Source organism: Phyllostomus hastatus, unplaced genomic scaffold, assembly GCF_019186645.2.
Source record: "Phyllostomus hastatus isolate PE091 unplaced genomic scaffold, TTU_PhHast_1.1 phas_scaffold_501, whole genome shotgun sequence".
Classification (NCBI taxonomy): Eukaryota; Metazoa; Chordata; class Mammalia; order Chiroptera; family Phyllostomidae; genus Phyllostomus; species Phyllostomus hastatus.
Genome location: NW_025334033.1, coordinates 33,836,017 through 34,041,057, shown reverse-complemented (window position 1 = coordinate 34,041,057; position 205,041 = coordinate 33,836,017). Strand labels below are relative to the sequence as shown.

The following is a 205,041-nucleotide window of genomic DNA, read 5'->3' as shown; positions in this document are numbered from 1 at the left end:
TGCAGAGAGAAGCACAGGAACTTGTAAGGCATCTCACTTTGCTCAGCCATTGATACTGCAGCGTAAGTATCGCTGTTTCCTTCAGGGTGTTTCTACGTCTTTGTTCTTTCCTCTCTCATTTGCTGACTTCAGCTATAGACACAACTCGCTTTATTGTACTTTGCATTATTACTCTTCACAGATGTTGAGTTTTCTACAAATTGAAGGCAAAACCCTCCACCAGCAAAAGGATTACTATTTGCCTTGCTGGGGTGGGGTCTGGAACTGAACACACAATATCTCAGAAGCATGCCTGCATTTCATGGCTTCAGCTGTCTACCTACCAGTGAAGCCTAAAACCAACTGTTCAGTCCCCACCTCTTTGAGAAACTCTAATTCTGCAGTTCCTGGGCTATACTCACCCTCTATAATTCACAGCCAATGTGTCCAGATTAAACATATCACCTTTGAGGAGAGGAACAAAACACTTTTCCTCTACCCTTCTAAATTCTCAGCTGGAGCCCCTGTTACAAAAGATAGATTAACATGAGAAAAGCAAATAGAATTTTAGTAACATATATTACTCATGCATACATGGAAGACACCCAGGGAAAAATCAGTAACTCTCCAAGAGGAAGCTTAGAATTCAGGCTGAAATACCAGACAAAAAAAGCATGCCCTGGCCAGTGTGGCTCAGTTGGCTGGAGCTTTGCTCATATACCAAAAGATCACAGGTTCGATTCCCCTGTCCGGGCACAAACCTAGGTTACAGGCTTGATCCCCTGTCTGGGCTGATCCCTTTGTCAGGCTTGATCCCACGTTGGAGGCAACCAGCTGATGTTTCCCTCTCTTTCTTCCCCCTTTCCCTTCCTTTCTCTCTCTCTCAAAACCAATGGACAGATCCTTGGGTGAGGATTTTTTAAAAAGGGTTTGGGAAATACTAGTCTTGGGGAGATGACCAGGAAAAGTAAGGTCAATGAGAGTCAGGTTTGTTGTGGAGATTTAATCCAGTGCCTTAAATTAAGAGTCTAGTGGTTTAGTTGTTCTTCTCTCCCTGGTACAGAGTGGAGGCACCTTTACAGTGGAGATTTCCTTTATAAATGTACATTTTTTCCCTTATGAAAGGGGTAACTTCTATTCTGTTTTCACAGCTTCTTCTGTGTCTGTTGTTTCTCAAAATAAAGCTTCTGCAAAAGGAGCATATTTGGGGGTGGCATATTCCATAATAAATTGGCTTGTTCTCTTGCATTTCCAGTCTCAGCTAATTAAACCAATGTCTACGGGATCATCCAAGCTGGTAAACCTTCTCATGTCCCTACCCCCAGCTTTAGTGAGTCACCAAGGCACAGTGATTCTACCTCTTCACTGTGAGTCTTTCCCCCCTCCATCCTCCAAGCCACTGTCTCAGGGAAAGCCCTCGATCTATTACTGCAACAATAGCTTCCCGGCTGGTTAGTCTTTCTTTCTTTCTTTTTTTTTTTTTTTTTTGCACCCACCCACCCACCACTCTGCAGTGGGAGAGGAATTCTAGATAACAAATCAAATCATTAGCACATTTAGCACTTTGCTGCTAAAACTTTTTCAGGGACTCCTCATAACCTCCTGGATAAAGTTCAGCACCTTCGCAAACAAGGCCCTTGAGCACCTGACCCCAAACGCCATTTCCTATGTTGCTCCCAAAACACACTGGACCCCTGCCACAAAAGCACTTGCCATCCCCAGAACATGCTGGGAGGTTTTGGGCCTCCTTTCACAGTTTGGTGAGTTCCTGTCATGCCTTGAATCCCAGCTCTAATGTTAACGCTGTGCAAGTTTTCCTGACTTCTCTGCTGGGCACTGTTCTCTGTGTACCTTCAATAACTCTAAAATGAAGACCTAGCTCTGGCTGGTGTGGCTCAGTGGATTGAGCACAGGCCTGTGAACCAAAGGGTCACTGGTTTGATTCCCAGTCAGGGCACATGCCTGGGTTAAGGGCCAGGTTCCCAGTCAGGGGCATGTGAAAGGCAACCACACATTGATATTTCTCTCCTTTGCTTTCTCCCTCCATGCTCCTCTCTAAAAATAAATAAAATCTTGAAAAATAAAATAAAATGAAGGCCTCTGCAAGGGAGCAGATGGGGATAGTCTCTCATTCCCTTTGGTCCCCTCAGGGCCCAATGCAGATACTCATGTGAAATCAGCACTGTAGCAGCCTACAAAGATCAACCCCTTTCCTGTTAGGTGTAGGGGAGGAAAAAGCTTTCCTTGAGCCTCTTGGGGTCCCTACCTAGGTCTGAAAATTAAGCTGACAAAGACAGATTAAGAGGAGAAAGGCATACACATTTTACAGAATTTTTACATGTACACGGGCCTCTTTACAAGAAGAGGCAGACTCAAAGAAGTGACCAGAGCAGGAAGCCTCTGCAGGCATACTTCAGAGAAACTGCGGGTTTGGTTCCAGACCACTGTCATCAAGCAAATATTGGAACAAAGCGAGTCATAATCTTCTTGCCTTCAATTTGTAAAAAAATGCAACACTTTGTGAAGTGCAATAAAGCAAGGTGCAATAAAACGAGTTCTGCCTATTCACCTTTAGACAAAGAAACAAATCTGTGAAGAATTGACAGGACAACAAGGTCTGGGCTAGGGTGCTCCACCCAGGGTAGGCGGTCCTCCTCTTCCTCAACTAGGAAGGCAGGAGGGTCAGTTTAACAAGGTTTGTTTGCAGAATCCTCTGGTGCCCTCTCTAGGCTGGTGAGTCTGTCTCCAGTAAAAGGAGAATTTATTTCCTGCCTTTAAGCAGAAAATGGGGAGCTTTTCCTGCATTTATTGCTTCTTCTTTTTCTTTTTAAAAATTTTTTTTAAAAAGATTTTGTTTATTTATTTTTAGAAAGAGGGGAAGGGAAGGAGAAAGAGAGGAAGAGAAATATCAATGTGTGGTTGCCTCTCATGCACTCTCTACTGGGGACCTGGCCTGCAACCCAGGCATATGGCCTGACTGGGAATCGAACTGGCAACCCTTTGTTTCACAGGCCTGTGCTCAATCCACTGAGCTACACCACTCAGGGCCATTTATTGCTTCTTAATTGCCTTCAGCTCAAAAGAATTTTCATATCAAAGAGACATAAAGATTTTGGGTGACATATTCTGGTTTCCTTCACAGGCTACCTATAGCCACAGAATCCCTACATCCAAACATTCACCCCTAACAAATCTGGAAGCCCAGAAAAGGCCCCACGTTGTCTGCAATCACTAGGACGCTGACTCTGCCTATGTCCCCTCCACACTGAGCCTCTTGGACTGCAAAAACTGTTCTTAAGAAGCAGAGAACCAAAACCACCTATCTCCTGACCTCCACAGTTTACCGTCTGCATTAACATAGCCACACTATTCCATCACCCTCATTAGCATAGCTTTACTAGTTCAGAGACTCTTACCCCAGAAAAGCAAGTTTGCAAATCTTTGTTCCATTGTAGAAATTTCTGGGGAGTCTCATCAGATTATCAACTGACAGTTTACATTCCTAAACTCACTTTACTTGTGTCCACCAATCCTAAATGGCTATACCATAATCTTTACCCAATCCTAATCCCTCTCCAAACATTAGAAGATCTGGTTTAAACCAGACTTCAAAGTCTTGGTAAATCAGACCTTGCCCTTCCCCTATCAGGACTCTCAGACTTCCTTATGGCGGGAGGCAATAAACTTAGCTTTGCCTTCTTAACAGGTTGTTTGAAAAGCCCGCCTTCAACAAGGTTCTGTGTTCCCCCACCTCTCCTGCCCAGCCAGGGGGATTGTCAATTTGCATTCAAAGGGCGTTCTGTTCTCTTACCAAGTTAAGACAATGAAGAAGTTCTGTATTCAGATGCCAGTACTCGTGTACTGTGAAAAACTTGACCAGGCACGGAGATAATACTTGTCCCTACATCAAAACCGTCCTTCCTGGCAGCCGAGCCCTCCTGCAGCCAGAAACGTGCTGATGTAGTGCCTTCTGAGAACTGACCCGCAGAGGGTGCTCTTGAGAAAGAAGAATTATTTGGAAGCTTCTTTTCAGGGACTGGAAAATTCCCACACAGGAGGCACCACTTAATTTTAATCATTGTAATTAAAGGTAAAGGCAAGCGGAGCTTCCACAGGACATAAACCAGAGCAGCCCCGAGTGAAAGAGGTGCCAACAGTGGGAAACCCAGCGAAGAACTTCCCCAAAGCGGTGCTTGGACAAGGATTTAAAGCCTCTTGTGAGGTTTTGCATTCTTACCGAGACTCCTGCAGTAACAGAATTTCCCCCGAGTAATTCTGAAACCTGACACATTAAGGTCATACCATGCTGAAATCCTTCAGAGCTACTTATTCTGGGGTTCCTGAGAAATTATTTTTAACATTCATGCAGAAAGTCCCTCTAAGCCAGTGGCTGGCAATTATTTTTAGGTAATAATATATGTTTTCCCTTTCACAAGCCATACAGTTTGTGTTGCAACTTCTCACATCTGCCTTTGTATCTTGAAATCAGGCTCAGGAAATACAAAATGAACAGGCATGGTTGTATTCTAGTGAAACTTCATTTATGGCCCCTGAAATTTGAATTTCATGTAATTTTCACTGGTCACAAAATACCATTTGTCTTTCGATTATTTCAACCATTTAAGAATGTAAAAATCATTTTTAGCTCATAGGCTATACAAAACCATTTGGATTCAGCCAATGGCCTGGGTGTGCCAACTCCGGCTCAAGAAAGATGAAGGAGCCGAAACACTGAGGTTCTGCTATGTCTGTTGTTGAGCGAAGAGCTGTTAAAAATTTTGGACTGAGTTCAGGGGTTAATAAAAATCTCAAGATTCTCAAGGGTAAATATAATTAATGCCTTTTCTGGTGTGACTACTGACTGCAAAATGCATGTTTTGTGAGAGAATCCCTGCTGGGTCAGCACTGAACAAGGGGAGAGAGTGAAAGTGGAACCAGTTACATCAGGGTTTGAACCCAAACAGAGCCTTACTGACTGAGAGAGATCTCAGGCATGTACGTGACTTAGCTTCTTCAGCTTCTCTTTCCTCGCCTGTAACATGAGAATGGGACTTCAGGGAGGATGCCAACAATCTGATACACAGTAGGCACTAAATAGATGGTAGTTTTTATTACCTAGAAGATGGAGACGAACCCTAAGAAATGCCTCATCTATGTATGAGAAACGGGGTACACTCCAACCCTGTTATATGGTATCTTAGTGATGAATTATATGGTATCTTAGTCCATTTGGGCTTCTACAACACAGTAGCATAAACTGGGTGAATTATAAACAGCAGAAACTCATTTCTCACAGTTCTGGAGGCTGGGAGGTCCAAGATCAAAATGCCAGCAGAACTGGTGCCTGGTGTGGGCCTGTTTCCCGGTCCATAAATGGCTGTCTTTTTGCTATGTCCTTATGATAGGGGACTCAAGACTTGGAAAATTTTAGCTTAAGGCAAAAAGTTACAAGTCTAGCAAGTAATGTGTATGTTAAAGCTTTTGTTTCAGAAGCTACAGATAAGGCCCATCCTGGCTCCTGGGAAAACAGCTGACCTCCTGGGACCCTGCTAAAGATTACCACCTGGGGACAACTGGAGACATCCAGGCCTTTGTGTTCCAGGGAGAAACAGATGACCACCCTCCCCTGGGAGCAGCTAACTGCCCAGGATGGGAATGCTGCAGCCTCTGAATCTCAAAGCCCTTACTGCACCTTGTTTATTTCCCACACCCCACTTTATAAAAAGTCTGGCCTGGAACGAGAAGACAAGATGGTCTAGTAGGGTATGAACCCACCATCTTCTCAGATTGACACCCACCTGAATAAAGTGCCCATAAAGATTCAATCACTGTCATTGCTTATTGGGTTTGGTAGTAACAGGCAGCCTGAATGCCAGGTCTTTTCCGGTTTCACTTACATGGTGGAAGAGATGAAGGATCTCCATGGGATTTCTTTTATAAGGACTTTAATCCCATTCATGAGGGCCCCACCCTCACGACTTAATTCCCTCCCAAAGGCTCACCCCTAAATGATACCACATTGGGGTTAGGATTTTGACCCATGACTGTTGGGGGGACACAAATATTCTGTCTATAGCACATAGCAGGGGTGGATTGTAGGATCCTTGAGAGCCAGGTACCCACCAAGTTCCTGTTTTCTGACTCACTTAGTTTAGCTTGGTACCTGTCACCTAATGGGGTCTCAATAGCAGAGAAAAGCCTGTGCTTTGAGGGGAAGCTATGCATTGCTCAGAGCACATTCTTCCAAGTTACCTGAGTCTGACTCCACGGAGCTCTGCACCTTCCTTGCCTTTGAGCGATTTTGTAACTCTATGAGTTGCAGATAACTGGTCATAGGGTGAGATACTTCTTGCTTTAGTCACGCAACTCATTCTGTCTCATGGAGATTCCCTGACTTCTCTCCCCCTTTGTGAAAAAAAAAAAAGCCAGTTTTGCATCCAGTTGCAAATTCATTCCTCTATTCCTGATTTTAAAATGTCTCTGCTTTTTGACTTTTGCTTTGAACCAGTTGTAGCATCGCCTGGTTTCTTTATTAACAGTGAGTTAAAGAGAATCTCTGCATGCATTCGTTTTACACCTGCGTGAGAGTCAAGATTTTACTTCTGTGGAAAATTCTCTTTTAACATGCTATTTAATTGTGAAATTGAGTTCAGGAATGTTTTCCGAGAACACATTTGAACAACACCATAGGGCACAACCTAAAACATTTCTGTCTTACTGCTTGATTCTCCTTCTCTCACCATGTATGTCCCCTGCATGACTCTGTCACTAAACAGCTGTGAGATTTCAATGACACATGTTCCCATCTGTAAGACGGGGGGTGGAACTAGAAAACGATCTATAAGGCAGCAGTTCTCAAACCTTATGGTTTAAGAGCCCCTTTCCCCTTTTAAAATGATTGAAAATCCGTTGGTTTATGTGGGACATATCAATTGCCACTTATCATATTAGAAAATAAAACCAAGATTTTTAAAAAATGTGCATTTTTAAATTCACTGAAAATAACTACGACAAAGCCATTACATGTTAAATCACTAACATTGTCATAAGATATAACTATATTTTCTCAAACAACAGATATGGTGAGAAGAGTGGCACTCTTTTAGATGTTTGCAAATCTTTTTCATGGTTGAGTTAGCAGAAGACTGATGGATTCTCACATGCGCGTTTGCATTCAATCTGTTGTGACATCAGTGTCATGTAACCTCTGAAAGCTCTACTGTATACTCATAAGAGAATATGAGTAGAAAAGGCAAATTCCACACATAGGATCATTACAAAAATAAGGATCTCAGGGACCCTCAGGAGTTCCTGAAACGCTCTTTGAGAACTGCTGTTACAAAGTAAACCCAGATAACCTGCGGGTGGGAGCAGTGATTTCTGACTAAGGATGGGGAGCGATAGTTGCTTTGGAGGAACGTTAAGCGTTTCCTTCTCAGTGTGGTGTGCGAGTGTAGCAGAGTCTGTTGATCTGAGCTGAGATTCCGTGTGACAGGCTGGGGTGGGATATCGCACAGTGCGGGAGCCAGGGCAGGAAATGGGGTGAGGGCAAAGGGAGGAAATGAACACCCTTCTTATCTGTTTCCAGAGACCTTGACGCTGCACTGGCAGAGGCCCTTGTCCTGATATTCTCCCTGATCCTTTTCTCAAATGAAGCTTCTGGAATCCTCCATTGCCACTCAGACCCTGTTGCTAACCCTTGGAGGGTCGCTGGGCTCTGAGATGACAGGGGAGCAATTATTAGAACAGTAGTTCGAAGGGGAAGAAACTTTCCCCTCCTGAAGTCCTGAAGGGAAGTAAACATTCTAGACCATCCCTGTTAAAATCAGCTTTTTTGATTGTTCTTGTATAGGCTCCTTGATGCGAGGAGATATTTTCTGTGCAAGGTGAACCCTTTCTCGGTACCAGATACCCACAGTGAACAGAAGGTAAGTATTGACAAGAAAGAGTTCACTGATTTATTCACTCCAGAGAAGTGATTCAGAGGTTTGAAGTTTTTACAAGCAATCTGTTTATTCTCTAAATAAGAACAGCTTCAGAACTTTGCTCAAAATCTCTCTCTTCCATACTTTCACTCCTGTAAACTATAAGATATAATTAAGAGTTAAATCTTTGGAATCAAGACAGAGCTAAGTACATATTCTTGACCTCCCACTTAGTAGAAGTGGGAATTTGGGGAAAGACCAATTTAGATCTCAAATTCTTTGTCTGTAAAATGGGTTGAATTAGTTTGAGTGCCCTCCACTGCAGAGCCAGACTCGAGGACTTGGGGCTGGTGGTGAGAGTGATCTCAGACAGCAGAGATGTAGGAGGAAAGAAAATGAGACAGATGAAGAGGAGAGACTAATATGGTAAGTTGTTGGGCAAGTCGCTACTCTGAATAATTGAGGCTCAATCCTGCCAGAAACCCTCTGAAAAACCGTATAAAGTATACTCCAGAATTATCCTCCAAAGGGTGGGTGCCTGAGACATTTGTCCCTCATTGGCTGAGGATTGCCCCATGAGCACTAACTTCCCCAGAGCAAGAATGAGCTTGTACAGAAATCCCCAGTGCAGCTGTGGCTGAAATCAGAAGTAGGTCACTGGATGTGACATGAGGCACAGAAAGTACCTGCTCTGGGAAATAAATAATATCCATATTACAGAGTTTTGTGAGCACTAACTGAAATATCGATAAAAGGTTTAATATCGTGCCAAGCACATAGTTAAGTGCTTAATGTGTTCACTTTACTGTTGCTACTGCTGCTATCATCATTATTATCACCATTATTATCACCATTGACCTTTCTTGAGTAAGACACAGTTAAATTTGTAGAATGAAACATAACCCACAGCCTGTCTCTTCTACACCACAGTCTGTATGATTGTGTGATTGACCGGGACCTCTGGTCACTTGTTGTAATCATTATAGATTATTATGGTACTTTTACTTTCTCCCTGTGTATATGTATATGTGTGTGTGGACATTTGGTCACAAGGAAATGTCATATTTGGTCAGTTGTATGGGGTAGAAAAAGGGTTGCTAACCATTGATCTGGAATAGCACTCTCCAATAGAACTTCCTGCATGGGTGAACATAGTCTCTATTGCTGCCCAGTAATACAGTAGCCACTAGCTGCATGTGGTTATTGGGTACTTGAAATATGGCTAGTACGGCTGAGGAACTCAGTTTTTAATTTTATTCAACTCTACTTAATCTGTATGTAAATTCAAATAGCCACATAAAGACACAGTGGAGGACAATTAGAAATAGTGTTCTTGGTGGATGGTGGAAGGACCCTTCTCCTGGAGCTACGAGGACGGCAACGTGGCCACTGGTGCATTTCATCTGAACCCTGAGCCCACCACATCTCACTTCTAGGTTGGAGAGTGAAGTGGCGGGGACCCAAAGCTGGTGCTGGCTCAGGGAGGAGAGGCCACAAGCTCCCTGTGGCTTGGTCCACTGTTCTGTGCACACAGCCGACTGCTGACTATTGTGAAGGGGAGGGCTTCCTGCTTAGCTGCCTTTGCAAACTCACAAGACCAGCTCTTACTACTTATGCCTCTACCTTGTCCCATTTCTGCAGGCATTTGTTCTGTGCTCACAACCCATGAACAGCCATTGCTGAGTACTTACTGAGACCCCAGGCGCTGTGTGAGGCACTGAGGAAGATTAAAGAGGGGCCTGCCCAACTGCTGTTCTCTGTTCCCTAGATTATGGTGAGAGACAAGATTCTCATATAACCAGCCACTAACTTCAACAGCACCTTCCCTGGTTGGTAAGCCACCTCTGCCCGCCTCCCCTCGGGTCCTGTGTCCAAGAGCTTCTCACTGTGACTGGTAATTGATAATTTACTTGTCTACTTCCTCCACTGAAGCACAGCTCCATGGAGGCCAGGATCTCAAACAGTCAAATACCAAACTGTCTGAGGCTGATAACAAGGGCAACAAAAGTCGGGAGAGGATAGTCTTCCCTGAAGCCATTCATAAACAACACAGAACTCAAGACTGGGCTTGAGCAAGGTTTATTTACTTGTGGAGTTGAGAAATGGCATTGCAGAAGGATAACCTCATACATGAAGAGATAGGAGATAGGATTGCATATGTCATATTCACAAGAGGTAAGATGAATGAGGAGAGAGAGAACCAGGCAGGATTAGCAGGATAGGCCTGGACAGCCAGGCATTTGATGTGGACCTGTCTTGTGGATGGGTAAGAGCACCCTGAATTGGAGCACCCTGTGCTTCTGAGCGTGGTGAAACCTGCGGTTACATCGGTGAGCCTGTGAAGGTGTGGTTGGCACCACTTGGTTTTGCATTTAACTTTTGATCTCTCCTCCTCTAGTAGGAGTACTTCAGTTTCCTGAGAACCGCCATTCTCCTTGTGTGGCAGTGATGTTACCTCTTGGCTTAGGTTTAGGGATGGATGGACATGTGAACCAGATCCAGCCAATAAGAGTACTGGGAAACTTTTCACAGATACAGCCAGGGACTGTTGTCAGAACTGTTATCTTTCTTCTCCGATTGCAAAATTAGTGAGATGTAAGCCTGGAGCTTTCTGACACTATCCTGGTGCTGCAGGGTTAAGAGTCTATCTGAGAATTAAACCAGAGCAGAGGAAAGCAAAGACTGAGGGATCAAAGAGACATCTTATGACATCATCTGTGCACCTGGATCTAGCTGAGCCTGAAGTAGCAACTATTTCTGAGCTCGTCAGTTATTAGCTAGTTTTAGTTAGTTTCCTGACACTTGCAACCAAAGGAGTCCTGATTAATGGAGGAGTCCTGATTAATGAATACATAGTAGTAAGTGGGATGGCTTAGAGTGGAGGAGATGAGAGTCAGAGTGCTCACACAAGCAGGTTGTGGCTGGAACTCAGATGTGAAGCATTGAGGGGTCTCAACCAGGGGCTATGGAGGTGAAAAATTTTAAAAAGAGGTGAGTCAAGAAGTAAGAAGGAACTATTTAATCTTGTTCTTTGAAAGTTGTACAAGCACTGTCTAATGATTCTTTATCACCTCTTCCCTCATGGTATCCTCTATGTGCTCTCTTTCATTTGGTTTTGACAACTTAGTGAGGCACGTGAATCAGGTATTCTTGTTCCCATTTTAAAGTATGACGAGGTTAAAGGACTTGCTGAAGGTCACACGGGAACTCAGGCCTGATCCTGATTCTCTAGCTCATGCTAGATGGACTCTTGTTTGCTTGCATATAGTATAGACAAAAGTCACCAGCCACTGTCTGTCTGTCATCTTCGAGAGGAGGTACACTGATCCCTCCCCCCACTGCACAGGCTTCTCCTATCATGGACATGGAGAAAGAGTAGGAGTTCTTACTGAGGAAGGGCCTGGGAGCCCATGACCCCCTTCACTAAAAATAAAGTCTGAGTCTCCTGGTTCTAAATAGAAGAAAATGTAGATTTGGGGCAGAACCAAAGGGAAAGGGATTTCCCTTGGCAAATTATTTGCAATTTGTGGATTGGAGCTGACCCAGCTCTAATTCCCACGTCATTGAGAGTGCTAAAATGTGACGGACTAGCTTATTAAAGAACCAGAGCTGGAGGCAATCCTCCCACGGGGCTCAACAGAACAGGAGCAGAGTTAAAACCCACAAGCTTTCTCCTCAGTGACTCATGTCCAGGAGCTGCCTGGCTACGCACCCTTCGGTTATATGTTCCCTCTCAGGCAGCACTTCCTGCGCTGTCGGGATTAGAGCAAGCACATTTACGACCGGCTCGTGTCTTTCCTTAGGCATTTTGAAAAGCTATCTGTTGTATAGTTGACCCTTGAACAACACAGATCTGAACTAGGCAGTTCCACTTGTATGTGGGTTCCCCCACCCAACAATTATGTACAGTACTGGAAATGTGTTTTCTCTCCCTTGTGGTTTTCTTTTCTTTTTTTCTTCCTTGTGGTTTTCTTAACATTTTTCTCCAGTTTACTTATTGTAAGAATGTAGTATATGATAGATATAACATACAAAATGTATGTTGACTATTATGCTATTAGTAAGACGTCGGGTCAACAGCAGGATATTAGTTGGTAAGCTTTGGGGAATTTGAAGTTATACAGATTTCTGACTGCATGGGGAGGGTCTGCACCCCTAGCCCCTGCATTGTTCACAGGTCATCTCAACTTAAATGAGTAGCCTCCAGACTACAGCATGCAGCAAGTACATGTTCTTAAGTGCTACTGCCAGAGATTGAGTTACATGGAGCCTGATGTCTACTTTTTTCATACGTACCCCAGGTGATTCTGAAGCAGGCGTTCCAGGGGCCATAGTCTAACAGACAGTGATGTAAATGACAAATACATGAACTGCAGTGGCCCCTTCATCAGAGGTTTAATGGTGCCGCTGTCATTGGTGCATGTCCCAGGAGACCCAACATTTCCTTTTGTACCTTCACCGTCTATTCCTGGCATAATGTGAAGGACATAATGAAGCCTTTCCTGAGTAGGAGTATCTCTGAGGAGCTGCTGAGTCTAGAATTCTAAGCATTTATCTTTTCCAGCACTCCTTTAAAATCATGAACTACTCATGGAGAATAGGGCTTTGTGTTCTTTTTTTTTTCTCTTTTTTTTTTGAAAAGGAAAACTCCCTGGTGGCATACCTACAGCATGCTACAGTACAATGCAGCTCTGTCTCCACGGTCTAGCCTACCAGAGCCCTGGGGGCGCCCCCATCATTTCCTCTGGGCCCAACCCTGTACCTGAGATGTGGGGACCAGGGAGAAAGGCTTGTAAAGAGCTTCATGGGAGTGTTTTCCTTCCTTGAGGCACCTCTATTAGCAAAACCCTAAAGAAAATCAATGTATTCATATTTCCACATCCACCTGATGTGTCATCGACCTTCCCAAATTAACCACTGGGGGAGGTGGTCCATAGCCCTCCACAATAAGATTGACTGCATAAGAAGTGAGTCTGAAAATTCCATTTATTACAACAAATGAATGGTCCACATGGGGTGAAAATGTGCACATCACATTCAGGTCTTCCTGCTTTAACATTTCTGTATTTCCTCTCTCTGAAAGACACTTTCCATAGATCTTATATAGGAAAAACATGAACAGTTTTTGGGCTGGGAAAACATTAATGTATATATGTAACAATTCACCATTGCTAGGAGCAACTAGGAACAAATATTTAAAAAAAAGAGAGAGAGTACAAAAATTCCTTAACACAGCATGCTTGATTCTCAAGATTCTATTAGCAAGTGAGCGTATGAAGAAAGTTTTTGTTTTTTCCTTGGTAAGCAACCTCTTTCAAATATTGTTAGCAAATTAGCCTCAGATCAAAGTACTTATTTACAACCTCTGATTTAAATAAAACAGTATTTGTTCTAAAAATTGAAAAAAATGAAATTGGAGTTAATATTGAGAATGCAATTTTAAAAAATATGAAGGTTATTGTTACTATTTAACTAATTCTATGTCAGATTTCATTACCACTCAATACATTATACACAGAAATTAGGGACTTTAATAATTAAAATAAGTTTCCCCTTAAGATAAAATTACACTGGTAAAAATGATTGTTGAATCTTTAAAAGAATTAAAACTTTTTTAGAGGCATAAGTAATCATAAAATATTAGATTTTTTCTCCCTAATAAGTAAAACTATCAACAAGCTGAACTCATATAAAGACTCTTGTATTATAATTCCATACTGTAGGACATGAAATTATGAAAAAGCCAAAACATTCTCCTGAAACTTAATTCAGATGGACTGTATATTTACTACCTTCTCTACCCTTTTACAAACAAGGTCACATGAAGTCTGGAACTTCCTTAACTTTTAGTCACCAGAGCCGTATTATGCTTCCTGAAGTTTTAATTCCATTTTCATTGTCCCAAAGATCTAGATTAACATGAAAATATAGAATCCTTCTGAGAAAATAAGTGGTGTGAATTATGAAAGTCATCAGAGTCGTATAATGATGCCTTTAATCACCACCAAAGAGTGCTTATTCACAGCTGTTTTTACATGACCACATGTTCGATTCATATTTTGGCTCATATAAAAATGGACATGGTTTTAGCTGAGTCCACAGCATCGCTAAGCTGATGGCACAACACTGTAGTTCAATACATGCTCTGCCAGGGTTTTTCCCTCTAAATCTTCATCTGTATCCTACTGACTATAGCAAAATCCCAAAGTTTGAACAGAAGTATCCAGTTATAGAAGTGCATTTATTCCTTTCACAAATATTTCAGTATTCTCCTTGCTTTACCCCAGGTGTGAGCTTTTAATTGGATGCATTTATTCTTTTACCAGCATGCCCATAAACAGGAACTAAGGAAAATATTTACCAAGTCTGTTTCATAATCTGTGTTGGCATGTTAAGTCTTTTTGTCTTTTCCTTTAAAAGAAAATGGGGGTAAGGAAAGAGAGGAAAATAAAATTAATTTGGAAATAGCCTTTTGGGATTTTGAAGCAAACAAGATATGATAAAGGCTTCCAGTGCCTCCCATTGCTGATGGAGACTAGAGCTGCCATGAAAAGTCACTGTCCATGAATGTCACCTCTTGGGAAGAGTGGGCTCTCGCTGCAAGGAAGTTAGCTGTCAAGAAAGTCTGAGAGATTCTAACAAACAAGATGGAGGACAAAAACAGAGGAAAGATTCTAGTGGTAAAATAGGTGAGTGACACACAAAGACCATCTCAGCGGAAAAAAGAGCCTGCCCCCTCTGGTGGAGGGGCACTTGGGGGCCATGCCTGCCCCTTCTCCCAGGCAGGTGAACAGCTGGGATTCTGAGAATGAATTTTCTCTGGTGCCATGGGTTCGTTTCTCCTGATACCTGGAAAAACAACAACAAAAAAATAAAAGCCAAAAACAAACAAACAAAAAAAAGGGGCCACAGTTTTCTTAAGAGCACAGAAAGGGTTCTTTCGACCTAGAATTCATGTGATTTGGGGAAAGGAGGAATTTGCTCTTCATGACAAAAGCACCTCCCTGCTCATGGCGGAGCCTTACCTCTCCTGCTCGGGGTACCTGTGAGGCCTGGATCCCAGATAAAACCCAAATGCTTCAGATTCTGGAAATCAGGTTGAAGAGGCATTTATACCACTGATAACTAGGAGGTATTTTAGGCATGGCTAAGGCGCTGAAGTAATCTCAATTTTCAAGATACTGCGTTTTTTCCTTCCCAGCTTCTTTTCTCTCTTATTCCTTTTTCAATCTCTAGAGTAAAACAACAAAACTTCTGAATGGATGTAACATAGGGACATGTTCATGCAAGAGTACTCAAAAACTGTCACAGATATATGAAAGCACCAGTCACGACACATGATTTACTGTTACTTGCAGAATCAAAGCTATCATGTACAAATGTTAGGAATAGCGGTAAGAGGACACAGACAACCGGCATTGTTTTTGTTACTACCATGAGGATAAACCACAGGGAATATCTCCCTAAACATTTTGGGCGCTCATCCTTGGAGTTCAGTCTCAGAGATAAGTCCAGGCTTATCTCTGTACTACTCTAATGGGCAGGGGGACGGAGGGAGGGTCGGGGAGAAAGGGAAAACAAAGGCACAAAGACTAGACATCAATGCCATTAAATCGAACCGTGGTTACACTGGACAACTCAGCTGATCAAAGGGTATTCTAAAGGCAATATTCATTCCGAAAAGGTCATACATATCTTAGCTCAGTACAGCGGTCTGTTTGAATTTTTATTTTTTAAATATGAAGCAGAAACAGAAGGTTTGGGGAGGGATAGCAGAAAAGGGATGACACGAATTTTATCTTTACATAGTCCCCTCCTCCAGGCAGTTCTGCAGGTATCAGAGCTCTTAACTCAGGGTGTGGATTGACTTTCATTGTCATAAAGGGGACCAGTTCTTTAAACATGCATAGCCTGGAGTTCCCAGGATGGTTCTCCTCCCTCTATTTAAATGCTGTGGACTAGAAAGGTGCCCACTTTGCTAAAAACTCTACATCAGTGTCCCAGGAGCCCTGAGGCTCTTCAGGCTCCTCTTGAAGACTTAAAGGATGGCACAGAAAAACTTCTTCTCCCTAAACGGGTTCTCTGAAGCTGGAACAGGGGTCAGGAGGGGATCTTCCTTGGCATGAGCTTCACAGTAGGCCATCAAGTCTGCAGCTGCCTTGGACACCTGGAAAGGAAGACAACAACCGAAACTTTAGATGAAGCCTCAATGAAGGTGCAGCCAGTCAAGGCCCAGGCTCTGCTGTCCAACTTCCCTCGATAATTCAGGTTCAAATCCTAAGCCCACCACTTACTAGCTCAAGTGAGAGTGAAGCAAGATACTTAACCTCTACCTGCAAAGAATGGAGTTGATGCTCTTGATCTCAGGATAGCTAGCTGCAAGCAGGTCCAGGACCAGGATGAGGGGAATAGGCACTGAGGGCATAAAACTGAAGGAGATGCATGTAGTCGGGGTTTCACAAGTATCAGCTCTGCATTTGTACAGCCCTGAGAGTGGGTTATCCAATTTATTGGCATTTAATTGTTCATAGTATTCTCTTATGATCCTTTTTACATGGTATTTGTGTGGTGTCAGTTGTAATGTCTCTTCTTTCATTTCTGATTTTATTTATTTGAGTCTTTCTTTTATTAGTCTAGCTAAAGGTTTGTCCATTTTGTTTATGTTTTCAAAAATCAGCTCTTTGTTTCATTGATCTTTTGCATTGTTTTTCTGGGTTCTACTTCCTTGGTTTCTGCTCTGATCTTTGTTATTTCTGTTCTTTTTGCTAGTTTTGTGTGTAGTCTGTTTTTTTCAAAAGTTTCTGGAGGTATAAAATTAGATTATTTTAGATCTTTTTTTTCATGTTGGCATTTATCGCTGTAAACTTTCCTCTTAGAACTGTTTTTGCTGTATACCATAAGTTTTAATATGTTCTTTACCTTCTTTTTGTTTGTTTCAAGGTATTTTTTATTTCCCTTTTTATTGCTTCTTGATCCACTGGCTGGTTGTTCAGGAGTGTATTGTTTAATTTCCACATACTTGTGGATTTTTCCATTTTTCTCCAGTTATTGATTGCTAGTTTCATACCACTGTGGTTAGAAAAGATTCTTGGTATAATTTCAACCTTCTTTAATTTGCTAAGACTTTTTTGTGATCTATTATTTAATCTATCCTGAAGGATGTTTCATGTGCACTTGAGAAGAATGTGCATTCTGCTGCTGTTGGATTAGATGTTCTATATACGTTGGTGAGGCTCATTTGCGCTAATGAATAGTGAAGGTGAAGTCCAACATTTCCTCTAATTTTCTGTTTGGGTACCTGTCCATAGTTAAAAGTGGGATACTGAAGTCCCACACTATTGTTGTATTGTCATCTACTTTTTCCTTTAGGTTGGTAAATATTTGCTTGATATATTTAGGTGCTCCAATATTAGGTGCATACATATTTATGATTGTTACATCCTCTTGATGATGAACTGACCCCTTTATTATTATACAATCACCTTCTTTGTCTCTTGTTGCAGTTTTTGGCTTAAAGTCTCACTCTTTAATAGGCATTATATTGCTTATAAAATATTTTATTGTGTTTCTATTTTGTTCCAGACATTGACTTAAGTTTTCTCTCTTGATCTACATAATAGTCCTGAGATAGAAACTGTTATCCTCATTTTAAAAATGAAAAATTAAGGCTCCACACTTTGCATATGTCATATAGCAAAGTACACAGCAGAAAAAGAATTTGAACCCTTATGTTTTGCCATTAAGGCACAACCAGCCACATACAAACTACTGAAATGCAGGGCTAGTTCTAAAGGTTGATTAAAATTCCTTGTGCATCTTTATGAAATGCTACTATGACAGAATGAAAGGAAACATCCTGTTCTTGTTTTAGCTCCTGTAAATAAAAGCAAAGGACAGACTTTCAGAATCTCGATTACTTTTTTTGTGCCTTTCATGGTTTGATCCATAGTGATTATTGCACCAAACAGGAGTTTAGCTGTAAGCAGCAGAGACTGGACAACAGTAATATCTGAAACCCACTTGTTAAGAGGGGATCTGGCACCATGATTACTCATTTGCAATGCTCACACACAAATATGTGGCAGGAGTTCTCAAAATCTCATTATGGAAAAGAAAAGTGTCATTCTGGGAAAATTAATAGCTTAGAATTTCTCATTTCTTATATTTGAACACTTGATTCTAGATGATTTCCTTCTCAAAATATATTACGTGTTTTACCTTGTTTCCTTAACTAGATCACAATCTCCTGTGGGTGACAGTCAAAAACAATGCCAGGATCCTAGCAGTAATTACAATAATTGCTTATGTTTACCTGTCCTTGCTATGTGTCAGAACTGTACTAACAACCACTTTACAGTATCTCATTTAATTCCTACAACAATATTATAGGTCATGCTATTATTATCCTCATATTTAGTATGTGAAGTTGAGGCTTCATTAGGTATTTGCCCTCCACCTCACAGCTCACGAGTGGCCAAGTCATGGGTTTCTGTGTGCCTGACTTAATCTTTATGAATGTGCTTCCTTCCTAACCTGTAGCTGTCTTCATTGTTGCTTACCTTACAATGATTCACAGCAATAGTCTGCCTGGAAAATCTTGCTTTCGGACGATTTCTTTTGACATTTTGCACACAGTTTCTTTTACATTTTACATTCCTAGATCTACTTTTTCCATAAAGATTTCCCCAATAACTCTGGGTAGTCTCTCCCTTTACTATCCCATTGTTTCTTCCCAAATATCTCAAATTTGTCCTCTATTGTCATCTCTATTACTATTCCCCTAGTTCCACCTTTTTCTGCATGATTACTGAAATAACCTTGTAAGTTAAAATTCCTAAGGGATCTGCTGTAGACTGAAGTGTTTCCCCAAAATCATACATTGAAATGTTAATCACTGATGTGATGGTATTTGGAGGTGGAGGTCTTTGGCAGGTGATTAGATGATGAAAGCAGAGCCCCCGTAAATAAGATTAGTGCCCTCATAAAAGAGGCCCCAGAGAGCTCTGTTGCCTCTTCCACCATGTAAAGTTATAGTGAGAACACAGCCTTCTACACCAGGCAGCAGGCCCTCATCAGACACCAAGTCTGCCAACACCTTGACCGAGGACTTCTGGCTTCCAGAACTGTGAGAAATAAATTTCTACTGTTTATACGCCATGTAGTCTATGGTATTGTGTAATAGCAGCTCAAATGGACTAACACAAGATCCATGGGTAGAATTCAGAGATAGTCTATGAACTTCAATAATTAAAAATAATTACATCTTGGGACTTCTGGCCAAGATGGAGGCATAGGTAGACAGACTGTGCTTCCTCGCACAACCAAGATAGGGACAACAACAATTTAGAAACAGAATAACAACCAGAACTGATAGAAAATTGAACTGTATGGAAGTCAGACAACCAAGGAGTTAAAATAGACACACTCATCCAGACCAGTAGGAGGGGAGGAGTCGGGAAGCCAGGCAGAGAGGGGTCTCATGGCACAAAGAGTGTTGGGACCGGGTGCGTAAGACCTTGGCGGGCAGACCCTGGGCGCTCAAGTGGTGGCTGGCAAACCTCAGCCGAGGGGTGGCAACTGGCAGACCTGGCGAGGTGGCGATTGTGAAGCAAGGCACTGTGTGCAACCCAGTATCCCAGTGCTGGAAAATAGAGCCTTGGGGCACTGATTGAAAACACCTATGAGGGTTGAGGTGCAGGGAGAGACTCCCAGCTTCAAAGGAGAGGTCATTGGAAAGACCCACAAGGTGCACAAGCCCACCCACATGGGAATCAGCACCAGAAAGGTCCAGTTTGCTTGGGGGAAGTGGCAGAAGGGACTGAAATTAGCAGAGAGCGGAGCAAGAGCCATTGTTCCCTCTTGGACCCCATCCCCACATACAGCATCACAACCCAGTGACTGGGGTGCCCCACCCTGGTAAACACCTAAGGCTCCGCTCCTCATACAGAACAGGCGTGACCAGACCAAGAAAAAGAGAGAGAGAGAGAGAGAGAGAGAGAGAGAGAGAGAGATATGACTCAAACAGAAGAACAAATGAAAGCCCCAGAATCCATCCTTTTAAGCAACCGAGAGATAGTCAACCTATCAGATGCACAGTTCAAAACACTGGTGATCAGGATGCTCACAGAATTGGTTGATTTTGGTCACAAATTAGATGACAAAATGAAGGCTACAATAAGTGAAATGAAGAAAAATACACAGGAAACCAATAGTGATAGAAAGAAAGCTGTGTCTCACATCAATGCAGTGGACCAGAAGGAAGAAACAACCACACAGAAAAGAATGAAGAAATAAGAATTAAAAAAAATGAGGAGAGGCTTAGGAACTTCCAGGACATCTTTAAATGTTCCAACATTCGAATTATAGGGGTACCAGAAGGAGAAGAGGAAGAGCAACAAGTGGAAAAGTTATCTGAACAAATAATAAAGGAGAACTTCCCCAATATGGCAAGGGAAATAGACTTCCAGGAAGTCCAGGAAGCTCAGAGTCCCAAAGAAGGTGGACACAAGGAAGAACACACCAAGGCACATCATAATTACATTAGCCAAGGTGAAAATGAAGAAGAGAATCTTAGAAGCAGCAAGAGATAAGGAGATAGTAACCTATAAAGGAGTTCCCATCAGACTGTCAGCTGATTTCTCAAAAGAGACCTTGCAGGCAAGAAGGGGCTGGAAGGAAGTATTCCAAGTCATGAAAGGCAAGGACCTACATCCCAGATTGCTCTATCCAGCAAAGCTTTCATTTAGAATGGAAGGGTAGATAAAGTGCTTCTCAGATAAGGTCAAATTAAAGGAGTTCATCATCACCAAGCCCTTATTTTATGAAATGTTAAGGGGACTTAGATCTAAGAAAAAGAAGATAAAAAACATGTATAGTAAAATGACAGCTAACTCGCAATTATTAACAACCACACCTAAAACAAAAACAAACTACGCAAACAACTAAAACAGGAACAGAACCACAGAAACGGAGATCACATGGAGGGTTAGCAACAGGAGAGTGGGAAGAGGAGAGAGGGGTAAAAGGTATGGATAATAAGTAGCATAGATGATAGGTAGAAAATAGGGGGAGGGCAAGAATAGTATGGGAAATGTAGAAGCTAAAGAACTTATGACACATGGACATGAACTAGAGGGGGGGAATGTAGGTGGGGGAGGGTGTGCAGGGTGGAGGGGGGTAATGGGACAACTGTAATAGCATAATCAAGAAAATGTTTAAAAAATTATTATAATTACATCTTTATTTTCACTAACCTCAATGGAAATTTAGCATTTCTTTCCATTATCGATGTAAAAAACACACTACCGTAGCAGTTTCTGTGACTTAGTTGCCAATAGAAATCAGATATTTTCTCTCATGTTAGTTATTGCAAACATCTCAATATTTTATTCATGTTTACCCACTTTATAATTATAGACCCACTACTAGATCTTATAGAATCAGTTAATAAAGGAGTACACACATATATAACTAGATCACAAATATTTTCCTAAAAATATATTTTTAAAGATTTTATTTATTCCTAGAGAGAGGGGAAGGGAGGGAGAAAGAAAGGGAGAGAAACATCCATGTGTGGCCGCCTCCCACATGGCCCCAACTGGGGACCTGGCCTGCAACCGAGGCATGTGCTCCAACCAAAAATTGAACCAGCGACCCCCTGGTTTGCAGGCCACACCCAATCCACTGAGCTACAGCAGCCAGGGCTTCCTAAAAATATTTTGATGAACCATATTTCAATATAATTAGTTTCCCTTGTAAATTAAAAACATTATTCTGAGAAGGGAACCATATTCTTCAACAGACAGCCAAACAGGTTTAGGGTGCAAAGAAATGTTTAAGAATCTTGGTTTTAAATAAGTTTTCTTCTTTCATAACTGTGCCAGGAGTAGTATTCCCCATATGCAGCAGAAAGATATTTTAAAAATGTATATTGGCTCATATCACTCCCCTATTTAAAACTCTCAATAGCTTCCCGTTGCACTTGGTAGAAAACCAAAACACCATAAAATGACCCGTAGGTCTTGCCTGCGCTGGGCCTGCCCACTGCTCCAATTCCATGGTGTGGTATTCTCTCCTCCCCACACAGGTCTCCTCTAATTCTGCCACATTTTCGAGTTCTTTTCTGCCTCAGAACTTCACATATACAACTTCCTGAAACATTCTTCCCCCCATCGCCCCAGCAGGCTGGCTCTTTCTTTTCTTCCAGGAGTCAGCTGAAATGTTGCCTCTTCATAGAGTCCTCACAGAACACTCCATCCCATAATGACTTTCCTCATTATTCTTGCTCAGGGCAACCCGCTCTGTTCCTTCACAGAAAAACACTTATCACAGTACATAATTAGGATCATTCCTTTTTTTTTTTTTTTTGGATATATGTCTTTCATGTTAAGTGCTTGGCTCTATGTCAGCAGGGACCAAGTTTGCCTTATTCACCACTGTGGAATTGGTGCCTGGTATGTAGTAGACATGCAAAGAATTGCTGAAAGAGTTCTCAAACATTATCTTTTTCAACAAGTATTTCTTTAAGGTAATATTTACTGAAAATCTAATATGCCTGACACAGTCTACAGGCTTGGAATTAGGGAATAAAACTCACAAAGATTCCTGTCCTTGTGGGACTGATGTAGTATTGTAGACTTCCAATTCTGATTCTGATGGAGTCACAGAGACCAATGAAACCTTCCTGCTTGAACTTAAAATTTGACAAAATATATGCAAAAAATGTTTGTAAATGTTATATAGCAGGCAGCAAAAGACAGTAATCCCTGTGAGAATGGAGACGAGATAAGCCTTACTGCCTGAAAGGGTTTCCGGGCCACAGCACAGGTAGGGGGAACCCAGTGAGTTCAGAAGTGTCCCTGAGGTGAGGTGAGGGCAACAGGGGAGAAAGATCTGGGGTGTGTGCTGAGGGCAGGGGAGAGCACTCACGCTCTGGAAGCCTTCAGAGGATTCCTTTGAGTCTTCAGCTGAATACTGATAAGCACATTTGTGGAAGACAGCTACTTGAAGCTGTGCAAAGAATTTTACAAAGGATCAAATGAAACAATCCCTGATGAGCACACAAGGCCCAAATAATTTGTGTCTCCATTGGTCAGAGTAGAAAAACCTCACAATAAAATGGGGATTGAGTAGAGTCCTAAGAAGGGTAATATTTCAGTCATGGCACCACACAGGCCTAGGTTAAAGGCTGTTATAGACTCCCTGGTCAAAGTTTAAAAGTAAGCCTTGAATAAATCAAAATGTTTCTAAGTAACTTAACTCCACCACAGTGCAAAATTAAAACATTTAAAGGACTAAAAAAACCTTCAGCATGCCACAAGATAAAATCCAAAGTGTATAAAATAAAAACAACAAGAAAAAAGAGGCATGAAATAGGTAGGAAAAAAATTTCTCCTATCATGAGAAAGAATTAATCCAAAAAAGACCCAGAATGGACACAGTGAAAAAATTAGTAGATAAAGATAATATTAAAATAGCTGTTGTATATATTGTCCATATAATAAAAAATATAGAGGGAAGCAAAAATGATAAAAATAGACATGGAAGATCTTAAAAAGGCAGATCAGATCTCTGGAGGTAAAAAAAAAATACACTAGCTGAAATCAGTGTCAGATTAGATTCTACAGGAGAAAAAAATGAATAAACTTGAAGGCAACAAAGGGCACTCTCCAAAGTGAAGCAGAGGGAAAACAGGCTAAGAATAAACAGCATGCACTGAGCAAGGAGACAACCTGAAGTGATCCAATGTGTGTATAGCTGAAGTCTGTGAAGGAGAGGAGAAAGACAGTGGGTATAGGGAAGGGAAAAATATTTGAAGACATAATGGAGGAAAAATTTTGAAATTTGACAAAAACTACAAACCTCACAGTCTCAAGTAACTCAACAAACCCCAGATGAAGAAACATGAATCTAGCCCTGGCTGGCGTAGCTCAGTGGATTGAGCATGGGCTGCGAACCAAAGTGTCGCAGGTTCGATTCCCAGCCAGGGTACATGCCTGGGTTGCAGGCCATAACCCCTAGCAAGTGCACATTGATGTTTATCTCTCTCTCTCTATTTCCCTCCCTTCCCTCTCTAAGAATAAATAAATAAAATCTTTAAAAAAAGAAACATGAATCTAACTACTCCAAAGCACAGCATAATCAATTTGCTTACACAGTACCTGAGTGAGAGAATGAAGAAAACAGAAAATAAAACATAAAAAGTTGCTAGAGGTAATATTAGAAGGTATAAAGTTTTATAAGAAAATAAAAGTAAAGTAGGGTAAAAGGGATAGAGAGTGTGTGTGTTTGGGGAGGATGGTGAGGGTCCGGTGGTAGGGCATGAACCGCTGGAACACGTCCTTGATCAGGGAGATGAAACTTAAGGGCAAGTGAAGGGATTTACTTCTGATAACAGCAAGGATCTCCCTAATCAACAATGGCTAAAACCACTATCCAGCAGCCTCACTGAACCAGACTAGGGCTAAGAACCAGGCAGTGAGGGGAAGGGGACACTAGACAGTCCCAAAAAAGGTCACTAGAATGTGATGTTAGGCTCAAAACAAACCAAAATAAAAAAGAAACCTTCTCTAGGTAGACACCCTGACAGCTCTGAGAAGAAGCAATTTTCTCTAAGGATAAAAACCCGACCTAAGAATTTAAACAGTATGCTGGGATATAGCTCTGTCTTCATTACATCCTGAAATTGAGACACCTCAAATTATGTAATTCCACCCAAGTTTATCTTTCGAAACACATCTTAAAAATGATGTTGCAAAATGCTTGCAAGCCATCAGGCAAAGAATTAAGCAGTGACAGGTTGTCATTGACTGTGCACGTGGGAAGTCGCTTGTGCATTAAGAGGAGCGGCGTTCAATCACTCCTTCAGTTGAATTGCTGGCACTAATGGAGCCATCCAGGTTGACAACTCTAATTTGTTGCTTACAAGAATTTCAAAGATCACACTTGGATGGAGGCTGGAAAATGGGATGTTATACTGAACATTGAACACTGTCTGTCACAAGCCTGGCAATGTAGTTAAGGGAAAAAGAAACCACTGAACCTCTGGGAAGAGATCACAGAATTTTCACACTAGGAGAGAATGGTCTGACATTTGTTTAGAAAGACCTTTTACTAAGGTCAAAAGCACCGGCCACTTAAAAGCTTCAGTTCTCTTTGAATCATCAACATGTAATTCAAGTAAAGGATAATTTACACACCTAGCTTAAGCACTGGTAAATGCAGAAGCCACCTCAGGTCCCTTGGTTATGCCTTGGAATTCTACTGAAAACATGAGAGGTACCACAGAGAGCAAGCTCACTAATGTAGGGAATGGAGAGCAGCGAGTCACCACAGTGCCGGCGTCACCATGTAGCCACGCATCACTGCTGGTGCCCAGAGATGAGTCTAATGGTCTTTCCACTGTGACTATGAGGAGCACTGGGCTCAGACTTTGATTTTGATACTAGAGAAATTATAGTTGCATAGAGAAATATCTACTATTTTTATTTATAAAATGATGTGAGTATTGTCATTAAACATTTATTTATTTTTTGGGAAGGGAAGGGAGGGAGAAACAGAGGGGAGAGAAATATCAGTTGGTTGCCTCTTGCACACCCCCTCAACCAGGGACGTGGCCCACAACCCAGGCATGTGCCCTGACTAGGAATCGAACTGGTGACCCTTTGGTTCACAGGCCGGCACTCAATCTACTGAGTCACACCAGCCAGTGCTGAATATTCTAAGTAAGCTTTCCCTTTCCACTCCTCCAAGGTGATATTAAATTGATGGTACATATCAATAGGATATTTTTAAAAAGGATATAGAATTAATTTTAGAAACAATAGTCATCAAGAAAAAGCACCTTGTATTTAATTTACTCTATTTAATCAAAGAAGAAAGGCATTCAAAATTGCCATCCAAAATAGTTACATTTTCTAAGAAGGGAGACGTCATCTGGCCTGAAAACAAGACTGCGAAGAAAACTTCATTTCCCAGACATTTCAAACTACCAAGGCTTCACAGCAGCACTGCTTTTCTAGCTGCAAGTGCAGTGCATAAGGCTAAGCATATACTTGGTACTTATAACAAATATCTATTGATTTTATTTTATTTTATTTTATTTTATTTTATTTTATTTTATTTTAATTGCTGTTCAAGTACAGTTCTCTGTCTTTTACTCCCATACCAGCCCACCCCCCCGCAGTGCTCCTCACCTCCCTCCCATTTCTACCCCACCCTAGTTTTTGTCCACGTGTCCTTTATACTTGTTCCTGTAAACCCTTCCCCTTTTCCTCTATTAACATTTTAAAAGTTATATCAACCCTCATAAAAATAAAGCTTTATGTTCAGTTATTAATGTACACTTGAATTAAATTTTTAAATTTTGCTTCCTTTTCAGTAAACCAAATGAATTAGAACTGGCCATCCTTGAACAGCCCTTTTCTCTGTAGTCCTTTGATATACTACGCCAATTTTATTATCCCTGAAAATACTCTCAATTGGCCTAGAAAGGGGCTTGAATCGAATTCTGTCTAGTAAATGGAATACAAACCTGTTTAGGAAAGAAATGTTAAAACTTTCAACTCAATGCTGAAAAAACACTTGAAAAGTCCCAAACCTAGGATGTATGTCCCCTCTCTAGTAACAAGTATGATGACTAACTGGCCCATTTCTCATACAACTTTCTGTGAAGTTCAATTCCAATCTATCATGAGCCAATCATCAGGAAGATGATTTAATCATTAGAAACGTTCGTGTTTGGTTAAATAATTCATACATATTTTCCAGTTATGAAAATCAACCTGTTCTTTTTATGTTGAACTATTTAAAAAAAAGATATACCATAAATTCTGCCTAATTATAAACACACAAATAACATGGTATGTTTTACTTGCCCGTAAAGTGATCAAGTCTTTCTTTTTTATATTTCATTAAATTTTCCCCTATTACCACACTTTTATTTGGCCAGTTACCTTATTTCTGGAATTTCCCAAACCATAAATATAATTAGCAATGTCATGTAGAATATAGTTCCTAATATTTTTGCATATGACACTCTTAGTACATGAACTTAAAGCTATTCACTAAAAAAGTGTTTCCTGACTGCCTGTATACCTCAGCACCATGAAGGATGAAAAGAAGTAAATAACATGGTCCTTGGCTTTGAGGTCTATCTGGAAAAAGTTCAGCCTTTGTTAATATAGCAAGAATGGTTTGAGCAACATTGATGAAAACTGGCAGCCAAGGGTGTGGACTGAAATGTGCACGGTGAACAGTAACAAGGTCACTGTATTAGTCAGTGGGGGTGGGAGATGCCGTTGAGTGAACATGTGTATTGTGTGGCTGTTGCATTCAAAATGACTAAGTGAGTAAAGCAATGAATCTGTATCAAATTTTGCATTAAGCTTGAACATTCCTCTGTGAAAACTATTTGGATGATTCAGAAGGCTGCAGCTACGGGCAACTGGTGACTGGCAGCTTCATCAAGACAGTGTGCCTGCCCAGGGATCAAGTCTTGTGCAGAGTCTTTTGGTGAAACATCAAATTACCTATGTGACTCAGCCCCACTACAACCCAGATTTGGCACCCTGAAACTTCTGGCTTTTCCCCAAACTAATCGCTTTCCCTTTGAAAGGGAAGGGATTTCAGACCATTGAAGAGATTCAGGAAAATACAACGGGACAGCTGATGGTGATTGGGAGAACTGTGTGAGGTCCCAAGGTGCCTCACTTGAAGGGGAAGGAGGCATCATTGTCCTGTGTATTTCTTGTATCTTCTTCAATAAATGTCTGTTTTTCATATTACATAGCTGGATACCTTCTGGACAGACCTCAAATAGTCTTGTTGGAAAAATTTATCTGATGAGGGTAAAATTAGCAAATTAATTAGTAAATATGGTCAAAATAAAAAAAAAGATTCACAGATAAGTGAGGATTTCAGCTGACCCCTAATAGAGGCATAAGGTTTGGATAGCATTTCAGATTATTCAGGCTGCTATCACAAAACACCGGAGACTGGGTGACTTACAGACAACAGAATTTATTTCTCATAGCTCTGGAGGTGGGGAAGTCCAAGATTGAGGTGCTGGCAGATTTGGTGTCTGGTGAGGGGCTGTTTTGTGGTTCACAGATGGCGCTCTTACTGCTGTGTCCTCTTATGGTAGAAGAGGCAAGGCCTCTCCCTGGGGTCTCTTTTATAAAAGTACACTAATTGCTCTTATGACCTGGTAACTTCCCAAAGGCCCCACCTCCAACTACGAGCATGTTGGGGGTTAGGATTTCAACATACAAATTTTTGTGGGGGACACAACCCAGTCTATAATAGATAGAAAAAGAATGAGGGAAAGGGTGTTCTCAGTGAGGGACGTGGATAACTAAAGAGGTGGGAATTTGCATAGCATATTCTTGGGATGGTGTACAGACCCGGTTAGAAAGGTCTATTGGGAACATTTGGGAGAAATGAGAAACAAGTTTGACATTTTTATGTGGGGTCAATTTATGGAGCATCCAATTATTAAAGAAGCAATCATTTCACCCACACTCCTGGCCTTGGCTTTCTTTTGCTCTTACATCTATATTATCTTTCATGATATAACGATGGCCTCTGTCCAAGAACATTTTTTCAGCTCACAGTGATTCTCTCCCCTCCTTAAATATGTATCTACTTTCCATCCATATGGATGGATTAATTCCTAAGAGCCATGTTTGTGCAACGTGGTTCAGTTCTAATGTCAGTGGATTGTAGCTGCAGATGGCTCATTCTTGCTAGGACAGAGGTGCTACTCTAGTAATATGGAATCGGGACTAAAAGAGATTGAATCGATCTATCTCCTCATGGAGCTGGAACAACTGTGCCATGTGATTCTGGGAGCCATGGGAAGCTATCTTGTGTCTTTCATGTGAAATCGGTAGCTGAGAAATCTATTCTTCCCCAGAAAAGAAAGAGGCAGACACACAGAGAGAAACAGAGACACGTCACAGAACACCCACAGTTCCCGATGGCCTTCCAATTCTCATGTCCACTGCTCACCCAGCTACATTTCTGCTCTTGGATTCTGAGACACTCTCTATCTTTTACAATCAATCCCCTCTTTCTGCTTAAGCGAGTGTGGGGTTAGGTTCCTATTATTAGAAACCCAAAGACTCCTAATATAGTGATGAATAAATAGATTTACTGAAGTCCTGCTGCCCTTCACTCTTCTGCATGCTCTCTCAACTTGTACTCTCGGGACAAGGTTTCTTTCATTCGCCTTAGTGTGAGTGTACTGCTGTTCCACATATCTGAGTGTCACAGTCTCCACTGCACCCTCTCTGTCCCTCCCCCCAGACCCCTGTCCAACTTCTTTGATTTTACTTTCTGTCCCTGGATGAAATGCTAACAAACACAGAAAAGCTGGGAGTATAATTTATATATGCCAAGGCTTATGAGTAGATGATGGGTTCCACAGCCCAAATATCCCAGGATCTGTGATATGCAGGGATAGGAAACAAGATGGTTTAAAAACAAAAATGCTATTCAGATTCTTTTATGGCAGGGCTACTCTATGCTGCCTAAATTATTCGGGAGGCCACATGAGAGAGAAGGACATCCCCTGCTTAAAAGACCCTCAGCAGCTCCAGGGCCAGCAGTGCCCTTTACCCCCTCCCTGTTTCTTGTGGCCTCAGCTGCAGTAGGCTGCACCAGATGTGTACAAAGCCACTGCTTCCAGAAATGATGACTTGAAGAGGTCACTATTCTGACTAGCAAATCACGACCTGGGATATTCAGAGAGAAGCCCCTTCCTGCTGACAGTATTATACATGAAAAGCAGGTACAGAAGCCAGAATGCTCAGAAGCCTTGAAGGGACCTCTAAAGGCAGATAACCAAGCCCTAAACCAGCTAGCTGATAACTGTGTCAATACAGCCACAGTTTTATCCAACAGCTAAACTAAAAATAATCTGGCACTTCACCACAGCATGCCTGCCTGGCTCCAATGTGCAGAACAAATGCTGAAATACAGGCTACTGCTGTATTTGCAACAATTAAGGTCTAATAACATCAAGAAGGATTCAGAGATTTGAATAAAAGATCACCTAGGAGGGCAACTCCTTGGTGCTCAGTTGATTAGACTGATGTTCTTTTAATAGTGATTTATTTGGTGTCTTTAGTAGTAGTATACAAAGGGAATCAGGATATGCTGTTGGCTTCTTTCTGATGGCATGTGGTAATGTGCTCCTTGGATATCTTATTGACGTCATTGATAAATCTTGTTCATACTTTGTGTAATCCTTCACTAGACAAGGAGATCCTTGAGGGCAAGAATTACGTCTTCATCTTTATTCACCTCTGTATCTCTAGTACCTAAAGAGGCTTGGCAGTTTAGAAATCTTTCAGTAAAATATTTACTAGGTAAATGAATTAGTGAGCAACTGAAAAACAGCAAAAATCCAACTTTAAAAGGAGTTTCTGGGAAAGCTTCTCAAAAGATATGATGATTGGTCTGAATGTTCAAGGAACTGTAAATTCATTGGAGCAGGTAAAACAGAAAGACAGAGAGGACGACAGTGAATGTTCCAAACATTTTAAATTCCCCTCAAGGGAATTAAATGGTTCAGTATAATATGTGGGCAAAAGGAAGGGGATAAGGCTAAAAGATGGGCAGGGTCCTTGCATACTCTGCTAAAGAATTTGAACTTTGTAATGTGATACACCACACACAAAAATGAAGGATAAAAATGAAGGATATGATCATATTGATAAATGCAGAAAAACATTTGACACAACCCAGCACCTATCTATCTATAACAACTGGGAGGTGAGTAGAGGGGAGATGAGGGAACATACCTCAACATAATAAAGGCCATCTATGACAATCCCATAGCTAATATCACACCCAACAGTGAAAAGTTAAAAGCTTTTTCTTTAAGATCAGGAACAAGACAAGGATGTCCACTTTCATCACGTTTATTCAACATAGTAATGGAAGTCCTGGCCACAGCAATCAGAGAAGAAAAAGAAATGAGATATCTGAATTGGAAAGGAAGAAGTAAAACAGCCATTGTTTGTAGCTGGCATGATACTATATATAGAAAATCCTACAGATTCTATCCCAAACTATTAGAACTAATAAATGAATTTAGTAAGGTAGCAAGATGTAAAATTAATATTCAGAAATTTATTGAATTTTATACATTAATAGAAAGTAATCAGAAAGAGAAATTAAGAGAACAATCCCATTTACAATAAAAAATAATAAAATACCTAGGAATAAATTTAACTAATGAGGTAAAAGACATGTACTTAGAAAACTATAAGATATTGAGAAAGGTGAAAGGGATTAAGAAGTATAAATTGAAAGTTACAAACATAGTCACTAAGAGATAAAGTACAAATAGGGAATATAGTCAATAATATTGTAGTAACTATGTACAGTGCCAGATGGATACTAGAATTAGAGCGGTGATCACTTTGTAAGGTATATGAATGTCTAATCACTGTTGAATACCTGAAACTAATATAATATTGTATATCAACTATAACTGAAAAATACTTTTTTATCCTCACCCAAGGACATTTATTTTTCATTGCTTTTAGAGGGAGAAAGAGAGAGAAACTTTGGAGCGAGAGAGAAGCATCGATTGGTTGCCTCCTGTATGCACCCAGATGGGACTGTATGTACCTGGACTGGGCAGGGGATTAAGAATTGAACCTGCAATTTAGGTATGTGCCCTGCCTGGGAATCAAACCCTCAACCTTTTGGTCAGGGGATAATGCTCCAAGCAAGTCTACACAGGCCAGGGCAAAAAATAATTTTTAAAAAAGAGTTTGAATTTTATTTTACAGGTGATGGCTATCATAAAAAGATTCTCCATAGGAGAGGAACATAATGAGATTTCTTATAGATATTTTTTCTTTGGCAATAACATGGCGGGTAATTGAGATGGAATTTCAGAGATCAGCTAAGAGCCTTTTGCAGCTAATAGTTCAGGCGAGGAATAATAAAGGTCTGATCTAGGGCTGAAAAGGCTATATCTGTCTTCTTCCACCATTACCTTTTCATCACCACCAACACTCTCACAGCTGCCTTCAGGAGGCAGGCCTGAGGGTGGTGAGCAGTAACAGAAAATGCCAATCATTATAGTACTTCACACTTTTATCTTAATTGGGTCACCCCAAAAGCCAAAGTGGATTTTTCTAGAGGGCCTATGACCAGAAACATCCCCCCAAAACTCCAAAAGCTCTTTCTGAAGCCACAGTCATTGGGCCACCTCACTTCTCCCAGCAATTATTATGCCCACCTGCCACAGGGCACTTCTTCAGCAAGGGAGAATACAAGAAGAGGCAAAGAGAAGAGAGGAGAAGAGGCAGGTGGTAAAGGAGCAAGGCAGATGGTGAAGACCCTTTATCTCATTTGTGAATAAAGAGGATGAAATCTGTTAGAAGAAGAGTAGAAGCTGTTTGCCTCTTGTGGCCTCAGATTTGACAAAGGACACTTGGGTAGATGGAAAAGTGTCCATGGATATTTGCTCAGCTTATTTATGGGGGAAGACCAGCTCTCCCTTCACTCTCCTGCACATATCTGGCGGGAATTAAAAGGAGCTAACCCCTTTCTCTAGGACTGAGGTTCTCAACCTCAGCTATACATTGACATTAACTAATAAAAATATACTCATGCCTGAATCATATCCCAAGAGACTCTAATTTAACTGGTATAGGATATACCAGTATATGGTATATAGGATATACCATAGTATAGGATAGTATAGGATATATCAGTCTGTTTGTAGAATTCCCTGGGTGATCTGAATGTAAAGATGGCTGAGAACCATTGCTCTAGACTAGGGGTCAGTAAAGTTTTCTGTAAAAGGCCAGAGAGTAAATATATTATGACCTGGGGGCCACAGGGTCTCTGCTGCAATTACTCTACTCTGCTGTTGCAGTGTGAAAGTTAGCCATAGACTACGTGTGAATGAAATTATGAAAACAGGCAGTGGGCTGAATGTGGCTCACAAGCCATGATTTATTGACACTTATTCTAGAAGCACGTTCCAAAGGAGGCTGGATTGTCCAAGTCACGAGGTCAGGTATGGAGAAAATAGGAAAACTATTCTGGTGTATACAAAAGACATTTGGAAGAATGTTCTAGTTTTTAGTAAAATGAGATATGTTTCTGAGTTTGATTTTACAATACGCTTGGATCTTCTGGGAAAGTGAAGTTTTGGTAGTCGACAAAATGTCATGTGACCACACCTGCCGCAGCTATCTGTTCATAACACCGTGTAGGTCAACTTCACATTTAAAATCTGACAACAAAGTGTTTGGAGTTAGAGTCTTGGTTCAGTATGAGTTGGGCCCAACTTAAGGCAAAGCTGTCAGGAGAGATCTGGGCAGTGGAAGAAAGAAGGAAAAGAGCAGACGATTAAATTTCCATTAAACCTCTGTGCTGTTTGACTTCTTAGGGAGACCATGTGTGATTTTTGCATTTCGGATTAAAAAAATCCAATAAAGTATAATGAAACAGAAAAAAAGTAACCTACAATGGGGAATTGGGAGGAATAGACATTAAAGCTGGACACTTAAACTTTGAAGTTAAATCAGGACAGAAAAAAACTAAAACCCAAATAAGAAGAGGGCCCTACAAGGTAAGGGTGGTCGACTGGTGAACTGCTCCATTTTATGTGTTCTCTGACTTCCTTGTCTAGCATTCAGTCATAAGCCTATGCTTTATTTCTATTTTGTTTTGTTGTTATTGTTTTGTTTTTAATTCTACATGGATAACCAGTTTTAATTTATACTATCATATTACGCTGGAGAAATCTAGAAAAGGCAAAGACATTAGACAAATGAACTTTTGCCCAATCATTAAGTTTCTCTCTCATCATTGCTGGCTTCATTACTCTGTATGGAAAGAGAAGTAAATGGTAGGTTGCTGCAAATCGTGCTCCTTACAATCAAGGCTAGATGAGCTGTGTGGGTAACGGTATCCTTACCTTTATCCTATCGATGTTGGCTTCCATCTTCAGTTGTTCCACCAGCTTCCTGGCTTGTGCTATGCTGGCAGTGTTGTTGCTGGCCATTGGGGTGCTGGGTGGGTTTTTCAGACACACTAAGTAAGAAAAGAAGGAAGAAGAATGCATCAGAGAATCCAGGAGCTGCCGAATGTGCAGGTTTATTGTGACTGAGGGATCCAGCCCTCTCCCTCTTCAATGCAGCACTGCCTCAGAATGTCAGGTGGACCGGAACATGGGTTTGCTTCCCCAACTCCCCTCACCTTTCACCCTTACATCCTTATTTGGGGGGCGGGGAACAATGCTACCAAGTCAGTTGTAATAAGATATCCTGCCACATTAATAAAGCAAGCTATTAAAATTATCATAGTTTATAAAATAAACAAAATGATAAGGGTGGTGGTATATGTTATTACTGCTGTTATTTAGTGGGTACTACTACTGTCTGATACTGTGGAGTGCCCTAAAGGATGAGTGAGAGGCAAGCAGACAGAGGAACAGTAAATTACATAATCCTTTAGGACTAAGGACACTGAGTTTACTCTGCTCTCTTGATGGACAGGCTCACACACCAACTTTCCATAATGCTCGCAGCCTAGGCCTATTAAACTGGAGACACTGCAGTTGGAGGTGTGGCTTTGCCATGTCACTCAGCCAGCGTTGTTTCAAATAGTCATTTCTCTTCACTCTGTCTGAAATATGGCTTTATTCACAACTATTCACTTCATTCACAATTCTTCAGAAACACACCTATAATGTCCAGGGGGAGGGGCTGCCCTGTCTAAATTGTTAATTATATCAATGAGTTCACAAGTGGCATTCTAAGTTAGGTGCAACAGATTTACTACTTTTTAAAATATGCAAATGGAACATAACTATTTAGAGTGGAGCTCTGAACCCATGTAGATTGAGACGTGGTTTCTTTGCCGCTGGCTCTGCCAGGCACCCTCCTCATCCTTGTCCCCACCCCCTCCCACTACCTACCCCAATTTTATTTCTCTTCTAATTTTTTATTGACCCACGGTCTCACTTTATTCTTGTTGTTCATCTCAGAATGCATCCTATTTTATTTTTGCTCATTTTCCCTGCATTCTGATCTCGCTTCATGCCAAGGCACCACATGCTATTTCAGGACCATCTGTGTACGTGTGTCCCTCGGGGTCACTGACACCCAATAATGAAGCAATGACTGAGAGCTGCAATTTAACTAGTGTGCATGACTCAGAAATGAAAAGCATTAATACACTGCTTCAGTCAACACTGGTTGACTCTTCTTCAGAAGACTATATTAAAAGCCGTGACTTCTGCTAGCTTTGGGGAATATTTTTATCTAGGGATAAAGTAGGATCATGTTACCATCTAAGAAAGGAAAGAGGACAAATAGAAAACCTGGAGAAGAAAGAATAACCCATAATAAACTCAATACATAAATTTTTTACTAAAATAAAGAAATAATTTTTAATTACCAAAAAAGCAAAAGACTATAAATTATTTCCTTTGGTTCTTATTTCTTGATACCTAGTTCTTCACAACAAAAAAGAAATTATGTATAACTCTCTGCAAACAAAGAAGTCCCTTTGTAGAGAGTGCTATTTTACAAAGAATGCTGCAAAATAAGTCGCCTTGGCAATGTGTACATTATAAACTGGAAGATAAATTAACTGTTGCTTCAATTTATTTTCAAAGGGCTTAGTGACAACAAAATGGGAGGGAAGATGCAAGGGATTTTAAAGCCACGAAGATTTCTGACTCTGCTTTCACATGTCAAAGATCAAGAAACATGGAAAAACAAACAAAACAAATAAAAGGAGGCTTTAACAACTATGATTTCATCCACACGGTTAGGGACCCAATCATCGCAGCCCTATGGGAAATTAATTATATGCCCCTGAATCAAACACATATCTAACCACCTTGCAAAACCTCTCAGGGACAAGATGGAATATTGACTTATCCATTATAGTAGCCTACCTCTTCCATTCATTTAAATTGGAAGCTGGCCATGATCTTCAAGCCCCTGGACACTGTTCTGTGAAGCTAATGTTTCTTACAAATTAAAATTTATGAATTTTAGCTGGGCATAGTTTAGTGGAGAGATACATTCCCAAGTCTCTCTTGAAGCTCAGTCTAGTTAAATGACTAAGTTTTGGCCAATGGGATATAATTAGAAGGGAGGGGGTGTGCCCTTTGCCTCCCCTTCCTCCTGCTGCTGGCCTGGGTGGTAGTCATGTTGACTATAGAGCCCCATCTTAAATCTCTAGGCTACACTCCGGGGTGAGCAGGAAGGATTAGAGCCACTCGGCCAGCTATAAACTGGTTACCATCTATGTGAAGAGAAAGAAGCACTTATCTTGTTTCCATCACCATTAAGGGTTTCTCTGCTATTGGCTGACAGATCTGCCATTAAGTGAGTAAATAACCCATTATTTTCATTTGAGTATCTAGAAAAGTTTATGTCTTGTAATACCTGTTCCTGTTCCCCGGGAAAGCTGCGGATGTCCTGAGGAGACTGAGCTAGGAAGTATATGAATAGTCAGTCTATTGCTGCTGTAATATATTACTATAAATTTAGTAGCTTAAACAGTAGAAATTTATTACCCTACAGTGTGGGAGGCTAGGAGTCTGAAATAGGTCTCACTGGGCTAAATTCTAGGTGTTGCGGGGCTGCGTGCCTTCTGGAGGCTCGAACAAAAAATCTGTTTCTTTTCCTTTTCTAGCTTCTCGGGGCTGCCAACATTCCTTGGCTCTTGGCCTTTTCCCTCATCTTCAAAGCCAGCAAATATACAGAGTCCTTCTCCTGTCACATCACTCTAAACTCTCCTCTAGTCGCATTTCCCTTTGACTCTCCTCCGCACCCTCCTTTCACTTCGAAGGATCCTTACAACTACGTCAGGCTCACCCAGATAATCCAGGATAATCTCCCTATCTTTGGGTCAGCTGATTAACAACCTTAACTCCATCTACAAGCTTAATTTCTCTTTGCCATGTAACAACATATTCACAGGTTCCAGGAACAGGGACATGGGCATCTTTGGGGGCCTTTATCTTTTCCTCTACCTCCATAGAAGGAGACCTCTGTATAGACAGAGAAGGGAAGTGGGGAGGTGGGGGTTGAGATGGGAAAAGAAGAGGAATGGGGCAGAATGCGAATCTAGAAATGTTGGGGAGAGAACACACTTGAAACCTAAATAGATTTAAGAGAAAAAGTTAACATAGGCTTTGATTTGTGCTCCTAGTTTTAGGAGATACATCCTGAGTGTTTTTATCTTATCATATGACCCAACAGAGTCTAGTGCCACTTTTAGAATCACTTTGTGCATTTCCCTCTTTTTTATATCCAGCTGCTTTCCCATAAAAGCAGTGACAAAGTCCCCCTCCTGAAGACTGAAAACTGTGAAGTTAAGTCCTAGACCAGTGTTCCAAAGAGGTATGTGTTTTCCTACAAAGTGGCTATGGCAAATAAAAAAGTCAGCCTCTCTTCTAGGCTTGAGGCATTTGGATAAAGCATTTCACACTTACACACACACACACACACACACACACACACACACACACACCCTCTTTTCATCATATAAAACAGAAACTATATCCAATAAACAATAACTCCCATTCTTTTCTCCCCTCAGCCCTGAAAACAACTATTCCACTTTCTGTTTCTATGCTTTTGGCTGGTCTAGGTATCTCATACAGGTAAAATCATAGTCTTTGTCTTTCCATGACTAGCTTATTTCACTTACCATAATGTCCTCGAGGTTTATCCATATTGTAGAGTATGTCAAAATTTCCTTTTTTAAGGCTGGATAATATTTCATTTTGTTGATGGGCACTTGGGTAACTTTCATGTTTTAGCTACTGTGAATAACACTTCTGTGCACATGGATGTATAAATATCTCTTCAAGACTCTACTTTCAGTTCTTTTGGGTATATTCCTAGCAGTGGAATTGCTGGATCATATGGTAAATCTTTTTCATTTTTTTGAGGAACAGCCATACTGTTTTCCATAGCACCTGCACCATTTTACACACTTATCAAAATGCACCAAGGTTCCAATTTTTCCTTATTTCACCAATGCTTGTTATTTTTTTATAGTAATCATCCTAATAAGTGAGAGGTGATTTCTTGTTATGGTTTTGATATTTCTTCCCTAATGATTAGTAATATTGAATGTCTTTTCCTTATCAACCATTTATACACCTTCTGTGGAGAAATGTCTATTCAAATCCTTAGCTCATTTGTTTATTTTTTAATTCTTTAAACATTTTTATTTTTTCCATTACCATTTAACTCCCTTATACTCTCCCCACCCCTTGCAACCACCACACTTAGCCCGCTTTGAATTTTTCTCGTTATAATATTTTTATTACTATCTAGAATATATAGGAGTTCTCTTTCATGAATTGCCTTTTCACTGTGTTAATAGTGTGCCTCAAGGCACACAAGTTTTTAATATTCATTAAGTCCAATTTGTCTTCTCTTTTTTTGTTGCTTGTGCCTTTGTTGTTATATCCAAGAAATCATTGCTAAGTCCAATGTTGTGAAGCTTTTGCCCTATTGTTTCTTCAGAGTGTTTTATAGTTTTTAGCTCTTTTATTTAGGTCTTTGATGCATTTTGAGTTAATTTTTGTATATGGCATTAGGTAAGAGTCCAACACCATTCTTTTGCATGTGGATATCTAGTTTTTCCAGCATCATTTGTTGAAAAGATTGTCTTTTTCCTATTACCCTTGTTGAAAATCATTTGACAATATACATGCGGGTTTATTCTCGGACTCTCTATTCTGTTCCTAAATTAATTCTATTTTAAGTTAATTACTAAGTATTTTCTTTTTTTGATGCTATTATAAATGGAGTTTTAAAATTAATATCCTTTTCACATTGCTCATTGTTAGCGTACATAGATGGCATATCACTGCTATACATTAATGGGGAAGAAGAAGCCTGCTGCCTTCTACCCTTCCTGATTGGAGAGCGGTTGCACGCTGTGAGAAGTGTGGTTGGGGAAAGGGTCTTGCACCTCCTTGGCATCATGGGCCCGAGAAACCCTGCTGACCGAGTTAGATGCTGAAGCAGTTTCAACAAGGAAGCACAGACACAAATCAGACATTCTCAGCTAATGTTCCTGTTTCATTTTACATGTAACCCAAATGAGGCAGAAGTGATTTTTTTTAGATAAGAGGGAAGGAAACTGTTTGAATACACTAACTAAAATAGCTAAAAGAATAAATAAAATTCTGCTGAAGAGACCATGCAGATAAAGCTTTAAAACACACACACCTGGGCTGTCAGAGGGCCGCTCCGGAGATTTACCCAGGTGGGTGTTCTACGTCTTCTACAAATCAGTGGAGCAAAGGGAAACTGAGTCAGCTTCTGGGTCTTTTGGGGAAACTTTGGATTCCTGAGGCCATTTCTGGAATCTCAGAACATCCCTGGGAATCAGCGGCAGTGGTGATCAAGGGTGGGTAGCACTAGAGTGACACTCTTTGGTCCAACAAGCTTTTCTTAGCCCAGCAATTGGTAGCACCTGTCAAGAACCAGCTCATATGGCAACTAACTTATGGTACAGAATATGGGTGATTACACATCTCTAAGTTTGAATTAGGGAACGGTAATACTGCATACTAATTCTTTCAGAATTCTATAGCCAAAAGTTCTTTTTAAAATTCTAATAATTTACTCTCTGGAAATTCCAAATGGGATTCAATCTATTCTCCAGGCCCCACACCAGATTCACTGGCTGTGGTTCTCAGTCAGAGGAGGTACCACCCCTTAGGAAGCATTGGGAAATGTGCGGGGCGGTCTGGGTTATGACAATCACTAGAAGTGCTCCTGGCATTCGGTGAGCGGAGGCCCAGACTCTCACACCCTGCAGAGTGCCAGGCCACAGTGACTTGCACTGCTCCAAAATGGCCACAGAGCCATGCATGGAAAATCTGCTCAAAGAAAGTGCTCCACAAGGGAAGTTTCTTAAGTCTAATGTCTTATGATCCCTATTTCCTTTCCAGTGATGAATAAGTGTTAAGTGCTCATAATTTCATTAGCAGTGTGCTTTATGGAAATTTGATTCCTGCTATCAAAAAGAGAACATAGTCTGTTTCTTGCAATGTGCTGGTAGAATGAGATTATGCTGGGTTTTCTCTGGCAGTGAGCAAAAAGAATACAAACAACAGAAACCCCAAGAACAATGATAAAGCTTGTATATGACAGACTGGCAGGAATCTGCAGGAATGTCCTAATTATCCCACCTGAATTCCAAACCCAAGCATAATACAGAAGGCATTTTATTCTTCTCAGCCCATGAGAGGAGCATTTTCCCACCCCGACCCCAGCAACGTTAGAGAGAGACCCATTATGGAATAATAAGCATTAGATGAGTTTTCTCTTCCTAAAAATACATCCAGCATTTTAATTTCTTTCAGGAGGAACTTTTCTGTTAAGAAACCACACATTTTCTTGCCATGGAGACTTAAGGATATACATACAACCTCTTATTTCGGTGACACAAAGATAAATAAATGTTTTGCTAATGGAATCCTCGCCTTACAGAGTGCAGGGTAATTGCAGAGGATTCCATTTTTTTTTTGTACACTAATGGTGTTTTTTAAGCCTGGTATCCGGCAGGCTTCCCTGTGGCCTTTCATTTTAATTATAACTGTGTGTTTCCCAGAACTGTGTTGTGATATTTGCAGTAGGTGCTAAGGGGGTTTGATTTATTTGTTTTGTATATTTACAGGTTCAGATTACATTGGCAATAAAACAAGCAATTTTAGGTCTACAGAACAAATTAGAGGTTTATAGTCTCCCAGTCACCTGATGATACCTTTATTATTCTCATTTGTCAGTTAGCCATATCATTCATTTGTGAGTGGTTGTTACTTGCTTTTGAATTACAGGACTAATTTCAAATTATTCCAATTTAAAATATTTCAGAGTTTCTTCCTACAATTAGTCACCTAGATAAATATCTTTGTTAACTGTTCATGCCACAACCCAAGTTTAGCTTGATCATTTTGTCATTCTTTTTTTTTTTTTGATCACTAATTTATTCTGCAGCAAGTAAGTATACCATCATGAACTTGATTAGATCACGCACACAAAGAGTAAAGTTAATGTGCCTTCCTGTGAAGGGCTTTAACCGTCAGAACACCAGTGAATTTATGCATAGCAGCTGCAGTGTGTATCAAATAGTAATTGTAAAACAGTCTGCCAGGCTTCAGTGTGGTTTTTTGTCAGGCATCTCTCTCTACTACCAGTTGGCCACTTTGACTTGATACCAAAATAGCACATTTCAATCTAATAGTGTGTACTAATCAGCACACACTAATTCCTTTTTGGTTCTCCAGACACTGGGGACATTTTAAATCAATAAGGGATTTATTTGTGAAGCTCGGTGCTTTCCCCCCAACACCTTGAAGCCCCAGAGTATCAGGGCTGGAATTGGTCTTGGATGCTCACTCTTTCCCAACTATGTGTTTCAACAACTGGAGACGTCACCAAGATCTATTTTGGGTGTCACAATATCCTAGTTTCTTCATTTGCCTTTGCTCATTTTTGAGCAGTAGTGTGGAGGCTGCAGGTGGAGAATAAAAACAGAGATGAGAATAGGGCAAGTGGGGGCAGGGTGAGAGGTAGAGTAGGGCATATCCACACAGACTTGGGCATGGAGGAGCTTGGGGACAAAGCGTATAACACTATTTAATCCTCACCCTAGGATATATTTATTGATTTGAGAGAGGGAGGGAGGGAGGGGGGGAATTGATTGGTTGCCTCCTGTATGCACCCCAACCAGGTATCAAACCAGCAACCTAGGTATATAGATAGGTGTCCTGACTGGGAATTGAACCCATAACCTTTCGGTGTATAGGATGACACTCCAACCAACTGAGCCACCCAGCCAATGCTGAAATGATACTGAAATCCACTGTAACTGGTTGATATTTGAGAAGAGGGGTACCTGGGAGGTGAAGGGAGGGGAGAGGAGGGGACCCAGGGAGGTGAAGGAGGCACAGGAAAACATCCTCCCCTGGGGAACCTCAGGGAGTTCACAGGCAGCCAGAATGCAGAGAGCTGGACAACACAATGGTGGCTAAGGTGAAATATGGATTTGTAAAAAAAAAAATAAAACGGGTCTTCTAAGTGCCTTTCCCCCCATTCCACCCCTCCTCCACCTTCTAGTGCTTCCTATTTCTGGGAATTCAATTTTATAGGCCAAAAGCTCTGTTCTTTCACTGGAGGACCAGGAACTCATATTAAAAAATGAATATTAGCTTATAAACCAAGGGCTTGCCATGTGCCAGGAAGTGGGCCAAGTCCTTTAAAGCGTTACCCTATTTAACCCTCACAGCTCCAGGGGAGTCAGTAACCACTGTATCCCTAGTTGGAAGAAACTGAAGTTTAGATTAAATCAGAACGTTAGTGAGATGGGTGTTTCTGAATCAGGTTCCTCAGGGATTTTCTTCCAGCCTCTTAATTCACATTTTTAGAAGAAGCAGAGTGATCCCAATCTGGGGCCTGTGGTATATGTTTGGTCATTTCACAAACATAATAGCAATTTTTACGGTCTTTGTAGCTACAGAGAGAGCAAATGCGAATGAGGGCTAGTGTGGAAGCTATAGCAAGCAAAAGGGCCAATAGGAAAGCAAAGGAACCAAGGGAGCGACATCACCTTAAAACCCACTCTGTACTACTTCCGTGCAGGTTTGTGGGGACATTGCCACTTGCCCATTGGGAGAAACAAGATCCTGCCTGATTTCCCTCAAGCCAGCGAGGAGTTGTCTATGCCGTGTAGGTGGAGAGTAAGGCACAACACAGCTTCCCTGTTGCGCTGGGTGCCAGAAACCATTACATGGACTGAAAGCTTTCTACTTTCCAGTAAACTGTTGCTTTTGAAACAACATCTCTGTGAGGTGCAGCCCTCCTCTTAGAAAAGGCATCATTGGTTAGCGGCTTTTAACGACCTTGACAAAAACACAGCCCTTGAAAAATGTTGACTTAGTCACGGATTTCACCGATTGTGTAAAATGAAACAGGAATGAATAGGCCATGTTGCAACTTAAAAATCACACGTAAGCTTTTAGTTTTTATCTGAGCCTTGGATAAGGACACCGCTTGTTATCCACAGATGGGGCTGGCAGTCTTAGATGTTAAATGGGCTTTGTTCACTCCACGAAAAAAAGATTAGTATTTTGTGTGGCATATGTTGAATTTTCTTTCCTTTCTTTTCTCCTTCTTCATTTTTTTTTTTTAATATGGAAGCCCAGACCATGAGCCAGCAGGATTCCAACAAAAGAAAAATAATGAGCTCGTTTCCATAGAAATGGCTCTGTTAACCTCCTGATGTCTAACACTGCGCAACAGCAGGCAAGGGGGATCTGACAGGCAGCAGCCTTCTGTCTCCTTGTAGGAAATTATCTATTGGTTAATTAATTTCTTAAAAAAAAAGAAAAAACACTGCTTCAATTCTAAATTCTCAGTGGATCTCCAGCCTTAGGCAGCTCTGGGGTCCAGGGAGCCCTGCCTGTCAGAGCTTCCTTGCCACTCTGCCAGTGGCCCTTAGGCTTACAGAAAGGTAGCTCCAGAAGCCCTCCGGTTGAGCTCCTCAACACAGTCCCCTGCCCCCGGTAAGAACTGGACCTGCTCCATTCAGATTTGCTTTTATCACCGTGTTGTCTGGGGATATTCCCTGTGACGCAACTGATGGGTGGTGCAAGAGTGAAAAAACAGGCTCTAGAAGATAGGAGACCTGAATTCTAGTGTATTCTGACACTCCCAGCTGTTTTTGGTGGGAAAATCATTTCATCTTTCTGGGGCTCAGTGGCTCAGCTGTAAAGTGGAGATAACAACTCCAGGATTGCACAAGTGTGCTTAATGCTTGTGACAGCATGTTACGCCTTATGGAGTGCTATGCAAGCAGCAGGCATGACTAGAAAATGACCACCACCATTTATTGAACAGCTACTAGACACTGGGCCCTAAGAACATTACATACATAATATCCAATCCTCATAACAAGGGACGTGGAAAAAGAGTCAGTGACTCAGAAAGGCAAAGGGAAAAATCTAGGATGATGATCAACCATGACTCTGTTAAGTGAGAACTTAATAAGCATGAACTTGACATTCCAAAGGGAAGGAAATCTTTGGGAGGAAGATGAGTAAATCTTTACATTCAATTTTGAACTTTGCAATTTGCGTTGACAACCCATGGAAGAGGTGGAGATTATGTGAAAATCAACTGTGATTTAGAGTTAGTAAACAAGGATTTATTGAATGCTTGATGTGTGTGCGCCAGAAGCCTGTGCCCAGGTTACACATGGTGTTTCTAAGGAAACCAGCTACTGAACAGATGTGCTACCTCAATAATTCTAGAAAGGCACTTTCTTTCCTTGGTATCTTCTGGAGGGAGTGGCTCACATCCACATACAGTGTTTGTAAAGGTTTCCTGTGTCCACAGAATAAACTTGCTGCCTATCACCGGAGGCTAATTGGTTTTGGCCTCCTCCTCAGTCCTGTCCTCTGTATGTAAAGGCCAGCAGAGCATCTGTGCATACACAGCAAGCATTTCCATCAAAACGTCCACTGTCGGCTGCTGCTCCACACCAGCAGCCCCAGTCTTAAGCCAACCCAGCCTTGCTCTGGTCTCTGGACCACAGTTCATGTCCATGGCGGCCATGATTTTGCCATATCTCTTACCCCTCATGCACGCCTGTATCTGACAGCCCACATCAAGCCTATCTTCCTCTGAGAAACCTTCCTTGGCAACTATATCAACCTCCTCTGTCTCCCTCAAGCCCCAACCCCCTAGCCCAGGAGCTGGTGCCATTATAAAACAAGCCACTTCTCTATTTTTAAAATTGCATGCTAACTGGTATTACCAGTTATTAGTATTTTGTTCAGCCTCCCTCCCATAACTATTTATTAAACCTGCCCTTGTATCCCCCAAATTGCTCTAAGTTTATCTCTCTTCATTGGTTAAACAGGTCAAGCCAGGTTCATCCACAGGCTCTGGCACACTTGCTGTTTCCCAGCGTGCAATGCTGTGCTGTCCCTGGGTGGGGCTGTACATGGCCACAGCAGCTTTCTCCTGCAGGCCTGTGTTCCAGTGCCACATCTCCTCCTGCCCAGCTCTTGGGCAGCTCTTGTCATTCTCCAGTACGTCACCCTGTGTATTTTCTTCAATGTGTTAACAAAAATCTAAAGCTGTTGAATTAATTTATATATCATTAGTCTCTTTTCTTCTCTAAGTGTAAGCTAAGAGCAGAGACCTCATCTGTCATATTTACAGAAAGTGCTCCATGAATAACTGTTAAATGAATGAAGGTCCTCCAGAGTACCCCCAGCACCCAGCCTAATGTGCATATATTAGATGCATCAGTAAATATTTGCTGCTTCTGAGGATGAGTACCTGGCACACAGCACCATCCACGCCCCTCTCTGAAGCCTCACCAAGCAGATGTTTCTGAATATGGATTGCTAGCAATGGCTTTTGTTTGGTAGCAAATGAGCTTATGAAGCATGGCTCCCTAAGGGCACTTCACAGACTCTGTATCTCATCTGGTCTTCAAGTGTCCCCACATTCTCGGGGCAAAAGATAAGCTTGTGACTTGCCCCTCTTTCCTCTCACCATTTCCTGGCTCCAGCCAAAAAAGGGACAGATCCTCAAGTGACCAGATGCATTCCAGGTTGTTTTTGGCAACATGTAAAGCATCAATAAGTTTTCCCACTTTGCAAAGTGACACAAACGCTCGGTTTGAGAACATAAACATTAGCCTGATGCTGAAAGCTCCTCTGTAACTTCGGCCTCGCATCTCCCCCCTCCACCAGTCTGTGACCACTCATCTCAGACAGAATCCCAGTGTGAGGCCATAGCTCTGGAAACAAGGCATAGAAGGCCTTGTCTCCCTCTTACTAGTTTAATGTCAGGGAAGGCAGGAAGCCCATTTTTCCCAATTCACTTTTTAAAATATTTTTTCTTATAAAATGACTACATAGTCATCATCTCTGTGAAAAACACAGAGATTCAGAAAACAAAAATCTTCTATAATCCTTCCATCGATAAACAACCTGGTTAATCTTCGCAGTAACTTTCCAAGTGCCTCTCCAACCTGGAGGGATTATTTTTTTCATGTGTAAGATTATGCTAAGAAGAGAATATTAACTAATATACATAATCATTTGCTGGGCCCTGCATAAATGTTGACCTTCTGAGATGTTTTCTCATTAGCTACACTACAACATTTGTTCCTCCTCCGCCCTACATCCTTACGAGAATGAGGTTATTTTAATATTTCCCCATTACTCAAGTGCCAAATTTTATATCTTTTAAGTCTATTACATATCTCTGAAATATCATAGAGACATTTTTTATTCTTTAAAACAATATTGTTTTTAAAACTACTGCTCTAAGTGCATAAAGTAAATTGCCACACCAATATCCCTCTGATCAGAAAAAATGAAAGAAATTAAAGATGAAGAGACAAGTACCTTTTTTTTTTTACTTTGGCCTTAACTAAGAACATAGACAGCTACGGCCCACACTGAGTCAGAACAGCCTGGACTGCAGGAGAAGAGAGTCAGAAAAGTGGTTCATTTGGCTTCTCCAAAGGGTGAAATGAACTTGTCTGAAATAATAACTTGGGAACCAGGAGTTCCTCTTACAGATACCATTAAAATTCAGTGTTTTGGTGTGCTGCTGAAGGGGTTTGATGATTGTGCATATATAGTTCTGAAAGTATCTCAATTGCAGAAACTAATTTCAGGAGCTCTTTAAGCACCTTGGCTGCTCACTTTCTTCCTTTTCTAGCCTGCCCTCATAGAATGAACACCTCTGAGATCAGTCCCCAGATATTCAGACCAGTTCCGAGAAAGCAAAGGCTGTGAACTGAACTGACCTTAATTCATATACTCTGGAATTCCTGGAGTTACTACACCTCAGACTTGAGCAGGACACAGAAATTATCTTGCAGATCTATCTATCCAAAACAGAAATCTTTTTTAGAACTACTGACTTACTACCTTTAATCACTTGTGACACAGGTTTAGGAAATAGCTCTAAATGTATGGAGCCCAGAGTGGCACTGTGCTTTGTTTAACATTTGGTCCAGTTTTGGCAGCCCCTTGGGGGATCATGAAAGGAGGCCTCTCCAGGGTAAAAGTTCAGGATTCTTCCAGGAATGAGTGAGTTAGAAAATGGCTCCTCTGCAAATGTATGCCACTAGCTTAGAGAGAGGCTAAATGTAAGACATCTGAAACCCACTGAACCAAGATTCCTATTTCACAGATTAAAAAGACTTAAGGGCCAGGGTGATGAAATGAATTACCTTAAAAAACAGCTATAACCCAGCATCAGAATCAAGGACTTCTACCCTGGTTAAAAAGTTAGATGCACTTTTCACTGTTTCTTGAGTACTTCTAACATTTTAGTACTCTCTAAATTGGAAGCATATTAAGGTTCAGGTTTCTTACTCAGCTGTCTTCCCTCTCTGCCCCACGTGGGCAGTCCCCACTAGGGGAGCCCTATGAGGAAAATGGGGGCTGGGGAGAAGGGAATCAAGGAAGTCAAAGCTCTCTCTGTTGACCCCTCACACTCTATGGTGATCACTACTCAACAGTGAGGCATTATGATCTATTTAGACTAGAGGAACTGGGCTTGATTTTCCCACCTTATACTATTACTAAGTCATTTTTAGTACTATTTTTGCAAAGAATGTAGTTTGCCAGCAACTTTGACTACAAAGTTTCCCTCATTAATGAGTGAATAGTATTTGTGGAGCAGGTTCCTGCCCTTTAATAAAATAGGTTCAGTGTTGTGTGGAAGGAGAAACATAATTATGTAGATCCCCAAGGAATTTCTTAAAGGACATCTCCTTTTAATAACTACGGTGTCTCTTGGTAAAGATGTGAATGGAAAGACAGAGAGGGTATGGAAGTAGCAGAGCCATGAGGATGCTCAATGAGCTGACAGACATGGCCCCACAGGTACTGAACCCGGTTCAGGAAGAAACTGAGAGAATCAGCATGGGGTAATACGGAATGCTGAATTCTGAGGCTGAAGGTCTGGATTTGAGCCTCACTTTGCTGCATAATCACTAATGAGTCATTTCACCCTTCGTGGCCTTAATTTCCCCTTCTGTAAAATAAGAGAATTGAGATAAGCGATTGATTCCTCTCTAGCTCTTTTTGCTAGTTGTTCCAGAGATATTAACATAGTTCTGTTTCTGTCACTGTATCATGAAATCCCACAGCTCTAGGACGCTCTCAACATAGTTAAGCTTCAGCTCAAGTTCCAAAATTAAATGTCCAAGGAAAGTGGGCAAATATGCAGAAAAGCTATAAGACCAAGAGGACCCCAGCTGGTTGAAAGAAGGATTTCAAGTTTTCTATTCTCTCACGTTCATTTCCTATCTTTCCAGGTCACTCCCACTGGACTCCAGTTCTAAGAATTCAGGACACCAGTCTATTGAGCCTCCTGTTTCTTCACTGTCCCTCAAAATCCTCATGTCCTCATTTGCCACCTTACCAGCCTTAGAGAGAGTCCATGGTCTATCAACTGGTCACTTCCTTTCAAGCCACAGAAACTCTGTCTCTTTTTCCCTTAATCATATCAGCTGATAAAATCCCCAGTCCTGGTTGAATCCAACCCTCAATCTGTCCTAGGGCAACTGAAGATTGCTGTGTAAACATGCAACCACAAACTTACAGACATTAACTTCAAGTGCGTCCTTAGTGCTGCCCAGCATTTCTTCCACATTTCCTTAGTCAAATTCCAATGAGATTTTTGACACCTTCTTCTCTCTCCCCAAACCTCTACCACCTCCTCTCTCACTATCTTCATTCTTAGCTGGTAACTTCGCTTCTTATTTCACTGAAAAAGTAGCAGCATTCAGAAGAGAATGCCTATATTTTCCCATGACCAACCCCACCAACTTACCTGCACCTGCACTTTCATAAACTCTGCCTTCTCTTTTCTCGTGATGATGAACTGCCCACGCCCTCTTTTTGTTATACCTCAGGGAGGAGCTCCTTCACTTCAGCACTGCTCCCATCTTCTCTTATCTACTAAAGGATTTGACCCTGTCCTTTTTTTTCTTGTTTTCTTCAGCATCGCCAATTTTCCTTTCTCTTTATTGGAGCAATTTCATCAGCATATAAACATGCTAAAACATCTACCATCCTAAGAAAAATGACAATAAAACCTGTCTATCAACTCTGCATGTCCTCCTCGGCAAGAATCCCATTTTTTTCTCTTTCCCTTGCAGGTGACATGGAAGACTTGTCTAGCCTCACTGTATCCATTTCTCTTCCTCCAATTCTTTCTTGTACTCACTCTGAATAGTTTTTCCCCAGCTACTCTATAGAAACTGTGTTTGTCTAGGTCACCAGCAGGTCCAATTTCTAGTCTGTCAAATCCAACGATTACCTACCAAGTCCTCATTTTACTTGACCTCTGTCTTAATTTTCTATGGGTGTTCTAATAAATTATCACAATCTTGAGGGCTTAAAACAACAGAAATGTATTCTCTCACAGTTCTGGAAGCTAGAAGTTCAAAGTGAGTTCCACTGAGTGGAAAGCAAGGTGTCACCAGGGCCATCCTTCCTGTAAACTCTGGGGAAGAATCCCTTTCTTGCCTCTTCCAGCTCTGGGTGGCACCAGCATTCCTTGAGCTGTGGCCACATCACTCCACTTTCTGCCTCTGAGGTCATGTTGGCTCCTCTTCTTCTGCGTGTCATCTCTTTCTGCCTCTCTCTTAAAATGATGCTTATCATTGGATTTATGAGTCACTATGTAATGATTCTGTGTCAAGATCATTAACTTAATTACATCTGTGAAGACTCTTTAACTTTATAAGATAATATTTACAGATTCTAGGAATTAGGACTTGCAATCTTTGGAGATCATTATTAAACTACTTTAACCTTCTAGTAACATTTAACACAGTGGTTTACTCCTTTCCCCTTAAATACTTTCTTCACTTGACTTCAGAGATGCTGCTTTTTCTTAATTGATGATTCATTCATTCATTCATAATTATGGTAAAGACACATAACAAAATTTACCAGCTTAACCAACTTGGAGTGTACAGTTCAGTAGTGTTAACTTGTTTACATTTTGCAACAAATCTCTAGAACTTTTTTATCTTTCAAAAACTAAAACTCAATGCTGATTGAACAACTCCTCATTTCCCCCTCTCCCCAGACTCTGGCAACCACAATTCTACTTTGTGTTTCTATTAGTTCGACTACTTTAGATACCTCATATAAATGGAATCGAATCATACAGTATTTGCCTTTTGTAACTGGCTTATTTCATTTAGCATAATGTCCTCAAGTTTTATCCACATGTAGCATCTGACAGGATTTCTTTCTTTTTTACTGCTAAGTAATCTTCCATTATAATACATTACATATTGTTTATCTGTTCATTCATCAATAGACATTTGGGATGCTTCCACCTCTTGGCTATTGTGAATAATGCTGCTATGAACATAGACATACAAATACCTCTTCAAGATCCTGCTTTTAATTCTTTTGAGTATACATCCAGGAGCTGGATTGCAGGATCACATGGAAATTTTATTTTTAACTTTTTTGGAATCTCCATACTGTATTCCACAACAGCTGCACCATTTTACATTCCCAACAGCACAGCAGTGCACATGGTTTCAAATTCTCCACCTCTTTGCTAACACTTTTTATTTTTTCGATTTCTTGATTCTTGTCTCACTTTACTGTCAGTTCCTTCTCAGTCTCCCGTCTTGGTTTTACTCATCTCCTTGATCCCCAGGTTTCACTGTGTTTGCACTTTTATCTTCTGTGTTTATACTCACCCCTTACCCTCCCTTCCATGATCTCATTCAGACCCATGGCAGTAAAAAGTAACCCTTTGCCTACATCTCTTAAATTTATATCTTGATGACCAGTCTTGCTCCTGAACTTGAGACCCATATGTCCAACTATCTACATGCCTTCTGTATGAATGGGCATCTCAGACTTGACATGTCCCAAACCAAGTTGTCAATTTTCTCCCCCAAACCTGCTCCTCCCACATTTTTTTTCATGGGGATCAATGGCCACTCATTTCTCTGGTTGCTCAGATTAAAAATACTTTGGGGAGGGATGGGTGGGTGGTCTAGAATGGGAGTAAAAGGCAGAAAATTGTATTTGAACAATGATTAAAATTTAAAAAAAACTTCAAAAATATTTAGGACAGTCTTGCTTCTTCTTTGTTTCACATTTCACATATAATGTACCAGCAAATTCGTGGACTCTTCCTTCAAAATATCTCCAGAACCCAACCACATGTCTCCCTTCCACTACTACCATACTGACTTTGCCACCTTTATTTCTTGAACATTTCAATATCATCCTATCTTCCCTGATTTTACCCTTACCCCTTTCAGTCCATTTTTCAAACAGCCCCCGGAGTGTTCGTTAATAACGCGTATGTCAATGATGTCAGTTCTCTGCTCAAAATTCTCCAGTGACTTCTCACCTCTCTCAAGAGTAAAAGCTCAGTCCTATGCATGGTCTGTAGGAGCTGGATAATAACACCCATGAGCATCTCTCTGATTTCATCTTCCATCAGTCTCCCCTTCTTCACTCTAATACAGCAACCATGTCTCCTTGTTGTCTCTTGAACACAGCAAGCATTCTGCCGTCCTGGGGCCTTTGCATGTACTGACTCCACTATTTGGAATGTTCTTCTTATAGTTTATGTCCTCATCTTATTCAATGTCTACTCAAGCATCAACTTATCAAAGGCCCTCTCTGGCTTTCCTGTCTAAAATCCCACCCCTGTTTCTTACTCTTCTCATCCTCCTTACCCCACTTTTATGTTTTTCTTGGCACTTAACACCACACAACATATTTTATCTTCACTTATTTGTAGTGTGTATATTACCTACTAAAATATAAGCCCCATGAGCACAGAGAATTAGTCTGTTTTGACCATTGCAGAATCACTGGTGCCTAGAACAGTGCCTGGCTTATGGCAGGCTTGCAATAAGTACTTGCAGAATGAGTGAATGAATGAATGAATGAGGTGCCTATAATACCTTTATCAAATGAGTCATTTCCCAAAATGGGGTTTGCTTCTATTGATTATTCATAGATGGGTTTTGAGAGCTTTGACACTTTGGAATTTTAAAAAAGACATTACAGGAAGTTAGCTTTAAAACAGGTTTCCTGTTGGACGCTCTAAATATTATTCTCACCTATACAGGTTAGGGAATTTGATGCTAACTTCTAAGTTATACTCCTGAAACATATTTGTTCCATTGAACTTTAAGTCATCAATATAGGATGGTAACTATAACTGTAGAAGGTTACCTTCAATAACATGCTGTACTGTCCACTGTTTTGAGGAAACACCTCTGAGGCAAATAAAAAACAGATTAGCGGATGAAGAAACAATAGAGAGAGCAGGTGACTTGACCAAGGTCACAGATGGTGACTATAAGCTACTTTTTATATCTCTGAGAACTAGTGCTTTCACTAGAAAACCCCAGAAAATAGAAGTTTCTTTTCTTACTACCTCTTTTCTGTGAAAATGACTAATTTCCTTTGTTAAGTAAGGTCAGGACTGGGGGCTCACATTCACAAACACTTTGTTTATGGTGGCGATGGGATAGTCAGATCTCATCACCAAGAGACAAGGCAAGATAGGGATGGGCAAGCATTTTGTGGCCCTGGAATAAAGCAAAACTGACTCTGCTGAAGAGAAATAAAAGTGTTCAAATCATATTTGTACAATGCGCTAACCAAAATACACCAAAGGAAGTACACACAAAAGAGCCAGAAGAGCGATTCACGCCTGGTTAGAGCATTATCCGCTTGGCTGAGGGTTGTTTACAGTGTCATGCAGGTGGAGGCTAAGATGAATGGGCCACGTCACAGACAGAGGTGGTGATTAGCAGTCTGCACAGGAACATGTTCTGGAAGCCTTGGAGATAGATGCTTTCATTACTGGTGAGTTTAAAATTAGGATGATACATTTTCTTCTGGCTGGTGGGAACAGATATTATCATCCTAGCAAATAATTTTCCAGAGGCAGTGTATCTTCCACAAAATTTTTCATTTGTCTGTCAAACTGTCATCAGAGCAGCCCATGTCAATTACTACTGCCAGCCTCTCCTCTCAACGCCAGCCTCACATCCTCCTTGTGCTCTCTACCCTGCCAAGCATGGAAGGATCGAGGGAGTCCCTATGGCAAGTGGATTCAGTCTTCTCTCATCCTAAAGAATATTTCCATGAAAACCAAACCAAAATTGAATAGGAAAGAGAGGTGGATTACATTTAGTTTCAGCACCTGGATGGCATTAACCTTACCCACACCAAATTACTTTTGGCTCTAGGCGCATAAGGCTTATAGTTGTGACTAATGCCTGGTTATTGTTTCTTTACCCTTTGCGTTACTTGAAGAGGCAAATTCTGCTAAAGTTGCTAAAGATTTCTGTGATTTATTGATGTTCATTTTCAGAAGCCTTGTGTGTTTGAAAGGCTGCTTAGTGAGTGCCTCTGGATTCTTAGCACCTTCACATCTTTTCCCTCCTTCCCACGATCGTGGGATTATGAACTGTGCCCACCAAAGCGGGTAGATAGGAATGGGATGAATAAGGTCAGTGGCCCACCACAGAAGCTATTTAAAAAGCTGGAAAAGAAACAATAAGCAACCTTGCACCTAAACTAGCTTACTTGATGGGCCTGTTATTCAGGTAACTCCTGATTAAGCAAATGAGCCCAGTTCATTTTACAGTGGTCTAATTAATACTCTGACATCACAAAGTCATTCGAAATTCCTAGAATTTGGTCCTAAGAACCCTAATGTCAGTAATCCCACTTGCTTATGAAATGCTTCTTATTCATAAATGTTCCACATACACACGAATGACAAAACAGAATCTTTAGTAAAAGTCTTTAAAAATTACTAAGGTAAGGTTTAGTGCAAACAAAGAGAGTCCATGATTTCTGTGAAACAATGGCTCAGTTCACACCAGGCACTGTGGTAGCTCCAAGTCTGGCAAAAGGCAGACACCCAAGAGGGACTTCAGAGGAAACCTGGTATTTCTATGAATTGTTTTGGTGTCACGACAACACCGTAGGATTTTAATTTCAAGGGAGATCAATCATCTTTTCTTCCTGTTGTTTGCAAAGAACACCAAAGACTTAGTTTTAAAAACTTTTAGTCTTCCTTATATAACAGATCAGTCTTCCTAAACACCTGGGTGGCTTTATTTAATCTAACTGGGCAATTAAACAGAAATCTTGCCACCCTCTGTGGCTACTTTCCTTTCAAATATCAGTGTAATCAAGAGATTTTGGGTTTGTCTACTTAATGTGCCAGGCATTGCTGGGAGCCAAGGACAGAACAGGGAACTGGACACAACCCAGTTTTCAGGGAGCTTATGCTCTAAAGGTGAAGACAACGCCCAAACAGGCAATTTCAACATGGCATCTTGTGTGTTAAGAGAGAAGAAAGCTCATGTATAATGGAAGCATCTAGGAAGGGCACCTAAACATTTCTTTCTGGAGAGAAGAACAAATAAAAAAAGACTTTATAGTACTAATATGAAATATAGTGATCTGTTAGGTTAAATAAAGATTTTTCTCTGAGTAGAATGGTGGTTGCCAGGGGCCCGGGGGTGAGGGAAATAGGAGATGTCAGTCAAAGGGTACAGACATCCAGTTATATGATGAATAAGTCCTGGAAATCTAATGCATAGCATGGTGACTAGAGCTAACAATACTGTACTATATACTCAAAGGATGCTAAGAGGGCAACCTCTTAAATTTTCTCACTATGCACACACACATACACAATGATCATTACGGAAGGTGATGGATGTATTAACTAACTTTATTGTGGCAATTATTTTGCAATATATTATGTTTTAAATCATTACATTTTATATGTTAAACTTGTACAGTTTTATGTGCTAATTATGTTTTAATAAAGCTAGAGGAAAAAAATAAAGAAGAATCTGGTGCATAAAGAGTCCTCCAGGAAAATAAAATACACACGACTATAAACTTGCTTTGTAATACCTGTGTAAAAGGCATTGTGGTTTAATCTTGAATAATAAAACAGTGAAGTACAAAGAATAATAATTTATCTCTAGCTAAGAAATGCAAAGTGCTAAGTACACAGTATATGACTTCTTCAGGTCATAGATTTAAAGGTAAACAAACGTTTCCGGTGACAGCGAGAAAGGCAAGGAACTTAATTTAACTATGTGACAAAAGCTGACAACAGAAGCTGAAAAAAAGATACCAATCGTTTTCTTCAGCTTTGGACTTCAGTTCTTGTTTGATCTCTGGTCGCATGATCAAGACTGACTTAAATGATGTGGAATCATAATGTGAGCCAATGACATAAAGAATCAGATATGACTGATTTGGAAGGTTTCATGTTGTTTACTGTTATTCATACAGTGGTAGGTGGGTCTTAATCTAACTAGAGACCTTGGTTTATGAAAAAAATCTCAATTTGAAGAATTTTAATGCTATAAAATTGGGAAAAGGATCAGAGAAAAGAAGTATGGTGATTGTAATTCAATGACATCAGCTGTAGATAAGCAATAGACAGTCGGTCCCAGAAAAAATTGTTTACCATGTTGCTGGATTGATTATGCACTCAAATTGAATTACCTGACCAAACAGGACTGCTAATGGTCAGAGACAAAAAATGAGAAGGTCAGCACAGCCCAGGAAGGAGGGAAGACTCTTCTCCTAATTAATAGTCCAAGAAAAGGGACCAGCTGACGTGTGTTTGGCAACTTGCCTCAAGTCAAACAGTTGCATTTGCCTCCAAGGGCCTCTTCCCGCTAACTGTTGTGGAGAATAAGAAAGGTACCCACACAATGAGTCACTGATCAGGACAGAAGCAAAAGTCATTTCATATGAATAAGGCTGACAGGAGAGAAGTACACGTATCTGGTACCTGTCTCCAAGTATTTTTTTTCAAAATGACTGTCTTATGATGATTTGAATACTTAGACCATTATAAATGTTACTCTATTATATTGACTTTTTAAAAATAAGAGTTGGTACAGAATAACAAAAATAATCATTAAAAAATTGGAAATCTCTGACAGGGAAAGGTATTGGAGCCACCAATCTCCTGTGTGAGTGGTGATTTGTGCAAGGTCGCAGCACATGGGAACACCAACCTCAGGTCTACGTTTCTGCCCACTGCACCCCCACCCCTGAAAAAATTAGTCTAAAGCTCATTCAAGAGTCAGAGATAAACCGTATGCCTTTTTTCTTACATATGAATCTACTTTTGCCTGTAATTTCTGTGTCTTATTTAGAAGGGAAGAGATGGGATATTTTAAAAGGTTAAGATCTCAAATCCACTATTTTGCTTTGCTCTTCATGACTTCCTCCAAATAAACTTAAATGCACCTTGGTGAAGCCTGGTGTTAGAAGCAAACATAATGTCAAACTGATTATTTCAGCGGTGGGTGGACGACAGCAAAACAACTCAGTGTATCTCAGCAGTGCAAACACCAGAATTGAGAGCTCACTACACACTACAGATCACTTTTTATAATAAAAATGGACACTTTTATGTTCTTAATGTCCCTACCTCTCTGTTCTCAAACCCCCATTTAGTTTAAAAAACACAGCTAATCACTTCCCTGGAATCTTTTCCTTTTTGGCCCTACTCTGCCCTCACCTCTCCAAGTACATTTAAGGCTTCAATGTCAAGTCTCACATGAGAGAAGTGGAGTGGTGGCCCCCAAAAGAGAGCATCCTCTGACTGTCAGGGGGGAGACTCCAAGTGCTTCCTGGCTTCTGCACATTGTGATTACTGCCTTTACCTACAATGGCTGCGCTGTGGGTTGGGAGAAGTACAAGGAGCCACAGAATCAGTACAGTTCTATAGTCACACTACCTGGTTTCAGTTGGATCTTTTGCCATATACTAACTGGTCAAGTTACTTAAATACTCAGCCTCAGTTCTGTCAACTGTAAAGTGAGAATATTATGGTGTCCAGTTCTTAGGGTTGCTGTGGAGACAAGGTGACTCACGTACAGTGTGAGAATAGTGCCCCATACGTAGCACTTGCTTAACAACCACTGCCATCCCTGGGATGATGAACACCAGAGATGACAGGCAGCGGCATGAGAAGCAGACAAGACCACTACATATTTTGAAAGGTAAGCAGATCCAGTGTTTGTCTTCAATTACCTACATTTTTGGTAGATCTTTGCTTTGAGAAATATTTTACTCAGAACTCCCTAGTCTGTGTCATGAAGGTTGCCTAATAATTTGAGATGAATCTCATCTATGGACTTTTCCTTTATAGCAACTTGGGCAATCAAAGGTCTTTCTCAAGGTCCCTCTGCTGAATTGCAGAGCAGGACTTTCTTCCGGCATTTACCTACCGCTTTCTCCTTCCTTCTCTCCTCTGATTTGTAATACATTCAGATAACCAAAGTCCCTCACTCAGCTAATGCTGTAGGTCTCATCTTCCTAAATGTCTTATATTTCAAAATTACCTCTTCCTATACCTTCCTTCCTTATCTGTTAACTAGTCTCAACTAAAATTATTAATAGCAATAACGATTTTTAAATAGTACTTCATAATTTAATAGAGGCCGTCCATGAACATTGCATGTCATTTTGACTTCATAGCTACACTATGACGGCAAAGCAGGTGCTATCATTCCTAACTTCAGATTAGGAAACTGAGCCTCAGATGCATGAACTGGCTAGTTCTTCTGGTCCACAAAACATAAGTGGCTTTACACTAGGAAGTGCCAGCTTCTGATTTGGTCTGTGAAGCCAATTGGAACAGAAAGCTAGTTGTTTCAAGAAATTCATACTAAGATGTGGATGACCAACTGTTTAAACCTATCAAGAGATACATGCTTTTAAAAAGAGAAGCCTTGGAAAGATTAATGAATTCATAGTTATAGAATAAAGGTGGGGGTGGGGGATTTAGGTATATTTCAGCAGAGGATCTTTCTGATTTTCGCTGCCCATAGCTGCTGACCTGCATGGCCAGTCCTAAACTGAGGTGTCTCAGGGTGTCTGCTGAGGCTAAGAGGAAAGTAAACCTATGCCCCTAGGGAATCTGTGGGCCATTCCTATCACAAGCAAGGGTTAAGTTCCATTTTTACCTTGAATTCATATACATCTTGCATTCTATTCCATGCTTACTTTAATATAAATTTTTAAAATAAAATAGAGTGAAACTTTTACCATATTAATCTTGGTATGTGGTAACATTATCCCAGTATAAGAAGGTTCTATGAAGTCCCACAAACAAATGTCTTTTCATTTAAATCTAAATAATTCATGTAGTAAAATTTAAGTCCTACATATGCAATATAAATCACATACATGTATATGAACCAATGAGGATTGGAAAAATGTAAATGTGTTCATATATATTTGTGCACATATGGAAAAAATATGAAACTAATCATTTGATTTCATAGCTTCAAAAAAGGTTGTAAATCACTAAGTCAAACTCTCTTTACCTTCACAATTTAGATTCAAATCTTCTGGAAGCCCGATGACCTTTATGTAATTAAGACCCAAGACCAAGAGGGAGCTCTCTCCGAACAGCGAACAGCTGACCTCCGCTCTGGGCGCCCTCCCGAAGGCTGCCACAGGAAATGCGACACACTGGCCTGCTGTGGCTTCAACAGAGACAAACCTTATGTTCAAACCATTTCCTATGCAATGCCTATTATTTTCTCTGCTCTGTGGTTATATCTAAATATGGGTATTGTGTGAAAAATAAAACCTCCTATACACGGAAAGCCACAAAAAAGTTATTTGGCAGAAAGAACCGCTCTGCGAACAAAATGTATGCTGGCCTGTTTCAGGCGGGGCTCTCCGGTGGCTGAGGCTGAGTAACGGGTGGGAAGCGTCTCCATGGCCGCGCGAGCGTCCCCTTCTCCACCCCCACCAGCCTCGGAAATGAGCAGTTGCAATCTTTGACTGGACTGCATGGAGCCTCCCACCCGCGGCTGCTCAGGAAGCACATACCAGCAAACAGAATGAAAGGGGCCTTTGTAAACAGCAGTCGGTTATTTCTTAAACAGACTCCCACATAAAGACTTTTTTGTTTCCTACTCTTTAGGAAAAACTGAGCTCCTTCTGAACAGTCTTCGGAGAGGGAGGAGAAACCGAAGATGGGGAAGAGGCTCAATGGGGGACACTACACAGCTAGGGACAAAGGAGGGGCAGTGGGAAGTGTCGGAGGCCGTTCTCAGTTAAAGCTCCGGGGTTTGGTAGCTGGCAGGGAGTGGGGTCAAGGTGTTGTTGGGATTAAGAGCAGTTGGCTAGACAACCGCTTGGGGTCTTTTCCCCCAGAAAGGGATCCATTCATGCAAAGAATATTTAGGAGAAATCTTAGCGCCCTGGCCTCCAGAAAAATTTCAGGGAACTAGGTGCTCTCTGCATAGACTTAATTTCTTGTCTTCTTCTTCTCCTTTTCTTTTTATCCAAAAAGCTACATTTTATATTTTACAAGATTCACAACCAATTTTCTTTCCATCATACTATCCTAGTTTGTTTCTCTTTTCCTGAACGAGCAAATCTCTTAATCTATTTCAGACATTCCAGAATCTGAGTAAGTATATAGGAAAAGGCTACCATTTTACCATTTCATTTATTTGGCTGTAACATGGTTAAACATGTGTGTATGCATGCACAGAGGCACACACAGAAAAAGATAGTCTCAATTTATCCTTCATTAATTAAACATTTAATAAAAATTTATCATAATCTCACTGATTCCAGGTGCTACCACTGAAGAAAATTCCAAAAAAAAAGTACAAAGAAAAAAATTATAGGGTTTTAGAGATTTGGATTCATTAAGAAATGAAGAGACTATGGTGTTGTTTATTGCAATTCTGTATTAGCTTTACTAAAACAGAAAGCCTGATGTAGGCAGGAGTGAGCTGAAGTTAATTCTTATAAATTTTAAAGAACTTTTCATGATTTGAAAAATCCTTCCCGTTTAATTTACAAGGTCTCATTATGTTTCTTAAAAAGAACAAAAACTCATTGCCCTAAGACAACTCACTTCTCAGCACCTCTGGTAATGACATTTATCTCTCTTTCTTTGTTGCCCTGGCCACAGGTGTGACAACATTATGAAGCAAGCACTAGTTTAATATCCTGCACACGCCGCTTACCCAAGTACTTAATTAGCTGCCTGTGTCCTAAGGAAGAAGGGAGTCCCTCTGGGTATCAAATACAGCATTCTGCAGTTATGGCCCCTCTGCCAGCAATAAAACGTTATCCCCTTTAAAACAAAGGAAGGTTTGGTAGGAATTGTGAAATTGTAACTCTCAGTTTCCCCACACTAGTGTGTTTATGTTTGCTCCAATGTCTTGAACACTCTACATCTATTAGAGTCCCATCTTTCAAGGAGATGACTTCCTTTCAGAGGATATTAATGACTGTAACATTTCTTAAGTGCTTACCATGAGGCAGGCACTGTTTTCAGTACTCTACTTAGATGCATTGAACTCACAACACCACGTGGTGGGTACTAATGTTACCCACCATTTTACATTTTTGGAAATGGATGCACAGAGAGGTTAAGGAGTTTACCCAGGGTCACACAGTCAATCGGTGACAAAGTAGGGATTTAAATCCTCACAATCTGTTCCAGAGTCTGTACTTTTTGTCACTATATTATACAGCCTTTCAGGACTTTGGATCTAAAAGGACCTCAGAAATGACATCATCTTAATTCTCTCATTTTATAGGAAAAAGAATGAGAGTCAATGGAAGTTAGGTGACTTTTCTTGAGACATAAGCTAGTTATTAGGAAGTCCAGAGCAGAATCAAGGTCACTCTAACCCTAATGAAATGTGTAGGTACTGTCCTCTTCTCTCACCCCTTCCCTTGGAAGAATTCAGGTTTTCCTAAGGAGCCCAGTCCCCTTTTCACTAGGCAACATTTCCTCCCATATTATCATGGCCCAAACAACTGCAATTTGTCAGGCCTATGTAAATCTATGATGTCTTGTTTAAGAAAGGTAAATATTGGCATCAACAAAGGCAAAATTCCTTGGGGCATTCTGGACAGTTACAAAGGATGAAAGGGGAGGAGGGCCTAAGAACCATTCATGCAATACTATTCTAAGAGTCAAAATCCCTGATGCTCTCCTGGACCTTAACACTTGTAAGTTCTATCCACAATAAGTCTTTATTGCTGCATCTCTTGGCACCCTGCTCCCATCCTTCAGAGTACTTCTATATCACAACTTGTAATTGTATATGTATATATAGTTGTGTGTGTGTGCTACAGATAGACTGCAAGCTCCATAAGGACAGGCATAAAATCTGTTCTATTTTCCTAGAACCTGGTATATAGTGGGTGCTCAATTAATATTTGTTAAAGAAACTTACACCAACACTCAGCAAACAGTGTTAAGGAATGCCTCAGGCCTAATAAACACCTATTCTTCAGTGCTCGTTGCCTGGACCACATCCATCACTAGAACAGAACATGTGCAAACAGACAAAGTCTCAATCAGCAGAATCGAGTTGGCTTACAAATCTACCTTTCATTCGGAGTCAGAAATCCCCAGGGTGGGGCTGGTTATAATGTTAAACCTCAATCGTCAAACTAAGTAGAGGACCAGTTGAAAACATCTAAATTATGGAATATATTAGGAGGAAATGTGTTACTTTTAAGGTCTCAGGGTAACTCAAAATAGGTGAGCAGAGTTTGCCATAAGACACTGCTTTGGGGACCTGCTTGAAAGATTAGAAAAATATAATTTGTGTTTGGCCTGTTCGTATTTGGCACACACATTTATATGTAAAGAGCTATTTCTGAAGACCTTCTGGATGTTCAAAACCAAATTATTCTTTTAAGATTTTAAACATTACTCTTATAATCTTGTTTACACATCAGTGTATTATAATTACTTGCATTATTACCCACCGAGAAAAACTAATGTCAAAATTAATGTCAGTGCAGTCGTTGCCTGAAACAAAATTAACTGAGAATTAACGGCATTTAAATTAACAAAGTTTTCACACTATCTGAATTATAAAGTTTTCTAAATTCTATTTCCTTGACCATTATGCGTAAGAATCTCTCCAAAAACAATAACGCTTTTCTTTCAACTCTTTCACAATGAAGAAAACAGATTCAAGTTGGTAGCATTAACTTTGTGCCTAAGTGACCCATCTGCTTCAGTTTCCATTTATAGCTGGATCCAAGTAAAATCTGTCTTATTTTGGGGTTATATATGTTAGTGTATTCATTTACTTATTTTGAGAAGCATAAATGGCTGAAAAGAGAACCTGCAAAGCACAAGGTAAGTACTCTCTCATGGGGACCACACCAGAGATGAACAAATACTTTTTAAAAAAGATTTTATGTATCTGTTTATGTTTAGAGAGAGGAGAAGGGAGGGAGAAAGAGAGGGAGAGAAACATCAATGTGTGAGAGAAACAATGATGGGCTGCCTCTCTCACACCCCGAAATGGGGACCTGGCACATGCACTGATGGGGAATCTGGCCTGAGACCTTTTGGTTTGCAGAAATGGCCCAGTCCACTGAGCCACACCAGTCAGGGTGACCAACTACATTTTTATTATAGAAAACACCGTTGTGTAAGTTGGGATGGATACATATTTTTTTGAAATTTGGATTCAACACCTAGCCTCATATTATCAAAGTAAAACTGCAAAATCTACATTTTCCTTTTAAATGAAGGAGATCAAAGTCAACTTTATATTTTTAAAAATGCTGTCTGTTAGGACTTATGTTTACATAGGACAACTAGGAAGCAGAAGTAGCCGGAAGCTGCTCTGTGCTGTGCAGAGGTAGCGAGGCTCCTCACTGGAGTGCATGACTACTTCTTGGTGCTACAGCCAAATCTTATTAGGTCCCTACCTCAGCAAGTGTCTTGGAGACAGTAAAAAATGCCTTGGGGATTTCTTCTATCCCCCTGAACCCCACTGTTTCCCCCCATCACTCTAGCTCATTACCCGGTAACTTCAGTCTTTTTCCCGTTTTTGGAGAGGGAGCTGGGGCTTGCTTGGTAGTGTTTAAAATAATATAGTGTCTGGTGATTGATAAGGAAATGATCAAAAATTCAGATTTGCTTTTATGATTAAAATGGTCATAGCTAAATAGCTCAATGGTATGTCATTTTAAAAAGCCTGATTTTCAGGGAACAAAAAAAAAAGCTTCTTGATTAATCCTAAATGCCTTTAATCAGAGGAAATTCTGAATTAAAAATACACCACTTGCTAGATGTTCAGTAACAGAAAAAAACAAACACGGTTCTAATAAACTCGGCACCCAGCTCAGGTTCTGGCGCCAGTCCCTTGGGGGATGTTGCATCTCTCAGGGAGACTGCAGAGGAGACTGAGGGAGGGAGGAACCCAGTCCTGTCGGGGCCACCTGACAAATGGGATGCAATTTTCTGATGCGTTCCTCCTGGAGTTTAACTGGTGCCTCTATGCAGAAATCACTCCTTCTTCATCCATCTTCCCAGCAGTGGCTGGGTTTCACTGGCAAGTGTGGTGACTGGGTATTTTGACTCCAGAGTATCTGGGGTCTGTCCCCACTTTTGATGGAAGAAATTTTGGAAATGAGTTTTCATCTTGAAAGGGTGAGGGATCAGCTGGAGATGCATTCATAACCCTGAGGGCTATCAGAGGTTTAAGGAAAATTTGTTAGACCACGTCTTTCCTAGCCACCACCTCTTCCTCTCTGGCAACAGCCTTACTTTTTAGAGAGCCTTCTCTAGTGGGTAGCTGAGCCAACGCTGAACAAGCCTGGCAGTGTATTGAAAATCAGAACTCCAGCAGTAGGTGAGTTAGGGAATAGATTTGCTTCTTAAGCCATATAGCCAGAAACCTGGGAACACCTGGGCACCTGGGCCATGTTCTCTGCATTCTGCCCATTGGTCTGGGCTTTCTGCCAGGCCTCAACCCTCAATAGCCAGATCTTCTTTCCTGAATCTTCAATGCTATTAGATAGAGAGGCAGCTTCAAAGCTGGCAATGGCCTTGGGACCCTGACAGTATTCACTACCTAACATTCCCTGTCCACTGCACTGCACTCCAAGGTGGCCACACTACCCTCACCTCACCGCAGGCAGTTAGGGCTTCCTGTGCCCCCACCGCTGCTCCATGCTACCTCCCCTCTCATTGGCCCCAGATGAAGATGCACCAGCTACAAATCCTGATCTCCCAGGAGAGTGTGTTTAATTTGATTAATTTCATTTTTTTTCCAGAATTATTTTGGTGGTGAAATTTTAGCACTTCAAAATGTTATAACCTTGACATGCTAGAGACCAAAATATGAAATATCAGCACAATATGGGTCCCTGTGGGATGGCAGAGTGCAAGTTTCCCCACCACAGCCTGCTGACGGTGCACAGTTTTCAACTACTCCATTTATCTCCAGGGGGCAAATCATGGATATGTTCCAGCACCCACTCAATTTGTGTTTCCTTCTGACTACAATAATAATAGATCTAAAATACAGTTTTCCATCTAAAATTAGCCCTTCGTTAGACACTCTCAGCTACCAGTCAACACAAGGAAATTTCATACAGAAATACCCTGATTGTGTGACAGAATGATGCATGACTTCATTAATTGAATCAATCATTCTTTGTTCATTTGGTGCCTATTCTATGTAGTATGCTATATAATAAAGGACAAAGCAATAAATAGGAAGAGGTCCTATTCTCAAAAAGTTATCTCTGAGGTTGACTTTCTATACTACTTCATAGCTCCACTGCATCCTTATATTCCTAATGCCTCTATCGCTGAAAAGGACTGCTTATAGGATTATCTTACCGTAAGTATTATTGTCACCTGTCACCTACTGTCACACTCCCAGAAAAACGAAAAAGCCTACAGGTGGTCTTCCGTGGTATATTCTGCCTGAGAAAAGACTACAACTTCTGCTTTCAAAGTTCCAAACACACACTCTCACTTCATACATGTAGGCCAAAGTGCTCATTTCCTGCTAAGTGCATATTCTTTTCAAAGGTTTAATTTAGAGCAAGGACATTTTTTTTTCTAATAGTATTTTCTCACAAAACATTTTAGAAGGATATCAATTTTCTGTTGTGGACAAATTCTTTTAAGGGCTTAGCATTTATAGGAGAAGGTTGATTTTTAAATAAAAATACACACTAACTCTGGGGGCGGGTGGTTGGTGGTGAGAGAGACAGACTGACAAAGCTACAGAAGACAGCTGGTGGCTTCTATAGACAACTAGGAACTGCCTTTGTAAGGCTCTTTTCCTTTGAAGATGATGCCCTTATTCTGAAAAGAGATGAAAGAGAGAAGAGTGAACAGATAATTGAACTGATTAATACATTTGACCTCTAAACGTGGGCCAAATTTCTTAATGACTGAGGCAAAATGGTGAGTACTTTGGGTTACCTCATTTTCTGACAAGGTAAAGGCAAAGTAAACTCATAAGGGGAAAAAAACGCCCCTGAAGTTAAGCCCAAGAGAGAATTCCTGAAGTGACAGGTTCTTTGGCCCTTCCTGATGGCAGTGAGCAAGGCAGCAAGGAAGGGCTCGTCATGGGATCTGTTGTCCATTTTCCCTGTTTTATCAGGAGAGATCCCAATCATGTAATCTTCAGGTTTCTTCTAAAGCTATAAATATGTGAGTGTCTCTGGTCAATAGAATGATCAGTTAAAACCTATATTACACTTAAAAAAAAAACCCTCTTCAAATAAAATCTGATCAAGTGAGCTAGCCCTATGGGAAGACATCCAACAAGTTTCATCAGGCAAGATCTCTCCCTTGGACCCACCAGATCAGGGCCGCAAAGGGGCTTCCTTAGACTGCTTTAATTAGGTACTTCACTCACAAATGAATTAATTAATTAGTGATAAGCACCTGAAGCACATTACTCATGTGGTCTATTTAAAGCCTTAAAGAGATAAAAACTGCTGACATTTCATTACTATCAGAAAACATTACACCCAATATGGCTTACCAAACCTCTTGCCAAAACAGTTCTCATTTACTCCAATCCCACTTCCACTCAGGGCACCCTTAGTAGGAAAGATCCCTCAAGAAGATTCAGGAAGAAAGGGTTGGAGCAGGAGCTAGGATTGCTGTGGTCAGTGTGTCTTCATCACCACTTCTGCAGCCCTAACGACCCGCCCAAGATGGCGTCCTTCTTCCTCTGTGCCTTGTTCTGAGGTGTTTGTGCTGCCCAAGGATCCCTGTGCAATGGGACAAGAGTGGTGACTGACCTACACAAGAACCAAAATGCAACCACTACATTCTCAAGAAACAGAAGATCATTGCAACTTGGGTACCTTCTGCCAAAGTATATAAAAAAGCAAGCAAACAAAAAGAAACCTTAAATTTTATACTTCATAAAGTGAGTCTCAGTGTTAAGCACATGTGGCAATTCCTACCCAAATAGGCCTGGTAAATATGGAAAATTGAATAAAAATTTGAAGTTAGAAAGTCCTGTGTGTCCTTTATAAAATTCCTTCATGCAAATTAAAAAAAAATCATTTGGTTACTTGTGGACATAATGTGGGTCTAGGGATGAAAACACATTTGTCAAGAAACTGAATGAAGTCTTGGCATTGGTCTTTATTCAGGAAGCCACTGGAGAGATTCCCATCTGAAAATAATCTTGGGAAAGAGAAATGTCTGAGCAAATAAATCAAGCCATGGTAAATGCACATCACATTCTTGAACAGGCTAACTACATCTAGATAAGCCACCAGACTGGGACAATTCTACTCAAGTTTTACAGAAAGAAAGAAAGACTGAAATTGTGGAACTATTGGCCAAAGCACTTTTTAAATCAGCACATGTGAAGAACTCTTCAAAATTAGGCAAATTATTAAGGTGGTCAAAATTCACAAAATCAAAAGTATGAAAAAAGCCACCAAAGGTTTATTCATTAACTCCTGTTAAGATACAGGGCATACTCCCTGGAAATGTCTAATGTTAATTTCTGTATAAAAGGAGAAAATGCCATTGGACACAGTTGTTAATGTGGTTAACACAGAAAACAAGTTATGGAGAGATACTATGCCCACAACATTTATTTCATAAAATACTGCTTTTTCCTGATTATAAAATATGTTACTTGAAAAGAATCTGGTAAACTCAGAGAGGTAGTATGAATAATATAAAAATCTTTTATACTCTACTATTCAGAGAAAATTTTAGGAATGTTCTTTCCATTACTTTTTATATACATACAAAATGAAACACGTGAAAAAACACGTGTATTGAAAAAACAATTCATATACATGTGCAACATTTTTGTTGTTATTGTTGGATCCGTTTCAAGGGAATACAGGGAGTACTTCAACCCTAATGTTAGACTTGCAAATATAATTTGCAGGTGGTAACGTTCCCTCCCCCAGCAACTCCCAGTGCTGCAGCAGTAACGCTTACTTCTTTATGGGGGGCAGCCCTTCCCCATATTCCCATATGCGGCCCTTCCCGACAACCTTGCCAGGTCTCTGCAGTTCCTACTGTGCCTGATGCCATGGAGGAAAGGACCACTAATCCCGCACTACCCCCCACATACAGAGGCCCTCTGTAGCAACTGTATTTCTAAAATTCTTCCTCTTAACCTTATTTTTAATGCTTTTATTTCCCACAACTTATTATTTTAAAATTGTACACATACAGAAAAGTTCAAAGAATGAAACAATAAACACTAATATAGCACCCAGTTAGATTTAACAATCGTCACTTCTGCTTTCTCTGTCCCCCTGCCCCTCCCCGCCATTTGAAACTAGGTAGCAGATACCAATAGACTCCATCCTGAACATTTCAGTAATAGTGTAACAATGTGCAAAGCTGGGGTCCCCAGAATATAGGAGGGAAACCCCCCAAAACCTCGATTGGGGGAAGGTGGAGCAGATGGTAAGCTTAAGATGCTTTGCACAACACTGAGAAGTTGAAAGCTGTGCTACCACCCCAAGCAAAGGCATACGTGGTTTTGGGGGCATTCAGGGACTAGCGACATAGCCAGAGGGGCTTATACAGGGCCTGCATGAGAGGCAGGGGACGGATGCCCCTGCGTCACTGAGAACTGTTTTCCTGACTAAAGATAGCAGCCAAAAGAAGGTAAAAGATATGGAGGAACTGGCAAAAGCAGCACATTGTAGGAGCGGCCAGATGTGAGGACATGCAGCAAGTTCTGGGTCAGCATTCAAAAATAAGAGCGGGCTGAGAGAGGGGAGGCAGCCATGAGGAAGGAGACATGAAGTAGGGAGGAATTCCACCACGAGGGCCGAAAGAGCAGGGAAGCAGCCATGTGGGTTGCAGGGTATTCGGCCATAAGGTCTGAGAGAGGAAGCAGCAAGCAGCTACGAAGTTTGTAGTGAGGCGGTCTGCCATAAGGGCTGGTAAATAAGGCAGAAACCATGAGGGCTGGGAGTCAGGATTCCACCTTGTGGCCTGGGGTAGTGAGGAAGGCAGCCATGTGGGCTGAGGAGAGAGCTGATGGAGTTGTGTGAGGATCAGCAAAGCCAGTGGAGCTGTGTGAGAACCTGCCCAACCAAGCGCAAATTCGCAGGAGATGCTTTGGGACTGAACTGTGACCAGGAATGTAGACTTCTACACCTCTGAAGGAAGTACAGAGAAGCCACTCTCTTGGAACATGTGCCTCCCTGGACTCCACCATGATCCAGTGTAACACGGTGCACGTTTCCTGGACTACTACATAGAGGCAGAGGACAGTGTACCCCAGATGCTGAAGGAGAGAGCTGCAGCGAGAGGATTCAAAGGGGATGGAGAACTGTTCGTGCAACTGGCTTAAGCACAGATGAGGATATGGGGAACTCTGGGGCATGCTTTTGGCTTATACCCTGGTATAAAGCAAGGGAAGTGCTGGGTCTTGTGGGAGAACAGGGCTCTGAGCAGGAGTGCTCTCAGCCCCCTGAGGTTGGACTCCTGTAAATAAAAACTTGCTTCCATCAACACTAATTGTTGGGTCATGTATCAAGGCAATACTCGGACAGAGCCTGTGTCGCTTGGTTACAACAGCATCCCTTGGAAAGCAAAACAGTAACATTACAGCTTAAAATAATTCCCAGAGAGTTAGTGAACTTCAGCAGTTTTACCTAAATATTTATTTTAGCTTTTCCTAAGCAATCTCCCACCTCAAGGAACTAAAGCAAATCCAAGCCAGGTATCAGAGACATGAGCTGCAGCATAATATCTGGTATAAGACTTTTTTGTAAAGGACTGCCCACATGATGTTGTTCCCCTGTGTGGTGACTTTGGCCTCATATTAGAATCACTGACATATTAGAAGAAAGAATCTAGGCTGGTAACCCTGCAGGGAATAACTCTCCTCTAGAATGTCAGATCTGGTCAATCATGTAATTCTGTTATGAGAATTTCACCCTGAGTACTTCTTCTGGTGTGTGTGAAGAAGCCAGTGGAAACGAAAGTGGACAGGACTCAACCCACAAGAGGGCTTCTGCCCTGGCAATGGTGGCAGGGACCCCTGCAAAGACCCCGGGAGTCTTCTCTAACCAGGGCAGCTGCAGCAACAGCAGGAAGTGGCAGTCTCTCCCCCATCTAACTGGGATCTGGAGGTTTCAGTGAGGATGTACCATTCTCAGGACACACTCGGTATTTAGTCTGAGCCACTGAAATTAAGGGGTTCCGGTCGGGGGGGTAGAGGTAGTATGAGGGGTAGGGGTGAAGAGTGGAGGGCAGAGAGGCTCCCAGTCCTGCCCAAGATATAAGGGAATCTTAGTGCTTTGTCCTTCCTTTTCTAGCCATTCCTACCATACATATTTCCTCCATCCTTTCTCCCCTCTCTCCCAGTAATAATGGAAACTAACATTTATCATACATGGCTGAGAGGCACTGTAGCAAAGTGGTGAAGAGCTTGGATTCTGAGCCCAACTGTCCAAGTTTGAATCTGAGTTCTGGCATCTACTAGGTAGATGATGTTGGGCAAGTTACTTAATTTCTGCACCTCCCTGTCTTCATCTGGAAAGTGGACATGATAAGAATAATCTCATGTACCTCCTGGGATCTTGCGAAGGTTAAATAAGTTAATATGTTTAAGGTACTCAGAACAGTGCCTGTTAGCTGTTCTTTAAATCTACTAAATAATTATGTTATCCAAAGGCCTTTTCCTGCCTCCACTCTTTTAATCCTGACAAAAACCCAATGAAAGATGGCTATCATTATCTCCATTTTACAGGGGAGAAAACTAAGCTCAAGTAAGTTCATTAAATCTCCAAGATTTCCCAGATAATAAGTGGCAGTACCAAGTTTTGAGCTCAGACCACACACTTGGCTATTTGGTTCTGAGGCTTCCCAAGTAGGGACACACAGGAGTACCAAGTTCACGTCCAGGGACTATTTCATTTTCAAAAGGCTGGCTGAACATTCCCTTCACTGCCCCATAACAGATTTACTCATGCATCTCCCCATCCCAAATACACACACACACACACACACACACACACACACACACACACACACACTTTATAAAGCCTGGCCTTAAAAGCATGACAACATTAACTCCTGATACCAGGCCATGTGATACTTTTTCTTTGACAAGGTTGCAAAAGCTGATGTGGACCATCTTGGTGCACATCACCAACAGGTCCCTGACCCAGTTCCCAAGGCCCTGACCACACTGCCCGCTCACTTCCCCAGTGGCACTGCTAGAGGAATGCTGAAGTTAGAAGCACAGCTCTCAACTGTACGCCTCTTTATTAAATAATAGCTCAGAACTGACTTCAGCAGCACTGACGCATTTCAGAAGTTCAAAAACTAAAGGCAAAAGGGAGGGAAAGTAGGTTGTTCTGGAAGCTCTACCAGCTAATTCCATGTAGACAGGTGACCCATATTATGTCAATTAAGTGCTGCTTTAGAGGCATGCCACAGTGGGCTTTTTAAAACATTCAACATTTTAAGGTAATGTGGAGATGGATTAAGGTTTGCTGAATGCGCTAGGGCCTTTCCTCTGTAATTCAATTAATAGAATCGGGCATGAACTTTCGTTGGAATACTCCCAGGCAGCTGGGAGGCAAAGTGGGGCACAGACTCTTAAGTCCATGAGAGTAGAAAGGTAGGCCCTGGAAAGGCTGCCCAGCCCCCAGAGTGTGTGCTAGCGCAACAGCGGCCCCAGCCCAAGAGCATTCTGCCCATGAAGCCCAGGTGGGTAATGAGGGGACAGAGACACATGGCTGAGGAAGCCCACGGGGCCTTCTTACCCAACTGACATCTTATCCTTCCAGCCCAATGTCTACCACTTTGCCCCCACCCCTTCTTACTTGCCCTTTTGAACATTTCCATATTCTGAAGTCCTTTTATTTTTTTTCGAACTGCTTCTTCCAACAAAATATGTAGGCCCTGGATGATCTGACTTCTGGCCCCTTCTCCAGTCTCATCTCTTGCCACTCTGGCCAAGAGTGGCAAGTTTTTTCAGTGTTTCAAACAGCCCAACTCCCTCCCACCTCAAGGTTTTGCAAAAATGCTATTTGTTACTTTATTTTCTGCCCAGCCTGAGTCTCCCAGCATGTCTCCAACTGGGCTCAAGCTCATCCTTTAGATCTTCACTTTTCTGGTTCCCTAGAATACTGCTCATTTATAGACATAATTATAGTTTGTAAATATATAGTTGTGATTATTTGATTATTGTCCATCTCGCCGACTAGACTGACAGCTCCATTTTGGTGCCTGTTTGGAATGACAGTCATATACCCAGGGCCTACGACAGCTTCTAGCCCACAGTGGGTACTCAATAGTTATTATAAATTGAATGAATCCATGCATGAATGAATGGTCTCTTCAAATAATGTGAAACACTAACCTTGTTTACACACATTAGTGGCTGATCTCAATGCACTACTTTTCTCAGACAACATGTGTGCTATTTAAAGGACCTTGAGTCCAAGGTGTCAGGCAGAGCAATTGTGAGACTTTTGGGAAGGACTGTGCAGCCTAGGAAAGAACTGGCAAAGTTGCTTGCTGCAGTCCACTTATCTTCACATCTAGGCTCTTACCGCCTTCACTGAGGCACAGACACCTGAAGGAAGCAGTTATTTTGTTAAGAGGGGAGCTGGGTAAGCAACCCAATGTTCATACTCAAGGCACAGAAGCCACACCTGGGCTCTGGAGCTATATGCAGAGCTCTGGGGCTTGGAGGGGGTGCAGCCACCTAGAATCAACTGCTCACAGGGTCCTTTTCACTCTCTCTAATAGTTACTCTCATCTTGTCATGAGCCATTTCTCTCCTTTTTGTCTTAGGTTTCTCTGCCAAGTACAATGCCCAGGCCTTCCTCAAAATCACAGTTAGATGTAGCATTAGAAGCCGGGTTTTTGGAACACTTTTGTCACCACTGGCAAGAGTGTAAGTACAATATTATTAGCAGACACAATTCAGCAGTGTCTAGTACATTTTTAATGCACAAACTCTTCACTCAACCATTCACTTAAAAATTTATCCTGAAGAATTCTCACACAGCAGATACATGTACAAACATGGTTCTTAGGGACCAGTTAGAAAATTCTGGGCAGTTATTCTATTTGCTGCCATCGTCCCACAGAAGATTATGCAGCTGGTGAAAACATGAATTTATATGTCAACATTGAAACATATCCACAGTACACTGCTAAATTAACGAGAAAAAGATTCCGAATGGTGTAGAGTGTTCACTAAGCACGTTACATAGTGGTAATATAGATTTGTTGTTAACTATGGTTATAAGTGTACATGAAAACTTAAATGTATATATTGTACTCTATTATCTATTATTTACAGGCTTTGTAATTATATTTTATTTAAATACAATAATATTCAAGCTTACATTTTTAAGCAAAAAGATACAATTTCTTTTCAAAATATGATAATCTTCGTTATTCAATTGATCCACATACTGTCCTTAGATAGAGCAGCAGACTTACAATGAATACAGCTAACCCATTCCATGGTTGCTAGAAAAGCTGGTCAAGGGGACCCACAGGGGCCAGCCTCCAAGATGACCTACAGCAGTTCCTGCCCTCTGGTATCTACACCCTTGTGTGACCAACAGAATGTGGTAGAAATGATGGTTCATTACTTCCAAAATCAGGTTGTAAAAGTTTGTGGCTTTCCTCTTGAGCTTTCTCCCTCCTAGGCCACTTGCTCTGGGGGAAGCCATGTCAGGAGCAGCTGTACAGAGGCCCCGTGGTGAGGAACTGAGGCCTCCTGCCAACGACTTACACGAATGAGCTTGGAAGTGGATCCTCCTGCTGAGCCGAGCCTCAGGTAACTGCAGGCCCGCTGACAGCTTCACTGCAGCTTCTTGAGAACACCTGAGCCAGAGCCGCCCGGCTAAGCCAAGCCTGGATTCCTGACCCACAGAAACAGTTAGATAATAGATGTTTGTTGTCTGAAGACACTGTTACGGTTTATTTTTTATGCAGCCACAGATACTAATACAGGAGCAGATCAACTATATAATCTTGGGAGCCTCTTTCCCAATCTGCACATATAGCCTATTACAGATGCCATCTTCATGCTCTAAATTCAGTCTCACATTGGTTCCTACTTTGCGCCAACACCAAAATGGTAAAGACCAGCTCCTGAAGTTACTATAGGGCATCGTGTTCTGCCCTCAGGAGGCCACTGCTGATGAGGAGGGGAAAAGAACTGAGTCCAAGGATGGTCAGCAGAGACATAGGTACCTGGGAATGATTTGGTTTCAAACTTTCAAATTAAAATTCTGTACTTTTAAAAAGACTTCTGCCTTTTTCATCTGACTCAATCAAGCCATTACTTTATTGATCGGGCAGTGGTTCATAATCAATGTCACATGAGAACCCCTGTAACAAAGACAAAAGGACAGAACAGCTGAAAAAGCGGTCCATTCTTTCCTTCCTAAGTAGGGTCTCTGATGAAGGAAGAGAGGGACTCCTCTCGTAAGTAGTTTAACTCTGCTTAACGCCAAGAGAGGGAAGTGAGCTTCCATTGTTGTATCAGTGTTTTCTGCTATTATTATTGGTATGTTTCCACCCAAGATCCTTATTTTTGGTGGTTTTTAATCTAGCCAGAAGCATCTGTTCAAATAGTTCTAGGTAGGGCTTTTATGTTTTGTTTTAAAATGGCAGGCACATGTATGGCACATTTTGTGAAACTGAACAAAACATGTGTATGAACCACCACCTGAAAAATCAATGAGAGATCCGGGAAGCCTGCCCAGCATGTCTTGGGGTGGAGGGGAACCAATTTCCCAAGGCACCATCAATTCACTGCCAGCTTGGCCCAAGGAGGCTTGGCAGTGGCCGCCAGCCCGCAAGAAATCTAGGAGATGCCATGCCTGTGCCTCCAGGGTCATGAAGTCCCTGCAAGGGGTTCTCATGCAGGATCCATGTAAAACATACTCAACACACATGTGTTCTACTATTTTCTACATATAAAGAGATGACAGTGTGATACACCAAGTGAAAATTCATTTAAAAGCACTCTTCAATTAATAGCTCTTTTAATCAATGGATATTAGAGGTATAGCTTCCATTACATGATACACTAAGATGTGTAAAATTTTATTTAAAAAAAGACTTTGTCTATCTCATTCTCCACTGAAATGTAAGTACAATCTAATTCAGTTTTACCCACCCTGTGAACATGAAAACTCAGTGCTTTGATTAAAGCAAATTATGCTTTATACATACACTTACATTACAGAGTATATATGTTAAGCAAAAAGAGCAGTCTCATTGTATATTAAGTGTGGTATATAAAATGTACTATCATTTTGTAATTCCTAGTATGTCAAAAATTGATATGGAATAGTAAAATAAAGAAGGACTAGGAAAGGAGGAACAGAGAAAGACCCTTGAAGGCCATGGGGCAGAAAGGGCAGGGAACAAAAACCCCTGCCTCATGTGGAAGGTTCTAGAAACTTTAGTGGACTAGTGACAGAAATAAAGTCTACTTAGAAGGATGAAAGAAAATGTTGTCTGTCTTAACTCTCTGTCATATCTGAAGGCACTCTACCAAGGAATACCCCCTCTATTGCTATAGGTCACCCGTTTCTGTGACATATTTGGCTTCCATTCTTCTGAGCTTGTCTATAGTTCAGCATAAAAAGGGAAAGGTAATTAAAATGAATCCAACTTCCCTAAATCTTCTCTGGACCAGCTCTGTGGTATGACTAGGATGTTATTTCTGACCAACCATCCTCCATGCATCAAGGTTCTTCAGCTCTGCCAGAGGCTCTGCAAGTGTCACGTACTTTTTGATAAATTCCATGGACAAACTCACCCAAGCTAGTCACAACTCTCTGTAAGTAAGAATGCCCACAGTGGACAGAACCAGGAACAGAACATAGTTTCTGAGGTTGGAGTCATTATGTCCAGCACGGGCTCTCTATTAGGATTTGGGTCATAGCCACCATGCCACTGAGTTCTTCCCAAATCGGGAAGAACATTGGTAGCAGTTATTAGCTCCTGATCTTGAGAGGACTTAAGTAAAAATAGTAACTCTATATCAGGTTCTTGCCATTTTTCTTAGGATTTATTGTGCTGGTCTTCACTGCTTAAGTAATAACTTGCTTATTGATTTTAGAAAAAAAAAAGGGAATAAGGGATCTAAAAAATCCCACGAAAACTGACAGTCATGGAGATCCAGAACTGTGAATACTCATGGCAGTCGGGGAGTGAAAACAATAACCTCTAAAAACAGGTGTGTTTTTCTGCCTTTCTCAAGAGTTTTTGAATATCACCGAGATACTTGACCAGATGTGAACACTTAACTCTATGCCCCCAGTGAAACCACTCACAGTCAGTTCTCACTGTTTGCGGTAGGTGTGTTCTGTAAAGTGGCTGCAAATACTGAATTAACAAATGCTGCAGCACTGTACCTAGGAGAAATACAGGGTTAGATTCCTGGGAGCCTTTGGTCATAACATTTGGTTAGTGGATCAGTACATAACCTTGCTTTAAGTGTGTTTCTGTTTAAAGACTTTTTTTATATATTGCTGATTTGTTAACATTGAACTGGGGGCCAATACCACAGCAGTTCATGCCTGAATGAGGCTTATTTGTGAGGAGTAGTGTAAATTGCAGAGAGAAAACAATGTTCGCTTTTGGGAAAATAAATTTTAGGTTACATTTTAATGAGCTAATAATGATCTGCAGTGACTTTCTAAATTAGCCATCTGTACGGGAGGTCAATTATTCTTTAAGAATATCCATTTATTCATTAGCTAAGAAAATAAAAATTACACTCTAACGGCTTTTCATCCAATTGATAGATGTTGTGTTGTTTCATCCAATTGATAGATGTTGTCATGTTTAAACATGAATGCAAAAAGAATATGCTTCTTAGTTAACATTTCTCCCACACACCTCTATATGAGATTCCCATGTATCATTTTAAATGAGTGCATATTATTCCACTGAGCTGTCAGATACTTTGATTGCTTCCAATTTTTGCTCTTATAAGTAGCTCTATTATAGACATTTTTAAAGAAAGTTTTCATTTTCTTTCTGAGGCTGAGTCCTCAGAGTGGGTGAAGAAAGTGAGCATCCCTGACTGCTAGTAATAAATTAACTAGGTCCTTTCAGAAGTGGTGACAAGCTTTCTTATATCCTCAGCAGTTTTCCAGGATTGGTTTTATTTCTTAAATTTACTGACTTAATAGGTGTGACAATGTACCTCATAATTGTTTTAATTTGCATTTAATTAATTATTGGTGAGGATGAGAAGCTTTTTCATATACTCATTCAGTCATTTGCTTAGTCAATTAACATTTAAAGAGTCTCTACCAGGCGACCAGGAGGCCAAGCTCACACCAAACAGTGTCCTTGCCCCTGGGCAACCTCTCCTCTGCCTGTCTTTACTTTTACATCACCTGCCTTATTAAAATGGCCTTATTAAAATTTTACATACCTGCCTTATTGGAGGTATATGTCATCTTTTTAGCTCTGAATAAACACTTTATGTATATTTAAACAGTGAATCATTTCCTATGATATTGCAATTCATTTCTGTCTTAGTTTTTTTTTTAATCATCACTGAGTATATTTTTTTATTGCTTTTAGAGAGAGAGGAAGGAAAGGAGAGGGAGAGAGACAGAAACATTGATGTGAGAGAGAAAAAAAATCAGTCGTTTGCCTTCTCAACTGGGGATTGAACCCACAACCTGGGTATGTGCCTTGACCAGGAATGAAAACCACAACCTTTCAGTCTATGGGACGAAGCTACAACCAACGTAGTCACACCAGCCAGGGCCATTTTTTTCTTAGTTTAATGGTTTAAATAATTTTAACTTTTAATTTTAACTGAATAATTTTAATTTTTATGTAACGAGAAATTCATCATATTCAAAATATTTAACAATTGGTGAGTTGATATTAATATGGAATATAATAAACCTAAGTATTTGACCAAACTATATTTAATATTCCTTTTATTTTCTGAATTAACTACATCCCAATATAGTCAAAAGTGATATATTATGAAAATGATTCATCAAAATATTCTAGAAATTTCCAAATCATTGGTTGATTTTTACAAATTTTTGTTGTGATCTGAAGTTGGTGGAGCTGTTACCTAGCTAAGTGATGCCCCATAAGAAGCACATCAATGGCTTCACCATATATTGACAGTCACTGAATCTCCAGTATCTTTGCTGAAGTGGGCACAGTGAAGGCTTCCCCAACAGGTTTATGTCTGGCTCCCAGTGCCTCCCAGAGGGCCTGTGCCTGCTTTGCTGGCATGCCAACTCCAGGCAGCCCTAGGGCAGAGTGAGGACACCACACACACCTCCGCTGTTGCCCCTCAGACCACTCAGTAGCTGCTGGGGCCACCAGCATGCAGGCTGGCACCCCTCCCAGGTCCATTACCACCTCCCAGGCCACTGGTGGGTGACATCATTAGATACCTTATAACCCCAAAGACAAGATAATTTCCCTTTACCAACTGATATGAAAACATTTCAGTATTTAACACATGCTTAGACACCTGCTCAGACTGCAGATCCCACACATTCCCAAATATTTCAGATGATCAACTTGGCAGGATGTACGAACACACTGGAATCATCCTTAAGTGCTTCACAGTTGTACTTTTGGTGCACTGGCCAAATACCTAACCTAAATACTCAAAATTAGAAGTTGGCTAATAAGAGCATTTAAATGTCAATAGGTACATTTATATCATTTTTTAAATCCTCAACCGAGGACATGTTTATTGATTTATTTTATCATATATATATTTTTAGAGAGAGTGGGAGGGAGAGAGAAACATCTCTCAGTTGCCTCCTGTATGAACCCCACCTGGGGTGCAGTGGGGGGGATCAAACATGCAACCTAGGTAAGTGCCCTGACCAGAGATCGAACTTGCAACCTTTAGGTGTATGGGACAATGCTCCAACCAACTAAGCCACCCGGTCAGTGCTACACCACTGCTTTATTCAATTACGAATGCTGAGATACTCTTTCTGATGTGAGACAACCAATAAATAGATCTAAGTCCCTGGAAGTCCAAGTCACTCTAGCTAGAAGAGCTTAGAAAGGTGAAAGTGATGGAACAGTTTCTCTCTGCTCTTCCCTAGACCTGTCTCTAACTTCTGCCAGAGAACATCAAAACAAGGAAACAGGATTGCTCTCTGAGAGTAAAACTATTAAGTTGTTAAGAAAAATATTCCAAAACTCAGAAATTAGGCAGCGAAGTTACTGTGTGCTGTTTTGGTGCTGTAACAGGAGCATGGTCTCACGAGCTTGCCCAGCTTCGTCTGGCATTGTACAGTTAGAGTTTTGATCCACAATTGATTAGGGCCTGGACTCTGAAAGCCAGACGTGCACTTCAAGAAGGTTGATAAATCAACAGATGTATTTTTTCCTGGTAGAAACGCAAACTATTTGGCCGAAGCAATAACCCCAAAGGTTATGCCCTTATAACCCTATGGGGCACCAACCAGTTTTGAATGTAACTTGGCAATAATATTTCAGCATTCTTTCTTTCCTTGGCTATATATACTTCTTGTATTTTTTGAAATAGCCTTTTCATTTGCTGTTTTCTGTAACAAGTTAAGTAAATCTTTGATGTGCTCACTCTGCATTTGTATGAAATTTATGTCCTTAACTTTTTCGAAATTGACTTTGACAATCATAACTTCAAGGTTCACAGTGGAGATTTGCCAAGGCAGACATCATCAAAGACAGAATTACTTCCAGACAAGGTTGACTAGATTGAGGGCAGTGACTTGACTGAATAAATTTCATCACCTATCGGTTAGGAAGGGGAAATTGCAAATCAGCAATGGAAGCTTCACGGGTCAATCTCCATCCATGTAAGCACTCACCAGGGGCTGAGGGGTCCACTGAGTGGGTATGTGTCCCTGTCTGCAGCAGGTTAACAGCCTACTGTCACCAACATCCCAAGCACGTATCTAGCTCCCCTTTTCCCATGTCCATGATCACTAAGTAACCTCTAGATTATAAGCTGGTTTCCCAGGCGGAAATGATTTGCTGGTCAGGCCAACATAAGTAACTCATCCAATTGGTAGTTTCGTTTTTCCTCACAAACTAATAAATTGTCTTTGGTGTGTGGTTTTGCATTCCAGTTCCTCGTGGAGCCTGACAGCGTGTGTCTGTGTTGTGACTCTGGTTCTTCCACTAGATCAGGTTTCCAGGCCTATAGGCTGTGGCCTACCTCAGATCATGTGATTCCACCAAGGGAAATGCTCTCTGCTCAGAACTCTGGGGACAGTGCTTCTCAAACTATCTGTGGTTGTGGATGTGCTTTTGTTCATTTGTTTTTAATTTCCAATCCTCGCAGACCAATATTTCATAAAATTTAATAAAAATATATTACTAGGAAAATGAAATTTGAAAAAGGAATACAATAGCCTTGGCTGGTGTGGCTCCGTGGATTGAGTGCAGACCTATGAAGCAAGGGGTCTCAAGTTTGATTCCCAGTCGGAGCACATACCTGGGTTGAGGGCCAGTCCACAGTGGGGGGTGTGCAAGAGGCAACCACACACTGATGTTTTTCTCCCTCTCTTTCTCCCTGCCTTCCCCTCTAAAAGTAAATAAATAAAGTTTTTAAAAGTATTAATAAAAGTGTAAACCCATTTTTATTATTAGATTCAATAGAATCCAAACATCCAAACTACTCTGTAATACAGAATTTCCTTTTAAAAGTATAATAGTCTCTTAGTGCTTACTCTCAATTTAGGTACTTATTTTAGCTCCAAGGACTACACTTCATCTGGAAACTTGTTGGAAATGCAGATTCTTGGGCCTCACCCCAGGCCTACTGAATCAGAAACGCTGAGGATGGGGCCCTGCAGTCTGTATTTATCAAGACCTCCAGGTGATTCTGATATATGCTCAACTATATGAGAATCACTCACCTAGAATGAGTATACATCAAAAGTCACAAGCTTAAATGCCAAAGGGGCCAGGCAGGTACAAAAATGCAGTTTTGACAAGATAAGGATTATAAGGAAGGGTAAATTCAGTGGTAAATTATAGTCTGAATGTCCTATACAGAAGTATTCAAATCCACACACACAAACACACACATGCACGCGCACACACAAAACACCCCCTACCTCTGGATAGTGTGGGACCCTTTGGTCTATGATTTTTTCTAAATGTGGATTAATAATAATCTCAGCCTTAATAAAACAATGAGTTGCTTTCCCCTAACAATTGTGTAAACTCAGAGTATTATATATTAAATAATAAGTATAATGAAGCCTATTCCTGAGATCTTAATTTCATCACAATAATCTGTGTCTCCTTTTAATTCTCTATCATGCCATTTTGAATTGTGAGACACTACAATACATTTTTAATCATCCTTGATTATTCCTTTTTCTTTGGTAATTTTAAAGTTATCCCTTACCAGTTAGTTTTACAATAATTTTGTTATATTCTATAAAGTATCCTGCCAATATTTCAATTGACATTAACTATTGGTTAACTATCAGCTCAGTTGGTGATGGGTTAGAAAAAAACAAGCTTTGGGTTCCCATCCCTGCTCTGCTGCTCAGTCTGTGGTTTTGGGCAAGATACTGGGTCTGAGCCTGTGACCTGGAGCAATAATGCCTCCCTCACAGGCCTGCTAAGAAATTAATAAAATAACACATGCAAATCGCCTAACAGTGGGCAGGTGCTACAAAACATTACTGCCTGTTTCCTTCTTCCCATTCTCAAACTTTGCAGACCGCTTCTCTTCTCTATTCAATTAACAGTTTTTTCTATTCTGGGGAAGAAAGAAATGAAGAATAAAGCAATCTTGAAAACATTACACTTGTTCCTTTGTCTGCTTTTCTATAAACAAAATATTTTTATATAGTTAGTTTTATTACAACTATTTTTGGGTGAGTTGTACTATGGTCATAAAATGTGACATGACCTTAGTTCTTATGAAAAACTTTCATGTGTACAAGTATAGAATACATTTTTATAACTTCCTGTGTGTCTGAGAAAAAATATTTTCCACAGGCAACAGAGAAAAAATACATAAATTAGATAACCTCAAAATTAGAAAACCTTGTGCATAAAAAGACACAAAGAGAAAAGGCAATCCATGGAATGAGAGAAAACATCTGCAAATCATATAAGGGGTTAATATCCAGGATACGTAAAGAATTCCTACAACTCAATATATTAAAAAACAAACAACTTGATGAAAAAATGGGCACACGACTTGAATACACAGTTCTCCAGAGAAGGTACACAAATGGTCAATAAGCACATGAAAAGACGCTCAACATCACTAATATCAGGGAAATGCAAATCAAAACCAGAGTATCACCTCACACCTGTTAGAATGACCATTACCAAAAGAACAAGAGATAAGTGTTCTTCAGGATGCGCAGGGAAGGGAACCTTTGTGCACGGTTGATAGGAATGTAAATTGGTGCAGCCCCTATGGAAAACAGTATGTTGGTTCCTCAAAAAATAAAGAATTGAAGTATTATGTAATTTAGCAATTCTGCTTCTGGGTAGTTATCAAAAAGAACTGAAAGGAGGATCTTGAAGAGATATGTGTATGCATATGTTTATAGCAGCTTATTCACAACAGCCAAGAGGTGGGAGGAAGTAAACCATGTGTCTATCAGTAGATAAATGGGTAAACAGAACATGGTCCATACATATAATGGAATGTTTTTTAAAGTAATTCAAAAGAAAAGTAATTCAAAAGAAAAGAAATTCTGACACATGCCGCAACATGGATGGACCTTGAAGACATTATGCCAAGAGAAATAAACCAGACACAACAAAACAAATATGGTATATAATAAATATACTGCATGTAAATATCTATCTGAGGCACCTAGAATGGTCAAATTCATAGAGACAGAAAGTAGAATGGTGGTTGCCAAGGGCTGGGAGCAGACAGAATTGGGGCATTATTGTTTGATGGGCACAGAGCTTCAGTTGTGTGAGATACAAAGAGTTCTGGAGATGGATGGCGGTGATGGTCGCATGGCAGTGAGAATATGCTTAATGCCACTGATCCATACACTTTAAAATGGTTAGACTTTTGTTATGTGTATTTTACCACAATTTCAAAAAAAAGAAACCCAAGATGTTTTTCTTTTTCCTACCCTTAATTTTGATGTAAATCATAATTCCGCCTGACTGTCGGTACCCTTCTTGCTTCAGATCCAGCTAAGGCCGGGGCGGGGCCTGGCCACAGCCTAAAGAGAGGGGCTGGTTCAGAGTCTGTGGGCTGACAGAGAAAGGCTGGACCTTGGCAGATCTGAGGCCAAGCAAACGCTGATGGGCAGAAATGGCCTGGGACAGGGGAAAACACTGGGCTCCCTCAAAGAGCCCAGGAGCAAACTCTTAATTGTCAGCCAGGTGTCAGGACCAGAAGTATGCTGCAGAGCTAGGGGAAGGTCTCATAAACAGGCTGGGGCACAAGTCCTTTAAGGTCAACTCCAGAGTAGAGATGGGTTTCCAGGAAGCCGACAAGGCACTATCAGGAGTGGAGATTTTATCACAGCTACCCTTTCTCCCCTTTCTTTCCTGTCTGTCCTCACTGTGGCTGAAGGGGGAATACATCAGAACTTAAGGGCTTTATTAATGAGTGGTCTGGATCACCCTACCTATTTTATTTCCACCACATCCTTGTGGTATTGCGGCAGGAACCTGAATGTCCAAGTGCTGTGGTAGACTGTCAAAGGAGTCAGGGGACAGTGACTTGGCCCAGCAGCGGTTGTCAGGGAAGCTCTTCCCTACGGAGGCAGAGGAACCCCTAGCTCAGAGGCTGCAAAGTGACAGAGCCAGAGGGCTCTGCAATGGAACACACATCTGTACTCAATGCACATCCTACCGCTTTCTAGTTATTTTTAATTCAGACAAAGAACTTTCCTCAGTCCTTTGTGGCTATCTTGTCTGTTCCGTTGGTCTTTTGCTGGAGCTATTATTACAACAATTTTCTCTTTTTAAAAAATGAGTAAGCTTTCATGCTTTTTTTTTTTTTACTTTTATTAAACAAGGATGTGGAAACAAAGCAAACAAAGCAAGAACTAGGAGGGCAAACTTTTCTCCTGGTGGGCCTCTGGTGTTCCTTGCTATACCTATGCAACAAGCGAGGCCCAGCACAGCCTACATGCAGGGGCTATTTCTACCCTGAAAATTCATCATGCAAATCATTCAGAAGAACCACTAAGAAACAAAGAAAATCTATGTCCTTCCCTATATAATTTAAATATTTTATAATTATCTGTAAGAAATAACATCAGCCTCAAAGACAGCTTGGGGAAATAGTTGGAATCAAAACACTCCAAAATTTTCAGAATATGAGAGCTGTAAACTAGAATCTGTGGTCTCTAACATAAGCAACCATAGGACAGAGGCAATTTTCTTGAGGAGACCAGGCCACAGATGGAAAAGAAATGAAAACCAATATCCAGAGAGCAAGAATCTTCTAGAAAACAGCCAAAGAGTGTTAAATGTGTAGTCAGAGGGTTTCTCTGTCGATAGAGCCCCTTTCATATCGGCCTGCCTCTCACGGCCTCATTTCGAGGCAGCGCTTGAAAAGAATGTGACTATCATGCAGATGTCTCCATGGCCTTCCTCGGACACATTGTTCCTTTACACACTGTGGGACACCAGCTGCTATAACCTCATGGGACCACGGCCTCGACCACGGCAGGGACAACAACAGTGTCTGTCTACTTGGTCACTTTCAGCTCCATCTGGCCTTTCACCAAAGGAGTTCCCTGCCCTCCCAGAAGCAGGTAAGAAGGGGCCACAGGCCACATTACAAGTAGGCCTATGTCCCTATGAAGCAAAGTTGAACACTAATTCAGCACCTAATAACTGTTTCATCAGTTAAACTCTTCAGTTTATTTTTCCTTCTTTAAGTTCTCACTAGGATTCTGATGCAGCTGGATACCTGGTTCCATCTTTATAAACTGCTCATCTGACACCTTAATTCTAATGCCCTTTTCATATTACAGGTTTACTCTCACAACACCCTCTGGACTTGTGCAATGAGGTAACCCTGGCTCTGACACCTATTTCCATTCTCGTTAGCGGCATCAGCAGCAGTGTTTCTTTCGTTTACTATTTATCGCGAGCTTCCCCACACCGTTCTGTTGCTGTTGCTGCCGTTCCACTAGGTTGTCTTTCTTTGCTGGGAGGACCAACTCTGGGATGCCGTGGGACATCTCTTCCACACTGGCATTCTCCTAGGCACTGGTCTCAAACAATTGGATCCCTATCTGCCCGGCAAATTTGTAGGCATCTTCTGTCTCCACCACCTTCCGCTCTGGGTCATCATTCTTATTCCCCACATGTGATATTTGGCACACATCATCACCGTTCCGGTTAATTTCATGAAGTTAACATTGATGTTGACAAACTGCCTGACTTTAGGCAGAGGAGGAAGCCTCTTTCCTCCTCAAGGTGATTAAGTCAAGAAAACTCTTACAATTCCTAACTCGAAGTGAGTGACTGGTTTGACTCTACTACATCTCAGTCCAGATAAAACCTGACTGTCCAGCTCTACTCAGTGTCAGCAAGCCAGGAGGTTTACAACATGTATTCCTACATTTCAAAAGGCCAAAGCTCCTCCCTGGCCCTAAGGGCTCTTGGAATATACCACACAATAAGCCAACCTTCACCCTTAGAATGCTGTCTCCAAAGGAGAGACTCCACGCTAATATCACCACTTAGGCATTTTCACATTATTTACTTTTCCTTTTGTTTCTAAGTTTCCCACATTACCCATTTTGTCGTGCAATTAATTCTCAGATATTATTATCTTCAATTTCCTTGTGATGTATAATTAATGCATCGCAGTCCTTCTTTGTATTTTAAAACATGGCCTTTTGTTTTAGGTCATCTGTTTCATGGCATAATTAAGTTTACATCTGTTATGACTATTACATTTGTACCATTATCTATCATTCTTTACTTCCTCTTATTTTTGCTATTTCTTACTTCTGCTTAATATATGCCACTGGTATTAACATTGTACATATACTCCCTTCTTTCTTTTGAAATGTGTTTGGAAGGAAGCATTGAGTAAACCTATTTCTACTTAAACCAAATCTAAACACCAACACACACACACACACACACACACAATTGTGACAATCATTGAATACATTTTTCTGTTGATTTCTAGTTATAGTCATAATAAAACCCCAAATTCATAAGTTTCTTTCCATGAGCAAAAGAAAACACATGAGGTGTGAACTTTGGCCCTTTCCCTTCATACCTCATTCTCAGCTTTTGGACTGTTATTCTCAAACTTCTCCTTTTCTTGCAGGTCAGAAAGACATTCTGACCCTATTACTTAAAAAGCAAGTTACTCAACCTCTCTGAGAGCGTTCTCCCATCTGAAACAAGGGGTTCATACTACCAGGGTTTTTGAAGATTAAATGAGATAACGTATTGTAAGTAAATGTAATACATAGGAGATACTCCCAGAGCATTGGTCCCCTTGTTCTCCTCCTTTTAAAGTTTAGATCACAGTTTGATTTTGCAACGGGACGGTGATCAGAAGCATTTATCTTTCCTATCTAGTGTTTTTAATCGCCTATCTTGCAAGTTAATAAATCAGCCACAATATAAAGAAATTCCTGTTTTGGACCCAAAGTGTAAGGGCAGTGACTCTTTAGGGTTGGTGGGATATGGGAAAATCTTTCATGAGCTTTCCCAAATGAATGACATCTTGCCTGGATAATTTTTTCCATATAAAGAACTGCAGATGTTTCATTTCCTTGGGGAGATCATGGTCTCAGTTGTGGCTACATCTGAAATCAAGATTTTCAATGTTATCTGGCGTTTCAATCCAGATGTTTGAAGACTTCTTCCTTACTGAAATTTGAAAATGTTACAAGCAATGTCTTGATATCTTTCTCTGTGTGTTAGTTTCTACTCATAGGCTAAGCCTTTTGTCGATGCTGGGAATAATTTATACCTTGAATTGTCAATTCTTTAAAATTTATTTTTTCTATCAGCGCACATGGTCTTATTATTTCTAAGTTAAAACACTGTGTTCAGTTCTAGAAATGAGTTATTATTTACACACTTTTAAGCCATCTAATTTTGAATTTGATTCTGTAGTTAATAAGCATGCATCCTTAATTAATTACTTAGCAGTTCTCCTCATAAACTCTTTCCTACTTCTAGAAATGTCCTTAATTGTGATATTGCAATTTTCAGTACATGGCCTTTGTCTCATGGTATTATATCTTTTTTGTTTTGCCATTTAGAGTACATTTAAGTCATTTTTCAATTCTGACTGAGACTTACTGGTTATTCTGTGTCAGACAATTTTAAAGTTTATTATTATTTTTTAAATTCTTTTATAAACATTTAAAAATTATTTGGGTTATTTTGAAAAATTTTCTTTGACTTGCTTTTTGGAAATTGAGGTTATGTTATTAAAGATTTTTGTTTGAAACATTTTCATTGGCATTTTAATGGGTTTTAATGGGAAGGCTGTCTACTTCGCTACTCAGGCCATTAGTTTCCAAGAGTAAAAACATTTCTACTTGTACATTCTAGTCTTTAAAAATAAATACAGGAGTACTGTCTTTTTTAATTGATAATAAAAATTGTTTAATAAATGATATTCTTCATCTACCTTATAAATACCCTATATCTTGAGGTTTTTATCTTCAAATAAGTCTGTTTACCAGATAAAATTATGCTTCAAAGAAAACTGAAATGTATGTATTTTAATGAAGTTTGACTAATCTAAAACTAAAAGATGAAACGACATGCTTAATCACACAAAGCTCACAGTGCTGCCTTCATCTGAACTAACATCGCCCCATAGTAGCCAAGTTGGAATGAGGTCAAGTAACACAAAGCTCTTCTTTAACATTCTTTACGTCCAGCCTAGCACATCTGTCCCTCGTGACCAGCACTAGGGAACTAGAGGCTCCTCTGTAGTTTAGTCTGAGAACAAGTTTTAACACAAAAAGAAGAAAAGCTATTTATTTTCCTATTTATCTTATAGCCAGGCATTTAATAAAATTTCCATTTCCCACAGACACAAAAATTCTTATATACTGAGGAATACATTTTAAATGAATGCTACAGTCTCTCTTTGAAAGCCACTGTAAAATATTTTTAAAAGATATAAAATAAGACTTCAACAGAGAAACATGTTTCCTGGATGGGAAAAAACTGAATATAAAAAAGGTGATCCTTTTCAAATTAATATATGACTTTAATGCCATTTTAATCGGATTCTTCAATGGTTGTTTCCCCCTTTATGGACAATAACAAACTAAATTTACAGTTTATATGGAAACAAATGCCAAATGATACTAAGCAATATTAAAAAGAAGAATGAAATATGATTCAGCTGACTTTCTATACAGGGGTAAGAATAGATTTACAGTTGTGAGTATGCAAAACACAGAGTTTATTTATTCTTGTATTATTATTTGTTAACTCTTGTATTGACTGGGAATAACTGTAAACCTAATTTTGCCCACCCTGCATATTAAAACCGAAAATAAAACTATTATAACCTAGATGGTATTATATAGATGCAGGAATAGAAAACAGATCCAGGAAATATAACACAAAGCACAGAAATTGACAGAAGTATATGTGAAGCCATATATGAATAACATCACATTCCAATTCAGTAGATAAAAGAAGGTTTTTAAAGTAAGTAGATTCATCGGACTGGCTGTACATTTGAAACAACATAAGGTTATATTCATACCTTACACCTATATAAATACATGAGTTTAATATGTAGCTAGGAATAAGTCAATAAAAAAATTAGAAGAAGAGTTAGGAGGATGTTTTTATTACAATGGATGAGAAAACCTTCATAAGAAAAATAAGAAGCCATAAATGAAAGTATTGATACATACGATTAAACATAATTTGTGTATGGCAAAAGATAATATAAACAAAATCAAATACAAATGATAGACTGGGAATTAATATTCAGTAACTGCACAACTATCACTAATAAACTTAAGAGCTCCCTGGAAAATGAGGAGAAAGCCAAATAATGTTAGAAAAATGAGAAAAGGATAACAACTCAGAGAAGAAATACAAAAGGGCAATAAAAATGCATATGAAAATATGTTCCCCTCACTAAAATTCAAGGAAATATAATTTAAAATAGGATATCATTCTTTACCCAGCAGAGAAGTAATACCAGAATGACTGGAATACAGAAAATATGTAGTCTCATACTTGCTAATGAAACCCTGAAATGGTACAATTCTTTTTGGAAAGAAATCTTGCAACATACTTTAAAATTTAAGATGCATGTGTCTTTGACTCAATAACCCCTCACCCGTACCCCCCACCCCCTTGCTTTTGGGAGTCAACCAGAGTGAAGCACAGGTAGTAGGGACAGGTTAATTAGACAAAACAAAACCACATCCAAGGAAAACCATGTTCATTTCTCTCCATAGGGGACCGTGGAGTGGGCACTATACAATCATGAATGTGAGTCAGTCACAGTCACACCTATGAGCTGCATAAATGTCTGTGACATTTGCATGTGAGACACAACTGCATGGAAATGTTTATATTTGAAAAAAATCCTCAAGGACACAATGTGCACGCATGTGTTATTGAACTATAAGAAACTGTTGTATGTGTGTGACTGAACTATACAAAATGGATGATATTCAAGTGCTTTGGAGCTAATAAAATGGCAATCTCATAAGTTTATGTAATATGTTTATTACATATTTATGAGCATAAAAAAGTAGAATGATATACCCCAGGGCATTAATACTAGTTACCTGGGGGAGGGAAGAGATAAGGAAAAAATGGGAATAAACTTCTTCATACATCTTTGTACTGTTTTACTTGTTTAAAAGCTTGCAAATTAAAATGTTTAATAAATTAAAATTTTTTTAAATAGAAAAGAAATGAGATGATCAGTGTGGATATTATTGGAAACATGTATCTAGGGGCACAATCTACAGCAGTGGTCCCTCTAACTTTATCAAATGTAGTAAACAAACACAAACTCCTTTCCTGGTCTCTGTCATTAATATAGTTTAAAAAAAATCAAACCAATTTTTGTTATTTACAAAAGGAATTTCATAACATAGCTGCAACAAAACTGAAATTCAGAGAACATTACTGACAAGAAAAAGTGAAAAGTCAGAGAACACTGTTGCCAAGTGGAGTAACAGCACCACTTTTACACTGCTAACGAACAGTCGATTGGTGCAATCACTGAATGAAGTTGAACAATACATGTTTAATGATCTTGCAACTGAACTCCAAAGTATAAGTCCTAGAAACTTCCTGGATGAGGAATAGGAGACATGTACACCACTATCAGAGCAGCACTGTCATGAGATCAAAAAGCTGGAAGCAACCTGAATGCCACAAATGGATGGAATGGTAAAGGATGCTACATTTCATACGGTGAAAGAACAATACTGATGCACTGATTAACACTAGGCAACGGTGAAGATGAGAGACCTGTAACTATACACATTCACCTGGATGAATCTCCAAACATAATGTTGGGTAAAAATTCAAACCAGAGACAAAGCATGATTCCATTTCAAAAACAGGCCACATTAAACAATATAAGGAAAAGCAGGAGAATGACAAATAATAAGTCTCCTTTCTGGGAAGGGGAAGAAAGGAGGAAGGGTTGGGGGAAGGCAAACAGGAGTCTCTAAAAGTGATCTGACCATTGTTTCTACGAGTCTGTTTTTGTTTTGCTTGCTTGTTTTGTTTTTAGATTACACATATAAGTGAAACCATACAGTGTTTGTCTTTGACAGTTAACTCAGCATGAGACCATGTTGTTGCAAATGGCAAGATTTCATTCTTTTTCATTGTTTTTTATTCTTTTATATATATAAAGAATGAAATCTTATATATACACATATAAAATCTTCTTTATTCATGAACTGACAGGTGAAAAGGGGAAGGGGAACATAGTCAATAATACTGGGATAAGTTTACGTGGCAACAAATGAGTGCTAGAAGCAGTGGGGTGATCACATTGTAAGTTATAAAAATGTTGAATCGCTATATTTTACATGTGAAACGAATATAACCAAACTAATATAAAATTGTATACCAACTATACTTAAACACAAAATTAATTAAAAATAATTTTTAAGTCATACTGATCAATAAAGCTAGGAGGAAAGACAAGGAATATATGTGTGTTGATCTAATTAATAGTCTTTAAGTGTGTGCATGTGTGTACATGCATGTATACTGTTAATGTACAGCATACTTCACACATGCACACACATGTGCATACACACAGAAAGAATCTAGGTCAATGTCGGCTCATGCCTACAAAGCTCATCCTATTACAAGAGAAGCCACTTAGCCATCTTTCAGGTATATGCTGCATTGTGGATGCTTAATGTATAAATGAATATATATTTCTAGAGTAATACTCAGAGGCATGTCCCTGGGAGCCATGTTCTTCCAGGGCCAGGATAAAACATAAAGTTCTCTTATGCATTTTTTTTATTGCACCAGGAGCTAGAGAGACTATAACAGAAAATGAAAGATAAACACTCATACTGACATAAAAATTTTCAAGTCATCTTAGGAAAGCTTTATTTGCAAAGTCATAGCAAAATCAAAGGTAACATTTCTGAGTACCATTACATGGGTTTTGCTTTCACTCTAGGCTAATACCCTTCATTCACTTTATGCTTCAAATTAAATGACATCAAAATTCAAACTCTGGCTAGTAAAATGCATAAGAGCAGGGCAAACAGCCTTTTTCTCAATGACAAAACATGAGACCCCAGGAAACACTGATTTCTTGGGAAGATACCAGGCAGAGCTCTATTTCCAGATGTGACAATGCAGGTCCTGATTCACAGCACTTGAACGGCTAGAAGCCTTCTAAATAAGGCGGTGTTTCACCAGGTGAAGGAAGACAATTAGAAAGGGAGGAAGTCTGTCCTCATTCCCACCCTCCACAGCTGCTCGAAAACACTACTAATTCTGAGCTACTGGCTTCTTTTCCTTTCCAAGGATTATTTTGAGTATTTGGACTTCTACTTATTCTATCTGCTGCCGCTAAGCATTTGGTAAATAATGTGATTTAGCTAAGATGCTTTACTGACAGGATATCCTGTATCTAGTTTAACTAACTCAGGCTAGAGGAAGGGGTGATTAGACAATTTGAATGCATGTTGTTTTTAAAAGGAAAGGAAAAGACAAAAACATCAAGGTAGCTGCAGGCCCTTTGCTGTCTCAAGAAAACCAAAACAACATGAGACTGAACTACCTCCCAAAATATGACGTATTGCAGACGTGACCTTTTTGCTTCCTAATGTTGGCAAGTTCCAATTTGTGACCAAGACCTGGATCAATGAAGTAAACAGCTGTAAGTGTTCCCTTCAGCAAACAAAAAAGAGAGAAATTAGATTAATTGCTCCTCTTGATGTTTTTATCCAAACAACATTTCATAGATTGCTTTTTAAAAGTAACAGCCCGCCCCCTCTTGCCCTGACCGGTGTGGCTCAGTTGGCTGGGCATCATCCTGCGAACCAAAATGTTGCTAATTCAATTCTGAGTCAGGACGTATGCCTGAGTTGCGGGTTCATTACCCAGTTGGGGGCAACCAATCGATGTTTTTCTGCCTCTCTCTCTCTCTCTCCCTCCCTCTCTGTCTCTCTCTCAGAAATAAACAGCCTATTGAAATATACTACACACACTATAAAATTCACTCTTTAAAGTATACAATTGAGTGATTTTTAGAACATTTACAGAGTTGTGTATTTATCACCACTATCAAATTCCAGAACATTTTCATCACCCCAAAGAGAAAACCCACACCCATTAGTAGTCACTAACCACTTCTCTCTCCTCCGCAACCCCTGCAACCACTGATCTACTTTCTGTCTTTATGGATTTGCCTACTCTGGACATTTCAAGAAATCAAGCCATATAACATGTGGCCTGTTGTGTCTGGTCTCTTTCACTTAGTATAATCTTTTCAAGGTTCATCCATGTTGCAAGCATGAATCAGTATTCCATTCCTTTTTATGGCAAATGATATTTTATTGTAGAGATATGCCATAATTTCATAAACTCATTAGTTGATGTGTATTTGAGTTATTTCTTCCAGGTTGCTTATTTATGGTAAAGAATGAAAGAAAGCCTAGGAAGCAGAAGGAACTAAACCAGTTCAGAACTCAACTTAAACCAGGGGTTAATGAACACAATTATTGTTATATGTGCATTTATATCCAATTCTTGCAAATTGTGCTACTCCTGGAGGGTGTTAACAGGAATGTCAGTGGTAACATGAAATATGTGAAACTTTTTTCTCATACTCTTGATAAGAGAAGAAGAATGGAAACAGAATTAAAACATAATTGAGCAATTTCTTCTAACAAGTGAGCAGATACATTGTGGTACACCAATCCAACAGACAGCTAACTATTCAGTGACAAACTACTGATACATGCAACGTGAATGTATTTCCATGTAATTATGCTGAGCAAAAGAAGCCATTTTCCTCTAGAATTTTATATTATAATATATAACTGCATCTATATGAAATTCTAGAAGATAAAAACTCCTCTAGAGTGACAAAGCAGGTCAGTGGTGACCTGAATATGAGGTTGGGAAGGAGATATTGCTACCGGGGAGGAGGAAACTGTGGATGGGTATGTTCATTACCTTGACTGTGGCAATAGTTTTATGGATTTGTGCAGTCAAATACATCAACTTTGAATATGTGTCATGTATTGTATGCCAATTACATCTCATGTAAATTACACCTCAATAAAGCTGTTAAGAATCAGTATTACTTAAAAAGTGAGTACACCCCCCCAAAGTATTTGAATGACCACTGTGCAGAAAATAGTGCCTTCATTCTGCATACAAGGTTTCAATTAATTTTACAACAATTCAAATTATTATTTTGCACATGAGGAAACCTGAGAACAAGAGAGTTCAGTAATTTGCCAAGGTGACTGCAGTCAGTATGAAGCTGAGATCTCTTCTTCTTAACCAAATCCATGTGCTTCTCACCGCACCACACTGCCTTTCACTATTCCTATTACAGACCCGACTCTTTTTTCTGAGATCCCTGCATCCCAGAATTTCCAAAGTCAAGGAATTTTCTGGTCCATAGAAGAGGTTTATGCTCTAGGGTGTGGCATTCCAAATTTGTTTGCTTTTGTCTGTCATCATACGCTGCCACAAATACCTCTCCAATAGTGGGGATTTATTTGATTCAGTTGATTTATTCATTTTCAGTGGGTCAGAGTGTTAATCTGGATGAGGTCAAGGCAAATAACCCTGGTCCTTGGGTCAAAGGACTGAAAATAGTTTTGAGATGAAAGGCAAGCTGCACAAAACAAAAGTTGGCCATTTAGCCCACTGGCTGGGCATTGTACAATAGTCACTCCTTAGAATATGGAGACCCAAGAATGCAGACTGTTCGGAGTTGCTACCTACATTTTGCTGCCCCTTTTGCCAAACCTGAATTTTAAGTTGAGGTTGTCAGCCCGTCTCTAAATAGGACAAACATGAGGGTGGTTTTCTCCTCCAGATCATCTTTCACCACACAAACAACTGAACTTCACCCAATGCTACCACTGTACTGAGGCCCATTTGAAGTTGAACTATGACTTGGATTAAGCAAAATTAATTAAAAAGTAAAAGTTAGTTGAATCAATTTCTTTTTGTAAGATAGCTAGATTTTGGCGGAGGCGGGGAAGAGTGTTATTTCTTTCAAAAAAAAAAAACACTAACAATGAAGGCTGACTGTGTTGGATATTGTATGTTTCACTTGCCCTTCCTGATTCATCCCTCATTCTGCTCTGCCCAGCTGTGCCCCAGAAGACTAAACTGCATGGACTCCGCAACAAGGCTAATTTGTTCTTTGTCTTCCCGTTGGCTTTGGTCACTGGGAAACACAGGCAGATCAGAGGGAGGGAGGAGAATCATTTCAGGGTATTTGTTTCCTAGGACCCCTGTCTGCCATGTCATTACAGTCTGGCTAGCCCGTTTCCTGGGGGCCGCAGCTCCACTCAGGAGTCCTCTTATCCCAGTCCTCCTCCTCCCTTTAGGCCAACAGGCAGTAAAGGAGCCCTACAGGCATGCAATCCCCCTTGCACGTTCCCTATACTCTCCCCATGTGCTTGTAAATATTCTCTTTATTAAGCTCTGCTAAAATTAATCAATTTGAGGTTGTCAATTGTTTCCAACACAGCTGACATCTGAGTGCTACTCAGAAAAATGAACTTATTCCAAGTCCTCAGTTGACAGGAAAACACTGACATTCACAGAGTTGATGTCACACCCAGGCAAAGGTGCACAGCAGTCAGGTGACGTGTGGCCAAACATACTGACTCACTCTCACTGCACTGGCCACTGTGTAAGGCAAGGGCAGATTCACATAGATTTACAAGAACAGTAAAGATAGTGGATACATTTCTCATTTCTCAGATTTTAAAATGTAAGGGATGTAAAACAGCTTCAGGTTGCTATATCATGTTGCCTTATGTTCACAGATCATATTTCCATGGCGCCTTCCAACTTTTGCATATGCTATTCTACTTAGTTTGAGACTTTAAACCACTTTTGGAGTGCTACTATCAAATATGAAGAAAGACAGGTTTGCTACCACAAAAATGGTCTAAACAGCAAATACGAGAGAGAGAGAGCAGATTTCACAGGTACCCTCTGTTTTCCCTCACTGAGAGGAGTTTCAAACATAGTAACAAATGCTGTGAAAGTGAAGGCATCCTGGGTCACACATACACTATAATCTCAAGAAGGCTGTGATTACTGAGAACTTATATCAAAGATATAACTCCTGGGAGAGAAAAAATCAATCTTGGTCCCATCTAAGCCTAAAGTAAATAACCTCCCCTCTCCAGAATCACCCCAGCTATATCATTCCCAAATGAAGTATAACTACAATAGCTACTTTAAGGTTGATTTCTTTTGATGATTTTTCTCTGAAATGTCATTTAGTATGACTCCATAAAGCTGTTTTAAGTGAAAAAGTTAAAATATTGAAATATTAGCCCTGGCTGGCATAGCTCAGTGGATTGAGTGCGGGCTGGGAACCAAAGTGTCCCAAGTTCGATTCCCAGCCAGGGTACATGCCTGGGTTGCAGGCCATAACCCCCAGCAACCACACATTGATGTTTCTCTCTCTCTCTCTCCATTTCCCTCCCTTCCCTCTCTAAAAATAAGTAAATAAAATCTTTTTTAAAAATTTTAAAAAATATTGAAATATTAATATGGTGATTTGTTTATTTCTGTTTTTGTGTGTGTGCATGTATGTGTGTTTGCCATACATTAGGGCCACATGTAGAAATGAGTAATTCATTGAATTAACTGGAACCAGTGAGGTAAGAGCTATCCTTGTATTCATTAAGAGTATCTGTGCGAACTTAAGAGTATTTGAAATCAAATGAATATCTGGAGAATTCTGGCAGCTTCCATTTAATTCTTCATAACACCAGATGGCTCTTACAAAGCTCTCCTTATTTTCTTTATTTCATTCTTTCAACTTTTCCTAACTCAATGCAATGTATCAATGAATAATACCATCCTGTATTTAGACAGCATTTTACAGTTAGGAAGAGCTTTCCTATTCATTATCTCAACTGATCTTTACAGTACAGCAGCCCCCCTTTATCCACGGTTTTGCTTTCCATAGTTTCAGTTACCCCCAATCAATTGCAGGTCTAAAAACATTAAATGGAAAATTCCAGAAATAAACAATTCATAAATTTTAAATTGCATACTGTTCTGAGTAACATGATGAAATCTCATGCCATCCAGCTCCATCCCACCCAGAACATGAGCCATCCCTTTGTCCAGTGTATCCTCCCTGTACCCGCTGCCCACCCCTTAGTCACTTAGTTGCTCTCTCAGTTATCAGATCGACAGTCATGGTATCACAGGGTTTGCGTTCAAGGAACCCTTACAATAGCCTAGCACTATGTCACAATGCTTGTGTCATTCACCTCTTCATGTGGGCCTTGTATCACCTCACAGCATCACATGAAGAAGGGTGAGTGCAGTACATAAAGATATTTTGAGAAACTACATTCACATAACTTTTATTATAGTATATTGCTAAAATTGTTCTATTTTATTATTAGTTGTTATTGTTAATCTCTTACTGTGCCTAATTCATAAATTAAACTTTATTGTATATATAGAAAAAACAGTATATGAGGTATGTCTGGAAAAAGCCAGCCATTGTTAATACAACGAAAACAGTTTGTGTAACATTGATATAACCTGGCAGCCAAGGAGAGTGGACTGGAATGTGCATGTGTGAACAATGATGACTTCACTGTACTAGTCAGTGGGGCGGTAGATGCCATTGAGTGAGCATGTGTACTGTGTGGCCATCGCATTCAAAATGAGAGACTAGAGCAATGAATCTGCATTAAATTTTGCGTTAAGCTTCAACATTCTTCCACGGAAACTATTTGGATGATTCAGAATGCTGCAGCTACGGGCAACTGGTGATTGACAGCTTCATTACAACAACTCGCTCACTCATACATCACATCTGATGCAGAGTTTTTTGGTAAAACATCAAATCACCCAGGTGACTCCGCCCCCTCAACAACCCAGATTTGGTGCCCTGTAACTCCTGGCTTTTCCCAATACTAAGTCACCTTTGAGACCATCAGTGAGATTCAGGAAAACATGACAGGGAAGCTGATGGAGATTGGGAGAACTGTGTGAGGTCCCAAGGTGCCTACTTTAGAGGGGACTGAGGCATCATTGTCCTTGTACGGTATTTCTTGTACCTTGTATCTTCTTTAAAAAATGTCTCTACTTTTCATATTACATGGCTGGATACCTTCTGGGCAGACCTTGTGTACAGGCTTTAGTACTATCCAAGGTTTCAGGCACCACTGGGGGTCTTTAAACATATCCTCTGTGGATAGGCGGGGACTACTGTTGCTCAGATATAGTCAGGACAAATAGTATAGCCCCCATTTTATAGATGAAGAAACAAAGGCCTGCAGATACCAGTCAGGACTCTTTCGGTAGCAATTTAAATTAACTTAGGCAAAAAATGGAAATGAATTGTCTCACATCACCTGGATTCATGGTCTCCAAGTGTTATTTTGCTCTCTCCTTCACCTTGATCCATCTGTCCCTGTCTGTCTGTCTCTCTCTCTTTTGCTTCCCCTCTGCACACTGGACTTCATTCTCTCCACAGACTGAAACATGGCCTTACGTGATTCTTACCACCTTGGGACCTCTCTTCCTCAACTTGAGCTGGAAAATTCCAGCAGAAGAAGTTGTCAGCCCCTGCTGGGTTGCATGTCTACCCTTTGAACCAACTCCTGTGGTCTGGGTTTGAAATACCAGCTTGGGTCAAGCCCCCACCCCTGTGGCCGGTATTACCCAAACAAACAAAACAGAATAGACATAGCTAGTGGGGAAACTGTGAGGAGCGAGCCAGCACCCCCCACCACCCCGCCAATGTGTATGTACTTCATTAAATAATCTATCTGCCCAAGGGACAGAATCAGAACAACTTCATGACCCATCTGGGGGCTGCAAGCCCAGCAGCCCCCCCTTTACCTCACAGCTTATCACTGCTGGAGCTGCAGAGGTGTTTCTGCCCCTCACCCTTCCCCACAGCTGCCAGTGTGGTCTGGTTCAGGAGCAAATCTTGGAAGGGGCTCGTGTTCTAGAAGTGATCCTGTCACTCTTCAGCTGTGTTCGTGGGCAAGTTACTTAACCCCTGGGAACCACAGCTTCCTCCTTCGTAAAATAAGTAAACAATCCCTGCGTCACGGGGTCATCAAAAGGATAAACGGAGATAATGTGCACCAGATGACTTTGAAAATTACAATGAACTACCTTAAGGTTTATTCCTAAGTTCTGCATGCAAATTATACGGAGGCTAAAATGACACATTGACATTTTCCAGTGATAGTTCTCTCTGCCACCATCCCTCTAGTGGCATCACTTTGGTTCTAACATTTTTTTTTGGTTTTAAAAGGGGCATTTCAAAAAGAAGTATCAAGTAGTATCTCAAAATTTAAATATATAGTCTAGAAAAAAAGCTTAGGAACAGGTGGTTTAATGGTGCTTATCATGGTCACTTTTTCAATACAGACTGACAAGTAAATAAAAATTTCTGGAACACACAGGAACTAATAATAGTGTTTACCTCTAGGGAGTGGGGCTAGAAGTTGGTGTTTGGAAAGAAACTTCTGGTTTTCATGTCATCCCATGTCTACCAGTTGAATTTTTAAAAACGTACACATAAATTCCTTGCATAATAAAAAAATTGAAAAAACTAAAAGCATGGTTATCACAGAAAAGGAATATGGTATATACCCAATGTAGTGTCTGACACATCAAACGCTTTCAATGCATTCTTGTCTGTCGATCATTCTAGGTACTTCTAGTTACCGCCAATCCAGCAAAGTAAAAAGCTGGATCTAGTGAAAAGTGGGCTAGCGTGAAAGCCACCTCTCCCCTCTGCGAATGTATATTTCCATCGGTCGCTTTGTGAGGAATGCTCACTACCACCTGCAGAGGAGATGGTTTTAAACTCGTACACGTTCACCTACAAAAAATGAAACCTACTTTTTAAACTCCCAGTTATAAAGCACAGTGCATGTGGCGACCTCTCAACTCTATCACCACTGTTCTTGCAGGCACACTTCCTTCCAAATGTCAGAGGACGGTGGGCTTCTAGAAGCCATTCTATTTTAGAGCTGGGGGTTTGCATGATATTTTCTAAGAAATTAAAGGTTACATGGTGGCATATGCCAAGGCTAAAAGAGAGATTTAAATAGTATTTTTTTAAAATGATGTAATAGCTATGAACTTTGGATGCTATGCACTGGTTAAGTGCTATACTGGTTGCCTAGTTACCTCTCTGTAGAAGGTCAAAATCGTTGTCTCTGAATCTAAAAGGAATTAAAAACTTTAACGTTTCATCACTAAGCCAAAGCTTGTGTATAGAGACCCTATGGAGTCACCCCTTAGACAGGTGCCAGCAGACTCTGATGAGGTGACAGCTCTTGAGGCTATCCAAGGAGATATTTCAGTAAAAGACATTTATGTGAAATTTGTTCCTATGCCCACATTTTACTAAAGTTGCTACATCTTTCCATTTATCATATCCAATTACAGTCTGCTACTATAGGGTATTGAAAAACTTTCCAGCTTTGTTGATACAACTTCTATCCCATGATAGGTGAAAGAAAGTCCAGTGTTTTAAATTGTTACACTTAAAAAAACACAAATTTTTATTGTGATCAACTATGCAAAGTACAGGCCAGCCTATAATTCAGTAACAAAAACTATACATCTTAATAGTGTCTTAATTCTCAGAGATGCTCCCTTTTTTTTAAATCTTCACCCATGGACATGCTTATTGATTCTAGAGAGAAGGGAAGGGAGGGAGAGAGAGAGGGAGAGCAACAGCAATGTGAAAAACATTGATCAGTTGCCTCTCCTATGTACCCCAACCGGGGACCGAACCTGCAACCTAGGTGTGTTCTCTGACCAGGAATCAAACCTGCAGCCATCACTATGGGATGATGCTCCAACCGAGGGAGGCACGTTGGCCAACACAGAGGTGTTCCTCTTTCACCTCCTAGAGACTGTTCTCATTAGTTCTGCTTTGCAGACACTTTCAGGTCTAAATACCTTCTCCCAATAATGGGACAGGATAGAACAACAATTTTGATCTAGAAACCTAACGTAAGGGTATTGAAATGGATTCAAACTTCTTCCAGAACTTAGGATGAGAAGCAGCCTTAAAAAAAAAAATCTCTTGAAGTCCAATCGACACTTGTTTTATTTGAGGAAAATTCACATAGCATAAAATGAACCATTCACCATTTCAAAGTGCTCCATTCAAAGCATTCAGCACCTTCACGATGTCTGCGGTCATCCCCTCCATCTGGTTCCCAGACCTTTCTATTGTTCCCAAAGAAACCCTGCACCTAGAACAGTCCTTTGGATCTCTTATTTTTATTTACTCTCTAATTTCTCTTTGGAAAAGAATAAAATAATCAGTTTAAATGACAGCATCATGACTTGACCACCTTTCATTTCTGCCAGAACTTGTTTGATTCACAAAACAAAACAAAACAAAACTGAGGTTCAAAGCTGAAATGAGGCTGTTCTGAAAATGAAAACAAGACTGGGAGTCCCACCAAGAAGGAGCCCAGAAAGGGATTGGGGAGGATATCCAAACAGTTCACAACTCTACCCAAGGCCTACCCTCGTGGTCAGAAACCCAGATCTTACCTCCATGACGGATGGTGCTCAAGCTTCTTGTGGGGGATTAAACCACACCTAGAAGTTAGCTATAGTAAATACCACTACAGTGAGGCTCTGAATTATGATGTTATTATTTCCCTTCAGTTTCCACATTTTAGAGCCTCATAAATAAAGTATGACAGGCAGACATAACAGCACGAAATAAAAATCTCCCATTTCTTTGCTGCTATTCAAAGACTTTGGAACCTGCACACTGCAGGCAAACTTGTCAGGGTTGGAAAAATGTCAAAAGCAGCACACTCTCTAGAGGCCACACCCATAGTACCAGAAAGTCTGGCCAAGAAAGGAGCCCTTGGACTTGAATCTGTCCACTTTATCCAAAGCCAAACACTCCAAGAAGACCAAAAGCCTTCAGCGCCTGTATCTAGAAGACAGGATTGGCAGAATCAAGACAAGAACTTGCATCATCAATTTGGGAACCCTGAAACTTCTTAGTAAAATGTTAGATAACCTTTGCTACCTGAGACATTAAAACAATTAATTACTTTGGAGTAGGCAGATAATAGCCTCCAAGTAGGTCCATGTCCTAATCCCTAGAACCTGTAACCTTACACAGATAAAGAGACTTTGAAGATGTGATTAAATTAAGGACCTTGAGAAGTGGAGATTATCCTAGATGATACAGGTGTGCCAAATCTTATAATATGGGTCCTTAAAATCAAAGAACCTTTTCTGGATGTGTTCAGAACTAGAATTGTAATTGTTGTAGAAAGCCACAGCAATGCAATGTTGCTTGCTTTAAAGATGGGGGAAAGCAGACTCCACAAGGCATTAGTCAAAAAAAAAAATGAACTCTCCCCTAGAGCCTTCACAGAGGAACGTAGCTCTGTTGATACTTTGCTTTTAGCCCAGAGAGATCCCCACAGAATTGAAGCTGCAGAACTGTAAGGTAATAAATTTGTCTTGCTTTATACCACTGTTTGCAACAGTTTGCTACAGCAGCAGTAGGAAATAAATACATTCTTCATCATCGTTGCTATTCAATTCTCATGATGCCTTAGTAGTATTTTGCTTTAAACCCCAATATTTGACCATTGCTTACCTACTGTTTAATTTGCTTCCCTGTATAGACCTAAAAAAATAGACTTAGTACAAGAGCAAATATGCTCAAAATCCCTCCAACAGAACAAAACAATACTTCCTTGTACACATCTGCTTTATTTAGTTTCTTTCCTTAGTTTGTTAGCACAGAGACCACTTACAGAAAGAACCATGGAGCATACCTGAAACCAATAATTTTGCAAGAAGCAAAAGTGCTTTTAGGTGAGAGTAGAAAATGCCAAATAAACTCTTCAAAGTTGTACACTAGGACACAGGAGTTCTCAGTGTCTCTGAGTATCACAATGACTGGAAGATGCCTCTGGCCTTCTGTGAGCCAAGGACAGGAAAACAAAGAGAACAGTGAGGAACTGTTCCATTCAACATGCCTGCGGCCCCCATTGAGAAATTCTGCTTGAATTGAAACCATTTAAGAACATTTATTAGCATGAAAGTAATCAACCCAAGTATCAGACAAAGAATATCAAATACTTATAAAACATTATTATGATATCTTTATTACTAGCAAAATTTGGTCAAATGTATGGCTCAATACTCACCTATAAGATATTAAGTACTGAACTCCAAAAGAACCTCAATATAGAGCAGCAAAGGCTATACATGGTCTTAAAAGCAGACATACAAAGGTCTTTTGTTTAATAAGCTCTAGACTAGAGATTCTCAACCCTGCCTGCATATTAAAATACCTGGAAAGCTTTTAAAAAATGCAGATGTCCAGGCCCCTCCCTCAGGGATTCTGATTCAGCTAGTCTGGGTAAGGCCTGCATATGAGTGCTTTTAAACTTTCCCCTGGAGATTCTGATGTGGGGTCTGAACTGTTAACCCCTGCTCAGTACCCAACTATAAGCAGACTATCTGGCTGTGGCCACTCCACAGAGTTGAATCCTTTCTTCCTGCATTTGTATCCCAGTTATCACAACCCATATCATCTTCCAAAAGAGGAATCTGGCAGTCATTCCAGATGTCTGCTGTCCCTTCACTTCTCATCCTTAATCAGCAGTTCCATCAGTTCTCCCACCATTTCCAAACCCAAGATCTCTACTGGTCTCCTTTCCAATAGTCTCTCTCCACATTTTTATACTGTGCTAGGTAGCCTAAGGAATTACCTTTAAAGAGAGTTACGTGCCCTTTTCTGTCTTCCCACCCAAACTAGAACCTGGCACTTAGAGTCCTACCCCGTTTCATCAGCCTGCTTCTCAAGCCACACCTCTTCAGACTGCTACATCCCAACTGTGCTGTCACCACTGTAAATTGCTGAAGGTTCCACCATGCTCTTTGGGCCCTTTGTGTACTTTCACATGTGATTCCTTATTCCCAGAATGCCTTTCTCTAACTTTTCTGGCTTTATTTGGCTGGTGGCACTTCATGTCACAGCTCAAATAAATGCCCCTTGATCATCAAGCCTCTTGCCAAACTCCCCACCAAGTTAGTCCTCTCCTCTCTCACCCAGAGCACTCTGCTCAGAGAGCTCCTTTTTGCAAGGCTCTCTTCCCCACAAGACTGAGCAACTCTGGGACGAGGCCTGCGTATTTTTCATCTTCATATTCCCAGCATCTGGCATTCACTCATTTGTTCATTCCTTCAACAGTTGGTATTAAATATGTAACAAGTGCAGCCACCTTGCTAGAGACTCAAGGCTTTCTCAGAGCTTATATTCTTGAAAGGGAGGCAGATAATTAGACAAACACTTAGGATAAAATAAGAAGGTACACGAGAGAGTTGGGAAAAGTGTTTTATGTTTTTAAGTTTACAGTATTTTAAGTGCAAAAGTATCAGAACAGGTTTTAAAAATCATGGCACATTTCCAATGTTGACATCTAACAATTAAAGTGACACGATGAGTGTCATCTCTTTGTTTTGTCGGTGTATCTCCGACAGGTAGCCTCATCTGGAGATGCCAGAAGTCCAAATTTGGGAGCTTCATAAATGTGAGGTGGGGGGAATTGGCTCTCTTACCCTAAGAAGTTTCTGGCACTAGTAAATACTAAATGTTTACTGGAAGAATAAATGGATGTATGACTAGCCCCAGAAAACAAAGTCATTTATAAGTAGGTTTTATTTCTTATTAGCATTTTGCTGTAGCCACTGAATAATTATGTAAATAAAAAATTTAAAGATTCAATAACCAAATTCAAGCCACTGTCAAACATCCAATGAGGAAAGAGGAAAGGAGGTGGGTGTATAAATCAAACTATACTGGCCATGAGTTGGAAATTGTTAAAATTAAATGGATATGGAAGTTCATTATATTATTCTCTCTATTTTGGTCTATGCTTGCAACTTTTCATAATAAAGTTAAATTTTAAAAGGGAGGTTGACAATCCATGTCACCGACTAGAGGAAACTGTGTTTTAGCTGGGGAGAGCACACACACTATCAACTGTCTCAGCAATATGGTGACTTTTCAAATCTACAGCCAGGTGAAAAGGGCTTTAGCTAGTTTCAAAAGTCAGCTCAGCTTCTTCAAGAAGAAACCCACCAGCATTAAATTGACCTTTTGTTGTAGGTGTTGTTGTTGCTGCTGGAAAGGCTCCTACAATCTGTTGACAACAGGGTTTGCCCTTCTCTGATCTAACCTCAGACCTAGCTAACGGCTCTGTTTCCCAGGGTATGTCCTCCACGGCTGCACCCGATTGGTCATGTTTGGTGCCACAGAAATATATTTTGTTCATTAAGGCAGCGACCTCAAAGGTCTCCAACTCGGGCTTTTAGAAGAAAACAGGGAAACCTGGGTGAGAAGTCTGGTTTCAAAGAGAGCCATTTTCCCCCCTGAAATCCCAAAGGGTGTCAATATTGCTAAAGATGCTATGAATGTTAAATAAATATCACATGTTACATTTTTTCACCTATAGCATCACTTAAGATAGGTATTTTCCTTTTGAAGTTCTGGTGAGATTCAAGAAGATCCTAGAAGAAAATATTTCAGAATCCTTACCTTTTTAGTTCCCGAAGCCTGAGGCTCACTGGCAGATCTGGCTGTCAAAAGAGCAAAGAGGAGAATGTGTTGTTTAGAAAAAGGAGAAATAACATGACAAGTAAGAGCTGAACAAGCAAACGAATATTTCCGTAAGTGGGATTGGGTGCTGATGGCCAAATGGCTCTAAGAGCAGGAACACCTAACAGGTTTACATTTCTGAGCCAAGAAGCAGACATTTTGTTAACTCTTTTCCTTTTAACAAATATATCTGTGCAAATAGGAGTTCTTTTCTTTGTGAACATCCCTAGCCTGCCAGACTACATGAAAACACAAAGTTGTTTTGGAATCCCTAGGGGAAGCAGAGTTCTCGGCGACAGAGGCTGTGTACCGGTGAGATGAGTAAGAACGAGCTTCCCTCCTGCCCTCACCCGATTTGCTCCCAGCAGGACCAAAGTGGCAGAGGCAGAGCACGCTCTTTCTCCAGGTGTTAGGGGCAGAGTTGGAGTACCCTTTGTGTGTATCTAGCACTTTAAGAGGGTAGATGAACAAGGTAGTGATTGCAAAAGCATCTTTAGCATCCAAAGCTTCTGCAGGCTGTTTAAAAGTAGAAACACCTGTACCCCAAGGCACTAACGACCTCTGAGGATGTTGAGCAGATTTGGCTTAATTTTGCCTACTGTGCCTGAGTTTGGTTCATATCTAAGAAAGTTCCTATGTTCAGAAGCTCCTCTACTTCTGAAAACCTACCCAGCACCCAGCTCCAAAGGAATTGCCTCTGCCTCAGGGAGTGCTTTACCATTATTCTGTTGCATCTCAGAATGAAGAGGTATCTCACATTGAAAGTGCTAAGCGTGAAAACCCCATTCACATGAGGTCCTAGGACCAAACCCACATTAATGTCTCTGGAGATCTCCTGTTGCTGAAGAGTAGCCTGTATGCTTCAATCTCAACGCAACCAATTGTATTCCCAGGTGAATTTAAGGGATCATATGTTTTCAAATGAGCCAAAGTTATTAGAAAACTATTATCATGATTAATGACAGCAAAGAAAAAAAAGCCAAGAGCAAAAACAATCTATTTTCAGAGAACAAACTGTAGGGATAACAATGACTAGTGGGACTTGCAACATAAGCCTGTTCCAGGGTGCGCCGGCACCCATACATTACTGCCAACAGCATGAATCAGCAGAGCCTCTCTGGTGGGCAGTTTGGCAGTATTTATCACGACCTTCAAATATATTCTCAATTATTGTCTTAGTAATGTCACCCCTTTGACTTTATTAAAAAATAAGTAAGTAAAATCCAAAAATGTATAAAAAGAATTATTACCATGTGTTAAAAAGAGCCTGGATACCAAACACAATCTATATATTTTTATATTAAGTAAAACAGAGAAACTCTACATAAAGGAACTTTAAAACAATGAATAAAAAAATTTAAATGAGGAAAAATGCACATGATATAAAGTTACATGAAAGAGAATATAAAATTTTATATACAGCATGACCTCAACTATTTTTCTAATATACATATTTACAAACACATGATTTTTCTAATATATTTTCTATATTTTGCATGTGACATTTCTAAAGTGGTAGAAATTGCTAGATATGCCTTAATATCTGCTCTCTTCTTATTCCATGCTTATAAATGAATTCTAAGTAGCACATACCACATATATGCCAAAAATAACTACTTTTCCCAGCCTCCCTTGCTGCTAGGCATGTGGCCATGGGTCAAATTTCAAAGGAATGGCTGCAAAAGTGATACCTGCATCTCTGGGTTATGCCTTTCCCTTTCACCACTCTCCCTTTTTGCTGGTTATAGCAGGCTCCTTATGGCAAGCCATGTTACACCACAAAGCAAGGGAAACAAGAGAGGAATAACAGAACAATGTGCTATAAGAAGCCTGGGTTCCTCGATGATCTTGTAGAGCAGGGCTATTTACCAGCCCTGGACCACCCACCTCTGGATTGTTATGCGAAAGAGGAATAACTCCCAGCACTTGTCAGCCACTGTGCAATGTGGTTCCTTACAAGCAATTCAACTAGCAACCTAATTAATGGAAAGGCTCATTCTTATTTTTGCTTTACAGTTTAAGCATTTTCCAAAGGTTCAATAATTGTCATGAATTACTTTGTCAGAAGAAAAACGTAAGCTTTGTTTACGAATGTTAAGAAAATGAAGGTAGCACAGAAGTCTGGGCAACATTTGCCTTCTTTCCACACAGGAGAAAAAATGAAACTTACCGTTATGAGAACTAGTTATTACATCATATGCCAGTGCACAGATTACACACACACTCTCTGAGTTTGTATGACCCTTAGTCACACCCTGTGGCACTTTATTTGAAAACTTTTGAAAAATAGTTTTAATAAGGGAAAGTAGTTTAACTCTAAATAAAATCTGCTTTAAAATCTGCTTGAGGAATACTAAAAAAAAAAAAACAAAAAAACAAACCTCTGCTCAATGCATTACAGTAGTTCCCCCTTATCCATGGTTTCACTTTCCATAGTAAGACATAGTTCAACAATATTGAATGGAAAATTCCAGAAATGAACATCTCATACGTTTTAAATTACACGCCATTCTGAGTAGCGTGATAAAATCTCGCACCATCTCCTATCCTGTCTGGAATGAGAATCATCTCTTTGCCCAGTGTCTCCACACAGTATATGCTATCTGCCCATTAGCTGCTTATTAGCCTTCTCAGTTACCAGATTGATTGTCATGGTATCCCAAGGCATGTGTTCAAGTAACTCTTATTTTACTTAATAATGGCCCCAAAGTGCAAGAGTAGTGATGCTGGCAACTCAGATATGTCAAAGAGAACACGTAAAGTGCTTGCAGTAAGTGAAAGTGTATGTAAGTTGAGGAAAATACATACCCTACATAATACATATAGGGTATGGTCCTACCCATGGTTCAGGCATCCACTGGGGGGGGGGGGGGCGGGGCGCATCTTAAAATGTATCCTGTGCAGGTATGGGGGACTACTGTATATCTACCCATTTAAGAGGATACACAGACCTGCTTAAAGTGAATTTAGAAACATTCTTAAAAACAGTTTTGTATGTGCACTAACTCATACATTTACTTTAAGGGTGTTGTTCGTTCTCTGTATAGAATCATAACGAATCACTCTAATAGCACCTCCACTGACCCAATAACTGTTGACTGTCCATCAGCAGAGATGTTGATTTCATTTTCCCCTGGAGAGGGGAAAGGTTTGGCAGAGCTCACATAACCTTCCAGGTCTCCTCTGTAACTTAGGGGCCTGCATTATAAGATGGCTGACCAAGAAAAAGGACTCACATCTACTCCATAAAATACAGGAAAGATATCTGGTCTACTCGGGGATCAGATCTGAAACAAGGGCCTCGCTAAAACCGGTCTCTAACCATATTAGAATAATGCACTGAGGATCCTTTAAATTTGCGATAACGTTATGCCAGTGGCATTTTGCACCTTTTAGAGGATCATTAAAGCCCTATGCACTTGCATACAAGACAGTTCACCAGGTAGACCCTAGAGACTTAGGTGTAATTATATATCAGAGAAAAAACCCTTCTCAAGAGAATGCCAAATGGTCCTTTTCCCACCTGTGAATCACAACATCCAACACTAATATGGCTAACTTACATTCAATAACAAAGGCAGGATGCCAGAGTTTCATCACTTCCCTCTGAGGATGACTGTGCCAATATTTTCAAGAACACCCTATATTCTCCCTTGCAATAATTGAAGCTGATAGTCAAAGCTCTGAATTCTCAGTTTCTTTCCCCTTTTTCCCTTCACAGGAACATAAGCAAGCCAACTCAACAGGCCTAATTACCATGGCAACAACATGCGCTGTGATGATGAGTGTGTTTGTTTTTTAAAATGACTCACAGATTGTTCCCCCAGAAACCTCAGACACACAGGTTTCTGGCTGGTTTATAAAATCTCTTCAAAGTTTTCTTGCAAATTTCTTCTATTAGCATAATTGGTGTGATGAAGAGACATTCATCACAATCAAATATGCCCTTCTCCTTAAGGATAAAAAAAAAACACCTCACTTGGTTCCTTAAACACTCCAAGATTAATCAATTTAAAACTCAAGTTAATAATGAAATTAATTTGAGTTTGTACGCCGGAGATAATTAATCTGTTCCTAATTTAAATAATTAAAGTATTTCATAATGTAGTTTTAGAGACCCAAATGGAATAATCAGCTGAAATAAAATCAGGAGTAAAAAAATATCAAATAAAATAGCCTAAATCTGTGGGCCTATGGTTGGTCACACATAAAGTGTTACAAAAGAATAAATGTCTTAATACTGAGATGTTTTTCAAACTAATGTCCAAAATAAAGACATTTATTTTTTAAAGTTCAGACATGAACTTTAGAAGACATTAAATGTCTTTAAATAAAGACATTTATTTTTAAAGTCAGACATGAAAGTGTCCAGACATTTGGAGAACTGTGGACTACTTCCATTTATTTACTTAATACAGATTATTTAAGACCTTCTATCTACTAAACACCATTGTGTATAACTGGAACATTGCACTGAGGGTTAGGGAGGTCTATTTTATTACTGGAGATGAAAGCCCACGTACTCTCAGAAGGACCCTTTGCTTCATAAGACACCATTCTGAATAAGCTCTCAGTGAGAAGACCTATTACTTAATGATTGATCGATCACATCAAGCCTTGAATTCAGAGTCCTGATTTTGGCATCACAGTTGACTCCCTCCAAAAAAAGATGCTGGTAATTTTGGTATGTTGATTTCCCCTGTATGAAGTGGAAATACATCTTATTTTACCAGAAATTTAACTAGAAATTTTTATATAAATCTATTTAACTTAAGAGTCTAAGTCTCCTGATGCTTATGTATAATATAACATATAATATGCATGCAAACACACAGAAAATAGTCCCTAAAAATTACTATCTCCAAACAGCTACACATTTTATGCACTGTTACCAATAACATTTTTTCTCTAGAGTTTAAAGAGGTAACCTGAGTGTGTCTGTCAGGAGAGGCTAGGTTATTCTGCAGTAAACCACACACCCCACTCCACCCCCAGCCCAAATCTCAGTGGCTCAAGACAGTAGAGCTTATTTGTACCTCTCACTACCTGACAGGTCAGTGGAGAGATCGCCTCTGTGTTGTCTTTATTCCAAGACTCAGGCTTAAGAGAGCAGCCACCCTTTCCTCCTCTGCTGAACTACTCCCCGTCACCAAGCGATGGGCTTATGCCCTGGTTCTTATAAGCTTCTTCAGGAAAGTGGCATATATCATTTCTGCTCACATTTCACTGGCCAGTGCAAGATACATGATGACACCTAACTAAAGTGGACAGAGAAACATAAGTCTATCATGAGTTGAGAAGGAAAGCTGGAAATATTTATGAGTAAGCACATGGATTACTGAACAAACAGCATATGCCTGAGATTGACACTTAAGTAAATTACTTAGAACACCAACATGTGACTATCCCATAGAAATAGGCTTCCTTAGGTGATTCCTTACCCCAAGTTTGAGCATCTATGATTGATGTTGGGCTGTAATCATTTCTGGCAGAAATTCAGTAAGAATCCCATGGATAGAATAAAAAATATTCTACTCCAGCTTGTGGTGACAATAACAATTGTTATAATAATAGCTACCCATCTGAATAATTACTATAGGTCAGGCACTAGGCTAAAGAAATATTCTACATACATTATATAATTTTCTCCTGACAATTTCATGAAGTAGGTATTGTCATCATAATTTCCCATGTTATAGAACAGGCATACAATGTTTAAGCAACTTGCTCAAGAAATTCTGACTCCCATGTTTTTCAACTACCATGTTCACCTGTGTAAGAAGCCTTAGAATATTATTTTTACACTATATTTTAGAATTATTTTAAGACATAGTAAAAGACAAGTTGCACAATTTTTTTTTGCTTAGGACCTTCCACCTTTGCACATTTAAATTTTCTTATTATTTTAAATAAAGAAAATCTTGGGGCTGTTCAATATCATTTTTTTCCAAAGAAAAAATAAAACTGTTAGTGAAATGTCTTTAATGCCTATACATGGCAATGTTCCCTATGCACAACCGTCATGCATAAGATTAAAAAAACAGCAAAGGATGAATTGGGTTTTCTGAGGATAGCCTCCAAAATGAGATTTTTTCCTGTTTAGAGTTTTCAATTTTTTTCAAATGGTTCTGCATGGATTGTATAAATATCCTTCTTAAACAGAGCTCTGTTGGCAAAGCCTAAAAATTAACTTTACTTTCCTGTTTAAAAATGCAAATATAAGAGTAGGAAGCACTCAATCATTTACTACAGAAAAGGTACTCCTACCATTAATACGTAGTCGTTATGATGAGAAAGCACAGAAATACACTTAGAGATGAGCAGTCAAAACATTGTAATGACAATTCCACTGAAATTTCCCTTTTTCACTGTTGCTGCTTCACATGTATAGCCTCTGAAATACAACACCAAAGTAGAAGGTAAGAGCCATGAAGAAAATGCAACAATAATGAAACTGCATGTTGCCTCTGAGTTGGAAAGTGAAAACCTATTTTCAAAATAACTCATAATAGAAAATTCTACAGATTACTCATTCTTATCTTACAGGTGCCATGATCAACAAAATACATCCCTCTCTAGAAAAAAAAAAACAAGGTTTTCATTTATGTCCGACAGATACCATACACAGAACCTTAGCCTTTCTAGCTCATTTCTTGGCCCTAGGTGGATTTTATTTTCATCAAATTGATTTAAATGACCAGCCAGGAAGACTCAATTTAATTATATATTTTTACAATGCAGACATGCAGACCTGGTTGTCTAAATTAAATGCTATTTTTATTGCTTTATAGAACCTGATGTATTTTCTTCTGGAATAATTTGTTTAGAAGGTTCTTCTTTACTTGGTCTTGCATCAGCCATTTTGTATTTTCTTCTAGGGTTCTTTTTGCAATCTACCTAGGTCATCCTCACCAATCAAAACAAGTTTTGGTGTGTGTGTGCGTATCAAAGGGAGATGCATGAAAGCACTGTTTAACTCAGAGTTGTGTGGTCTTGATAACACTGATTTAATCTTTTGAGCCTTGGTATCTTCACTTATAAGGTGGGAATAATAATAGTTGCAGACTGTTGACTGCCCACCTGATAACCATTCACCTTTCTTCCTTGCTAATAGAACCAATTCTTTTTTGGGGGTGAGGGGCAGAGGGGTGGGGGTTGGCAACTATGTTCTTCAGAGAGACAGGCTGCTCCAAAGCCTCAGGAGGAAACTTTTATTTTTAGCCAATCACAATGGGCCACCTTCCTATCCTAAGAGATAAGCATATGAGTTGTGAGGGGAATTCTGCTGGAGATAGCTTTGCCTGTAACCTTAAAAAAAGGTACATGAGAAGAAACTAGCCACTTCACTGTGTCTCTAGGCACTGAACCCTGCCTGTATTCTGAAATTATAGTAGCCATCTCAGCACAGCGACAAAGATGGGCCCAAGAGAAAACCAATCAGCTGAGGTGGTCAGCATGGGAGGAAGGAAAGAATTCGGGATTGCTAAGAATGTTGTTCACCTATGCATAACTAACTCTGGACTTACCCTCCTTTCAGGAGGTTTGGAGATAAGTTTCCTATTGTTCAAACTATTTTGGTAAGGTGTTCTTTTCTCAGCAGCCAGAAGTGTCCTGATAGGAAAATACTGTTCTCATATCATAGGCTTACTTTTAAAACTAGTGGAAAACCGTAATGTATATAAAGCATCCAGCACACAGCGGCACAAACAGAATATGGGAAAAGTCCTAGTTCTCATCTTGATTTCTGAAACACGAACATTGATCTTCACTCATTCAAACGTGCGAGCTGGACCCTGTGTTGTTTGAATGACTCCTCCGTGAGTTTTCCCTAGTTCTTCTAGACAGAATAAAGGGCAGAAGTCAGTGCTTTCTTTATTTACTCATCTAAAGGTAACACCAAGTACCCTAAGTTTATTTTAAACAATGAGACTAGCCTTTAATTCAGACAGCATACCCTGAAGTGCTGACTATAGTGTAGAAAAATGTAGTTCAACAGAGGCATCTTCCTGACTGTGTGAATCAATGGATCCAAATAAAAGTCAGCCCTGACCAAGTACTCAACACAACAGCCAAGTGCTCCTCATTTGGAGTCAGCCTAGTTTAACTGAAAATCTTCTTTTGTAGATGAAAGACATATTTTATAGATTACCATACACATGTAAAAAGGCAGCATCTCATCTGGAATTTTGTCTCATCCTTATTCCAGAATCCAGTACCTTTTGCTTGGGAACCTTCTCCCCCTAGATCTTCATATGGCTGACTCCTCACCATAATACAAGTCTCAATTAAAATGTCACCTCCTCAGAGAGGCCTTCAGGGATTACCCAACAACAGTAAACTTCCCAATACCACCACCATCACACACACAACTTTTATAATTCAACCAGTTACTATTTTAATCCATCTCAGCACTCATCACTACCCAATATTCTCTTGTATTGTAATTTGTTTCTGTCAATGGGGTCCAACCCTGGTTGGTTCTGATCTAATGAGTCTGTGTTGAGGCTTGGGACATAGGTATTTTTTAAAGCACTCTTTAGTGATTTCCAATGTGAAGCCAGATCTAAAATCCCCTGGTTTATGTATTGTCCTTGTTTTGTTTGTCCAACTTTCCCCTAGCCCTTCAAAGGACATGTGTCACACTGCAAACATTCAGTTACGAAGTGTGGACAGACTGCCTACCTGTGTTGTAATTATGTCAGTAGTGTCTGCTCACCAGTACTTTATGAGCAGGCTCCTAGAGTATCTAACCTACTCGGCATCAAAAAATAAGTGCCTCAAGAAAGTTCCATAAATAAATGAATAATAAACAGAATGCATTTGTGGACTTACATGTTCTCACCAAATAAAGGTAAATAAATAAAGAGACAAGGTGATGGATAATCAATGTGTTAATTGGCTAGAGAGGAGCAGTCTTTTGTCAGTACATATCAAATCACCACAGTGTACACTTTAACTACATTAAAATTTTATCAGTCATACCTCAATCAAGCTGAAGTTAAAAACAAACAAACAAGTGCTGGCCAAAGTGGCTCAGCTGGTTAGAGCATCAGCCCACAACCAAAGGGTTTCAGGTTCAATTCCTGGTCAGAGCACACACCTAGGTTGTGGGTTTGATCCCCAGTCTAGGATGCATGTGATCCCCAGTTTGGTCTGGGAGCATACTGGAGGCAACCAATCAATGTTTCTCTCTCTCCCTTCCTCTTTCCCTTCTCTAAATGAAAAAAATCTCCTTGGGTGAAGGTAAAAAAAAAATTTAAACAAAAAAACAAAGAAAAGAATCCCCAAACTGTTTTTGTGTGCTACAAAGATAAAGCTAAAACTGGATGTGGCCACTCTCCGCAAAGATCTTGCAAAAGAAAACAAAATCAGATTGCCATTATACACAGTAAAATGTGCTCGCTGCTGTGATGAAAGAGAAAAAGACTTCCGGGGAGGTAAAGATTACTTCTTATTGGGGATGGGAGGGAAGAAACCAAGAAAGGCTTCATAGAAGAGGTAGCATTTAATCTGAGCCTCACAGGAAAGATGGAATTTGGCTCTTTGGAGAAGAAAGACTGTGGCAGTGACATGTGGAAGGGGAAGCAGGGAGGTTATTCTAGGGAGAGGCAAGAACATAAACAGCAAACCAACCCAGCTGGGGGTCAGAAGGGCCTGAACTAAAACATGGCAATCAACATGGAAAAGAGTAGAGAGTGTCATGATATGTTTCTGACTACAACTTGGGTTGTTGGTGAGGAAAATAGTGAAAGTGAGTTTTTATAATTGAGGGACTGAGAGAGTGGGTGTCCTTGATAATCATGGAATCAGGTGAGGAACTGATGTGGAGGAACATGGGAAGGGGATGGCCAGTGCTGCTCTGGACATGGGAGTTTCACTGTCAGTGGGTTGGATGCTATGGGAAGTCTGCAGGAACCGATGTATAAGTTTAGAAAGGAGGTTAGAGGTCAGGATGGAGAATTGGTTTGGGGACTGACTCACACAGCAACGATGACTGAAATCATAGGAAGGGATCTGATTAAGGGAGAGGGAAATTAAATCGCAGAAGAATCAAATCTCGAGAACACTGAGAGAGAATTTAGAGTGGACGGAGAAGACAGAAGCCTTCTGAGAGGAGTGGAGGGTGGCAGAATATGCCACCTCAAAATTTGCCTCTTTGGCATAAGAATTATTTTGGAAAAGAGCACACATGGGAGAAATTCTGAAAACAGGTTAGAAGTTACCTCTTTAATAAAGAAAATTTACATTTACAAAGGAAAGCATCATTTGTAAAAGTGCCTCCCTCTCTGTACCAGGAAGAAAAGGATGACTAACAACTGGATACTCTTGTCTGTGGAGGGGCACCCACCTAAATGTGCATAACAGTCTGACTCTCATTTACTGCGCTTCTCCTGATCACCGCCCCACACCTGGCCTCCTCCACGTCTCCTCACTTATGTCTTCCAGCTGAAGATGTTTTTCAATCCTGAATTCTCAACCATCTCTGAGAGTTACTCATTTTTCCCTGGATATCTCTTTTGTATACATGAGGTGCACATATTAATAAATGTCTGCTTTTCTCTTATTGATCTGTCTTTTGTTACAGGGTGCTCGCTGAGAACTTAGGAGGGTAGAAGGAAAACTACTTTTCCTTCCTTACAGTTAGGAAGAAAACACGCTCAGTAGAGGTTTAAAAAGTACAGAGGAAGCTTTGCTGACAGCAGGGTTGTTTAAATTTTAATTAATTTATGTGTGTAAACTAAGCATGTTTGCAAGCAAAGAGGAAAGGACCAATAAAGAGAAGAAACCAAATATGTAGGAAGGAGATAGAATTATTGTCAGAACCTAGTCCCCTAGAAAGTAAAAGGAAATGGAATGGAGAGTCCAAGTGTGGGTTTACTCCTGACTAAGAAGAAAAGGCTGTGTTAATTTGATCTAAGAAGGAAGGATAAGAGAATGGATGAAGACAGAAATCTTGAGGTGGTAAGGAATAAGGCTGAGGAAACCTATAGCACACACCTTCTCAGAAAAATAGAAGGGGGTCATCTGTAATGGGTAAAGGGAGTAGGGCTTGGGTTTAATGGTTTTCATAAAAAATGCACAGGGGAAGTGAAATTTAAAAAAGTAAGAAGAAAAGATTTTCAAACAACAGCAAGAGCCCTGCTGATGTTGCAGTGAATCTCGAGTGGAACCCATCAACCCAGTTGCCAGACCCTCTCCATTAGCTCTGAGTGCCAGGCACCTGGGAGCAAGAATCATGGCTGTCTGACACTGACAGCCAGGTTGGCAGGGTAGCAAGGGAAGGTCAAAGAACAGAGGTCAAGTGATTGGTTCTCCATTAAGAGCGTGACTGTTTACATATATTTGCAAGAGATAAAAAGGTTGATTTTGCCTTATCTTGAACCTTGGTATATAGTGGTGCCACTTCTAAGAAACATGTTATCCCTAAAGCTTGACAATTGACCTCCCTCTTTTTAATGTTTAAAGTCCTCCAGAGCCCTGGCTGGTGTGGCTCAGTGGATTGAGTGCTGGCCTACAAACCAAAGGGTCGCTGGTGCGATTCCCAGTCTAGGGCACATGCCTGTGTTGTGGGCCAGGTCTCCAGTAGGGGGCGCATGAGAGGCAACCACACATTGATGTTTCCCTCTCTTCCTCCCTTCTCCTCTCTAAAAATAAATAAATAAAATCTTTTAAAAAATAATAAAGTCCTCTAGAGGTTGCCTGAACACTGACTCCCATTAAATATAACTCATTTTCTTTAACATAAAAGTTTTGGGGTACCATATATATCTCTGATACTCTTACCTGAAAATCTGAATTTCATTTCCATAGTGGCATCTTTACATCTGAACAAATTAGGACAAAGAAACTCCATATTTACATATGGTGTTAAATACAAACATCACCTTTCTAAACAAAATAATTTGGTCTTATAAACAATTCTAATAGTCACAAAGTATGGAGACTTTCTCTATTCCTGTCCTATTATGGAAGAAAGTTAAATGAAGATTGAATTTGGGAGTTGGGGTATTAATCAACTGTGCATCTTTGGACAAGTAACTTAAATTCTGGGCCTATTTAATTATCAGTGGTGGAGGGGTTGATACAGGCTAGCATGGTTTCCAAGTCATTTTCAGCTCTACCATTCCCAATGTCTTAGGCCAGGGACTAAACCTTAACACAGCTCTGTAATTCCCCTCTTCCTTGCGTATCCATAGTACCAGGCATGGATCCTCCCAGAACTTGTGAAATGAATAGATTTGGAAAGTAAACAAAGCCAGGTGTCATTACTGCCAGCGCCAACCCCCCACCCCACAACACACACAGAGTACATCACAAAAAGTTAACATGCAATTATTCAGAAACTCTTCAAACCATTCAAGGTCAATGACTGCAGCCACAGCGTACAGCTCAGACTCTGTCCCTGTTCAATAGAGTCCTTGCTCCCTGCTATTCTTGCCCAGCTCTCCCTAGCCCCATTCATACCCTGCCTCAGCAGTTTGGGAATCAGGAGTGAAATACATAGTGGAAAACGAAACACATAAAGATTTTTTATTTTCGAACATGAAATTTAGATGAGAATCACATTTCATTAGTAGAAACCTGTTGTCCCAGAGATCTATTGCTATTGTTTAACGACTACAGGCCTTCTCCACAGGTTGATGCTCCCAATTATAAAGGGTTTGGAAGCAATTTAGTACTTTAGTATCTCTCCCTTTTTCTGACACTACTACCTGTTGGGCAATTTTTCTCATCCAGCTGAGGGGAAGGTGGAAAGGCACTTAGGAGACAGTAGTAGCCTGGTCCACACTTGACCATCAGGGTCCCTGGTCTGACTGTCTACTCAGGGGACTGAATTTCACTATTGGGTTCCTGATATCACCAAGTATCAGGAGTTCTACAGATTTTCCTACTTTCTCCTTGTGATTTTAAAAGTTACTTTGATAGAAGTATTTTACTCGGGCAGGAATAATACTGATGTATGACCAAATTAAATACAAATGTTATAATTATGATCTTTGACACACTATGTTAAGGGATCTCACCATTTAAAAATGTCTCTTCCAAAACAATCCAAGTGAAAAATGAGCAAAGGACTTGAATAAACATGTCTTCAAAGAATATATACAAATAGCCAATGAGCGCAGGAAAAGCCTCTCCAAATCACTAATCCTTATGCAAATAGGATTATTTGCATAGGAAATGCAAATTGAAACCACAACGAGATATCAATTCACACCCAGTAGGATGGCTACTATCGAAAACAAACAAGCAAAACCTCCAGAAAAGAACAAGTGTTGGTGAGGATGTGCAGAGAAGGGATCCCCTGTGCACTGCTAGTGGGAATGTAAAATGGTGCAGGCAGCTGCTGTGGAAAACAATATGGTAGTGCCTCAAAAATCAAACATAGAATTAACATATGACTCAACAATTCCACTTCTGGGTACCCCAAAATAAATGAAAGCAGGAACTCAAACAGATATTTGCACACTTATGTTCACAGCAGCATTATTCCCAATAGCTAAAATGTGGAAGTAACCCAGTGTCCACCAAATGAATAAACAAAGTGTGGTACATTCACACAGTGGAATATTATCCAGCCGAAAAAGGAGGGAAAGTCTGACACATGCTACAACATGGAGGAACCTTGAAGACAAGTGCTAAGCGAATTAAGCCAGTCGCAAAAAGGCAAATACTGTATGATTCCACTTACATGAGGTACCTAGCATAATCAAAATCATAGAGACAGAAAGCAGAAGGGTGGTTGCCGGGGGCCGGGGGAGGAGGGAATGGGGAGTTAGTGTTTAATGGGGACCGAGTTTCCCCATTAAACTCCCCAGTAAATGGAGAAAATCGGTCCCCATTAAACACCCCAGTAAACTCAAACTTCTCAGTTTGAGAAGATGAAATGGGTTTAGAGACGGACGGGGGTGATGGCTGCACAACACTGTCAACACACTTAATGCCATAGAATAACACACTTCAAAATAGCCAAAATGAGAAATTTTATTAAAGATATATTTATTTTACTACAATAAAAAAAAGTCTCAGCCCTGGCTGGCGTAGTTCAGTGGATTGAGCGCGGGCTGCGAACCAAAGCATCGCAGGTTCGATTCCCAGCCAGGGCACATGCCTGGGTTGCAGGCCATGGCCCCCCAGCAGCTGCACGTTGATGTTTCTCTCTCTCTCTCTCCCCCGCTCCCTTCCCTCTCTGAAAATAAATAATCTTTTTTAAAATTTTGAATCTTCTTTAAAAAAAAAAGTCTCCTGGAACTTTCGTGATAGTGGCAAAGATTATGTGTATGCTAACTTTTCTTTATGCCACCCAGGAATGAAAAATAACATCTGAGTACCTACTATGTCCCAGGTCCCCACATATCCACAACAAAGCAAAAACAAAATAAAAATCACCCCCCCCCCTCCCTCCGCAACAGAATCAAAACAAATCCCCACCACCTTGACTAGGTACTATTGAACCCTCTTTACGATGAAAAAACTAAGGTTCGTAAATTAACCTACTAGGTTAAGTGATAGGATTCAAAGGCAGATCTGCCTGACTCTGCAAGCCTGCATTCCTTTGAGTCCATGATGTTATTTTCTTTTACCCACAATTGTCTTTTTGAACGGGCTTTCTGTTTTGAGTATACAGCCTTTATACTTAAAAGTTGGGCTTGCCTTCAGAAGTAGGCTAAAAAAGTCCATGGACCAAATACATTTGCTATGTGCCTACCACATGAGGCCCAGGGCTGGCTATGAAATAATGGAGTCGTGTTTCCTCTCTCAGCCATTGGCCATATGGCAGAAAAGAAAAAACACATTCAATTAAAATTTCAGTGTTGGTCGACTCCCTCAAAAGCCACTGAGTATCCTGGGCAAAAGCATTATGCCTTTCAATATTCCATATGGCCACAATAAGCGGAAACAGTCTCATTTTACAGTGTAGGAGCATTTTCATCTTTTTCCTAAGCCTTCTACCATTGTAGTTACTGATCTGCTGTTACTCACTAATGTTGTGCCTCAAGCTGGAATTAAACAATTAAGGAAACGTTTTGTGCTGTGCGCAAAGCAGGCACCTCTTAGTTGTTTTCTGAAAGAGAGCAAGGGGCTCTCTTGACTCTCCAGTGCCTGTGGGCCAAGGTTTTATTTTCTTACTCTTGTGTGAAACATGCAGAGAAGAGGCATGCAGGTTGTCCACACACCCCCAAACACAGCTGAGTGTTGGCATTACCTAGTGAACACAGCTGGTAGATGAGTCAGTACCAGAGGATGAGCCCATACTCATTCATACAGCCTAGGTTCCCAACTTTCTACTTCACGTAATGACAGGCAGCTTGATCGGAGAGCTCCAGTCAGGGGCTTTCTGGATCCCAGATCTGGGCTAGACCCCCTCTCTGGGCAGATATCTTCACATATTTTACTAAAAAGAGGCAAATGGGAAGGGGAGCTGTGGAATACATGGCGTGACTTGTTCTGCCCACAGATTTGATTAAATGCAGTGAATCTGTCAGGGGAGTTCCATGGTTTTGCCTCTTAAACATAGAACAGGTTTCACTGAATAAGTCACCTCAGAAAAGTAGACATTGCTTTTTCCTCCAGTACCAAAATATTCTTCTCTCTCAAAGTGTGCTGCTATATACTACAGATTTTGAGAAGCCAAATGAATTTCATAAAATAGCTTAAAAAAAAACTACAGCTCTTCACAGTAGAAAGTGGTGATAAATGAGGAGGCACATATACTCTCAATGGCTTATTTAGTGTTTAAAAACCACTATTTTAAGAATTTATTAGTGTCTCAATATGACCTTTTTATTATTTTACTCTACTATAAAAAGAAATTTTTTTTCCTTTGAAAATTTATCTCCTTCCATTCTAATAACTTAAAAAATAAAACCTTTATCAATGACTATTTGCTGCTTAACTATACTTTCTTTTGGAGACAAAGCTTAATTTTTAGAACCAGCTACACTAGGGTGTTAAACTCTTTCTCCTACATATCATGTCAAAGGACTCCACAATCTCCTCTCTTATCCATTAGACTTATTTAATGCACTTTTACATATCATTCATAAATATGAACAAGTCACGGTCACAGACTCTTATTAAGGGCATCCATTGCTCAAGAAAATCAAAGAATAAAAACCACGTTCTGATTTTACTTTTCAGTCTGTCTGTGGTGTATATAAGTAAGGAAACAACCCAGCCACATTTTTATATTTTGTTCCTCACTGAGATTCACATGCATCTTGCCCTAGAGATGAATAAAATCCATGTAAACATAAAATCCAGGTATACACTGGTATCTCATTCTGGACAAGCAAAACCCGCCACCCTCCTTTGAGAAAGGATGCAACTTTAGGAGAAGACCGATTGGCAAATTGTAGCTGTTTCTGAGGTTATAGTGAAGCAGCTGCACAGAGCACAGGGAAGAAGACACCGTTTTTTAATGGTAAATACTGTCCCTCACAATACGCAATTCTTTTGTTGGCAAATTCTGAATACAAAAGGATTTAATACCCCTATCCCTCCCCCAAAAGAAGCCAAATCACAGTCATTATGCTGCAAAACAGATGATACCCCCGTGCAACGTGTCGGAAAGATAATGCAATTAGCATTTTACTCGCTTACACCCCTGAAAGAGGACTGCAACGCTCAGATGATCCGCTCACAGCTTCACAGCCCCAGTTGATTTCAACTCAGCCCTGCTTTTCTTCCCAGAGAACTGTGCTAACAGCTTCTTACATTTGGCGTGTTTTCCTGATCAGTCACCAAAGATAAGCACTATGATCGTTTTCTTTTTAAAGCAAATGTGGTCATTCTCAAAAGCCCTTCCACAAAAACCCATCTTAATCATTTTCCCCAATCCTGAAAAAATGTCCCTATCTTTCCTTAGAAATCTGCCTATAAAACCACAGGCGATGGTCATTTCACTCACTTAAAAAAGACCGACAATGAAACGCCTTTCTCTTACCTTGGCTCTGAGGCTGGTCAGAGAAGAGTGGCTTTTCTCCTGTCTCCGAGCTGGTCTGTGCAGGCGAGCTCCGGCGCAGCCCGCCCAGCCCAGCGCAGCAGTAGTAGGAGCTGCCCACAGAGCAGCGGCCGTTGTGTGTATGTGTAGCAGCTGCGCCTGCAGCCCAGGGACTAGTCCCCACCCAGCTTTGTCTTCAGTCATCGTTCTTTCTACAGGAAGCAGCACATCTCCCACTTCCTCCTCTCTTAGTAGCTGCGAGCTGCTTTCTTCTTTCCCTCTCATTCCATCTCAGGGCTCACTAGCATTTTCACCTTTTCTTGGGCTACTGACACAATTTGACTAGAAGAAACCAACCCCTTTACCCCTTTGTTCCAAATCCCTTTGTGGTATCTGGTCCTTCCTTCCCCTTCCATATTCCCTCACCCTCACCTCCACGACCTACCGCCTTCAGCACGGGCGGCCCCCTTGCCGGCACACTGTCTGCTTTCTTAGCTTGAACTTGACTTGTTTTCATTGTTGTTGTTGCGGCTGTTTTTGGGGGGGTGTCAACAGACCCTGGCCAGGCTCCGGTCCTGAGATCCAGCGCCAGCCTCAATGGCTCCTTCTGATTCACTATAATCTTTTTCAAATGAATTAACTGAAGCTTGCAGTGCCTTGCTGCAGCATTTTTCTCTGGGCCAACATTCTACACAACTAATTTCTCCAAGGTCCCACTACCACTGAAATCTTGCTTAACCCACATACTCAGAAAAGAATGACCCCGATAAGTATTCTTGTGGGGCATAGGAGCTAAACCAAGTCCTTTAATGCTACCTGTAGCCTAACAGTGAAGACATATTGCCAACACTCTTGATGGTGGGAAGGAAGGACGTGGTCCTAAACACTGTGATACAGTCCCAGCCCAGAAAGAGAGTCCTCTCCTGCATCCCCTCCCCAGCACATTGGTAGAACTGAAAGGATCTACTGAGTCCTTGCCAGTCACTTTAGTAGGTGGCATAGCATTACTGATAAGGGTAGAGACTGCAGAAGTCTGTTCATCCATCAGGATTTAAATCTAAGTTGTCATTACTGACTTTATGAACTTGGGCAAATTATCTAATTTCTACTTGCCTCGATTTCCTCATCTGCAAAATGGAAATGATTACAGTCATATCCCACAGCAGAAATCTGAGGGTTAAATGAGATGGTATACAAAAGGAATATAATAATTCCTGAAACACAGGAAGTGTTTGATACATACTAGCTCTTATTATTTTTACAAAAAAAGTGAAGCCCAGGGAAGGCTAATGACTTCAGCAGTCAGCAGCCAAACTGGGACAGTACTTGGCTTCAGGATTCCCCACAGTTACGTGTCAGGACCACACTCAGATGCTCCTGGTGGCAGTTTATTCCGCTTGCGAGCCTTTCTTCCCCGATACCAACATGAGGTGCCTGGCAGAAGCAAGAGCATAAACGCAGCCGGGGTCAGGGGGATCCCAGAGTCCAAGCTGCACTGTTAAGAAGCCTCTCCTGAGGAGTCAGTGACTGGAAAGTTAATTTTCACCTGCAAGAGTTAATTCCCTAACTCCACTTTTTAAATCCAGTCTTGCCTTAACTGTTACAGCAAGTAAACTAACAGGAAATGTTGGAAACCTAGAGCTATTGAAGATAACTGGATTAACAGGTAAGTCACCAGGTAAGTCTCCCTAAACCACGTTGGAGACTATAGCACATTAGCCCACAAGGTACAAAATTTTAATTTCTATAAAATGTTCAGAGATGAGTCCCAGGACACCCTTTGTTTTCATTTGATGTCTCTTGAACAGAGTTTGTTTATTTCTTCCTAAAAATCATATCAAAAAGGACCCTGATGTCAACCCACTAACATTAGAAAATTATAAACAGATTGTTTTAAGGTTAAAAATGAGTAACTACTTCCCTGGCTGGTGTGACTCAGTGTATTGCATGCTGGCCTGCGAACCAAATGGTCATGGAATTGATTCCCAGTCAGGGCACATACCTAGGTTGCCAGCCAGGTCCCCAGTAGGGGGCACATGAGAGGCAACCACACATTGATATTTCTCTCCTCTTTCTCCCTTGCTTCCCCTCTCTAAAAATAAATAAAATCTTTTTTTTAAAAAAAATGAGTAACTACTTTTGAACCACCAGCAAATAGAATTTTTGTAGTTGGAAAGGACCAGACATAGGTTCCCAGAGCCTCCTGCAACACAATGAAAGTCAGACATGAATTGCCTCCAAATCAGGAATCTTGGTGTCAAAGGTTACCAGCAGCTTTTATATAAAAGTTTAAATATATATGATACCATGTCTAAGAAAAATGAGAAGCAAAATTATTAATGGAAAGATTAGAGAAACAAATCTTTGGTTAATTTTAGACTCATAGTTACTGGCATTAACTCTGGGTTCAAATAGGTCTTTTTCACTTTTTAAAATCCTCTCTTTCTCTTCTCTTCTCATGCTCTTCTCAACCATCACAGAGCGGTTGGAGTTTATTTTTTTGTCTAGATAGGAAAATCTCTCTCAGACAACAGCATCTCCAGGTATTTGGCTGCCTTGTGCTCAGTTCTTCCTCTGCGGCCCTTACAAAACTCTCAGTGCGTTAACCTGGTCATTGCTGGGAAGTGAAGACTAGATTTTAAGATCTTTCTCTTCCCGTCATTAACCTCATTGCTTTCAAGTGGTCCCAGTAGCCTTCTTCTCTGAAGAGAAAAGAAAAATGTGGGGGTGTAGACTGGCTGAGAGAGAAGATTGAGCCACTTTAGAGCCTAACACAAGTGTGTTAAGGAGGCATGCATACTAAGTCTGCAAAGTGTTTATTCCTTAGGAGATACAATTACACCTCATCACTGACCATTCATGCCGTCAGTAATGAAATACGGACCTATCCTGGGTACATTTTATTAATGCATAAAACAAAAGCCTGTAAAATACTCTAATATTCATTAGTGGCCCTATTTGTAGGCATTGATACCTGTATTTCTTACCTGGTAGAAGAAGTGGAAGGTAATAAAAAGAACATCATTTTGCCCTGATATCTCTCCTGCATTTTGAGCATTCTGGCTGGATGCTCCTTGGAGCTACTTAATACGAACATCCCCAAATTAAATCTATTCCTTCACCCAAAGCTTGTTCCCCTTTCTCTATCACCATTTCATTGAATGAGAAATACAAGCCAGGTGTCCACAGCAGGACTCTAAGAATGACATCAGAACCATTTATCTTTGCCACCCATGTCTGATTTAAAGGTCCTTGTCCTTTCATTCCCACCAAACTATCTCTTTGACCAACACCGCCCCCCCTTTCTCTTAACCCTGCAACTCTCTTATTACATAAGTGACAGCCATACTCCCTCCTACCTCCAGCCTCTCTTCTTCACCAGGACCACTAGAAGTATGCATCTGAAATGAGTTGAGCATGTCACTCTGCCCACCTAAAATTTTCCACTACCGCCCCTCCCCATTGCTTACAGGATACAAATGTTAATTCCTTTGCATGGCATGCATATAAGGCATTCTGAAATGGCGTGCAACTACACTCTAACTTTATTATTTAATCTGTTGTAACCTCACATCCACCCACCCCACATCCACCTTTACGACAGGTTTCTCATGAAGCCGTGCTCTCTCTTTTCTCCTGTATATCTTGCCAGATGCTCTTCTTTTTGCCAAACATGCCCTATTCCTTCCTCCCTTTTGTCTGAGGGCAGCCCCTGCTTGCCCTGGCAGACTCGCCTTCCCTCGGGGGATTTCCCTGCCCACAGGAGCAGGGCCCGGTCCCGTACCTCGATCTCCATTCCTCAACTAACCACATTGTTTTAATGAGTTGCTGTATGTCCACCTCACTCATTCTTTGAGCCCCTTAAGGCTAGGGCTATATTCTAGTCACTGTTGCTTGTTACATACTAGATATTTAAAAGATTTCATATAATGAAAAGACATCATTAGCAAAAATTCCAAAACTGCTTTGCATGAGAAGATGGTCATGGGATAAGAAAGCACCCCCACCCCATTTTTGTTGTTGTTGTTGTTGTTGTTGTTGTTTGCACATTACAGGAATCCACAGTGCCGGCACGCCATATTCTAAGTATTTGCTATATAGGTAACCCTAAAGAATCCTGGGGCAACTCTTGGTTCTGTTACGTAGTGAATTGCTTATAAGAAGAAAAGTCTGGCAATAAAAAGTAATTTTAAAAAATAAATTTTAAAAAGGAATGGAAAAAATGAAAGAAAACTATTCTCACTTGCATTTCTGGATGAACTTTAAAGAGATGAATTTATAAGCCAGAAACACTTTGCACATTCCCTCCTGCACTCTCCAGTTTTGCCGCCTCACAGCTGTCCCAGAGCTTCTCATATGTCAGATCCTCCAACTCCTCCTCTAATCTCCTTGCACCCTGGTTCCCTCTCCCTCCCCGCCGCCCTTGCCGTGCCCAGCTCGTTCTTTACTATTTTGATTGACTTGCCTTTTTTGGCTAAGACTTCTCTACTTTCTTGGCCGTGTCTCCATCGTGGTCTATACCATTTCTTATTATATTCATCAGAAAGGAGCCACAACCGCACCAGCAACGCCACTCTTTGAGTGTATGTGTGGGCTGTGATGAAGAGGGAAAAGTGAAATGGGAATAAGGTGGAATTATATATTAATAAGTCTTGTCCATTCATATACATTGATGATGCATTTAATGACTTGCTTAATTGTGCCAAATAGTCATTAAAATAAATAAATCATTGAGTTATTATTTTGTCATGGAAAAACCAGAATTCCAGGCATTTCTTGGATGAGCTCAAGGAAATAGAAGTCTCTCTGAAGACTTCTTCATAAGGAGGAATAATCATGATATGATCCATGTGTCACAGAATCATTTCCTCCCCCAAGACATCTGAGCCAATCCCCAGCTGTTAAGTGCCAAGAAGACTGAATCTTATTTAGTTTAAAGAGAGTCAGGGGGTGCAGTGAGCAGAATTCATCTTTCTTAAGAGAGAAGCATTGACCCTCACAATTGAAAACTGTCAGTCTCTGTCTCATAGCCCAGCATAAAAGCTAGTAGGTCAAGGGGTTCTGGAGTGGCGGCCAACTGTTCCTCCGGAGAGGGCAAAGTGTTAGAGGCAAGAGTTCCTTCCCTTTGCCCTGGGCAGGGCCAACTAGGGGATTAAGTGGAATGGTGTGAAGCCCACCGCGCCCCCCACCCCCACAGATTCTCCTCTGATATTGCCTGAAATGTCACCAGAATTGAACTCATTTGTGTTGTTATGTGTTACATACATAAAGCCTTGGGAGGTTGTCAGTGATGGATGAGTTCAAGAAATTTGCTTTCCTAACACCTCATGAGAAAACAAATACACATGTGAATGGGAAGGAGGAAGGGATGGGCTTGGAGGCCAAGGGTGGGCAGAAGCTGGGAGGGCTGGAGGAAGGCTAATTGTGAAGCAGGAGGTCTTGTCACTGAATGACACTGAGTAGGTAAGGACACAAAAAGGAAGAAGGCAGAAGATGGTTGAAAGTAGGTAAGAAAGAGCCAGCTGTGCCCATGGGGAGTTTGGCCAGCTAAGTAAGGACAAAGTAGACACTTCTTGAGTAGAGACTGCCTGCGATGTGTCTGAATTTCTGGTTTCCCGTGAGCGGGAAGAATTCCAAACTGTCCACCAGCAGAAGGTAGGGCTGAACTGTCAACTAGGGTAGCAAAGGATTTAAATCAAATGCATTCTTACCATAAAAACAGAAAGTAACTCTGAGAAACACACGTCCCCTTTAAAATGTCTTTGAAGATACATACATATACAGAGTATCAGGGACAGCAGGAAACGAGCAACAAGGTCAAGAGCAGGGAGTCAGCAACAAAGCATGACAGAGGTTAGGGAACATTGTGCACAAGCAAAGCCTTGGAAAAACAGTCCTTTGAAAGGAACTAAATCAGGGAGGATATAAGGGATATAAATCAGGAAGATTAATATCACAGGAGTACACCATTTTGAAATGTCTTGGGAGAAAAGCTGTAGAATAATAACTCTAATAATCTGAATGCAAGGCAGAAAGGCAAGACTTGATTTTTCTGTGCTAAATATGTTGACCAGACAGAGCCATTTATCCTGACAGTAAACAGGTTGGCAAAAGTCTGGAGAATGAAAGATGTTTGTTTAAAGGCATTCTACCTTTGTTGATTTTCATGCCATAAAGAATATTCTCAGGTTTGCTTGTGGTCTCCCCGGCTCTACTTTTCTCCTAAGTCCTAAGGTTCTCCCTTTTCCTATGATACAACTTCACAAACTGAACCATGGGAGATAAAGAGGGAACTGTGATGTTAAGTGTGGGGTGGTGAATCTGTCTCTTCTACCAGAGTCCACCTGAATCCAGTAACTCGACTGAGTTTTCCCTGCAGGCAAGGGCTGTCTCTCTCTCTGTGTATCCAGCACCTTGTGCAGTGCTTGGCATGTGGTGTGTGCTTCCTACATGTTTGTTAACTTTAAGTGAATTGAAAAAATTAGGCCCCACTGAAGACCACTTTGAAAGCACAAGAACATACATTTTACAAAATTCTAAGAGAATGAGCAAACAAACCGCCAAGTCTTCTTTAAATATTACCAAAACTGTTCTTTGTAATCAGAAAATGGGAAGAGGATGTGGCAAGCAGGAAAATGTAATATTGATGTTGAAAAAGGAAGGAACCTGAAGAAATAGCATTAAACCAGAAGGAAAAATCTGTTATTTACTTAGATTTTAAGGAAGTTCCACTACATGTAGAAAGCTCTTATAAAGCTTTGTCAATTGTTCTTCTTGCAAATCTGTGAACTTGTAAGATACATTTTCATTAATGCAAAACATTCAATGTAACTTCCTATGAAATGTTAAAAATGATTGCAGTTACTTCAGTAATAAGTTATTTGACACTCTTAAGTCTTACTTGTATGGTTACGCAGGGAAATTTCAACAGATAAAAGTTGTGTGGTGTATAGTAAATTTGGAAATCTCAGATTAGTGACTTGGCAAAATAAATAAGATTCCTTAGCAAACTGCTATTTTTACTTGTATGATTTTCTAAAAGAAAATAGCTGGGTTAGGTGTACCCCCTCCTCCACAAATCACCTCTCACTCACCCTGGTGATAGCTCCTATCACACTGTGCTGTCGTTGTGTATTCCCCTTTCTCTGTCCTCCACCATGTGTGGAATTGTAGAATACACAGGTAATGTCTTTAGTACCTCCCGCCATGTCTATGCGTTCAATGAATTGCACGCAGTAGGTGTGTAATAAATATTTGTTGCATATATGAATAGAAGCAAAAGCATGACAAGTAAGGCACAGAGATTAATTTGAGGAGGAAGATTATAAGCCAGACATCTGTAGGTGTATTTGTAATTAAAAGAAATTAAGTCCTACAGTTAGTAAGCAAGTTTGCCATTATTTATACATTGCCATGTATGGTTGTGTTTTAAAATGAAAAGAGTGGCTTACCTGCTCCAGATCAGTTATTGCCATTGAGTTCTTCCCAGCTCAAAATAGTGGAATTCACTCAGACCACAGCAAGCCTTCTGTTTGCTGTTAAAATATTTATGTGCATTTCTCCTAATTCTCCACCCCCAAGTGTTTGCATCTAGAATGTGGAGTTATGCTAACTGAAAACTGAAAGCATGAATATTACTTAAAAACCCACCAATACAGTATAAACACACTTGACACCCTGCCATCAGAGTAGAAAACTATATTACCGGCTATATCACCCTTACTTAAGGATTACATACACCAATGGTTTTATGTGTATGAAGAGGGTGACAGCAATGACCTCAAATAATATAGTCAAGAGGGAAGGAAGTTGTACATATCAGAGCTGAGGAGATATCTTGGAGAAAAATAACATCTCAAAGAAGCAAGAGTATTCAGAATGAATGAATTTTCTTAATTATTAGCAAGACATTTTATTCTGTAACAGTCCAGGGAATTCTTCAAAGACCCATTATTTCCAGTGACCATCAGATAGGAAAATAAAAACACCTGTTTGTCCCTAAATTTCTAGGAAGATAACCGTGTGCCTATCTTGGTTAGCCAGGATCTTGATAGTGACTGGTAAATAGTGAGCACTCACTAAATCTTTGTTAAGTGAATGCATGAACTTTATGTAAAAGAATAGCAGAAACTCACTACTCACATTTATAATTTGTGTAAATGATGAGATTTTGCATCAATAAGAGATAAAAGCTGCTAGTTATAGATAGTGAAACTAGGAGCACCCTATTACCAAAAGGAGTTACAATAAAGACCTCTGTGTAGATTTTGTATGGAGCAATAATCTGTTTGAACATGTGTTGTTAAGTTATGTCTTTATAGTCCTGGCTGGGCAGCTCAGTTGGTTGGAGCATCATCCCAATAAGCCAAGGTTACAGGTTTGGTCCCTGGTCAGGTCACATATAAGAATCTACCAATGAATGCATAAATAAGTGAAACAACAAATCCATGTTTCTCTCATTATCTCTCTCTAAAACAAACAAACAAACAAAATTTTAAAGAGCCATGACTTTTCGCCCACTTTGACAATCAGCTCATCTCCACTGCATTGAATCCTGCTTCTTAACATAAGAGATGATGTCTCTCCAGCTTTGAATCTGAAAATGCGTTAATCCATAATACACTCTTTAGGGCTGATAGAGCAGAAAAACCATCCTCCCACCCTCTCTAGATTGTGTGCTGATGTTCCTGAGACTGCCTTCTTCTGACTGGACGACTGGGAGAAAACATCATGGATGCGGGCCCACGATGGGCTCCACAGAACTCCCCCATGCCCAGGAGAACATTTTCTGTTGTGATTTGCTCTCTTCCAACCCCCTTAGCCTCACAGGCACCACAGAGGACAAGAAATTCCCTCAGGTGCCCTTGACAGATTTCAGGAATAAAGAGAAGGGGACATAAGGAGGAGGACTGAGCCTGCGGGCGGGGTTTTTCTCATGAGAGGCATTTTTAAGATAAAACCTCTGAAAAGAGAAGTCAACTAAGAGCCTAATAAACAAAAGACCATTTAATTTACTTTTAACAGGAAGAGATAAGAAAACTTGGTTTTAAAATTCAGGGAAAACAATACCAACACCTTAAGGGAACGATAAAAGAGAAGAAAAGAAAATGAAGAGCGAGAAAGGACCAAGGAACAACTATGTTGCTTGCAATGTTCCCAGAGGCAAACAAACGCCAATTTGCTGAGTAGTATTATTCTTTTTGGAGGGATGAGGGGATAACCTTCCTGCTTACAAAATGGGGATGTTGCTGGAATTGGTCATTTAAAAACATTTACTTCTTACCTGAAACTGGGTATCATTTATATGTTTACATACACAATTGTTTATTGGAAATGTATTGGGTGCCAGCAGGAAACAAAATAACTCTCTTAGCTCATGGAATTTATATGATAGTAAGGGAATCAAAAATAAAATAGTTAATGTAGAAATATATGATATTTCAGGTGCCATTAAGTCCTGTGAAGAAAAATCAGAGTAAGGGGGAACAGAGTGGTGGGAATGCATGCAATATTTTAAGTAGAATGGTCAAGGAAGCGTGCTGGTGAGTCTCTGATTTCCATCCTACCTTACCGGATTCAATTCATTCTCCACGTTTCTTCGCTTTGCCCTGTGCTCCATGGTATCTCCAAAATAGCCCCCAATTATTCTTGGCCCCTGGTGTTCGCACCCTCGTGTGGTCTCCTTGCGGATGTTAACTCAGAACCGATCTGCGTGACTAAGAGAATAAGGCTGAGGTGACAGTGCACGATTTCCAAGGCTATGTCCTTACAGGCATGGTCACTTCCATCTTGGCCTGTTGGACCACTCACTCTGGGGGAAGCCAGGGGCCACATTGGGAGGCCACTCAAGCAGCCTGGGACAGCCCCACCTGGGGAGGATCTTTGGTGTCTCACCAACAACCAGCAACAACTTGCCAACTCTGTCAGTGAGCCACCTTGGAACCGGATCTTCTATCCTGCATAAGCCTTCAAGTAACTGACCTCTTGACTGCAATCTCGTGAGAACCGGCACTGGAAACATCAAGATAAGCTGCTTCCAAAATCCTGACCCACAGAAACTACACACGATAATAAATGTTTATTGTTTGAAGTCACTGCATTTTGGGGTAATCTGTTATGCAACAGTAGATAGCATATACAGTGCCAATACTGCATTACCCTGACTCCCTTGACCCTGGTTTCCAGCCTGTTCAGCCCATTTGCAGAAAGTGAAGTCAGCGTCTTTATTCCCCAGTGAGTTTACTCTGCTCTGGCCCCGGTTTCCTCCCTCAGTCCCCGCAGCTGTTTCTGGGCAGCCCCATGAGTCTCCAGGCCTGCAGCTCTCTTTGTGCTCCTATAACACTATTTCTTCCCTTTGCCCCTTCAAGCCTAGATGTGGCATCAGATCTTGGTTTCCTTAACCCTGCACACGCCTCTGTAACCAGTCCTTTCATTCTCCTAAAAAATCATGTGGCTTCTATTTTGTACTAAGACCCAGGCTGATATGAAAGGCCTTCTGTAGGAGAGGGTGTCTGAAGACTTGAAGTAAGTGAGGGAAGGAGGGTTCTTAGTATGTGGGGAAGAGTATTGCAGCAAGTGCAAAGATGCTAAGATGAAGGAATGCCTGGTGTGTTCAAAGGGCAGCAAGATGGTCAGTGGAGGTAGAGTGCAATGCACAAATAGGAAAGTGTCAGGGTATGAGAATGGAGAGGTAGTCAGGGGCCATATCGCACAGAGTTTTATGGGCCATTACTGTATTCCGAGTGTCAGGTACAGCCATGGCATTGTATTCTGAGTGTCATGTGCAGCCATGGAATGGTCTGAACAGGGTATGAAATGATTTCACTTGCTTTGAGACCAGGATATAGGGAGATCTTGTGGAAACTGGGAGAGCAGTAAGGAGGCTCTTTTAGAATTTAGAAAGATGGTAATGGCTTAAATATAACAGATAATAAACGTGGTGAGGAGACTGAATTCAGGATATATTTTGAAACCAGACTTGTAAGAATTGCTGCTAAATTGAATGTGAGGGAAATAAGAGTAAGGAAGTCTCTAGCGTGAAGGGTGGATGCTGGAGCCATTTATTGAGATGAACACAAGGGAATGGAGGTGATACAGGTAGACCTGGCCAGACCAGTGGTCAGAGGAAGGGCCGAGTGAGGGAGAGGCCACAGGAAATGCCCAAGGTAGCACAGGTGAGGTCACGCTGCTAGTACCGCATGTGACCACAGATTTCCCTAACCTGGAGCAGAGACACTGCAGGAGGAAGCCTGGCACAGAGCATGCAGGAGGCTAGTGCAAAGCACTCCTACTCCCTTCTGGTATGGGCAAGGGTGGGGGTTGGGGGCGTGGGGGCAGGTGCTGACCTGTTAGTCTAACCTGGGAAAAGAACCCATTGAGGAGCTGGATGCTTCTGGAGGGCACGGAAGTTTGGGCCAGGAGATTTAAATGGAAGGAAGGGAGAAACATGCCCTTTCTTCCCCTCACTCGCCCTGTTGGGGACAGCTGGCACCGAGGCCTAGTCAAGGGCACTGGGCCACACCCCAGGCATCCCAGGGACACATGCCTCGGTGGTGACCCATGGGTGCCACATTGTCTTTCACTGCTGCACGGACTGTCTCAGACTGTGGCTCTTTGGGATCTGCGGCCAGAATGGGTGGGCCAGAGCACTTGTGGACCAGCAGGCCCTGGAAGCTGCATAGCCCAGAGGGCTACGCCCCAGGCCCTGAGATGGGAAGCTGTGGCAGCGAGTGGCGGTGCACCCACATGCAGACTCCAGAAAGGAGGCTGAGGCCCAACAGTTATGGAGAAAGAAGCTGTGGTGCTACATAGATGATTGTGTAGTAGCCGCCTGTGGTTTTCCAAAGGATGGCATTTTAAATGGGAAAAGGAATTCTGGGTGCAGCATTGGACTGGTCTGGCAGAGGGCGGTAGGGTTTTACTCTGGAGGGGATGGGCTCTGAGGCAGAAGCCTGCCATTCTTCTGAAATTGTGTAGTTTTTGAATAAAAGATCTCTTTTCTTCCTCACCAAACCTCTGCCTCTCGAATTTGCCTATGGGGGATGGCAGGCAGAACCCCACTTTCTGTTTGGTAACAGAAGGGGGAAGTTTTGAGGAAAAGTGGATGGAAATGAAGAGTTTGTTTATTTCATCTTCAAAAGAGAAGAGTAACGTTCTGTTGTTTTAAAAAAGGAAGATGAGAGAATTTTTTCTCACTTTATAAAGAAAAAGATCTACATTACAGAATAACATTTCTCTCTCCCGGACCATTAGGATATTGTCATTTGAAGTCAAAATCAAGTAGTATATTCTCAACTTCATTTACAAATGTGACCAGTTGTAGGTCAGTTCTGGCTCTCCAAAGGTGGGAGTAAGTAAATGCAGGAGCCAGGTCTGTTCTCAGGAGGCAAGGCCCCTATTGTCTGTTGTAAAACATAATCTGCCTACCAACAGAGGACTCTAATTATCATGCCTATAAAAGATAATGCCACTGGCTAACCTCACATGACTTTCTTTTTCAAAACATTGAAATATGACAACCTGCAGCTGCAGAAGCAGATGTGGCAGGAAATAAGACTTAGACACTTCCGTTTTTCTTGGGACAGCACCCTTTGCCCCACTTCCTCCGTCCCGGGCGTCTTCTTACCATAAAGTGGAGCCGCGCCCCCACCCAACCGAGACGCCCGCTCTCCTTACACAACGTAGGTTACCTGCTTTTCCTTTGCAGACCTGAAACTCGAGGGCAATTCAGTGTGGACTTCCTGCTGTGGGCTTGCTAAGAGACCAAGCAGCACCCTCTGTGCTCCGAGGGGAGAAGGCAACACCCTTCACCTTGTAATGTTTGCCACCCGCTCGTTCACACCCTCATCGGCAGCACGCTTGGCGATGCCGCTACACAGTGGTCTTGATGCCAGCCGGCACTTTTGTTGTTGCTGTGTTCATAATAACCTCTGTCTAAAAATTCTGCAGGCTTCCAGGAAGGGACACAGCCGACTGTGATAAAATGGACTTCTCCCTTCCCCTCCCTCTTGCTACCATGGCAACTCTGAATGACTGATTTCCTGGTTGCTATGTAAATGCACTGGGATCCCATCCACTGCACACACAAAGATGTCAGTAAGAATGGTGAGGAAACAAAACTCATATTTAAAAACACAAAGAATTTCATCTCAAGCCTTTTTCTCACACAAAAGTGGAGGAGAGGAAACAATTATAATTAGAAATAGTGCTCTTTCCAAAGGAGGAGTGAGTGTTTCTCTCCCTCATTGCAGGAAAGACTGGGGAAAAAGGGGGAAATCCCTCGTTTGTAGCTGGAGGAGTTGGCATGGTGACAGGAAGGCAGATGCCATTCTCAGGTGCCTGGGACCCGTTAGTAATCAGCCTGATCCCGCTAAGAGGAAATCTGAAATATTTAACCGAAGTGGGAGAATTAAGTTAGTTTGAAAACAGAACAAAAAACCAGGTCTTATGGACATTTTTAAAGAATTCCTTTTATTTGTATAGTTTAATAATTTTAGAATTACATTTCCAAATACTCTAACTTAATGTTTGCTTGATGATAAATGCTTATTTCTATTGAACAACTTTGGGAAAATAACAAAATGCAGTCATTTTTCTATATATTCATTTGGTTCATAACACCCTGATAAAACCATATGCCAAAATTTAATTAATCCAGATTTCTATGATTTTCATAGCCTGAGTATAACCTGTTTAATAATAACCTGTTTAATATAAAAACACTGGCATGTAAAAAATGTAAATATATTTTGTGTGACCCTCTACGTATACAAAAACTAAAACTGTTAACTTACCTTTTTGACTTTTCATCAAATCTTAGAATCAAATAACTTAAAATTAATGTGTTGTTCCTTCTTCCCACCCCCCCAAAAAAAATCTTTCTGCCTTTTGACAAATGTTTCGTATAAAGGTTTCAAAGACTTAATCAGAAAGAATTTCCATAGGTTTGCTGATAAACTCACACTCTTATGTTTTTACTATTGTACTGTTGATTTTTGGAAGCTAAATCACAAGGTCATTTTTGAATCCTTGTGGGAGGTTGGAGCTGCAATGAGCTAAAGCATCCCATGTTTTAGAGATGCCAGAGAATGATCCGAGGGATAAAACTCTATGCCTGGGGTGGTCCAGAGTACAGAGTGGTTGGATCCAGACAGTGTAGCTGCCATTTCTTAATATTCTTTCTGGCATTCAACACTTCCTCATTAAACTGGGTCAATAAATGTCACACAGAGTAAAATGTTGGGGCAGGAAATTCTGAGCTCAGATAATTTTGCAAAATCTTAGGTTCTAGAAGGTTAGACAGGTTTATTTACTGCAGAACTTCTCAGAACTTTTGATCTCTATGGTGACTCTAGAGAATATGACGTTTCCCAAATGTTTACCACTGAGCAATGTCTTGAGAAGATATCTCTTAGTTCTTTTGAGCTTACTTTGAGAAATGCTGGGCTAGATTCACTTTGCAAAGATACATGGATTTTTATTTGTGATTTAAAATTGCAAAAATTTAAAGAGTGACTGGCTCCATATGATTCTCCTGGGAAGGAACCACCAATGCTTAGGGGAGCTTCTTGGGACTGAGTCTTCTTTCAGTGGGACTTTGAGGTTTCCATCAGGCCATATTGACTCTTTATACAACAACTTCCCCCCTCCTTTCGACACACCAACCAGCTGTGAAAAACAGCAGGGTTGCCAGCAACCTCACCACTACTGAAACCAATGAGAAAAGTGACTCCTTCTCTGCCACCTCCCTCTGATGCTTTAAGTAAGAAGAGGACCGTGTCAGAGAGCAGACGTGCCCCTACCCAGCCCAGTCCAGTCTGCCCAGAGAAGATGAAGGGGGATTTGAGCCAAACAGGAGACAGTTAAGAGGACCAGATTGTTTTAACAAACAGAATGACTGAAGAGTGATAGGATAGAATGAAATATTGTTCAGGGAGTTTGCTGCCCAGTAAGAAAAGAGAGCTGACTTGAACAAAGTTGTTGGTAGCAGCCATTTCAAGATAAAACAGGTCCCCATTTTTACTTCAACAAGTTGAGTGACTGCAGTGAAACTGGTTAAGTAGCTGCGGTGGGCATGTGAACAATATAGGAGCCCAGATGGGGGAAACTGAGAAAAGGAAGCGCAGTGAGGAGATGGATATATTTCGCCTGGCTTACCAGGAGAGTCTTCAGAACAGAGGTAGTAATTGAGATGGCAGCCTGGAGCCAAAAAAGGGAGAGGGGACTTTGCAGGCTGAGGTAATTGCCTGTTCAGAGAGATGAGGTTGGGACAGAGCTTGGCTTAGTATGTTAAGCTGTGAATAGTTTGGCATAGTGGGAAAAGTGGCCCAGGGTGTGTTGGTGGGTGACACTGGATTGAAGTATTTTCAGTTTGGGATCATTTTGGGAAATACCTTCCATAACATTTTAACCAATGTGGAAAAATATGGAACCATCAAAGATCTTAGACAGAAGACTGATATGACCAGGCTTGCATTTTGGAGAAACCACTCCATGACTATGTAGGGTAGGCTTTGAAAGGGAGTAGGGTGGAAGGCAAGAGCATAGTAGACACAAAATATCTGAGTGGTTTCCATAGCACTAAGTAGTCAAGTGTCTGGGAATGTCTGGGAGGAGAAGAGCAAAAAAGAAGGGATGAAGATTACTCTCAAGAGTAAAACAACTAGAGCAGATGGTGCGCCTTCATCTATCCATTCAACCACTATTCATTTGCATGAATATAAAAGCAATATCAAAGAACTTCCCTATAATTTATGGTAAGACTTGTGTTAATTAGAAGCACCTGAAATAGTTCAGGTAATTAAAACTGAATTGGGTTATTGGTCTCTTCTGCTTTAGAATAACATGGGTGGGTCTTTTGCTACAACATCTAAGTTTGCTACTTTAGTGGCACCAAGATTAGGAGCAGATTTCTCCAGAGGAAGAGGAATTATTTTTTCCCGTCTTCAGTTCTAGCAAATAATGGCGCTCTGAAAAAAAGGGGGTCACACAAGGGCCCTCCTTATGGCAACACAGGCCAATCCCTGAACAGGTCCGTGACTACTTAGGTGGGACCTCAGGAAAAGCCATTCCTGTGCTGGGACAGTGAGTAGCCAGCCTCTCGGCACTTTTGTTTAGGTGAACAGAGCCCTGTGGCTGCAGGAAAAGAAATTCTGTCAGTCACATATTCAATTATTTATAACATGGGTGCAGAAAAGCTCTCAAAGATGCAGAAAAAAGACACACAACTGCTCCAGTGAAGACCTGGGAAAGATGTTTGCTCTCTTGCTTTCTCTCCAAAAATAACATATATTAAAATCAGATTTTTAGAAAATGTATTTTAAGACATTGACTCTAGACTAAAAGATTCTGATTGTACCTTCTTTCATGGGCTCTTATGTCTAGACTAGATGTGATCAGGACAATTGTTTCATATCTGAATAAGCTTTTATAGCATCCTGGCTCTGAATAGGAGGGTTTTCAAGGACCGCAATTTCATTATTCTTTAGGTCAGGAGAGGGCAAATGGGCATGACATCATGGTGTCCATCTAGGTTAGACAAGAAAGGAAGCCTTTCAGACAATAGGAAAATAACATACAGTGGAACAAAAACTTCCTTAAGCAGAGTGTTCAGAGATCAGCGTATTTTCCTCATGGGACATTCTGGATGCTAGGATGAAGAGTTAACTCATGTTAAACATCTTTCTCAAATATATCAGTATATATTTCATGCACAGTCTACTGGCCATACTTTATTCCTTTCTCGTGACAGAATTTGCATTGTCTGGGGGCTGTCATTAAAACCACTGTACAGCTGTGAAGCAAAGCATTTCATCAAACCTGCACCTACCTCTCCAGGCTGCAAGCCACATCTGTTTTCACAATAATTTCCTAATTCCTATAGAATGATTTTCTCATTTGCCTATCATTTCCTCCCATCCTTTTTCTTCCACGTGCCCTAATATTTTGCTTGTTTGTCCTATTTCCTTTCAATAGTCCTATTGAAATATTATCTTGGACTCTGAAGCCAGATTACCTGGTTTCAAATCAAGGCTCCAACACCTACTAGCTGTGTGACCTCTCTCTGCTTCAGTGTTTTCTCATCTCTAAAATGGGGTCAATGATAGTACCTTCCTTATAGGGTGGTAGTGAGGGTTATACAAATCAATATAGAATAGCAAGGGGCTCTTTTCCTGCTGGAACCTCTAAACATGGGGTTCCCAAACTTGGGCAAAAGGCAGAATCACCTGGGGAGATATTTTAAAGTACTGATTCCTGGGCCCAGTGCCACAGACTCTGATTCAGTCTGCCTGGAGAGGGGCCCATTGCAGCTGATTCACCCAGTAGCACTGAAAAACTACTACTTAAAATTAAAATTTTGGCTTCTATTCTCATGAGCTTTCCCTATCACATGTCATCTCACAATGGCAAGATTTTGTAGATTTTGCTCAATTTGCCTACCAGTGGTGGACCTCTGTGGAGCTACCCATCTTGTTACTCACTAAACTGGTTTTACATTATGATTTGTGGTCACTTCTCAGGGTCTGTCTGTGACATCTACTCTTGGAAAAACAATTGTCAGCTACATGAGGGATGCAATTAATCTATGTTTGCTATGGGGGGAGGTAACAAATTTTAGGCATTGTACAAGGATGCAACTGAACCTAGCTTCAGGGCTCACACGTAGGAGAACTTTCAGGGACTTGTTTATATAGTAATTTGCATAGAACATGGAGGGCTCTCTTCTATTGATAGCTATTAGCACAGCACAGCAGTCATGCTAAAAGTCAATCACTAACAGTGATGTGAAAAGTCCAACTAGTCTCCTGGATGCTTGACCTGGGGGCAGAAGGGCAAAGGAAGCTTTCTTTTTTATTCATGCTCACTGGATCCAAAGCCTTCTGCAGCTCTCTCCAAGAACAATCCTGAGGCAATGGAATGAGTGACAACCCCAGCACAAGGCTGAGGAGCAAAAGTAAGGATACAGAAGCTTTTAGAATATTGGGAGGCAGCGGAAAGGGGACGACAAAGGAAGAGCATTTACAGAGGGACCAGCCCCTCGGGAGATCAGTGGGCTCTGCATCCAAAGTGAAGAGCTGAGATAGTGCCCATAGGAGGGGGCAGCCTAACAGCTCAACTAGCCACTTCTGATTTCCTGTTGAAGGTAGATTTGGGGAGGAATATTTCATAGAAGTCACAGGGGACATGATTGATTGAAAGATGCCAGCAGACACAGTATAGGAAAATGAGGTTTCTTAATGATAAAATAATAAGGAATAAAGAAAGTTCTGGAGGGAGGTAAAGCAGAAGACAAGGTGGCATGCTCCCAGACTAAGGTATAGGCTCTGGCAATGATGGATAGCTACTGATGAAGTCACCCAGGTGGAATAACAATTTTTCCAGACATGAAAAGCTCACCTTGCCCATTCTTACAAGTATTTTTATACCTCCTCCAGTCCTTTATATCTCCCTGATTGCCAGAAGTAAGTAATTCATGCAAAACAACTACAGCAGATTTCTCACGTTTACTGCAAGATAATTAAGCAAAGATCAGTCCTCCAAAAGCATCCTGCAGTTGGCCAAAGTTTCAGGACTGGTGGAGATCTATTCCCTGAATTGTGATCATTGGCTTGTATCTGAAGTTAGATGTGGTTCTGCACATATTATAGGACTTCTTATGTGTAATTGAATGACTAACAGTAAAGCTTTTTCTTTTTTTGTAAAGGACTGTGTGGTACATCTTACTTTTTCTGTTTTTTTTTTTTGTATGATCTGCAAATAGAAAAATTAACCTTTTCAAAGTACAGTTATGTAAGTTTTAAAAAATGCATAAAGTCATGTAACTGCCACCACAATCAAGATAAAGAACAGCTGCATCACCCCTGAAGATCCCCTCATTTCCCTTTGAAATTAATTCCTCCTCTGACCTCTGGTCCCTGGCAACCACTGATTTGTTTTTATTCCAGTGGTATGGACTTTTCCAGAATGTCAAATAAATGGAATCATGTACTATGTGGCCTGTTGTGTCTGGCTTCTTTTATTCAGCATAATGTACTGGAGTGCCACACATGTTGTGTGTGTTAGTATGTCACTCATTCCAGACAGACATGTGAAAGGATGCTCAAGATCACTAATCCTCAGGAAAATGCAAATAAAAACCCTAATGATATATCACCTCACACCTGTCGTAGTGGCTATCATCAAAAACACAATATAGAATAAGTGTTGGCCAGGCTGTGGAGAAAAGGGAGCCCTCATGCACTGTTGGTTCCTCAAAATATGAAAAAAAAAAAAGAACTATCACTTGGCCCAGCAATTCCACTTCTACGTATTTATCCAAAGAAACCCAAAACATTAATTTGAAAAGATGTATGCACCCCTATGTTCACTGCAGCATTATTTACAATAGCACTTTTGTTGGATTTGCTACTTACTGATTAGAATATCTGCTAGTTCGAATTTGCTATTATTGATTAGGATATTTTACAACTCTGTAAGTGTAAAAGTTAACCTGTAGGAAACTGCTAGCGATGGAAATTATTCTTGCGAAAGAACAATGCAAATGAATTTTGTCCAGAAGAGATGGAAAGGATCTCTGGGTTGAAAAGATAACCCCAAGATCACACTGTTACTGCCTTCTAGGGCATGAACCAGTTTTGTGTCTAAATTACAAGTTTTATTGAAGCATTCCTCTTTGTTTTTCATCCTCTATAAATACTTCCATCTTTCTAATTCTTTTTGCACTGTCTTGATGGTTTCCTCATTAATGAGTTAAAAACTCATTTTAACTCATTAACTCATTCACCTTTGACACGCTGCTCACTTTACATTTGAATGAGTCATGCTTTGAACTTCACAACTGACAACAGTTAGCAGAGTGCTTTGCTCAAGGTAAGTGTGCAATAAATTCAAGCTCTTATTCTCATTCAATTTTTTTTCTTTCTTCCAAGTCTAGGCACGGGAAACAATATAAAATGAGGTATTTTAATAACAGGTTTTCCAATTAAATTTTTTTAAAGATTTTTAAATTTATTTATAGAGAGGGAAGGGAGGGAGATAGAAAGAGAGAGAAACATCAATGTGTGGTTGCTGGGGGTCATGGTCTGCAACCCAGGCATGTACCCTGGCTGGGAATCAAACCTGTGACTCTTTGGTTCGCAGCCCGCGCTCAATCCACTGAGCTACGCCAGCCAGGCCTCCAATTAATTTTTGTTTTATTTCGCAATGTTGAGACCACCTATCAGAATAATACTGGAAATACTTTACTATATTTATAAAAACAAGCTTTTCATTATAGGTTGGCACCGAGTCTTTTATTTATTGAGAAGTTGTATTTTAGAGGCAGGAATGGATAATCCTATACATTTGCCTTACAATGTTCTTCCAGGGGCATTTGTTTAGGAGTGTGGTAGGGGAGCATGCACTAGGAGAAGGAGAAGTAGGTTAGACTCAGTACAGTTTAGTCAGATTATCCAAACTGAGGTAGAGGACTAGGGGATGCTTACAAGAGTTATGGAAGAGGAAGGAGATAGTTGGTATACTGAAGTAAGTATAAAAACATATTTGTATGACTTTTTATAATTCTAAAAGCACTTCCATTTACATGATCACATTTAACTCTCAAAGTAATCCCATAAAATGTTCAATTTCTTATAAAAGGAAATAGAGGTATGGAGAGTTCACGGTCACTCAATGAATTAATTAGTGGCAAAGCCGAGAGCATCTCATCCTGAAATTTCCCAGGCTGGACATCAGTGCTTCCATTTAAGCACCTGTCAGCAAAAATCTGGCAATTAGCGGCAAGACTAATATTTACAAAGTGAGAGGAAAAAGAAAAATACTGCATGTTAGCTAAGATTTTCTGCTTCATTAAATGTTTGTATTTACTCCCAATTCTGAAAGGAAGATGGTTTGGGGTCCTCGTGAATATGGGCCTTTCCTTTTTGGGAAGTTGTAGGTAAGGAGCAGGAGTGGATGATCCTGTGAGTTTGCCTTAAAATGTTTTTCTCTAGGTGCATCTGTTTAAATGTTTTTGGAGGTACGTGGCCCCTGGGAAGGAGGAGTAGGTTAGACATTAGAATGCCTGGGTTAGCACATTGCAAACCCATGGTGGGTGATATTCTGGAGCTGTGGGGAGGAAAGAGGGAACAGAGAGTATAGTTCTATTCACCTGTATAGCCTTGGGTCTCAAAAATTTTATAGGTAAAGAGATCTAGAAGAGCTGGAGGTCTGAATGTAAAATTAATTTTTCTCCTCAAAATGAAAGAAATGAGGTAAGAAGGTAGATTAAATGTTGAAACAATGAAAAAACCCAGATGCCTAGTCTGTCTCTTCACTTCATATTTTCTGATACTGTACGTCTCTTATCTAATATGATTCAGTCAGTCTTCCCTCCTGCTTCGTGTGATAATTACTGAAACTCGGCTTCACTCTTCCCCTCAGCTGAGCCCAGGGCCATTTATAAACATCACGTTAGCCTAAAAGCTTTCTCCTCTGTTGCTAGTTCCTCAGAGAGAGCATCAAAAAGGCTGAGCCTTGGTAATAATTCTGGGGGCTAAAATCTAATTCTATAGAGATCACCCTCTGTTAATTTGCATTTTACTACTTTGACAAAGTCCATCATGATCATCAGAGTCCCCAGTTCTTTTTAGCACAAAATTTATCCTTATTCGTTTGTACAAGAACTGGGTGGGCATTTCGGGTATCATTAAATCAGGCATGTAATAAAGAGTTCTAACTCAGAGCACGCAGGAAAACGGGTCTCTTTGGACACAGCAGAAATAAATTGAATGCCCTAAAGGGAATGGAAAAGAAAATCTATTTCCAGAACATTTGCATTCTATTAATGAGCACTTCAGGCCATGTACCCAATAACTGCACATTTATTATAGCCCTAGTTATGTTCCCAGAATCCACTTAGGGGACAGCCCTTATGCTTTCCTCTCCCCTCCCCATGAAGAAAGACTCCCCTCACAAATTAAAGTGGCTTTAACAGCCTCAGTGATAAGTGGCATGTGCTTTTCCTCACGCAGGACCCAGTGGCAGTGGCATCCACAGGGCACAGCAGCGCAAAACCTATTTATTCTACAAGGCAGGGAACACTTACTTCTGACTTGCTACCCTCTGGAAGGACTAACATTAGCATTTTGCCAGCCTTTCATCTGCCTCCTTCCCCACACTTGACTCTTGTCTCCCAGCTGGTTGACAAGCTCTGTTGTCTTTCACCAGGGAAGTCCTAGTTTACGTGGCTCTGACCTCAGCAGGGGTGGCTCTGACCTCAGCAGGGAGTCCAGGCCAGCCGAAGCCAGGCCAGCCGAAGCCAGGCCAGCCCAGGGATGGAGGCCAGCCCAGTGCTGGCACCACACACTGCTGTGCAGGAGCTGCATGCTGAGTGCTGGGCATGCTCTGGGGGATTTTTTATATATAGAAAAATAGGTAGACTTGCATTCTTTTAGTTAACACAAAAGCAAGACTTTTCTGAGGTAATTACTGCTTTCCTTCCTCCTGCCAGCCCTGAAATGCCCTTCTTCTGCTTCATCCAAAATCCTCAGTGTGTTCTTTATTGACTGCACTTTCTGAAGGAAGTCAACATTCTGCAGATGTTTTTGTCAGACTCTTTTTTTTTGTCCTCCAATAATTGTCCAGAGAGTAGGAGCATGTTTCTAACTCAATATGCATTGCATCATGAAGATGTCTTAAGGGCATTCTCATGTTCTTGTTAAATGGATCTCAAGCCAGTGACCATAAGCTATGAAAACACAATATATCCCCTGCTACCCATATGGCTACTGATACCAATGTAAAGAAGAAGGAGGGGGAGGAGGAGAGGGAGGAGAAGGAAGAGAGGGAGGGGGAGGAGAAGAAAAATGTCAGGGGAAGTTGTGGCTGTTTTGATGTGATGGTGATTTCATTCATCATCCCAGCAGATGGCACACAGGAACGATGTGATGAACAGGATACAGTGACAAGGGAGTGATATTCCATAGAATGTGTGTTCCCTGTAGCTTTTCTAAACATCAGCATTGCCATTCTTTATGTCCTTCAAATGTCACACCTTCTTCTCATCCCCTCAGCCTGAAATTCCACAAATAGTGGTTTTCATTCCTCTGATTTAGGGACTCCTAATCATTGTTTAAAAAATTCCCAGGTGATATATACATTAAGCTTTATCAGTCATCTCTACTTTAGTGTAAAAAAGCATTTGAACTTTTCCTAAAGAGTAAGTGTATATTTGCGTTCACAGTCTTACCCTACTCCAGGTTCTAAGGGTTTTTGTTTTGCCTCTTGTTATAGAGGTAACGAACAGCAAGAACTACAAGATACCTGGTGAGGTTAAAATTATTCATATGAAAAAGCCATTAGAAGAAATTCATGGACCAAAGAGAGCTGGAGAAGAGTTTCAAATGGGGAAAAAGAATCAGGGAAAGATAAAGATTTTTATGGAATGTTTAGAAGAGACAAGATATTTGATGGTAGGTATGAAAACTGCTGTGAAGAGAATAAGGTGGAGGAGATTAACTTTCCATGAAGTTCTCACTAGCACTGACCTCTTCTAAGTCCCTGCATTTGTATACTTATTTAATATTCTTCTTTACACAAAGCACCCTCTCCCAAAATTATGTGAACCTCAGACCTAATAAACCTGAATTGTGAGTGCATCTAAGGAGAAGTAAATGAGTGATGTTAAGACTAATTTTCCAATCCCCTAAAGACAAAATGGCTTCCTTGTCATGCTAGGGCCCTGGCTAATAAGCCTTCCTAAGGGTCATTTGAATTCAGAAGGGTCTGAATTTGTTTTTTTACCTACTAATGATTTTTTAGACCATTTTATAATTCCATAAGGATATCCTTTAAACTTTTCAGAAAATTGATAAGATGCAAATGGTTTTGCCTATTGCTATGGACGGAATTCTGTCTCCTCCCCAAATCCATATGTTGAAGCCCTAACCCCCAATATGATGATTTTTGGAGATAAAACACTCGGGAGGTGATTATAGTCAGATGAGGTCATGAGCATGAAGCCCTCATGATGGAATTAGTGCCCTTTTAAGAAGAGACACCACTGAGTGTTCTCTCTCTCTCTCTCTGTGTGTGTCATGTGAGGACACAGGGAAAAGGTGACCATCTGCAAATGAGGAAAAGAGATCTAGCCAGAAGTGACCATGCCAGCACCCTAATCTTGACCTTCCTGCCTCCAGAACTCTGAGAAATAAATATCTGTTATTGAAGGCCCAGTCTATGGTATTTTATGGCAGCCTAAGCTGATTAAGACATGTACAGAGAATAATTTTTGTCTTGTAGAGAAGGAAAATATTCCTCAAAGTAGGAAAGAGAACTCCAAAGATAATGGAGTTTATTCCTATAGTAAATAAATTAGTTTTGTATCTAACTAATAATCTTATGTCTACATTCCCTTGTTGCCTTCACTGACTACATATAACGTTCTCTTATCCTTTGACCTAGCTTCAACGTAAGTTTAATGGGTTAAAATAAGACTTTGATACACTCTCACTGTGTATTTGTATAAGAATTATGTTTTTCATTTTGAAAATAATACTTTCAACTGTGAAGAGAATCTTTAGGAACTTTGCCCCATGTTGGTATCTCTTTGTGAGACTTCAGAAAGATTGAAATTACTTTTTAGAAAAACAATCCTAAAATCCATATGGGATCACAAAAGACCCCAAATAGCCAAAGCAACTCTGAGAGAGAACAAACTGGAGGCATCATACCTCCTGATTTTTAATTATAGGATAAAGCTATAGCAATCAAACAGTAAGGTATTAGCATGAAAACACACACATAAATGAATAAAACAGAATTGAAAAACCATAAATAAGCCCATGCATATATAACCATAATATCTCAAAGAGCCAAAAATACTCAATGGAGAAAATGCAGTTTCTTCAATAAATGGTGTGGGAAAATTGGATATTCGTATGTAAAAGACTGAAACTAGATCCCTATATTATGCCACTCACAAAAATTAACTTGAAATGGGTTAAAGACTTAAATGTAAGACCCAAAACCATAAAACTCATAGAAGAAAACAGAGAAAAAGCTCCTTGACATGGGTCTTGGTAATGATTTTCTGGCTATAATACCTAAAACATATGCAACAAAATGAAAAATAAATACAAAGGGAGACCCCAATAACCCCCTTGAATTATCTTCTGGAGGGTGGGCCCCTTGTGGTATAGGCTTCCCCCACTAGGTGAGTATTCTAGGAACCCATCTGTACCAGTGTACCAGCTGCCGTTGTTGTGAGAGGCTGTGTTTGGCCTCAGTGAATTTTTTTGGAAGATTCTTTCAGTGCATTTGCTTATTTTATGATGAGTGATTTACGAGCCCACCTGCCCACACTGTTCTGACTGTTCAACAGGTTATAAGCAAAAATGGTATGACCCCCATACCCTACCCTCCCTTTTCACCCAATCTCATCCTGAGTGACTTATTTTTTTGTTTCCCTGGATGAAAAACATCCTCAAAGAGAACTGTTTTGCCAATGTGAAAGAGGTGAAACAAAAAATAGCAGAAGCAGTAAAAGGCATCAAAATTGATAAGTTCAAAAACTGTTTTGAGCAGTGGAAAAAAACCTCTGGACAGGTGTATTGTATCAGATGGGGAATACTTTGAAGGTGACTGAAGTTTAAACAACTTCAAGAATAAATATACAATTTTTATAAATAAATTCTGTTTTTTGGAGTCCCCCTCATATGTGTGACGATAACAAAATAAAAAGCTTATGTACAACAAAAGAAACAACCAACAAAATGAGAGGCCAGTTAACAGAATGGGAAAAAAATATTTGCAAATCATAATTTGATGAGGGGTTAATATCCAAAATATATGAAGAATCCATAATACAATAGCAAAAATTTCAAATAATCTAATTAAAAATGGGGAAAGGACCTGAATAGACATTTTCCCAAGGAAGATATTAAAAGGGCCAATAAGTACATGAAAAGATGCTCAACATCACTAATAATCAGGGAAATGCAAATCAAAATCACAAAAGATACCACCTGATACTCATTAGAACAGTTGCATCAAAAAAGACAAGAGATCAATGCTGGCAAGAATCATGTCCTGAAGAGCTACCTGTACCCCCATGTTCATTATAATGCCATCTCTAGTAGCTGTGACATGGAAACAAGTGTCTAAGTGTCCATCAATAGGGGAAAAATAAAGAGAATACAACACATATTTATAAATATATATAAGTATATATTTATATGTATATAATACTATTCAGCCACAGAAAAGAAAGCCTGCCATTTGTAACAACATGGATAGACCTTGAGGGCATTATGCCAAGTGAAGTAAGCAGACAGAGAAAAACAAATATTGTATGCTCTCATTTATATATGGAATCTAAAACAAAACAACTCACCAAACTCATAGAAAAAGAGATAAGATTTGTGGTTTCCAAGGCAGGGGGTGGGGGAAATAGGGAAGGTGGTCAAATGGTACATACTTTCAGTTATAAAATAAAGTTAAGTTCTGGAGATGTAACGTACAGAACGGTAATTATAGTGAACAATGCTGCATTGTATATTTGAAAGTTGATAAGATAGTAAGTAGATCCTAAAAGATCTCATCACAAAAAAAAAAACCTAGGTAACTATATGAGGTGATGAATGTAAAATAAACCTGTGGTAATCATTTAAAAGTAAGTACATATTTTATTATGTTCTACACCTTAACTATATACAATGTTGTATGTCAAGTATATCTCAATAAAACTGGAAGAAAATTTTACTCTTTGGATGTTAGACTGTGATTTCTTTTGAATGTAATACAATGTTGGCATTAGCCATTAGGTAATTCAATTACATTAGAGCTTCTTCAGATTATGTTAAATCTGAATTTAAGTTAATGTTTGAGATCTACCATCTTACAAGTCATGAGATAAGGAGGGAAAAATACCAGATAATACCTGAATTTAGTGGTCCCTTTTGCTGTAACACCTCCCTGTGGATTGTGGTTTCTGATGTTGATGGTCTTGGTTTTACAGATCAAAGTGGCCCTTACTGTTCTTTTCATCCATGATCACCCATTCATTCTGAAAATATTGATTGGGCACTTAATATATGCCAGACACTGTTCTAAGTACCAAGGAAAACACAGTGATCTAAACAGGTAACATCTTCCTGTTCTGTCCTCCTGCAGATTATATTCCATGGGGGAACACATGCAATAAGAAACAAACAAATACCCTATGTTAGGTGATGATTGTTAGAAAAAAAAAAAGAAAAGAGAAATAGAAAGTGCCAGAACAGAGGATGAGTAGGTAAGTGGAAATATCAAGTACAGTGGTCTCTGGAAATACGACATTAAAGCTGTTGGAACTACACAATACTTGGTGTTGGGGAAGTACAAGCAGATGTCTGGAGAAGAGCACTCCAGGCAAAGGAAGTGGTAAGTGCATGAGGATAGAGCATGGGTGGCATATTCGAGGACCAGCAAGACGGTGTCATGTGCCATGAACAAAGGAGGGAGTGGTAGGACACAGGTCAGAGAAGAACGGGGGGCTGGAGGGGGGAGAGATAGATCAGGTTGGAGGGCCTTGTCAGCCATTTAAAGGATTTACTTTTTGCTTTGAGTGAAATAGGTACTTTTTTGGAGGATTTTTAGAGGAGAAGGTTTGTCATCTAATATTTGAAAAGGGTCCCTTTGGCTGCTGTATTGAGACTTGACTACAGGAGGGGCAATGATGAAAGCAGAGAAACTGATGAAAAAGTTATTGCATTAATTCAGGTCAGAAACACTGGCCACTTGGACCATGGTAGAGAAGAAACAGGAGTGATGACAAATGGTTTGCTTCTGGATACATATTGAAAATTGAGTGGAAAAGTTTGCTGATGGATTAGATGTAGGGTATGAGAGTAAAACAAAGATATATGGAGGCCTCTGCTTTTCAGCTTGAGTAATTGAAAGGAGAAATAAAGCTGCATTTGCTGAGCTGGAAGAGCTTTAAGAGAAGCCATGTAAAGGCAAGTGGTTCCATATTGAACGTGTTAAATATGCGATGCCTATGATCAGTCAAGTGGAGATGTTCAATAGGCAGTTGGCATGTGAGAATGAGTTCAGGTGAGAGGTCTGTGCTAGGAATATAAAATTGGGACTCATTAAGGCAAAGATGGTATGTAAAGCCATGAGAACAAATGAGCTCAGTAAGGGAGTATAAATAGAGAAGATGTCCAAAGACTGAGTCCTGAAGTTCCTCATTCTGTAAGTCAGTAAGAAAGAACCAGCAAAGGACTCTGAGGAGGAATAGCCAATTATAGAGGAAAACCAGGAAAGTGTGGAACCCTGGAAGTCAAGAGAAGATAGTGCTTCAAGAAGAAGGGAATGATCAGCTAAGAAATGCTACCTATCAATCAAATGAAATGAGTGCTGAGAACTGAGCACTGGATTTAGCAATGGATATCTCTGGTAGTCTGGATGAAAGCAAAGTTGTTGGAGTGGCGGAGATAAAATCCTGTTAAGACTGAGTTTCACAGAGCATGGGAGGAGAGAGATTGGAGACAGTGAGGACAGACAACTCTTTCAAGGGATTTTATTAGTAAAGGGAGCAGAGGACTTGAGGGTGATATGGAATCAAGATAGGGTTGTTTTGGTTAAACAATCAGACATAGAAGTTACGCAAACAGGAGTCTGCAGTGTGTGGTCCATTGGGTTTAATGACCATGCAGGTTGCCAGGTGAGTGTGGTGGAGTGAGAGAGAGGCAAGTGAGATGAAAGTGTAAGGGAGTGATAATGATGAGCTATGGAATCTGAGCTCCATAAGAAAGGAATGGGGGTTTGGAGAGATAGAGAAAGGGTGGTAGAATCAACAGCTTATAGTTGTGCCAAAGAGCAGTTGGAATTAAAGAATTTTGAAATAGGGTAATAAGCTGGAAGGCCAGCAGATGATGACTGAATGGAAAAGGGACTGTTATCAACGGTAATGACAAGTGGACAGCTGAGGCAGAGAAGGACACAGGCACAGAAGTGGAGAGCTGAGGCGGGGTTGGACAAGACCCATGGAAGACTGGGGGCTGGGTGGGCAGGATGCAGCTACTAAGCCAGTAGGTACCACATTGCTTTCCTGAGGAGTTTACAGCTGGTGTCTGTTTGAAACCGGAAAAGACACTAGAGTTCGGGCTACCTGTCACTACCAAACCCAATAAACAGAGGCAGGGACTAAATCGTTAAGGGCGCTGTATTCAGATGGCTGGTGATCTGAGATGACAGGCTCATACCCTAACAGACCATTTTAAATTCCATTTTAAAATGGCCCTTTTTATAAGGAGAACAAAGTGTACATAAGGGATTTGGAATTAGGGGAAACGTTAATTGGATTCAGCATTCTTGCTCTGGGCGGTGGTCTTAAATTGTGCCCTAGGCGGTGGTCTGAAGTTGTGTCCTGGGCAGTGGTCATCTCAGCCTGGAGCACAATGGCTCAGGTATCTTGAGTTGCTTGCAGGCCTCCTGGAGCACACAGGTGGAGCTGCTTATGGTCTCCTGGAGTCAGGGTGGGTCATACCTTCAGTTCATGGAACAAAAGCTTTTATGTGCATTGATTACTAAGCTTATTAGCTATTACTTAAACTAAAAATTTCCAACTCTTAAGTCCCTTATCACGTTGAGTGATCAGTGCCTTTGCTCTGTCATTTGTTACATGTCATGATTATTATCCCTAAATCCAAGGAATTAAAAGGCTGACCAGTATGGTGGACCTTGATATCTGCAAGAAGTGTGACAAGAGCATTTGGGGTAGTGTGGCAGTGAGCTAAGACTGTCAGGGAGTAGAGGTCAGTCAAGACTGCACACCACAACCTTAGGTAGAAGGAGGAGAACAAGCTTTCATGCTGTGCCAGCCCTGAGCCCCTGGAGGTGTTCCTGAAGAAGGGAGAGCACGAGACGATCGAGTAAGGAAAACCCAAGGAGGATTTTTGGAGGGGGAAAAGGCCCCACATGGCATACAGTCAGAAACAAATTTCATCGGTTTCACAATTTAGGCTTGGACCAGCCCAAGCAAATTGTTTTGTTCTGTAAACGAAGCAGCATCTTGCAGCAGTTAGAATGCCTAATTCATACCTGGTGCAATTCACTCCAGAATCCTCAGTGAGACCGTGAGTCAGAAGGAAATCATAATCCAAACTACACAGCCCAGCAAAAAGGACCTGTTTTCTTTTGCTCTTGTTGTCATCTTGATTAATTTCTTCCTCCCTTTCTCGTCTTGCCTCAGGATAAGCAATATCTAAAAGCATTCAAAGCTCTTCTGATTCTGCTTTCCTTTATGATAACAGTTGAGCCCTGCAACCATTTCCAGGCAGGCATATCCTGTTGGGCCGGCCGAAGAGCCACAGTTCTGGGAAGGAGGAAGGTCTCCCAGGTGAAAGCGCTAATCACAGACCAGGCCCATCCACCCTGAGGCTGCTTCCTGAGGCCTGTGGTCTCTCTGCCTGACACGAAGCAGGCTCGCCAGGTACTGTGGTTTTCACCACCAGGTGACTCAGCTCCCTGGGGTATGGTGACAAGACTGCCTGTGACCAAATAACTCATGTTGAGGAAGCTAGTCATTTCTACAAATGCCTCTCCTGCCAATAATTCATCTGTCTTTAGGGCAGACAAATGGTACCCACCTTCCTCCCTGATCCTTCTGTACCAAACATCGATCCTGTATTATTCTCTCATCTTCTGTAGCTTTAGGCACCCTTCTTCAGGTCCTCCCACTCTCAAGCCCTCTCACCAAACCGTCTACCCTTTCCACCATGCCCTCTGAAGCCACCATTCCACAGAAAATAAATGCTTCAGTATTCTCTCCTTCCCACCACCATACATTAAAGCTTTTTTATTATGTCCTCTTGCTCCCTCTCCAGTGGAGGCTGCCAGGTGTCGGGGTCAGGAGTCTCCCAGTTTCCTGGTGCAGTTTTTCCACTCTGTGTAAATTCCATCAAAGTTTAGGCCACTTGATGTTAACCATTTTCTACCTTTCACAAACATTATAGTTTGGACTATAAGTTTTCTCAACATGCCCCAATCCTGACATAACTGGGATATTTAAGCATATATGACCGTCCAACATGCTAGTGTTTAGCTCTTTCACTAAAGGCTTTGCAGGGCTCAAAGCTTAGGTAGTTATTGTCTGGATATGCTGGACATCAAAGGGTACTTTTGGCTGTCTCGCTGCCCCTGCTTTTCAAGGGATTACCAGGACAAAGATTCCTTTTTCTCCTCATTCAGTGGTTGTCAAAGTTTAACAAGCATCAGAATCACCTGGAGGACTTAAGCTACAAAACTGCTCAAGCCCAGCCCCAGAGTTTCTGGTTCAATAGGTCTGGACTGGGGTTCAAGAATTTGCATTTTTAACAAGTTCCCAGGTGCTGCTAATGCTGCTGGCTTGAGGCCCACACTTTGAGGACCATTGTCCTAATGTATGTGCCCAACAGTCCCCAAATTATCTTCATGTTAGAACTACCTGGAGATCTTCAAAAAGCACGGATGTCTGTGCCTGTGTCCCATGACCTTGGAGTGTAATTTAATTCACCTGAAATGTGGCTTGGGCTTTGCAGTTTTTAAGAGATCCACAGGTTATTCTACATAAGTTATCTAACTTTGGAGACTGCTGATACCAACACCTTCTCACCTCCCTTTCTCTCCTACTCATCCTGGAAGATGTGGTTACTCATCCAAACTATCCCTTCCACCTGCATATTCCCCTGTACCCCTGTGTCAGCCTCCTCCCCCGGGAAACCTCAAACCTGTGCCCATACATTTTCCCATTGTTCTTAAATACTGGCCACCAAGTGTTGCTAGAGAAAACCTCCTAGCCTTATCATCCTACGACTCATCCTAGATGTGCTCATTCATTGATCTTCTAACTTTTTTGTTTTCTCCAGTCTCCCTCACTGATAATCCCGGCGCTTCACCATTCTAAGCCCCCTGCTTGAATTCTTCAGATGACCTCATCGTGTACTTCATCAAGTAAAATTGATTCCATCAGGCACAATCTCTTTCAGTTTTTACACTCCACCCAAAAAACCAAGTTTATGTGTATCCACACCCTTTCCTCCCTTTTATCCTTCCATCTCAGAGGGTGATGTATTCCTCAGGTCAAGGTCAATGCCTCCATCCTCCCACACGAATCGCCACACTTGGCTGGCACTTAGCAAGATGAATTATGGGCTCTTTCCACACACCTTCAACCTTCCTCTCTCAGCTGGCTCTGCTCCAACACTTAATCTCTCTAGACACGGACTCTCCCTCCTCCCCTATTGCTCTCGCACACAACCGCAGCTTCCATTTGTCAGCTCTTGCTGCCCACTGATGGCTGATTCAGGAGGAGGAGTAAATTCTTCCAGATGCCAACTAAAAAGTTTTTTGAATTTGGGATTCAGAATTCTTTTTTTCTTTTCTTTTCCTTTTTTTTAAAAATTTCTTCTCACGTGAAAAGGGACTCTGCATGCACTGCCCATCCTGAACTTCTCTTTATTTTCAGAACCTGACTTCTCTGCTCAGTAGATCTTAGACGCTAATGAAAAGCTGCCTCAGAATCTTAACACATTGCATTAATGATAGTTTGCTGCCACCATGTACTTACTGCTCATCAAAAGGCAGGCACATAGTTCCTGTCAGCACAATGAAGAAATAACAAATCCAAATCCAACAACTCTTTTGGGAAAACAGTTGTTGGGGGATTTGAGGGTCTTCTAGTCACTTGGTGACAACTCCGGCAGAGGTGGGGGGTTGCAGGGGTGAAATGAAGGAAAATGACGAAAACTCACACAGGAAGCACAGTACAGGAAGGAAGTCAACAAGGCAGACAGAAGAGTGCCTGTGTAGTTTTGTTTGTTCAACTAAGACAATTACATAAAGTGTGGTTTAGGAAGTATGCGTACATTTGTACTGTGGCCCAGTGTCAGGCTGGGTGTCTCCAGTGCTGGGTGTCTTGTGGTAGATTTCATTCATGGTGTCTTTGAAAAACCTGAACACTAATTTATAACAGAGTACTACTGTTGCTTCTATTCAAAATACACAATAGGTCAGGAGGAATAACAGGGAAAGGTTTGGTACTAATTTTCCTCATAACATACATTTAATACAATATTAAATGTTATATTTATATAAAATAGTATATTATACACATACAATGTTAAATACATCTATATAAAATTTTTATATTGACAGTATAAAAACAGTTGATATAAAAAGCATAATACTTAAGAGAAAAAATTGCTGGCCCTGACCAGTAGTTCAGCTGGTTAGAGCATCATTCCAACATACCAAGGCTGCAGGTTCAGTCCCCAGTTAGGGCACATACGAGAAGCAACCAATGAATGCATAAATAAATAGAACAACGAATCAATGTCTCTCTCTTTCTCTCTCTCAAAGCAATCAATAAAAATTATATAAAAAAGAAAAAAGTGCTAAAATGGACCTTATCAAAGTTAAACTTTGTGCCTCAAAGACACCATTTAAAAAGTGAAAAGATAATCTTCTGATCAAGCTGGAGATGTAGGTAGACATGATTTGCTTCATTGCACAGCCATAAGAAGGAGCACAACTAACTTAAAAATGAAAAATACCCAGAACTGCCAGAAAATCACCCAGAAAAATGCGCAGAACTGTATGGAAGTCTGACAACCAAGGATTTAAAGAGGCCATACTCATCCAGATGGGTAGGAGGGGCAGATATGGGAAGTCCGGGCAGAGAGGACGCAGTGCGGCAGCGGCCAGCAGGATGGGTGGTCTCACATTCACGTGTGGTGGATAAAAATCAGGGAACACCTTGTGAGCGAGTGATCCCAGCCCCAGGCCAGATTATGCAGCCCAGGGTTCTAGCGTCAGGAAAAATAAAGCCTTATAACTTCTGGCTGTAAACCCAGTGGGGATTGGGGTGGTGGAAGAAATTGCCAGTTTCTCAGATGAGCCTGAACATACACATACCCACCCACTTTGGGAACGACAACAGGAGAGCAGCTGAAGGGGCGCCAGTTGCCTATGGGAGGTGGGTGAAGTGACTGGAAAAGAAGCGAGTGCCAGGCAAGCCCTGAGGAGTCAGCCAGAAGTAGCATTGTCCCCTCGTCGACCCCTCCCCCACACATGGAGCCACAAACTGGCAAAGCAGGTTGCCCTGCCCTGGCGAATATCCAAGTCTCCACCCCATACAACTTAACAGGTGTGCTAAGACAGGAAATCAAAGTGGCTCTACCTAGTACACACACACAAGGAGGCTGTCAAAATGAGGAGACAAAGAAATAAGGCTCAAATGAAGGAAGAGAACAGAACCCCAGAAAAAGAACTATGTGGTGTGCAGATGGCCAACCTATCAGATGTGGAGTTCAAAACAGTGGTGGTCAGAATGCTCAAAGATCTCATTGAATACAGCAAAAGCATAAGGGAAGAAATGAAGGCTATACTAAGGGAAAGAAAGAAAACTCCACAGGAAACCTACAGTGAAGGGAAGGAAGCCAGGATTCAAATCAACAGTTTGGAACATAAGAAAGAAATAAATAGTCTACCAAAACAAAATGAAGAAACAAGAATTCAAAAAAATGAGGAGAGTTTAAGAAGACTTTGGGACATCTCCAAAAGGGCCAACATCTGAATCATAGTGGTACCAGAAGCAGAAGAGGAAGAACAAGAAATTGAAAACTTATTTGAAAAAATAATGAAAGAGAACTTCCCTAATTTGGTGAAGGAAATAGATATACAAGTCCAGGAAGCACAGAGAGTTTCAAACAAGTTAGACCCAAAGGAGACTACACTGAGACACATCATAATTAAAATGACAAAGGTTAAAGATAAAGAGAGTATCTTAAAAGCAGCAAGAGAAAGGTAGAGAGTTGCCTACAAAGGTTAGTTTCCATTAAGACTATCAGCTGATTTCTCAAAAGAAACTGTGCAGGCAAGAAGGGACTGGCAAGAAGTATACAAAGTGATGAAAAATAAGGACCTATATCCAAGATGACTCTATCCAGCAAAGGTAGCATTTAGAATGGAAGGACAGATAAAGTGCTTCCCAGACAAGGTAAAGCTAAAGGAGTGCACCATCACCAAGCCCTTATTATAGGAATGTTGAAGGAACTCATCTAAGAAAAAGAAGAAGGTCAAAACTGTGAACATTAAGATGACAACAAATTCACAAGTACCACAACTGAATCTAAAAAACAAAAACAAAGGAAACAACTAGAACAGGAATAGAATCATAGATACAGAGATCATTTGGACCGTTATTAGCTGGGAGGGAGAAGGGGGACAATGGGGGGGGGGGAAGATATAGGGATAGAAGCATAATTGGTAGGTACAAAATTGACAGGGGGATGTTAAGAACAGTACAGGCAATGGAGAAGTCCAAGAACTTATATGCATGACCCATGGACATGAGCTAAAGGGGGGATCGCTGGAGAGAAGGGGGTACTTGGCAGGGGGGACAAAGGGTGAAAATTGGGACAACTGTAATAGCATAATCAATAAAATGTACTTTAAAAAATGAAAAGATAAACCACAGACTGGAAGAAAATACTTATGAAACAACCTTTATTTACAATTGTGAGATAATAGAAAATAATGTTGGTCACTGTCCCCAGATCCTGACACGGTGCTCCTGAAACCCTTGTAGTTTCCTGGGAGCATCTTTTGTTCTAACAAGAAGACTCTGGATGGCTCCAGGATGGCTCCTGGATGGGGCTGCCCACCTAGAGTCAAAGCCATGATTAGAAACTTGGAATTTTCAGCCTTACTCCCATTCTCTTGAGAAGGGAGAAGGGTTGAAAATGGAATTAATGATCTGTCATTCCTATGTGATGAAACCTCCACAAAATCCCAAAGGTGTGGGTTTCACAGAGCTTCCAGTTTGGCAAACACATCTACACCAGGAGGTTAATATACCCCAAATGCATGGGGGTAGAAACGCCTGCACTGGGGACCCACCCAGTCCTCACCCTGTATATCCCTTCATCTGGCTGTTCATCTGTATCTTTTATCATATCTTTTAATAAACTGTTAATCATAAGTGAGTGTTCCCCTGAGTTCTATTTTCCACTCTAGCAAATTAGTCTAACCTGAGAAGGAGGCTGTGGGAACCTCTGATTTGTGGAAGTTGTAGGTAACCTGGGACCTGCTATTTGCAATTGGCCTCTGAAGTAGGTAGGGAAAGGTCTTGTGGGACTGAGCCCTTACCCTGTGGAATCTGATACTATCTTAGGTAGATAGTGTCAGAGTTGAGTTGAACTGTAGGATTCCCAGCTGGTGCTGAACTGTAGGACTCCCAGATGGTATTGCTTATTGTTTTTGGCCGTGGGTGGGGGGCGGGAGGGGGGAGGAACCTCTATACGCTTGATAACCAGAAGTATCAGAAGCAAAGTGTTTTGTGCGGGTAGTAAAAGAAACACACAGGAGCCCTGGCTGGTGTGGCTCAGGGGACTGAGCGCCGGCCTGTGAACCGAGGGGTCGCCAGTTCAATTCCCAGTCAGGGAACATGCCTGGGTTGTGGGCCAGTCCCCATAGGGGGCATGCAAAGGGCAATCACACATTGTTGTTTCTCTCCCTCTCTTTCTCCATCCCTTGCCCTCTCTCTAAAAATAAATAAAATCTTTAAAAAAACACACAGGGTACAGACTGAACTAAGGTTTTTCCCTACAACAGGGAAAAAGACTGGGTTTTTATTTTAGTAATATATAAAAACCTCTTAAAATTCAGTAAGAAGATAACCCAATACTTTTAAATGGGCAAACGATTTGAGGAGACATTTCGCCAAAGAAGATATATGAATGGAAGTGACAACATGAAAAGATGTTTAACATCGTTGGCTGTCAGGCTGATGAGAGACCATCCCACACCCATCAGAATGACTATACTCAAAACAGACAGACAATATCACACGTTTGCAAGGAGGGGAGAATTTAGAGCCTACGTGCATTGCTGGGGACTGTGAGGTGATACAGCCACGTTGGAAGAGTTTGGCAGTTTCTTAAACATAAACTTACCATGTGATCCAGCAATTCCCCTCCTAGGAATCTTTACAAGAGAAACAAAAATGTACGTCCCCATAAAGATGCAGATGTGAGTGTTTAGAAGAGCATTATTCATAATAGCCCAAACTGGAAACTTTTCAAATACCCATCAACTGGTGAATAGATAAAATACAGTGAATCTAAACAATAGAATAATATTCAACAATTAAAATGAAAGCACTACTGATTCATGCTACAACATGGATAAACCCTAAATACATTATCCTAGGTCAAGGAAGGCAGGTGCAGAAAACTGTTATATGTCTGATTATATTTAAATGTAGAAAATCAAATTTAGAGAAATAGAAACAGATCAGTGGTTGCCTAGGGCTGGGGGTGAGAGCTGTGATTAACTGTATATAGGCATGAGGAAACTTGGAGGTAAAAAAAAAAAACCTGAATATTTTAAATATAACTTGATCAAACTATTAAAAAGTTTACAATTCATAGTTCTTGATGTTACCAGTGAACCAAATGTCCATTTTTAATTGCTAGAAATAAAACATGAGTAAAGACTTTCAGCCCTGGCTGGTGTGACTCAGTGGATTGAGTGCCGGCATGTGAACTGAAAGGTCGCTGGTTCGATTCCCTGTCACGACACAAGCCTGGACTGTGGGCCAGGTCCCTGGTAGGGGGGCAGCATGGGAGGCAACCAATTGATGTTCTCACAGGTTTCCTTCTCTTTCTCCTTCTCTTCCTCTCTCTAAAATTAAATAAATAAAATCCTTTTTTAAAAAGAGACTTTCAAATGTGACATAAGAAATAACCACCCATCCCCCAACCCAGGCCCAGCCATTTACTACATGGACAGAAAAGGCTGCAGGGAACTTCAAGGAGTTTGTGAAGATGGTCAGCCCTGTTTTTGACCAGACTGACATAAGAAACTGGCATTAACACCCAGACTGAAAAGTCTGCATTCCTCTGTCCTCACTTCCCCTTACACGGGAGAGAAAAGCCAGAGGCCTGGAGGATCCACAAACTGGATCTTACTTTGAATAATAAGGTAGCTAATTCATTTCCTGCCAGACCTGTTATTTTCACCACCATCATATATTAACCATGGTTAAACTTGTCTTGTTCGAAGAACATGGAATAAATTCACCTGTGGTATTTCCTTACCTGGGATTGTACTAAAAGGTGTGACTGAAGCACCAGGACCAGCTGCAATATTTCCTGAGCATCTTTCAAGCATGAGGCACTTAGGCTCGTGAGCCAGGCAACAAGGACAATGCAATCTCTACACTCAAGGAATTTATAAGCTGGCCAGGAAAGAAAGCTAAGAAATAGTTGTTAGTAAATAGGAGATGGTAAAAACCATTGTAAAATGAGGTTGAAAACCTCAAAATGTAAGACAAGGGAATTGTGCCACAGTATTGTTTTAGTCCCTTCCAGTGTCACTATTCTACCATTTTTAAGAGAAAAATCTGCATAGTTTGTATATAGGCTGTGGCTGGCTAACTTAAGGAATTGTTACGTTTCTGTGGCAAATACTTATTGGGTGATTTTTTTTCTGGTCTGCTTCTTAAATTGCATGAATTACAAAATTGTTTCATTTCTAAGTCAAGAGCTCATCATAAAGCTGTGCCAAGCATGTGCGTGTGTGCAGCTGCAAATATTCTCTCTTTTCTTTCTGATGCACTCAGTTTTGCAAAATGATAATGCTAATATTACGAGAAGTAGTCTCTCTATTATGATCATTGAAAAGGGCACAAGGCAAATTTCCCAGTACTGTGCAAGGGCACATGGGCTGACCTTGGCCTACCAAACCAAACAGAGATCTTTGGCAACTGGTGCTAGGTGCTTTACTCGAGCTCCCAAATAAAATCCAGATCTGTGAAGTGAAGGCCCTATGTACTGACACTCTTGATCCACATCTGTGCTGGAGGGTGCGGTCTCATTAGTGATTCCTTTCCTATTGGAAAACCACCTCGACTTTTGAATAGACATGTGAATTACACATGTTAGTGATAGCAGCCTAAATTTTTGCAAATTTGCATTCAGTTTATGTACTGTGCCTATAGTCTTTAAAATATTCAGGAACTTATGGAGATATGAGTCATTTTTTAACATAGGGTCAGAATTGAGGTTGGGGTATGAAATAATGCAAATTAAAATAATATCTTCCCCATCTGGTCTCTTATTCCCATCTCATTGTATTTATAGACCTCCACAGAAATGGAAGTGGCAACATCTTACCTAGGCATTGCTAAATTAATCCTTTGTGTGCATGAATACTTCTGGGGCTGAGAGGTTCCATAAGTACATTCCCACTTTTTCTTTTGCACTTGCATGAGCCTGAGTATATGTCCAGAAATGGGACTTTCCTGCTTCCAAGGCATAAGTCATATTTAGCCGAAATCTGCCCCTGCTTCCTGGAATGCCATGCCCTTTACTCATGTTCCAAATTACATTCTGACCTATTATTTAATCAAAAGCATTAACCTGACTCCCATTTAGCAACCTTGTCTTGAAATGCAATACAATGCAGAAAATTATAATGTTATGATAAATGATATTTACCCAACTACTTAACTCTGAAGACAAATAAATCAAGTTAGACCTTTATTTCACATGACATACCAAAATAAATACAAATGGATAAAAGCCTTAATACACATAACAATCTATCAAAACATAAAAATATTAGAAGAAAAAAAGCTAAATATTTGTCTAATTTATGGATAGAAGAGCTCTTTCTAAGGTTACAATCAATTGAGGAAATCTTAAAGGGAAATATTGAATTGACTACATAAACAACAAAATCTATACATAAATAAATTATTAATAAAGTCAAAGAGTAAACAATAAGCTAAGATAAAATGTTTGTGAAAATACCAGTAAAAGTTATTCTGATACTTATTTAAATCAATGAGAAAAACAGCAATACTTCTATGAAAATTAATGTCCCAAGGGCACAGGCAAGCAATTTATAAAATAAGCCAATTTGTAAATATTGAAGGCTTCAACCTCATTAGCAATGAAAGTAATAAAAAGATGTGTTTTTTTTTTTTTTTAAGATTTGACAATCTGATAGACAATCATGCCCCAAGGCTGGGGGAGAGTGCAGCAAGAGATGCCTTCTCATGTGTGGTAGTGGAACAAAACCTGGTAAAACCTTTCTGAAAGGCATTTTGACAATATATATTAAATGCTTTTAAATATTCATCATTTGGCAAATTAATTCAACTACTAGGATTTAAAAAATATTTTATTTATTTATTTTTAGAGATAGGGGAAGGGAAGAAGTAGAGGGAAAGAAACATTGAACTGTGAGAGAAGCATCAATTGGTTGCCTCTTGTAGGCGCCCCTACCAGGGGATCGAACTGGCAACCCAGGCACATGCCCTGACTGGGAATCAAACCTGCGATGTTTTGCTTTGTAAAACAATGCCCATCCAACTGAGCCACACTGGTCAGGGCTAACTATCAGGAGTTTATATTATGAAGCACACACAAATGTATGTACAAAAATGTCATGTTTACAATAATTTCTAACAATTTCTTTAAGTAGCCTTTAAGACTAACATTAGTGAAGTAGTTAAGTAAATTATGGAGCAACCATGGAATGGACTATTTTTTGCAGTCATTAAAAAATATTTGAGAAGTATTTCAAATGACACAAGAAAATGTGTCTGATTTCATAATGGCCAAAGGAATCTGCAATAGTATAAAATTTTGCCATGGGAAAATTCATTTTTAGAGAGTACAGTAAAACATGTGAAATATTAATAACTATGGGGTTATTATAGATCATTATTTATTCTTTATACTTTCTGTACTTATAAAATTATCTTCCAAGGCAGGCATCTGTTTGTAATAAGAAACAAAAACATTTTTATGATACCATGAATATTTAACAATATGAAAAAATTATGATTTTCAACATTCTATGAGATGACCACCTCAAATTAAAAAGCTTTTGCACAGCAAAACAAGCAATCAACCATGTGAAAAGACAACCTACAGAATGGGAGAAAATATTTCTAAAACATATAGCTGATAAGGAGTTAATATCTAAACTATACAAGAAAGTCATACAACTTAACTGCAAAACAAACAAACAAACAAATAATCTGATTTAAAAAATGGGCAGAGGACCTGAAGAGAAAGTTTTCCAAAGAAGACATACAAATGGCCAACAGGTACATGAAAGGGTGCTCAACATCACTAATCATCAGGGAAATGCAAGTCAAAACCACAATGAGATATCATCCTACACTTGTTAGAATGATTATTATCCAAAGACAATACATAAGTGCTGATGAGGATGTAGAGAAAAGGGGAACTCTTGTGCACTGTTGGTGGGAATGTCAATCAGTCCAGTCACTACAGAAAACAATGTGGAGGTTCCTCAAAAGTTAAAAATAGAACTGCCATACCATCCAGCAATTCTACTTCTGGGTACTTATCCAAAGGAAATGAAATCACTATCTTAAAGAGATACCTGCACCTCCACATTTTTTATATTTACAACAAAAAATGTGTGGAAACAATTTAAGTGTCTGTTGACAGTTGAATGGAAAAAGGCAATGTGATAGATACGCAATACAATGCAATATCAATCAGCCATAAAAAAGAAGGAAATCTGCCTTTGGCAACAACACGGGTGGACTTTGAGGATATTATGCTAAGTGAAAATAAGTCAAACAGAGAAAGACATGTACTGTGTGACCTCATTTATATGCAGAATCTAACTCATAGAAAGCCCAACTCATAGAACCAGACAGTAGAAGAACTGGGGGCTTGGAGAAATGGGAGGTGTTAGTCAAAGGGCACGAACTTCCAGTGAGAAGACAGATGAGTTCCAGGGACTCAATGCATGGCATGGTGACTATAGTTAGCAATCCTGTGTTATGTACCAACATTACTAAGAGAGTAGATCTTAAATGTTCTTGCCACACTAAGAGTTCATTGTGATGGAGATGGTAATTAACCTTATTATGGTAATCATTTTTGCAGTGTATACAGATAGCAGATCATCATGTTGTACACCTTAAACTTACACAGTTACATGTCAATTATATTTCAATAAAGTTAGAAAAACATTAAACAATATGTAAAATTATGATATTCTTAGTGGAAAAACAGGATTCAAAATTACAAGCACAATGTGATTATGCATAGGTAAAAGTAAATCTTATCTATGGAAGTGAAGATAAGAAAATATACCCAAATGTGAGTATAAGACAGTTGGGTGGTGGGACTGTAGGCGGCTTTTTTATCTTCTATGTAGATCAAAATATATTCTTATATTCTTAAAGTATAAAATGTCACCATTTATTAACTAATTCATGCAATAAATATTGATTTTTATCATTACATGTGCCAGGTCCTATGCGTGCTGGTTGCTGGAGATTCCAAAGATTGCTAAGGCAGAATCCTTGCCCTGGAGGAAACCACAGTCTAGTATAGGTAATGAAGAAGGAAACACATAATTAAAATATGGAATCACAAGTTCAATAACAGAAGAAGGGGCTAAGCCCTCTTGGTGCTACTTGGTCCCAGAGGCAGGGCAACTAATTCAGACTGGTGTAGAGGGGAAGAGGCAGGAGGGCGTGTTTCACAGGAGGGACACCCAGCAATGACACGCTGTGAAGAGAGCTGTGAAGGAAGGGTGAAGGGTGTCACATATTCAGGTGGCAATATCTTATTAAAGGTTTCTTAATAAACTGTTGCATGAAATGCATATACACAAGGAGGACTCTAGGGTGACTTGGATTATAGATCTGGTGTCCTTTAAAAAGACAGAAATTCTGTTTGGGGGACAGAGGTTGTCTCCAGTCTTGGCTGTGCTGAGTTCAGTGTGCCTGTGCGCTATCCTAGTGGAGATGTGATACAGGAGTTTGGGAGAGAGGTCGGGGCTGGAGACCGAAGCAGAGGTTTTAGTTGTGAGTTTAGGTGAAGGACCCAGAGAGGATATAGAGAATGAGAAATAGAGCCAAGGGCCTGGGACAGGGCTCAGAGGAAAACAAACATTTCAAGAGGCACCTGAGAAGAATCCCTCAAGGAACAAAAGTCAGGAGAGTGAGGTCCAGAAGCCCAGGGAGAGAGGACTGCAATTTATGGTGCTGAGTACTGTGGAGAGTGCCAGGGAGTGAGAGCTGGGCTGCCACTTAGGAGTCAGGCCTTCAATCCAATCTGTGTATGACAGGAGAGCGAGATCGAAGAGAAGCTGGAGGTGGGGGAGAAGGTGGGGATGGGGGAGGCTGGGTAGCGCAATGTTACAATGCACTGTTAAGGTCCAGGAGTGTGTTAATGAAGGCAAGAAGAAACCCACATGTGTCAGAGGTTAGGGTAACAGTATAAAGGTAGAAGATATATGTATATTCCCTGCCCTTCCTGAAAGTAAAAGTTATGGGATACAGGCAGCACCCAAATGACTAGCTAAAAAATAGCTACTTTTCTTAAACTTCTTCCAAACTTAACTCATGCTCATAGGTTGTGGTATGTCCATTGGATGGCTGCAGCAATAGATGCCTGGCCATCTGAAACTTGAGCTGAGAGCCTACCCAAGCTCAGATAACGTCATTGCCAAAGAGGGCCCTATCCGCTGTCCATCCACTCACACCTCAGCTGCTCTGCTGCCAGACCCATTAGATGCTCTCTGTTCTCGGCTTCCTTGGACCCCTGCCAGGATCATATTGTCATCCCAGAGCCTCTGATACATTCATCTGTCTTCCTAACAGGAAAGCGGTGTCCATTTAAAGGACAAGTAGACACAGATCTGCTCACTTCAGGGGTGCAGGCCAAGATTCTGGAAGCTAGCCTGGGACCGGAACAAGGCCAGTGACCCAGCAGGCCTGTGATGGAGGGCAGGTAGACCCCGTGTGGGGTGGGGCAGGCAGCTGTGAACATTCTATCGTTCATAGTTGTTTACAAACCTCTCTCGGTCCTGATGTTGTGCTGTGGTTCCTAGGGCGAGTCTCATCTGCCCCCGTAAACAGTGGACCCTTATAAGACAGTGGTTGAATCTGCTTTTCCATCTGCCCCACAGATTCCAGCGCACAGTACTTTATACCCCCAGTGCCCTTTCCCTTTCCTTCTGCTTTGAATCCAGACATGACGTGTGCAAGTTGAGTGGTCATTTCAGGACCAAGGAGTGACAAACGTGAGGGAAAAGTCAAGAGCACCATCAAGTTTGTAACCATGACATCATCAAGCTGCTGGATCAACGCCAGTAACCAGCTAATGTAACATCTTATCTTATAAGAGAAAAATAACTTTTGGCCTAAGCTGCTTGTAAATTGGGTTTTTTGTTTCCTGCAAGTAAATATAATTTACCCAATAACCATCCCCACTCTTCTTCACTAGAAGAACCCCGACTTTATTCAGTTACCCATCCTTCCCCCACATCCCCAGCTAGGTGTCTTGTGTGACGTTGATTTCCTCTGCAGTTCTGGGGTGGCACGGAGTGGCCGAGTGTAGTCCCATTACCCGTGCCAGTGTCAAGTTAGGGAACCAGTGAGGCTGCAGTCTGTTGGGGCTCCTGGGGGCGTTTCCCTTGTTATAACAGTAGGAAGCGTCTGCCTTTCTCTCCTTCCTATAAATATTGTATCCAGGTTTGGTACCGGAACTGTAGCAGCCACCTTGCTACTCTGCTGAAGACGATACCAACACAAAATTGTGTGTGTGTGTGTGTGTGTGTGTGTGTGTGTGTGTGTGTGTGATGGGGGGACAAACACAGCCTGGCTCCTCGTAGACACTGTTGCTCCTGGACCCACCCGCAGGCTGCCTGAGCCTCTACTTCCTGCACTGCCACAGGCACATTTCTTTAGTTTTAACGAGGTTTGAGTTGGGGGTTTCATTACTTGCCCTCGAAAGCATCTTTACAGATAATAAGGGTATTTTTAAAAGTTTTGTTTGTGATTATCTGAATTAGTTTTTTATAGGAAAAGGTAGATCTTGCATCAGCTGGCACATTTAGCATTTTCAAATGCTGAATATTATTAGTTCTTCCCTCTTGTAGGCAGAAGCTTTAGATTTACAGAATGGGCTAGCTTAAAATGTGTCCTGAGGCAAATGTTAATTTTGTCCTAATCAACCTGAACCAGCAAGAAGAATGGTCTGATTTATTCAACTTATGTTCCTAAGTCAGGTAGAGAAAATGAGGCAATAATAACAGACTGTCTTGTCTCGGATAGGGCTGTAGGGGGAATGAGCCATGAGAACGAACACTCACACTTCTGCTAAGACTTGAAGAAGAGAGACCAGTGGTTCTTTTATAGCAGCACCCGGGGCTGCTGCAGCTGGCCTTTCCCTGGTGCCCAACCCTCTCCCAGGTCCCTCTGGGACCATAAAGATGGGGACTCCTGAGAACGAGCTGTGGTTGGTGCAATTAATAATAATTAATTAATCGATGCTAATAATTAATACTGCATCTTGGAGTCATTTCATCCCAAAGAGAGGAATGCCTTAACCCCTGCCAGGTTCATATGCTGACATAGTGCCTGGCAAATAAAAGGTACTCAAAACTATGTGTTTAATGGATAAATGGTGGGGGCCAGGCAAGTGGTACCATTTTCATATCTTCTCACCCCCACCATCTTTAACCCAATAAATTTTCTTCTTTTTATTGTTCAAGTTTCCATTGCTGAATTTAGCTAAACTGCACAGGTGGTTTGGAGACTCTTAGGGTAGCCTGTCTACGGTCACTGAGTTAGGCCAGAAACACTCTGCAGTACACCTCCTCAACTCCTGAGCTGAAACTTTAAGCCCAGAACATTCTTAAAAGCTGTGATCTAGAGGATACCCTTCCCAGAATATTGCTTAGGGACCCAGAATTTAAATACACGCTGCTGGCTGCAGTCACTGAGAAGATGGCTATGTGAGCCTCTCACACTGCAGTGACAAACCCTTCAAAAATAAACTTAAAACGTGTCAGGGACACAGCCATGTCCCTCACCCACTCATGGTGAGATGGTCTGGGAGTGTGTTCCCAGAAAAAGCCATCGAATGCCTGCCTTGCCTTGGAGGCTCTCTGCAAGCTATGTCTTCTTAAAGGGTTTAGTTCTCCAATTCTAATGTTACACTTGTTTAATAAGCAGCATTATGTGCAGACACGTATTCTCACTTCCAACCCTGAATATTACCACAGGGGCCTGGTCTATCTTCACCTTTCTTGAGATATGCGCACCTTCTGTGAATGCCCAGGGTTCAGCACACTGAAGCATAATAAAGTACTCAATACATGTCTGTGGAATTCATGAATAAATGGCATGGATAACTCGAGTGGGAGTAGCCATAGGAGATTCTTTGCTAATAAATAAATACCTTATGTTTAAGGCAACATATCTGAGATTCTAGCTTCCAAGTTTGATTTAAAAACAATGTAATGGGGTGCAAGGATCTGAATGCAGAAACTGAAAGCATTTTCAGTCTTAAATACATCATCATAAATAATTACTGTTTGTTGTCTAATATATACACATAAATATATATATATATATAAAACTGGCATTAGGTGCTACAGACAGGACATCGTACCTTATTCTTACAATGACTTATATAGTAGATATCATTGTTGTCATTCTTGTTTTAAAGATGAGGAAAGTTAGAACCCAAAAGAGTAAGTAATTTTCCTGTAGTCACACAGATAAAAGTGACCTCTGCATGTGCTTGACCACTTCAGAACCCTGTTTGGGTGAGCAGGGACCTCTGATAACTTTATTAGATCTGAAAGAAGACCCAAGAGTGGAGAGAACTTGTAACCAGGTGGGCACTGAGAAGATTTCAAAGCGGTAAAAATCTCTTTGGGCATCATTAAAACCCAGCCTGGTATGGGTTTGGCTAATATTTTGTCTACTTTCCAATGAGAAGTTTTCAACTCTTTCTCTGTTAAAAAATACCTCTAATGCTTTAAGCCAATTCTAAAGACATGCTAGCCCGGTGCAGGAACATGCCAGAGAAGACGGGGGCAGGGAGGGGGGTGGAGGTAAATGCTCACCCCGAGCTACAATGCTATCAGGAGAGCAATCTTGTTTAATCTTCACAACATAAACACTCACCCAGCTCAACAGGTTTTCTCAGTAAAACTCGTGTGCTGAACTCTGTGCTAAGGTTTCCTTTTTTCCCCAGAATACCCCTCAGTCCCACCATCAGCCTAAACCCTGCTCTTCCGTGAATGTGCTATAGCTACAGCAGCAAATGGAAGTGCCTGCCTTCAGTGAGCTTGTGTTCTGAGAGTGGTGGTCAGGGGAGGAGGAAGACTGACAATAAACAAATAAATGAATATCTGGTGGTTGTTAAGTGTTACAAAAAAAGGAAGGACGGAAGGAAGTCAGAAAGTGACAGGGACTGCCGTTTTAGGTAGGGTGGTATGGCAACCTTGGCCCCAGGGGTGCAGCCACAGGCCCATCCTGATCCACAGATTATCCCCAGAATTGAAACCTAGTGGAATGTTCCTTAGTGGATTTTAATATTGCTTAGAACCTGTGACTCCCTTCTACCTTTAATTTTCTCTCTTTTGTAATAGCAATGTCTGTAGCCAGTATCCAATGCCTGTCCCACCACTCTATTTTGGAAGCACTATCTTTTCTAGTTTCACAGGTCCACATGGAGAGAAGTTTTATGCCAAGAAGGATCAGACCCAGAGTTTCCCCCAGCACTGGTTTAGATTATTTAGATGATGAAATATGGGACTTTTGAGCTGATAAAATTTAGATGAGATTTGTTCATGAACTGATGCTCCAGTTGGTTGAGACTTCTCTGCACGTCGGTATGTGGTGGGCGCATTTTGCAGGTGGGAGAAACATGGATCTTTGGGAGCCAGAGGGTGAATTGTAGTAGGTAAATATGCTCCCCCAAAGATATCCGCATCCTAATTCCTGAAGCTGGCTAATTTTACTTTATTTGAAATGAGGGTCTTTGCATATGTGATGAAGTTAGGGCTACTGAAGCAGAAAGAATACCTTGGATTATCTAGGCAAGCCCTATATCCAATTATAAATGTCTTTATAAGAGAGAGGAAGACTACGGTTGCATATGTAAAATGAGGAGGCAGTGTGAGAACAGAGGCAGAGACTGGAGTGACGTGGCCCCAAGTCAAGGAATGCCAGCAGTCACCGAAGCTGTAAGGGGTGGGAAACAGACTCTCCCCTAGAACGTCTGGGTCACACACAGCCCTGCTGACATCTTGATTGTGGTCTAGTCATACTGATTTCAGATGCGTGACCTCCAGATCTGTTCGAGAATAAATTTCTGTCGATTTACGCCATCCAGTTTGTGGTCAGGAGCCACAGGAGATAAATTCAAGTGATTAGGGAGGTTCCTTTTCACACAATCGTACTTGAGAAGAAATCTAAGGAGGAAGGGAGCCACAGTGCGCTCTGGGGGGCTGTGTTCTGGGAGGAGAGGTTAGCAAGTGCCCGAAAAGGACTATGCTTGGAATAGTTCAGGAATAGCAAAGACAGCAGTGTGAATGATCCAAGTAAGGAAAGAGAAAGTGATAACCGATGAAATCAGAGAGCTGAGGGCAAAGGAGCAAAGATGTGGCCAGACCTCACAGACTGTGGGGGGCACTGGGGAACCGTGAGCAGAGGAGAAACATGATCTGACTGTGCAAGAACCTTTCTGGGTACTGTGTGGAGAAAGACTAGGAGGCACCAGGATGGAAACACAGAGGCTAGGTAGGAGGCTCTTGCTAATTAATGTCCAGGAATGATAGAACAGTGACCGGAACCTGGAGAGGAAACAGTGGGAGTAGTGAGATGTAATCAGGATTAGGGAATGTTAAAAGATTTAGGATTTGCTCGTGGATTGTACCTAAAGTGTGAGGACAGAAGAGTCAGGAAAGACCTGGCTTTTGGCCTGAGCCACTAAAAGAAGAGAGTTACCATTTCTTGAAATGCCAAGACTGTGAGGAGAGTACATTTTGGGGGTGAGGCATGAACACCCTGGTTCTGGAAATCTAAAGTCAGAGATGCCTATTTAGATACTCAGTATGTTTAGTAAGAAGCTCTTTATCTAAGCCTGGACTTCAGGGGAGACTTGTATCCTGGAGATATAAATTTGCAAGTCTTCAACACAGAGATGGTATTTAACACCTTGGGATTGAGTGAGATCAGCTAAGCAGGGGATGTAGGTAGAGCGGAAAAGATGTCTGGGAATTTAACCCTAAGGCTTCTCTCACAGGACTGGGGCTTTGTGCTGTCAGGTGGGGCACCTGCTGCACAAGGTGCAGGTGGGGCAACACGCTCCACGTGTTCTTCCTCCAGGACATGTCTCTTCCTTTAGTCTTCTCCTCTCCAGCAGGACACTCTGCACCTCTGAAACCAAGGGTACTTAGGACCTTAGTTAGATTTAGTTTTATTTAGTTTTAAATTCTAGCCCTAGAAATCTTCTCCCCCACCTCTCTATACACACACACACACACACACACACAGAGAGAGAGAGAGAGAGAGAGAGAGAGAGAGAGAGAGAGAGAGAGATGAAGACCTAGCCTTTCCCCTGCATAATCAGCAATCCTTGAGGCATAAGACAATAGCCCTGACCTGGACCTGTCTAATTGTCACATGGTTGGGACCTATGGTAGTCTAAAGATAACATCCTGACCTAAATTATGTTTTAGTTCCTGAGCCCTAAGGCACAATGACCCCCTGGCTACTTTCCCATGAAACCAGACTGAGGGATGCAGGATCAGACCTCAGAAGTCTCCTCTAGACCTGAAGACATGATTCATCCTCGTTACCTCACCTCTGACCAGTCAGCTTCCAGCAGGACCCTGAACCCCTAACACAGTGTCTTGTGATTTGCCCTATATAATCTGTAACCTACATGACATCAGGGAGTTTGAGCTTTTGAGTATCAGCTCCCTACTCACCTGGTGGCACCATTCATAATAAAATAGCCAATATTTTGACACTGCAATTCTCCGAGTTTAGTGTTTGGCTCTGGTAGCACCGGGCAGACAGACTCTCTATTCTGTAGCACTTCCTCTCATCTGACTTCCCACAGGAGAAAGGCAGACACTATGGTGCCTCTTAAAACTTGGCCTGTATCCTGCACAATGTCACTTCTGCCATATTCCATAGGTCAGACCAAGTCACTGAGCCAGCCCAGATAGACTCCATTTCTTGAAGGGAAGAGTGGCAAAGAACCTGTGGCCATCTTCAATTCCCTGTGCCAAGGCGTTCCTTCCACATGCCTCCTCCCCTATTCTCTCTCGATCCAACAGTATGGAGATTACGAAGTGGGCTCCAGGGCTAGATTTGTCCACGTGTAGATTCCAAGTCTACCACCTGCCTGCTCTAGGCTGGAACAAGTCACCACACCTCTGTGCCTCAATTTGTTCAAATATCACTGGGCGGTGGGGACACAAACCCTATGTCACAGGGCTGTTGTGAGAATTCAGTGAGTGAGTACAAAGTGCTGCAGTGGTGCCTGGCTTTAGGAAGTGCTTCACCAATGTTTTCTATTATTAGTATTTGGTGCATCTAGTGCTTAGTTGGTGCAGAACACGGAGGAGTCAGCCCGGGCCTTGGGTGTAGGCTCCAGGCAGCGGACATTAGAGGAAGCAAGACACACACTCCCTAAGAAGTCGGCCTCGCATCAAAATGCCTCACCTGAGTCGATGACATGAGGGATATTTTAGCAGAGGGTGTCTTCTTTGTCGGTTTCAGAAAGTGCTCCCCCTAAAACAGAACCCTCATTTTTGCAAGGTTGCAATTCCACATCCTATTCACTAGAAGGTAATCTCAAAATCATCTGAAATTAGGTTTTTCCTGAATTTTTTGTACTTCGACTTTGTCCTATCAAGCCTGGGACCCCCAATACTTAAGTACCCTTTCTTACAAGGGCACTTTTCAAATTCAAAGGAAAGGCCTGCCGTAGAAGTTTTCTGCAGGATTTTGGATGTTAGCGATTCCACTCCTTGCACACAGGACACAGCTCTGAGCAGCCGTAACTTATGGCAGCAGAGTCTGGGCAGGAAATCCAGCGGCTCCCACTACACATGACAGAACGCAGAGCCCTGAGCACGCAGGGCCTGTGGTGAGGGGGGCGTGCGCAGAGCTGCAGGAATGAGGGCAGACCTCTGGGGGTATTGCTGCTCTCTCTCTCTCTCTATTCGTCATATTCTGTGGCCGAGTCTTATTTTTCCAGTTTCATTCTTACACAAACAGGTCATTGCTTTCACTGAGAGAGAGAGGAAAGAACAAAATGATATAAATTCACTCAGAGGCTAAAAGTAATCATACTATTGCATTAGTTCAGATGTTACTTCGGGGCAAGATTGCTATTAGTCTACCATAATTCACCTGAACGTTCTGTAATAAGCCTCCCTACCATTATTTATTATTTTTTTACAGCACAAAATATTCCAAGTGTAGTCTGAGAGGTAAAAGTAGTATGTAGAGCTTATGCCTAAAATTCTGAAATGAACATGTGCCCTTATTGTCTTCAAGTAATATTGTCATAGGATCAAGTACAGACAAAGCACTACACTAGGCACTGAGGAATGGGGGTGAGAGAGAGGAAGAGAGAATCAGATGTTTATTGAGCGCACAGGCTGGTCAAAGCACCCTGACAATATTGGATTCAAATAGGCCCTGGAAGTCACAGTCTGTGCTCAATGGCTTATAATACAGATGCAGAGATGACACAGACATAAATTGGTGACATTTTCATTTTACCCATATTTTTCTCCAGCTTTACTGATAGGTAATGGGCAAACAAAAGTTGTATATATTTAAGGTATACAATGCGATGTTTGATATACACATACACTGTGAAATGGTTATCCCAGTCAAGCTAATTAACATATTCATCACCTCACGTAGTTACTAAGGGAGGGGGTAAGAACAATTAACATCTGCTCTCATAGCAGATTTCCAGTGTATAATACAGTGTTATTTATTATCCTCACCCTGTTGTACATTAGGTCTCCACAACTTACTCATCCTGCGTATCTGCAACTTGTGTCCTTTGGCCAACGGTTGTTTCTTTTCTCCACTCCTTCACCCCTGCAAACCACCATTCCATTCTCTGCTGCTAAGAGTGAAACTTCTGAAGATGCTAGACATAAGTGACATGCAGTATGTGTCTTTCTGGGTCTGGCTTGTTTCACTTGGCATTATGTCCCCACCTTTATCCATATCATCACAAATGACAAGATTTCCTTCTTTTTAAAGGCTGAATAATATTCACTGTGTGTGTGTGTGTGTGTGTGTGTGTGTGTGTGTGTGTGTTACATTTTCTTTACCCATTCATTCGATAATGGACACTTAGATTGTTCCCGTATCTTGGCTATGATGAATAATGCTGCAATGAAGTGGAATTGCTGGACCTTATAGCAGTTCTATTTTTAATTTTTTTAAGATTTTATTTATTTATTTTTAGAGAGGGGAAGGGAGGGAGAAAGAGAGAGAGAGAGAGAAACATCAATGTATCATTGCCTTTCATGTGGCCCCCACTGGGGACCTGGCTCACAACCCATGCATGTCCCCTGACTGGGAATCGAACTTGCCATGCTTTGGTTCACAGCCTGCGCTCAATCCACTGAGCTACACCAGCCAGGGCTAATTTTCTGAGGAACTCCATGTTGTCTTTTCACAAAGGCTGTACCAATTTACATTCCCACCAACAGTGTACAAAGGTTCTCTTTCCTTCACATCCTCCACACTTACCTTTTGTCTTGTTCGTAGTAGCCATCCTAACAGGCATGAGGTATTATCTCACTGTAGTTTTAATTTGCATTTTCCTGGTGATTTGTTCAGTACCTTTCATATACCTGGTGTTTATTTGTATGTCCTCTTTGGAGAAACATCTATTCATGTCCTTTAACCATTTTTAATATTTGTTTCCTTATTTTGAGTTATTTAAGTTCCTTACTTATTTTGGATATTGACTCCTCATCAAATATATGATTTGCAATATTTTCTCCTAGTTTATGCGTTTTATTTTTACTATGTTGATTGCTTCCTTTACTGTGAAGAAGCTTTTTGGTTTGATGCAACCCCATTTGTCTATTTTTACTTTAATCGCTTGTGCTTTTGTGGTCACATCCAGACCAATGTCAAGAAGCTTTTTTCCTGTGTTTTCTCCTAGTAGTTATATGGGTTTAAGTCTTATGTTTAAGTCTTTAATCTATTTTAAGTTGATTTTTGTATATGGTGTAAGGTAAAGGTTCAATTTCATTCTTCTACATACAGAAATCCAGTTTTCCCAGTAGCATTTGTTGGAGAGAATGTTCTTTCCCAAATGCATCTTCTCGGCACCTTGTCAAAGACCAGTTGACTGTATATGCATGGATTTAGTTCTAGGCTCTCTATTCTGTTCCCTTGGTCTAAATATCTGCTTGCCTGCTGATACTATACTGTTCTAATTACTGTAACTTTGAGTATACTTTGAAATTAGGCAGTATGATGCCCCCTGCTTTGCTCTTCTTAGTCAAGGTTGCTTTGGCTTAAGACAACATATTAACGTGAAGAAACACTTTGAGGCTAAATGAGAGTTTGGACTGTAGATGTAGGCTCCTGTTGTCATGGAAGCCTTTCTCAGCAGCAGTGCCTTGGGTTATGAATATACTCTAGAGGTTAAGGAGCACAGGCTCAGCATCAGACTGAGGTTCTGGCTCTATTGTGTGCCAGCTGTGTGACTCTGGCAAGCCCCTTTACTCCTCTGTGCCTTGGTTTCTTCACCTACAAAATGGACATGAGTTACATCTCCTTCTCACAGAGCAGTTATAACAGTTAGATGAAGATAAAATACTTGGACTAACCACATCATTAGTGTCATTCAAGTGCTCAACATTAATACTTTTATTGTTTTTTTGAGCAGAGAGAAAGGAGGAGCAACAAAATGAAAGGCTTCTGGTGGGGGATGATACAAGCCATCATTTACAGGACAAGCGTGATTAGCATAGGGTTGCCACGGTCTCTCCCGCTCTCCATCCTTTTGCCTAGCTTGGCTCTTGGATCCTGAGTGTGTGTGGGAAGTAGGGATAAGTGGAGGGGGACACGGGATTTACCGTAGTCAGTCTCTTGTACTCCCTTTGACATTCTTCAAGAGGTTCCAGTAGGGTTTGAATTTCTTTTTAATTATCCTTGTCCTCTAACTTGTCTTTATTTAAATGTAGAATGGGGGCAGAGACCTTCGAGAGGGACTTCTGATTATTTCCCTCTAATCTGGAGTGATCTCAGCCACCTCTGAACCCTCAAGGGACTTCGTCGGAACTAAGTTTTTGTTTTTGATTTAACCCTTGACATGGTCTGTGTCACAGTGTGTTTACATTTGCACATCTCGTGTGCCCCTGAAAACCACAGCAAGATAAAGACTGGGCCTCACTTGCTGTGTGTTCTGACCACAGGGCTTTACACAGAGTAGTTTGCACTAATTATTGCTGAAATAAAGGAAAGGGCATTTTCTAGGGTCAGTGGTAAACCCAACCTTAACTAGTCTGAAGAAGTTTGTAGTTCCCATCTTGAACAGGATTTCTGTTCATTTCAGAAACTGGATGGACATCTTCAATATGAAGGTGAAATGTGGTTTCTTGTTTGCGTTTCAGATACTGGCATTGGGCAGATCCGAGAAACCTCGGCCAGCCTCGGACCGGTGCGGGCAGCTCCACACCGGTTCTCTCCCGAGGTGCAGCACTTTGTTACGAATGTGCTGGAGCTGGGACCGTAATACTGTTTAAGTAATTGGCTTCCTAGTCTGGTAGCTGTGAGCATAATTTGAAGGCTGGAATAGATATTTTGAGATAAATTGCACTTTCTGCCTATGCTGCTAAGAAACCTCTTCACTGCACGGTATTAAAAAAGCAACTCATCCATACTGCAGTTTAGAAAATATCACAGGACCAAAAAATACCCAAGAAATTTTGGATTTGTTATCTTTTCCAGTGCTATCATTGTATAAGAAATTCTTATAATTCAAAGCCCTGGCTGGTGTAGCTCAGTGGATTGAGCACAGGCTGCGAAGCAAAGTGTTGCAGGTTCGATTCCCAGTCAGGGCACATGCCTGGGTTGCAGGCCACGGCCCCTAGCAACCGCACATTGATGTTTCTCTCTCTCTTTCTCCCTCCCTTCCCTCTCTAAAAATAAATAAATAAAATCTTAAAAAAAAAAGAAATTCTTATAATTCAAAATGGAAGTTTAGAGTAGTCTTATAGCATTTAATTCACTCCTTCCCACAACCCCCCAGGCCAGAGGGGATTAATGCCTGGGAAGACAGGTCTCAGTGGGGCCAAGAAGGGCTTCGGGGAGAGAGAGACAAGGTCGTTGGGAGGAGGAAGCAGAGTGTGGACTGTTTGCTAAATGCCGTTTGAAGCCAGAGGCTGCAAAACACTGGTTTCAATCCTGTTAGAGACATTTTCCCCTACTTGTTTTTACTTTTACTTTTTATTAAAAATGACATATATTCAATGAAGAGCGCTAATCTGAAGTGTAAAGCTTCATGAGTTTTACAAGGGCACCTACCTGTACACAACATCACATCCAGATGTGAAACATTTCTAGCACCCACGGGGCCTCCCTGGAGGTGCACTCTGCTAACTTCTCCCACTGGGACGAATTAAATTCAATCATATAGCATGCACTCTTACAGTCCGCTTCTTTAACTGAATTATGTCTGTGACTTGTCAATGTTGTATGTTTTAATTGTTTATTCTTTTATATTATATAATATTATATAGTATATCATATAATAGTTATTATATTATATAGCACATATTATATAATTATATTATATAGTATATGTTTATGATACATGTTATATGATATGGCATACATCATATAATATAATACTACATCTAACATATGCTATGTAGTATTACAATGTATAAATATATCACAGTTATTCATTCTATTGTTGACAGACATTTGGATTGTTTCTAGCTTGGGGATCTTATGAATAAAGCTTCTATGAATAAATAATCTGGTACCTGTCTGTGGTGTCATATTTATCCAATCCTCTTGGGCATGTACCTAGGAGTGTAAGTGCTGGGTCATAAGGAAAGCATCGGTTTAGCTTTAGTAGATACTGCTAGACATTTTACAAGATGGGTATATCAATTTTTATACCTACCAGCAAAGTATAAGACTTCCAGTTGCTCTATGTCTTCTCCAACAGTTGGCATTATTCAATTTAAAAAAATTTAGCCAAGAAAGCCTTTATAAGATACCCTCCCCAGAGAATTTTATGTAAATCTTCTGGGGCAAGACTCATGCATCGCTATGTTTAGAAGCTCTCCCAGGTTAGCCTCCTGTGCATGTGTCCTAACTTGGTTGGCTGTCAGCATTAGCTGGACAATTTTAAAAGGTATGGGCTCTGGGGTCCTGTCTCCCAGACCTGCTGAATCAGACCTGCTTGAATCAGACCTGCTTGAATCAGACCTGCTGAATCATGGGAGAACCTGGGATTTTAACTGTTCTGAGAGGTGATTTGAATTCACTAGTCCTAAATTTGGCAACCACAGATTTAAGACATATTCAGGCCCTGGTTGGTGTAGCGCAGTGGATTGAGTGCTAGCCTGTGAACCAAGAGCTTGCCGGTTTGATTCACTGTCAGGGCACATGTCTGTGTTGTGGGTCAGGTCTCTAGTTGGGGGCATGTGAGGGGCAACTGATCAATATATCTCTTGCACATCAATGTTTCTCCCCCCGTTTCTACCTCCCCCTCTTTCTAAAAATAAATAAATAAAACCTTTAAAAAAAGACATATTCACTTAAAAATTTAGCTTTCTTTTTTAAAAAAAATGAAAAAGACTTACAAAGTGAAAAAACAAACAAAAAATAACAGTTCATTTCCACACAACATGGTAAGTAAGTCTTCCTCCTCATCCAGATTCCCAGTGTCCTTCCATAGAGGCAACTGTATTAAGTTACATGTTTTGTGTGTATTTGGCTTTCCCTTTATCATCAGGCTCATTCCTGCCGTGGCAGCAAAGTGGCTGCAGCAGTTTCCAGCCTCAGAACTTCACACCATGACACCTGGGTTGCCACCATGTTTTGATCCCTTCTCTACAAGCCCTGGCTCATATTCACTCCATCTCATTGGTCAGAACTGGGTCACACACTCACCCCTGAGCCAATCGTTGTGGCCAGAGAACAAGGATGGTACTGATGGGCTTAAGCCAGTCCTCTAGAGCTGAAGATTAAGGCATTTTACTAAGTTGATTGTTTATAAATCTGAGTGAATTTCCCAAAGGAAAATCAAGTGAAAATTCTCCTCAGAGTCCTAATGGCTAACACTTAATACCATTAAGGCAGTGTACCTAGGGATATCAAAGGCCCATTTCTGATAGCAGGTCACAGTCTTCTGGTCAAGGGAGGTTCTTCCAGGCAGTTTGACCTCAACACCAAAAGGTGCTCAAGATGTTTGTTTTCTTATTTTCTTCCCCTTATCTTACTAATAGGGGAATGGAGGCTATGCTTGGGGACATCAATATGCAGATGTTTAACTTTAGTATGTAATGCCAAACAGGTCTCCAAAGTGGTTGTGCCAATTTACACACCCATCAGTAGTAAAAGATTCCATTTTATCCACATTATCACCAACACTAGATACTTTCCATCTTTTTTGTTTTAGCCACACTGGTGGGTGCACAGTGGTATTACAATATGGTTTCAATCTGCACTTTGCTTATGACAAATGCAACCGAACAGTGCTTCATATTTTGCATGGTTGTTTAGATATTATCTTTTTTGAGATATCAACTCTCTCTTTTTCTTTAATCTTATAGTGTTTTCTTCCCTGTTCTTTTTCATCTCCCTTGCTGTGTAAAGACTTCCTCCTTCCCTTGACATGACCCCCAGGAAGTCTTTGTAACATTTGAATTTTTAGGGTAACACCCCCTAGGTCATTTTACTTTGGCACTTATACTAAATTACCCTGTCTTCCTCCTCTTAATGAGGATTATTTTATTTTAATGATCAGTTGTTTCGGCACTAAAGAAATTAAATAAAGGACTTTATTTCTTCAGAAATGTTAAATGGAGAGGTATAACCCACTAGGCAATGCAAGTCTGCCCAAGGTGTTTTCTGGCAGATATTTCACCTTTAGACCAAACCCACAAGAAATTTTATTACTTTAATTTGATTAATTTGAAATGTGATTAAAATGCATATCAATACTTATTACTGAGATGTATATAAGATTATAAAATGCATACATGATTACAGAATACAAGGTTACTTTCTTACTCAGAAACATCACCTAGAATTATTTCTATGAAGCTTTTACAATGTGGTCTGAATCTATAAATATCTTCATTAAAAAACAAATATGTAGATGAGTATGTAGATATGTAGAGCATATTTCAGTTAAAATTCCACATCCATGTTGTATTCAATTTTTATAGAATATTTTTGCGCACAATTTTCACCCATATTTTTTAACAGTCTCAGATATTTTGCATGGGTTTTAACCAAGGAAGTTAGGTTGCCATTGTTCTGATGCAGGTATCCACATTTTCTGTACCAAGATAATATGCTCTTACTGCACCCCCAGTTTGCATTCTGTGGGAACTGTATAGTTATGACCAATAGAAATGTATTCTTCATTTCACATGGACTGATTTTAGAAAATACCTCATAGAGAGCCTAGAAATAAATACACACATATGTGGTCAATTTATGACAAAGGAGTGAAGAATATACAATGAGAAAACCATCTATTCAATAAATGGTATTGGGAAAACCAGACAGCCACATTCAAAAAAAATCAAACTGGCCTTGTATCTTTCACCACCAATAAAAATCAACTCAAAATGGATTAAACACTTGAACATAAGACCTGAAACCATAAAACCCTCAGAAGAGAGCACAGGGAGCAAACTTCTTGACATGAGTCTCAGCAATAATCTTTTTGGATTTGGCACCAAAAGGAAAGGCAACAAAAGCAAAAATCACACAAGTGGGACTACATCAAACTAAAAAGTTTCTGTACAGCAAGGGAAAACTATCAACAAAATGAGAAGGCAACCTAGGAAATGGGAGAAAATATTTGCAAATAATATATCTAATAAGGTGTTAATATCCTAAACATATACGATAACTCATAAACTAAATAGAAAAAAATCTGATTTAAAAATGAGCAGAGGATCTGAATAGATGTGTTTCTCAAAGAAGACATACAAATAGCCAAATAATACATGAAAAGATGCTTAACATCGTTAATCCTCAGGAAAATGCAAATCAGAGCCACAATGAAATCACCTCACGCCTGTTAGAATGGCTACCACCAAACGACAATGCAGAATAAGCGTTGGTGAGGATGTGGAGAAAAGGAAACCCTTGTACATTTTTGGTAGGAATGAAAATCAGTGTAACCACTATCAAAAACAGTATGAAAATTCCTCAAAAATTAAAAATAGAACTATCATATGACCCAGCAATCCCACTTCTGGGGCTATACTTGAAGAAAATGAAATCATCACGTCAAAGAGATATCAGCATCACCACGTCCACAGCAGCATTATTTAAAGTAGCCAAGATGTGAAAACTACGTAAGTTTTTATTGGCAGAAAAATAGATTTAAACATGAGATATAAAGATATATATATTTGTATATACCTGATGAAATATAAGTCAACCATAAAAAGAAGGAAATTCTGCCATTTGCAATGACATGGGTGGTCGGACAGATTATGTAAAAAAATTACATAATCTCACTTATATGTGGAATGTAAATGAAACAAAACACAATCCCAACTCACAGGCAGTGAACAGACTGGTGGTTGCTGTAGGTGGGGGGTGAGCGAAGGGGGTGATGATGGTCAAAGGTATGACCGTCCAGTTATAAGGCACATGCGTCCAGGGGATGTGATGTAGAGCTCAGTGACTATACGCTATTGTACTGTATATTTTGAAGTTGCTAAGAGAAGAAATCTTGAATGTTCTCATCACAAGAAAAGTTCATTTTATAACTATGGATGGTGATAAATGTTAACTGTCCTTAGTGTGGTAATCATTGTGATGTATACACATACCAAATCATTATGCTGTACACTTAAAACTAATACAATGTTACGTGCTAATTATATCTAAATTTTAAAAATAGAAAAGAAAATCCTTCAATTGAAACATAACAGGTTTTTTCATTGTTAGATGATTTTTACTGTCCTTTAATTTTTACTGTACAAAACACAATTACTTTGTCACTACTGCCATAGGAAAAAGGGGTCAAAGCTGCTCCTCTCCCCTGCCCACGTTAGAGTCCGGCAGGAAAAGCACAGACCAAAGGCCAAAATTGTAAAAATGTTCAATTAACTAATAATTGCTGGTGTATTTCCTTCCATTTAAAATATCTTTGCCTCATTATCTCTGGTGGATTTTCAAACCCTTAGGTCACTAAAGTCTGCTTTTGAGACCAAGACTATTCTTCCCCCAAAAGTCAGGGGAAATATAAAAAAATGAAATTAGTGATTAAGAATATAAGTTAATTAATACAATCATTTTGGCTTAATTATTTAAAGTCCAGTTTTTTTTTTCCTTCAGGACACCTGGAGATACACCATCTCCCAGCTATCAGAATTATACTGTTGTCTGTCATTTCTCATTGCTGAATTTATGGTGCTTACACACACAAGGGAAGAAATAGAATCTTGAAGGTGATCTGCACAAAAATTATTATGCGATGACACATACACACAACTCAAAAGGAAAGAGGTTTTCTTACACCTGAAATATCTGGGCTGGCAGACTTGCTTACGTTTGGTTTGCAGAACTGACTGCATCGGTGAGAGCGGGGAAGAGGTGGTGGTAGCACAGGGTTTGTTCTTGCAGGACGGAGCGACTCTCTGGGCTTGAGCATCATGTTTATTTGAACTGACGCTGCCTGAGGATTCTCCTGTGGATCCTCCTCTAGCTTCCCCTGCTATGCTTTCTGAAAGGTCCCTCTTCCAAACAGAGCTGTGGCAAGATCTGGGACTGAGAGTCATAATTTTCTGTATTTTGTCGTGTACAATGCACACCCACATTTTTGTGTGCATTATACATGGGATTATTAGACACATTATTATGCCCATGGTATGTAGCCATTATACCCGTGTATAATGCACACTCTTATTTTTCCTTAAAAAATTTGGTCAAAAAAGTACACATTATACACAGCAAAATACGGTACATATTTCTTCTCTGCCTCCACTGACAGCTCCCACGGGTTTTCCCTGCTGGATCCCCTTCCTCACAGACTCTAAATACTGGGATGCCTGGAATTTCATGCTTAGGCCCTTTTCCTCATCTATCTACACTCATTCTCTAGGGGATTTCTACCCATCTCATGAGTTGAATAAATGTGCATGCTGATAACTCCTAAATGTATATCTCCTTTCTTCTCCTCTTCCTAAAATGCTGAGTTCATTTTTCCAACTGCCTATATAACATCTTAAATTGAAGTTTCAGGAAGGCTGTTAAATCGAACATATCTAAAACCAAAATCTATATTTTTTCCACCCAAGTAAATTTTAACCTTTTCTCTCTTTCTTGGTTCAGTAAGGGACTCCACCATTTACCCAACAGCTGAGGCCCGAATTCTTACTGTGCAACCTTTTACTTCTCATTCTCAACTGTTACATCTAATTCAATCTGCAGATGTTAGCACTTTTATCTTCAAAACACCTCCCAAAGCCTACCACTCCTCCCCTCCTCCTTCACCGCTAACAACCTTCCCCTGTCACAACCAGCCCTTTCCTGCCATGGCCTCCTCACTTTCATGCTTGCCTCTCTACAGTCTAATCTCCATAGGGTTCCCAAGATCGACTGTTAAAAATATTAATCATATCTCATCACCTCTGTTCTCATACCTCAAAGTGCTTCTCATATTATTCCCAGAATACGGCTCAAAGCATTTGTCACGACCTAGGGATCCATGTGATCTGTGTCTGGCTGTCCCTCTCGTCTCCCCTCTCACTGTTCTTCGCCCCTGTACCTTCGCTGTACCCACACTGGGCTCCTGCACGTTCCTGACACACACCCAGCATTCCCGCCTCCAAGTCCCGAAACCCAAACACGCCTCCCACAGTTTTCACACAGCTCATTCCCTAGCTGTGTCCAGGTCACTGGTCACCAGCCACCTTCTCTGAGAGGCCTCTTGTCACTACTCATGTCAAATCTCGCCCTCCCCACAGCACAGCAGGTTGTGCCATATGCAATTGCTATTTTTGTAGGCCAACAATGGTAGACTGTCATCAGTTTTAGTATATGTGCTGCCAAAGCGAGCACAAACTGTCATCGGTTTTAATTAGTTCAACACATGCACACATGAAATTGTGCTTACCTGTCATCCTTTACATTCTTACAGGCTTATTGGTTGTTCATGGGTTGTACTGTCCATCTCCTCGGGATGACTCTACAAGTGTCCACAGGGCAGCAGCCTCAATTGTTCGTCTCTGGACAGTTCCTAAAACAGAGGCACCCACAGGTCAGTGCTGTCACTTTTTCCATCCTTTGTCTCGCCCTCTGATAAACGAAGCTCCTTACACTGCTCTCTGTGCAGCTGCCCTGGCATTTCTACAGGCCAGTCCCTTTCACTCCTCCTCAAGAGCTGTACTCATGTATCCTCGGAATTTTATTTTTGAGATCCCGTGGTCCCTTATATGGGTTTCTTTTTCAGAATGTCCGTGTACAGGATTAGACTATAATTTCCTCTGAACTTCCGAGAGCTGCGCACACACTCACATTTAGGACCCACTCAGGGGCTCTGCAGAGCGGGTTTTCTTTGTCATTTGGATCCCCCATGTGATGGACACTCCCATATGCCCGGCCCTTTGGGTTTCCGCACTTTTGCCTCAGTAGCCAGTTTTCCCTGGGAGGTCAGAATTAAAATTAGGGGAGAAGTTCCTTTTCTTTCTTCCTCTTCCTCTGCATAATGAAATTATCAGCAAGACAAGGTCAAAAATATATTGTACGTTCTGCTTTTATTACATGTTCTCCATCCAAACTCAGAGCGCCACTAAGTTTCCCGTAATACGATGACTTGCAAATATGTCAATTCTGTGACCTTTTTAGGAATATAATCATCAAAGCCCTGTTGGGAGCCGACCAACAGCTGACCTTTGACACAGTCGGGTCGGGTGAGACACATCTGCACAGCAGAGACGACTGTGGCTGGATCTCCTGTCTATCTCTTCCTGTATGCCTGTCCCTGCTAGCAATAGGTGGTGGGATTTTTAGATACCTGTGTGTTATAATAAAAAATCTGCACGATGCCTCTGATTCTGTGTGAAATGACTTGTTAACCACAGAATAGAGACCCCTAGCAACCCTAATATTGCCTGTTTCCCTCACCCGGGAAGTTAAGGACAAAATTAAACTATGGGCAGACCAACTGCCAGAATGTTGAAGGAAGCTGTTGCTAGGAATGTTTCTTAGGGAGTCACCACCTGAAAGCTTAAGATTTATTAGAGCCACTACCCCTCCCATACCCTGGACAGGAGTGTATAGAAGCAAGGAGTTCTAGTTGAGAATAATAATCTCAATACATGGAAATGAACACAAAACATGGCCCTTCCCCAAGATGTATAAATCAAAAAATACAGGACAAAAATTAACTATTTGATTGAGATAAATTTAATTTTAATGGATAATAGTTGATTTTTATATACCTATAAATCATCCCTTGCACCCTTTTAATTTAGACCAGTTTTTAGAATTTTAATAGATACCTAGTTACTAATTGGCACCTGAAAGTTTGTGCCTGTATAGCTTCATTGGCTAACTGATTAATGATCCTCTTCATCAAAATAACCTTTGTTTAATATGGTTGATCTGTGGGACTTCCTGTACTTTTCGGTTATTTCTTTGTTTAATATGATTAATCTTTAAAATCTTCTGTGGTTTTAGAAATTATTTCTGTGGTAACCGTTTCTGTTTTAATAATCACACTATGCATTGAATGTTGTATAACTTCCTCTATAAAAATAAAGATTGATTTTTCTCAGGGAGTCAGTCGGGCCCAAAAAGCCTGCTGTCCTCCGGCACCCCACCCGGTGTCTCAATTCAGTCTCTTCCCCTTAGCCGTGCATCCTTCCGGGACCCTGAGACCCCGCCGAGGCTGGACCCTGGCAAAGCCCCATCTTACTTAGTCAAGGATGTTAGATTTGCTTATGTTATGACAGATGCTTTAACAGTGAATGGAAACTTCAGTTATCAATATAACAGTGTGTAGGACTCTCCCCGAGACAAGCACCAAAGACTGGAACTTGAGTTCGCAGTTATAGTTGATTCAAAGTACTGTTTGAGTGCCAGTGTTCAAGAAAAACTATCTAGTGACAGTGTAAAAGGTGGTAAGGCAGATGGTTCAGAACCACTGGGAAGGCATGGGATCTGCGGGATGGAACTGGGCCGTGGGGAACAGAGCAGCCGCAGCGTGGACAAGTGGGGTGGACAGCCAAGGAGCAGGGTGGGGGGTCAGCGGATGGAAACTTACTAAGAGGAAACATCAGGTGTAAGGGGCTGGGGGCAAGGGGTTCTGGCTAAACCCACCTCAGGGGATTCTTGCTGAAGACAGGCCAGGGTGATCAAGCATCACCTGGGGGACGGGAGGAGGAGGGACTTGATCAGATATTGAGGGTGAGGGTGAGGGTTAAACCGACTTAACAGGGTTCTCGTTTAAACTAGATTTACAAGGCAGCACACAGATGGGCCCAGGAGAAGGCTCAGGATATTGAGTAAAGTTTGGTCAAGCAGAGAGTCTTTGTCAGTAGGCTGCGAACGAAGTGGGGGAATCGCACTGAGTAGGAATCAGAGGTCTGGACTTGGAGGCAGACAGACTCATTTTGAATCTTACTGTTCCTGTGTATATGAGTCAGAAAACAAACCAGTAATTTTAACAGAAAACAATTTAATAGAGGGAATTGCAGTATGCGTATTAGGGATCCAAAAGGTAAAAAAGGGTCACTGGGGCACCAGAGAGGTGGGAACTTTGGGAAGCAGACACTGGCCCCGGGGCTAGTGGAAACAAAGCCCAGAGGATGAGCTCTGAACCTGGACGCTGGAGTGGGGTCCTTTTCAACTGGGACCCAGACGTCTGGGGAGGGGGTGCTGGTCCACTGGTGCTTGTACGTCGGAGGGGCCAGTTTTAGAATGAGGGAAATGACTGCTACTGAGGTGGAACAACGTGACACGGGTGATAGTGACAGTGTCAGGAAGCAAACAGGACAAGACACCTGACCCGGCCTTATCCGTCTAGCATGCCAGCAAAGAGCCATTGACAAAGCAGAAACAGTTTGCAAGCCCCAGTTTTAGAGGTATGGAGCAGGACGTAGAAGAGCAGTTTTGAAACAGAAAGAAATTGCTTAATAACTAGTATAGTGGCCTTACATGAATTACTTACCCTTTCTAAGCCTCAATGGCTCTGCCTGTGTAATGCGGAGAAGTGCCTCCTTTAAGGTTCTTGTGAGGATTACATGAGTGGTGAACAGAGATTGCTGATCCATAAGTGTGCTGACAGCAGCTTCAGATCTGACTCTGCCCTGATACCTGATCCAGCTCACTCTGCAGCCAGAGGGTGATGAGGGAAGGGAGAAGGAAGAAGGAGGGAAGAAAGATGAGAGAAAGGAGAAGGGGAAGGAGAGAAGGGAAGGGGTGTGAGAGGTGCCCTGGGCACATGTAGCCGCTTCTAAGGGGAGACTTTACACCACCAGGAAGAAGGGCCAAAGTCCTGTGGACCATCCCTGGTCTCCTTGGGAAGGCTTTTCCCACTTTAAACAAGCTGCATGCTCCAAGGACTTTTAATGACTCCTAGTGGCTGTCATCATTTTTGCAAAATAAAGGGAACTGATAAATGTAATGATGATCATTTGCTAAAAAGTGAAGGCTCCGTGGCTCAGCAAAAGACGGCAGCAGGAGCTCTTAATGAGTTAGACCACCGTTAATCCTGCCCCACTTCTCCTTCAACAGGGCTTCCCCTTTTCCGTCTGCCGTGTCTGTAGCTGGCTCTAGCACCTGTCCCAACTCTGTAATTAAGTCATTTCTAAGTGAGCCGAGCAGCTGGGTCAGCACTGTATGTTCTAGTGATCACTGGCTGCCAGGTTGAAGCTTAAAGGAATATTCTGAGTAGTTATCAAGCTTATGGGACCCCATCTTCAAGGAAGGCAGCCACTGGAGACGTTACTGGTGTCTAGTTTCATCAACAGTTTCAAAGAGGGTTACAAATTTAGAGCCAGCCTGATATCGCCAACAATATTTCTTTGACTGCTGATGTGAAAAGTAGGTAAGACTAAATTTAGTCCAAGAGATTGAAACTGTCCTGTTTACACCATGCTGAGCTATCGCCCTTTGCCTTTAAGCCTCATTTCCTTCCCGGATAATGAACATAAATTTCCTGCAATGCAAAAGGGTTACTTTCTGGAAGTGTAAATTGAAATACTCTGGCTGTATAAACTTAAGAAATTAGTTCTGCAGGTGGAAGAAATCTTAATTAAATGGCTGCTTTGAAGTAAGAAATAGTCACGAAGCTCTCTTCATTATGTTCGCCTGGGCGCCAGCCACACTCGCTTTAATGATCTAGCTTCTATTTTTCTTATTTAATAGATGACATTAGATTAGCTTTCCCAACAAGTTCATTTCCAAAACGTTAATGAAGTCAAGGTAAGTACACACAGTAGGTATTAGGGTTTCTGCTTACAACCACCAGTTCTCCACAGTCCAGGATTCCACTTTCTGTTTGGGGAAGAGATGAGATTTATCAGAAAAACTATACTTTCTTTTTATACTAAATGGCTATGTCTTCTATACTAAAAAATCACTTACTATCAAAATGAGAAAATTTTACACAAAATCAGGGTTTTTTTGGTAACTTTCCATAATAAAAAACTTGAACAAAAATAATACATTTTATATATCAGAATCAAAACTTAGGGATTTAAAAACCAATGTGTCTTATCAGGGAGTGGTGGAGTGGGGTTTTGAGCATTTATTGAAGGCAGAAACAGAAGTAAAACTTAATCTTTTAATATAGTTTTTTAAAGGTTATACTCACCCTCTATTGCTACATCAGGCTTCTTCTGGAAAGAACATAGGATTTTGGGTCAAAGTTCTTAGTTTGTTGATCTACCATTTCCAGAGAAGATGGAATAACAGGGACTGGGTTTATAAGTCCTGCCTGAAACAACCAGAAACCTAGAAAAAATGAGACAGTGGTTTTCAAAATATGAACATTAGGAAAAAAAGTACTATGATTTTGATAAATGGTAAAAAAAAATGAGGTGAGTCTTACAGTCTCCATCTAGTCAATGAAATCCTAAACAAAATCTCAAACTCTTTTTTTTTTATAAATTGAAAATCAGTTTCTAAAATTGGTATGGAAATACAAAGGACCAAAAATAGTCAAAACAACTTTGAAAGAGAACAAAACTGGAGGGCTTAAACAATCTGATTTTAAGACTTGTTATAAAGCTATAGTAATCAGCCCTGGTTGGTTTGGCTGAGTTCATTAAGTGCCGGCCTGTGAATGAAAGGGTCTCGGGTTCAATTCCCAGCCAGGGCACATGCCTTGGTTGTGGGCCTGGTCCCAGATAGGGGGTGCTCATGAAGCAACCCCACATTGATGCTTCTCACTCTCTCCCTCCCTTCCCCTCTCTCTAGAAATAAATAAAATCTTTTTTTAAAAAAGCTATAGTAATCAGGCAGCACAGTATTGGTGTAAAGATAGCAAGTAGATCCACGTAACAGAGGAGAGATGATAGAGTTAGAGTTGCATAGGTCTGGCCAATTGATGTTCAACAAATGTGCAAAGGGAATTCAATGGAAAAAGAGCAGTCTTTTCAACAAATGATGCTACATCCATTTGCAAAAAAAAGCAAGGAGAAAAACAGGCTAATGAAAAAAAAACCTTCAATACATAGATCACATCATTTTTTGTTTTATATGTGTGTATGTGTATATATATAAGCAAAATGATTATAGACCTAAAAGTAAAACCCCAAACTATAAAACCTCTAGAATCTTTTTGACCTTGGATTAGGCAGACTTCTTAACTATGGCACCAAAATCATGATCTACAGAAGAAGGAGGAGAGGAAAAGAAGAAGAAGAGGAAGAGGAAGAGAAAGAGGAAGAGGAACAAAGAAAATTTTGATAAATTGGGCTTCCTCAAAATTTAAAACTTCTCTTTAAAACACATTAAGAGAATGAAAAGACAATCTATAGAACAAGAGAAAATATTTGAAAAATCATATAACTGATAAATATTCATATCCAAAAATATATAAAGAACTGACACAAATTAATAATAAGCAAACAACCTGACTTTTAAAATGTGGAAAAGATTTGAACAAACACTTCACTAAAGAAGATACATGAATTGTTAATAAGTACATCAAAATACACTTAACATCATAGTCACTAAGGGAACACGCACCTTGAAACCACAATGAGAGTATTACATACCCATGCAAACATACAAATGGAAAACACTGACCGTACCAAGTCTTGGCAAGGATGTGGAGCAACTGGAACTCTCATGCACTGCTGATATGTAAAATGCACGAGCACTTTGGAGAAGAGTTTAGCTGTTTCTAAAAAAGTTAAACACATATCCTATCTTATACCTCAGGTATTCCATTTCTAGGTATTTACCTAAAAAAAAATGAAAGCCTATGACTATTACAGGACTCGTACATCAACATTCACAGCAGCTTTATTCACAATAGCTCCAAAATAGAAATAACTCAAATGCCCATCACCAGGGGATAAATTGTGGCATATCCATATGAGGGAATATTGCTCGAGAATAAAAGAGAATGAACTGATACAGCAACATGAATGAATCTGAAGATAAATATGCTGAATGGACAAAGCCAGACCAAAAGGATGCACACTGTATGTTTTCATTTGTACAAAATTGTGTAAAATTATAGGGAAACTATAAAGTACACAGGACAAAACCAAGGAGGGGTGGAAGCAGGGGAGAGAGGTGGGGATGGCTGGGGTGCGGGGGCAGTAGTGAGGGGTGAATGCAGACAACTGTAATTGAACAATACAATAATCTTAAAAAGTTAACTTAAAATTGTATAAAGTTGGAGTTATAGTCACAGAAAGCAGATCAGTGTTTGTGTGGGTAGTGTGGGGGTGGAGAGAAAGCTGGGGGTGGGGAAGGCAGAAGGGTCCCCAAGGGGACTGAGGAAATTTATGGGGATAATGGATATGCTCATCATATTTTTTCCAGGTAATAGTTACCTATCCCTTGGCTCTGATGGGACACAAATGAGGAGGCTCCCAGCTCTGCTATAGACAAGGGGCCTCAATTCTGCCTTCCCCACCAGCCAGAGAGGAAATGCCAGGCCACCTGAGCAGCCCTCAAAACCTACCCCATCATGGCCACACTGCTGCCACTCACTGCAGAGTCACCAAACTCTTATATCAGTCACTTACTGAGCACCTACTATGTGCCAGGCACTGTACACTCTACTGAACCATGGCAAAAACAACCCTCTCAGAAAGGGACTTTTATTGTCCCACTTTATAATGTAAAACAGAGGCCACCAAGCTCAGCAAACAAGAATGTGATTCTCTTGGTGGCAAGACCAGTGGAGCCAGGCTAGACCTTATTCCAGCAACGTCAGTTTTTGAGTTCTGGCTAAGAAAGAATTCAGAGTCAAGATTCAGACTATAAGAGAAAGTTTATTTAGGAAGTTACAGAGGTAGAAGAAGTGAGCTGTAGAAGAAATGAGCTCAGGAAACAAGTTACAGAGGCAAAAGGACGGCCCTTGGATCTTAGGAGAAAGAGGGAGGCAAGGAAAACACACCTGGGGAAAAGGAGGGGGTGGGGGGAAGTGCAGGTGTGCTCCAGAGAGAGCCACACTCATTCATTATCTTGATTGTAGTGATGGTGTCATCATTTTACACATGTCAAAATGTATCAAATTTTACTTTATGTGGTCTATTGTATGTCAATTATACTTCAGTAAAGTTATTTTTAAAAAGGCCTGTGTTCAAATCATAGCTGTAGGATCTCGAACAAGTTTCTTAACCTCTCTGTACCTGAGTTCTCTCAGGGGTCAAACAGCGACAATTACAATCAACATCTCACAAGGTGGCGCATCAGGTGAGACCCTGCAGTGACAGCCCTTAGGAAGGCACTGCATCACCTGCAGGTAGGGCACCTTGTCCTCCCTGGAAAGAACTTCATGTCCCTCGGACAAGGTTCTCTCTCTAGGTTACCTTTTATCTTCAGAAATCAAAGAGCATGCTTTTTGAAGCTTAGGTACTTTAATCTTTTAAAATGCCTTTATAAACAAAGTCAGATGAGGGAAAAGTTGGGAACACACAGGGAATTACAAAGCAACGACACAGCACCTGTAGCTTTGCTGAGCGCTCGGGTGCAAACAGCTTGCCCAACCATCAAGGGACACAAGAAATTCAAGCCATCCGGCCTGTGTGTGCACCCCCTACACACATACACATTCACGTGATAAAACATTATAAAATACATGGGTTTTAACAAAGAAAGACTGTATGCTTTAAAGTCGGATCTCAGATCTGATCCTGACTCATCATCACTCACTGGGTCTGTGACCATGGGCAGCTCACTCACCGGTGCTGAGCCTCGGTTTCCTCAATTATAGAACCACTGTCCAGTAAGTTGGCTATGAGGAAGGAGCTGAAGAAACATGAAAAGTACCTTGGGCAGCACCTGGCACAAGGAAGACACTCAGTTTCCCTAAGGTAGCAGGCTGCCTTGTGGTGTCGCTCGGGGTAGGAACCTCCTGGCTCTAGGCCAATGCCCCTTCTGCTGTATTCTGTTGCTAGCTCATCTGTCTGTGACAGAAGGGTGATTAGGCACCAGGTGTCTCAGTTTCATTCTGGTGTTCTTGCCATTGTGCAAGATCTTTTGTTTTTAAGCCACTACAAATCAGAACTCATTAACTAGGGGAAAAGGGCACCTAGAGATGAAATCATACTAGTGAGAGACCAGAAAAAGATCCCTTTGGACCGTAACCCAATGCTATTAAATACTAGTTTAGGCCCTTGTGCCTTTCCATGGCATTGTCTGATTGCAACTGCCCCTGAACCAGAACCCTTTCTAGGGCTTTGCACTGAGTGACCCTGGTGGCTGGACTGGGTGGGGCAGTGTGCGTGCATAACTGTTGCAGTGGCGGCCATTAACCACAAGATGGCACACGACTCTCTTATTTTAGAAGAGAAACCCTAGCAAGGCAGTGGCAACCTGAAACCAGACGTGTTTCACATCAGATGAAAAAGACTTTACGTTTTAAGAGTTGTCTTCCTCACTCTTAAACTGGTAAGGAAAAACAAAGATCATGAAAGGAGATTCTGTTGACGCTCAGGAGATAATGGGAGGAGGGGAGACTATTGTGGGGAGAATCTGGAGAATGGGTTACAAGTTGCAACACTTGCCTACTTGGTGTTTGTACTTGGCCTTGGTGCCCCCCCCGCCCCCGTGGTCATGTTCTTGTCAGAGTTTGTAACTTCAAACTGGACTAGGCAAGCTGTCTCTGTTTCCGATCTTGGGTTCATTTGAACCTTGACTAAACATGAAAATCCCCAAATTCCTCCCAGAAAGATGTGGGAGTAATTCTATAACTCTTTTCTCATATGATAAGGGCACATTTTTTCTATTTCCTCATGTTCTCTGCTGCTGTGTGTTCAGCTCACACATTATCATTGTTGCTGTTATGCCCACAGAGGAATGTGGCGGTGGGTTTCAATCTCCCTTCAGACACACCTGTGCCCAGGCTGCAGGTGCCCTGCCTGTTCTCAGGGCCAGGGTTCCATTAGCCCCTCTGCATATGGGGTGATCGTCTCCTCCCTGTGTCCTTCCTCTCATATACAAGCTGAACTGCTTATGAAAGGCACATTATGGAACCTAATGCATTTGTAATACCTCCTCAGTAGCTCATATATGTCACTTTATAAACAAGAGAATATCTTGATTGCCAAAGGTAATCAGAAGTCCTGCACTTCTGATTCCCAGCCTGCACCCTGACTGGTGTGGCTCAGTGGATTGAACACCAACCCTCAATCCAGAGGGTCAAGATTCAATTCCCAGCCAGGACACATGCTTGGGTTGTGGGCCAGGTCCCCAGTAGGGGGTGCTCAAGAGGCAACCGCACATTTTTGTTTCCCTCTCTCCCTTCCTTCCCCTCTCTAAAAATAAAGAGATAAAAATCTTTAAAAAAGAAAAGAAGCCATGCACTTAAATTTGCCATCATCGCCTCTCCTATTAAGTCTTGAGGAAATGTGGAACAGACAGACAGGCAAACTATTGCAATATAAACCCAAGAGGGTGAGGAAGGAAGTTTAGAGATGATTCCCAGAGACTGACTAGGGGTTAACTTGGCCAATGTGCATTGAGAAAAGGCATTCTCCTTGGACAGCACTGCCTGAGGGGTGGAAGTGAGGCAGAGCAAAATACAGGCAACACCAGAGGCAGTTCCGTTGTGCCCGAGAGTGAAATGCAGCGAGTCCTTGAGAAAACAGCTCTTGCAATAGGCAGCTGCCAGACCCAGGGCCCTCGTGTGCCATGTAAGAACGCTGGGGCCCCTGTCCAAATAATGGACAAGCACAGAAGAGTTTGATGAAGACAATTCAGATTTTAAATAGAACCCCTAAAGTGAGGGGCAGATTTAGGAAGGATATTCCTGTATGTAGGGAAATTAGCTGGGAGGTGGTTACAGTAATTCAGGCAAGAAATGATGATGGCCTGACCAGGACAGCGACAATGGTTCAGAGAAGAGTATATACGAGGCTCACTGAAGAGAACTTATCAACTGAATTCAAAGGGTCAAGGGTGACTCCTAAGTTTCTAGCTTGTGTGAGTAGGAGACGGTGGATTCAGAAGGAGGAGCTGGTTTAGTAAGGAAGGTGATAAAACATCGGACGTTGAATCTGAAGTGCTCAGAGGACATCCAGGTGGAGAGGACCAGCAGGTAGACACACACAGCTGAAGCTAGGGGAGGGTCTAGGCCAGCAGTATTTATGTGGGAGACAGCCACCGACAGGCACGGTTACAACTGGGAGAGTGGATGAGACTGTCTTGCAGCAGAGGGAAGAGGAAGAAAAGCAGTGGGTCCAGGAGGGATTGCTGGGAACAACGACACTTAAGGGATAAGTGGCAGAAGAAGGTGCTGGAAAGAGAAATGCATAAAAGAGACAGAGAAGGAATGACAGAAACAGGAGCAGGAGAGGGCACTGCCAGAGACTTTAAGTGATGAAAGACTCTCAAGGGGAAGGAGTCAGTGGCGTCAGATGCGGCAAAGAGGCTGGAGGGATGGGGACTGCCAACTCCCCACACTGTTTTGCAGAAATTGATGACAGTAGCCAGAGAGTGAAGAGAAGTTGAAAAAGTGCTGCCTCTCAGGGTGGATTACCTTCTGGATGACCCTGGATGAGAAGGGGAGGAGGGAGGTGGGTGATGCGGTGGTGGCCCATGGTGTGGGGCCTGGACGGGGCTAACCTGGATGGAGGGTAGAGGAAGCCTTTGTTTCACTGTGTTTTATTCGTTTGTGGGTTTGTTTAGCAAAGAAGAGCCTTTATGGGCCGAGGAGAAAGAAGGAGTAGCAGCTGAGGACTAGAAGGTCCAGGAGAGGGTGGTGAGTGGATGTACTCCTGAGGGCTGGAGAAGTGTGGAGTGCTGAGTGAGCTTTGACAAGGGATGCGTGCCCTATCCTCTGAGACAGGAGGGGAGGATGTCAGGATGGGGAGGTGGGCAGAGATAATTCGTAAGTGAGAGGGTGAGAAGCTGACTCTGAACAAGAGGCCAGCAAAAACAAGATTAGAGGGGGAAGACCATGGAGGCAGGGTCACCTGGTGGGGAGCAGCATGGACTCTGGATTCCAGGCTGATCCCATTGCAGTATGAGCTACATTGTTTACCAGCAATTTGACTTTGGCACACCCTGATCTCCCTAGGGACTCAATTTTCTTATTTAACAAAATGGGGAAATAACAGGACCTTCCTGATTGTGGAATTATTGTGAGATTTATATATGATTCTATGTACTCTACGAATGAAAGTGATGATAATGATCATCCAGCAAATCAAAAAGCTAAACATTCCAGATGCATTTATAGCCCAAATAGTTTGATAATTTTTGGTTTCAGTGTCTTTTCCACTGCTTCCCACAAGACTGACAATAACCTGAGGGCAGGAGCCACAGGTCTTGCTTTTCTGTGTCTTACCCGGCACCCAGCACAACACCTGCCTCAGGGAGGCCTCCCGGAAGTGCGTTAAATGACTGAGTAAATGGACTGCACACTGTCAGCCCCACAGCAGCGCAGGCTCCCGATTCTCAGGCGGCATTCCCTTCCACTCCCGTCTCTCCTGTCAAGCTCTCCCTTCTCTGTTTGTCACCCTGTGACACTAGCTAATCTTTCTTTGTGGTCACCAGACAAAAGAACAATAACTTCCTGATTTGGGTGCTATGCAGGCATACTTCACTTTGTTGCACTTCACTTTATTGCGTCTGCATCTCACAGATGTTGTGGGCTTTTTTTTTTTTTAACAGATGTTGGGTTTTTACAAATTGAAGTCAAAACACTCCACCAGCAAAGAGCTACAACTCAGTCTATTGTGATATTCGCTTTACTGTGGTGGTCTGGAAAGGAACCCTCTGTATCTCTGAGGTATATGTGTATTTCAGTTCTGGAAATGCAGAAGTATATTATTATTCTTCAGTAAAGTCAGGTGATCTGTTTCAGTTGGTTATAAATTCCCAAGAATTAAAAAGGAAAAAAAAGTAGGATGATATGTTACTGTGAGATGTCTTTAAATTACCTGTTTCGATGACCACTTGCATCCTGGGAGGGTGAGCTGTAGGAAGGTGGGCAGCTTTGGCGTCTGTCTGCGGAGACCCAGACCCAGAGGGGCAGAGAAAAAGGGCTGCAGCATCAGGGGAGCCGGCTCATTCCACCCCCAGGTGTGCCAACCAGGTGGGAGGCAGGGCTGGATCTAGACTAATGAGGAAAGGCATCCATCAGCATGGAGAGCAGAAGCCGCAGCCTCCCTGTGCCCGGTTCCCAGTGTGTTCACCTTGGCCACCACTTTTGCAAACACTCAACTTCTCCTTGTTCTCTCCCTTGGCTCCTTCGGATGAGATGCAGAAATGCAGGAAAAGTGCTGCCTGCAGACATTCAGGGGTAGGTGTGCCAACAAGGTGAGTAAGTGATGGAGACAAAACAAGGAATTCAGAAAACCCATAACCTGCATATCACCCCCTCCTCAAATCATCCCAGTCTTGGCAATTGAGTGGCTGCAAAGCACAGGTGAAGTTTATAAGGGTCTAACTTTCTCCCCAAACACTGAAAAGCCAGAGGCTCTGGGTTATTCCAACCAAACCACTCACTGCCCACCAGGGGTCAGTCTGCAGCTAAGAACAGGCAGTGGACACCCCAAAGCAGAGTGTCCACTCTGCTCCCCCCAGGCCCCGCCCCTCGTGCCTGAGAGCTCACCCACACTTGGCCAGGCTGATCCAGCAGTGGCCTGTGGGATTCCTTTCCCATTTGCAATAGAGTTGTCAGGAGTTGGGTTAGTCCCCAAGTGAATCATTCCCTCTTTTCCATTTGTTAAATTTGAGAACTACTCACCTCAGAATTAGGTGGGTGGGGAGACTCTGAGCCCCGCTTGTGGAGGCCAATTCTGGGGTGGAGGAACTGAACCGAATAATCTGCATTTTCTGCAGACTCTTAAGTGGTCTGATGCAGGTGGCGCAGGGCCACACTTCAACAGACAATGCTTTAGCAGCTGTTCAAACCCAGGGCAGTCCCAGGGCAGAGGCTTCGGCTTTGCGCAGGGCCAGGACTCCAGCAGGCAGAGTCCTCAGGGCTGCAGACCATCAGAAGTATGATCTCTGGCACACCTGAGGTGACAGGTATGATGATCTCTAGCATACTGGAGGTGATCTGGCTACTCCTGGCCATGTGCATAAACGTGGGATGAAGAGGCTGAGACGGAGGAGAGTTCTGAGTGCCCAGGGCAGGAGGAAGACCACAGCAGGCCGGCCCTGCCTGCGCCCGATGTTTTTCACACTCCAGTTCTGGACACTGGTTTCCTTATTTCCCCCTTTGAGGGGGAAATAATTTCTCCCTCTTCCTCATTGCTCAGAAAAAGCATCCTGGATTTAGAGGCAGCTCAGCTCTCTGCTCAGGATGATCCTGGTTTGTCCTCCTTGCTGGTGCTAAGAACCATCTACAACATGAGCAGCCCGGTGTGCTAACAGCTTTTCAGGGAGGAGAGAAGCAAAGTGTGACATCGGATACGCACATCGACTTGTAAGGTGCAGCCCAATTCCAGAATCAATGAAAAGTATGCTTTAGAATTGAGAAAAACTCTCTCTCACTTGATTCATTCAACTCAAATTCATTGAGTTCCTGCTGACCATGAACTTGATCTAGGTGCTGTGGGAGGGTTAAGCAAGATTCATGAGGTCACTGGCCTCACAGTGCTGACTTTATGGTGTAGGAGTCAGATAATCAAAGAATAACATATAAATGAAACGGTGAATCAGAGAGTTGGAGATTGTGACCAGTGCTGTTAAAAAAACAAATAGGGTTACGTGGGAGAGCTGCAATGCAAAAGTTGACTCCAGATAGAGTATGCAGGGAAGAACTTTCTGAGGTGGGGCCATGGAGTGCGGTGAAGAGAAAAACCAGAGGAAGAGTATTCCAGGTAGAGAAGACCTTCGTGTGTTTTTTACCAGGCCTACCTGGCACCTTGGCCCATGGCTACAGAGCTTCCACTCATTGCTTAACTCAACATTTATTGAGTACCTTTTCTATGCTAGGTCCTCAGGACACAGTTGTGAGCAAGAAATGGTTTCTGCTCTCATGTGCAATTTTTAGAGCTAACATTCTGTTATCCTTCAATTTCTAAGTTTACCATTTATCTTCATCATAGAAAATCTATTTTAGATTTTGGATTAGCATGGCTTTGGTGGGGAAACCTTTGTGTTTACAAATACCATACCTCAATGGGAAGATTGTCTACAGAGGTCCCAGTAATCTAAATACAGTGTCTGGAAGCTCAGATTTTTTAAAATTTCAGCTCCTACTTCATGCCCACTCTTTTGGGGAAAGAGCTTCTGTTCATTGTCCAGAGTTCCCTTGGCTCTCTAGAATTCCTTTCATACTATCCCAGTGCTGAGTGAGAAGAAGAAATGTGTCCTCAAAGCAGAGCTCATGTCTTCCACAACCGAACGCAGCCCACGCAGCCATTGTCATTTGGGGGTGCCATCTCTTGCTGCTGAGCAAAAGCACAGCAGCCTGGCCAGCCCTGAGTGGCCCCCTGCCCACATCTCAGATGGTGAGTCTGTCGAAGAGGAGTAAATATTTGTCTTTGAACCTCCTCGTCTCCTTTCAGAGGTTCTCACTGAAGATGGATGATGAGAATAAAAATGGCAACAATCTATAGAAGAGCTTTGCCTCTACTCCTCCTAGAGAGCCCCTGCTTGGCCTAGAGCACAAACTCATTACAGACAGATGCTGTAAAACCACTGGCACAAAGCAGGCATTTACCCCTGGGCTTCGGAAAGTTGCCTCTGCATCTGAACTGTTTATAAAGTAGGAAGAAGAAAAACAGTTCACACAGAGAGAAGACTGACTGCCTTAGGGCCAAAGGCAGGAGTGGCCTGAGGCTGGCCCATGGAGCTTTCGGGAGTGGGTAGAAGAATGAATGGCTTCATTAGAAGTCCTGGGCCTTACCCCTAGAGGTTCTGATCAATAAACATATTGTAAGGCCTAGAAATAAAGCTATCTTTTTTAAAAAGCTTCTTTGGAACTTATTTTTTAATTTAAAGATTTTATTTATTTTTATTTTTAGGGAATGGGGGAGGGAAGGAGAAAGAGAAGGAGAGAAATATCAATGTGTGGTTGCTTCTCTATTAGGGACCTGGCCTGCAAACCAGGCATGAGGCCTGACTGGGAATTGAATGAGCAACATTTGGTTCACAGCCCACACTCAACCCATGGAGCTATACCAGCCAGGGTGGAACTTCTGATAATCATTTGGGTTTGTGAACCCTTGAACTAGGGATAGACTGATCAACAATCTCCTAGTTAGCTATCCTTCCATCCTGACATCCTCTGTGTCTCTAACCCTGACTCCAATGCCAGGTTCATTCTCCTGCTCCACAGTTTGTCCATCAGTCCCTAGAGGCCTGTGGCTGAAACCTAAGTCAGCCCCAGCCTCATGCCAGGTGGAACAATCAACTTGGGTCGACTCAATAAAGGCTTTGGGTTACCAGACACTCATCTGCTGGCTGTTCTCACCAAGGAAACGGGAGCCAGATCACTTTCACTGTGCATCAACTCCACGCTTCCCAGTGTGCAGGGAGGAAGGAAGATCCTCCCCACCTTCTGGCGCTTGCACTACAAACAACTCCCTTGTGGCTTCCCAAAGCCCTTTTCATTAATATCTCAACACCTCCCAGAATAGCCTGCCTGCATTGTCAGGAAGAGCCCACATCCAAAGGAACAACAGCTTCACTCTTCCATTCCACCTCCTGGGCTTGGCGCTCACGTGCCCTGTTCACTGGAGACACATTTAACAGCCTGCTGCTCAAAACACCTTGCTTCCATTTGCTGGCCCTTCTCTCATTACAGCCTCTGGGAACTCAGGGTTCTATGCTAGTAACTGAAATAATTTTTATCATCCTAAAAATCAATTTTAAATCATTGTTAAAGTAATGCATCTATGTAACTGTGGAAGTCAAATGTACTGCAAAGCCTCTAACCAAAAAAAAAAAAAGCAATTTCTTCTTCCTTCCCTCCCCAGATGCTAACACTTTCAATTCTTGAGGTAGTTTTAGAAGAAAAGTATTTACCTCTGTATTTCTAAGTCACAGTCTTATATAATATGTGTGTACTGCTTTTTCAATTTGGGATATTATCTGTCAACTTCCTACTGAAGATGAAAAACTAGTACTTGTACACTCATTGATTCTCTCTCACCACCCTACCCAGAATTTCCCTCTCCTCCCAATAGTTATGGCATATATTTTATTAAATCAATATTATAATAACTTTTATACTATGATTGTATGTGTTAATTGCTGAGCCAATTGTAGATGCTAGGATTGTTTTTCTTCAGTTTTTTTGTTCTCAGTGTTAGTAATTTCCTGCTTTAGTTCAGTTATTCTATGTATATATCATCATTTCTCATGTTCTTCACAGAACTACGAGAGCTCTCTCAATACTATGTTCTGCTTGGTCAAATGCATTGAGTGATTTATCAGTTCTATACTCCCACCCCCAATCCCACCGCAAAGACACTCCTCTTGGGACCCTCCATTTCCCTGCTCCTACGTGGACTGGCTGTTCAGCTTCAAACCTGTGTCTTCCCATTGCGTATTCCTGCATTGGGGCTCCTGTTTCCTGGATCTCATATCTACCCTCCTCTTCAACTTACCCCCTATTTTGTGGGAGCATTACTTCAGTAGCTTTCTGGGGAAGAAGCTTTTAGAGATAAATTTTAAAAAACTGCAATGTCTTGGAAGACTCTGGTCAAGAAGTCAGGGTAGGCAGACATAGCTCGCCTCTTTGCACAACCACATCAAAATTTCAACCAAAATATAGAACAACCATCACCCAGAACCATCAGAAATCAAATTGAATGGAAATCTGACAACTATAGAATTAAAGAAACCACATCCATCCGAACTGGTAGGAGGGGCACAGACATGGAATGGGCTGGTCCCTTACCCACATGTGGTGGATAAAAATTTAAGATGGATACCTCGGGAGAGAGAAGTGCCAGTCCCATACCAGGCCCCCCATCCCAGGATTCCAGTGCCAGGAAGATAAGTCCCCACAACTTCTGGCTGCCAGAACCAGCAGGAAATGAGTCAGTGGAAGAAATTGCTGGAACCCCAAGCAGTTCCTCTTAAAGAACCCACACATGAACCTACCTACTGAAATTCACTCCCTCTGAGCTCCAGCACTGGCGTAGCAGCTTGAAAGGCATCAGTGGCATCAGGGAGAAACTGAGGTGTCTGGCACCAAGGTGAGTTTAGGCCATTGTCCCTTTTCTAAACCCTCCCCCAACAGAACCAGCAAGCTGGTGCCATATCTGAGATTCCATCAACCTGGCTAACACCATTTTATCTGCCTTGGAGAACCCCAGAGACTCTGCCCCACCCAACTTAGAGGCCCAGCCAAGCTGCTTTTCTATATGATGGCTGGTCTTGGCTCATGCTGCACAATTTCCTAAATCCTATCAAACAAGGAACAGCTGGCCTCAGTGAGCCCTCAGGCCCAGCACTAGCAGCTTAGATTCACAGCTTGGCTTCACCTGGGAATCTCCAAGCCCAGCTCAAGCAGCAGCCATCTCAGACTGCTTTATAGCTCAGGCAGGGTGGCCCCTGGCAGAACACAAGTGGGGGCTGACCTTGGCCTGTACTACCTGGGAAGCCCCAGGGGCAGTGCACCCAGTTGACAGCTACAAACCACATTGGAGCACTGCCATCCTGCCCCTGCACAGCTGATCCTCCATGGATGGTAGAGATTGGTGGTCAATGGTCATAACCAGTCCTTGCAGCTGACTAGCCTGGGTAAATCCCTTCCATTGACCTGCCAATAGCAACCAAGGCTCAATGACAAGAGGAGGGCGTACTCAGCCCAAAAAAGGGCACACCTCATGTACCCAGCTTGGGTGATAGGGGAGGCTGTGCCACTGAACCCTATAGGACACCTACTACATTAGGCCATGCTACCAAGATAGGGAGTCATAGCAGCTCTACCTAATACATAGAAACAAACACGGGGGACTGCCAAAATGAGGAGACAAAGAAACTTGGCCTAAATGAAACAGTAGATCAAAACTCCAGAAAAAAGAGCTAAACAAAATGGAGATAAGAAATCTATCAGCTACAGAGTTCAAAACACTGGTTATAAGGATGCTCAAGGAACTTAGTGAGGACCTCAACAGCATAAAAAAGATCCAGTTAGAAATGAAGGATTCACTAGTTGAAATAAAGAACAATTTATGGGGAAACAACAGTAGAGTGGATGAAACTGAGAATCAAATCAATGATTTGGAATATAAGAAAGTGAAAAACAACCAATTAGAACAAGAAGAAAAAAGAATAAAAAAATGAGGATAGCATAAGTAGCCTCTGGGACAACTTCAAGAGGTCCAACATTCTCATCGTAGGGGTGCCAGAAGGAAAAGAGAAAGAGCAAGAAATTGGAAATCTATCTGAGAAAATAATGAAAGAAAACTTCTCTAATTTGGTGAGGAAAATAGACATGCAAGTCCAGGAAGCACAGAGAGTCCTAAACAAGATAGATGCAAAGAGGCTCATTCCTAGACACATCATAATTAAAATGCTAAAAGTTAGAGATAAAGAGAGAATCTTAAAAGCAGTGAGCAAAAAACAATTAGTTACCTACAGGGGAGTTCTCATAAAACTTCGGGCTGATTTCTGAAAAGAAACTCTACAGGCTAGGAACATTCAAAGTCATGAAAAACAGGGACCTACAGCCAAGACTGTTCCACCCAGCAAAGATACCATTTAGAATTGGAGGGCAGATAAAGAGCTTCCTAGATAAGAAAAAAACTAAAGGAGTTCATCATCACCAAGCCATTATTATATGAAATGTTAAAGAGACTTATTTAAGAAAAAGAAGATCAAAACAATGAAGGATAAAATGTCAGTAAACACAAATCTTTCAAGAATTGAATCTAAAAAACCAGACTAAGCAAACAAGAAGAACAGAGACAGAATCATTCATACAGAGAGCATTTTGATAGTTGCCAGATGGGAGGAAAGGTGTGGGGGATGGGTGAAGAGGTGAGGGGATTCAGAAGTGCAAACAGGTAGTTCCAGAATAGCCATGGGGATGTGCAGTATAGGAGATGGAGAAGCCAAAGAACACATACACATGACCCATGGACATGAACAACGGTGGGGGGATTGCCTGAGAGAGTGGAGGGTGCTGAGTGGAGGGGGGCAAAGGGGAAAAATCAGTACAACTGTAATAGCATAATCAATAAAATATAATAAAAAATTAAATGAATAGAAACTTCAATGTCTTTATTATACTTTTATACCCTGATTACTTCATTACACAATCTAGGTTGAAAATAATTTCCTTCAGAATTTTTAAATCACTATTCATTTTCTTGCAGTTTCCTGTATTACAGTGAACACACTGATTTTGTTCTGTGTCCTGATTCTTTGTATATAACTTTCTTTCTTTCTTTCCTTCTCTCTTACTTTCTTTCCCTTCCCTTCTCCCTCCCTCTCTTCTTTTATCTAAAAAACCTATGCTGTGTGGGGGCAAAGGGCATACAAGAAATCTCTGTACACAGGAAATCTTTGTACCTTCCCATCAATTTTGCTGTGAACCTAACCCTGCTCTCAAAAAGTAGTCTTAACACACACACACACACACGAAAACCAATCAGGGATCAGAGGAACACATGAAAGCTTTTAGGATTTTTTTCTTTATCCTTAGTATTTAAAATTTTATGATGAAGTCTCTGGTTTAGTTTTATTATTTATTTTCTAGGCATTCCATTTTTTTTCAGTTTGGAAATGCATGTCTTTAAGTTCTGAATTTTTTTCTTGTAAGATTTCCTCATTTCATGTATGCACGCACATTAGCTGTCTATTAGTAAGTGTACATGCATGTTAACATCTACCATTGGATATTTTTGTCCTGCTTTCTGAGAGATTTGCTTTATCTTCCAACTGTTCCATTGGAACATTCATTTTAGTTTCATATTTTGAAGAGCTCTTACAATCCTCTATGTCTATATTCTTATAGCAGCATTTTCCAATTTTCTGAGTGCAGTATTTTTATCTCTCTGAAAATATTACTAGGTCGTTTTCTCTTAAGTATTTTTACTCTCTGCATTGTCAGTTTGTTTTTCTCTGAGAAAGAATATGGAGTTAAAACAAACAAACAAAGCTAAGCGCCCCTTCCTCCCATCTTTGATCACTCCCATCTTCAGAGTTACCCATACTTTATGAGATGCCCTTCAAGGCATTTTTCATGCACTTACCTGCATTAAAACACACACATATAATTACATGCTTTATCTTTTTTCATAACTATAATAGTGTGTTATACTGTGCCTGTTTTTATATTAACAGCATGTGATAAAGATCTTTTAATGTCTGTATTTTTAAACCACTTATTTTTAACTGCTGCATGCTCTACCACAGTAAGATTGTGACAGTATCTATTTAACACAGATCATAGTACATGTTTTTCTCTTTTCAAATTAATTCTGTTCAGTCTGTTTTATTTCTGCAGGATAAATATCTAGAAATAAATTGCTCAGGTGCAAATTAACTTTATTCAAAATTGTCTGACCAAATGCTGTACTAATTCATTTACACTCCAATAAAAGTTACCAAGGACTCTATTTCTTTATGTTCTCACAAACACTGGATATTATCAAATGCTTTAACTTCTGCTCATTCATTGGTCAATTTGCCGATAGGCAAAAAATATTGGTATGTTTTTTGAAGTGAGGTTCAACAGCCTTTCATGTATTCATTAGCTATTTAAAAGATTTCTTCTTCTTTGAATTGCCTGGGCCTATTTTCCCCATATTTTTACTGTATTGTGATTGGCAGAATCTTTTTATATACCA

General features: G+C 41.0%; 1 protein-coding gene and 1 long non-coding RNA gene across 4 annotated transcripts; one reads left to right on the top strand and one right to left on the bottom strand.

The window, feature by feature from the left end:
- Positions 1-12,872: 12,872 nt before the first annotated feature.
- Positions 12,873-134,505, bottom strand: GNG2 (G protein subunit gamma 2). 3 transcript variants are annotated; one of them, XM_045823482.1, is made up of 4 exons: positions 134,253-134,505; positions 104,559-104,599; positions 33,856-33,971; positions 12,873-16,071 (listed from the first exon to the last, which is right to left on the bottom strand). In XM_045823482.1, exons 3-4 carry the CDS (start codon positions 33,940-33,942, stop codon positions 15,943-15,945), a joined length of 216 nt encoding a protein of 71 aa, XP_045679438.1. In that variant the 5' UTR covers positions 33,943-33,971; positions 104,559-104,599; positions 134,253-134,505; the 3' UTR covers positions 12,873-15,942. The 3 variants fall into 3 exon arrangements, with proteins under 3 accessions (XP_045679438.1, XP_045679437.1, XP_045679439.1); XM_045823481.1 differs by lacking the exon at positions 134,253-134,505 and adding an exon at positions 121,567-121,742; XM_045823483.1 differs by lacking the exon at positions 134,253-134,505 and adding an exon at positions 121,567-121,742 and having other exon boundaries at positions 104,559-104,595.
- Positions 39,115-58,503, top strand: LOC123808682. Its single transcript, XR_006783819.1, has 3 exons — positions 39,115-39,185; positions 56,867-57,029; positions 58,372-58,503. It is a non-coding gene; the product is annotated as an uncharacterized LOC123808682 (long non-coding RNA).
- Positions 134,506-205,041: the final 70,536 nt, after the last annotated feature.

Coding starts and splice junctions, on each gene's coding strand:
- GNG2 (XM_045823482.1), bottom strand. CDS start 33,942: ATGGCCAGCAACAACACTGCCAGCATAGCACAAGCCAGGAAGCTGGTG. Junction 16,072..33,855: donor CCAACATCGATAGGATAAAG/GTAAGGATACCG, acceptor CTTCCTTTCCAG/GTGTCCAAGGCAGCTGCAGA.